Raw genomic sequence first — 272334 nt, forward strand, 5'->3', positions numbered from 1 at the left:
TGCCACTGTTACCAGTATCAAACTTACTGTGCCCTATAGTAATTTTTTAAAATTGTGTAAATAAGGGCCTACGCACACCACGTTTTTTAAACGCGCCGTCGACGTGCGTTTGTAGCGATACAGACGCGATACGCACGCAAGTCAGGACTGCTCTGCAGGATAAACGCGGATAAAGGCGACCGCGCTTTTAATAAACGTGGTGTGCATCTGCATAGGCCCTAAGAGGTTACATAATTTAAACATATTTTATAACACTGATTATATAAACGGACAATATATACGTTTTCTTAAAACAAATGTTTACTTTGAAAATTCATAGTAAACAATTCTTTTAAGAAAACTGAAATATAAGTTGTCTGTGAACTTCAGCTTAAATAGGCCTTACATTACACATATGGAGTAGATTATACTTTAAACAGTAGTGATAATCATTAAACATGATGAATAAATACAATTCACATAATATTCGTTGAATATAGAGCACAATAATTAGGAACTGCGTCCTATTAAAACACAACCTTAGCATTGCTTACACGTCATACACAAAAAGATTTAATTTTAATGGTTTTCACATTAAAATGACAACTTGAAATAAATCTTAGGGTCATGGCACATTATACCGGCAACAGCACCGCTCCACACCAGCATTTAACTTGTCATTCAATTTAGAGCATTAAATCGTGTATATTATAATATATTTCGTAATGTCAATATAAAAAAGCCAACGGCTCACAGTCAGCGCGCTTGCCGCTGCCACACAACTCGACTCGCCGCCCGCGTGCTGCAAGCGAGCGGACCTCATGCGTACAGCGCGCTTGCCGCTGCCACACAACTCGACTCGCCGCCCGCGTGCTGCAAGCGAGCGGACCTCATGCGTACAGCGCGCTTGCCGCTGCCACACAACTCGACTCGCCGCCCGCGTGCTGCAAGCGAGCGGACCTCATGCGTACAGCGCGCTTGCCGCTGCCACACAACTCGACTCGCCGCCCGCGTGCTGCAAGCGAGCGGACCTCATGCGTACAGCGCGCTTGCCGCTGCCACACAACTCGACTCGCCGCCCGCGTGCTGCAAGCGAGCGGACCTCATGCGTACAGCGCGCTTGCCGCTGCCACACAACTCGACTCGCCGCCCGCGTGCTGCAAGCGAGCGGACCTCATGCGTACAGCGCGCTTGCCGCTGCCACACAACTCGACTCGCCGCCCGCGTGCTGCAAGCGAGCGGACCTCATGCGTACAGCGCGCTTGCCGCTGCCACACAACTCGACTCGCCGCCCGCGTGCTGCAAGCGAGCGGACCTCATGCGTACAGCGCGCTTGCCGCTGCCACACAACTCGACTCGCCGCCCGCGTGCTGCAAGCGAGCGGACCTCATGCGTACAGCGCGCTTGCCGCTGCCACACAACTCGACTCGCCGCCCGCGTGCTGCAAGCGAGCGGACCTCATGCGTACAGCGCGCTTGCCGCTGCCACACAACTCGACTCGCCGCCCGCGTGCTGCAAGCGAGCGGACCTCATGCGTACAGCGCGCTTGCCGCTGCCACACAACTCGACTCGCCGCCCGCGTGCTGCAAGCGAGCGGACCTCATGCGTACAGCGCGCTTGCCGCTGCCACACAACTCGACTCGCCGCCCGCGTGCTGCAAGCGAGCGGACCTCATGCGTACAGCGCGCTTGCCGCTGCCACACAACTCGACTCGCCGCCCGCGTGCTGCAAGCGAGCGGACCTCATGCGTACAGCGCGCCGACTCCGGCAGCGAAACAACGTCATTGCGTCGTGTTCAATCATAACTGTCTTAAAACAATATTGAGTTTGCGGTGACAGCAAGCTTACACCTCGCGGCGGCGAGCGGACGGCGAGCGGACGGCGAGCGGACGGCGAGCGGACGGCGAGCGGACGGCGAGCGGACGGCGAGCGGACGGCGAGCGGACGGCGAGCGGACGGCGAGCGGACGGCGAGCGGACGGCGCGCGGACAGCGCGTGGGTGGCGCGCGGTCCGCTCGCCGTAGTCTTAATTCGAGGCGACGCCGTGCTGCAGCCGTGCTGTTGCGGTGCCGGTATACTGTGCCATAACCCTTAATGTCATTTCCTACAATATGAATAAGAAGTTACTAAGTTTATACTTATAAGTATATCTAATACTTGATAATCAGGGCCGGTTCTGAGTAAGTAGTAGTGGACGCTAAGTTCGACGAGGCGCCAGGATCAACCCAGTGAATCCAGTGAAAGCTAGAATGAACCCACGGAATCTAGCAGTCTCTAGCAGTGATATTTTTTATCCTTATTGTATTTGTATATTAGAATGACAAGAGATACTTTATATTCATTTTTTACCTGCTGACCATTTTTTCAGGGTGCCAATTTCACACTTCATACCTCCTAAGCCCGTAGTAAGATATCTTCCATTGATTACGTCATTTCACTGTGAACTAAATATTGCAGTTGACATTCTTTAACGCATGTAGAAGTCGAGCTGGATCAGTTAGGAACCACTGCCATAGTTTTCTGAGATTGTGCTTATCACCATTCTGAAAACAATAACAGGTTGTTTTTAATATATGAATTTATGTAAGTCTCATCGTGTTGGTAATTTTGAGCTTTATTATTATGTATTTCTAGTTATTCCTAATGTTTCAGTCGCTTCCTGGGGAACTTCTAACATTAATGTTCAAATCAAATTATTTTCGTGCCTGCATAAAATAAGAACTATATCACCCAGGGATATAGTTCAGCTTCCCAAAATTGAAAGACTTCAAATCGGGTTTGTGGTTTTGAGCCTTAACAAAACAAGAAACAAAAAATGGTTCCTCTTTATAATATTAGTTTAGACTGCATAGTTTACAAGACCACCATCTGAAATTACTTCACTGGTAATGTTGTCGTTCCAAACTTACTAGTAAGAAGTAGCAACCATGATTGCATTAAGAAATATTTTTATCATATTTATTCCACATACCTTAACACTAGCAAATAAACTACTAGCGTCCAGCACTCTGTTGTCAAAGATCTGCATGTGCTGCTTCAGCGTATGCGCCAGCGCCGACACCGCGCGGTCGCTGCGCCGCGGCTGCCGGGTGCAGCCGTCGTATAGGTACGTACGGAGTTGTGATGACTCTTTACTGAAAGTATAATAATACTTGTGAAAAGACATATAACTAAAAGGTCAAATAATGATGACGATGATGTCGGCTATTCTCATATAAAAAGATCAGCCAGCTGCATATTATAGTGCACGAGCATTTGCGCAGACACAGGTGCACTCCCTATTCCTTCACTCTCATAACCCAATGCAGCAATGTCATAAACAATTTAATAAACCGCATACTAGGTTGTTACAGTAGAGGTTTAATATCAATCAGCTGCCTAGCTTTCTACCAACTATGTTGGCGTCTGCTTCCAGTCTTATCGGATGCAGCTGAGTACTAGTTTACATGGAGCGACTATCTATCTGACCTCCTCAACCCAGTTACCCGGACAAACCAATATCCCTAAGTAAGACTGGTTGTCAGACTTTCTGGCTTCTGACTATCCGTAACGACTCCCGAAGATGCTCCGACCGCCGTGTACATCAATTTAACATGTTTTCCAAAATGCCAAAGTATGTAAGCATCCACGGAACGACCGTGCCAACAGGTTGTTTAACCCTAAAATCGCTAGAGGAAGAAAGGAAGAAGGAAAATTACTTACTATTTTTCAGCAAAATTCTCTCGTCTCCTACATTCATCTTCCACATTATGTTGTAACGCCTTCACTTGTTCTCGTGCCTCGTTGTATAACTTCACTATAAGACTCGGGTCTCCCGACTGAGCACCTAGTATGTGCAGTAACACTTGGACTAGCATGTCTGATGACTGGAGTTTTTCTTCGCATGTAGATTGTTCGGCGCATATCGCTTTCATTGAGTCCTGGAAACAAAGTAGGGTTTTAACTATTTTACAATAGAGGTTGAATACCTACGCATATTTCAAAATATTTTGGTAGTATAATGGTGAAAGAATTTCTATCAGACGAAAATTTTAGAATTGTTTACTTATATGCAATTTCATGAAAAATTGCACGTGTCCGCGCGTCGAATTTACTGTATCTAGAAAAACCCTTTTTTCTAGATACAGTAAACTAGGGAGTAATGTCAGAAGAATTCAGACTTCATCAGATTCTGCTAAAAGTTGCGTATAACACAGAAAATATTTATTCAGCACTTTCGGCCCATGTATAGTTTTTTTTTAATGTAAACAATTATGAACTATTATTACTATGTATTTAACTCAAACTTTGAAATTCTATCAAATTCCTAGACCTTCAAAACCCAAATTCCTAATACTACAATAAATAAAAAAATCCTCATCTACTGACAATCCTACTAAGCACAGCCCGCCCATCAGCCACAGCGTACTGCTTGATCTGGTCTGCGAGCTGCAGGAACTCCTCAACAGCCTTCAGCTCGTGACGTAATGCCGTGTATAGGACTCGGTCCAGGGAGAGAGCTCGCTGGCATGTGTCCAGTAGGTGACATAGGTCTATGTGTACTTGTCTGTAAAGTTAATATGGTGTTAGTACAGTAGATATTATGTAACTATCATCACTATATTGGAGCTAGTTTGCAATCTGGACGCAGCAGTACCATTTTCCCATGGTGCAAGCGCCTGGTGACAAACGCCTTTTGTTGGTTAATCGTCAAATGACCCGTCCCGCTGATGACGCAGCGTACTCTTACTGACTAAAATCCACCGTCTTCCTTCTGAAGCCGTTTATGTACCAATATTGAAATTAATAACCATCATCAATCTGACTAAGAACTTTAACTGGATTCATGACCATCCTTAAAAAAAAAACGATTAGGTCTTGGGAGTGGAGTCAACTGTCTCCCAACTGTTTGTTCTGCAATGCTCGAATACTCTTAACCTTTAATTGCCCAGTGCAGCTGTAATTCTGACAAGATCTCCCCACAGATTACCACCAAAACCTAAATTGTTCTGAAAATAACTCACTGTCTAACAGCTAAGGCACAGTTAGCAACAGTCTCCACAGCAAGGTTGGTGCGAGTATCAACCAGTTGTCTGGCTGCGTTGTGCACTTGTTGATACAAAATGGTTTCTTCTTGGTCCAGTATTTCCAGTTCACTTTGAGCTTCTAGTAGGCACGATCTGGAACGGATAAAAAAATACTTAATAATTAACATATGTATTTAATATTTTTCTATTTTTCTATAAAAACATTTTTTTGCACAAACACTTGCTAGCGGTAGATTCCCGTCAATCTAGTCTTTGTGCTATATATAATCTAACAATGTGCGAATTCAAAATTTTAAAATTTCAAAAGCAGATTTTCGCTGCCGCAGGCGTGCGGATATAGATAGGGCGCCGGTCTAAATAAAGCCAGTCGACCGAAAATTCTAGTTCTTTAATTATCTCCTAAATTATGAAAAAAAATGTCTAATAAAGTAGGGACCTTAGGTAAGGTGGGTGCCTTTTTTATGGGAGTTTTTATATAAAAAAAAAATAGAAACATGGTGGTGGGTTTTTGCCACAACCATGTTACTTCTTAAACCCTTTCTGTAGGCGGGCCGCGGTAACTCTTTCGGACAGTCCCGCAGCCCCAACAGTACTTGGCCCTGGTAAGCCTGGCTAGGGTTTGAAGATAAGGTACGGTAGACTGCACATCAGTGGTAACTGTCATGCACCTTAACTCAATAGTAATAAGTACGATTTTCCTATAAAACTGTTACCACTGACCTGAAGTTGGCTGTACCTGACCTTTATAGAGTTTAAATAACAAGTAAATAGTATTTTTACATACGTAATTTGACTGGGGTGTACATCTTTGTAGTTTGATAATAAAGCCAACTTCGCTTGTTCTCCTGCGAGATCCACTTTCGATTCTATGTAGGCCTCTATTGCATCAGACAACCTGGAAAAATTTAAACACTTATGTAAGATAAAGTAAATAGTAGATTTAATATTTCACACATGTGTGTGCTGTTTCACCCGTACCTGTATCCCGCATATGGATAAAAAGCCTCTATAATATAGTTTATTTATCACAGTATATGTTACTGTACAGAATCCATTAAATAGTTTTAGCGTGAAAGCATAACAAACATACATTCATACAATCTTACAACACAAAACATTTTATATTATAAATGTTGCAACGATAAATAGTAATAGAATCCTGGCTGTTATAGACAGTCAGTATTATTTTTTTAATTAATTTCCTCAAAAAACCTGTAATACTGGCTCACCACCAGAATTAAGAAAAACAAATACCTATAAGTAGGTAACAAATATAGACTCAAGAGAGTAAGTATAACTTAGACACCAATGGCTGATAAAAGGTGAAGGAAAACATGTTGAGGAAACCTGGACTATATAGTCTGAAATCACCAACCCGCATTGAGCAAGCGTGGTGATTAGCGCTTGTCTGTGTGAGAGGAGGCCTGTGCCCAGCAGTGGGACGATAAAAAGGCTGTAACAGTAAATATAGACTCACTTTTCCTCTAAGCTCGTGGCTTCCACCAGCACTGCTTTCAACTCTTCATCGGAGGAACTATCATTAATTCTTCTAGAAAACCTCTTGGATGTAAACAGCTCAAAGTGAGACCTGAATAGTGTCTGCGATTGTCTGTACATGTCAAACGGTCCAAATGTGAAGAACTTCTTTGCAATCTCCTGTAAAATATACACAGATAATGTAATTTTTCAATAAAATTTGTGATAAAATGTAGCCTTTGTTGATAAATGGGCTATCTAATAATGTTTTTTTTTTATTCAAATTGAACCAGTATTTTCTAAGATTTGCGTACATACAAACTCTTCAGCGTTATAATATTAGCTTAGCAAACTCTTCAGCGTTATAATATTAGCTTAGCATGAATGTAGGTGATAGTAAAGTATATAGCTAAATAAATATGTTTTATTTAGTCTTAAAAGCGAGTGGGTTTTATAGGTTTGCAAAAAGATTTTCTTTTAGCTGTTTTAGTTAATTAATATGCAAAACTAAGCTGAACACTGCACCAAATCTGTTCAGCCAAACCTCCACATAGAAACTACATTATACATAATATGCCTTCTTTATGATGTTGGTTAAAACACACTATACTATGTAATTAATTCATCAGTAAAAGTAAAAAAATAAATTACCTTATCACAGTGACAGTTGCTGTACATATCTAGAGTATCAGCGATCACTTCTAAAAGTCCATCGGTGATGGTTTCCACCTCCTGGGCGAGGGTCAAGCACTCTTGACCGGCCGCACTCTCGTCATCCTTCCATTGAAGGTATGATGAGTTCAGCTTGGATATCTCTAGGGATAATTCCTCTTTTGTTAGTCTGGAAATTCAAACAAGGAATACTAATAAATATTTTGAAAAGTGTGACCTGCCTAGACTTTTCTGAACTTTGTCAGAGTTCATGTTTTTAGATAGGACAACTGCCTATCTGACCTCCCTAACCCAGTCATACTAGCAACCTGAAACCCTTAGTAAGACTGGTTGTCAGACACAATAACTTGGCTTTAGTATGGATTGCAACCATAGTGGCATACTAATATTTACTATTTATATATTACACATAAGTGAAGTTTCCACTAAATTGGTTGAGCGGTTCTTCATTTATCACTTTTTTTGTAACAAAATGGTGGACTTTATATAGTGTAATAATTTGCAGGTAAGTATTACAATTTATAGTGTGGGTATTGTGTGTATCTGAAATAAAATAAAGAAAAAAACATACTTATTCCGTCTCTTCAAGTCGGCCAGCACTGTTTCCTGCTTCTTCAACATAAGCAACCTTTCTTGTAACATCTTAATGTCCAGTTGCACATCCTCTTTAGCTTCCTTATCTCCTGGTAAACAAATACCTTCATGCTGCTCCTGTAGGTGCCTGGTGGAAGCTTCCAGATCTTCTGCGGAAAGCAGCTGGTCTTTCTTTTCTAATTCTATGTAGCTAAAAATTGAGAGGGAAATATTACTCATATTGCTTTAGTAGACATGTATGTTCTACCTCTTATTGCTAGTAAAGTGTGGCTTTGTGTGAATTCATTTTTGGAAATATAAATGATACATGGTTGTGTTTACATACACCTTACGTTATGTACAACATTATCTACAACTCGAATGGTAAGATACAGTAATTTAATAACCATTACAACAAGAATGCGATCATCGCAGTTCAAAAATGGAACATAGAAAAATCTGGCGTCGTGTTTCAATAATCAATATTACAATACGAGTTTGAAACTTATTCTGGGAAAGTGTATAACTGGTATTTTACTAACCGGCATTCCTCACGGGCAGTCAAAGCATTGTTGTGATCTAAATTGCTATGAAGCCATCGTAAAACACCCGCAAAGTCGCGATCGTTCAACATCCATTCAAACGATTTTTTGTAAGTGTCCGCACCCAAACTATGCAAAAATGGCACAAATTCTTCATCATTCATGTCACTTAAAGCGTTCATTTTTGATAATATGTTTTGATTACAATGTTAAATGGATAAAACATAAACAAGCCGTTAATGATTTCGAAAAATTAAAACATTTATGTTTGACAATTCAAAGATAGGGTTGTCAGCTCTTTTCAAAAATTATTACTACATTTGATTTTACTTTTCTGATAACCCAATACTACCGGACAAAAATATTGATGGGAAACATTGTTATATCTATCTATTGGTTAACAAAAAATACTTATATTTACAAATTGACTAGATGACACCTAAGACATCGCTCGCATCCCGAGATAACTTAGTCAACACCCGGATAATAAGCAGTTTTAACATGAAACGAACAAACTTACTTCCACAACTATTGTTGTAGTAACAGCAGGTAACTGTTATTACTGTAAACAATTCTTTTAAGTTTTGATAAAAAAATACTGTAAATAATTTTGTTATGTGATATTTTATTTTACAAAAAACTACCATGCGACACTAGAAAATTAATTTGCAACCCCAAATTTTGCATTTACGAAGATAGTTTTATAGAGCAGAAGTAACATAAAGTCATTGACATATCATAAAGTATAGATTTTTCTCTCAATTATTTTTACTACAGCACTGAGCACAGACATATAATTTTTTTATACCTAATAGCCTAATAAATAAATGACTTGAATTATTTTCCAAATATGCAGTAAACCTTTTTTGGAAGATAACTTTTTGACCAACTCAAAAAAAAGGAGGAACTTCTATGTTCGACTGTTGATTTTATCTTATTTTACCAATTTCTCCGTTATTATAGCACCGATGTTTCGACTTGTTATATGCTATAAATACTTACTCAGGAAGTTATTAAATGATTAGATGCTTACTAATTTTACTAATACCTATTCTTCGTTTAGAGTGAGCTACAAACAAAAACACCTTAAACAAGCCCTAGTATCTCAGTTTCCTCAATTCTGCCTTTCGTCGAATTATACCTACGACTGCTACTGAGTACCGAACAATCCGGGGTTTTACGTGTCCTACCAGGCACGGGGCTGTAGGTATCACCACTAACTACCAGCCGAGCTGATTTGTGAAAGTTTTTAAAACTTCAAAGCTATTTTGACCCGACCCGGGAAACGAACCCTTGTGCACGGCAGTCACGCTACTAAACCAATGAGGCAGTTGACTTTTTCTAATGTTGAACCGAGTACCTAACACTAGATAGGTAGGTAATAAGAAGGTAGGTACTATTTATCACTTGTAACTAGACTCACGTTACAGAGAGGTGCATATACCTACCTACACTGCGTTAACGCAGTAGGTCCTTAGGACATATCCAAACAACTGAACTTCCTTCACCAACTATCAATTTACACATCATTATCTCAATACACGTGCTACCCAAACCCAGACACCCAGACACCCACATATAACCCCTCAATCCAGAACATACCACTCCTGCGTCCTTTACATGGAGAACAAAATAACTAGCGGAGGTGCCATAACGGAACATCGTCTAAGGTACTTAGCGCGCCAAAATGCGGGTGTGCGGGGAACGAGGACCATTTCTGTTTTCGTCCTTATACGCCTTCTTTGGACCCGACCATTTTTTTTGTGATACCTAAAATCGTTCGCAGAGGTACCTAGCTCAAAGAACCGCGAACGTTTTGGTAACTGGATTGTTTTGGCCATGCCCGCCGTGTGTATTTGACCTAAAAGAAGACGTCTGACCTACCTGCATTAAAGCATCTTCGTTCATCTTTCCTTACTCCGTGGTCTGCTCTTGACCGTGAACTTGGCTGGCGTTCAAGAGCGAGGATATGCCGAAACACGAGGGTCCTGGCTCCTGATTGGGTAACTGCGCGCCAAATTGTCACATCCTACGTTCTTTGTGTCACCATGATGAAATGATATATCGAATGACGCAGGGAATTTGTGTCTTCTTTGTTTGTTGATTGCAAAATTTGTTTATGTTAACTTCGTTGAAAATATGTTTGTCTTCAGAGTTTATTTTTATTTTCTGATTGCTGAATTAGTTTTGATCGTTTGGAAAGACACGCAAAATTTTTGATTTTCTGAGTGGGTAGCATTGGCTGTAATCAGAAAAATAGAAGAAGTAATGAAGTAAGTGTTCCTGTACTGGTAATTTGTATAAACGTATGCGACTATAGGACCGCAAATAAAAAAAAGTTTTGCTCAAAAGCGCCTTAGAATAGTTTCATAGCAAGAACTATTTTGACTGCAATTCCAACGTTGATGGCAACTACGTTTTTTAGTACCTACATAAAAACAATAAGTAGATACTTATAGTTTACTCTTTTTTACCGATTTCTTTTTCATCTATTCTATGCTGCAGTCCATCACATCACAGTTGCCATTGTCCACATAATGAGCAGTCCTCCTATTGTATAACTATGCGAGTGCTGGTCGCTGCTCGTACACTGGAGACTACTCGAGCAGACTCCTCGATGTGGCTCGCTTCCGTCACACTACACGTTCCTATGGCTTTCTTGCTTGTTTCCATTGTAGGACAGCACGAGAACAGCTGTCGGAAACTAAAGACACAGTAAATAATGTAGGGGTTAGGAATGACAGCCCTGACTTCCACGTTGATTGGTCAATATGAAGTCTCAAAGAGGATAGGGAGATAAACATGCAGGTCTTAGAAAGGCACATTGCACCAGGTTTAGGAATTTGATCACAAATCGGGGTCAGAAGAAGTAATGAAGTAAGTGTTCCTGTACTGGTAATTTGTATAATCGGGGTCAGAAGAAGTAATGAAGTAAGTGTTCCTGTACTGGTCCTGGGGTCTGAGCGAGGTACATCACTGGACTGCGCTTTGGTGATATTTCAGAAAGAGGATAACTTTTTCATTGATTCAAAGCATTAGTTTCATCAAGACAGTGTTCCTCCTATGTGCTCTATAAAAATCAAAGTCATAATAAAATCACGTAACATTGGAAACAGACATATATTGCCTACATAGGAAATAGGCGACATGAAGCACTCTCAACATCTCAGCGTTGTCCTCACAAAGAAAAACAATGCAGTCAGCTTGTTCAGGCACCCAGCCGATATTTTCAACTATCCTCATCAATATCCACCTTACCACCTACTAATAAGGTTCAAATTTAACTGGATATATATGTAGGAATCTTATTGAATGGATGTCAAAAGTCCTTATCGAAGTAAAGAGCCACTAGAGTTGTTCGTGCGTTATGAATGCCTAGTACCTACCTATTCTCTGTTTGACTTGGTTTTCGCTGCGCTTGCTGAATACAACTACCATGTCGGTGAGCTTGCTAGCCGTTAACTGCGGTATCAATTGCTGGAAGATCGAATGCAAGGAAATAAATAGCAAAGGCATTATCTACATATATTTCATTCTTCAGCATTAAAAAAATATTTTGACGAAATAACTTCATGTTTAGGTCTAAGTAAGACCAGTGCCAAAGCCTACAGGGGCTGGCGCGGGATTGTTCGAAAGAGTTACCGCTGCCCTGGTTCATAAAGGGCTTAAGAAGAAACATGGTGGAAGAAACATGGGCTTTAGTAAGATTTGTTTTAGAAATTAAGCTATGAAACACTTTACGTTTACTTTATATTTATTTTATTTATTCCTTTAATTCAGGCAACTAGGGCCCATAGAAAATACAATACACAAATAACATTAAAATAATTATAAACTAATACATACAAAAATAAAAAACAATCATCAATTCTATTTGTTTACACGAATAGGCGGTGTCGTGTTGCACTGCGTGGTGTCGCGTAGCCTCCCGCGGAATCGCCGGAAAACGACACCTTTCGGCCAAAACTGTTCCTGGAACATGTCGAGATGTTGAGTCGGCACACGTACCACAAACGACTTGAAATTAGTATTGTGTCTCGGCTCCAACTTCTCGACTCTTAAGGTCCAGTTCGTCTTGACTCGTATATACTCCACGATCTCCTCGACCTTCGTGGAGTGATGTAAACGCGAAACATACAGCTGCGTCGTCGGTATTGCGGGGCGCAGCAGCATGTTCGGACCAGTCAACGCAGTTCCGCATTGATTTCGGCTAGATGGCTTCTTCTTCCTTCTCTCCACCTTGACGAAACCATCTGCATCAGCTTTCCCTTTACATGGTACAGATTGTACCGTGCCTCGGGTTCCTTCGGGCTGATTTTGTATCGCCACAGTAGCTTTAGGTGGCCGTTGGACGGGATCTCGCTTTAAGGCATCCGAGTAAACACGTCCAAGCCTAGACGTGCTTACATTCGTCGGCGTCCCGAAGGCAGGGGACGCGGGGAGGGCGGGGCACGGTGACGCATCACTAGTAGTGGCGACGGCAGGCGACGAGTGCAATTTTGCTGACTCGGCGCGTTGCGGCGATGCGTTGACCTGTCCGTGGCGTGTGTTGTCGCTGTTGGCATGCGCGTGTGACCTACATACAGAGTTTCGCAATTCTGCTACCTCGCTACGTAGATCACCGATGGTGGATTGTGATGCCTCCAGCTTCAATTGCAGCTCGACCAGGCTGGACCTCATACTCGTGATGTCCTTTAACAGCCTGGTGACGTCGACGTGATCGAAAGTGACCGGGGGCAGCTTCCGCAAGTCCTTTGCCACAAACGTTGGCACGTCGTCCGGGTCGGTCTCCTTCAACAGCCTTATGGTGTCTTGAAGACTCCTCTCTCCCTTTTCATCTCGCCTGCGGGTCGGCATTCGGTCTGCCATTTGCAGCGACTCGTACAACAGCTTCTTTGCGCTGCGTATCTCCTCCTCGGTGAAGTTCGAGGTGCATATTTGGGTCACACTGACCTCATCCATGACGTCCAGCTGGTACTGCAGGAACGCCAGGACCTCGTTCGCCACGAGTTCTTCCGAACGCATGGTATCAAAATAAGCGGCGGCTGACGCCGCGCTCGGCACGAAATTAAAATAATTTCTGCGAACAGTGCAAACGCGTCCGATGTCAACGAATGAACGCGATACACTTTATGTAGGTAGGTACAACCTAGTCTTATATTTTTGATAACCTAGATACGTACCCACTATTTATAAGTCTAGGGCATCCTAATCAAATGCAAAAACTTTCTTCTATCATCAAACTTTCTCTAACTATTGTTTCCATAGCCGACAATCAGCTGTTTTAAGCCCACTCATTATAATTAACACGTAGGATGAATGGAAAGTTTTTACAATTCATCTTGAACCTTAGAAGTAGTTAAGTAGGAACTTACTTAGAATCCACTTAAGTAGCTAATACTTAGACAAAGATTATAAATTCAATGGTACCAATAAGTCATCTTGAATTAATGTTTCGCAAATAACACTTACTTAAGTGACTTTTAAGTGCAGCCTGCCTATAACATTTTGATAGGCACTTTGAACACAAAACTACTGTGACTTCTAGAAATGATTTATTACGTTTTGCAATTTTAACCAACATTTTTTTGCAATATTGGAAGTTAGGTAAATTTGAAAATGGTTACCTACCTAAAATTTAGTTTTTTTCTCGGGCAGGCAATATTTCCTGGCGGAGGCGAGAGAAGCCGCGAGAAAAAATCATTACTTACTTAATGCTGATTTTCTAATACCACTCAAGAAAATAACGATACCCAACCACTTACACTTTTAAGCAGCAGTAACATTAAGACCCCCTCTTTTGCACCTCTTTAAGGGGTTCTTTACAAAAGAGCACCCTATACATGTTGTTATAGCAAGGGTTGTATACAGGGCGTTTCTAATTAAGGCGGCTATAAAAAGAATCTATTTGTGTAAGTTGTCTGTGTATGTCAGTTTGTTTGTTTGTCTAGGACGCGAGCGGTCTGTTCTAATGTACCTACATAGTATGTGGAATACAGAATAGAGTGGAGTAGACTTCAGATATAAATAAGTGATAATAAATGAGTTCCTATTTGGACATACAGTCTTTTACCTGGTTGGCAAACAATTACCTAACTAGCTCCTTCGATTTTACTGAAAGCCCACGTATATTAAGATTTCAACTTTTCGCTGAAGCCTCGTATTTATTTAAACGACTCTTGAGAAACACTTTACTTTGAGCAGGTCAATAAATTAGTAGCATTAGCATGAAATCACTACAGACAGACAGAGATACCTTCGCATTTATAATATGGTTGGTTAGTAAAGATTGAAAGCAGAAAAAAATAAAACATAGCCTACAAACAATCAGATCAAAGACTACTCCATTCCCATTCTCAGACAATACAAACAAAATCCGGATCATTTCGTTGGCGCCCGTACAAAAGGACCAGCGTCGACTGCGTATAGAGAAACGTAAATAAAATGTAAATAAATAGCACGAGCTCCACTCTTGCCCGCCCCCTAGCGGCCTAGCGCAATAATAGCACTAGGTACGAAATAATTAGAAGTTGGTTTTGTAATTTTCTTAGGTCTGTTTTAGTTGTGACATTCAACATTATTTTATAAAATTAGATTTACAATATAATCTTATTTCGTAATCTAGATTTAAGTGACTGTAAATCCTAAATTTTTGGTCCATTTCTGAAATTAAAAAATAACGCCAATATCTTTACCGTTATTTTGTGGCTAGTTATTTTATTGTTTTTCTAACTCTAACTTAACGTAAGTCTGAGCCCTAGCTTGTATAAGCCACCATGACCAAATTAAATATTTAATGTATTGAAAGATAATACTAATCCTTGTCAGACTACAGCATCTGATCTACTTTGTTTAGTTACAAACTTAGCCATCAGTTGTGACCAAGTGTAATCTATGTTTAGCGCCATCTATCCGTCGACACCTCAACTAATGAAGTGTTTACAACCTGTCAACGGTGAACACGGTTGATTTGACAGGTCGAAGCTATTTTAGGATCTAAGGACCACTTTTTAAAAGTGTGAAAAAGTGGTAAGTGCTCAATACTTAGGTGCTTTAGTAGTTTTTTAGCGTTTTCTTTTAACCATCAGCTACTTCTGAGAACAATTTTTGCAGCAGTCTTGAGTGTTTATGCCATAGATATCCACTAAGAAATATATAGTACCCATACGTTTTCAATGAGATAAAAACACCCTAAGTAAGTAGATGCATAAAAACTAAGAACACCTTTTTTGAAGTCAGTTAAAAACACAATCACAAAACGAGCAAGACTTCTTGAAAAGTTCTATAAATACAAAGATTTATATATTTCTGCTATATTTAGCCCAGCAGACCAGTGCATCGGATTACAGTTAATGCATATCTGACGTGGGATTACCTTTAATTACTATCATCTAATAAAACATGGCCGTCGTCTGGATATTTGATCGGTCTTTGAGACCGACGATTGCGTTACATAGTTTTTACATACATTTTATATAGTAGGTAGTAAAGATGTCTTGGTTTGTACCTACTAATTCAGTACCTATTAATTATAAAAATTATACTCGATATTTGTGTAAACAGGTTCCACTTATACCTAAGTATAACCTAATATATGTTTATATTATAGGTATCTAAAGTCTGTTTTTGAGAGGAATCCTGCCTCTCATTGGCTTCCAGTTTTCAGTTAGGCTATGAGCAATACATATACCTAACTCCAAGGAGTTGAGAAAAGGCTGGCTAGATCATTAAAGAAGTGAGTATCGTTGTCATAGTGAAAGGTGACCGCAGCAACGGAAGTAACCGTATGCTTCTTGGGTCCATATAGTATCCGGTATCTATTATTTTACCAAGGGCATTTCTTAAAAAATAATCTCAACTCAAAGCTGTCTTATGAGCTTTCAAAACCACTATCTTTTGTACACATCAGTCGCTAATCAAACTGACAAATGCTAATTAATTTCCTCTCGTAATCAAGCTTATGCTGTTAGATATCTTTGTATTGGGAGGCGTACTGTAAGACCGATCTATAGGGTCTGATAACAAATGGACGGAAATCCTCATTATCACTTACGACAGACAGAGATTTGAATGACTTGACATCTGTTAAGGTGTTTATGATAGTAAACAAAAAGTTATTTTCTTCGAATTAAAAAAAATATTCTATCGACCTCTAAAAACATATCGTTTTCCTATAAAAGGTGTAAGTAGGTATGTCTCAAAATGGGCGACTTAGGTATCAGTAACCGTTACTGAGTTTTGTGAAATACATAAGTATTACTAAACTCTTTATTCTTCATGTCGATCTACTTATTTGCCGTAGAACCTCATTATTATCTTTAAAAAATTATGCAATCACCGTATCCTTAAAACAACCCTTCAATGCCTTAGCTAATTAATTCAAAACCTCATTAATGTACACTACACGATATACAATAACAAACAGCAATTGGACAATGGACATTATAATTTTAGAAATGATCTAAAACCGTCGAGGAATTCACTAGTAAAATGATAACGTATATTCGCGAGAAATGGCGTATAAAACAGATGTTTAGCCCAGTTCGTTGGCCCTATTATGTCGAACGAAATCCTGTTAAAATAATCAACTGTACGCTAATTATTGCAGTAATTGAGTTTGTCAGTCGTCACACTGAAATGGAATTATTAATGTGCTATGCTCATTATGTAGAAAGTTTATTGAAAGAGTTCCTGAATAAAAAACTGCTAAAGTAGTCCTGTGGTTCTTAGATTTTATAATTTCACGCAATGACCAGCTATGTAATTTATGACAAACTGCAAAAGAAAAATTTTACTGTAAAGGAAAAAACGTGAAAAGGCTACGCTATGTTAACCCGATCCACGAAAAAGATAACATGAACTTTTTACTAGACGTATAAAAACATTTAAAAAACTACACCACGACACCGCATGTTACAAGCACATAAATACTTTCAACGAAAAAACACGTAGGTACCTACCACACGAATATTTTTAAAATACAAAATAATAAAAAAAACAATTGAAAGTGCAATTTACTGTAACTCCTACCAGATTACTATCAATAAAACCGTTGGGTACAAAACACACATTGCGAAAAAATGTCTGTTAAAGTGAGGGCGTCGCGGTGAACGGGTTATGTCACGGAGAACAAAATGACTAGCGGAGGTGCCATAACGGAAAATATCCTAAGAAAGTAGCGCTCCAAAATGCGGGTGGGCGGGGGACGAGGAACGTTACTGTCTTCGCCCTTACACGCCTTCTTTGGATCCGATAATTTTTTGTAATACCAAAAATCATTGACAGTTTTCTCAAAGAATTCGAAAGCTTCGTTAGTTCACTAGTAAATTATCGTTTTGGTCATGCCCACCGTACGTCGTATTTGAGCTAGGGCACCTGATCTGCCCGTGTTGTGGCATCTCCGCTCAACTTTCCTTACTCCGTTAATTGCTTTCACCCTACCTGGTGTATGAGTCATGCTGGGCTTCCCTGCAATTAGAGCGGCTTACGGATGCTCTTTAATACTTACCTATTTGTATGTTTAATACTTACGTGGTTTATTTACAGGTGCATGTGAATGATATAGCGAAGATGAAGTGATTTTTTTTTATCAATAAGTTTTAAGGCATATATCCTAGCATCACTGAATTTAAAGCGATATAGCGATAATGCCTTATCAAAATGAATTGCTTTCGTAAGATAATGAAATGATCATCATTTTCAATATTGAACCGTTTAAAATCTTAATAAGATATGTAAAATTCCTCTCGGTCTTTCTATCACTACCTGGCAGACATTTGCATTAAAAAAAACACGACTTTACCTGTGTACTAAGTAGGTACATGGGTAAATTATTCCAGAACTTATAGATACTTAACACAATTTAGGTACAGCCTTTACAGTTTCGTAGGACAGACCATTTTGAAAGCCAGGATTTTTAAACGAAAGCTTTAAAAATTTCAATTAGTAGGTAGGTACCTACTTATGTTTACTACATAACAACAAATAAACAAACACCGACTTGCCTCATCAACCATCACAGCATTTGACGCACCAACGTTATAAATTATAATTTATGGCCATATTCCCTTCCCCTGTTGTCCAACGGAAAAATAAATTACCTACGACTATAGCTGTTTCATGGGGAATACGCGCGCAACTACTTAGGTAGTGTTCGAGGGTTTTCTGTAGAGGAAATCGATACCTATCTACTTTTTTCAAAGTTTCAGCAACGCCCTACGAAAGGACCAGGAGTTAATTTTTAGACTATTTTTAACTTTAATATAATATTATGCTTAGGGTTTTGTTGTCTGTGTTAGGTAAATAAGAAGTTGTCTAAATTTTTTTACTCGCTTTTTTCCGCGGCTTCACCCACGTTCGGATAGTATAGTTTCAAGAGTGGAACAATTGTAAACATTCTTTCCGGGATTTTCCGGACGGTTCCTCTTTACAATATTTGGCGTAGGAGAATAGGAAAACCTACATATCGATAAAGAGCAAAACTATCTAGGTATATGTATCTTGTATAATTTAGACAAAGAGCTCTTCTAATCATACATTAATTATCACCTAAGCACCATTAACCTGAATCACACTTTCAACGAAAACTAAATCTATCAATCACCACCTATCGTAGTCCAAGAGTCGACAGCCTAAACGACACATCTACTTGACAATTAATTATGAACTCCTGGTCTATATTCGAGTAACAGATAAAAGTGACAAGCGGATCAAAAGTTGCCTTTACTAGTGAACTTATGAACTGAAGACCAATTTCTTGATAGCTATTGTTGAAATATTTTGGGAACATTGAAATAGGCTCTTTGTTCGGTTCTTATTAATTCCGTGAAATTGAGCAGTGACGTAAATTCATAATTGATTTATTGATTTCGTGTTTGAAGTTTCTAAAATTAAATTACTAGTTCAAATTATAATTTCATAATTGTGCATTGATATAAATTCTTGACTGACTAATCACGAAATAAATAAATATTTTGTGGTCCAGTTTTACAGACATACCAAATTAATCCATACTAGGTATACTCAAATTATTAAAGAGGAAACAATTTCTGCATCTTAGTTTCCGAAACTACATCTTGTATTAAGGTACCTAGGTACCTACTTTTAATTTTGTAGCTAAACTTTTGTAGACCTAAATTGCTTCTGACGAAATACCAAGCTTCAAATATTTTACATGCCCACCAACAATATACAGTATAAACCCCTGTACTTTTAAAAATAATACCTCGAGTACCCAAACCATAAAACATCTTACACTACAATTTTCCACATAATGTCTCACACGGGATCGAACCCATGATAGGCAGCATCCTTATTTCGGTAATAACACATAATGGCTCTGAGCTTATGCAATGCTATCATTATGACCCCTTTGTGGTCCTATGCCCTCAGGTCCTTGGTACGAAGGGACTGGAGTGTTCCATTGCGCCTATTACCTACATAATACATTGTTCAAGGTAAAATGTTTTGAGTAATATTTATGGTTTGTAATCTTGCTGTTTGTTTTTGTTTCTGAGATTTACAGTTATGTTTGATTAAGTTTACGCAGCTACTTCTACTTCCTATCAGGCATTTAGTATGCTTATAACTTTTCTTAAACCTACCATGTTCTTTCTCGAGCCTTTTGTGTGCCTGTATTGTAACTCTTTATTATGTCTGAAAAGGTTTTCATTCTTAGTTTTATTTTTTAATTCATAATAGGTCTGCAGCCAAATCTCACTTTTATTCTCTCTTTAGGACGAAAATAATACAGTAGATATATTTCTTATTCATTTTATTTAACAAAAACTTAACAGTTTTCAGTTATTATTTAAAATAACTTATACAGTATTATTCGTTTTATAACTAAAGTAATTTTTCTACTTAACACAAATTCATCGAATTCACTGTCTTTTTTAATTTTCTACTAATACTGATATCTAACTATTTTCAAACTATAATAAATAGTACCTAGATAACATAAATAGGTACAGCTACTTAATACTAAAAAGGTATACTTAATCATATACTTAATGCATTGTCATTTAATTGTCAAACACATTAACACTATTTATCATGAAACTTGGAAATTGTAGAAAAATAAGTAAAACCAATTTTTCTATCGAGTTTTTCGAGTTCCTAGCTTAGTAGGAAAATTTTTATATGTACTTAAGATATATATCCATAGCAAAAAAAAAACTCTTATTATTTACATAATATAGAAAATACAAGTATCAATAATACATAGTAACTTAGCAATCTGAAAGTTACCTCATAGATATTTTGCGAGAAATCAGACAGCTATGTTCTGTGTACGTAAATAATTTATATTTCTTGCATTGCATACAAAATGCATTCTGACACAAAATTGTATGCCTGTCACATGGTGCTTAATAAATAACTTATTTCCACAATAGTATTTACATGATAGTTGTGGATTTGACATAAAATGCTTTAACTTAACATAAACTTAACTTTAAGTTCCCGTGACTGAACTCATGTCTAAACTATAATATGGCGGGTACTAAGTTGCATTTTGTTAACATTTTCAGTGCTTTATTTTTTCTTTTTTTAAATCTGGAATATTTTAGTCAAGTCAAATATTTTGCAATAAAATCAAGAATAACGATATTTTACGGAACTCGCAAAATTACGATATTCATGACTTTATAAGATACCACTCCAAAAAACAGAAAAAATTGTGACATCATAATTTTCTTTATAAATAATTCGAGTCCCAGAAAAAAAAATGGTTTTTTATTCGCAAACTCTTTGCAAATCCACGTCGAATTCAAATAATGACATATCTAAGGAGTTACATGGCTAAATTCTATTATTTCTGGTCTATTAGACCTACCATTCCTATAAGTACTATTTTCCTATGTTTTTTCTCCTACAATTTGTTATCGAGTCCTAAGATAATGTTCACAACACTAGGGCACTGTAACCGGTCGTTGCTCGTCGTATATTAAAGTTCTCATGGTTCTTCTGCTTTCTTCTGATTTCGCATCGCTGGCTCTTGAGTGGTAGTAAGTGAAATTTGAGCTGATGATGACCTGTGAAGAAAAATAAGATAATTAAAGTAATGTACTGGGATTCAATGTAAAGGTGCGGAAAAGTGGCTATCAGCTTTGAAGTATGTTTTGGTTGCTTTATCTATTACTAATATTTTTTTATTATTTAGCAGCACGTGAGTTTCATTCCTATCATCATACTATTTATTGTATGTAAAGTCTAATTTTTTCTTGCATGTGGTGTTAACCGGTAATTAATTGTAAATATTACTCTAGTCATTGAATCTGAAATGTACATATATGGTGTAAATAATTGCTGGTTAACCTAAATAAATAAAAAAACTTACAGCATAATAAACACTAGCAACACCGACAATGGCGCCGACCAACACATCCCACCAATGATGTCTATGGTCCGTGATCCTGGTGAGCGAGCAGACAGCAGCATAGGTGAGGCAGAGGAGTTGCAGTACAGGAACCAGGAAGATGGTGCGGTGACGCCAGTTGAAGGCTCGACGTTGGAGGTACCACTGTAAGGAGATCCGTTGTTAGAAAACGGAATAATGTTGATGTTTTTGTGTAAAATGAAGTGGTTGACGATATTATTGAAATGCTGAATTGGATATTGTTCTTAAGTGCAACTTTTTGCTTAATTGATGGAGCAAATGAGTAGGTAGGCTATGTTTACTAAATAACTATAAGTACATAAAATGGTCAAAAAAAACAAAAAGAGATAGAAATCAGGTAGAATACATAAGCATAAGGTGCTGTTGCAAACAGTGAATTTTTACATACTACTTTTTTGAATAGACTGCATTATGTAAGTAAGTACCTAGGTACCAAGAAAAGTGCTAAAGTTACGTAATTTTCATTCGGTTTAAAAACTTACCGCAATAAAGAGTCCACAGTAAACAGACATGGAAGTGTGTCCTGAAGGGAAGCTGCGGTAGGAGTCCATCTGGTACCAGCTCGAGAACCGCTGAGACGTGCACTTGAAGTCTGCCACGAACTCAGAACTGCAACAATGAACATTTGTATTTAGTAAATAAGTCACAAAAACTGATCAAGGGGTACCTACACGTTTAGGTCAGATAATTTTTCCTAAGACCAGCTTTAAAATAACTAAACTAAAACAACCGAATGGATGCCGGATGGAATGGAAACCAGGTGGATTACTGAGTCGAAATAAGTCTTATATTTTAAGACCATTTATATGCCCAGTTACTTTTGAATTGTCAACAAATGGTCAATCAAATGACAAAGCAACAGTACTTTAGTATATAACATGATTGTCACCCAACATTTTATTATCAACAGTTAAGCCCATAACTGTCTCATTTCCTTCAATTTAGGAACAATCCGATGGGACTTTACGACCAACAGTGTCAATACTCTCATGAATTTCCATCTTGATTGACAATTTGATGGGTCCACGCTAATCCTATGATTAGATAAGTAGTCTGAGACTTGGTTCAAGATCACTCAATGTCAAATGTGTTACTCCTACGAGTTGTTTGTATGTATGTATATTTATTGCTGTTTAAATGCGGATGTCGTAAAATGGACAGTCAGTGACCGGACCCTGGGACCTGACATTTCTTTTTGTTACATCAATAAAGAGATAAAAACCTGACGTAAAGTGGAAATTATTTTCTTACGGCTGTTTTGTTTCCCGTGTCGCATTCGCGGTCGTTCTGAGAGAACCAAGTAGGTACTTCAAGCCCAGCGATAAAAGTTTGCATGTACTTAGTTCCATTTATTGTCAAACATCAGCCTTTTAGAATGAAGAAAAAAATATCTTACCCTTTGCAAGTCTTGGCAGCATCAGGCTCGCATAGATCGAAGAAGGTGGGCCTAGGATTGCCAACGAGACCCTTCATGACCTCAACTACACACAAGTTGATGAGAAGACCGTAGACATAAGTTCTGTATAGATAGAACGTATTCTTGCAAGTCTGTAGTATTCTTGACTGAGAGAAATCTGCTGCTAGGAATATGTACTCCGTTATAGCAACCTGTAATGAAAAGAAAGGTTTTTTAACTTATTAATATGTCACGGCAAAAACCGTAAGCTACCTGCGTCAACTTGTGTGACAAACCTAGTGACTTAATTTATTTCGTCGCGACGACCACATCAATGAGCGAATGGGGGAATTTCGTATTGGAAATGAGTGAATTAAAAAAAAAACTGGGGCAATTCAAATGCATGAACAAGTTGACTCCAATATATTTGGGAAAAGGCGAGGCCAAAATGTTTCATGCAAAACTCAGTAGCGTGTCCAAGAGTATTTAACTATGACAAAGACAAAAAAAAACTGTACTTACAATTACTATAGGCATTATCAGCAACGTAGAAACTAGCACTTGTGAGGTGACCGTGTCTCCATTGAAGGGGAAGCTTAGCGCTGGGTCGTTGCAGTAGAAGCCAGCCTTATGGTTCGGGATTACCCCCATCTCGAATAGTCCAATCAGAGCTAGTACTGTGGAAGAAAATAACACTATTAGTTAGTATAAAAGTAGCCTTCCTCAATGAATGGGCTAACTAACAATGTTTTTTTTCGTTCGGAAACAAATACGGATAATTCACCTCCACACCCACGGAGGACAAAAGACTAGTCCACACCCAAACAATAACTACGACAGTCCAGTCACAGTCTAATTAATTTACTTAATTAATTGTAGGTAAACGATAATTATACCTATTAAAACTGCTACCTTATACGCGTATCAAAACTGAAACCTAAGTTCATTCTGTATAAGGAAAATTAAAACAAACATGCGTATGCGCCGGTTGTAGATATTTTTTGCTTTACGTCAACAAGCATTGTCATTTAAATCCTAATAAAATTGTCCTCGACGGTGTTTAAATTGTACCAACTTAATTCATTAAAATTAAATAATTATAATTTCAGGAAGTTTAGCATATTAGTTAGATATAATTTAAGAGGAAATAACGATTTACCTACGCAAATTATTTATGCTTATTTATTTAGCTTTAATTTAAACATAGCGCGTGCTATTCGCCTGAAATAAATTGATTAAATTATCAAAAGTAAGACTTTTTGGTAGGGTAAATACGCCAAATGTCGGCCTCCCCCCAAACTTCGGCCGTCTGTACATTTTCAGCTTGCATTCATTCAAAAGGTAATTAAGTGTTAGTTTTGCTCCTCGAATTGCAACCTTGGTTTATACTCTATACGTACAAATCGTTACTATCCGATTCTGTCACTTACTCTTCTCATACTGAGCGTCAGTAGCGATTGCGCCGTTGAAACATCAAATTCGCACGTAAAGTAGCTTACTCGAAGTGAATACTCACATTTTGGGGATTGATATTAGAACGATAAAACATTTATTTATTTTTGTTTTAAGCTTGATTGTCACTAATGGGTTATTTTTACTATATTTTAAGATAGTTTTTTCAGCGTTTTGCGTATATTTTTCAAGGAAAAATAGGAGGCCGCCATTAGGACAACAGTTTTGACTTAAAACCGGAGTCTCGGCCGTGGCCGACTTAAAGCAAATGCAGTCTATTTTATAAATTCCTATTGTACTAATTCCGTTGGCTTAACAAGAGAATTTGCAAAGCTTATAGGCAAATAGATCTATTTTACGTTTAATAGCCAAATAACGGCCGGGGTGATATTAGTTGAATCTCGAGAAATAAGGTACAAGAAATAGGGGCCGACATTAGAATCGTAAATAATCGTAATGTCGACCAGCCTCGAACTCAAGCGCCACTATACAGGCTGATGAAAAAATACTTTTATATTTTTTCATTTTCTCAAAATGAAATAATTTATTTATTATAATTCATTATATCGTATAGGAGTTAAGTTTAAATGTAGGAGTTGACAGTATTGTAGGCATGTTTATGGTAGCTTTATAGTTTGATACTTGCTATCTATTAAACCGTTCTTATTAGCTTAAAAAATATAAATGGTTGGTCGTGAATACGACTTTTTTTGTTTAGGGGAAACAAAAAAAATATTTTACTATAAATTAAACAAATACAATTACAAATGTATACTTAGTATTATATTATAATTCTGCTAAAATAAATCATGTTAATAATATTTGTCACTGCCTTAATTTAAAACAGCCTATACCTGGCCGACATTTGGAAAAAACGCAACCGACCTTGGGCCGTGAATGGCCGACTTTAGGGTTTTTCTGTTCTCGACGCATCTAAGCCTTATTACTTTTTTCTTTTCGTAGAAATATCAATCTTATGCCTATAAACATGACATAGATTAATCAAACTATCCAAAACCGCATCAGAAACTATCTTTCGTTGGAAACTGACGGTGCTATAGCGAACCGCAATCAGAAAATCGCTAAGGGGGCCGACATTTGGCGTATTTACCCTACACCAGCAGTTTCATTCGCGTTCCAGGATAAAAATTAGACTGCAATCTTACCTGATATCAAACTGAAAGCGGTTCAGTAGTTCCTAAGATTCTCAGATTTCTTGAGATAATGAAGAGTTTTTTTGCTTAAACATACCCTTAAACTCTTCAGTTTCATAATATTAGTATAGGCAAAGTTACTAGGTCTTTGGAAATGTTTTCAAACTTGCGACTGCTGGTCAAGGTAAGACGAACACCATATCTCCAAATTTCAAGCCGACTACGTCACTTAAACGCAGTAGGAAAACCAGGAACAAAAGAACCCGGAACGAACCTCAAATCTACTCCAGTATTACCTAACAAGCTATTATACAATTTCGCAATCGCAATGGCCGTCGCCCTCCTTCAAACCATATATTAACCAATCCCCAAAATAATGGGTTCAAAGTCAATGTCAGACTACCAGGAATAGACTACTACCAGTATATCCTGACACTTACGAAGTCGCTTCTTTTAACAGCGACTCCCAAAATTCTCTCAGTAGAAATTAGTTCTGCATTTCGCCGCGGGTCAAGCTATGCTGGTTGGTGCTGAATAGTGATTCTATTGGTGTAATGATGCAGGATTTCAAGGTGTTTAGATGAGTAGGGTTTGGGAGTTCCTGGATATTATGATGCGGAAGATTTTGTGTATAGTTATTCAATAAAATTTTGTATTAGGACACAAAAAAATTGATACGAAATGTTTTTTTTTTTTCAAATTTTGACTTTCTATACGTTTTCTTTTATTGATTAAGTTATTAAAGGAAAAGTTTTTTTGTTCTTGATAGCCAGTAATTTTACACGAGTTGCCAGTATTACATAACCCATCTTCAGGTCACGATGCACCTCGTGCAACGCACTCAAGATGCACGGGAGTCGATTACAAGGCGTGACGTAACTGCACTATTAGACCAATTGCGGTGCATCCGACACGTTGGGCCCCACGTGGGCCTGCTGCGTGGTCCAGCACGTTCTAGCCAGCCATGTGTATTAAAAGGGCGTAATTGGAAAATTGCTATCGTTGGCAATACCTACTGAGAAAAGTTATTCTAATTTTAATTGGTTAATAGCAATGTTAGTCATATTGTAAATATGTATTTAAAATACGTAGATATTATTTTAATGAGAAATTGAAGCGACACTAATTTCGGAATGTTGCTTGAGATGCAAAAGTTGCCGCTACTCGATAACAGATGGCGTTGTCGACAGAATCACGTCAGGGAGAAAAGTCGCTTAACCGCGAAGAAAATAATTAAGTACCTATGCGTAAAATTAATGAATACTAAATGAAAACTGGTTATTAAAGCTTATCTTTAATCAAATTAATTTAAATTATGGTATCGATGCGTGAGATTCACGGCGAGAGCTATAATTATCAGCACGATACCGAATATTACAACAATTAACCGAGAATCGATTACACTCGATAATGACCGTTAAATCGAGCGCCCATAAATAGGTATCGATTAAAATACCACTTGTAAGTCGAGCGAACAGCGGGCGACGCAACGGGGTGTTAACATAAAAGGGTAAAGAAGACTTTTAGCTGCTGCTTAACAATTAATTATCTTGGAGAAAATAATTAATAATAAAAACTTTGATAAAAAAATATTACCGAAATGAAAATAACTTAGCAGGTATTATCTATTTAAAAGCTATAGTGACAATAGTATTAGAACTGAAACCATTTTCAAACTGCATTATAAAATACCTATTGCCCAAAACGTGCGAAAATAAACAAAAATATTTTTAAAACTGTCAAAAAGGCGGCATGTGTTAACGTCTACAATCATAGTTTTTATAAACCATAACGTGGTTTGAATCCTGATTGGTTACATTCTGTTATCGCCAACATATCGTAAAAAGCCGCCAAATTTATTGTCGCCTTATAAAGATGAAGATGCGTTTATCCCTACAATTTTAAAACTTATTGCTTATAACTTGATTATAAATTGGCTGCTTCGTTTTTCAATTAACTTGTATCGGTAATAAACGATTAATGGTTTTGGTGAAACTTTGAAACCATATTTTAATTGATTTTTTTTTATATAACGGACAGCAACTGTGCGACTCACCTCATGAAATCACCTAAGGAGTTTTACTTACTTCATTGAACAGATTTATTAAAATAGAATGTGTAGATACTTACACGTAAATTAATTTTATATAACATATGAAATAATTTTCTTATAATATTTACGAAATATTCCTACCCATTTAATTAACTAGGTACTGATTTATTTTTAAGTGACTAAAACAGTCCGCATTTTTCAGTTGCATCTCATAATAAATATTATTGCCACATTGTCACAATGTTGCTTATAGAATATTATCGTGATGTAAAGTACATAAGATTAAAAATAACAATGTAGCTAGGAATAACTTCATTATGATGTAAAACTAGAGCAAATAATTACATAATTTTCAGTTTATTTTTAACACCATGTTCTCGGTGGCCTAATGAACGATCATTTTATGTCAAAAGGTCGTTGACACCGTTTTTTTTTTCGTATTCATAAACAGTGACTGCGATTGCGTGCATTCTGCCACATACGGCGAGTGTTGCCAGCTGCAAACTCGTACCTAATTATTATTCATTGAATGTTTTTTTAATTACTTTCTTCATTACTTTCTTGGAAGTACATACATATAGTATTGAGATTATTTTATTTTATTGTATTATATAGGTAGGTAACGGGAATCTTTGAGTACCTACCTACGTAGGTAATTCAAGTAATGTTATCAGGTATGTATTTTTACCCTAAATGACGCATTAAACACCTATAATAATTACTTATGGGAACTCGTTGTTGACCATAATGTCATAGGCGCCGTCTATCAAGTACCGCTTTAGTTTACTGCGTATTTGACGTCAATAAATGCGAATCTTTATGAACGTGTACTTAGTTTTTATTGTTATTCTAAACACGTGAGGTATTCTGCATATTAATTATTAGTTATATACGACGATAGTATAGGTCTTTGTCATATGTTATTTGTTTTTAAGCAAAAAGGAAATTATTTTTATTTTACCTAACTTCTGTGATAAATGACTTTGACTTTTATTTCGCACTATATCATAAGAACAGTATAATTTATAAGCTGTTTTAGTTCAAAATATCGTTACTCAGTATCATAATGCTTAATTTCTAAAATCTCTTCTAAATCGTGACAACCCTAAACCCGCACTGTGGGGTGAACCACGTGTGTTTCATGAAAAAAATATTTTTTACCTTTTTTTCCAGATTAGCTATTTTTATTATTATTTTGAAAAGTTTGTCATTTGTTGGTAACGGGTGACATGTTTTGAAGTTATTTTTATTTTTGTTTCCAAAAGTGGATGTTATTTTTAGTTTGTGTTCTGAAGATATGTTGTGGACTGCTCGGTTTTGTGAGTTGTTAATTAATCATTTGAAGAACACACAAAGTGTTCTTGTTTGGAAACACGTTACTGACAATTTATTATAAATCATCTGCTTAGCATTTTTCCAACTATGTTTGGGTCAGCTTCCAGTCTAACCCGATGCAGCTGTGTTTTACAAGGAGCGACTGCTTAATATCAATTTATTGTTAGTACATAGACATAATAAATAGTAGACATAAAGTTGGAGGTAGCCCTTTTTATTACTAACTTGGTTAAGTAAAATGCGCGATGATTTTACAAAAAACATATTGTTTTTCTGTGCACCAAGACGGCAAAATATTGACAATTATTGCATTAAATTTCTAATTATTATTAATTATCCTTATGACTAAGTTTCATAATAACTACCAGAAAGAAAAGAAGTGTTGTTTATTTCTCTTAAAAACAACTCATTGTTTTTTTTTATTAAATTATCAATTATGGGTAATAAGAACTTTTCTCCGTTTTCATTTACTAAATGCGTTTTCTAGTACATTATTCTTGGCATTTTTAAAACTGTAGCTATATAATGTATATAATAAAACTCAGTTCTTATACGTAATTCTTATAAGGAGTTCTTATAAAAGTTTATAGCAAATCATCCTCCGAGCCTTTTTCCCAAACTATGTTGGGGTCGGCTTCCAGTCTAACCGGATTCAGCTGAGTACCAGTGCTTTACAAGAAGCGACTGCCTATCTGACCTCCTCAACCCAGTTACCCGGGCAACCCGATACCCCTTGGTTAGACTGGTGTCAGACTTACTGGCTTCTGACTACCCGTAACGACTGCCAAGGATGTTCAATGACAGCCGGGACCTACAGTTTAACGTGCCATCCGAAACACAGTCATTGGTGTCTAAGATATACTTAGAAAGTACATACAAACTTAGAAAAGTTGCATTGGTACTTGCCTGACCTGGAATCGAACCCGCGCCCTCATACTCGAGAGGTTGGTTTTTTGCCCACTAGGCCACCACGACTTTTTTTTTTTTTTTTTTTTTTTTTTTTTTTTTTTTTTTTTTTTTTTTTTTTTATAGCAAATGAATACATATTAAAATAATTATCATCATACTAAATTCATTTTAATTAATCACTTGTTTACGATGTTGTCCTAAGTATATAGTTATTACATTTATTGAGGTTTTCCTTCAGTTTTCCTGAAGCAATTGTTTTATTGCGTTTAGGTAAATTGTTTTATTTATAATAAAGTCCCCTGCTCATTTTGTAGGTAATTTTATTTTACCCAGTCATTTTGTTTAGAAAAATTCAACTTTCCTCTCTATAACGTTAAAATTACCTACCGCATGCTGTGTTTTTTATTATTTTTGTATCGACAAATAAAACCACCAACAGTCATAAGTTATACAGAAAAATAATAATTTAATAGTATAGTATGGGTAAGAAAAATCTTATCAAAATACGCATGAATCTACATGGATTAAAATAAAAAATAAATAAAAATGCACGAGATATTTTTACTTTTAACTGACACTGTAAAATATATTTAATTCCTTAAAACATAAAGTTCAAAATCCAGCATTTACAAATTCCCATCCCAAAATAAATCAGCCCAATTTATTATTACTGGCAACATTATATCTGTCTTCGTTGCAATGAAACCACAGAGTACTTTTTATATTATGAAAAATGAAACGGCAGCCATTTTTGGTAGTCAACAGATTATGGTCATCAATATTTATTTTACTCGTGTACTTAATTATTTTCGTCCGTTATTAGTCCAATATCAATTAATCCAATAATTTATTCGATTAATTTAGGATGCATGGTTATTTTGTAGCTTCCTGCGAATACAGGTCTCCTCAAATAACTGTGATGATCTGAAGTTGGCTATTAATGATTGCGCAACTGTCAAAATGTACGATCAACATAACACTATTATGTACCTACCTAGTGGTATCCAATTTTGTGTGTACTTGACAGCTGTCAGTTTTCAAGGTAAATAAAGCTTTTTGGCACTGACTGACAGGGCTGTCAACGGCACCAGAAACGGCGAAACCGCGTTTCGGTCATTCATTTACCTATCATGAAGTCACTAGGTAATTAACTTCGGATCGAAAAAGTTCTTCGAGTATAATGTACAAGGTATAGGTACGGAAGACTGCACATCAGTGGTAGCTGTCATGCACCTTAACTCAATAGTAATAAGTACAATTTTCCCATAAAACTGTTACCACTGACCTGAAGTTGACTGTACAATTCTGATACCACACACGAAGTTAATATAAAGTAAGATAAACTGCTTGATATTCGCTTTACGACAGTAATAAGCAATGTGTAAACGTAAATAAAATAAAGATGTAACTGTTTTTACTGAAATAAACGATATGAAAGTCACATTGACCCCTATAACTAGTGGTACTTTCAATAGTAAGTATTTAGGCAATGAAGAACATAATGTAGTGTGTATATCTTGCTATAACTTTTATTAGTAGTAAGTAATTACCTACAAACGTCTCGCTCTTCAGCAGAAAATGTTTCCTACGGGTTTGTTGTAAAAATACATTAAATTTATACTCTAAACACCCGTAAACTTATATTTTTAAAGGCAATTTTCAATTGAAAGTTAGTTTCCGTTTTTACCAGTGTTTAGAGTTTTGCAGTTTAAGGTTTCTTTTATTTGCTTTCCAAGAAACATGAGGGTAGGTCTTTAGTAACCTTCTCAAGATATTCCTAAAAGTTAACATTTGCACAACGTTTTTAAAAAAGTATCTATCAATCTTGTTGACTTTATTTATTCTTTTCTCAGAATTGTATAGTCTAAACTGTAGGTACATAATACTAGTTAAATACACAAGAAAGTTGGTTACTTACATATCAGAAGGAGAGGCAAATCAATGCCCATGGTCCACCATAAGCCATGTCTGTTCCAGAAATTGGTTTTCGTAGATTGGGACTCCACATCTCTTCTCTGAAACAAAGAAATAAAAGGTTAGCATCGGAAACTAAGATAATAAAACTAGTGTAATCATCGGCAAGGATATTGAGCCCTGACCTTCACCTGCGCAGAAGTGATTTATTGCTATAAGTGTACGGTGCGCAAAGCTATCCCCACTCTTCCACCGAGAGCTCATTATCCGTGCCGATAACTATATGTGTACTAAGATGTCTTTAGGTAGGTACTCTTCACCGGGGCCTTTAGCATGATAAAATGTGAAAATCTGTCCAAAAGTTTAGTTCTATAAGCATTACGAAAATCTCTCACATTTCTAGTATTTACAAGGGATTAATGTACATTTCATCCGTCTTAAAACAACCTTTTTCAGACTTAGCTTAAAACAAAACTCGTCCAAAAAAATTCAATTCGAATAAAGCCCTAAATCTGACGGAAAATAATACTTACCTACTCTAAAAGTACTTTTGACATGAATAAACCAAGAGAACTTTTCACTAAGAACCCTCTCACACTGCAAATTTTTCGTCGGCTGATACTTTGATTGCATTCATAAATCGGGAGATGAATGATACTGCTCACATACAACGACCACGCATACATTTATTACATAAGATCCATTAAATTACACACAAAAACACATTCACAATTAAACTTAAATTATGTGAATTCAAAATAAGCCGTCAGCCGACCTTCAGGCAACTATCGGGCGACAGTTTAGTCTAAAGTCTATTGGGCCCCTTAATCCTAAGTGGAATTCTGCTAAGTCAACCGTTAAGATAGGATTACCTCAGAGCCTTTCAGAGCAAGGTCGGCGTGACCTTGGCGCTGTGACCTTGGAAGGTCGGAGGGCTGGCCTTCATTGTTACTAGGATAATGACCTCTAGCATGAAATAGATATGCAGAAGGCTAAGTTTAAAATCTGCTATGTAGAGTTAGCACGTGTAAGAGAAAATTGTAATCAAAGAGTTGTGAATTACATTAGTAAGTAACTGTAAACAGTAGTATGAAGGATAATTAACAAATACAGAGGTAAATAGGTGAAAAGGGTTATTCGTTTTCGTTCTTATTTTGGCTTGCGTGAAGTCACTAGCCGACTTTCGAGCGGCAAAGTTAAATGACGAGTTTAAGTAGATCCATTTTATCATCAGTATTTTTCGATCTTTATCATAACGCTGTGCAGCTTCGTCATAAATGTTCTGAATAGACAACTTTTTCCACTTCCTTTCTAAGTGAATTTTCTGCATCTATTTTGTGCCTTCCCTGTCCAGACGTTATGCCATTAAACGAAGGCTACCTACAAAGGCTATATGCTTTATTTAGCTAGCGTTTGCGGTTCCTCTCGACTGTTTACTTAGGCACAAAGTAAACCAAAGCTTTCACTGTATTTTGTGCATGGAGATCATAATGATGAGCGGAGATGTCATATAGCAAATATCCTGAAAAAACCCAGGTGTTTGGGGGACGAGGAATGTCACTGGCTCCGCAGTCGTAGTCCATTTTTGTAAAACCAAAAATCTTCGACAGATGTGTCTTATTACTTAGTTCAGTTAACTGAGCACTTTTGTCACCCCCAGAGTACGCATTTGACCTAACCTACATGAAGAAGGTGCCTAACCTACATGCCATCTCCGCTCATCTTTCCTTCTTTCATGATCTTCTCCTACAGTAATGTACAAATGCGGTCGTTTTGTGGTCAGCATTAAACAAGTAATTTCCAGGTTTGTTTGTTAAGGTCTGAACCTAAGTTTTCAAAGGAAATAGGGCATGTTTTGTACCAGTTTAGGGTCCCAATGTGGGCGGTTTTGAGTACTTTCCAGATGGAAGTTTAATTTAAATTTGTCGTCTTTGCGTAAGCGTAATAGGGTTTTAGGTCGCAGAGTGCTATTGAGGGAAACCTACTATCCTATTTCCTACATTTTGAATTTGAAAGAGAAATGTTGTTTAAGACACAGATTAAAGAGACGTGATCATAACTTTAGACACGTGTATCTCGAGATTTGGTCCCAATTTTGCTGTTCCCAATTAACATATTTCAGGTAAGGAAACTAGGTGGGTTACTTAACTGAGTCTTACCTAAATAGATTCTCTCTTTTAGTACGCCTCTTTCTACTACCGAATTGATTTTCGGCCTTATTGGGCAGAAAGCCTACTCATACATTTATTATCCAAATAAACTTGACCCACCGTTGTTTAAAAGTGAAACTTTTTCTCACACGTACTTAAAAACATCTCAAAAGTACTACACTATTAATCAAGTATGGTTTTCAAGAGCTCTTAAATTTGACTTAGCTTAACATCGAACCCGGGACATTACCTTACGACATCAATGTTACCCATTAGAATAATATAGGAATAAGGTTCTTACAAATGACAGAGTAACGATAGCTTATCATAAAATTTTGTAGCATTTACGCTAGCGTAAGTAATGGACACTTGGACTTTTTTGCAAATTCCTGAAGTACCTAAGCTTGTATTTTGTATACGTAGATAGAAGTCGCTGAAATTCGTCGACATTTACAAAGGGTTTATTTAACTACGATAATTTAGTCGGCGGTTGACGGTGTATTTAAAATCATCGTTATAGTTAAATGGTGCATAAATAGTTAAATAGTGGTTAAGTGGTCTCTTAGTTTAAAATAAAATAGTCGCGTTATATTACCAAAACTGGAAATTTATTGTCAACTAGCTTCTGCCAGCGACTTCGTCCGCGTTAGAGTCGAACTTCGTGCAAAGAGAGGAAGAAATAATAAACACAAGCCCTTCGAATTATCTAAATCTATGCGTACCTACTACTACTTTAAGAAATAAAATGTAAACTATTTAAATACTACCAAAATAACTAATAGGTACTAACCTATTTTATAAAATAACAACAAAAGAAAGTTAAAAATAAATTATTTAAAACCTAAAAGTCGCGCAATAAGGTTGAACACTCTGAACGTCTATTCGCATCAATCGCACCAACAGCCAAATAATGTATGAAGCTCGCGCAGACACCGCGCCGCGAGTCGCGTCGAGCGCGGCGACCGTTGCACAAAAATGATCCTTATAGCGTGATTCAGTATTCACGCGCGATGACTTATCCGTTTTTCATGTATAACTTTGGTGTTTCTTCACCGATTTATATGATTTTTTTTTAAAGGAATAGGTAATACTGTTAACTATTTTTAATTAGTGTGAGTGAGAGTGTTATAAACGTAATAGTAGACAAATATAATCAGAAAGCTCCGAACTGCTAACCTACCGAGAGTTTTACGTGTTATTGTGAGTCAACCATAAAAGATAGAAATATGCTGTGATGGGATATTTTTTACATAATTTTATGATGAACATTTCCGTCATACATGGTTTCTGCGTAGCGGTAACCATTAGGGCTGCACACGCGACGGAAGCTTAAAAAATGGAGTAACTTCTCCCGTTTTCCCAACATTTACCTTCACTGCTCTGCTCTTATTGATCGTAGCGTGATGAAAACTATCCTATAACCTGCCCAGGAGTATGAAGAATCATTGTACCAAGTTTCATTGAAATCCGTCAAGTAGTTTTTGTTTCCATAACGAACATACAGACAGACAGACAGACAGACAGACAGACAGACAGACAGACAGACAAAAATTTTTCTGATTGCATTTTTGGCATCAGTATCGATCACTAATCACCCCCTAATAGTTATTTTTGAAATATACTCAATGTACAGAATTGACCTCCCTACATATTTATTATAAGTATAATAATAATAATAAGCCCCGCAGGGCATCTGAGGCGGATGACGGGGAGTAGCGACCCCGCGGGGCTATATATCCGAGTGCTCCAGGGAGAGTATACTGTCCCCCATCTCCGGCCTGCCGGAGTGAAGCATGACGGGGGATAGGTCTCCCGCCTCTTGGCTTGCCTTCATCGGCCGGTCAGAGTGGAGTCGCTAGAGCAGGGTTAACAGCCCACTCGGAGGGTAGGTGCCTCGTGGTAAGTGGCGAGTGGGCCGGTGATGCTGGACCCACAGGGAGCGCGTGATCTGCGTTTAAAGTCCGCCGAGGTATCCTCACCCTTCAGCCGCTCATGTACCTGTTGCCCCCTTGTTGCGATTTAGCGACTGATTCCCGGGGGCCCAGTAAGTGAGTTGGCGAGTCTCCACCTGCCATTTTTACGTGTATTTACTACATTGTTATCGGCAGGTGCCATAGTTCCCGTAGTTTCCCCATTCCTAGTCCATTAGCATCCCATCACAATAGCCTAAGTAGTTTTCATCCATAGTTAGCAATAGTTTAGCACAGAACCGGGGATTGTCCTTGGGTACATTTCTATAGTGTATACAGGGATAATCGTCGGTTTTGTGTTACCATTTCATTAAAGTTGTCTCAAAAGGGCTTCAGCGTGTTGGCTTCGGCCCCACGTTCGCCTTCCAAAAATCCGGGACTCTGTAGTCCCGTGGTCGGTTAGAGACATACAAATATAATAATAATATAGATTTATGGAACTGGTTTATTAGTTATCAAATAAAATCTTAAATCCCTGCTAACCTCACTCTGTATTAATCGTCAAATTAAAGTTAGTAATTAAACTGACATATTTGACACAACCGGATAACTTGACAGTTTGACTCTTGAAAACTTGTTCACGCGTCGTTTATATTTTGACAAGGCGATTAATCGATCGATCAATTAATTGATCTCTTGTTAGTATGCATTCTTGAATGTTTAGGAACTAGTTTAAACTTGCTTTACTTCCCACAATGTTAAACGTCAATGTGTTATTTACTTACATAATAAATGATTAATTTATAGGTTTAAAAAATATTCCAAATAAGACGAAGGGTTTTGCTAATAATTTATTAGCCAAACTACATAAATGTTAAATAAGTAGGTAATTATATTTTAAGTAAGTTTGGTTATTATCGAAAATGTCTCAAAATTTTCTCTATCTGCAACATAAGATGATTCAACGTCCCAAACAATAGCCCTGTAAGCACTAAGTATATTAATCCAGCTTAAGATGTCGCTTCAAGCATTTTCACGGCGTCGTTTTTGAGAATATTTTACATGTAAAACATGCCCAAAGTATCTTGACCCCTCTTTATACACTATACTCTTTCTCCTCGAAGAAATTAGTATGACAATTGAATGAAAGGGGGTCAACTTATAATGGTCAGTCAAGCGAATCTCCTAGACTGTGTTTTGCAATTTTGAACCTTGTCTCAGAGAAATAAGGTAGCTTTTCGTTTGTTTCATTGGTGTGAGATTCAGTTTGAATTACGGCCGTTTCCTTATGACCGTGAACTCTCTGACCGGAGCGTGACATCGGAAAAAGTACAAAAAGTATGAAGATTCCTGATTAAGTATGGTTTGATGTGGTCGCTTTTGTTCGCGGAATTGTTGAGTTTATTCTTATTTATGCATCCAATAAATTAAGCCCACACATTATCTTTTCATGAAGGTGGTCTTGAAAATAAAGAAACGAAGTTGGTAACAAAATACACAAATAGGAAAAGAAATTTTCGTGCTTGTTTTGATCACGTTAAAATTTTGGCAAATTGGAGTAGCTTACAGAAAACCCCATGTCTTTCATAGCTTCTACATCATCCTCCGAGCCCTTTCCCAATCATGTTGGGGTCGGCTTCCAGTCTAACAGGATTCAGCTGAGTACCAGTGCTTTACAAGAAGCGACTGCCTATCTGACCTCCTCAACCCAGTTACCCGGGCAACCCGATAACCCTTTGGTTAGACTGGTGTCAGACTTACTGGCTTCTGACTACCTGTAACGACTGCCAAGGATGTTCAATGACAGCCGGGACCTACAGTTTAACGTGCCATCCGAAACACAGTCAATGGTGTCTAAGATATACTTAGAAAGTACATACAAACTTAGAAAAGTTGCATTGGTACTTGCCTGACCTGGGATCGAACCCGCGCCCTCTTACTTGAGAGGTTGGTCCTTTACCCACTAGGCCACCACGACTTCTTTCATAGCTTCTACCACCCCATTTTAATCCTTCTGAAATCGGTTTTCCCGCCTTTCCTAATAATAGGATATAATGACCTATTTCTAATGTTAGGAATGTTAGGATGTAAGGTCTTTAAGACATAAGAGTTGCCTGTCTCTCAGACTACACATTAAATATTGTTTTATCATAATGCCTATAATATACATTTTAATATTAACACCATCTCATTTGTTTATTGCACACTGTCTTTACAGTTTTGAGAAACATTACACAAACAGCCCATTTTACAGTAATTACAGGTAATAACATTGTTTTAGAACAATAGGTATCCTACGTGCTTATGAATATTATTTCCTAATCAATTCTTGTATTATCGGCAAAGCTTTAAATATAATGAGCTGTACATTGTCTAAAGTCTAAAGTTCGTAAAAGTGTAAGGTATTTTGAATTTCAGAAAGCATAAGTTTTGAGTGTTATTAGCAGTTCAACAATAAGTGAGGTTTTGGTTAACTTTCGGCATCTTTTGATGTTTACAAATGTAAAAAGAAAGATCGCCTAATCAAAAATGTTCATTGTGAAGTTAATAAATAGTAATATTATAAAACTGAGTTAGTTTAAAGTCGTTAATATTAGGAACTAAAGGTATGTTTTGAAAATGCCGATGGTAAATAGTCTATTTACTTAGGTAAGGTAAACCGGGTTTTCTTCAGAATGCGTTGCGTGGAAATTTTGGAAAAATAAAGAATATTTCTAAAAATCTTTTTTTTTTGGCAAAATATTTCATAATAGATGACCTATCATGACCTCGATGACGTAAAACAGGATATAGTGAGTCAATACTAAGTAAAGTATTCTTATCAAATACCTACGTACTTTTTTGTATGGATAATGTCCAGTCATAGATATTTTAGTACCAAATATACTTATGTTAAAGTTAAGTGTAACCCATTTTGTCTCATTTCCAGTTGTCAAATCGGCGGTTTTACCAAGGATAATTTGACAGCTGATTAGCATGATTCAATCCAGGCTTGCTACATTTAAGTGGTTTTTTAAATCCTTGGGGAACATAATGAGTAAAAAGCTACATTTTGATAAAATTCAGTATCCAGTAATAGTAATTTGAAGGTGTGTCATAATATGTTGTATGTCATATCGCCTAAAAATCTTTATATTTTTATCTCGTTATTTCTATTTTTTGTGATAAATAATTATGAAACAAAAACTAACAATCATTGAAATCCAATCTCCAATTTTAGCGGAAGAATTTTACTATCTATTACGCACAGCTATAAAACTTAGGCATATTATCATTGTAAAATCATCGTGAATTACAATTTAAAAGTAAGCCGACCAGATAGAGTTATTAGGATATAATATAATAGATAACAACTGATTATAATTTTAAAATCGTGTTTTGTTAACAAGAACACGTGCAAGAGATTCACACAGCATTTTATAACAGTTTACAACCGTATTGATAGATGGATTAGTTGTTTACTTCAGGAATTATCTAACGATATTCTAGTATTATATTGGGAATGACTGAAAGTTATGCAATTTGGTTTAGTGCTTGTTGAGGCGTTGAATATGTTTCTTCAATTAAAGAATTGTATTGAATTAATAAACTGTTTAATCTGCCTAAATAACAATAAAAATGTTAAATAAAAAATGAACGAAGTGGACTCGTCCGTTGTTGCCGGCGAGTAACGTGCGGGGTGGGGGTGCTCGGCGAGCCGACGCGTGACCACGGAACTCGCTACGCGATGGAGTGCGTTAACATCCTCCGGCCCCTGGAATGTCTTGGCTTCCAGCAGACATCTGTACCGGTAGCGGGCAGATTTTACTAAAGGCGCGTTGTACTTCTCCAGAGGCTGTACGGATCTTCGCTACTCGGGAGACTCCGTCTTTACCGGTATGGACTTCCACTACTCGTCCTAGACGCCACTTCAAAGGAGGCAAGTTGTCGTCCTTGATGAGAACAAGTGTGTTGTCCGTGACTTCGCTCTTGTTGGCCTTCCATTTTGTGCGCGTTTGCAATTCGCTGACAAACTCCTTTGACCATCTCCGCCAGAAGTGTTGGCGCATTTGTTCGATTCGATCAAAACGTGGCAAGCGAGTGGTGACTGCGTCAGTGATATCGTCGCATAATGGTGCGGTAAGCGGGCGCCCAATTAAGAAGTGTCCAGGCGTTAAAGCTTGCAGATCGTTGGCATCAGCTGATAGTGGAGTTAACGGACGGGAGTTAAGGACGGCCTCGACCTGCACTAACACCGTATAAAATTCCTCAAAAGTGAGGTGTGAATTGCCTAAGACGCGTCTAAGGTGATACTTGCAGGATTTCACCCCTGCCTCCCACAGGCCACCAAAATGAGGTGAGTAAGGTGGAATAAATTTAAACGAAATACCGTCCAAAGCAGCCCCTTCGATTAATGCATTTGAGTGAGTAGACAGAAATTCACCTAGCTCCTTAGCTGCGCCTACATAATTCTTCCCATTGTCCGAATATATGACAGCGGGTTTGCCTCTGCGTGATATGAATCGCTTGAGACAGAGAAGATATCCCTCAGTAGACAGAGTTGTCACCAGTTCAAAATGTAAAGCGCGAGTAGCAAAACACACAAAGATGCATACATAACATTTGATTAATCGAGAACCTCTCCCTTGGCGGTTTAAAATATATACTGGACCACAATAATCAGTACCAGTATGCATGAACGGAAAGCCCGGTACCAATCTGTTAGATGGTAAGTTACCCATTATAGGGCTCAATGTTTTTCCATTCATCCTAACGCAACGAACGCATTTGTGAATAGTTGAACGAGCTAGATTTCTGCCACCAAGTGGCCACCATTCTTCGCGAATGGTCGAGAGTAGTAGCTGTGGGCCAGCATGACATAAGTATTTATGTTTATATTCAAATAGAAGCGAAGTGAATTTGTGCTTGCTACAAAGCAATACAGGATGCTTTTTATCGTAGGTGAACTCAGTAGAATTATTCAATCTACCTCCTACCCTGATTACTAGATCTTTATCAAGAAACAAGTTAAGTCCGGACAAATTACGGGAAAATTTTGTATTGGATGATTTATTTAACAATGAATTATATTCTTGAGGAAATGAATCGTTTTGAGATAATCGCGCAAGTAAAATAGTTGATTTACGTAATTCATCAACGGTTAATGAACCCTGTTTACGTTCGTGTTTATAACGAGCGTTATGTATAAATCGCAAAATATATGCAGCCGCTCGTATCATACGAGTGAAAGATGAAAATTTTTCGAAAGGAAACACGTTACATGACGAGTATAAAACAACTACTTTATTAGGTTTAGTTTCAGGTAAATCGGTCAAAGGTATATCGGTACTAGATACATCATAATCGCCATCGAAAACGAACCCTGGACCGACCCACCACAAGTCGTTATGAATAAGTTCCGTTAGATGGATTCCACGCGTTAACAGATCAGCTGGGTTATACACGCCCTGCACGTGTGACCAAACGCAGCCGGTAGTCAAATCATTAATTTCACATACTCTGTTTTGGACAAATGTTTTCAATAAGGTAGGATGAGTCCGCAACCAACCCAAAACAATTGTCGAGTCGCTCCAAAAATATACCCTTTCAAACGTTAAATCCATAGAAGCGGCAATCTTTTTATAAAGGCGCGCACCAACTAACGCACCGCACAGTTCGAGACGTGGTACGCTAACCACCTTTAATGGTGCGACCTTACTTTTCGCGCATAACAATCTAACAACAACCTTATTCGTTTGTTCACAAGTGCTACGTATATAGGCACAAGCGCCATAAGCGTCTTGCGAAGCGTCTGTGAATATGTGTAGTTCCAATTGCTGTGCATGCTGTGTAGTTACATGTCGCGGAACGTGTATTTCTGATAAATGTTGAAGAGAAGTAATTAATTTAATAAACGAACATGCTAAATCAGAAGGTACAGGCTCATCCCAGCCGATTTTACGTAGCCACAGTTGTTGAATAAGAATTTTAGTAATAATAATATTTGGCGCTAATAACCCCAGTGGGTCATAGACCTGCGATATAATGGAAAGTACTTTACGTTTAGTAAGTTGAGTGGTATCAATGTTGATATTTAAATTAGTTTTAAAATTTAATTCATCACTGCTGTTACACCAACGTAAACCGAGTGTTTTGCATTGTGTAGTTTTATCGAGTGATAATGATTTTGTACAACTATCTGATGAACTAACGTCGAAATTAAAAGACCATTTACGTAACGGGAAGCAACCTGCCTTTAAAACTTCAGTAATATTTTTGCATAGCCTTAATAACTCTTGCTTATTATTATGCGAATAAATAAAATCGTCACAATAAAATGAATTTAAAATTTTATCTGAAACTTGTTCATCAGTACAATCGAATGCTAACTGACGTAAACATCTCATCGCTAAGTACGGCGCAGACGCGGTACCGTACGTCACGGTATTTAGTCGATATATACCTATACCGTCTTACCACAAAAACTTTTTAACGTCAGTTTAAGACTTGTCTAAAAAAATGTCAAATTATGACGTTGACATATGGTTCATTTTGGAGCCACATTTTTTTTAGACAAGTGCAAAACAGTGGTTAAAGTTTTTGTAGTAAGGCCATTAGGGTCTTGTTTATTATCCCGCCACATAATTAACTGCAGTTGACGTTGATCAGATTGTATATTCACCTGTCTAAATAATTTCTCCACATCGGCACATGCTACGTACGCGAATTGTCTAAACCGCAGAAGAATAGTCACTAAATCATTTAACAGCGGAGGGCCAATATACTGTAAATCGTTTAACGATTTGCCCGAAGTTGTTTTCGCACCGGCGTCGAACACGACGCGCAGTTTAGTAGTGGTACTTTCTCGTTGTACGCAATGGTGTGGTAAAAAATAATACGGTGATGAAAATGTATCGATGCGGGTCATGTGTCGTGTGCCCTAACGCTAAATATTCCTTAAGAAAATCGGAATACATACATTTTAATTCGGGCGAACGATCTAACCTTCGTTCTAAAGATAATAACCTATTCTTCGCTGACTCGTACGAATCGCCGAGCGCATCAGCTGATTCACGTAGCGGAATTCGAACCGCGAACCTACCGTCGGAATCGCGAGTGGTGGTGGAGGTAAAAAGTTCCTCACACGCCCTTTCGTCTTCTGTGAAAATATTATTTTTTGATTGGCCACTGTCAACCTCTTCTAATTCCCAAAAACGCTTTAATTGATGATCAATATCTAATGCTACGTTCACACGCGCGCCGCGCAGCCCGGCGGGCTGCCTGGCGGGCTGCGCGGCGTGCAGCCCGTCGCGGGCAGGCGGACATTCAAGCTGTTCACACGCGCGCCGTCGTGTCAGTCAGTGCAAGAATGGCGAGCAGCGAGGATCTCGGTGTTGTTGCTGTCATAGCCTTTGGCTTAATTTATTTTTATTGGAAAAAGAATCAAAATGATGAACGACGTTAACAATTCCGCCATGTTGTAATCTCCGATCGTAGCGACTTTCTTAGAACGTTTAATCGTCACGAAAGCGCAGGAGAGACTGACTGCCCGCGCGCGTGTAAACAGTCGCCGGGCGCCCGCACATTCATCCTTTGAACTTTGCCAAAAAACCGACACTCGCCCGGTTCGCGGCATTCACGGGCACGGGCGCGTTCACGGGCTCGAGCGTACCGTTTACACGCTTGTGAACGTGACTGTGCCCGTTGAATGTCGATTTGAACGCGCGCGTGTGAACGTACCATAACAATGAATATGAACTCGACAATGAACAACTTATCATGTTATTTGTTGTATTTTCGACATGTTTATTATTGGCTAATGCGCCCGAAATTATCCAACCCAATTGGGTGTTTTGCAAATAAGGCCCGCTAGGTAAGCGTAATAAGCCCTCCCGTAGCAAACCCCAAAACACGTCGGCTCCGATGAGAATGTCGATCTCCGAAGGTACATAGTACCTCGGATCCGCGAGTTCTATGTTTTGCGGTAATTGTAATGACGTACATTCAATGTGTGTATTTGGTAAACAATATGTAATGTTAGGTAAAACGCAGCATTTTAAACGTGTACTAAAGTTATTAATCCTTGAGCGCATGAATAGTTCACAGGACTGTTCTGATCGCTGAACACTATTACCTATACCAGTAATGTTATGAGTGGACTGTATGGTATCTAAACGTAAATGTTTGCAAAGTGAGTCTGTAATGAAACATCGTTGGCTGCCGCTATCGAGCAGGGCACGCACAACAATATATGTGTTATTGATGTCACAGACTTCAACAAGTGCGGTTGAAAGCAGAACCTGTTCTAATGTGATAGACTGCACGGTTTGCTTTGAATGATAATGGTACGTTCACACGCGCGCGTTCAAATCGACATTCAACGGGCACAGTCACGTTCACAAGCGTGTAAACGGTACGCTCGAGCCCGTGAACGCGCCCGTGCCCGTGAATGCCGCGAACCGGGCGAGTGTCGGTTTTTTGGCAAAGTTCAAAGGATGAATGTGCGGGCGCCCGGCGACTGTTTACACGCGCGCGGGCAGTCAGTCTCTCCTGCGCTTTCGTGACGATTAAACGTTCTAAGAAAGTCGCTACGATCGGAGATTACAACATGGCGGAATTGTTAACGTCGTTCATCATTTTGATTCTTTTTCCAATAAAAATAAATTAAGCCAAAGGCTATGACAGCAACAACACCGAGATCCTCGCTGCTCGCCATTCTTGCACTGACTGACACGACGGCGCGCGTGTGAACAGCTTGAATGTCCGCCTGCCCGCGACGGGCTGCACGCCGCGCAGCCCGCCAGGCAGCCCGCCGGGCTGCGCGGCGCGCGTGTGAACGTAGCATAAGAATGAGTATGTAAGGAAAGAGTATTCGCTTGTGTGTCCGCGCCGGCCGGCGTCAAGGCGTCGGCGGTCGCGTCAGTGTGCGTAACTGTAGGTATAAAACGAATTGAGTTACAACTTGAACTCGTATTATTTAAATGAATGAGACTGTTGTGTTTTTGTGAACACTGTTTACATGACCCGAACAGACATTCATCTATTGAATGTCCAGTTCGTAAGCAATTTGAGCAGATTAAGTTCTTTTTGTTTGAAACGAATGTATGCCTATCTTGTACAGATAGATTAAGAAAATCAATGCACATGTATAGTGGATGACTGCCGTCACACATAACGCACTTGATGGCGCGCAATGATTTTGCTGCAGATGTACTTGCACGCGGCGGTTGTTTACGTGAAATGAAGCTACGAATTTGTTGTGAAGATTGAGATGTACTAAGTGGCCTTTTTGACGATTCAATAGGCTGTTTGTGACCTTGAGCTTGTACCATATCTAAAACATCCGAACGGTCTTTTAAAAACTGTAATAGGTCGTCTAATGTTACTTTAGCGTCTTTGCCAAATGAACCTTTTTTGTTCTCCCACTCTTTACACGTAATAGAATCTAACTTGCTAACAACCAAATAAATAATTAGAGTGTCCCAATGTTCCGTGGGTTCACCCATAATTTTTAACGATCTGAGGTTTTTTAATACTGAATCTATTAATTTTCGTAATTGAACAGGTGATTCTTTAGTAATGGTTTGTAAAGTAAAGAGCGATTTGACGTGATTATTAATTAATAACCTATTGTTATCATACCTGTTGGTCAACAACTCCCAGGCTACCTGATAATTATCTGTACTGAATTCTAACGATTTTATGACCTGTAAGGCACTACCTTTCAATGAAGACCGTAAATAATGATATTTTTGAATCGTACTAATTTCGGTTGCGTTATGGATTAAGGAAACAAATGTGTCACGATATTCTAGCCAATTTTCAAATGAACCGTCAAAGGAAGGCAACGAAATCGTCGGTAATTTAATAGGTACATTATTATTATTCTTACAGTTTTGCGAGTTATCTGATGCAACTTCTGGTTTGTTATACATGCATTTGGCCACTGACATAATTGAATAATATTGCGATTCAATTGAATCTCTGGTCTCCAACTGAGGTGACAACTCTGCCTCGTCGGAGAGCTCCTCGATTTGGGATTGAATTTCCTGGAACTCGGCGAAGATCTGCTCTGCACTAGACACGCGTAATTGAAGCTCCACGACATGTTCATCGTTTAATGACGTTTTGTCTAGGGAATTCACATATTTGCCGAAATTAGTGATTCTGCATCGCAGACTACCTCTTTTCTTAGTGAGATCACGTAAATCCAAATCTAACCCCATTTTGACGGCCCGGCAAGACAAAGAGAGTACTTACTTACCTGCAAGTATCACCAAGAATGCACTCACGATCACTGTTAATAATATAAAACGGTGTTAATACACTTCGATACCAATCCGTAATCCGTAATCCTTTCGAGCTCCACGTGTGCCGCGCGATGTCTCGTTGTAATGCTTGATAGGTTATAATCCAATATTGCGCTGGTTATGCGGTGAAGATGGACCAATGTTGAGGCGTTGAATATGTTTCTTCAATTAAAGAATTGTATTGAATTAATAAACTGTTTAATCTGCCTAAATAACAATAAAAATGTTAAATAAAAAATGAACGAAGTGGACTCGTCCGTTGTTGCCGGCGAGTAACGTGCGGGGTGGGGGTGCTCGGCGAGCCGACGCGTGACCACGGAACTCGCTACGCGATGGAGTGCGTTAACAGTGCTCGTGATCCAAGACAAACATATCAGTGGCTCCGGAAAATAGGACCTTTTGTTTTTAAGTTATTTTTTAAACCCTGATACACATATGTATTTTTATTTTAACTTTGAAATAAATAAGAAGACATGTAAAGATACCTATGTACACTTCTGCCTAATCCTTCGAATTCATCATATTTTTCAATATTGTTGCAATTAATTGGTACTTTACCTTCAGATTTGCAACATTGCAATTGAATTTTCATAAAATTACCTGCAATTTCCAATGAATTGAATGACAAATCCTATCAAGTGTTTATTCAACAGAAGCCTTTGTTGATTTCGATAATCTTTCAAAACGTCATCACAAAGTAAACCAGTTCAATCACGATCATCTTCCGGGTATTATTTCAGCAAAACAATAAATGTACTTAAGACATTTTTAAATAAACTAAAAGTGAGATTCCATCGATGTGTTGCAGTGTGACGAATGTTTCTTCTATCTCTAGCAAAAAAATCTGAAAATTTCTAAAATATCCGCGAAATTGCAAACTTTGTATTCAACACATGCCAAAAGATAACAAAAGATGAAAATTTTTGGTTTGCATTTCCGAACGTTATGAAAAAGGAAGAAAATATGTTCTTGGTTCTTGGTTTAAGGCCCTGGTTTTACTCATGGCTACTATAATACATATTTTATATTTTTGTCAAAAATCTATGCGAGAATATCAATACCTTAAATTCATCGTTAGATACTAAAATCAGACAAAACTTTCGTTCAAACTGTAGAGACCTCATAACACATTAACATAAAACTGATAAAAAAATGAAGATCGCAATAAAATAGTAAGTATTCACAATCACTAATACCTATTGAGTTCAATGTCATCACATTTACATATTTAGTTGAAAAGGTACTCATGCGCAGACATTGAATAGACAGGTGTCTGTGTATGACACTTGTAATTGAAAAGCCCCTGCAGAAGTGACGCAAATCCAACATCGTACGAGTAGCAATTAATGTCTCGTAAAATTCTTATAAGTAACCTTAATTCTCTAATGTATGTAAATCGTGGAAGGGAAAGTCGAAGGAAAGAGGGGTCGTCCTACTACATGAAGTAAATTAAAGAGAAGGTGAATGTTGTGACGTATAAGGTAGTTCAGGAGTTGGCGCTAGATAGGCGTAAATGGAAGGAGCTGCACCGACAAGAGCTGGGCTCCTAAATTGTTGATGATGAAGTATTAAACCATTGAATAGATTACCTGCACAGATTCGTACGAACCGCGGTACTGCATAATGTTATATCAAAGTTCACTTAACACCGCACAAGTCAGTCAATTAGTTAAAAAAATAATTAAAATCCAAGGTATTATCGCGTAAGTATTTTTTTAACTAAAAAATCGATGTCACTAGCGAACTATTTAAGTACATTAACTAAATAAAACATGTTGATATATCGACATTTTATTCGCAACTGATAACGTATTTTACTCGTGACTATATAATTTAACGGCACTTACAGTACACGACACACTGAAGACTAAACAATCGGCCGACAGTTGCCTCGATCGTTAACAATTTTTTCATTGAAAAGAAAATCTTGATTCCAATCATAATTTTCAGGCAGCCTAATACCTACAGCTAAATACCTGACGCTTGTAATGTGGGTACTACCATTCATCTTCATACTGATTTTTGAGCCCAAACAAACTATCGGGCGACTAAAAGTTTGCACTCCTAGTGTTATCTCGAAAATGTGCCATTTAAAAATGAGCCAAGTTCGCACCTATCTTCTCTCTCTATGACTCATGTAACATGTAAGCACGCCCTTACGGGTGTCAGTACATAGATAACTGTATGACGTTAATCTTCGATACTTTATATTGATTGTTTTCGTCATAGGAATCCTGATAATACATGCATCATGATGACAGTCAAACTAATTCTTGAAATTATTTTTACGCATATGCCTATTGTATCAAACTGGGTGTTTTCCCTGGTTTCGCAAGTATTTAGAGGGAATTGAAGAAAAAGGCACATAAGTATCTACAGGGGCCCATCTCCCAACTTACTGAATTTCATCAAATAGTTTTTTCTATTTTATAGTGCAATCTATACAAATATAAAGAATAAATATATTTTTGTTTGAACCCTAAAGGCACCGAAACTATTGCACCGATTGAAAAAAATCTTTCACTGTTGGAAAGCTACATTCTTCCCGAGTAACATAGACCATTTTGCATGTATACCTCATGTAAGTATTTGTTTTTTTCAGTATTTGATAGTTTCCTTATAATGAACTTAAATTAAACTTAATGAAATAGCTTTAGTTCTGATCATTGTTTACTTCAGTGCAGCAGTGACGTAAATAAGCTGCGCTCAGTTGTTTTTCTTAGTACTGTTTTGTTAGGTCATAGTTTTAAGTTATCTTAGCCTGTTTTTCAAGGTGTCTGTTTATGTGTATTCATAATACAGTCTTTCAGTTTGCAGACTTTGCTTTGGTAATTTTTTTGTTGGTCGATCGACTTTTATTTGCATTTTGTCGACCTCGAAACCTAGTTACTTAATTTCTTTAAAAAAGTCGTTGCAGAGAATTTATCGTTTATAATTTTCGGTAAGGAATCTGGAAGCTGACCCCAACATGATTGGGAAAAGGCTCGGAGGATGATGAATTTTCGGTAAGGATAATAACAAATAATTACAGTAGGTCGGACTAAAGCTCGCGTTAAAATATTCAACAGTTAGTTGTTAAAATATAAAAATGGTACAAACGAACAGACTGTATAAATAATAATGTAAAGATTGCACAAATTGCCAAATTCCTATAATAACTATCTACGCTCTACTTGATAATTGATAAGATATAGGGACACACACTCCCTGCATGATAATTTTTACACACGTGTACTTGATAAAATAACCATCATAATATTTCAGTACTTATCTATTAGTTTCAGAAAGATGAGTCAATGTTTATCCGAGAAATGGATTACATTTTCAAGAACCTTGTATTGTCTATCTAATCCGATAAAGTAAGTCGAAAAGTTCAGCTGAACTCAATAAATTAGAGGACATAAATCTTATTGTTTTCCTAATATAAATTCAAATGTCGCCTTCGATTTTTCATTGTTTCCATCATCAGATTCTGATCTGACACAAAAAATAAATAAAAAATAAACAAAACATATTTCGACGAAATAAGCACCTTTTTGGGAAATCGGTTAATTTTCTAATTCGTCGTTATTTTTTTGTTTCGTCTACATATTATTTTCTAACAAAAACTGTTCTATCACTTGAAGGTAAAAGCCCTAGTATCCCCACGTCATAGAGTATGTTGATTATAATGTACTAAAGGGATTCCCATAAAATACAATAACATATAAACTTTTACAAACATACCTCTTTCCTCATATTGACTGTTATTGAAGCAATTCTCTTGATTTCTTGCACACTCGTGCGCAACGGGGACGCTGGCATTTTTACACTTTTTAGTTGTATTGAAATTGATTTTAAATTGAAGTTCAATTGTTTACACTAGTTTTTAACTGTTTACACTGATTTAATTCTCAATCAATTCAATTAAAGTCACTAATTTGATAAAATGAACACTTAATATTTGACGATGTTTTTTTTGTAAATTATAAAAATTTGTTTAAATTAAACTGTCAATGAATCCGCACTGTTAAACAGTTAATAATTAACTGAACGTTGTACGTGACAGCACTTAGTAGTTGCCACAAAAGATGAGTAAGTTTAAGGAAAACCCTGCCTGTAACACAATACGTCATAATACCCCAGTAAATGTATTAATTAATATTAAAATTACACTTTTTTATTGAGAACTTAACAGTCACTTTAGTTCCGTAAGTAAACTGACCTACATTTGAGTGCAAGTCAACTGTAAGTCGGTTGGAGCGTCATATAATGACGATTTTTGGTTAAAGGTGAGTCCCCAATACTGGCAGTCATGAGTCATTTAATGCGGTTGTTACTGAAAAATTGTGAAGATTTCAAAGTGCAAAATACAAGGCTGTTTCCATTGGCATATCCATGGACATTTAAGTATCATCATCGTTATACCGCCAATTGCCGTCCACTGCTGAACGTATGTCCTCCCGAACAAACGCCCACCATCCGGGTCTTACATATGTAGTAATGATTAGTAAAAATATACAACATGTAACTTAATTAACGCACATCCTGAAATTAGTTTATTCAGAATCGTTTACTGAATCGATTTATATCATTTTTAATATAGGTAATTTTTTATCCCAAAAATAATTAAAACTACGGAAATTATTGTCATATTAACCCTGTACAGTCAAAACAAATTCAAATAGACCGTAACTCAAAGTAATAAGACTTCGTGTATTGTCGGCTTTTTCCGTAGTTTCGTTATGTTGTGTCGAGTCGAGCGGCGCGCGGCGCGATATTTGCGTGCGTAGTAATATGACCAAAAAGTTCTTCAAGAATTGGTATAACTAATTTAGTAAATAACAATGCATATACATGTTAAATTAAAAATTCAGTGTGTGTATTATGATTATAACATAATATTCTAATTGGCGTGTTTGAGGGTGTGCGTTAATTACGTTACATGTTGTATAAATATTCATCTAAGTTAGGTTACACGAAGGCTCGAATTCTTATAGAAAGAGTGTGTTACCTAGGTACCTAAGTACATATTTGTCTCTCATCATCAGAATGAGATAAACTCCATTCGTCTATGTTTATGCACCATTTCATCTAAATCTTTAAGAAAATAAAATATAATGAAAATAATACTTGAAGAAATAACTACTTAATTGGTTAAATTAACTTTAAGTTTAACACGATGAAGTAGTTTATAGTTATCGACACGGATATTGAGCCCTGACCTTCACCTGCGCAAAAGCGATTTATTGGTTTATTGCCTTACTAGCTTTTGCCCGCGACTTCGTTCGCGTGGAATAGTAACTTCCGGCAGATTTTTGGTTTTACCCACATAGTTCCCGATCTCGCGGGATTTTTGAGAAGTTCCCGCTCCCGCAGGATTTTTGGGATAAAAACTATCCTATGTCCTTTCTCGAGTTCCAAACTATGTCTGTACCAAATTTCATCCAAATCGGTTCAGTAGTTTAGGCGTGACGGAAAGACAGATAGACAGAGTTATTATCGCATTTTTAGCATGGGTAGTTTTGCCCGCGACTTCGTCCGTAAATTTACTTTAAGCAGAAAGTTTTTAACCCACTGCAAAAAAAGGAGGAGGTTCTCAATTTGACCGTATTTTTTTATGTATATTAAGGCATATCAGTTATAGACCGATTTGAGAAATTCTTTTGTGTTTGAAAGAGTAAAGTGTCAGTGTGGTCCCATATAAATTTGATCAGTCTGAAATGTGGAAGATATCCCAGGGAACTCTTCAAAAATCAACAGAATGAGCTCTGCGTTTCAATTTAAGAGATGTATACTCACTTAGGGCATTAAAGCCGTTATTGCCGATCGAAAAAGGCGAAAATGTTATTTTTCCCTTATTTTCCCATCATTCTACTGATTTGTCATTTCAGTTCAAAAGGAAAAAAAGACTGTTTCTCCCATTGGCAAATTTTCTATTATTTTAGGCTTTACAGATTATGAATGTTTCGTGTAATGACACCATTGCGCGATTAACGCCATCTATCTACGGAGCATAGGAACAGCTCGACATTTGACCAATAGATGGCACTGTATGTCCGTAATAAATTTTATTTTTTATTTTTATTTTTTGTAATAAAAACTATCCTATGTCCTTTCTCAAGTTTCAAACTATGTCTGTACCAAATTTCACACAAATCGGTTCAGTAGTTTAGGCGTGAAATGAAGAAAAGACAGACAGACAGACAGACAGAAAGACACTTTCGCATTTATAATATTAGTTTGGATGTGTACAGTGCGCAAAGCGATCTCCACTCTTCCGCCGAGAGCCCAATATCCGTGCCGGTAACTATACCTACCTACTACCACGTACCTACACATTTTTGCCTATTACTTATTATTTAAATTGTAAATCAAATAGTCAGCCAAATTATTTTGCCTATACCTACTACAGGGTTTTACCTAGTTAGAAAAATAAAGCAATATTTTATTTGTTACATGGACATAGTCACATAGACACATAATTAAGCGCCAAATAGGTATGGACTTAAACTATTGTTTCATGACTCAATTGTAGGGGAAAAATTAATTGTAAGCAATTAATTGATGTGGTTTCATTTATCAGTACATGACACATTGATCCATCTCATTAGAAGTGTGTAGTGTAGGTACCAATGCCTATTACTAAGTTATAAATATTTACCTATATGTATGCTGTCGATGTATGTATTTATGTTTTCTTATTCTTTTTTTAACATATTTTATTATTCTCAAAATAATATTGTAAAATTTAAATTACAAGTTTACAGTAAATAAACGATAAATGGCGATAACTAACTTGAAGAACCTAATACCATAGGTACTAAGTAGGTACGAAAAAACATGTAATGTGCTGACTTAAATAATAGCATGTACTTAACACTTATTTTAAAATATCAATTAATATTCCCAAATTCTTTTATATAGCGTCAACAATTTTGTAAACATGTCTATTTGTCACCAAAACTAATTTAACAAGTTACATGTAAAACATAAAACCAAGATGGCTTACAAATACGACACGTAACTTACACCTTCATACAAAACACAACAAATTAATTAAAACATTTCACAACAGGCCCCACAGGCTTGAAAGCCGTCAAGCAACAAATAGAATATAAATAAATCACTATAGTTTATCTTAGATCATTAGTCGGAACACCTAGCCCTCGACAAATAGATTCTATATATTACTTCACCCCTTTAGGCTTTGTGCACACTGACTAAATTGTTTTGTAAGTACAAAGTAATCTGTAAAACAAAATTGTAAATTAACTAACTATAAATTAATTTTTTTAAATATACTATGATCAACTACGGAAGATGGGCATTCGGGTAACTTTGCGGTGAGTATATAATTTAAAATGTGGAAAGACTTGTTACATAAAACTAACACTGAAAACACGGCACCCGTCATAAAATATTTTGGTAGTTGGTTGTTGTAATACTAGAGCTCTGTATTTTTTCACATTTTCTTTTATTGAACCTGCCTTTAATTTTGGTAATATTTTTAAGACCTCATAAATTAATTCGCCATGGAATACAAGTTAAATTTTCCCAATTAATAAAAAACTAAATTATCAGACGTAAAATAGCACAAAAGTAATAGTAATCACCACTTCAAAACGGTGATTATTAGCCACTATGTAAACAACCTTAGCTACAATAAATAAACGGGTGGTGATAAATAAAGGCTCTCTTCGCGCACCCGGTCACAGGTCGACTGGTTATCTGTTATATCTACCAGTGAGTGTTATAATGCTAGATAGAACTAAGAAATGATTAAGAAATCGTGTCGCAAAATAGCATGTAAAATAAATAGATATCTAAGGCTGACACGTCTAAGATTATAAGTTAAACATACCTGTTTTAAATTAAATCTACTTCTGGGGCTACATGGGTAGTCTTATTTATAGACGGTCTTACCTTTGGTGTATGCAAAAACAAATTAAATATATTTATTTTCTACTACACTATTATTAAAAGGCAAAAGTTTAGTTAGCTTTTTAATAATTCTTGTTATTCCAATGTATATTATGAATACTTTCCGATAATTTTAAATATAAAACCCTATAAAGACTTTATAATTACATTTCACGACACCTAAAATATATTTAAAGTTTACAAAAAAAAAACAAATCAATTACATTGTTGGTTCCCTATCTCATAATATCGTAAGCGCCGGCGCATAACTCAAGATGCGTCGGATAATCGAAGCGCACGAGTGATAGCTTTACCGTCAGTTAACGCGATAAATAACTTTATTGTTTACGCACTATTTATAACTTCATAGTTATAAACATTTCACTTATGATTGGCGCGTTTCGTTTTGTGGAAGCTTTTAACCTTTTCCCTCTGTATCTTTATCTTCGTGTAGGGTGAAGTGACATACTTAATTATTTCCTTTCGGTTTCAATTTTTTTTTTTCAATAGCGCTGTCTAAAATTTATTTTACGATTTTGATACATACCTATTTATTTCAAAATTTTCAAACTAGTTTAGGTATTTGATGACAAACGCACTCATTATGAAAAGAGTCCTTTGCTCAACAGTGGGATGGTAAATAAGGGAAGGTACATCTATATCCCTTATCATAATGGCCGAGTATAAAAAGTCAGAAAATAAAAGAACTGTTGAAAACTTTGTTCGATGGTAACTTACATTAAAAGCGTTTCGTAGATTTGATAAGAAAACAAAACAATGGCGATTATAATGTTTTCTCCGAATTCCTTACTGTTTATTGTTTTGCTTTTTTATCAATTAACACACAAAGTAATTTTGTATAACAACAAACAATTTGAAAACAGCGCCATCTGTCGTCGAGTAGAAGAAGTAATAAAATTTATTTTTTTCTTTTCAGGAACCTGAGTTGTGAATGGTGAGGTGGGCTGTGAATAATTAACTCGCAGGTCACGCTGTCACAAGGTTGGTGTTAAAGCTTAAAGTCCTAGGTTTAATTCCCAAGTTTTAGTATTTGTTTCATAGACAAGCTCATGCACCTGATCAAGAGCAATACCCAACAATAATATAATAGTTTATTTTGATTTTGTGTCACCACTCCATCATAGTTGTCTCAAAAGGGCTTCAGCATACTGGCTTCGGTCCCACGTTCGCCTTCCAAAAATCCAGGATAAGGTAAGGAGTAGGTCTGGTAGAGACAAACAATATAATAATCGTTTTCACGATTATTTAGGAACTTCACATTTGTGATTATTATTTGCCAATAACAGTTATTTCCATTGCCTAGGTTAACATAACATACAATTAAATCAAGCGCATAGAATCTGCACCCGGATCCCACTTCTTTCAAACTATTTGTTTTAGTTAAAACATCTGGGTTTCGTTGTTCTAGCTAGACTAAAACAATGTTATTTTTTATTTAAACTTTTGCGGCTATTACGAGAAAAATACACGGATCTTGTTATTTACGTAATTATTTCTTGGATTCGATTTTTATTAAGAATATCGATGAAACAGCGTTAATCGGATACTTGTGAAGGATAATAGGTAAGTGAATGTTTGCTTATGAGTCAATAGTGGCTGAAATTGGGGGTTTTGTGGGTCTTGTGGTAAGTAACAATGAAGTACCTAACCGGAAAGATATTGAATTCATTTCCTTATAATTTTTATACTTTTTGATTCTTTTTTATATCCGGGAATCGCAGAATTTTCTATTGATTTTTATAACTGCTGCTGTTTCAGGATTTCATAATCCTCACCATAATTACTGTCTTGCATACTTGCTGCTGAACGTAGGCCTTCCCCAGAAAGCGTTAACGGTCGGTGCACTAATTTCATTGCTTAGTTTAAAATAAAAGCTTCTAAGGGGATGAAAATACTTACTAAACATATTTGTACCCATGTAAGTACATAACACTGTAAGATAAATATCGTAACGCCAGTAATACATTATCTCAGACTTATCATTTATGATTCATCTCCAATAATAAACAAACAATAAAAATATCACATGTTCACGTAACCACTTGTAAACCAGATGTCAACTTAATCCGTATCATTTTCATCTCGAAACTTAATCTATGGTATTACCATACCTAATTAGTGCTTACTTACATCAATTTAAAACTATTAATTTAATTACCTTTAAGTGATGTTCACGTGGATCTAATATAGTCTTGTGTCTAGATTATCTAGGATTCTAGGTTATACCTGCCTTGTCTTATGAACTGAGAGCTGTTAAAAACTATAAGATGACTCATCAACGAGGCATGGAATCTGCAAATTCTACTATCCACACACAAGGATAAGGGAGGAGGATGATGATCCCGAACTACCTAGCTTAAATATATTAATGTATACTTTCATCGTGTCAACAAATAATATTAATATTTTATCGTCAGAATGAACTTTAGATGAAAAAAAAAGATTCACTTTCAGGAATAATTAAACGGAATATTGATGCAGTTTCTTATAAGTCATTCTAAAGCTGCAGGAAAAGGGTAGTGTCCAAGGTCGAAATAATGAAATAATATTTAGTCCGCTTTTTAGATAATCAAAAAATATTGGATACGTATTTTTTCTTTTTTTAATTAAACATAAAATGACAAAGATAATACACTTCAAAAATTAGGAGTGGGGGCCTTTTACGTCACAGTGTCCTGAAAATTGTAGCAACTTGTGACGTCACACTCAACTTTAACACGCTATATCTTAACAAGTTCTGATCCAATTTAAAAAAGAAAAAATACGTATCGCTTAATTTTGGACAATCTACAAGACGGACTAATTATTATTTTTTAGGAAACTAGCCTAATGTAACCTACTGAAAACAGTCCACTTGGACCAGACCAGACGAACATGTAGGTAATTGTAATAAGTGAAAGTCACAGATGCCTTTACATTATACGGTTTTGAGCTCATTGCTTCCTTAACTTGTCTTTAGAAATTATTGAATAACTCCTTCAGTGAATCCATTCGATTATGCGGACAAATACTCGCCTAAACTGAAATGAATGTTTTGTCGAAAGTGCATTTCAGTACCTAGTACTAAAACATCATACATTTCCAGGTCTCAATTGTGCAAAATTAGGTTTAATTTATTTCGTCTCGTGCTAATGTGTGAATGGGTAATACGATGCTAATCTGTCATTCTGGAGCATAGAGACCAAATTGGTCACAACCAAATTATTTGGCGCTTCGGTTTATTTACATCACTTTACTTACCAGTTACCTACACACTAAAATTGGAATGAAAATGAATTTTGGTGCAGTTTAGAAACATTTGTCTTGCCCTTTATCAGGCCCGCCGTAAGCGGGCGTGCAGCGCGTGCACCGCACGCGGGCGGCACGTCCTAGGGGGCGGCAAATCGAGCGACCTATCACGTAATATTAAAAAAATACAATATCTTTTTACCAATTATTTGATTTCAATATTTCCGAACACAGCAATAGCGCTAAGAATATAACTTACACTGCCGGTATCAGTTACATCTGTTGATCATTTTCAAAATTAAAAATTATTAAAAAAGATTTAAGATCAACCATTACCGTAGCGTGGGGGGAGAGAGCAGGGGGGCAAATGCCCTGAGCGGCACTAATTAGGGGGCGGCAAAATTAACCCATACGGCACAATTAAACTATAATTACCTAATAAACATATTTTTACTAAAAATAGATGAGTAGATTAGCAATAAAATTGTAGAAAAAGTCGCCCTCGCTTTGGTCGTCCCCTATCAATTTTGACGGGTTCATCCTTTGCATCCCCAAAAAAATTCGCGCTCGCTGCGCTCGCAATCAGTATCGATTTTAGGGTAGGGCGTGGTTGGGATACGGCCCAGGGCGCCGGATATAAGGGGCGCCGCAGGCGCCCCCAACCAATCCTTGATCAGAATGTTACTCCTATTTTTGTTTTAAATTTCATCAAAGATTGCAACTTACAAGAACTGTACCCAAATGAATGGATAGCATCAGGGCCATCTTAACCTATGGTGCAGCGTGCGCGAATAACCCGGGCGCCGCGGGCTCAGGGGCGCCGAAGCGAATTTGTGTTTAATTCCGCGTTAAATTTGAGAAATTCTCGAAGAAACACTAATTTTATGTCCCAAAACTCAAAAATTTTCGCGCTCGCTTCGCTCGCGGTTTCCTTACTTAAACGCTTCAATTTTTTATCACATATAGCTACTTTTAATGTCCCAATACTCAAAAAAATTCGCGCTCCCTTCGCTTGCGGCTTCTTCACTTCACAGTCGCTTTTTATTATATATGTTTAGGACTTTTAGTGATCCAAAACTCAAACATTTTCGGGCTTCCTTCACTTTACAGTTGTTTTTATTTTTCAAGATTTTTTTAGTCTACCCTAACAAACCTAACTACCTACCTACCTACCTACCTACTTTAAGTCCCAAAATTTTAATACATAGGCGCCATCATCAACAAAGAGTTATGTACGTTTGGGCAAAATTTTAAGTAATTTTTGTTTTGAGTTCTAAAATATAACAAAAATTTCGCAATCAGAAGACATGTTCCAGTGTTTTGGCATTCATCAACCAGCAATAACTTATGTACGATTGGGCTACATTTTACGTAATTTTTGCTTCGACTTGTTAACTATAAAAAAAAATATTCGCGCTCGCTTCGCTCGCGCAATCGGTAACTACATGCGTCTCTGTTTTTCGTATGGGTTTGAATTGCGGTTGTAGGGCGCCGTAGAAATCTCGCCTAGGGCGCTGGTAGAGTAAAAACCGGCACTGATCGCAATTTATCTTTGTTTAATTGTTGAGGCATTCAATTCTGAAAAATCATTTTTCGCTCACGTCCGTTATAGCTTTTTGTTCACTTTGGCTTTTTATGATATGTTTACTTCATGAAAACTCTAAGGAAAAAATCGCGCTCGCTTCGCTCGCGGCTTCATGTACATTTGCACTTCATTTCTGTGCATATCTTACTTTTTGACTTTGCTTTGTTAATTTACAGTGGTTTTTATTTGTTTTGTGTCCTTAGACTAAAAAAAATTCGCACTCGCTTCGCTCGCGCTTCCTTACATATGAACTATGTCTCATGCGTTGACTTTTTCAACGGGAAACCCACCAAAAACCATTAATAACATATTTTACTGAAATTAAACATTGCTACAGATATTTAAGTTCGTTAGTTTAAGTTACCCATAATCTGTTCTAAGCACTTTGATATGTATATGTTACCGTAAGATTACAAACATCGTTAGATTACAATCTATCTCGAGAGATTGTAAACTGTCGAATTATTGTGAACCGTAACATCTGATTGCAATTTAACGCATTATTTTTCGCTATATTATAATCTATCGATGAGAAATTGTCAAATTGTCAACTGTCCGAAAGCTCTCTCTGATTGGTCAGTCTTTTTGTAAGATCGACCAATCACGACCAGCCGTTCTGTTCCCATGGAGTTCCCGTAGAGTTAGGAATGAAATAGAGGTGTCAGTTAAATAAAATAAATGCTCTTCAAAAATTCTTCAAGTATTAAATTTATATAAAAATAACTCTTATAAAAATACAGTTAGGTATTTTGTCTTCAAATACAAACTAATATTTAAAAATAAAATAAAAGGGGTGCTAATTAAACAGGCTTCTTTTTAATATCATTATTCGCCCCCAAAAATGTATGTTGCCTTCTAAATTACTAAGTCAGCCACAATTAATAAAGCGTCGAGCATCTAAATAATACTATCTTAGCCACGAGTTATCTTCCACTCTAAATACAACTCAGCATGATGGTTATTTTTTTGCATCTAAATTTGTAGCATGCATTCTAACAGTAAACTTCTTAAATACTATTAAATGACATCATAAAAATATTTATTTACCTTCTAATTTTTTAACTCGTACCTACTGAGTTTTTTTGTTTAAAATATAACACATCCCATATTAATTGACCCAGCATGGAAGTAAGCATGCAACATGCAGCAAGCATAACTTCTGTCACGGCTCCGGCGCTGCGGGGCTCCGGCGGTCCCATGCGAGCTTATCGTCGCAGATGGTTTTCACGCTCACCACCGCAGCTTCGGCTTGCTGGCTGGCGGAGCCGGCCAGCCTCAGCCGCGGCGGCGAGCGCTGAAACTACCTGCGCCTCAGCTCGCAGGCCGCCTCGCCCCTCCGCGCCTACGCGGTTTTGAATTGCACTCTAGGGGTAGGGCAGACAAGACTACGTGGAGTCGGTTTTGCAGCGATTCGTTTTCGTCACTAACTTCAATTTTTAATTGTGTGTAATTTGAGTCTTAAAAATTAAGTACAATTTTTGATTTTATAAAAAATTAAACCGTCACTTATTTTTGCACGTCAAAGAGCTGTGACACCGGGAGTTGCAAAGAACATTGTCTTTTTTGACGTTCTACCAATCAGCGCGCAAGATGCATTCCGTTCTACGCCAGTTGACAATTTGACCGCTCTACATCGCTCTCGATCTTACAAAAAGACTGACCAATCAGGGAGAGCTTTCGGACAGTTGGCAATTTGACAATTTCTCATCGATAGATTATAATATAGCGAAAAATAATGCGTTAAATTGCAATCAGGTGTTACGGTTTACAATAATTCGACAGTTTACAATCTCTCGAGATAGATTGTAATCTAACGATGTTTGTAATCTTACGGTGACATATACATTATGTTGGTACCTACCCATTAATCACAATCTTTCAATACATAGGGGCCACTTGGGTAATGATTGCACATATTTTTTTCTGTTGGAAAAGTAAGATGGATATGAATGGGCGGGGGGGTCCGGACCCCCTGGACCCCCCCCTTATATATTTTTTGACAAAACCCAGTATAATATGTAGTCGTAGGGCGGCGTAATCGGTTTTGCACGCGGGCGAACAAACAGCTAGCGGCGGGCCTGCCCTTTATATTTTTCTTTAGGTTAGTATTTGCCTTGATTTAATGGTTTACTTGATTTACCTCTGATCTTCGTTGCATTTGGTCAAGTCCATAAGCAATGCATACATTAAAACGCAGATTGAATGCCGTATTTCAAATTTAGATGCATAACTACTCATTTACCTAGGTTCGTTATGATGATACTGAATTAATAGTGACCTCGACTGGTACGTAGGTACTTATGGTAATACCAGCTTTATTTTTAACTTAAAAAAACCCAATTCATTTTAACCTTGATAGGTATCATTATGACCCTATATAATTATATTTTTTTATAACAAACACATTGCATGCATCACCCGCATCCAACAATTATTTGATGACGTCACAACACACGGTTTACGAACATTAGTTCCGAAGACTGAGTTCGTTAACAATACATACCTCTATAAAAAAAACAATATTTATTGAATGAAAAAGTACCTTTTGGAACAAAACGAACCTTTTGAAAAAGTACTTTCTAGGACAAAATACACATATTTTATAACTGTGATGTGAATGTGACGTCTAATGCTAAGCTAGGCTCATTTCAAAACCGAAGAGTGCCCCTAAAAAAAATTCATGAAGTCCCGGATAATATAAGTATGTATGTAGGTACTTATAATGTAGTTAAATCTAAAAGGAAAATGGGCAGGGCCAACTGAAGATTAGTCAGTCTACCTACAGGCATAATATTGTCACTTAGACAAGTAAATAATATAGTATTTCCTTCATAAATTCGGTAACATTGCTACAGAAATGACTGCGTGTGTTTGTGAGAGGAATTCTTGCAATAAATAGGCATTTAAGTATTTCGGTACAGTTTTTAATGTTATGAGGCTTCACATACACTTCATAAGTGATAGATAGCACACGTTTTCTAGCGAGATACAGTTACCGGCACGGATGTCGGGCTCTCGGCGGAAGAGTGGGGATCGCTTTGCGCACCCGTACGCATAAGGCAATAAGGCAGTAAAGCGCTTGTGCGCAGGTGAAGGTCAGGGCCCGACATCCGTGCCGGTAACTGTACGCTGCTATTATTTTGTCACGCTATTGAAGTAAAATAAAATTAAAACAGGCCATCGGTTTCTTTGAGAATTTTACAGCATTATCACTTTGATAATGTCTATAGCACTTCTTTATAAATTAAACATGATATATGTAACTATTTTTACAATTCACGTGCTACCCATCTCCTTTGTTTAACTATTACTAGGTATGTAATACCTTATATTACCTACAAGATTATCGCATTACCGAGATTGAAAAAATAACATACATTATGTGAATTACACACATTAGCATAACTGAAACTGCTCTCCCAACAATTTTGATAAGTGAAATTCCATCCTGAGATGCCATCTTGAGAAAAGTATAGTTACCTTCTCTTAATGACTAACTTAAGGATGAGGATAACTAAAAATATCTTACCTGGTATCATTAACTTTAACCTTAAGAAAATATATTTCTCCGAAGGTATGCAAGATGATGACTAATTTAACAGTTACTGTTGCCTAGTGGGCTGAATCACTTCAGTACTGGGCAGAAGATCCATTATTTAATGCCTATCAAGGTAAGAATGTAGCAAGGAAAACTATTATGAGAATAATACAAAAATAAAAGGCTGTTCTTACCTATTTACCTACTCAAGACAGGGAACAGTTTTTCACGAAATAGAATACATCTGCATTGCTTAATAAGGTACTACTCAGCTGTATCCGAATAGACTGGAAGCCGAACCTAACATAGTTGGGGAAATCTTACGAAGATAATGATCTACTGCAGGTGTAAATAGAAGGAAAACTTAGTAGGTATTACCGATAAATTACTTTCTTGCTTTCAAAAATTCCATCGATAACGCTAATCGTAAATCTCATAAAAAAAACTTCGTAATCGATTCCAAATAAATTCTTCCATCGAATGACGCGCATCACCGCATCGAACATAAACTAACAATTACCTTTTTTACTGAAACACATGAATTTTATCGACTCAACTAACTTTCCTCCCATTCCTGTCATTAATCGAATAAATTCCATAATATTAAACGGCAAATATTTACACAAAAACGTCAGAGAATTTGATTGAAATGTGAGCTCCGAGCATGGAGAACAAAATGACTAGCGGAGGTGCCATAACTGAAAATCGACGAGGAATGTTACTGTCTTCGCGCTTATTCCTACGCTTTTTTTGGACCCGATATTTTTTTGTAATATCAAAAATCGTTGACAAATATCTCAAAGAACTCGGACGCCTCGTTAGTTTCGTCGTAACTGTATCGTTTTGGTAATGCCTACCGCACGTGTTTGATCTAGCTAGAAGAAGGCGCCTGACCTTCCTGCATTATGGCACCTCATCATCTTTCCTTACTCCGTAGCTCTGAGACTGAAGCGTTAATCATACTACGGCAAATATTATCATACTTATGTATCGATATCTTACAGCATTCATCCGATACAGTTTTTTATGTTTATCGATACATTATTCAATCGATTCGCGATTACGACTTTCTTTTATTTTTTTAATCCCGACTGGAAGTGAGATTGCAATCAGTGATTAGTGCTAATTGTGGAATGTAGATTTCTTTAGTATCATATCTTCATATCCTCTCTACACAAATATTTCAAAACTGAAGGGTTTGTTTGTCTAAATGTGCTCGCTTATCTCAGGAGGTGCTGGTCTGATTTGGTAAATTCGTTCTGTGTTGTTTGATTGCATTTTTATCGAGAAAGGTCTAAGACATTACTTTTTATCCTGGTGCCAAGTTTTGGTCCCAGCTCTTCCATATCGTTCTTTGGTCATCCCCTTCACGCCCATTTTTGAAATATTCAGACAAAATATACTAAAAAACCTTCTAATTAGGCTCAAAAATTTGTTTGCAGCATTGCAGTACGGAAACAGACGTCAATCGATCATACGATATGATCAAGATTATAAGATATCATTATGCCAAAAATCCTCATTAATGAATTGTTTACTCATTGAACTGATTATGGTAATTTGTATTGGTGAATATGTAGCTTAAAATCGTATTGAACATAGCGGAGCTGACTATGAGCCACTCTAGAGGGGCCAGAGGTCTATATCAGGACAAAAACGCGTCAACTTGTGGGCGGAGGATTAATCCGAAGGACAATATTTATTAAGTCTCAAGTTTTAGAATACCTTTCAGTAAGTTACGCCACTTCTTCTCGTTGGCGTTTAGGAGGCAGTCTTTTGTTTTTGGCTCTAGAAAAGTGGTGGTTATGAGCCACAACTTATGTAGAACACAGATCTACGATAGGATTGTCCAGAGTTACGTTATCCAAAGAAATACAATAATAAATGGACTGATGATGATCATTAAGTAGTTATAGGTAGAAGTTTAGTATAGCGACTATAGTTCGGCCATTCAGAGAATGCGTTCCTGACACGTCGCGATTGAACTGACGACGTAATAACATTCATTGATTATTGATATAATAATGTTGTTTTAATGCTCCTCAATTGTTAAAACGGTAAACAACCAGCAAAAATATTTTTATCGTAACTGCAACGCCATTGCAAAGTTACGTCGTCAGTTCAATCGCGACGTGTCAGGAACGCATTCTCTGAATGGCCGAACTATAGTAGCTAATAAATGAATGGGACTGTACCAGAACGGTAGGTAATTTTGCAAATAACTATATTTACCCGATAAAGTATGACTAAAGCAATTAACTGACTACCTATTTTATTATTCATAAACCTAATTATAAAACAGGAAAATAAAATGATATATTTATGAGAAAAATTATTTTTAATAGAAAAATCTGTGTGGGAATTAATATTATCTTTTGTGACCAATGTGTGACGAATATAGGGCAGTGTTATATTGGAGCGTGCACAAAACATGTTATCAGTGGTTTTACTACTGTTGATTGCGAATTTTCGCTAATAGTTAATTTTAGAAATAACAGTTAAACGTTATATACAAGTGTTGGTATGTTATGTTGAATGATGTTCTAAGAAAAATTCTCTCTGCAAGGCATTGGATGATTGCAATAATCTTGGGCCAAGGTAAGCCTTAAAGGAAAATAATAACACTTAATAATTATGTACTGATTTGCATGTTAAGTGGACTGTAAGTTTATTTTACAGTAGTACCTATATACATTTCTTTTATAGTCACTTGCGTTAACGACTTTCATGTACCTTACAATAAATAATAAGGACAATTGTTTTCCAGAGATATTATTAACAAATGTACCTATTAAGAACTTGTCTTTTTCTCAGTCAGTTGACATGTGATCGGAATATTTTGTTTCAAGTTGCAGATTTTTTCCTTAGTTACACATACCTAGGTACAGTAGGTACTAAGTTTTCAGAATTTAAAATTGCAACCTGGAAAAGCCATATCGCAATTTTAACCGGTTCTCAAATAAAGCAGATGTCTTGATACATCTGGTATAACACCAAGGCATCGTACTCGTACATAACATAAGGGGACTCATTGTATACTCGTTAGACATAATAGTTCATACATTATCCTTGAACGATTGTACTATCCACACTCCATTCATTTTGTAGCACGTTCTTATGAAGGGTTACCTATAGAAATCCATAACATCCGTTCATGGGGTTACTAAACCAGTTTGTGGCATGATTGCATATCTTATGACGTCATGTAGGTACCAGCCAATTAAATTGCCAGCTGACTACCTGTTTCCTGAGGTATTCATTCACGTCCGGAAGGTTGTTTTTCTTGTGCCAGACAAGACATGTATGTATGTTGATCAGTGAAAAAAATTTGAACGTAGCTGTGACATTCCAGTAGGTAGGACATTTTCCGAAACTTAATTGAAAAGGTTTTCGATAGATTTTTACCCCTATAAAATACAGATTAAGATTGGTTGATGTGCTGACGTCTTTACCAGTAACTGGATCAATTCCAGAAATACCTACTTACAATTAAAAAAAAACATTCCTATTATACTTTTTACCAGCTAGTCCATCGAAACCGTTGTGTCCCAGTTTTTTTGCACTAGTATGTACTTCTGAATAATACACTTACACGTATGATTGTATACCGATAAAACAGGTTACAGTCACTGGTTTGCGATTTAAAAATTTGAAGGCCGTTGAACTCGTAATTCTCGAAACCGCACATCGATCTTTTTGAGGAAAAGAATAAGTAGGTACCTAACTCAGATTAAAATCAAATATAAAGACAAGATAGAAAGTCAACAATATTAGTGTCCTAATGAGTATAATTATAATAATGATTATGACATACAGAACTATCTTATCTAATACCCGAGTGTACCACAACAAATACCGTTCATCCTCATCCTCCGAGCCTTTTTCCCAAACTATGTTGGGGTCGGCTTCCAGTCTAACCGGATGTAGCTGAGTACTAGTGCTTTACAAGGAGCGACTGCCCTGCCTGACCTCCTCAACCCAGTTACCCGGGCAACCCAATACCCCTTGGTTAGACTGGTGTCAGACTTACTGGCTTCTGACTACCCGTAACGACTGCCAAGGATGTTCTATGACAGCCGGGACCTACAGTTTAACGTGCCATCCGAAACACAGTAATTGGTGTCTAAGATATACTTAGAAAGTACATACAAACTTAGAAAAGTTGCATTGGTACTTGCCTGACCTGGAATCGAACCCGCGCCCTCATACTCGAGAGGTTGGTTCTTTGCCCACTAGGCCACCACGACCACAACAAATACCGTTATGGAACTAAATATATTATGGCACTTATCCATAATATTATTATTAGATAATAAATGTGTATTATGTAAGTACGTCATCATAAACAAAACTAATGACAAAGTTGAGGAAGAGAATTTATAAGTACTTATTTATTACGTATTTCATATTTGCAATTCTATGTAATATGTAAACACATATGTTAGTGGCAACATATTTCAATGAGGATCTGTATTAATAGCATCACCGAAACGTGCACTTTGTCCTAAAAATCATGAATGACAATAGTGCATCAATTGCAAAGGTAAATAAGGCTGTTTAACCTCCTTTCTCTTTAACTTCAGGAACTACATTTTTCTTAACGATAAATTGGTTTACATAAACTAATTTACAATGACAAAAAGACTTTAATCAAGGATTTTTTTAAACCTACCTTTGCAAATGCTCAGTTCCTTCTACAATCAGAAATACATATTAATTTAACCTTATATCGAGATCATAATGTTCCCGCCAATTCACCACAGACAATAAACATGTATGAATCTGATAGTTTATCTTATCTATAACACTGACTAGTGACTGTGATTTAGAATTAATTATAACAATGACAAAACGACTTACCAATCGCACAGGTTCATTCAAAGTTTCGTTCGAAGCCATGTTTATAGTAAAAACCTCCGTGCTTTCAGTAGGATTCATTTTACTGGCCACCACACATTCAAACACACCCATAATTCAAATTAAGAACACTGTCACAGAAAAAAAAAACGTAAAAAATATAAAATTCGATTTATGAATTTAGTTTTTATACATGATTTTGAATTGTTTTTTTAAGAATGCTTGATTCTCAAGTGTTCGAAGTTGAGATATCGCGGCGACTGACTGTCAGCGTGTGCGCAACGGTGATCGTGCGCACAATGATATATCGCGACTGGAAGTCTTATGAGCGTAGGTGCTGTACTTAAAGGTCAATCGGTAGACTGGTCTAGAGTGAGATGGAATTTAGAGCAAGGATGGGAGTTCCCACGTGGTGGTTCAATCGTTGAAATCGAATTCTGGAATCCTTTTTTTATAGGATGATTTTTTTTATGACATTTATGATAAACTGGGCATGAAGTATGAACTATGTGTTATTGTTTGTTTCATAAATAACCTGGATACATTTCCATTGAGTGACTACGTAGCATTGAAACTTAAAAATTAAAACAAGTACAGAATCCACAACTTATATAATTTTAACCATCTCTTACTTTATATCGTTGTTTAAAAAAGTGACTAAACCTCCTATTTATAAAAAAAAAAAACAATTTATTATTGTTAATACATGTTATTGTTTATACATGTATGTTACAAACAGTTTACCATATCACATCCAGCATATAACAATCGGCAAAATAAACACAATATCTCCTATGATTCATTCACGTAAGCCGAGTGAATACTAATAAGTACAAAGAGAGACGTTATGTCAGTTTGTGGGTCACCATCGTACGTGTAAGACGTTTGTATGTGTGCTCTACAAGTTCCGGCTCTAAAAGTACACACTACAAACTTTTAGTCGGCCGATAGTCGGTTCGGGGCTGCGGGATTGTTCGAAAGAGTTACCTCGGCCCTGGTACATAAAAGGCCTACGAAGGAACATGATGGGTTTTAATCAGTAAGAGTCTGACACTCCCTCACGCTGCTAACCTACGGCGGGAGGAGTCTTTTGATGATTTCCCATAAAAAAGCCAATAGTTGGTTTGGTCTCATAAATCAGTAATCAGCATGAAGATGAATGGAAGTACACACGTAACAACGATCAGGTATTTGTTCGGTATCAGAGTGACTCAAAACTTTTATTTCACGAATCCCGATGTTCAAAAATAAAAAAAAATAAGTATCCAACCACTGGGCCAACAGTCGGCCGACTTTTTAGTCTACAGTCTGTGCGTAGTTTCAAAGTTACGCAAGAAACAAGAGAATAGGCAGAGATAGTTCTCTTATCAAACAGTCTTGAATGGAGTTTCCGTTCTTTTTCCGTATTATCTGATCTCTGACCTGTGAATTGGTACCGGTATAATTGGGTTGGGTCATGAGACAGCTGCACTGTTTAAATTGTCTATTCTTTTAAGATGACGAATTCTTGGAATTTAATGAGTACACTTTAGAAAGGTATTTGGATAATAAAATAAGCTTTCTTTTTACTCAGTTGCGCTACATAAGAATTATGTTTTTATGTAAGAAAAAATGAATAAAAATAATAATTACAACGCATCGAAAAATTCTTATAGCTGCCCACCGGTAACGTATCTACCCAAGACAGTGTTGCCACGTTGGATGGCAATGCTTAATTTTTGACCAAAATAAAAACCAGCCCTTGGGTCGAGTTTAACGTATCATCTATGGGCCATAGTTGCCTGACAACAAAGATTTAAATAAATAAATTAACTCAATAAGCATGATTGACAGAATATAAAAAAATATGAACAGATTACTAACACATGTTTCGCGCATCTCAATTCATGCGTTACGCATTCGCGCATCACGTATTCGCGTATTTGCAAGCAACGACAATGAATTCCGTGCAACGTAAACATTCTTGATGTGCGATTACGCAAGACTGTAGAATTATACAAAGTATAGACGTACATTCTTCTACTTAGATAATTTTAATGAGTATTTAGGAAGAAAATTATTTTTTTGTTCTATAGGTAGTTCAAGGAGCATCTGTACAAGCATTAGGTACCTACAAAGTTATGGTAAGCGTTGAATAAGCTATGTCTGACTCATATAGTAAGTAAATAGCTAAGCAAGATAAATGACAATTAATGTGCACAATAACAATGCTATTTAATAATGTATATTTACATACGCAGAATTTATGTAAATATTTTCAGAAATGTGAATCATTGTGATTTACGTTTCATAAGTTCAAAGTTTTGCTTGTGAATTAAGTAATGTTTAATTACATGTGACGCTCAATTAGTAAATACATACATAGGTAAAGGATGCATCTTTACCTACTTACTACAAAAGTATACTGTAATATTAGGTATAAAGCTAATGAGTCTGTTTGTTTACTTGAACACGCTAGCGTCAGGAACTGGTCCTAATTGAAAAAATACTTCAGCATTAGATAGCCCACTTGTCGACGAAGGCTATAGGCTACTTTTTGCCCAGATTCCTGGAGAAGTTCCCACAGGGCTAGGCAGTAGGTAACCGCCGGGAGAAGCTGGTACCTAGAACAATATTTGTATCTGGTAACCTTTTAAATCAGAGCTTAACAGTGATGTATCACAACACAAAGAATAAACAGACCAATCACTATGATGTGACTGAATATTACGATAAAACAGTAAGTACTATTACTCATATTTTCCATAATCTTTGAGTACTTCAGTAAGTACTCATGTAAGAGTAAATACAAGAACGTCAGATAAAAATGTCTCATAGCAGCACCGTATCTTTTAGTTGTTATGTACTTAAAAAAAAACGTGCCAAGAACGTATTTACAAAAGTACATTGTATGGTTCTGTACTAAAATCATCAACTGCATTAACCTTCCCTAACTGCGTTCGCTGGGGTCGGCTTCCAGTCTTATTGGATGCAGCTGAGTACCGGTGTGCCACATAGAGGGATTGCCTATTAGACCTCCTCAACCCAGCTACTCTGGAAAACCAATAGGTAACTTTGGTAAGAGTGGTTAATCTGTAACAACTGTCAAAGAAGTTCCAATTACAGCCAGGACCCATCATTTTAAAGCAATTTTACCTAGTTTTATATAATTATAACGATTCTGAAAAAAAACTATAAGACAGCACAACAAAGTCTTTATTCACTGCAGAATCCTAAAAAAGAGAAAATGTACTTACAAAGATATAACTATTTACATAAACACTTGTACAATCGCACCAAGTACTCAAAGGCTAACATTTGCGAATTCTGCCAGCATTCCTAAGAAGTCATTGCAGTGACTCACGCGGTATTTACTTTCGCGATGACGCATATATGTATAAAGTATATATAGGCACGTATGTATGTAGTAAAATCGGCGCCTGCGTCCGTTGAGTCACAGCAAGGCGTTCGAGGTAGAATTTAAACTCAAATGGCTTCTAGGAAACATGGTTGTAGCATCGTTGGTGTTGTAGTAACCATGAATGATGGGAATGAAGATTTAAATGTCATGAATGAGGTTGGGTAAAATGGCTTTAGACTTTCTGTGTGGCATAAATACTTTTTTGGCATAGCCTGGACACTAATGACTAAGTAAAGGTAACGGAAACCTTGTTGCCAACCATTAACCATGAAGACAAAATGCTACATTTTATCCAGGTGACCGATGTAGGTCCCAGAGGACCCGGGCGAGACCGTGATAACAAAGTAGTAAATCATACACATAAACTGTAGGTGGTAACGTCGAGGTAGCTTAATATTTTATGGTCAGGAACACGTTTGTAATCTTGCAGCCAGATAAGATAGGGGTACTTGAGAGTGAATGGTCACGTGCGATATGCCTTATTAATATCATGGTGATTTACAATGTCAGCCATCGATCAATTTTGTTCAAAATTTTGTTTTGGGACAACTGTCCTGGGCAGAGGACATCAGGTACGGTAGAACAAAGTTCTAGTGAATTAAAATAGCGGTAAAGATAAAGGGGACGGCCAGATAAACGATGGATGGATTGTTTGAATATGGCTAGCCAGAATGTTACTTGTGATGTGACGGCAGATAGAAGATTATGGAAGAATAAAACATGTAGTGGAAACCCAAATAGAATTGTAATATAAGGGTAGAAGCATGATGATGAGTTTTGACGAAATTCGAATGGAGTCACTTCGTTGCTCCTCATGTAGCAGTTGCCTTTATTGATTCAATACACGTATGTAAGAAGGTCCTACCTAAGTCTCAGAATTATTGTTGTAACGTTTACAAATGTGCCACGCCTACACGAACTGACCGGGCCGAGTGCAGCTTCACGCAAATAACCACCCAAAGCCTTGGAATCAATAACACCAAGTTATCAAGCCCTATCTAAAGAAAACAGCAAAAATACTTTCACGCCTAATTAATGACTTGCGTCAATTGCTTTAAGTTAAAAAAACAAAAAATATCAATGACTTCTAACAAAGTGATAATCACGCGACAAACTAAAGTGATATTCATTCAAATGATTATGATAACGTAGGCATGTAAATATGCACCTGCTCAGTCGATATCCTTATCAAGTCAGGTGTTTATATCAAACAGCTGTTGGGTTTTGATAATGTTTTAGTACTTGAACTAAACATTGTTGCACTGGAAGAGGCATGAAGAGTCAAGACAAGAAATACGGGTTTCCGAACTTCGTTGGCAAGAAGATGAAGATATGTGAGCACGAGTAACCCATATAATAGATAAGTAAAGCTTACAAAGAAAATTCTTTTTCGCACTCCTGGGCAAGGGCGTCCCCATCTCGTTTCAACACTTTCTGGTCCTTCAACCGAGTCCACCAGTCTCGACGATAGGCGTCTAGATCGCCACGCCCCACCACTTTCGGAGGTGTCCACTAGGTGACAATAGGGGCCCATCTTTCTGGATGCTCAGATCTATTTCTAAATAAATAATGATGATCATGGTGAACCAATAAAAACTATAGGTTAAATAAATAGGCACATCTTACTGTATTTTGTAGGAACGTGTAGTTCATACATAGTTAGTTATAGCTACTTATATTTACTAATATTTTAAATAACAGTAGATAAGTGTAGAAGTAGTAGCATTGGTGCAAATCTTATGTTTAAGGACATTAGGTATCATCAATGACAACAATATCTGGTTATCAGGTGACAACTAAAGTATTTATTTGACAGTATCACGTTTCATCACTATCTCTTCTGATGAAGAGTTAAGATGTTGATGACGATGATGACATTTCATCGATATAAGTGACCTTTTGATATTTGATGAAAGCTTTGGTGTGAGTTAAGGATTTATTTATTTCTTCTTCTTCTTCCTCCTGCCCTGTTCCCAATTTTATTTGGGGTCGGCGCAATATGTCATCCTCTTTCATTTTCCCCTGTCACTCGTCATACTGACACTCACTCCCTTCTATCTTATTCATGTCATCTATCAGGCAATCCATCCATCTTTTCAAGGATTTATTTATTTGTTTACTTACTTTATAATAAAAAAAAAACGGCCAATACCAATCATATTTGTTTTAAAATGTAGGTAAAATATAATAGAATCCACATCAGACCAATTAAAATTCGAAATATTTTCTAGACAAGACAAGAATACACACACATATTACGGTTCAGTTGAACTGAAGTCTATAAAGTGGTAATTTTCTCCTACAGGAAAACAAAAATTGAATTTATTATAAGTAGTCAACAAGTTGTTTGTTAGTTTATAGGGTTAGTCCACGGAGGAGAAAAGGTTAGTCTCTTACTCCTCATTACAAACAAATAGGAAAATCGAACTTATCTGGTAACAAAGTTTCAAAAGTTTTGTATGAAATGTTCAGAACAGTTTATATCATCCCTTCACCCATCTACAGGATCTGCAAAGTAATTTATTTCACTGCGGCACAAACTTTCATCTTTATGCTAAAGTTGGATGTTAGGAATCACAGTATAGCAATAACCCTACTAACCTTTTTTATACCCCTTTTAACTATCCTATTCCTTTTCTTCCCACTATCATAACCATTACATTCAGTTTCAAAAACAATAGCATATCGCACCGCGCACGTGACGATCCACATGTATACTTACTTATTATTACTTTCTAAGTGTAATTTGCACAAAAATCCCACAACCACGGAAACTGCCTACATTATACATAACAGGAAACTTAAGCGTGGATTGGACGTAATATAATAACGTTAATAATATTAGTTATTGACGTGTGTATGAAACTAATAGCTGCGGAAATAATCCAGAAACGGTTGACATTGTAACGTAAAACAAAGTAGGTAATGAAGCCACGTTGTGACGAGACTGATGGCAAGTCTTCGGGTTGGTTTCCTTAGAAACAGCATTTATTACAACACATGAACTATTTCCGCAAGCCGATGTTTGAAAAATCATTTCCCAACAAACAGAAACAGCGAATGAATGTTGGTAAATTCAGTTGGATTATAAGTCAAAATATTAACAATCCAGGAAGCAGTTTAACCCAGAAAAATAATTGGCAAAAATTAAACTAGCCAAGCAACGCTCCAATATTGGACAAAACCTTTTCGAAATTTCCAAATTATTTTACAAACCTTAAAAAAAGAAACAAAGAAAAACAAAAAAAAGCTGTCACAATGACGTGACGTAACCAAACCCGTTTGTCACAAACAAAAATAATTTTAACCGAAAAAGATCTGAAAGCCCCAACATGAATATTCCCGAAATAAAGTCTTATGAGGAACAGGCTATAGACACAGTTGTATCTGTGATCAACCGCGCGAAGGAGAAGTTAGGGGTCCGACAGACTTTGAAGCAGCTTGCGAGTGAGTACCACCGCGTGGTCCGGACGAGGCAGCGGTTCTTAAACAGGCGCTTACGTTGCTACCCTGATGAAAAACGTCCTACGGTATTATGTTATATCATTTATGGTCTTCTCGCACTGGGAAAGGCGTTCGATTGAGTTCCCTGTTTAGGAGTAGGCTGCAATTTAGCTTCTACACAACTTAATGTTGTTTGAAATGGGATAGTTGTAATTACTTTTCCTATTCTCTATTTTACGACTGTTTGACTTTATTATGGCATTTAATATTTTCATAGTAGAGCAATTCAGATTTGAGTTCTATGGGTCTAAGTTGTTAATCTTTTCGAGTAGGAATTCTTGAGTATTTTCCAAGTTCGATCCTCAAGTCTGGTAATTTGTTAGTTAAAAATCTCAGCGGTTTCAGGCTGGGGACGGTTGCTCCCAAACTATGGAATTCGCGTCCCCTAAGTCTTGGGATATAAAACCTTCTTTCGCAAGCTTCGGTTGTATGACAGTACCGAATAATGTGCCCACAGCCGAACCTAAAGGCATGGTACTTACGTATGTATTATTTCATCTGATATCCCGTACTGAATCAACTTACAGTTCGCAGTCTGCAAAATGTCTTATTTAATTTCAGTTACGAGTCACAATGTATACATGTTCAAATAGACTTTACTGCTGAGAAACTTTTTGCAAATTGATGGTGGTAACAGAAGCAATATTTCGGGCCCAGTAGATATTGCGCAAGCTATATCATGCAAGTAAGTTGATGTTTTCAGGGGTTTGCAGTTCTTCAAACAAAAGTCACCTGAGAGCTCAAAAGATGCAGTAGGTTTTTAGACCCAAACCGTCTTACCACAAAAACTTTTAAACGTCAGTTTAAGCCTTGTCTAAAAAAATGTCAAATTATGATGTTGACATATGGTTCATTTTGAAGCCACAATTTTTTTAGACAAGTGTAAAACAGGCGTTTAAGTTTTTGTAGTAAGGCCATAGATTTTTATTGACTTGCTTTGTGTCAAACATTAACTTTGGAAACTGCCGCATTGCAGCAAATGTTTAGATTTTCACGCTAGCGTTATCGCGTACATATATTATTCCAAAATTATCTGAATCATCGTCCGATCGAACGTCATCAGCATTAAATTGTTGAGGCTTCAGAAGAACCCTATCAGTGCGAGATAACTATTTATGATGAGCATTTGAACGTCTTTCATCAAATTACTTCTTTGACATTCTCTCTTAGTTTTTTTGCTATTGTAAATTCGAGTTCTTCATTATAATTCTTAACACATTTCCAGACAGCCGTGATTTCGCCTGCAATGTCAAGCTTTCCATGAAGCCCATTGGGCCGCCTTTCGCGATCACCAGTGAGAAGTTTATCAACTATGCGATTGAGAAGAAATGGAAGCTTGGCGAGACCTTTATGTACATCGTCAGGTATATGGGAGGGTCTAAAGATGAAGTGTCCCAGTACTATTATTTTGAGGCAAGTTTCTGAATCTGCTGTACTTCATATTAATCAATTTTAATGCATTTCGTTATGAATACCCAAAAGATGTGATGCTGTGGAGTTTGATGCGCCACTTCTTCTTCTGAGCAAAAACACACAGGAAGTAGTGAAGGGTGGGCGTTTTGGGGGCTATCTATTGTAACTTTTTGTATTTCAAAAGGGCTGTTTGAATGAATGATTTTTTATTTTTTGACGACTTACGATTTTCGATTTTGTGGTTTATTCAACAGGCAATCTTCAGCCAGCCCACGGTAGCTTACCCGATACCTCAAGCCCAAGTTTCTGTATTCTTCAGACTGGAAGATAAGCATATCGAGCCCCCAGACGAGCGAGGCGTGCCATTGGTAAGTATACCCTAAGATAAAGACGATAAGGTATCAATTAGAATTATAACCTATCAAAACTTTTAGGCAAACAATCAAAGGAAGTAATTATGATATCTCTTTTTATAAGGCCAGAAAAAATGGAACACATGATTTGATAAGAGATTGTATAAAGTTATTTTTGGTTATTTTATCTTCTTTTGTGTTATGTTTAAATTGAATATAAATCTGATATTTGTTAAACCAGAAACCCTAGCAAAATCTCATACGGTAATTTTGAAAATTATTCTGAAAAGATAACTTTAGTATAGTAAGTTCAACTCAGTCTTGCGCGCGGCCTTATGTGTGGGTAACCCTTGTACATATACAGTGACTTTGTGTGCGTGACAAGAGGTACAGTCGGGTACAAATACAGTTATTTAGGGGTTACGGCTGTTTAAAGAAAACAGTTATTACGTAATTTAATGTTTATTTATTTATAATGATTCTGAATCGCTCCTTGAAAAATCAAATGATGAATTTTGCATTTTTAGTCCACACTTTTATTTATTGTCCTCGTACCCCGAGCTAGAAAATATGTAAGAAGTATTTAATTCATCTTAGATATTTCACCTCATTTATTTCTTAGGTACTGTCAATGTCAATTTGAAAAAACGTATGAGAAAATAATGAAAAACTGTAAAATGTAATAATAAAAAGCTTTGAATGTTGTTTCATTTATTGAAACGCTACCTGACTCCTTAAACATTTTCTCCGTGAAGAACTAGACATTTTTGTAAACGACTGTACCCATAAGAAAAAGCGATAAGAACACGTCATGCTCGGACGACGTCACTGTCACACGAACGAAAGTTGTATATTTACAAGCCGACGCACACATAGGGCCGCGCGCAAATCTGAGTTGAACTATCTATACAAGTTTTAAGTCTGTAAATACCTTCATTCGCGGTCGGTATATTATGGTAACTTACTTGACCAAAGTGCATTTGGCAGTAATTACGTAACAGCTGAAAGGGTAATTTTATTTGTTTAATATTTTTGCCCTTAAATGGTACTTAAATAATTTGTAGTGAATGTAATTAATTGGTACCTATAGGTATACCACATTTTATTTAGGTACATGTGATTTATGAAGTACCTACCTATAACAATGCATAGATAGATATGTGTTATGGTTTGTATAGTCATGGCAACACCATTATTGTTTAACAAATTAGTTTTGTTTAACATTGGTAGGCAATTTTATTACTGTCACTATCACCAACTATAAGGTAGGATTCAATGAACTGACGTTGGTAATGTAAATGAAATGTAATTAAGCAATTACATACGTCATTACAAGTTTACTCTTACCTAAATGGTTGGGAAACATACATACATACCTATTATGATGTGTTGTTACAACGTCATACTGTTGCCTACCTACTGATGGGTATGCCTAAAAGCGGTAAAAGAAATAGTATCATTCTACGTGACAAGTGTCATGATAATAAGTTATGTGGTTAGTGAGGTTACCTTCTACTAAATTAATGTTTACATTTTAGGCAATACATGGCAGGCGCCGTTGGCTTGGATTCACTCACGATCAGCCGATCCCAATATTCAATTTATCTCACTAGAGATGCAATTTGATATTACCTGTATAGGGCTATAGTCAAAATTATATCTCTAGGAAGCAAATCAACGGATATTGGAAACGGCTGTTATAGGATAGAAGGAACACAATTCGGTGAAATACCAAAACTTTTTGATGAAAAGGTTTCAACCGATTTCAATGCTTACACAGAAAGGCTAGTTTTACACGATTGCGGAAAGTTCTCCAGGGAGAGCAGTGAAATAGCTAGTCTTTCACAATGTTTTGTGTAGCAAACTTGTTTTGACAATGCAATCAGGAGTTCAAGTTTCAGAGAAAGAAACTAACTCGCTAAAACATTCCCATCTGATTAAAATTATGTAGGTACCTAGGTACATATTAGCCTCTTGTAACATGGGTACATGGGTAATAGATACGCATAGAATTAGGTAAGTTGTTCCCTAATTGCTTTCCAGTTTAACGCAATTTGGAAAAGCCTACTGTATAAATCCATTCAATTAAGCAGGCAATACAACTATTTAGTCTGATAACAATGCTATTAGACATATTCGTTTTTCTTATTGGTTGTACCGTATGAGTTGACGTACCGTATTCAGACAAATTGTTCACATTAATTTGACCCTCGCGTCAACGTTGAGTTTATAGCTAGTTAGTGGCTAGATTTGGAAACATGTCTAAAACAATAAAACAAGTTTTATTTCACCTTTGTAGCCTACAGTAACCAACATTCAGGCTATACATATATGATATGTCGATCACTTTTACCTTCCCTTCACTACTAGATTATACATAATTTTTCGCGGTTCAATCTTTGCCTATACCGATGTAGTTGCATAATTGTTTTCATGGTAATCGAAACCCGTGACAACGGCACGGCACCAACAGTGACTCCAAAAGGGGAAATTAAGTATTGTGTTAAAGTAATAACATATTGCTGTAAATACTATTCAGGAGTACTGTGACATAACAATGAAACCATAAACGGTGTATTGACGTATAAAAGTGACGCATTGAATGTGTGTTCAACTTGCATTGAATGGGTAACTAGGTGCAAGTACCTAGTGGGTAGTCTGTGGTACCTACATGACTATATGGAATGACGCGTGTGTATGGCCTACTCACCTACACCCTTATTAATCCCTATATAAAGTTCTTAATGTATTTGTTTATATATTTATCTTATTAAATATATTAAATCATGTTTGAAGTGTCAGATTACCGTCCTATCGAGCTTTGAGAGTGAAGGAATAGTGAGTGCACCTGTGTCCAAGCAAATGCTTGTGCAATAAAATATGTCCTGCGCAGTTGGCTGATCTTCTTATATGAGAGCAGCCGCCTTTGACCGAAATTGACCTTGGACGCCATTATTATTATTTTACTGAAGCACTTTTTCTTCCTCCAGATGTACTTCAGGGTTGAAGGCCACTACACGGAACACGACATGCGGTACGTAGCACTCTCCGCTGACTGGATCCTGGCCATGATCAAGATGAAGATCAAACTGTTCCAAAGGATTGAAGCTATACGAATATTCTAACGGCTTTCTTAATTCTAGCGTTTTTCGCTGTAGGTTATTTCTTTTAGAGATGCTTTTGGAAAATTCTTCTTTACGTTGAAGAACTTGAATAATCGATAAAGGAACTTTAGCGTTTCCCTTTTAGTCTATTAGTCTTAACCTTTCCGAGAATGTTATCTAGAATCTAGTCATTTGCATTAATTACCTTTGGACTTAATTAATATCCAGTCTTTTTAGTCTTGTTGTGTTCCATGTAAAATTGGGTGAAGTATCAGAAATATATCAGATAGCTTTTTGAAAAATTTGTTTTAATTTCGTCTTCTGAAATATTAACAATAAATTAAATCAGATAACAATCAAAATGTTAAAACAATAAATAAAGGTTTCCCCAAAATGGATGACCACATAACGTAACCTAATATTATGCAGATGCTATCAACAAAACCAAAAGAATTTGTAGTTACCAACATCGTAAGAGAATTCCCGTTGAACCATAAACATGTATGCTTTTGAATACAGCTATATCTCTCGGATTCACCCATGTCCTGTAAGACCTACTTCTTATCAAAATCAAATTCGTATATAATGAGACGGCCTCCGAAAACGCCCTGCTCTTTACCACTTCCTATGTGTTATTACTGGGAAGAAGAAGTGGCGCAACAAGCTCCCAGCAACACCCATAATCAGTACTAGTTACCAGAAAAGCTTTGAAAAATAAACTAACTCTTCGATTTATAGCATCTTTAAAGTTAAGGATTCAAATTCGTAGGAAAACAGTTGAGTGCATGTTGACTCACTCATTGATAATGCCTGTTCTAAGAAGGTCGTATGTTAATTTTGGATCGAAGCTATTCCGCAATATATCTCTGCATGCTTGAGGAACCGGTTTCGAAGTATTGCGATCAGATACATTTCAATACGCTTCGATTTTGAAATGCTGATCTGTGGTGGTCTTGTCTCTAGCCCATTTCTCGATAAGATCAATTATTTGGAACCACACACATAGCTTCTGACCTATCATAAGGATCTGTACACTTAGTAGGTACTAGGATTTGAAATAAAACTCTCTGAGTTAACTTATAGCAATATTGGACAGATGAACATAATCGAAGTAGCCTGAGCTGCTCTTTACAGTTAGGCGGAATAAGACATTACTGTTCGTATCTCCATAAAATTAAGAATCCAGTGGGAGAGCGATGTTTCTGGAACTATATTTCTGCACCTTTAAAACTTGTATTTATTTGTTTTTTTTTTACTCGCTATCCCCTGTGGTTTTACCTGTACCCCCAGGGAACTACTTCCCGATTCCATCTTAAAAATATTCAAATCTATTGGCTTCTTAGTTTCAAGTACCTATTTGCCTGTTATAAATTGCTGTAAAAATCTTTAGCAATCATAAAACCATTGTTTGTCTTAGTCTAAGCTACCTCCATTTCTAGACACAGCTCGGCCAGTTCATTGTATTCGATGAATCATTGAGCGGTACCCGCGATCAATGTCCTTGCGCAACTACTTTCACTTGGCAACACTGAGATTAAAATGTAAATGGCAAAGTCTTGCACGCGACAGTGTTGCTTGTTAACAAAACTCGTTTTTGGTTTGGGTTCTTAAGTTACGGGTGTCGATGAAAGTATGGAGAGCGAAATGCATATGAGGTCATTTGCATTTGGTTTTGGTGCTTTATGTAATTTTTCCATGAGTATTTTTGCTACTCTTTTTAGAGAAGCCTTTTTCAAATATGGGTCCTGGATTCACGTCTCGAATCATTCCTAATCCTGGTAGATGTTTTCGATTATCATAATATTGACTTTGGGATTCCCTGAGATCATTAAGAGTTATTATTTATCTCAGCTATTGTTATTTCGATATGTTTAATTAATAGACGGACTTTTACAATTCTGCTTAAAAAGACGAATAAAAATAGATCAAGATAAGCGTTTCCACAAAATCGAGTCAATATCGGTCCATATTAGCATAATATGCGCCTGTAAATTGATATGGCTACTCCTAATAAATAATAACCTTAATTTTGAGAGAATTCGCATACCTATTAAAATAAACAGTTCCACAAAAAAATCAGGATCGTGGGAATAAAAAAAACGGGTTTACAATACCCCACGCTTCTCGAACTTCACGGTTGGGAAACAATGCAAAAAAAGGTTTTATCGCAGTCCATCAAGTTCCTGATAATAGACAAATCTACCTGGCCTTACTCACCGCCGCTGTTCGCGCCATAATGACCCAAACTGTCATTCAAACGCGCATGCGCGGACCGTTCGCACGGCCATCGTGGTTTACCGCCATATTTAATTTATTCGAAGTGTAAACACAACCGTTTTTAAATTAAAAAAGTGTTTTTAGTGTAAACAGTGATCATGGTGCGTACTTTTAAGTTAGTGGGGTGCTTCAAAGTGCCAAAACGTGGTTCTAAAGTGGTGCCAGCGTCTAGTGGCGAGGGGATTTTCACAATCGACATGTCGTCTACCTCGACTTTGGATGTTGTCGTAAGTTAATTGCAAAATAATAACCTATTAGGAGGCTTTTTTAAATTGCTGGAATTGCGAAACAAAACGTTGGATTTGTTATGACTTTTCAATAGTGTTGTGTCAACTAACAGCTGTTTTGTTCTGACGTCATTCGAATGTAAGTTCTTGATAGGTGATTTGGAGAACTCCACAGTTAAGTAATGACCTATGATTAAGCAATATGTGAGGTGCGCTTGCGCAGTTTTCTTAGTTATTTATTCGAGATTACTAACCATCTATTCAAACCTACTTAGTAAGCAGAACAAATCGATTCATTATTCTTGTTATCCACGATTGTACTGGTTGTAGCTCAGCAAGATGACTCTAAAATTCACCAAGACAAATCGGCCAATTATCACGACTCTGGCAAAAAAATCTTAAACATGCAATTATTACAACTGTCTATCTAGAAAATATCGTGCTAACTACTAATGTGTCTTATCTTGTCTTCTTAGTATGAGAAAGAATCTAGATAGCCTGATAACGCGACGGGTGGTTAATCCACCTCTGTTCCAATCAAGACCTTAGAATTGTAGACAAGATTTTCCTTAAGCAATAAGTTATTTTGCGGAAATTGCATTCGTTAAGATACCATTCATCACTGAGAAGGTAACTCATGTGACGCAATTTTTAAATGAATTTCAGTTCAGTAACGAAGTTCTAAATAAGACTTGAAGAATATTTCAACAGCTAAATGTTGATAAAATTAAATATCTAATTCATGAAAATGTAGAAACTGCAGACCAACATTTTATTCACGACGTTTGATTGTTAAGAGTAAATAATATGCGGCTTGAAAAGGCAGATAATTTAAAACACACTATTTCTCGTTTCGATCATCATAAGTTTTCTAGTACTTGGAATATAATTGAGTATTATTAGATTTCTAACTAACATTCATATTTTAATTAACTGGAAAGCAATAATTTTCATTACGGCTCCTTTTAATGTTCTTTCTGAAGTAATTATAGCTTTTGGTTATTAGGTTCTCCAGTTGAAGTCCAAAGGCATGGTTTAATACCCTATTCCAGAGGACAGACATAAAATCTTTTTTTATCTTTGCTATTAGCTTACCTACATTTCTAATTCAAGTCTTCTGATTTTATTGTTCACTTTGGTAATTTTCACCATGCTAATTAAACATGTACTGGATGTACATGTAATTGGTTGGCACCAAAATCTTACTGTATTTGTAGATTTGTATCTGCACCATTTTATTCCATTTTAATTTCAAATAAATCACTAACTACTTCTAATTTTTCATCTTTACCAAGCAATGTCTGTTTACCACTTGTTACATCAAAATCTTCATTCACAGAACGCTCGTCTCAAACAGTATTGTTTACTACAAACTAAATATAGTTCTTTATCTTTTCGAAGACGTGTCTCGCAAGTTTCGAGTTAATTTACATTAACAATACAAATCCCATTTGTGTGACAGAGTTATTGCGTGACTGATAACATGCGAACTTTGTGGAGCTAATTGATTCGGTTGGTGCAAAATATACGTGTACTGATACTTCATATTTTATGCTACTGATGCTATCGTGTACACACACATTTGCTGTTTTGCCCGGGTTTAGAATAGAAGAAGCTTTCCATTTTTTTTTTCGCACAAAATAAAAGTTGTATGTAAATAGTCAAGTATTATCAAGTAGATAATGTGTCAAGAATTATGGACACTGATATGGATCAGTAAGATGGTGAAACCAATATAGATCGTCTTTTGTTTTGTGACGGCCCGAACAGCACGCACAGTAATGCTGTCCTGATGAATCCAAAATGATGATGCCTCTTTCTAGAATAAGAGATAGTACCAGAAACGGCACAAGTGACACAGTTACTAGAAGCTGTTCCAAGTATCACCAAGAATCAATAACTTCCTCTTTCATATCGTCGTTTAGACACAAAGGCCTATCAAGACGTGCGAGATTGATTTCATAAATACACTAGATGCAGTCTATTATGTTTTTCTAGGAAACTTAAAGTTACATTCACACGAGGGTGAAAGCTGAGTTAATGTTCTTAGGAAATGAGGTGTCATTTGTAACGAGCTGTTGTGATCGATATGTGCATGTTGTGATTATTGCACACAGCTGTAGGTGTTGATAATGTTTGTAATGAAGACAGACTTGACCTTCGTTGGTTATAATGCCTGCTCTCTATTTAAGAAGTACCTATCTGTATAGGTTTTGATGGAAGGATGCATTTTATAGTCCAAGAACATTCTGGAACGAAGTGATATTCGATTTTTTTAAAGGTGTATTTGTGGGGATAACGGCGATGCTTCTGTAATGGCAATAGCCAGTGGCAATATCTCGCGTGTAGCCTGAGAATTGGTCGTTATTCTTTCATGCAATGATACATGGCTTCGAAGGAAGAGAAATAATAGTTTCTTCATACATATCACTATAGCTACTAAAGCTCATTTCAGTAAAATTTCAAATACCATAATTAAATACCCTTCGATCCTTTTTCTCACGCCACACAAGTTTTTATAAGCCCAACAGGTAGTATCTGTATAATAGATAATATTGGTGTTATAATAGTTCATCGTTCGACTGTTTGATTGTATCAAAACTATCGCTTGATCCTTCATTGTATTCGTCCTTCAATAAAACTAGTGATGTAACAAGTTAATGCATCTGCACTTTGTCTATATTTTTAAGATTTTGCTCATTGGTTTTTATCAAACATTTTTTTGTATATACAACATGTAACGTAATTAACGCACACCCTCAAACACCCTAATTAGAATATTATGTTATAATCATAATACATACACTGAATTTTTAATTTAAGATGTATATGCATTGTTATTTACTAAATTAGTTATACCAATTCTTGGAGAACTTTTTGGTCATACTACTACGCACGCAAATATTGCGCCGCGCGCCGCTCGACTCGACACAACATAACGAAACTACGGAAAAAGCCGACAATACACGAAGTCTTATTACTTTGAGTTACGGTCTATTTGAATTTGTTTTGACTGTACAGGGTTAATATGACAATAATTTCCGTAGTTTAAATTATTTTTGGGATAAAAAATTACCTATATTAAAAATGATATAAATCGATTCAGTAAACGATTCTGAACAAACTGATATCAGGATGTGCGTTAATTAAGTTACATGTTGTATATGTTATTCTAATGCTGTTGCTGTATTTTGGTTTCCTTCGCTATCCATCACTCTAAGGTTTGCTGTAAGATTACTATAAGATGTAGAATCTTGAGCTAACCGCTCAAGATTCTACATCAGTTTTCTAAAACTTGTACAAAAAAATTTATCTAAGTGCATTCAAGTGGATTTGAGTAAATGAACTTTCAGCAGTCGGAAAGAATGATTTATCTGTCTGTCTTCAGTTTTAAAAGTTTAAAAAGCAGGCATATGTCATGCTATCTAATCTTTTATGTTTGGGTTGCACTTAACAGACGCTGATGCAAGATTGGAGTAATAACCACTCTCAATTGCACTGATAACGCACTTGTTACCAGAGTTTTTTGTAAGAAAGAGATAATTAAGCAGACCTTGTAGATAATTAAAATGGCATCCATTTATCTTGTGAAATTATTTCTTAATGGCAAAAACTGACATCTAGTGAACTGAGTGGACTTAAATTAAGGAGAAGGTAACTAGAATAAGAAATAAGCTTAAAAATACGACAAAGTGGAGCTGAAAATGAGATAGAAATTGGTTATTTGACATCTCAATAACGTCAGCTTTTTTTGGCCCTATCGACCCCAAACTCATAAGCCAGAACCAAAATAATTACTCCGTATCGACAAAAAAGTAACAACACAACAAAAATAAGATAAAAAATAACATACCTACCACAAATTGCTTCAACCGTTGCATGTTTTAAAAATAAACGACCAAATCAAAAATTGCCCTTACCTCAATCCTTTTGTAATAAATACAGGACTGTTGAATTGAGTCGGTTTAAACTTACCTGGGTGTTAAATAGGCTGTTGACTGTTATTCAATTTGAAGTCTTACTGTGATGGTGTAAGGTTGATTTTGAATTGTAGGTTGATGAAAAGGTATTGTAAGAAATTCTTCGAATGGTTGGTATTGGGAATTCCTTTGTGGATGTTTCATAGTTTGAGGTATACTATGATTATGTTGTACTTAGATACTTTGCGGTAGTACAGCGGTTAAGTTAATAAGATTGTCACGTACTGCATACAATTTGTTCGATAAAGTAACTAATGGATTCGAAGAATGACGAATTTACCATCGGTAATATATTTTTATTTCCACTATAACTAGTATCATTAATTATTTATACAGGCCTGTGCTCTAATGATTGTAAGGCTGCTACTGAGCATTACATCTGAGGGTTCTATCCATAATTCAAGCTACATAAGGATTGTCTTATTAGTACCGTATAGGCAATAGATTTAATTTAAGGGCAGCTAGTCCTTGGTTCCATGCACTTTATAAAAAAAAAAGTCTGATATGCCTATGATACAAAATACATGGTGAATTTTCAATCAAAGGTTCCAATTGTAGTTGTGAGATGACGGCAGATAGAAGAGTATGGAAGGAGAAAACATGCTGCGCCGACCCCAAATAAAATTGGGATAAGGGCAGGAGGATGATGATGGTTCCAACTGTAGATAAGAATCTCTGCCAAAGCCTGATTATGGCGATGATAAAGAAGTAATTATTAGGTATTCCTATCATGTTTGTCAGTTGAAGTAAGATCCTCACTGGTCTTTCCCATTCAGTAACAGAAGCCGGTGAAAACCTACTATTTAAAACGTGAGTTATAGCCATACACGTTTTTAAGTTACCACATCACGCTTGACGGTTGGAAACATTACAATAGTCATCAAACCTACTTTATCCTACAAGGAAGTATTGTTAGAGGAAATAGGATAAAATGTCACGTGTAAATACATAATGACATTGATTTTCATTTGTCACTGTTCTTCAAAATGTAGGGCACCGAAGGCCTAGCATACCCGACCATTTAAATAAATATATAATTTAGGACGAAGAAAGAAAAAGCATGCTTCGCAGACCCAAATAAAAAATTGGCATAAGGTCAGGAGGATGATGATTATGATTTATAATTTAGAACGAAGAACACCTATTGAGGATTTTAAACTGCGATCACACTACATAACCAGGAAAACGAACCCAGGATTTCACTCTCCAGAAATTATTACAACCAGTTTGCTAGATAAAACTTATCATAGAACAGTTAAGTAAGACATCTTGCTATATAGATAACACGAACTAACATGATGTGATGAACCATCCAACCAGTTCCTTTAATACCCATGTCTAACCTGATAGTAATTAAACGTTTATTTCCACAATATTTTCCCAAGGCATTAAGGATCAGAGTCCATACTATAAATATGTTATTACTAATAGGAAACCGTTCTTACTAAGCGATGATCTAGCAATTTGCTCATACCGTGAGCAAAAAGCGGTAGTCTTAAGTGTAGGGTATTACGATGCATCTGCAGCGGCGCCGGTGGGTACCGGTGAAGGCAATCTGATGGTAGACTGGTAAGATGAGGTAAATACAGCGGTATCATGGGAAACTAGTTTCAATTCAATATCAAAGTTAAATACACGTATTAAGGCTTCTTAGAGGAGTTTTATGTGGTAGGAATTTCTCCTGAATTGTGCTTCGTGGATTCTAATTCTGGCAGTAAGTACCTGCTAGGTACGGTCGTCCAAAAAATGTTTTCACTCTTTTATCATCCAAAATCATTGAACTTTAAAAATGCAAAGACCTACAATGTTATACAAATGTTAGATATTGCCATCAGCTATTAACTGTTATTGCTAATTATGAAAGGCCCGTCACAAAATGATGTTCCAGTAATTTTATTATACCTTTTGATAAATAAAATTACTGGAAAACATAAGTATCCCCATTACTACGCATCATCCTATACATTGGTCACAGTTTAAATATATGTAGCACTAGTTCTCCTTTCTTCATAAATTGATACACAATATATCAGAAGTGCATCCAAAATGGCCTACCACAAAGGGGGTTAACACAAAATATACTTTTGTACACAAAATACACAAAAGAGTAACTCAAACAGTGGGTCATCGCTTCCTGCCATTCATTTCTCACACAAATGGGCATGACTTGTTTCAATCGGTTGTTGTTGAAGTGTTTCACTGGAATTTCAAAGGTCATTTAAATAATTATAACTGCAACTAGTTATATTCCTCTCGTTTGTTGCGTCCTGAAAAAGTCGGAATTAGAGAGGTCTAGCAACATTTCGAGCGATGTCCACAACGTGTCAATCTGATTCCACTTTGCTAGTTGCGCTTTTGGCCGTCTTTTCTAAGACATTATATATCTTTTATTTCTATAAGGGTAAAGTTACCACTTAAATGGATCCCATGCTTCAATTCTTAGCCATAGCATGATAGCATGTTCAGGATAGTGTGTGGATGGTAACAGATCTTAAGTTCATGAAATCTTAACATTGTCCTGGACAATGTCCGCGTGGGCCGTGGTATTTGGTTCCATGATCCAAATAAATTCAGTAATTTTTACTCGCCAAACTGCAAAACAAGCAACCGCGCATTTAATATATCAATTTGAACTAATGCATTATCTAGCGTGCACACTGTTTTTGCTAAATGGAACAGCGAGTGTCCGTGAGTTGAAAGTTCAAGGTTCAATGATAAGTATAGATTGGTATTCGCGAATTCGCGATCTCCAAACATGTTGTTTTGAAATAGCTTCTACTGGTATATTAAGACTTAAGGTGCTTTAGATTTTTAAACTAACTACCATAAAAGGGGACGGGAGCTGCTGATTTTACTGAAGATATGGCGTTTCCGATTGCATTATAGCAAATCGCAATTTGAGCTCTTAAAATTGATGTTATAACTCAAACGTCTCAAACTGTGTTGGCGAAAATATTGTGTCTTCATAATTCATGCTCAAATTCTGGTGTTTCGCTTGACAGAGAAATAAGATTCAAGGTTATTGACCTGTGTTTACGATTAGTTATGAAGCTTTGTGGTTAACCAATACTTCTTTTATCGATGTTTAAAACATAACCTGGTGGAAGTGTTATCTTTTACATTTGTGGTTTATTGTGTTAGATGTCCCAGAATGACTTCTGAATATCGATAAAGACCTCAGTTCGGTGTTGAAATTACTGTTATTGAATGTTTTAAGTTAGTGGACTATTTTTTTATTGTGAGTCGAATGGTGAAGTAAAGCCTGAAATGGAGAAATAAATTATGATCAATGCACGTGCCTCCACTGTTGTTAAATCTCTGTCTAGGAGTTGAATTATTATGACGATCATATTACAGACAATGTTTGTAAAATATCAACATAAAGGTCATCGCGTCACTGTCTAGACAATATATCTTATACTTCGCATAATATTATAAGTTTTGTTACTAGGTAAGTATACTATCTTCTTCGACAATTCTTGACAAACGACTTTGCCACTCCAAAAGCCATTTGCTGCCTCAGTAGTGTTCTGTTCATACATTTAGACTGTCATGAAGTTACTAACAGCCAACTTCAGACAAGCAAAGCTACTTACAAGAATATAAGGATGTGCCTAAAGAAATCGTGATCGACTTAATCCACCCATCACGACTTACCGCTTCATACGCTGGAATTAAAAGAACCGTGACCATACACTGGATATTTGACCGCAACGAATAGTAAGTAATAGTAAGCAGAAATTATACCCATTGTATTTGTACCAACTATTGTTATTAAACATACCATTGTATTTAGTAGTTAAAAGATTAAACAACGTTGAGTAGTTTTCCATTGAAGAAATTGTAATCCCTTTTGTAGTCTGATATCCTGGTACAATTCGCGCCAAACTTTTTGGTAGTATCTAACTTTCGAGCGTATACACAAGAGGACCATACCACTTAGATACGTCATCCGACCCACTGGTTTCTAGAAATGGCTTCTGCACAGTGTCAGCCAAGTAATCTCTACGTTTTTTACGAACTAAAACAGGTACACAGAGTTTCACCCCATAGGAAAATAAAATCTTCAGCATCACCAAAGTAGAAAAAATCGCGACCATTTTTATGAGCAAAACTTATAGGCGCGTACGCACGTACGAACACGAACATAGCGAACACAAACACCGGACCCGAACATTTGGTTCGTACGTATGGACGGCATATTCGAACACGAACGCAAACCTAGTTCGAGTCGAGTTCGCGAACAACAGTCGTGAACTCTATCTTAGTAGCCATGACGGCGCCGTTGGAAGTGGTCGATTGTGAAGTTATTAAAGCGCTTCGAACATCGTCCATACAGAACACACTACAAGGATCGCCGCGAACATGTTTGACGAACAGAGTGTTCGATGTTCGATAGTGGTACGCACGTGCGAACCAAGTTGTTGCATATCATGTAACGCAACAAATTTGTTCGTACGTGCGTACGCGGCTTATAGTTTTTGGTGGAATACAATTAGAAAGTGTTATTTGGAATCCGTAAATTAACTAATGCGTATGCCTGTAAGTGACTTAAACATTCTTGTAGCGTCAGCAACGAAATGACTTAAACTTGTTCACGACAGACGCCAGTTGTACCAAGTACCAAGTGTGTTTTCCGTACATTTGTGAGTGAGTCACAAATACCTGTGGTTTTGGCGGAAGTCTGGCGGTTATGTAGGTACTTAAGTGTTATCATTAAACATGGCTCCCTAGGTATTTGTTGAAATTTCATAATATTACCAAGATGACGAATCACGCAATTTTTCTTGATTCGTGTGGATGACATCTGTAATGGTTGTATGAAAACTGTTTATGAGAAAATCAGTGACACTAATACGATAATTAATTGTACAAATAAATATATTCAAGTCACACACTATTGTGAGGACAATTTTGGTAACTCATAGGTAAATAGGTAAGTACATATGCTTCAATTTTATTTTTATTTTTATAATCTATTTCTACAATGTACACACTATACATATATACAAACTTAAACTACATATCTTTATACAAAACTAAAAATAAAATACTATATACAAAATATACAAGCTGTTGATTTGCATCCGTGCCATATTCAAGGAGGTAATTATGCTAATGATTCTCGACCCAAATCAATAAAAAAAATGGTACGTAATTTTTTTTCTTTAATTTTTTTTCCGAATTCCGTAAATGTCATCTAGCCCTTATTTAAACTCGGCGCGTATGTTATTGGCGTTAAAACCGTGCTGCACCCTCACACAAACGCAAACACAAAGCATACGCAACGATCACTCATAAATTTCATTCATAAAATTGGATTACTTCGGAAATACCACGACATTACAATGACAAAAAAAGCAGTGCATATTAGTTATTTCCCATCTACTGTAATTCCAATTGATTATTTACGTATTGTATGTCCTCCTCCTGAACTATGGCACAAATGCAAATCAACACCTTGTATATAAACATAAAACATAAAATATAAAAGAGCATCGATCAGGCGTCGAAGTATTCCTCCGCATCACTGTCCTCCGGAAACGTGCCCAGAAGACTGGCTGCATTGCCACGTTGAATGGCAATGCTAATTCTTTGTCCGAAGAATAAGCCAGCCCTCTGGTCACGCGAAGCGTCGACAAGCCTTTTCGCGATGTCCTTATAAAGTAACCGCGAACTCGGGCCCCACGGTCCGAGCGTTTCGACCCCAAACGGCTCAAAAGTATAGTTCCCAATAATATGCTTATGTTGTGTGTTGCTAACCACGATGTGTGATTTGAAAGAAAATATGCAGGTTATTTTATAGAGATAAATAATATCTCTTCTAAAAAAATACAGGTTGAATGAGGTCATCGTTACTTATAAAGGACAATGCTATTCTTTGTATGGAAGTTGGGCTCAAGAGTTGCCCACAGTAACTGCATAGTGTATTATGTTCCATAGGCTTATAATTAGGTCCCAGACCAAAATATTTCGAAATCTATCCCAGGAGTCCTGAGAAAAACTGGTTTGACTCTTATTCAATATTACGAAAAATATGCTTACGAACTCTTAACTATTCCACTTTTATTGCCTTAATTGAAATGCATTATAATATTAATCGACAAATACGAGGTATTGAACGAGATTTTTTTTTACCGACTTCAAAAAATGGAGGAGTTTCTCAGTTCGTTTGTATTCTTTTTACGTAAGTACGTGCATAACACCGTCGTTTACCAACCGATTTTAACAATAATTTTATTGTTTGAAAGGATTTACTTTCCAAATGGTTCCTTTGTTATTCGGTCCAGGGTCTGGTGATAGAAACCTTAAAACAATAGGGAACTCTCGGAAATTGTAAGCACATATCGAATAAAAACTTGTCATTCGGGTATATGTCTCCGACACCACAAAACAGTGGAGGTTAAGGCCTGACCTGACGATGGAGACGACAGTGAGACGAGGGAACTCCTCAACGGTATCTATTTACTACCTCGTGTTCGAGCTTATTTTATTCGTCTTGATAAGATTTTTCCATTGCCATTACGGATATTAATTGCATGACGCTACACGAACTTAGGACTGATTGTGGTAGATAGAGACTGAAAAGCAAGAGAAACAGCAATTACCTTTAAACGTCTATTTCTGTTTTTTTATCCTGTTAACAGTGAAAGAAACCACTAACTATCTGAATGTTATTTCAAGAAAAGAGGTTGTTAGGTTTGTGGCTGCTTAAAACGGCTTGCTAACAATGGCTGGCTAACATTAGAATCGGGTTTTCTCGGGACCTCTGGGACCGATTTCAAAAATATTTGGATTCCGACTTAAGAGTGAAGTAAAGAACCTATTTTAACCATTCCCACTACTGGGCAAATTGCTTGGGCTTTATAAAGTGACTGTTCAAGTTGAACATTAGGACCGGTTTTTCTCGGGACCTCTAGGACCGATTTCCAAAATATTTGGATTTCGTATTAACAGAGAAGTAAAGAACCTATTCTAACCATTCCCACTTCTGGGCAAATGGCTTGGGCTTTATAAAGTGACTGTTCAAGTTTGACATTAGAACCAGTTTTTCTCGGGACCTCTGGCACCGATTTCAAAAATATTTGGTTTCCGTATTAACAGTGAAGTAAAGAACCTATTCTAACCATTCCCACTACTGGGCAAATGGCTTGGGCTTCATAAAGTGACTGTTCAAGTTTAACATTAGAACCGGTTTTTCTCGGGACCTCTGGCACCGATTTCCAAAATATTTGGATTTCGTGTAAACAGTGCAGTAAAGAACCTATTTCGACCACTTTCACTACTGGGCAAATGGCTCAGGCTTTGTTAAGTGACTATCTATGAAGAACATTTGAACCGGTTTTTTTCGGGACCTCTGGGACCGATTTCAAAAATATTTGGATTTCGTGTTCAGAGTGCACTATGGAACCAGCTGGAACTACTCCCACTGCTGGGCAAACTTTGAGCCCAGACCCTGGCATTGTCCTTTCAGCAAAATTAATAGCTACAGCAATATTTTCCAATGAATAACAGACAGCCATTCAGACGGAGCTACTTTCATAATTTATTGCAATATTAGCAACAATAGCTCAAAAATCGCAACTCTATTTATAAACATGTTCTTCTCTATAGACATTTTCACGAAATATCATTTCATCATACACCCAAAGACGGAAAGTTGATCTCGAACTAGGTGCTAACTGAGAGCATTTTACAACATAATTATGGTTCATTAACACTAATTGTGAGCTTACAAATTGCTTCGAGTTTCTAGATAGACAGCTCAGATGGTTTCATCCGATTAACATGTGAAGACAAGATGAATTACTGTGAAAGCATCATGTCGAACTTTCTTTCTTTTTACTGGGGATAGCTGGAGAAATTACGTAGCATTATTTTCGAGATATTATGTTAGGTTCTCGTAGCCTTTTGTTTGTTAATTAAATCTTTTAAGCAAAATTATTATTGTTTCTACTCATTTACATGGAATTTAGTAATACGTTTGAATTATGAAAAAGCTTCAACCTATTTTTGGCCAACTGACTAAGGAGCTCCATTTTTTTTCCTGTTGTGCAATTTAAGCACGCGTTGCACTACTAGTGATAGATACCATATGGTAATGGCCTGTAAGTGGTATATTTAAAACATATTATTTGTAATTTTTATATGTAATATAATACTATAAGGAACTATAAGGAAGACTTATCTGTGTAGGTACGCATAAGATGTGGCAAATGTATACCTAAAAAAGCAGTCATTTTAACGAACCTACCATTTTCCATCCATCTTTTTCTTAGCGAGTCGATGACGATCAGACTTGGCCACTGAAACAAATACTGAAATACTGGGCCACTAAAGTATTTTAGTGACCCAGTATTTCCATCCATCTACAACACGACAGATTAATATCAGATAAACAGCAAGTCAACTTGCTTTCCAATCCTTATTAGTTTGCTTGTTAAAGCAAGAACAGCATGTTTACTGACAGAACTGGTCTAAGCAACCGGTCGGCCATCGGTAACTAGTCACGTTGGGCGATCTGAGGGTTAATCGGTAATTTAGTTTTATTATCAACTTTTAATAAACACTATAAACGCGAAAGTATATGTGAATGTCTGCTTTGATGGTCGATGTTTTTTCCTAGCCATAGATTTTTTTTTATTTGTTATTTCTTCCTCCTGCCCTGTTCCCAATTTTATTTGGGGGGGGGTTTTATTTATTATTTGAGGTAAAATAAGGTAAAGCCTATAATGCCTGCTGGGAAAAGGTATCCTCATCTTGCCTCCACACATCCCAATTCTTTGATTGAGCCCATAAGTCTCATAAAGTCCCTAAGTCGTATCAGTTTATAGAGTTTCATGTATGCGAAGGTTTTTAATAATATACTAACAAAGTAACAAATAGCTAAAATATAATTTAAGACTCTAGTGAAATAAACTGAAAAAGTAAGTAAATTTAAACTAGGTACAGTTGATGCAATACAGAACAGTGTAGACAGGTGTAGACCGATGAAACGAACAACCAATTAGTTACGTTTTTAATATTCATGATGGTATTATTAGTACCACTGTGTATCGTGATACATTTGACCTTAACATTTAAAAGGTGTTGATACAAGGAGCAAAAACCTACAGTTTCAGATGATTTGAAATATGCAGATTAAAATGTTGTAGGTATGTAATAGTTCAATGAATTTATTCTTCACGCAAAATTAAGTTCTTGTCACGAAGGATCTTCCTTTTCTTTTCCGCGAATAATGAAACCACTTGGAGAGGCCTTGTCCAGCAGTGGACTGCGATAGGCTGATGATGATGAAGGATGAAACCTACTCTGAAACATATGCATTCATTATTGGTACTGTTTTGCCACCGAACAAGTTATGTAGAAAATTAAATAATAATTAAAAAAACTGTTGTATATCAACAATAAGTACGATCAAAAATTACAACTATTCGAGTCGAAATAGATAAGGTATACTTTCACCCTACCACAAATCTAGACTCCAGGCTGGTATGTGAAACCCTCAAGAATACTTAATTAAAATGCCCAGGTAATTCAGTAATAGCGCGCAATCACTAATGAGATATTTTAATGGGGTAGGTAACAATTTTAATTAAAATTATATTGGGTTCAATATCTAAGGTGAACGAAACACCAAACCGGTTTGCAATAAATAAATAAAAAGTCACCTTGAAAATATTCAAGTTGGATCTGATATATATTCATGATGTTTCGGAGAACTGATAATCAGGCAGACTGAATTATTTTATATAGATTGATATCTTTTAATTTAATTTTGAAAAGATAGTTTCCTATGATAAGTAATACGATTCTTAGTAAAAAGATGACTTGGGTGCAGGGTTGAGTAATTGTCAGCAAATTATTTGGATGCATCATACGTTGTCTGATCTAATTTGCATGTATAAAATGTAATAGGTATGTTGTTGCTTTATCCTCTCTTCAACGAGAGTGAATCGTAAAAATCTCTGACACTAACTATAGGGAAGTTCACATAGGTCATATTTATGTCGTAAAAGTCCGGTCAATCTGCCTCGAGCCAATGAGCGAGCGTAGTCGTAAATGTTCTAGCCTCCTCTGTATGACAAACTTATGACTATATAATATGTACGCCAGTCAAAGCAATCAACTTACCCAATAGAAGAAAGTCATGAAAGCCTAGTGCCCGATAACATAGCTATGCCCTAATCATAATTTGCCAAGTCTTTTCCCAACTATGGGAGTTGGCTTTCAGTTTCATCTGATGCAACTGTCTACCAGAATGTCATTAACATGGGCTTTCTATCTTTCTGGCCCCTTAAACCCAAACACCTGGACGATAAGACGACTTATCATACTTTTTGGATTTTGACAACCTGTAACGGCTCGCCTGCCAAAGATGTTCAAATTATTGCCAGGACCAAAAAAAACTTCCCTGCCCATGAGTCATTTGTGATATACACCAATTGTTTAACTATTGTGTCTGCATCATGGACAGCGAAGTGGTTACAGTTTCTTCCGAAACTTATTATGTATTTGGTACATAGATTTTTGTCCATACACGAACCGACTGTGCCAAGTGTTGCCTAACCCTATGATCGATCGTCCGTGCGGCTAATCGTTAACCCCCAATCCCCTTACTCTTAACCTGTAAATAAACACAGTTTCAGTCACGAAAACAATTAAGAATTAGGTTTAAAGCTCGTTAATGTTAACTAGCAGTTTATATTTAAACTCAGTAGTTTGTAGGCAACGTTAGTAGTAGTTTTACTATAGCGATAACCTAGTTCGTTCTGATTGCAAATGGACGTGTGTTGGGAGCTAGGAACGGAATAGTTAAAAAAACGCCTGGTGTAGATAATGAGGAAAGGAACTGAATTCCTTATTGTGTAAAACACTTATCCTAATGAGGAGGACAGTTCTAGTTTAATTTCGAATAATACCGTTATTTTTGGATTTTTGGAAGAACGTTCATGCATGACAGGAGACACGCGCCGTGCACCGATAATATGTTAGTGAGGTGTGTCATTTCAGCTTAGATTATCTATATTTAAATATTCATTTATCCATTAGATGCATACAACATTAAAAATAATTGCAGCACAATTCTACAAACACGTACAATCTAAGCAACTTAAGTTAATGACTTGAACAAATCAAGCGATGAACACACAAAGACTTCTGTTTAACTATTAAATCATCGGTTAACTATTAATAATCGTTTATTGCCTTGTAAATATCTTGGTTGTCTATAGAAGAATTTTCCTTGTCAGCCTTTTAAGGTGCATAATGTGCATTTTTATGGTCTTGCACTTGAGTAAATTATTGCCTATTCTTACGACTGCTAAGACAGTCTTAAGTTCCGGTTGTGGTATTTTTTTATCATTGATTTCTGATTGCACATTATGTTGTCATGTTTTACTCGGCGACTCTATCAGTTCTATGCATGCGTACCCAAGCTTATGGGTAAAAAGACAATCTGTAGGTACATTTTAACACACAAATAAGGCACCCGCTTATGTGATAATTTTTTTAGGTATGTAGGGCTCTATGGCAGACCATTCATATAAAATCACTGCTACCTAAGTGACTAGTTGTCTAATAGATAATTCAATGTAATGCTATTTGTGTACAACACTTTACACACTATGTTTAATAACGAAATCTTAAAGTACTATTAACGTCGTGTAAGTAGTACCTAGTACTTTAAGATTTCATAGGCAGGCCATCTGAACATACAACTCAATCCAGGAGCAGTAAGTATGCCATTATCTAACTAAACTGTTATGTGTGTGATACAGATAGGTAATCCAGGGCTGCGGGTTGTTCGAAAGAGATACCGCGGCCCTGGTACATAAAAGGCCTATGACGGAACACGACGGTTTTTAGTCAGTAAGAGTCTGACACTCCCTCACCGCTGCTAACCCACAGTGGGAGGGGTCATTTGATGATTTTTGACGTCGTTAAAAAAAAAAAAAGATAGTTAATCCAGAAGCAGTAAATAAACCATTATCTAAACATGACACATAGAGGGCCCGTGAAACCAGTTGAACATCTTTCCCGCCGCAAACCGCTCTGTGACCGCATCTATGACGTAGAGCTACCAGGCTACTACGCCATCACCTATGTAGTACAGTGACGTCATCGCAGTGGGGATTCCTGTTCAATGAGTCTGGCTATAAATTGATTTACCTAGCTCTGTATCAAAATAAACAATACGTAGCTACAGGGGATTGTAATTGCAAAATTATTTTACATTTCAAATTAAAACTTACATTGCATTCTTAGCATAAAACACAGCTTCATTAAATCATCATCTGCCTAGCCTTTTCAAAACTATGTTGAGGTCTGTTACCAGTAGGTAAAACTTTATATGGATACCTACTTACTCTATCTCTGACTAAAGAGGTAAATCTCTGGGTCTACAGATTCGATTTTGGAAATGCTTTCAACAATACAAAGCTACTTTTTTGGCTGCCTTTTTATGGATAGTAGTCACTAAGTACCCCTCGGTACGCTAATGAACCCTCGAAAAAGGACCTCGAAAGCTAGGAAGTAGGTACCTAATACTTTTCCAGTTTTAACCAGATCAAGTACCTAACTTACTAATCCTTTACTAGTTTAGCCAGATCATCAAGTCTGTCTCGACGCATTCATAATCCTAATCAAAATTCATAAGCCCACACTACAAGGTCGGAATGATCATGCCAAAAAAATGCTCTTCAATTGGAGATGGCACCAGCTAGTCTAGGCTAGTAGTGTTTTGTATGAGTTTTTAATGGGTCATTAATTAACTCATTTGTTAGATAAATGTTTGTGCTCGTAAATTACTTCGAAACATGTCGAAGAATTGTAATGGGCGATGTTAAAAGGTAGGTAGGTACCGTACCTATAGATATTTGTCTATGTTAAGAAAATGTGATTACTTGAGAGATATTAAGAGGTCAAATCTTATAAAGAATGTATCTAAAAAATTTTATAGGCAAAGTCATTTTCAGGCACAAGAATCGTAAATTAAAATAAAGGACAGCTGAAAACAACCTTTGTTTTAAGTAGGTAGGTATGTAAAACTGCATTTATATACCTAGTTATTGCAATCCTTTTCTCATATTTTAAATAAGTAAAATATCGATGAATAGTTTCCCTTCAATTCAATGTGATGATACGCGTACGCCACCTGGCGGCGAGTAGCGTAACGAAGCCTCTAGAAAAACCTGGCTGCTGTCAGTAAGGCCATCTAGTATGCAGTGGAAAAACTTATATTTATCACAAGATTTTTTTTGTATTGGCTTCTTAATAGGTCTATAATTCCAAAGGGTATTAGAAAAAAGAAAATTATTTGAGGCTAAAATAAGAAGTCATTAACGTATTTTTTTAAAGCTTTGTTGTGTAAACAAACCTCAGGAATCCCTTAACTAAACAGTAAAGTTTGTAAGTTTACATCTCACACAATTTACTTTAGCAAAGTTTTTGTCAACGTTGTAATTTCAGCAATAAACACCTACACATACATCCGCTGCGCAGTTTAGGAGTACCACGGTCCCTCCAATTTTTTAATTCCACTCCACACTTTGAACCGGGTCCGTCGAGCCAAACGCATCAGCGCGCCAGTCACCGACTGTCGAGCGCGCTTCACGAACGCGCGTCCCGCGTACTTTCAAATTTCGAACGCGATCGAACATAGACACGATAATTTTGTGTTTTTTCTCAATTCGACCTTTTTTCTGCTTGATTTATTTTTAAACGAGTCTTTTGGGACAGTGATAGTGTTTAGTGAGGTGCTTTCTTTTTTATTTTGAAATAAAATTGTTTATTTTGAAAATGTTTGCGGATTTGTTTTGCTGCGTTATCGGCTAGATAACCGGACAGAATACTTTTTTGGTAAGTTTAAATTATTTTTCTTACATGTAAAGACTTTAAAAATTTTCATTTCACTTTAAGTTACGTAAAATATTTTACTTTGTAACTTATCGCTTGAAGTTTAACGATAAAGTAAAGAGAATAGATAACGGCATTACTATTTATTGTAATAACTTCACTTGATGGTTTAATTAGGTAATGAGAATTGCATAACAGAACCTTTTACTGTAAGTTTCATTAAATAATCACCACTTATTAAATATGAGCAGGTATTAAGTCAATATAAGAAATGATCTTTTACTAATTATAGGTATGTAATTAGTTAACACAATATGCGCTAACTTAAACGTTTCTCCTCTTATGAAGAAATAACTTTAAAAAGGTTTTTTTTTGTTTTAAAGCATTTAGTTAACCATGAAATTGCTTCCAAAAAATACTAAGTAATTTAATTTAATTAACACCAATCACTGAATCTATCTTGCTCCAATAAACATTGTTTTTGTTTTTTGAAATAAGTAATCCTATTGCTTTCGACATCACTTACAAAGACACGAACTTTATTTTTTCAGTTTAAACAATTTTAACTAAAAATATATTGATAATTAAAATCTATTACACAGAGGGACTATCAACAAAAAATATTTCAAAAAGATCTTCCATTATGATATTCAAATAAGATCAACTTCAATTAAGTATTATAAACTGCACCCATTTGTGATACAATCTGACGATACAGGATATCTACACATAAAGGGTTAATAAATTCATATTTTATTGCACTACTTCCAGTAGAAATACAAATTGCATACAAATAGCGGATCAGATAAAAACCTCATTTTTACATTACAACATGCAAATATAAACTCTTTATCTTTCTCATATTTAAATAACTGGAATCATGCTTAAAACGTTGATTTCAATTTGTTTATAAATGTGAGCAAAAAATGTATTGGTATCAGTCATAAAGATAATTAAAGTACTAAAAATTATCAACTTTAAACTTGGTCAATATTTAAAACTTGCAAATCGAATTTCAACCTTTTCCTTGTCAAGTAAAATAAAACAGACACGCTCATAAAAAAGATGCAATTAAAAGTGCATCCGAACTTATCTCACAGAAAACAAAATCCAAAATTTTCCAATGTTAACAAATTATACAATACCAAAACAAACCCAGTCCTATTTATCGATAACATTCTTTAAAAAGTTAACGTTCAAAAGCATCGATAACACAATGAGCCGACATTTCTTCTGTACAGGGCAGCACTAGTTATCTCCGCCTTGACCTCTTGACTGATAAAAGAACTAACAGTTCCGTGGCACGGGGTACACGCCAAAATAACTGTTTTATATTGTTTGAAAAGGAAATAAAGGAAGAAAATATTTGACACTAGTTCTCAGCGGTTGTTTCGCCCGTGTATTAGGTATTATACTGCGAATCCAGATAAAAAGTAGCCTATAGCCTTTTTCGATAAATGCGCTTTCTAAGGCTGAAATAATTTGTAAGTCGGTGCCGTTGTTCTCGAGATTCAAGCGTTTATAAAAACGAACTGTTCAGCAGTAAAATAAGTATAGATATGGAGTGGTATATAGTGGAGCTTTCACTGCAAAAATCTGTCTTTGATCCCTTCAAAGCTAATTGTAGGAAGTATCTTAAAGTTCTAGTGTTGTTGCTGAAACAAGAACTCCACTTCTGGCGTAGTGGGATAAATGAACTAGATGCTATGCTCATACTTTTGACTGTCCATAAACTTTTAAGGAGTCATGAAAATCCTTTGAACACTGATGCATGTCAGAGCTATCCGACAAAGAATTTATTAGCTTCCCACGACTGACACCATTGGATCAATCACATATTCCACCACATAATTAGTATAAACGAGTAGGAATATAGCCTATATTTTCAAACAAATGATTTAATAAAAAAATAAAATATAAAAGAATTTAATATCAACGACCAATTTCAGAGTAATAATCGAAATACCTATGTATGAACATACAAACCCCAAAATCAGTCATTAAATGACCCGTGAACTCCAACTAAGAGTTACTTACGTAATATCGTCAAATGCACTATAAAGACATAAAACTTAATGTTTAAAAGATCGTAAAACATTATCATCATGTTCCCGAGTTGGTTGCATCATTGTAGCCGAAACTCGACTCTGAATTTGCGCAGTAATTTTTTTAGGTCTTTTTAATTAGTATTTACGTAAAGACTAATCTAATGAACAAATTAAGCAAAACAAAAATTACACTTCTCGTTTGTATTGTAGGAAATATTTTTTCCCACCCAGTTTTACATGCTTCGTCATTTATAAAATAGTTACCTCATACGTCATATTAAAATAGTTTAACATCAGACACTTCTTAAACTAAGAAAGTATAGGTTTGTTAATAAGCTTCTTCATATTATAACGCTCAGCTATAGGTACCTTTTTATTATAATTTGTTCGTATGTTTGTTTCCTTGATCGAGCCTGATCTGAGAACTACTCATCCGAATTCAAAAGTTTCTTCAGCGTGAATGCTTATTTTTCGAAAAGTAGTTCGCACGTTAATCTGGTGAATAATTTAAACGTTGCAATTGCAATTACCAGTGCAACAAAATGGCATCGCCAACACATGTCATGTGCCTTACTACAAAATAATCAGTTGCATTGACTCTCACTACTTGAGCAGATAAGTAAATATCGTCCGTCAATCCATCACGAAGGAAAATTAATTACAGTTCAAGAGCATTCATGACTTAATTATATCTATTATGTAGTTATTCGTTTTATTAATTTTGTTATCGGAACACTGTTGTGTTTCGTGCAAAAACCACTGGAGAGAATCTAGTTAAACGTCTTCGAAAGAAAGAGGAGATTGAAAATTATACTGTTATTTTTTTGGAAAACAAATATCAAGTCGTTGTAATAAGCTCCTCTTTTCGAGGCTCATTTGTTTGACACTTATTGAACTATAATATGTATATCTACTAGATTCCACCTGCGGTTTCACCCGCGTCCCGAGATAACTGCTTCACCTAGCCGGATGGTGACAAAAACTATCCTATGTGCTTCTCTCGGGTCTAGGCTACCTCCCCTTTAATTCTCAGCTTTATCGTTCCTGTCGTGCATGCGTGATGGCTTGACCAAGGGATATAGAGGTTAATTTTGAATTATTTAGACATCATTTCAGAACCTCAATAAAGTCTAGTAATCTTAAATATAAGGCCACATAGGTAGCAAAAGTTAACTCCCATACTACACTTCCCAATACAAAACAATAAAATCGCGGAAGTAGCAACAAGTTTTTATGCCTTATTGTTTTATAGAACAAATAACACGAGAACCGTGAATTCCACTTTTACTAAGGAAACGTTTTCGATTATGAAATGCTTATCGCACGTGACTTCTGAACTATTTGGTTTTTGCGGCAGTACACTTATCTACACTAAAGTAATGAAGAGGAACCAATTTTTTGTTTGTTTGCTTGTTTGTACCCTGAAGGCTCCGAAACTAATAAACCGTTTTGAAAAATTCTTTTACTGTTAGAAAGTTACACTATTCCTGAGTAAAATGGGCTATATTTTATCTCGGTACTGGCAGTAGTTTCCACGGGACGCGGGTGAAACCGCGGGAAGTCTGCTAGTTAATAATACTTTGTGTAGCCGACTCAGTTGCTTAACTAATTGTACTGATAATGGTAGGCGTTTGTTTAGATTATAAGAAGAGGACAGTTTCGAAGAAAAAGAGTTGGATATAGTTGTTATAACTTTTTTATTACAGACTAAGATTGACGAGAATGTAAACACAGGACCTAAGAATTTATTAGAAAAGAATAGCGACAGAATAAATGAAAATAAAGCTATTCCACTGGTAATTTATGAATTTAAGACATGGCAGTCATGTAAGCATGATATTGTCATCTATTTGATCATCTGAAGTAAATATACAACTTCGCCAACCAGGGCTAACAAAACAAGAAAGAAATACCAAACACGGTGATGAAAAATATTCTCTCAAAACACGCGCTCGAATAAAACACGAAGGAAATGATCACGAGGAAATCCACGCGTTATTTGTAAATTCATATCCATTGTACTGACTCTTAGTTGATACAGTTTGTAAACTATAGTAACAATAAGACAAAAAGCATTTTAAAACTATTACTTGCTAGGTAAAACTGATGAAATCTTTCAAACAAATGCAATTATAAACCGCAATTATATTAAAAACACCGCTGTATTGACCAATACGAATGTTAAGAATACACAGGCTGTAATAAGTAATAAAACAGGAGATCAAGAAGGCGCTATTAATTGCAACAATATATTTGAACAACATTTGAACAAGTACGCAATAATCTACCGACTCCTTATACCAAGTTATATAAGACTGCTTGTAATTCAACTGATCCTAACTTCTCGTATGTCATAAAGCTTGCATGTAACTCAAGCATCGACCTAATTAGTGTTAATTTCATCGTCTGAGCTGATAATGTGTCAAGTGTGATCGCAGTGGCATTTAAAGTACCAGTAACGTCAGTTGTTACATGGTAAACTGTTGGTACTTGATTAAATATTGCTGGTTTTATCGTTCTTGGTATTTAATGTTTAACGTAATCAGCTTGTATTGTACTCGTCCAGGTGTTTCTTGAGTTTGTGGGGCTTTATGCCCATAACACGTTGTTCATGTGGCTATAGACACATATTTTAAATTGAGTCCAGTATTTTCAACGTTATTGGGTAACTTCATCTTCTAATATTTAGTTTCTAAAAGACATTCTTTTTCTAAAGTAGAACAGACAGATATGTCTAGAAGATTAGCTAGTTTATTTACAGCATGCTAATCAACGGAAATAAATAGCTATTCACACACTCAAATAAACAAATAAGAAGAACAACAATGCAATGTTAATTTATTTTTACAACACAAACAAAATCGATGTATCAATTGTTGAATGAGCAAGAAACAAACACTAGACTAGACACATCAGTAAAAAATAATACTTCTATATGAATGGCGATTGGCTACGGCAAAGTTAAATGACCCAAAATACACCGTCTGGGTCAAGACCCTGTTATATTTAGAACCAAAGGCTTGTCTGATGAATCTGCATAATCCTGAGCGACTTAAACTAAACCAGTTTTACTTGATGACTACTTACAACCTAATTAACCTCTATTTGATGAAGTCGGTTATAAAATTACGTTTATAGACCATCTTTGCCCACACAACGTCTATGTTAAGCCAAGAATATTTGGATGAGATGAACCGAAGGAGGATTTATGATGACTTTTAAACAATCTCTCAAATCTTGTATTGAATGGAAGTACTAGCAATAACGTCATCTAAGTATGTATGGTTTTATATTCTTCAATAGTACAATAGAGTTACGATGCTACGCCATATTTGATTGTATAAGACGGCAGCCATTGTAAATGCCAATGCAATTCGATTCGGTTGCTATAATTACTTTTACTTTATCGGATTTTACGTTTTGTTTATTGATTTAATCGGTACTTACATGATTTTAATTGGGAATGTCATGTTATAATTCTCTATTTTAAAAACGCCGTCTTATGTATAGTATACCTTGCAATTATTCTAGTGTTCTAGTGTTTTGTACCCCAAATGTTTGTTCGTTCTCTTGTCTTGTGTGTTTCAAACATTTAATTTACTTAATTAAGACTTTAATAAAAATATCATTCTCACATTTCGCAACACATCAAGCATAAAAAAATAAAAAATAATTAACTTTCTCACAGATTTGCGGTTCTTACGAAAGAGCATTGTCTGTTTGTCTTAACACTTTAATCTCTTGAACGGCGTTTCACGGAAGCTGCGGTTTATCATGTGGAACTTTTATGGGTCGTGTTACGGTCTTCTGTTTAGCTGGTTCATTATTTGCAGTTCTAACATTATTAGTATTCTCGTTAGCATTATCATTTGTTATTGTATCATCTTCCTGTATTTATTTTTGTACGATTTCACTTCTATCAGTTGTAGCTAGCTTTCATTTTATTTTTATTTATTTATAATACTTTTTGCACAATCAGTACAATGGCGGACTTAACGCCTTAGGCGTTTTCTCCCAGTCTACCTTTGGGTGGTGGGGAAATAGCAGTGTCTACCTTTCAAACTCATAATAGAAACTTTATCATTATCTTTACTTTATTTTATTATTAGGTGAGTGCACTATGGTCTTCTTAATGCCAATTTAAGTAATTGCTTCTTCCTCTAATTTGGGCAATCACCTTCCAACCATACTTATAGTGGTCTTAACAAAAAAACAAATAGAGGCAATGACAAAGAAATTTTGGGGGAGACGTAACAATCAATTGAGTTAGGAGTATGGTACCTCCTGTCAATGGGGCGATGAACTTGACAGATGCTTCCAAAGGGGAGGTTGATGAGTTTATTTCGGAATTGATTGACACTTATACTGCTTATTGCGTTTGGAACGGTGCTTATTTATGAGGGTATAAAATATTAGGGAGTGTGTCTTTAAGGATATTTATGAAAGGATTGATCACATCGCATTTTGTGACAAGACAGATGCAAAGATATTGAAAATCCAAAATAATCAAAGTAGAATGTCAATTTCCTTGCAATTCATTAATGGATGCCGTAAATCAAATGACTGCTGAGTTCTACTGACATACATAAAGTTCATACTATTGCAAATCATTGTCATTAGTCTAACAATTATCCTGGAAAGTGATGATTATGCGGTAAAACCCGAGCTGCAGTAACTGGTTCAGCGGTTTCTGACGTTACCGCAGAAGTAATCAGAAAATATGAAATACCTAATGGAAAATGTAATGCAAATACTAAGTTTATTTCCCCAGTAGGTAACAGTAATGAAAATTGGCAGAAAGCTATAATGCACAAGATTTAAATATGGTTACTGTCGAAGAGCTAATATTGAATCAAATAGAATTTGAAATATGAATGAAAATGATGCATTTAAACGCCAAATTCCAATTTATTTTCTGGCTTACCGTTGGGTATAGAAATTCTGTTAAGACAATAGATAAGCAGGCCAGTACACTGCCAACTGAAGACTATGAGCGTTCACGGTGACATATTACCTTTTGTTTTGAAAAGTCATCAACAATCGGGTAAATGTGGAATTCCCACAATAGCTTGAAAAATGACCGTCTTTGTTTTGAGACAGTTTCCAACGTTATACAATGATTCATTGCTCAAGAGCACCTGTCTGCAAGAATTAACTTGGAAGTTATTACAGAAGACGTGCAGGAAATGTATGTGCATTAAATACGTCTTTATTATCATTGTTTTGTGTAGAAAGTTCAGGATTGTTCTATTCTTCTACGTGGCTCGTAGGCAATTTGTCGTTGTCATGGAAGCTCTTATTTATTACAAAACGGTAACCAACAGCTACTGTGTGAAATAAAACTTAAGTATAATATCGGGCTTTAACTAACTCCGTTTCATCAATGAAGCCATTTCGCTCCTCTACAACTTCGAAATCATAATAAACTCCATAGTCTTATCTTTCCTTAACTTAATTAGAATCAACTACCTCTATAACAAGTTAATCTCCAGGCAGTTTCTACTTTAATTACGTATCCTCCTATGCAAAATATTCTATACTTAATCAAGTGTCAGATCTTAGTAAATGCATCTGACCCCAGGGTGCTAAGATCCCGCTATATCTAAGACATTTCTATGCCTTAATCTGTATATACGATCATAGATTTACTTATCTACCGTCAAGATTGTTAGCCATTTGTATTCAATGATCAAATAGATAGCTTTGATTCATCTGTACGATTATAATTTAGCTTTCCTTACGATTGTAGCAATGAGTTCGTGTAATAAATAATAATGCTGTTTAACGTCCATCAGCCGCGTCTTTAATTTGGAGCTCCCTTTTGAGTGCACTTGTGTGCAGGGACGGACTTGACAGCTATTTCTTTAGAAAAGTAATTTTCTTTAAGCTTCTATTATTTTTAATGTCATAAAAGTTAATTTCGTTTCAAAACTTTTCGTTTTGTTACTTACTTTTTAGGTTCTTTTTATGAAAATAATTCTAAAAGTCACGTGTTTTATTTTGTAAGTTACAACTACTGTCTGGATTTTATAAAAAAAAACATAACTTATAATGAAGGTGTGAATATAAAACAACATTACGTCTAATTAGATAACTAATTAGCACAAAAATGTCACCATTATCCTTTGCAATGGCATTTTAACGATTGTATTTATCACAAAACTTAATGGTGACAACTTAGCATAATTGCTTCGGCATTTTGTACCTTTGACTTTCGAGCTCACACCTTTAAGCCTTGTGTTTATCTTAAGTAGTTATTTTAAACTAACTGTTGTTTTCTCACTTGTAAGTAGAACTTACAACGGTGTTATAATAATGTGAGTGTGCTAAAATTATTCTACAGAATACTGTTTACAAGTGTCTCCAAAGACTAAACCTTAAGAATATTTTTAAACCAATTTCTATTATTAAACCAGTATGTTAAAGGCAGCAAGAAATATTTTGTCTAGTGCTTATTTACCAACAATAATGAAGCAAATGAGATTATTAATCTGTTTGTTTGCGTTTCCTAATAAAAGTCATGGATGCCATGTACCTACACCTAAGCGTTATTTAAACTACCTATTTAAAAATGTTGGTACTTGTAAATATTTTGCCCTTTTACCAGAACATTATATTTCTGTATTTCTTGCAATCTTAATAGAATGTAATGTAGGAAATATTTTCATAATCATATTGTTTTAATAATACACTTGATACAGAAATGAATGATTATTTTCATATTTTAAAGGACGAGACAATCACAATAAAATATGTTTACGTCAATATTTATATCAGTTATCCTTTTCTTTGAAGAATATTATGACGTCTCTTGTTAAAGAAAGTTATCTCGAACAAGGATATGTTTTTAAAGCCACACTTAGGCCTACTTTACAACGTTGACAAAGATTGTAATCGTGGTAAATAAAGATTATGACAATGCTTTTGTGTTTGATTAAGCAAATATTCGTTGTTCTGTTTATCTTGAATAGAAGAGTTTTATTTATGTACTCGAGAATATAATTAGACTTCTTTCACCCGACTATTCTGGAAAGAACTTTAGGTTTTTAGGGACGGTTATATAGAATACAAACTTATTTAAAATGTCTCCGAAAGATTGTTTCCGAGTTTTTTGTGAAGCATCAGTTTTTTTCATCATTTTCATAAAAATATTCCTTAAATTATTTATAAAAAATACGCTGTCGATTCTCAATTTTCATATTCGGTACCTAATTAAAAGAATGCACCCACTGTCTCCCTCCTAACTCTGTCCCTGCATCACCATTTACTATATATATTTTTCATTCCAACAAGAGTTTTTTTTTTACGTAAAAGTTCCATCGCTCTGTATCACTAACTTAAAAAGTAGCCTTGCACCTTCCTCACTCCGTCCCTGCATCTTACATCTTTATACACAGTAATGGTTTGCTCAGCTGCATCACCGTCACAGACGCCATCAAATAATGGCTTTAGTTCGACTTATTGATTTATCGGCGCCATGGGAAGATCGTTTGTCTTAATGTCAGTGCAGCCTTGGGTTTGAAACAAGGATTTGAGCGGTTGATGGCATTTGAAAGGTACGTACTTGTATAGTGCAAACAAAATTGTGGGAATAATACCTTTACCTAAAGCCTTATATAAAATATAAAATATAACACAACACCGGCTGTCAAGGAGCTGTCAAGGACATCAATATATATAATAAATAAATATTAATTTGAACCGCAAAACCTAGACTTATGCCGCAAATTGCTGCAGGAAAGCTCAGCAATGAGAACACAAAAGTGAAATGTAAATAAATAAATCACCAAGAACAAGGTGATTACAAGAATAACGGCATAGTGCTCCAACCTGTCATTCCTGTCATCTGCAATTAATTTTGCATAAAAAAATTTCAATTTCATCCAGTTATTCATATTTATATCCACGGATCTCTAAAAATATTCAACAGCTGCGCCACGATGCACGGCGCAGCGCGGCGGCGCCTCCGGTGGCGTCCTGATGCGTCACCAGTGACACCAGGTGTCAAAAATGACTCTCAGTTTTTCTGTGTTTTATTAATTTATGTTTATTTCTAATTTAATAGAGTAAGTTTACTGTTTTTTTTACATGTTATGTAGTGACGCATGTAGTGATGGTGGAAGTCAGCCTGCCACATCGCTGGAAGGATCAGTGAGATGCCCCCACTGCCCACAAGCACGTTTTTTTAAAGGTGAACGGGGTTTGAAGGTGCACTGCGGCAAGGTTCATAAACCTCACGGTGTGCCTTCGGCCCCCGTATCCTTGCCTAGTACCCCATCTAATCCTGATCCCACCCCCATTTGGCAACAGCTATGTAAATTGAAAAATTCCATACCCGTTTTAAAAAGAGTTCCTCGAGGCGCGAGACCATCCGTGGCAGCGTGTTTGGCACGATGCGTCTCTCTCGTCGTCCGAGAGAACTCTGAACGTGCTTGGGAGCGGTTACTTACCTTTCCCTATAAGATACTACATGTCCAAAAAAATTTGGCCTCCAAAAAAACCCTAACAGCCCAAGTTAAAGAGAACTGTAATAGTCCTTCTACTTCGTTTGACCCAAAATTTACAGCACAGTTTTCCCACAAAGGACTCTTGCATCATGTAGAGTCAAAATTAGGGGAAGGTGACATAAGGGGTGCCGCTAGAATTCTTTTCAGTAGTGATGTGGTTGCGCCGTGCTCTCCAGAGACTGTTGCAGCTCTGGAGAGTAAACACCCGGCAGCATCGGATGACCTCTCCTTCCCCGACCCTCCTGCCCCAGAATCAGATAATCTATCAATTACAGCTAACCAATTGTGCGCTGCTGTCGGCTCCTTCCGGAGCGGCTCTGCCGGTGGCCTCGACGGCTTGACGCCGCAGCACCTTAAGGATCTGACGTGCTCAAGCGCCGGGGAAGCTGGTGAGTCGCTTTTGAAGGAGCTGACAGCCCTTATTAACCTAATGCTCTCCGGCAATGTGAACGGAGCCGTCATCGACGTTTTGTATGGTGCCAATTTATGTGCCCTGCGTAAAAAAGATGGCGGCATCCGTCCCATTGCCGTGGGATGCACATATCGCCGTATCGCAGCCAAGTTTGGCTGTGCCTACTACAAAGAAACCCTGGCCGCCAAATTTCAGCCCTTACAACTAGGTTTTGGCTCGAAAGGGGGTTGTGAGGCTGCGGTACACGCCCTTTCCACGTACGTAAATAGCGGGAAAGGCGAGGTCATCCTTAAGGTTGACATTAGGAACGCCTTTAACTCCGTAAATAGAGATACCTTGTTGACGGAAGTTAAAAATGAAATTCCAAAATTATATAAATTTCTTTGGCAGTGTTATAGACATTCAACTAAATTACTCTATAAAGACCAAGTTCTAGATTCGGCCGTCGGATGTCAACAAGGTGATCCTCTGGGGCCTGCCATTTTCAGCTTAGCTATTAACCCTATCATTCGACAGCTAAATTCTAAATTTAATGTGTGGTACCTCGATGATGGGATCCTAGGAGGCGACGCAGATACTGTAGCTGACGACTTTAGATTATTAATACAAAAATTCGACTCGATTGGCTTACAACTAAATTTATCAAAATGTGAAATCTTCATCCCTGATAACAACCAACAAGTCTTTTCGAAATTCCAATCCATAGCTCCAAATTTGACAGTACTAGAAAAAAGTTCCCTTCGCCTCCTGGGATCACCTATTCTCGATGAGTCCTTCACCAGTTATATTAACGAGAAAATTCAAAATTTTAATGATGTTTCAGAGAGATTATACAAAATCAGTATACATTCGGCCTTCACTTTGATTCGGTACTGTTGTTTTGGACCAAAATTTACTTATATTCTTCGCTCCTCACATATATGGAAGCACCCACAAGTTTTGGACAAAGTTGACCAAATTATCAGATGCACCCTCACCTCCATCCTCAATGTGGCCTTGGACGATCGAGCCTGGCAGCAAGCTGCACTCCCAATACGCATGGGAGGTCTCGGCGTCCGCAAAATTTCAAGTGTTAGTTTACCGGCATTCCTCTCCTCGGTTCACAGTACTGATACATTAACCAGAAAGATATTGTCGTCTTCTGCACTGGTTGATGTTGAAGTACCGTGTTTGACCGACGCGCTGGATGCCTGGAAAATGGCTACTCCCAATACGGATTTGCCCGGCAACCGCTGCTCTCAGAGACAATGGGACGGGCCGCTCTGTAGCACTATACGGAATAATCTATTAAATACGTGTAATAGTGCTGCTGAGCGTGCCCGTTTGTTGGCTGTGGGAGAGTGGGAGTCGGGCCTCTGGTTACAGGCGATCCCGTCATCTAGCATAGGCACTATGCTGGATGACACAACGTTCCGCATCGCTACATGCTTACGGTTAGGCGCTCCCTGTGTTGCTCCGCATCGCTGCCATTGCGGTGAAGCCGTCGACAGCTTCGGGCACCATGGTCTGTCGTGCTGCAGAAGTGCTGGTCGTATTGCACGGCATGCCAGCATTAACGACATTATCCGTCGTGCTCTTTCCACCGCCGGCGTGCCAGCCGTGTTAGAGCCTAATGGACTGGTACGTGACGATGGAAAGAGGCCAGATGGTATGACGTTGTTGCCATGGAAGTTGGGTAGGCCCTTGGTGTGGGATGCAACGTGCGTCGACACCCTGGCGCCATCGCATCTTCCCTGCACGGCAGGTCATGCTGGTGCGGCTGCTGCTTCTGCAGAGACCACCAAGCGGCGCAAGTATAGTAACCTTATTGGGAACTATACTTTTGAGCCATTTGGGGTCGAAACGCTCGGACCATGGGGCCCGAGTACGCGGTTACTTTATAAGGACATCGCGAAAAGGCTTGTCGACGCTTCGCGTGACCAGAGGGCTGGCTTATTCTTCGGACAAAGAATTAGCATTGCCATTCAACGTGGCAATGCAGCCAGTCTTCTGGGCACGTTTCCGGAGGACAGTGATGCGGAGGAATACTTCGACGCCTGATCGATGCTCTTTTTATATATTTTATGTTTATATATATTTTGTATATAGTATTTTATTTTTAGTTTTGTTTAAAAATAAGCCTTATATAATGTTTTTCGGATAACATCATGTCTATGTATGAGATGTATTTTTCATACCGAAGATGTCACCCTGATATTTACCGAAAACTTGTGAGTGTTGTGCATAGATATACTTTAGATTTGTAGGTAAGTACAGGTGTATTTTCATGATATCAATGTAATGATGACGATAATTAGTTTCAAGTACTATTTGGTTAAATATTCCTTGAGTGCAATGAGATAAACTGCAGTACCCAAGTGGCAATAAAGAGAGATTATAATATATTTATCTTTTACTTAAAGATTATGAGAAAATATGCATTCCATACCTTATATTTGCATAGCCATAACACATAATATAAAATAGCATTCTACATCATAGAAACAGCTAAAGACATGGATATATTATGTACTAGTGGGTAAAGAATTTAAATAAATACAAAACAAATATATAATAACAAACACATAATGACCAGCACAAGCTATTACATAAACAAATACACTGATCACTTGCCTAGGGCCACACTTGTTAATTGTACAAATATTTGATTGCACGGGCATCGAACTTGCTACCGAGCTCAAAGGGCGGAAGGTGAACTGGTGCCTAGTCAAATAGAAACTGGTTCAAAACTAATGTTTTTGAAATCTTACCCCTAGTGTTGTTGATTTTTGGAATGCTTTTGACAAGTGCAAGAAACATATTTTTTTAGTCTTTGACATAAAATTACCATCTAGATTCCAAAATTTAATATAATGTTAACTTATTCTAACTAATATTTACTGTACAAACTATATTTCACTAATTTCTGTACAGGCCTACCTATTCTGCAAATGTGGTGGAACCGAATTTAGTAAAAAGATGAACTAAAGCTTTATACCTACCTTTTACTTTCTTAGGAAGTTATTCGAGCAACTTCGAAAATAGTTCTATTATAAATAGCGCTATCAAAATCAAATTATAAAATCATTCACCTCTATTACATAGAATCGATTCTAAAAATAGCAAGCAATCATTGAACTTGAACTTCATCACAATATGTAATTACAAAACAAAAGGCGAGATTTATAGACTGCAACGACTTTTATACGACTGATTATAATTATTTATTGTGAACACATAATCAATTAAATAGCACGTACCACAACCACACGCATTGAGACCTTAAAAGGATAGACAGATTTTGTGATAAAACAACAAATTCACTTGTTTGTTTGTACCTTAAAGGCTCTAAAACTAGTGAAACGACTAGAAATATTCTCTCACTGTTGTTAAGCTACATTATTCCCAGATGTTATAGGTTATATTTTATCCCGGTGCGGTACCAGAAATGTATATGAGAAACCACCAAATACGAAGAGACACTTAAAAACCAAAAAGAGTTTCTCCAGTTTTTTTTTTTTTTGTTCTATGTAGGTACTGTACGTTGTTAATGCAATGACTCAAAAACATTTCTTCATAATTGCATTTGGCTTAACCATAAGAACGATTGTTAACGATATATTACCTTTTACCTATCGAATTTCTTCATTGTTTTCTTCTAAGAGTTTCAACTTTACCAGTAAATAATCAGTTCAGTTTTAATTAACAATGTCGGAATCTAGACACACGGCAGTGTGTCCGCCAAGTTCGAGCAAAAAAGGCGACACACCGGCCGTGGGTTATATTACACGAACCATTTCGGGCCAAATTCGACCCCCCTGTAACTCAAAATCTATTTTATTTACGCATATCAAATTTCTAGTATCTGTTGAGACCCCCTCACTTATCTAAAATACAAAATTTCATTAATATACCTATTGTAGGTCTTGAGATATTGACGTCAGAAAATCGCTATTTTTACTATACACTCACTGACTGACTGACTGACTGACTCACTCATCAAAAACCTAGACCACTTCCAATGGTCGTATTGACTTGAAATTTGGCATGGAGGTAGGTCTTTATGTCAAGGTAAAGGGAAAAATCTGAAAATGGCCAAGTGTGAGTCGGTTTCAAAATAATGAAGGTGTTTTATACCCGGGGTAATTTATACCCCTAAGGAACTAAAACGAACTAAATTTATCTATATTTATATAATATATCTTCGAATGGTACAAAGGTTTGTATTTAGTCAAAGTAAAGTAAAAATCTGAAAACGGCCAAGTGTGAATCACTTTCGAAAATAACGAATGTGTAACTTTGATCCACGAACATAATATATGATAACATGACATGTCAGTCAGTTGGTAAATCTAGTCATAGTTAATCTAGTTCATTTCTTTGTAAGAAACATAGTGCATATTAAAAAATCTAAAACATAGTATAAATGAGACATTTCTTTAACTAACTTCATCATAAGAAAAAAATAAAATAAACAACCTTACAAAAATAAATGAAATCCCACCCAAAACAAAAATGTGAAAGACTGCCAAGTTCGATAATATGGGAATGCTTCGCCTATAAAAGAAGTGAGATCTGAATAAGTACCAAGTTCCATACACATACCTCAGTTAAAAATAGTTACTTTTTAATGATGATTACTTGGCAAGTTTTAATAGAAAATTAAATACTTGATTCATTGCGTTTAGTAGGTTTATAACAAGGTGTATGAAAACTTGCCAAGTAACATCATTAAAAAGTAACTATTTTTAACTGAGGTATGTGTATGGAACTTGGTACTTATTCAGATCTCACTTCTTTTATAGGCGAAGCATTCCCATATTATCGAACTTGGCAGTCTTTCACATTTTTGTTTTGGGTGGGATTTGTTTTAAGAAAATCATTTGAACCTTGCCTTTCATATTTCATACTGAGGCTTACTTCCTATAAAACATTCGTACTCAGTTGCAACCTGTTAGACTGAGAACTGATCCCAACATAGTTGGGAAAAGGCTAGGCAGATAGATGATTATTGATTCATACATAGTTTGTATTCATACTTATAATCGTGTATGCATGTTTCAAGTTAAGCCTAATAAATCAGATAGAAACATGTGCAAGAAATACTTACTAGGTATTGATTGTTCATACGAGGCTATTTAAATAATTCTTTAAAACCTGTACATTTTCCCACTATTGTCTAGAAATATACTTCATAAGAGACCTACGTCATGTAGTAATTGAATTATTATAGTCGACAAAATTGTTAAAATGATGCTATTAAGTATAATCTTCACGGCTTATTGTATCTTTGACTACGTCCTTTAGAATCAAAAGAAGTAAAATGTTCTGATTTCAGTGTTGACTGAATATAAGAGTTGGCATCCAAGAACTTGAGTGGTGTGCCTATTAAAATTTGATATAGGAAGTAGTTAGAATCAGTGTGAGTTGAACTGATTCTATTACCTCTATGAACTTAAACCATCCACAGAACACGGCATGTCACTAAATATCCGACCAACACCACATTTTCGTACTTAGTAAAACCGTAAAGCAATTTCCCTAACACATCCAAGAATATAAACCGAACCATCGATTTGCTTGTCCATTTATAACTTTCACCCGCTAAAAATACATTTTCACAGATCACCACGATTTATGTAAGATAATAACTAGTTGTTATCGTTAAAAGATTTAGTTTCGATCATAACTCGTTGATTGCTTTAATAGTCTACTCAAATCTGGGCGTATAAATCAATGTAATGAACTTATGCTCTATTCATAGGCTCACACTTCTAAGCAACGCTCTTGGCGCCAAGAGAATTCCACCAACTTACTTTTATTGTCATTACCAACCTTATTTTTTAGGCCACAAGACTGAAAATCTCATTTCTGAGTTTCGATAATAACTTGCACTAGCCAATTGACTTACAATGTGCAATCTGCGTTTCTATTACACTCTATTGCATTGGTAATAAGGTCTTAATTTCTTTGCAGTTTATCTCAGTAAGTTGGTCGCGGGTTAATTGCAGTCGTAATAATGACTTTGTAATAAAGCTTGTGCATTGTTAGTGGTTGCCATGGCGACCTGATCTTTTAATTTCTAACTTTGACCCGTGAAGTTTATCGCTTCATGGTCTTCAAGTCAATGTTATCCTTATTGGGACTTTTGATGTCTGCGTAAATACGTATGCACTGTAACATGGCCCGTGTTTAGTGTGTATCTGGCTGATCTTTTAGATTTCGTACCACTAGTACTTATTACATGCTTATGATAATAAAAATTTTTGAAGTTCAAAGTACAGATGCGTGAGTCTTGTTGACACGTCATAAATTGTTTGTAAGTCTCACATTTTTTTAATTTTTTTATATTCTTTGAGCGACAATACTGACCATCAGCATCAACTAGGCTGCCACAAATATTGATTTCCGTTCTATTTTGTTTTTTTCTATTTAGGGCCAAGGGTTTCTGTACTTGAGTAAATATTTAAATGGCCTCCACTTATTTGTTTCGGATACTTCAGTCTATTGCATAAGACTGACGTGATATACCCTTGAAACCAGATTAAAAGGTGTAATGTCATATAATATGGATCTCATTAATCAATCACTTAGCTACTCTAATCGTTTACACATATATTCTCAACCCACGTTCCTAACCGACATTTATACCAAAATTTAAAACACTTTTAAAGCATAGCGTTCACAAACATTAACAACATTAACAATTAATGCATTCAAAATTAACGCATTAACAATTAACAATTAACATTAAAAACATTAACAACTTAATCACTGCACTCGCCCACCGCTCGCGACTCCAACTTTATTTGTAAAGTGACATTTACATTAAACCCTACATCTAAGCTCGTAAGAAAGTATTCAACTAACTCATTATACACATGGGTGATCTTCTAAGACCACTGTGTTAATTCTAATTGTTTTTTTTTATACAAACTCGTAGTGTGAATATAGCCTTGTTTGTAAATGTGTGAGACCACCCTTAGGGTGATTGTGTTTTGTTTCGAAGATGATTTGGCGTTTTTGTATTGTTGTATCATGGTCTTGAAATGTATAATCATGTTATGCATTTGCATTAGTATCCATTATACCTATGTACTTTTGTTTGTATACAAACATGTGTTTTTATACAAAAATAAAATATTTTGACCTATATATATCTCTGTTTGTCTGTCCAGGTTTCACGACGGAGCTAATAAACAGATTAAAATTAATTTAGGTGAACATATAATTCATATCCCGTGAAAGGACATAGGCAACTTCTTATCTGGGTGCGGGAAATAAATAGTTGTCACGGGAAGGCGTGTGGAAAGCCTCACAAATGGTTTAGTTAACCCATTCACAACACCATCTGATAAGGAGAGAAAATCATCTATCCACTATCAATAAAAAACTATATAAATCACAGAAACCTAGTTATCATTTCTAAATGGTCATAACTACATCTTTTTCTCTAGTGGTGGGTCCACACTATAGGTACAGATTTTAACTTTGTACAAATATCTTTTTGAACCTGAAGTCTGAGTAAAAATCTGTAGTCTGAGTGGAAATATGATGACAAGATGTTTATGCAGACTTTTTGTAGGTTCAGACTTCATGGTGGCTCCACACGATACAAAAGTCTGTATAAAGTCATCAAACATTTTTTCGTCATAGTATCGTGTGAGCCCATCATTATACATACTTTTGTACGCACTGAAAAACTATGAAAGTCCGCGTGAAGTTGGTATCGTGTAAACCCAGCATAAGGCGTGGTCCCATCATTTTTTCAACAAGGTAAGGAACGGGTTGATATTTTCTCACCTCATCCACTTATCATCGCCAAGTGAAAGGGTCCTTCGAAAGTTACTGGACAGCTAAAGGGCAGCCTGACAGGGCTGGCTATGTAATCAGTTGATAGATGAAGGGCTTTCCTTTTCTATGGTTTTATTGGAAAATTGTTGGGTGGAAACAATAGTAGGTTTTGAGTTCGTGAAACTGGTTGTCTTGTTATGTCGTGTGGTAAAATGTTCAAGACATCAATTATATGAATATCATTAACTTTCATAATTTCTTGTTTACTTGTATTTAGAGCTAATAAATACCTCATTCTTAATAAAAGGTCTGCTTATTTCATATCAGTTTATGATTTCAAACTGTCGTGATATTAGAGTTAAACTAAGCTAACGAGTTTGTGAATCGATTACCTAAGAACAATTATTTTGGCGTCATATCTGGGACTGAAAAGTGAAAGATGTTCATTATTAATCACATATGTTTTGCAAAAAAATCCTTGAAATACCCCAATAATATTATAAGACTTTTATGTATAAAAACTTATATGTATTACAGAACAATTTCCAGTCACGTGCGATAGAAGTCACGCGAGCTATAAATAATACATTTCGATATTATCCGGAAACAAAATACACGTTTTTATGTTGTATTGCGCTGTAAAAGCTGCGTAAGTACCGGAAAAAATATATGTATATCTATAACTTTATAGGTTACGAAAGTTTTAAGTGGAATAACTATGGCATTTCTTTCTTATCTTGAAAAAATAGAGCATTAATTTCACTGCAGATTCCACCTGCCACATAACTTGACTGCCCCGAAGTTTGCAAGCTTGGTGACTTCACATTATTCAAATTGTACGAACAAAACACTAACGCGCATGCCTGAGGCGTCAACGGGCTGATTTCAGGGACGGCAAAGTTCTATGTATAGGTAATGCAGTGGTTATCATTGTCTAAACATATTACTAAAACATACACGTCGCTTAGAAAAACAGTTCACAACAAATCACCATTTTCATAAATCAATTTCAATCAAGAAAATTAGAACGAACGTTATTTTACCAGTTAAAATATAACCTGATAATTTACAGACAGACAGATTGACTAGCTGGCCAATTTGTTACATTTGATAGACTGTGACATGCAATGTACAAGTTTTTATAGTTAAAGTACACGATTTTAATTTAAACGTAACGGTCGAGTTTGACTCCCACTGCGCGTACGCAGGTTGGTAAAAACGGCGCGTTTTGTGTAGGATGGCTTGTCTTATTTTTGTAGACTGATATCAATAGATACTTTTTGTTGGTAATGATAGATTTTATTCCTTGGTAGTTATTACTTGGTGTATAATATTTTATTTGCGAACGTAATAAAATGGAAGAGTAATAGAAGAGTTTGTCCTTACTTTGCTTCTTTCACAGAATCTGCCTGAATTGGCTACTGTATACTGACATATTTTTTGAAATCCATTAGGTTTCTATTGCAAAAACCTCTTCAATTTTACTGCCGCTGTATCATATAATTAGCAAAAAAAACTCATTATTCTTGTCCCATTGAAAAGTTTTTATTTATATTTGTGATGTCGGTGCACAATCAAGCCGGCCCCACAATGGGCAGCAACAGTTATTCATGGTTTATTCAACGCATCCAGTCAGTGAACACCCTGTGCGGAGATCAAACAGAAGGTCTAGTTCTTCATATTCGTGAAAATCTTATAGATGATTATGTAGTTTATGTAAAAAGTTAATAATTCATTTGATTGAACTTGATAAGTTGTTTTTAGTTTCTAGATTTATTCCATAGTTATTATCCCCTATTTGTATGGCAGAGCAGCATACTGAAAAATCACTCGATTTTAAGTGGTGTTCAATTTAAACATCGTTCTACCACTATATACTTGGGTAAATTCACGGTAAATAAAACCGTTACTGTCACTAGTTAATTTTCATCCTTCATAGTAAATTCCATACTTACAAACTTTAGGTCAAGTGTCAAGTATATTTACCTATTTATTCATAAACTTAACTAGGTACACAAACAAATTCCTTATTTCCCTTCAAACGTTTAATTTTCAAAACCAGTTTTAATGTAAATACTTTACAAAGTATTAACATTATGCTCTTCATGACCAATTTGTATGCACAAATGCTACCGTGCACATACTAGGTTATTACTTAACAATTAGCAATGATTAGCGTTAGGTTCGCGCTAATTTATACTACCTAATTATTGTGCCTTTGCGTACTAGTGATCATTTCGATGTTGAGAAAACAAATGAAAAACACTGCTACAAGTCACTAAAGTACGTTAGGCAGAGGAAGTATTAGTAGCATTCCTGAAAAGTCACAAATAACACTAGGTATGTTCATTTTACCACAAAAGGTTTGTGCATTTTTTTAATTTCCTCCATCCATGTATTGCCGTTGTACATAATCTTACCTAATTAAATAAATTACTTAGAAATGAAACCACTGAAATATTTATAAAATCACAAACCAGTACTTCTGCATCACCCCTGCCATACAAACCATAACCATAACACAGTATTTTCCTATACAAACAAACATTCTATCAAACAAATAATCATAACATTTGATTTGACAGCTAACAAAATACTCCTGACGTTTGTTATAAACATACAAACATTATGAGATGGTCTTCAAGACATCTCCTCTCATTAGTACTCTACTTGAACCGTGATGTTTGAATAGATTTAGGATTAATCTATACAAAACTTTGTTAAGGAGAATAATATTGATTTGAAAGTTAAGTTTAATTCTCTAACTCAAAAACGGAGTTAAAATAATACATTATTAGTTATTTTAGTGAGACTCGGACTTTACATTTTTAAATACTGCAACTTCCATTTCTTCACCGCCCATAGGTAGACTGGTAGAACATGCCTTTAAACCGTTAAGCCCGCCGTTGTACAATGTGCAAAAAGTATTTAATAAATAAATGAACCTATTCATTAAAAATTACAGTATAAGTAATTTTTAGCACAAGAACTTTCGTATGGTAACATTTGCAAACAATTTAGTGAAACGTAAATGAAGAGATCTAAGATTTATAGACAGATCCATGATAACTTTAATAGTGAAGTCGGACTTAAACCTCTTTCGATGTCAGTTTACGAAAATAAATTATTTTTGATACGTGCCAGTACGTAATCAATCTTAACCATGTAAATGTGAGCTGTTATATAATCTATGACGAATCAAACAGTATCAAATTGACTGTTGAGATGTGTGTGGGAATTTATAAAGGGTAATTGTATTGAATTGATATTTCTCTAGCACTATAGTAGATTTCTCGTAGTCGGTTACTACGTCCTATGGAAGACCAATTTGGTCCACATAAAGGTTTCCATGGTAACATGCTAAACATGTTACCGTACTGTGGGTAGCCAAAACCGATGTACCTATTCGTTTTTTTGTGATGGAAGATTGAAAAAAAAAACATAATTTATATTAAATTAAATTAAAATACAAATCATAGATCAGCTATAGAAACCCATCGTTAATCGATTCTACTGTTTTAACAAGAAACCGTGACAAATAAACTCACTCAGCATTTGACAGAAGTATTTAATTTATGTTAAACAATCATACGTAATGAAAATTCATTTTATTGCATTCACACATGTCATATACATACAGTTACAACATTAACATGTCACTAAGTAGATAAACATAATTCAGTGGAAATAAACATTTATTTTCCACGTGTACTCAAGATAATACTATTTAGTTTGGCTTTACTGGACTTATTCTTAGCTTTGTGAATAACTTAGTAGAATTATAATTGCAGTAGAGCGCCGTTTAATGAGGATTTATGGGTGAATAAAATAGTGTAAGAACTGCAATTTTAAATGAACTTTTCTTGTCCCCATTTTTAATTTAGCAATTTAAATGTCCGCTGTTCTTGAAAAAGTTGTTTAATTTGAAAATTCATAGTTAACAATTGTAACGAGAACTGACTTTTATGTTGTCGGTGTACTAAGCTTATAGGAGCAGCTAGCCTTTGATGGAAAGAATGGAATCATTTGTTGTCTTGTGGTGTCAATATTTTATAAATTTGCCCAAAAAGACTAGTTAATAATTACTAGTACTTTGATGCAAGTAGTTAAGCTTGATTGGCTTATTCCAATAATATGTATAACCTGCTCAGTAACTGTGATGTATTGTTTATTTTTTGCTTGCTTACATTTCTATTCCACTACAGCTTGTATATAAACAAAATACTCTCAATACAATATTTCCAAAAGGACCCATTGCCCTCTTTAAGCATTGTTACATAAAACTAGGTAAGCGCATGACCCGGCTATAACTTGAAATTGAACTTGCCCTGTGAACAGTCACGCTGGAGACATAAACTAGTTTAACCCAAAATCTAGGCCAATCGACTTCCTTCAATACCCGGATAACATTCTATAACCGTAATACAGATTTTTTAAGAAAAATCCTACTCAAAATAAATCCGTAAAAAAGTACATCACGTACACAGTGCTCGCAGTAGGAAGGTCCTTTGCTGATATTTGTATTTATCTTCTTTTTATTATAAACTAAATCTATATTAAACATTAAAATACAAATCACTATTTATATTTATCTTTTTATGTTTTCCCGACATACTCAAAAACCGCTATACGGATCTTCATGCGGATTTCACCAATTAATAGAATGATTCGTGAAAAGAACCAGACATTTTAATTCATATCCATGCAAAGCCAAGAAAGGAAAAGAAAGCAAATCTTACTTAATCCAATTCACTATGACTAATATACCAAGTTATTTAAGCGTTACTAAAATTAAGTAAGCATTAAGTAATGATAAGTAAGTGTAAGTTACTTCATATCCCAACGGTAAAGGATACAGTCACAGAGGAAGTTTGCGTCATGGCAGGCAGAAGCTAATTTTTATGCCAAGCGGATCCTTCCCGAGGGTTTTATGAAGAGAATTTATTCAGCTAAGTGAATAAATTATTTGTTTGTTTGAAGCTTTTGAAATAACTTGATGATGGTCTAAATTAACGCTAATAATACTCTTAGCAAGAGAAAGAGAAACAAATAAAGTATCTTGACTTAGCGCACAAGGTTGTCGCCATGTGGAATGTCGACACAGCTGTCATTGTGCCGATTGTCGTTACGGCCAATGGTCTAATAGCCAAGAGCCTCGACCAACACCTCAGGAGGCTCTCGTTAGGCGGCTGGATCAAGGGACTGATTCAGAAGGCAGTACTCCTTGATACGGCGCGTATTGTGAGGAGGTTTCTGTCTCTGGGACCCTAACCACCGGTACCTTGGACCCTGTGCCCGATATCGGTGGCAACCTATTTTTTATATTTTTAAAAGTTTTTTATTTTTATATTTAATATTTAAAAATGTAAAATATATGTTCAAAAATAAATAAATGACAAAAGCCTCTTAGCAATAAGACCGCCCATTATGTCACCTACTTTAATTAGATCTGAGACCAAAAATATAAGAATTGGAGTACCTAATCTATCTATCTAATAATGAAATTGTAATAAATAGCTGTGTTGCTGGGAAGTTAGCTCTTCATCGCTTCTTCTTTCTAGCTATAGCACTAGGAATAGTAGGAAGTGATGAAAGGGTGAATGGTTTTGGTGGCTGTCCTTTTGTATATTTGACGTGAAAAAGTGCTAAAAACCAGTTTACTTTCAATAAACGATTTTGACTTTGACTTTGAACGAAGAAAACACAAACCAGCTACGCTTACATACAAACGTTGGAACGCCTAATCCGTATAACTAGGCTAATGAGATAGATTTTCTCTTTAAACTTTACTATCGATTGCCAATTGTTTAGATGCAGGTGTTACTGTGACCACGTACGGCTACAGCTATAATATATCTGCCAAGAAGATGTTAGCCTCCTTGGCAACTTATGTACTTACTACTAAACACATTCTTGCATATTCTTTGGCAAAGAATCTAATGTATTCCATTTGTAACGTATGGCAATCAAAGATATTGCAATTCTCTCTAATATTGGACTGTCTCATACTGAAATATTTCTTCAAATCGGAATATTAGTTCTAGAGATAGTTCGTTCAACCAAGCAAACTCGCTTCATGATATGAGTATACCTATATTCTTCGTAATCAAGCATTCGTGTATTTCACTCATAAATCCTACAACTTAAAGGTCAATAACCGGCACACTTAGTTCCTTAACTACTTCATAACATTCTTGCTGAGCTTAAAATAGCATCCCTTTATAGGTCTCAGGAAATGCCAAATTAGTGGTTGTAATTTATAGCTTGATAGCCGACGCAGGCGCCTGTCGAGATACTGACTTATAGTTCGGCCATTCAGAGAATGCGTTCCTGACACGTCGCGATTGAACTGACGACGTAATAACATTCATTGATTATTGATATAATAATGTTGTTTTAATGCTCCTCAATTGTTAAAACGGTAAACAACCAGCAAAAATATTTTTATCGTAACTGCAACGCCATTGCAAAGTTACGTCGTCAGTTCAATCGCGACGTGTCAGGAACGCATTCTCTGAATGGCCGAACTATAGTTAATGATGATAGGCAGATGTCTTGTCAAGGTCGGTGCGAGGCAATTAAGAGGGGTTAGGATTACAATAGATTGGATGTATGATGGAATGTGTTTTATGGTGGTAGTGACTGGGGTTTCATCTTATTAGAGTTAAAAAGAATTTGAAAAAAATAAAACTAAAGAACGAATTGATTTTTCAGTTCACCATACAAAGGTATAGACTGCTTTTCTTCTGTGAGATACATGAATCAAAGTGATGCACACCGCAGACTAAATTATCGCCCAATGAAAAGTTGGCAGGAGCTCTTAAAGTTCATACTATACACCATCCTTTTTGAAGCACCTCGCATTTCACTCCTTTTACCTTCAAACACCGTCGCTATGTCGCTTATGTCAATAGAATCATAAACATTTAGTAATAGATGGCTTTATATCGCCCATACAAAAGTGGTTTCCACGCATTAAAACTTCAAAGTGACTCCACATCTCAGTGGCGCCTGCAACAAAATTACAAAACAAACAGTCATTGTACAGTTGATGACAGAAGTCCCAATAAAAATTAAATCTAAGGGCTTAAAGATACCTAGAAAAAAAAACACATAGGACACATATATTTCACTTGTTTCTTAATCAACAGCCAAGCAGACAAAGAACTTTTCAAATAATAATATAATTATCAACAGCTGAAATGTCTCTATCTAAAGTTGGGCAATCAAAAATCCATAATACTGTTATAATGTAGTCAGGATTTGAGGTTCTCCCGTCTAAGTTTTTTAACATTTGAAGAATGAAACACATCATTGGTCAGGTGTTCCCAAACGTAAGCCTGATTTTTTAGGTGTTGTTAAAACTAGATCTTCTGCCAATCTCATTTCCATCAACCTCACTTACTACCACTCAATGTCACAGTTTAGTAAACTACCGCAGTTGGTTATAAAACAATTTGTGTAAATAATCACGTGTGTCGCATAGCCAATGGGGTGCCCAGCCTGAATGCAAAGTGCAATAAATGAAGAATTCAGGCCGTCTCTTCAGGTACCTACTACTAATTGTGGTAACGTGAGGACGTTTAAGCAATGTTGGCACATAGAATCTCTGTTTATGGTGTTGGAGAAATGCCATAATAGTTTGGGATGGTTTGGGTGAAGTTTCGCTTTTCTAGGAATTATAGTTTGAAGGTAAGCCTTTCTAGGAAAATGTATTTTGAAGTTTTTACTGCTTGACTGCGGAACATCTGTAGTTACTACCATTGGTGCGGTTTCTTCTTCTTTAATGGTACCAAATAAACGAATAGTAGTACACAAGAATAATATGCAAAAAAAAAGAAGTCCTCCCCTGCACGTCTGTACGTTCACGATAAATACAAAAATTACTGCATGGACTCTCATTTGATTTTGAAAGTAATTGGAATTATTCAAGAGGCAGATTTAGGATATTCATACGTATATGTACGAGTACATGCCAATAGAAACTTATTACAATTGCTTGAATAACCTCAACTTTAATTTCTTATCTGTGCCAGTAGTAAGATAAAGATCTTAACTTGCAGATTCCAAACAGCTTATCACCCAATCACTAGGTATGCAACTGAACTAAAACAAGAGGTATACCATACGTTATTCAATTATGTGACAAGGAAGCCTTGCTTGTGTGAGCTCACTGAACTGCAGAGCTTAAGGGGCTTAGTGACAGTGGCTATGTTAACGTCTACTTAGCCCCCTTCGCCAATTGGAGTGACTGTGTAAGACTTCTTGAGGTGTTGTTCTGTAATTTGATATTTTTTGAGAACTTTGGGGGGTTTATGCTACTGTTCCAGTAAGGTAAATACTTTCTTCTTAACTTCCTTCTAAAACTTGTATAAAACTGCCTACTTACTGCCTACTTATTATTGCAAGGACTTTTAGATGTTTTTAAGTTCAAGTTGATTCCAGAAATGAAATAATTTTAAGAGAATATTGTGTTCAACAATTTCGTACATGGCTCCTCGAAATGAGAAATGGCTAGATGGTCAACAAACTGAAAACTTCAAGAATTCCAAATATGAAGATGCAGAAATAAATATAATAGAATATGGGAAACAAAGGCTACAATTAAATAGCAAATTCAATAAAATACCGCAAGCTTCATACATACAAACAAGCGTCCATCACAATTCAATACCCCCATCGTAAACCACGAATAAACTGCATAAAATCCAAGTACATTCGCGCACATAATTGTCCAATAACATTATAATAACGGTCATTACAACTTCAAAGTGTTTGTTATCGTTTATTCACGAGTACATAAATAACAAAGGTCGAAGGTGATTGAGACTTCGCTCCGTACTACCGCACTTGCGAGCTCAGTTTATATTCATTTCGTAAAACGTTTAGTACGCGACTGTACTTTTTTTATAGCTGTGAACGGACTTGAACTTAAGTGACGTAAGTTATGTAATTTATGTAGACCGGTTAAGTTTTCATAATTTTTTTTTATCGAAGTTTAATTGTACCGTTGCATATTATTTTTGGACAATGAGTGGGCTCCTAGAGATAAGTCAATGGTAGCCATGTAATTAACAGCTTAGACTGATTTAAATTGGTTTAGTAACATACTCAATTAGCATCATCATGTCTCTTCTCGTAGTTACATAGAAGGATTGAGTTGGTTAATCACCACGCTTGCTCTAGGCGGATTAGCTGATAAGAATTACGAGTTTAGGAGCCTCAAAAATCTGTTAAACCACAGGTTAAACTGTTAGTCTTTTGAATATTGAAGTAAGTATATAGTACTTAAATTTTATCTTTATTCACTTCTCTCCCATATGTAAATCAGTCGCCTTCCAAGGGATTTTTTCTCTCCTCCTTCTTAGTCTATCCTGACTCAACCACTCCGTATGCCACAAAATCTAGCGCAAACTCCATGGCATACCTTCATGAAACACCTACCATCACCCGTTACAATGCCATGCTTAATACATATATTATATCATGGCTATTCAAACGTCAATCTAGTATACTCTGTATTCTATTACTATGTGTAACCTAGATCGTAAGCGCCATGACACTTTGTAGGTATGTCGTTAATGCACTCGTTAGGTTGAAGACTGTTCGGCTGGTCTTACTGGTGCTGCGTTTGGTTTTCGTTTTGAAATATTTTGGATGTGCATCTAACTGGCAACTGGTGTTTAGCAATTGAAGGTTTTGGAATGCTTATAGGTACAATTGGAAGAACCCAATCTAAAATGTTGCATATATCATTGAATGGTTTCCCTCAAAACTTTAAAAAACTTCTAAATGTGCTTGGTCTAAAACATCTTCCGCTTCACTAACCCGCTGCAGATTTTAAAACACCATCATAAAAATGTAATTTTTGGTTCAGCGGTAAAACACTTATAGAGTTACACCAAGCTACACCAATTTCTAATAAATATCAGTGCTTTTATTGTGACACGATAAGAAAATGTCGCGACAACCTGACACTAGATATCTATTGAAATGTGAAAGCAAAGACATTTCTGTCTAGATTTGTCGTCTAAACTTAGCTTAACTACCAACAGACAGACAGACACTTTCGCATTTATAAATATAATAGTAGGAGTTTCCTGAAAATCGTATTTTGTCAAAGAAAATTTACGTAACATGATATTATGCGAAACTGGAGAAACTCTCTATTGTTGTGGAGAAATTGCAATAAATGTGGGCATGGTAGACAATTGTATAATCAATATTCAGAAGGCTCACTTCGAATGGGCATAGTAAATGCACCTGTGATAATAACATGACTAATGAGAAGACTACCCATCTATAGATAGTTAGGTTAAAGCTATAAGTAAGGTAGGAGATACGAAGTTCTTAGATAAGATAGCATTTGTTAAATTAGGCAAAAATAATCTACTGGTGCTAACATAATAAAGAAGAAATGGAGGGTTATAGAGGGCTTGTTTATTTTTCGCACCTTCCGTAACTACAGAATCGATTTAATAAACTATTTCACTGATGGAAAGCTACACTCTTTCAAAGTAACATAGCTATATTTTATCCCGATACGGGCAGTAGTTCCCAAGGGAAGCGGGTGAAGGAAAGAAGACACATAATAAGATTTTGCAAAAACTGTAAAGGTGTAAAACTTTTTTCTTCCTTATTCTACACCTTCAATCCTGCATTGAAACTTCTGTATAACCATGGCGTACACGGCAGCTTTCAATCGTTTTTTATGGTGTATTAGGGCATTCGGCACGTGCAAGATCATGGCTGACCATTAAAGCATGGATTTGCACTTTCCAATCATAATATCTGCTCTGTATTGAATGTACTAGCTCTGGTAGTGGGTAGTAAATTTTTATGGTATTACGCCGTGTCAGATTACTGGGTCTGGTTTGGTTTTGCTTGATCTGTTGTTATTTGAATTTGGTTTAGAAAGGATTAACGATTTTCGTTTGTATTTGCTTCGGTATTGGTTTTATATTGTCTCTAGCTACTAGTCTTACCTTGGTATATTAACTCTCTTTTATCATTAGGTATTAATAATTTTACTTAGTTATATATTTAGATAGTTTCAAATGAGTCGCTATGAAAATTTTATTCAGCACTTTTGTGAATTTCTAAAAGATGGTTTCTACAGAAAACTTCTATGTTTCTTGTAAATTTCGATCTAAAGCAAAACTGTTCCTATATCTTCAAAAATATCGTCCTCTTTCCTATAAGTTTGACTTCAATGGACGCTATAAATTCGACATGCCATAACCGTTTCCTTTTCCATAAAAAGCATGCCATTACTAACTAAATTCTTTCAAAAGACTTCGGTTTGATCTTTGATCAATACATCGGATATCATTCATGTAAACATTTGAACGAAGATCTAAGAATTCATATTTTAAACTGTAAGTTTTAGACATGTTGTGAAAAATGGTGTTTTTCATTTCGCGTAAACTATTTTCTTCGCCGTAACATTTATTTATGGTAAAAAATAGTATAAAATGAAATATTTTGCCACTTTGCATTTCCGTTTGGTGATTTTTACACCTATTTTAAATTTAAAACTGGATAAATTAAACACATAGCAGTTTAAACTGGCACATGGGTAGGCACTTCACTAACACACTACACTAGTTTTAGCCCACATTTCAAAATCTATGACTATCTGTATTATCGAATAAATAATGCTGTATAAATTAGCTTAAAATAACTATGTACCTATTAACCGTTAAACAAATCGTCACAAAAAACTGCGCAGGATTACATTTACATTGAATGGAAAGAACTTATCTCTAACGGACCATTAGAACTTATCTATTCATCATAATGCTTCTGTGTTACAATAACATTACTTAGTTATTTAACCGTATTATAATAGACTAGATGTACTCGTGGCTTTGCCTTTGTAAATACTTAATGATAGTAACCTCTGAATATTTTTAAGACGGAATTTCTTTGGCTTTTCTCCAGTTAGTTCTTGAGCGATGTTATGTCTAGGTAGCAACGAAAGGCTCTTATCATGAACTCAAAATTAAAGCGTACAGTAGTATCTTGAATAAGAGTTCATATTAGAGAGCTATTCTCAACAATTTTGTTCGTAAAAGAATCGATTGCTGTCCATTAATGAATGCAAATGCATAGCGAAATCTTAATTTGTATAAAAGTCATTATTTTCAACTAGGTAATAATCCAACTGATCTTTACAAAGCGTCGATACAAAACGAATTCTAACAAAATCTTTAATTCATGGATCCATCCAGGTCAATCAAAATATATTCACATTTCCCGCCAACATTTGCCTAGGCCCTGCAGTAATCCTTGAAAACGCGAATTAGAAATAAGTGGGTCTAAAGTTACATAGGTGCCTAACTTAGATCATATAAAGCAGGAACCGCTGTGGCCACAAATCTTTATGCGAAAGTCTGCAAAATGCAATAGTTATAAACGCATGATTCAAAGAGAGATTCAAGAGTGCTTAGTATGAATATGGATTGACGGAGAGGTAGACGTAGACCAAGGTAAAGAAGGATTGATTGCCTGAAAGAAGGGAGCGGACTTGAAGTGCGTTATTGTGGCTCCCTCAAGTAACTTGGGAACAGGGCGGGAAGAAGGAGAAGAATTAATAGTGTTTGCTCAATCATGCATTTTCGATCATGTCGTTCACGCACACTACTAAATTTACAAAAAGAAAGCATAAACTTGACAAGCACATGTATGCTCCATAAGAACTCTTATAGCGTTAATAGAGAGGAAGATATGGCAAAGGCGTTTCCAGTCGGTTCAATTATCCGCAGTGCAAAACGTCAAATGCTACATTACCATAGGAATGTAGAACCGTATGGCGCCAACATTGGATAACCCTCAGCCAATGTTTGAATACTCATGCCAGGATTTTTAGACTGAATGATTTACATAGGAAAGTATGTAAATTCGTTGCATGTCTATTGGGTTTTAAGTGGAGTTTCTGTTTTGTACTGCGGTTAGAATTATACATGATCTTTGTTTGTATTATTCTAAACGTCAGCTGTCAAAGTTAAACACTAATGATGGTTGTATGAGGTTGGAATTTCAATAGTTTTGAACGAAAGTGTTATTGTTTAAAATCAAGTTTCAATACAAAAAGTTTTACTAACTTAAATCACAATAATTGTCGTAATCAGCCTCTTTATCGTCCCACTGCTGGGCACAGGCTTCGTCTTACACAGAGAAGGATTGAGCGTTAATCACAACGCCTGCTCAATGCGAGTTGGTGATTTTTCACAGGAGAATTTATCAAATAGATTTGAATGGTTAATTTATAACAATAAATAATGTGTGTATTGACCATAAATTAATTGTTAGATATTGCTAACAGTAATTGTTACATAATGAAGTATGCAAGCAATAATTATTTCTCGAGCGATTTAATTATTTACAATTAATGTGCGTTCGTTAATGCGCAATTTGTTCCTCCAGCATACCGTGACTAAGTTATTTCTGGAAAAGAAAATATAATTCAGAATACTTTCAAAGATAAATAGCAATTACCTACCACAGTTTATTAAGTACCTAGCTCATGCAAAAAAAATCTGCACTAATCATTTATAAAAAAGTATAACAATAACAGCACTAATAGGAAATGTCAAAATTTTTAAAAACTTTTCTAAATCTAAAAACATGTCTTTGACTGATCCAAAAACATATTTTAGATATTTAACTGAAATTACTATTCCTTACCTAACTTTATGTAAAAAATACAAAATAGTAATTATTTCTACTAATATACCTACTTACAACCCTATTGTGTTGTCCCATAAGTCACTCACGCGCATTCCGATACCCATCCTATAATTACGTCGCCATCTTGGATCCAACGTCGCCCAACGTTGGCTCCAACTGACAGCTACACGAGTTACAACTAGTATTAATATTAAAGACTTGTAAGTAAACTTTGGCTCGTTATCAACGGGAAAATAGGATAAAAATTACCTTTTGAATTTTAATTTTATACGGTTTTAGTGGAATTTTGTGTTAAATCTTTATTATGTTGCACATAGAGCTAGAAACACTTGTTATTATTTTTTACGTCTGTCTACGCCAAAGGCAATTAGGTACTTATGAAAAAAAAGACTATTTCAAGAGTATAAGCATAGGTACGTATTTAAAATACAGGTTTCTTTTATCGATCATTTTTTTCCTTAAACAATAAAATAATAAACCAACAAACATAATTATGACAAGACAAAGTAATGGCAAAATAATTGCCTTTTAATTCATATTTTATGACACCAATCATTTGTACATACAAAAGATCGTAATTAAACTTAGAATTTATTCCCATCGGCAGCTTCAAAGCGAAATCAATAAACTATGAAACAAAACCAACTGGCCGTGAAGTAATTAGTTTGCACAATTCACATAAACCAGTACAAAACAGTTAGAATATTTTTATTATTCATCTAACATAATTAAGCTGCGCTCGCGCCGCTCAAAGTCAATGACAGTTTGACGGCGCGCCAAATATGGCGTGACAGCTACTGTCAGCCGATCCCGGGCATAGGGCTGTCAAAATTCGAAATAATACTTTTTTGACAGTAACAAGATGGATGACACGAAAATAAAATTCATGTTTTATTGATGGGATTTTTGTGTTACTTTTGACAAATAAACGAAGGTGAAGTTAATGTATTTTTGAGCAAAATAAAAGAACACCTAATAAAGTATTTTTTCAGTGTTTCGAAAAATTTATTAATAGTCTGACTCTTGTGATGGATATCCCTTTTATTGAAATTCTGAACATGTACAAAGTCTTTTTGAAGCATGTGAATACACCGTACATAAATGCAATTTAGGAAAAATACATCCATCTAAAGAATATAGGTACATTATCTATTCTGCATTGACTAAAACATAAGACGTTTTCAGGTTAGTCAGCCCTACCGTTAGGCCCATACCCGTCTATGAATCGCAATCTTTAGATACACCTGCCGATTGTTATTCCGCATCACCTCAACACTATGGACTTGGAATAAATATTTTTAATGGACATTATAACAATAGGCCAGTCATTAAACTAATCTTTACCTCCGTTATAATCGGTCTTGTTAACCAATGGTTAGGATTCGGAGCACGTTAACGTTTAGCCGTTAATCACGGTTTGACATATCACGGCGGCTTCCTATATGGTGTAGGTAGCTGTAGTGAGTTCATGTGGTATGTCTAATATCTATTTTCGTGCCTGTAGAAAAAAGGATAATTAATTTAAGGATCATACAGAAGGTAAATGAGACGATGACGGCAATTTTTTCTGAGACATAAACGTGTCTAGATTTTGTCATGGTTCTGTCTTATAAGTCCAAACCTAAGACATATACTTTGGACGTTGTGATGTACGCTACCTATATTTATATCCTTAGGTCCCAAGTTAGCGACCTAAGAAAAGAACTCACGCAATCATAGTGCAGTGCGTCATCATTACAAAAAAGCTATCCAATATGACAAACTTAGTACAGAAATAGATCGACAGCCATATATAAAGGCTGACTTTGCCATATTCGTTGAAACAATCACTTTAATCCGTTGATTACGATTAGCGTTGACAAGAGACAGAAATGTAAGCAGGTTTATTGACACCGGCCTAAAGGTGTGTTTTGATGGCCACCTGTTTACTGCAGCCGCCGACCGCAGTTGCAGCGACTGGAAGCACATCATCTCATTTTGCAGTGATATGAAATCGGTGGATATCTCTTTTGACGACTGCACATGCTGCTGCCTCTTCGATCCAAAACGGTCATGTAATTACATAAAAACCAGAAGTGCAACAGCGGTCGATTAAAAGCAGTCGCGGCATGTGCGGTCAGCTATTGCAGTTGGCAGCTAGCATTTAAAACGTACCTTTAGTCAGTGTTGTGATCTAACTTGATTTATTTATCTAGAAATGATTTGTGGCCTTTATTATTAACACTTACCGTTGTAAAGTAGCATTCAACTTGTAACAGATGTAGTAATAATATTTATTACTTTAAATGCAGATTATTATCTGTAGCTCTATTTCTAGAACACGCTTTTATTTAGACTAAGACATTTATAATGCAATTTAAGTTTCCTTGTTAATTTATAGTCAAGGATTGTAAATGTTGTTCGGCAGGTAAGCGTCAAAACTATAGGAATCTATTAAAATACCAAAACGGTTTTAATAGCCAATGAAAGTTTACGTTCAAAGGTAAAATTGTTGCTTAACTGCAATTTGAGAACATACCAACATATTTATTTTAAGACACGTGCGTTTAAAGTTTTGAACTGTCGCCGTAAACGTTTGAGGAGTTACCGAGTTAATCTGGGTTTACGAGAGACTGAAACGAATTCGTTCGTTATAGTACAACCTACCCATTGTTGCAAGCACTGAATATTAGTAAAAGCTACTTTTTATTTATAATTCTCTGCCTAATTTTATTTATAATTCTCTGCCTAAGGGAATGACTGACTTGCCGTACAACAAATTCTGTAGAGCCCTACGAAAGTGGCTAATTCAAGAGAGTTTTTATAGTGTTAAAGAGTTCCTCAACAAAAGTCAAAGTAAATGTCGCTTTGGTGCCCACTAAACGCCGTACTGTTCCTATTCTTCTTTTGTTATCGTAATTTAAGAATTGCTATTTTAATTTAACTTATTTTAAATATATTGTTTTAGTTTTAAATATCCTCTAGTATTAAATATTAGCTTTTGATTAGTTTTAAGTATTTGTATTTTGCATACCCTTAATAAGGGTGAAATATGTTTCAGTACGCAAACTTACACATATCAAGATCTAATGTAACACCATATTTCTCGCAAATAAAATGATTTATGATTTATGATTAGCTAAATGGTGAGAACTAACTGTGTTTTAGACGCATTCTGAGTGTTATCGTTTATTTCCTAGTAACCTGTAAAACTATTGTTGAGCTGTGTTGACTCACAGGCTCACAGGTTACACAAAGGTAAAATTACTCTTAGTTCACCCTGGACTGTCTCACTGCTGGGCTTTACATCTCATTTCTCGATGTGTTCCCGTCACTCCGGCTTACAGTCCAGGTCGTCTTGTCATTTTTCTGGAGCCTACTCCGTCTGCGGTGGCCATCATTAAACTACTTATTTAGGTTTAAAGTATGCTACTCTTATGCTGTCTCCATGTATCTTCTCGAGGTTAGGCATTTTATGCTGGATGTTTCGAAAACTATATCTAACAATGAAAACTGATAGATAGATTCAGCTATTGTTTTTACACTAACATTTTGTACTGATGATGTATTTCCATTTGTTGCAGACAGCATCGGAGCAGCGAGCGTCCGCCCCCGAGGAGATGCAGGCTCGGCACAGCATACTGTGGCACCTACTCATTGACCTGCCTATACTGTTGTTAGGTAAGTGTTAATATTGTTTACAATTAAAAATGAGCCAAACGTGTAGTTCGTGTCACGTAACTTTGCGAACCTGATGTAAGCCAAAATAGGAATAGATGCGGTTGGGGATGTTAAAGTTGGAAACTGTATTAATGCAGCTGTCAACACTCCTAAAGGTCTACTAAATACTCGAGAAGTTATATATAAAGATTTACTAAATAATCGACAAGTCATAGGACTATAGGTACCATCCAAAGTTTGCGTAAGCAGTCGTGCAGTATCTTAGTTTAATGGGATGTCTCATCACGCCATGACTGTGTCACGATCGGGTGTAATATTGGGCTTTATGATAGTTAAGAAATCTTAAATCACAGTCAGTCAAACAAAATCGTATCGCAATATGGCACTTAGGTCAAATACTGACAAGACACTCAACTTTAAGTGACAGTCAAACATGATTCTGCCACTGAAACACATCTAAATAATACTTAATCTGAAGTAAATACTTTGGAATCATTCTAAAAGATCTTATAGACGATACTTTCGAAATACTAGGCACGTAGGTATCAGTATAACTAATGAAACAGAAAATAGCCATGAACTCAACAGAATGCAGCAAGCAATAAACGTTAATCAAAATAATAATTAGAAACAAACGCTCTATTGGAAACAATTATTGCTGAGCTAAAGCGACGAGACGGCTCAATGCAGATTATAATTTGTTGTGACTATGATCGTCGTGTACACATGAACGACCTAACCAGCCTTGTCTTGGACTCACTTTATATAATCTTTCTTCAAGTTAAAAGGTCAGCTTATACTAGTTTTCATAGCTTGATGTGTAGCCGTCTGTACAATCTAGGATTCTTGGTCTTCTTTATGATATAGTACAGCAAATTCCTCAGATTTATTTTAGTTGGAATTTAGGATGCGTAGTTTATAACCGTCTGGTTTCCTGTGACCTGGAATTTGACAATTTCGTTTTGATCACTTCGAATCTTGCAATTAGGTTTAATGACAGCCGTTTACTTTTTGTTATCCATTATTTGAAGATGAGGAATATCTTTAGTAGATGTAATTTCAACACATACGCTTTTTCTAGATATAAAAGTTAAAGTTTTTCTTTTCCAATTGCTTCTACTTTGTCTACCACTTCATTGAGTTGTCTGTTATTGTATTGTCTTTTCATAACATGTTATGGGTTACAGTTTACCTAAACCTAAGCTTCTATATAATGATTTGAACCATTTCCATGGCATGGTGGTTTTATTATTTAACGACTTCATCCTGATGCGTAACGATCTCAGTCGCGTACCGTTTGACGATAGTATACTGATTGAATAGCCCGTGGTTAGGCTTAAGATCTTAGAAGATTATATATTATTGTAAGTAGCCTCAGGATATTATATCTGTCAATATTTTTGATAGATGTTAAAAAATATACTTTTATTAGTCTTTGTGAGTCTTGAATCTCTAAATCATAAATTGTGAAATTGTAATTTTGCCCAAAAAGGACGTTGAAAATTAATGAGTTGTTATTTAAACATCCGCTATTTTGCTACTATAGGTTTAAACCTTTCCTCCCGTGGTTTCACCTACTTTCCGGCTGCATATTTTTTCAATAATAGAAAGTAAGGATAATGTTGCTAATTATATAAGGATAATACCCAATTATAATGGTGTACAAAGGGATAAAAGTATTTTAATACATTTTGTAGGTTACTTGAATAAAATGATTTAAACATAGACAGAGGTAAAAATAACTTGATCTATGTCATCTAGCAACAGTGAAATTAGTCATTACGCTCTAAATCAGGACTCCGTGTCCATTAAATGGTCATTCTCAGTAATTTATGTCACACATACAACACTTAAACGACTCTTGTCTAATTATACACCTTAAAATGTTGTACATAACATTTGTAGTCTAATCTGAGGCAACGGGTGAACACATTAGGCCATCCTGATGTTTTAGTGACAAGGATTATATAGTAAATAGTTATTTTTGTTAGTGTGTCATTTGAACGGTACATCGAAAGGATAAGTGGCTGTTGTTTTTTTTTTCTAATAAATGCTTGTTATAAAAACTTTTTTTTTTTAATTTTAGGGTTTTCTTTACAAATTATTGACGTGTTAAAATAGGTCAATAATTTTACCTTTAACATTCTATTTTATTCTAATCTAGTTATGGAGGAGAAACATAAAATGATTTATTTAAATTAAAACAAGTTTGATGATCAAAAATTAATGGTTTCTTCAACACATTAGCATTACGTTGAAGATTATTTATGTAGGTATCTGTTGACGTATCACACACTTAAGCTTGAGCTTAAAAGGCGTTGAGTATCTGTATTTTATATCATCTGTGACATCACGCCATTAGTCAGATTTATAGGGGTTACCTCTGATGTGATTATTTATGGCTGTTTTGATATTTTAGACATTTAATCAACATAAACAGAGAAAGTAACGTATTTAAACAGGGTTTCAAATAAAAAGGAAATTATTTGGAAATTAGTTTGATGCAATGATTTGCAAAAAAATACACAAAACTGCGATAAACGTTCGCAAAATTAGTATCATGCTCCAAATATTTATTTAATGTGAAAATTTTGTGTTTTCCGGTCCACTTTTTCCAAATTATAGCCTGACAAACGTTATGAAACACCTAGTCCACAATAGGGGTTCCCTTTGTTGCTCCGTATTCCTGTCATTGATGCGGAGGAATACCTTGACGTCTATTTGATGTTATTTTCTAAACGTTTTTATTTTAATAGGTATATAGTATTTTAGTTAACATAGTTTATATAAAGTGTGTACATCTTTGCTAATAAATAAAAACTGCAGTCCACAATTACCTACATGCTCATTCATAATTTTCAATCTACGTCTATAAAGCCTGGTTCTCACGTGTGTATTAATCGGACTAACGGGTCAGCGAGCTGTGGGAACGAGCTTTTTATCCGACTGTCGGACCGTATGCGGCTTACAATTCGGATTATCGGACGTGGAACACCGATAATTGCCGATTAATGCGATATAAATATCCGTGTGGTGTCTAATGGTGCCATAAAAGAGTTATGGTTTACCCAAGAGTTATTGGTTTTATTTTATAACTGGTTGGAGACTGTGGTGTTAATGGTGTTAAGTTGGGTTTCATTGATAGGGATTAGTTGAACTTACATGTTGTATAATCTTCTTTATATCGTGTAGAAACAAATTCGATTCTTGCTATCTATAATTCTGATCTTCATCTAATTTATAACTATTCTATCTTTCTTTTAAAAAATATAATAGGGAAATAATCAAATGACAGCGTGGGGGGGTGTCAGACTCTTACTGACTAAAACCCACCATGTTCCTTCTTGAGCACTTTGTGTACCAGAGCTGTGGTAAGACTGGTAACTCTTTCACAAAATCCCGCAGCCCCGGCAGGCTCTGGCCCTAACTTTTCACTTATATCTTAAACAACCTTAATTGAAAAAGGATTAAAATGCAACAAATCCATAATTAAAGTTTATCTAACTAATTTATGGGCAGATGAACAACATGGGTTGACACGTGCGCAGTAAGCATAACCTTGTCATTCGATACTCAACCAAATCAATCATCGAGCTACTTGGGAGGTTTCTTACACAACTTTTTAATATGCTTACCTTTTGACAAAGTAAATGATATTTTAAACAAATTTTAGTTTGATATGACAGTTCAATATCAGGTTTCGGAAGGGAAGATGAATTGGTGGATTCTGGCTATCATTTGAACATCTTTGGCAGTCGTTTCGGGTAGACAGAAGCTAGAAAGCCTGACAACCCATCTTACTAAGAGGTTTCGGAGGATAGACAGTTGTTATAAGTTAAAAAAATTATTATCAGTTGCAACCTAATAGACTAAAAGCCGCTCAGAACATAGGAAAAGCTAGGGAGATGATTATGTATTAAATTGTATATAAGATATATTTTGTGAAAGGAATATCAAGCATCTACCTTTGGTATGCTAATGCGATAAACCGTACTAAGAATCTGCTATACCTACTGATAAAATCAAACGAGAAATACTTGGAACTTGGAAAAATACATATGAAAAAAAAAATGCACGTGACTTTAATGACGCAACTCATACGCAAGCGTATAAAATTTCACACCTTTTTATTAAAAAAAATATATAGTAAACAATAATTTTAAGCTTAGTCAGACATCGTAAGGTTAAAGAACTACGCACAATTTTGAAAAAAATACAATGAAATTTCATCATCTATACCAAATCAAATTACTCGGGTTCATCGAAGTGTTTTCGTAAACATACTCTGTGAGAACTCGGGTGCAGTCTTTGAAAGTGTTTCTCAAAGTTATGAATTATATTCAAACTATGGATTTGTTCATTTATTTTCATCGTCATAATAAGAATATTATGAAGTTGGTTTCGAATATTATGAAGTGTTTCTTTTTTATGGATTTAAAAAAAAAATCTTAGACATAGTGATATTTTAATTGGTAACTGTTCCAATGAAGCTTCTATGAAAATAATTTAACTATGTAACATAATGTGACCTACATAAAATATTTAAATAGATATGCACGTTTGACTAAGAAGAATTGGACTGAACGAATAGAAACATTACCGAGTTAAAGTTAAATAAATAATGAATTAAAAAAATTATAACAAGATATAACACTTTGACACCCACTGCCCTTAGCCTATAACGTTACAGTTTCATACGAGCGCACACAACCGCAACACATGTGTGCGTGTAATGTGAGAGCATTGTTTTTAAACCCATCACTAGAAAGAATGTCAACATCATTGTGTGTAGCCTCGTGATCAGCTCGCGTTGTGATACCCTGAGTCAGACCACCTAGGTTTTGATGTTCTAGGATGTGCAGATTATGGGACGAAGGATTGTTTCTTCGTTGAATGTATGTATGTGTGAGTTTGTTTGACGTCAAAGAAATAGGAGGCCTATTCTATTCAACAGAATTCTTCTGATACCATTGGTTGGTATCCTATTGTATGAATTTGAGGACTAGAGGACCATGGGGACAATGTAACTCAGTCCAAATTCCTGTAACATCTAAAGAGGACATGGGTCTAGGGCCTGTTATTATTTAAAAAAGCTTTTCCTAAGGTCATTCTTAGCAATGAAGTTTTTCTTTGTTGACCTCGTCGAGCATTCGGAAACTGAGTCTTTACCAGTATCGATGCCATATAATGATGATGTCTCAAAAACGAGAATGCAGTTTGTCAATTGATAAATGATGACTGTTCATCGATAGCTGTAAATGATGAGTAAATTAAAAACGTTTGCTCATCAAAGTAGGATAGCACATTCCATGATTGTTTCTCACACTACTGTTTATTCAACGTCATCCACATGTAACATCTTGTTTGTTTTACAAGTGTTCACGTTATTTTCTATGTTTCCAACGACATGGGTGGTCAGCAGTGTCATGCGATACCTGACACTGTTGACATAAGTCTGACATCGCCTTGACATGTCACGAAGTATCGTCGCCCACACAAGTGCTTTGCGGTTTTATGTAGATCAATGTAGACGTGAAATAAACTTATTATTTTTTTTTTATTTTAAGTAAAAAATATTTTTTTCGTAAGTTAGGCAATTTTAAAATCAGTTAATTATTGTGCATTTAATTGATTTTATATTACCAATTTTAAATGACCAAAGTGCGTAATAAAACAGAGTCCATTGGACGTAAATTGAGGTGTGCACAATTATTGCACAAATCTATAAATGCAGCTTTTATTAAAACGTTGGTAATTGCCTATAATCTAAAGCTACTGTATATAATTTAATTGATAAATAATTATTTTGTTTATAGACGGCATATCATTAATGCAATATCATTTAACGTAAACGAAGTAATAATCATTAAATTGTTTTTGTTTTAACTCAATATTATGACTGGCTCTTACATAAGAATTTACGTAAAACAGATAATTATGATTTTAAACATCTCCTTTTATAGCTCTGATTTGGTTTCTGGAAAGTTTTTTATATCATCAGATCATCAGAGGTTGGGTAAACATGACGATAGGATTTTTTTTGCCTGAATAATAAATAAGTTACAGTTTAAAATAACGACTGAACATATTCAAAAAATGGCGTATCTCAAGCAGCATTTTTAGGGTCAAAATAAATATTATTTAATTGGTAGTCATCACTACGGGTAAAATTTTAAATATCAGGTATTTATTTATAAAAATCAATAGACCCTGACCTACACTCATAATCTTTTGTTTCTTTGTTAAACCCTAGAACAACAAAACAATTCTCAGACTAACTATAAATTAATTAATTTAAACTCTGTTCCAATTTATGAAATTCTTCTAGATTCAACTAAAATGAACTGCGCAACCTCATTCCTGAAGTACATACCTACATAACATAAATATATCAAGTAAATTCTTTAAAACTATTAAACATTAGAACTGGCAGAACCGGTGTAAAATGACAAAATGTAGCTACTGCACTTACTAATATTGTAGACAAGTAGATAATAAAATATGCAGGTTTGTATGTGAATTAATATTTCTAAAAACGACTGCTAAACACCCAAAAAAAAAACAAAAAAAAAATGATGCATCGGTCTAGAAATCGGTGTCTAGTAGATGCAGTTATGTTTATTTCGTTTATTTAAAACAAAAAAGAATTGTTCAAATTGGTTGGTTCAATCAAAATTTAAAAAAAATACAAGCATCCCAATTGAGGATGTCCTCCTTTTTGGGAAGTCGGTTATTAACTATATTTCCCTAAAGAGAAGATTAGAGATTGCAGTCTAGGTGTTAGGTAAGGCGAGTAGTTTAATGTATAAGTAATAAGTAAAACAAGTTGAAAAGTTTGGAAAAAATGTTTGAAAATCTCAATTTTAATCAATGCGGTCAGGAAAAACCACTAGTTTATTTCAGAGTTCTCTTTGTACTTAAATGTGTTCAAAGATAATCTATAAAACGGTCCCTCTTAAAGGATTTTAGAACGTTTAAAAGTGGCTTTGTTTACCTTATAGTTATATTGACCCAGATAATGTATCACATGTGTGTTATATTCAAACGGTTTTCCGTTATAGTGTGGGTAGTCTAAATGGTGTCTATTCGTCTTAGAACTGTCCCCAAAACTGGTTATAAATTGATTTGGATAATATTTTGGCATTAATCTTTTTAATTCGTTGTTTATCCATGTAAATAATTTATTTTTGTCTTTTTACAATGCTTTATGAAATACTTGTTTACAGTTACTTGAGGTAATTAGTTTGTTTTATTTATGTTACCGCGTATTGCCCTTAAAAAACGTTTTATTTACTTTACCTACTACGCTTTTCTACTTATTAATTTACAAAAAAGAAAAACAAACGAAAGTCACCATTGTACTCGACAGTACCTCGAATAAAGCTCGATGTACATACGCGTACAATGTTATCAACCCGTTTATCAGACACGTAACATCCGATAGCCCATCTACAATGGTATCAGTATTTTTTTTTCTCTTGAACTTACAATGTCAATGCTTATCGTAGCTTGAGAAAAATATTGTGGAAGAGTAGTGACACCATTCAAGAACATTTTTTTACTCGACTACAGGAAGGTAATGGTTTTGAATGTAAGTAGTTTAATTTTCTGGCTACATGTACTACAATGAAACAGATCGCATGCTGGAAAAATGATGGTTGAGTGGAAAATCTAAGTTATGTCTCATGAAATAAAATATGGTGGCCGAAAAATTATATATATCTTTAAAGTTCTCATTGAAAAAAAATATAGAAGTAGTTGCACGTTAAACTGTAGGTCTCGGCTGTCATTGAACATCCTTGGCAGTCGTTACGGGTAGTCAGAAGCCAGTATAAGTCTGACACCAGTCTAACCAAGGGGTATCGGGTTGCCCGGGTAACTGGGTTGAGGAGGTCAGATAGGCACATGGGCGTAGCCACACTGGGGCAAGCTGGGGCACTTGCCCCACCCTGGGCCCTAGCTCTGACCTATAAGGTGTCTGATTAAACAATGTTTTTTTTTCTAACTCTAACTAACAACATCAACAATCATATGTTCTATCCGTAAGTTATTGCACAAAAAAAAATTGTCGACTTTGAAAAGAGCGCAATCAAAACAAAATGCACGTTCGAGTTTCCGAAGGTGCGCGGTGCGCGCGTCATTTGAAAGCGAGCCGCATTCCCTAAAAGAATAGGTGCTGTGTGGCGTAGCGAGCCGAGCCGTCCATCTAATCCAAAAAATAATGCATTGAAGGAAATGGAACTGGTAGATGTGATCAAAATTTCGGAAATACAGTTTTATCCTAGTGTAAAAACTGCGCTCGCTATTTTGCTTGCCCAGCCATGTACAATAGAACGATCGTTTAGCACAGTGGTTCTTAACCGGTGGTCCCTGGAGGCGTTCCAAGTGGTCCGCGAAGCTTAGCTGCGCGACGTTGCTATACGTTATCTAACTTTATTTTAATCGGCTTATCCATGCGAGCGAGGGGGTTTTCGTATGGGCGTAAATCGGGTGTTTCGTACCTAGTCTCCCCATTCATGAAAATGTATATTTGAGCGACATTTTACGTAGTTTTTGGTCTAGAGTCTTAAAAAATAATTAAAATTTCGCGCTCGCTTCGCTCGCGTATTCAGAAACTATATTGTTTTTATATTTGTCAAGAAACAAAAAGTTAAGTACGTTTGGGATAAATTTTACGTAATATTTGGTTTAAGTCCGATAAAAATTTCGCGCTCGCTTTGCTCGCGTATTCAGAAACTATATGCCCTTACTTTTGGCTTTTGTCCTGTGTGATTGTTTATTTTCTGTACCTGATAATATAAACCTCTCAAATTAAGAAATTAACAAGTTTAAGGGCTCAAGATACAAAAAATCGGAGGGCCCCCGCCCTCCCCCGGGGATAGGTTGACTGCTGCCCCACCCTGAGCCCAAAGCTGGCTACGCCCATGGATAGGCAGTCGCTTCTTGTAAAGCACTGGTACTCAGCTGAATCCGGTTAGACTGGAAGCCGACCCCAACATGATTGGGAAAAGGCTCGGAGGATGGATGGTGGCCGAAAAATTATATATCTTTAAAGTTCTCATTGAAAAAAAATATAGAAGTAGTTGCATTTTTAAGCCTATCTAAAACTATTGCTAGAATTTTTAATCAACCCAATATTGTCCATACTTTACACCCATCAAAAGGTCCCTAAATTTCATAACAATCGATTATTCCAAAATTGCTGCACACATTTCCACTGCACTGCACACATGGCACCCATTCAGTCTCACAGTAACCCATTTCACGAACCGGAGTAGTACATACATCCACGTGAGTTTACGACGAGCCCACACTTATGCGTCAGTTGCGACAGTTCACACGCTAGTGCAGTGACGGCCTAATTCACTTGGCTCTGTCGGGAGAACAAATTGGATAGAAGTTTATTTTACTTTGCTCACCCAGAAACTGAGGATGGCATGATGACAGGGTTAAGAATAGTGATTGTTAAAAGTTTTTATTTGAACAAAACTAAGTAATTATAAATAGTAGTTGCTTTTTACCATGCTATTAAATAGTATGTATGTTTCAGAAAATTGGCTATATCACCAAATAAATATTATAAAAGAAAGTCTTCCGGTGCATTTCTATGCCTTTCTGTTCGCGATAAACTCGAAATGAATTCACGGATTTTCATCAAATTTTCACTATGTAATAGCTAGTGATTCATGCGGAGGTTTTGCTATTAATTTTATTCGTTTTAACTACACCTAATACCCAAAATTAGCGCCAAACCATACTAATAATGTTATTAATAACTCAACAGTACCATAGTAACACGCCAACCAGCCTACGATGTCAAACACACATACAACACAAGAATCACAATGCTAGTTTCGCCAACTATCGAGTGACAGTCGCTAGGCGCCCGCCGGAAACCCTCCATAGCATAACGTTCGTAGCTCGTATGCGCTTGCGCCTGCTAATTGAATGCGCGCCTAAACGGTCGCCCATTGAGCAAAAGGGTTAGGTCAGTTACTCTTTTATGTGGGGAAATTAGGTACTACCTGTACTGATATGGCAGGGAAAATAAAAATGAAACGTAATCTTAATACCTTTATCTCAATTTTATGTGGTATCAGCATGCCTTCTTACTCTCAGATCTCTGTCTAATGTCATCTTATAAGTGAAAATTCTTTCTAGCCATATCGTCTTTCAAAATCATGCATCGTCATTTTCAGGCGAAAGCCTGACGACTGAAAATAGATATAGCTTCGTTAAAAAAACTCATATTATTGTCAGTCCCATAATGAAAATTAATAGAGAGAAAATTATAGAGAGTTTTTCTTTTTGAACCAAAGTTAACAATGAATGAAATAACCATCATTAGTGTCATTTGAAAATATAAATATTTTTATGAGTAGATACATAGTAAGATATTAAGGTGCAATTTTTAATCCTCACAAAACATAAGCATTGATCAGCACATTCCAGTAATTTGTTCAACACACAGCTACCATATTAATAAAGTTTAATTAAACGCCTAGTAATTTTCTATCAAAACATTAATTAATCACTTTATCACTTGGAGTCATCTAATGGCACAGTTGTCTATATAAAGGCATATAAGGTGTTTAATGTTTATATCTACCGTTGATGTCGCTGCAGCAGAACATGGCAATATGCGAGTCTCCATTTATGTGGTGTTAATTAATATTTATCTTATTAATCAAAGCTGTAGTGGCCAGATGTGTTAGCTAGTCTTAGGATCATAAAGTTTGAATATGAAAATATTGTACGTACACTAGCTTTCGCCCGCGGTTTCCCCCAATACCCGTAGTAGCTATTTTCCGCACATGATTAAAATGCAGCCATGAGTTTTTCTGGCAGACAGTTACAAGCATACAAGCCTGCATATATATCCTTACAAACTTTAGAACTTCTTTTATCAGTTAGTATGTAGAGGATGTGATGTGGATAGATAATAAAAGGCACTTCACACTCACCATTCATAAATACGAGGACTTACATCCATTTTCAGATCTAATAAATTCATTTAGTTTTTAAATCAACCACGTCACCAACACATCCAATGATATGCAACCCTAAACACTGACTATTTTTAGATATACTACGTCAGTGTGATGCACTCAGTACCTTTTGGGACTGAAATGACTCATTCTTTCTTTCATAAAGAAATTATAATTGCTATTTATAATATCCTGTATTAGAACCCAGGATATTACACTGACGACAAGCCTACAACGAGCCTTTGTGATACCTTAACTAGGTGCGATTCAATTAGAAATTACTGCCCAATAGCCAGCTTCTAGAAAGTACTAAATTATACAGCCTACTTAGAACTGGATAATTAATACAATTATTTCCATTAGTTCGCAATTCGAAGACATCTTAGAAGTATTGAATGTTAATTACAATTAAAGGCTTCCAATAATATCATGTGTTGTGTTAGTAATCGATGATCAGCCTTTCATCGTCCCACTGCTGGGCACAGGCCTCCTCTCACGCAAATAAAGAACGTTAATCACCACGCTTGCTCAAAGCGGGTTGGTGATTTCAGACTTTATAGTCCAGGTTACCTTGTTTTCTCTGTACCTTTATATCAGTCATTGGTTTCTAAGATACACTTAGAGCGGACACAAAAACTTGAAAAGTTGCATTGGTATTTGCTTGGCCCGGAATCGAATCCACAGTTTCAGACTTGAAAAGCTGATGTTTTACCACTAGGTCACCACAACTTCAATAATAGTGGCTCGTGTAATAATAGTGTCTATAAATAGAACTGCCGAACATTATAGTTAGGTGCAATAGGTCAATCGTTCAATGATCTATATTTAGACGTTTCTAATTCCAGCCTAGGTCATCAAACTTTACGCTGTATTGCACTGAAATTGTCAACAATGCGTCTAGCTTTATATAATTGCTGAAACACCCGTGTTTGGCAACATACGAATGGTTAAAACGTCACTATAATGTCCCTAAGTAAAGGTAATTCACAATACTTGCATTAAGAGTTGTAAGTAAATAGAAATATTACACTGAAAATACGGTTTTCTGGTACTCTTGTAGATTTTTTTGTCATTCAGTTATCATCATCCTTGCCCTGCCTTTATCGTATTTTTTATTAAGGATTGACGGTGACACAGCTTGTTCCTATTTTTTTTATACTTCTGTAATCTGTTTGACATCATCTCTAAGTAATAAGTTTTTCCAAACTTAGAATCTAAGTAAGATTATGTAGTACTTATGGACCGTAGAGTTCAGTGGTCAGGTACCTACTCATGTTGTTTAAGGATCCAACCAAATAAGGCAATCGATATAGGACAATGTCCAGTGTAGGAGTTTTATCCAAGTACCTTTTTAGCCTTCAGTAAAACTAGAATGCAATCGATTCGATACAAAACAAACCGATTCTGTAAATACCACATTTATGCATAAAAGGAATTTTAGAACGTAATAAATGCAAGTTTAGCGGCAATAAAATAATCGTTATATTCGTTCAGGAACTACGATCAGATTGGTGCGGTCTGTCGAAATACCTAAAGGTAGGTACAGACTAGGCGTTCCTACTACGCGTACAAAGCGAACGGTAGTTTAGAAACCTATAGTGCGCTTTTATTATTTTTCCATGAGAACCACCATAGGTATGTATTTCGAGGGATAATATGGAGAGTGACCAGTATTTCGGAGGGATTCTAAAATTTAAGCACGCGTACCGACTCCTGACTCCCGGTGCATTTAATATGTTCAGTGTACACGTACCTACATTGAACGTCTAGTCTGAACCAAGTCTTACAACAGACTAATATTGTACAAGTATTACTTAAGACGGAAATCAGACAAGAACATTAGATATCTCGTACCTGCATGTAAGATTTAGATATAAATTATGTTTGAAATTATTTATTAGAAGGACCGAGTTTATGGCTGTAGTACTTAATTTGAATTAAACGATAATTTAGTCTTTTGATTAAACTGCATCAAAATGCATGACATGAAATATTTGCATTTATATGAAGTAAATCTAATTTATGTCTTGGATTGACCAAGCAGTGTCACAATTTTCTTTAGAAGAACATAGTACCTACATGGAGTCATTGTCTGAAGACGATGTTCTCTAAGCTAATAAACTATATTTTAATGAATAGATAGAGAAGTAATGTATTATGATAATATGCCACCCACGCAGTGTAAGTACTATTACTAATGAGTTTATGAGAAACAGATGGGCTCACTTACCTACCCCTGGTTCATGACTACATATAAACAAGATACGATTAATTACATTTCTCTTAGACCTCCGTTTTGGATAAAATTGAATTAAAAATCTCTACAAACAATAATTTGCATAGTAAGTAACAATGAAAGTACACTTCTTTAATAAATTCTACTACGGGCAAGTAAAACTAAAATCGTTATACCTACTGTATTTTTTTCAAAAATCATCTAGGTACAGTAAAAGTATAATAATTAGGGATACTAGGATACCAGATTAAGATTAAAAACATTTTGTTCAAAAGTTCATTGGCCCTCGATCCTCGTTCTTACATTTATGTTACATGTTCATTAAAACATCAAAGGTTGTTGAAAGCCGTGCCCTGAAGGCGAGCAGGCATTGTCGACTTATTAGCCAACCATGTAAGTTCAGGCATAGTTTGAGGCTATGTACTAACTAGGTTCATTATTACAGACCTAATTTCAGTCGTACAAGGAGGAATAAGGATATTGTTCGTTTTCGGAGTGAAATACTAAATAAATTCAATACTTAAAGTAGTAATTCTCACGAGCCTTTTCCCAACTATGTTGGGGTCGGCTTCCAGTCTCACGGGATGCAGCTGAGTACCAGTGTTTTAAGGAGCCACTGCCTATTTGACCTCCTCAACGCAACTCAATAATGTATTAGTAATTATTATCTTTATATTCATATAGCAGCAGGATCGTTGCTCTGAAAGCTACACTGACTAATATTGTAGGTATCATAGAATTAATATATATTTTTAATTACGATATAGCTCCCACGGAAAACGAGTGAAACCTCTGGCGGAAGCTAGTGAATTTATAAGGTGACCGATTTATATCGATTTATTCTGATATTGATTGGGCGATAAAATCAACATCCTTCGGTATAATATAGGAAGCGGGAAGTGACAGTTAATGTTACCATGCTAATAAATATTATATTCAGGATGTTTATAATATTAAACTTTCAAAAATATCCGAAAACAGAAAATAGTTTGAAAATTACAAAATTGAAAGAAGCATAGATAATCTCATCATTTCTATAATTTATTGACCATTTGATTAGATCAACAAAATAATATTAGCCCATTTTTTAAACGTAGGTACGTTTACATAATTAACTGCCTAAATACATCTGATATAATTAGGTAACTAATGTTGAAACCATTTTTCATCATTGATATGAAAATTAATACTTATTTAATCTCGCCGACATTTGTAATTAACGGCTATTTAGTATGTAATTGGTCATCTGTCAGAATTAATAACTCCGCTGATATAATTTATGTAACTTTCGCAAATTAAATCATAATTATGTAAATAGGTACGTCGGTATAGATGGGCTACTCTTTTATTTTACAGGTTTTTAATTTCACAACAGTGCATTTATCGGCCCACTGCTGGGCACAGGCCTCCTCTCACACAGAGAAGGACTGAGCGTTAACTAACCCGTTGTATGTCGGGGCGCAGATATACGCGAGACACGATTGATTTTCTTTTGTTTTAATAATAGATTACAGTATTTAAATATTCTTCAATTGTCACGAAATCGTGACTATTTTAAACAACGCCAACCAATCTATCTTAAACATACCGTCCTTGAAAGGATACATAAGCTTTGAGACTTTGAATCGAATTTAATTTGTTGAATTATAGTAATTTAAAATATTCGAAATAAGTATACGACCAATTAAATTGAGGCTTGCATATCCATACCAACTTAAATAATATCAAATTCTTCAAAGTTTCAAAAAATTTAAAGAACCACAAATACAAATACTTTCCTAATTGGCTCTAATTAATTAAATACCTAAGATCCTTAAGAATACCAATTAACGAATACTCCACATGCTACACGACCGAGAACCTTCCAGAAATAATTTCAAGTACAACCAATCTAAATCCAAACGCATAGTTCTAAACCTAGCTGTCTATGTGCAATGACCCGAAGCGCTAATTACTAATACCAACTTACTTATGCCATCACATCACACACATCTTAACTCAAAGATATAAGGTTGAATTTTGCATCGTTGTGACGTATGTAAGTTGGTAGAGTAAAAAGAGGTCAGTGGATGCAGTATGTATGCTAATTTAATAAAAAGGTTGTAATACTTTGTGTATGGTCTTTGTGCAGTCAAAAAGCGCGGTCTAATAATTTTATGATGTGTTCTGCCGGTTATAAAAGCTTATGGTCTTAGTTTCGTTTTAAGGCAATTTTGATGTTAGGTAAATGTTGATAAAAATGTTGATTTTGAAATTATTTATGAAAAAATAATAGGTATTTACCTACTGAAAAACTTAAGCACGACATAGGTAATGAAGAAATATAAAACTTAGGATATATCTCTTTATTTACCTATCTTATGAAAAATGATATGATAATATAAAAACCATAAAGAAAAATATTTATGAAAATGTATCTAAAATAACTGACTTAACCCGTCTTTGTTTGTGAATTCCCTTCAACAACATGCAGAAATAACCAACAAATATAAAAGGCAATATAAAAACCCCACGAATTGACAAACGAGTAACAAAATACAATGGAAAAGGACATTAAACTGTCAATTCGCAGGAAACGACTAATGGCCGACAATTTTTCACACTAGCAACATTTATTTAACAAAACTTATTGCAGCATTACGTGGATATTTTAACATGCAACACTGGCACACGCGATCTAATCGTTATTCAAATTTAAATATAGAAAATTGGAATTTTGTAAAAAGAAAATATGTTTTATAATGTTTTTTTTTTCTAATAATTTCTGAACTAAAAAATGCTGTTCATATTCTTGCCAGCCAGGTCAAAGTTCTCATATATTTTTGCAAACTATTGCTATACACTTTTGGTCTAACATTTAATAGTTTCTATAGACGAAAGCCAACATTATATTTTTCTTTACTACTGCATATTTTGAGCAAAAGGAACAAATACATTGTTAATTCCAATTTTACAATGAAAATATCCTTTAATTTTTGCGTTAGTGCAATTAAACGTTTTCGAAATTTTCTAAGCCTAAGCTACTACTTACTTATCTCGTACAAAGTAATTAGAGCCAAGCTGTGAGAAAACCGGAAAATAGGTATGCAGAATTTTCTTCATTTATTTAATCTAAAAAATTAACCGCACCTAGATCCCAAGTACTAATAACAACATTTATCATAAACATCAGATAAATATATTTAACAGATTAAACAAATGTATTAACTCTAGTGTTGTACGTGACGTTATCGATAAAATGACTACTCGATATCGACAGTACTCCGTTTAAGTCGAATTATAGAACCATTAAGATCTGATCGTTGATACTGTCGACTATCGTGACAACTTTCACCTCTAGACTATTAATGTAAGTAAAATATTATGTTGAATATAAACTAGAGATAAAAAGTCACCGCTAATATGCTGTGAAGTCTATTAAAGGGACTTTATTACTGGGCTTTATCGGTATTTATTAGTGTCTTAATCTCGAGTATAACTTTTTTTTTTTTTTTTTCCGACGTCAAAAATCATCAAATGACCCCTCCCGCTGTGGGTTGGCAGCGGTGAGGGAATGTCAGACTCTTACTGACTAAAAACCGTCGTGTTCCGTCATAGGCCTTTTATGTATCAGGGCCGCGGTATATCTTTCGAACAACCCGCAGCCCCGGCAGGCCTTGGCCCTGCTGGGCCCCGCTGGGGTTGCTGACATCTCTTTGAGGAGCGCGTGGAACAACGCGCGCCGTCGACACGGGTCTGTCGTCTAAGTAGACAGAGGGACGATGAGCCACCCCAACTCACCGCCCACAGACCCACGCCTACGGTGGTCGTCGGGTACGGGAGTCATCTCGCGACACCCGGCGCCCATGGTGTCTACCTGGTCCAGCGCGGCGGCCGGGATGAGAGGTGCGAACTCTCTGGCGTTCCGCCTCCTCCTTCTCGAGCATGACCGGTTCGCAGAAGGAGGCGACGGCATCCCATTCCCTCTCGCCCCGGACCATGGCCTGAACCAGGGCCGGACGCCGCCGCCCAAAGCCTCGACGAGGACCCGGCGGTGCCCTTCCCATGCGGGGCACACCTGGACTGGGTGGTCCACCGTGTCCTCGGGGCTGTCCGCACAATGGTGACACCCGGGCGCCTCCTCGCGACCGATGCGGTGCAGGTACCTCCCGAAACAACCGTGTCCGGTGAGGACCTGCGTCATGCGGTACGTGAGGGCGCCGTGACTCCTCCCGAGCCACTCCTCAAAGAGGGGACTTACCGCCACCGTGGCGTGCCCTATCTCGAGTATAACTGCGTTCTGAATAGGTACATGAGATAGAGTGGATTTTTATTTGCTTTGACAATTGTTTTCTTTGATTTTTCTTTACAACATTACTGGTGTAAACTTAGAAATAATATATTTTCTTATATAATAGATTTTCTTATTTTCATAACAGTAATTTATTATGCACATTTCGATAGAACATTCCTACCGGGAAATAGGCCTCCACATTCCATTGGAACTAACCTTTATTCTGTCATTGATAGGCTATCATAGGCCCTAAGATAACCGTAGTTTAACTAGAGGTCAAAGCATTATCTACTGCACTAGATAACCATCAATTTCCTAATATACAGACATACGGGAAGAATTTACAGGCGGGAACGATGAAAAAAAACACATACATGTTACCAGAGTTATGTGCAGTTTATTTTAAACTTTAAAACTGCGCTACACAGATCGCATTTTTTATAAAAATATTTCCAATATAATATTTTTTTAACTTAAAATGCTGTCACAGAAAAAATATTTGTTAAAAAAATGTGCACTATGATCAAAATATTTTTAATTTTATTAAAGATAACGATTTCATTTACAACTGTATTAGAAAAGCAAAAAATACAATTAAATGAAAATTTCACTTACTTCTCATAAATATGTATATCTCAATAATGGTCTATATTTTCTATCATAAAACCTAACCTCAATTTAAATTGAGCCTCATATAATTATTTCTGAACTGAAATAAATTTAATTTTAATGATTTATTACACTTAGGTACAGCATAAAAACATGAGTCTGATAAACTTTCACATTAAACATCTATCACCAAAAATGTTTCTGTTTGTTTGTTTAGAAAATAAGAAGGCGTTGATCAATGACTCGATTCTTACCCAATTTATCCAAAAATACAAAAGATGACTTGTTCATTTGAGTTTATATTGTGTTAGATGTAATCGATACTGTTTATGGGCAGATACGGACATTTTGGTAATTTATAAAATATACCATTTTATAAATTGGGTACGTACTTTTTTAGGGTTCCGTGCTAAAATAGTAAATTATATCATATTTATACTTAGCTCCAGCGTTTCATAAAAAAGAATTAAGCATTGTATACTCTATTCGGAATTCAGACAGTTCTAAGAATCTTGCCATATATTTATAAATTGCCATAAAAAAAAATTACTTTATATAAAATTCTGTATAAAAATAAATTGAATGTATAAAAATCAATTGCGTTACTTTTTACACCCGCAGTACGGAACCAAAGATATGCAAGACCAAGTCCAACTCACATTAGAACGGTTTTTATTTATAAAGGTTCCGTAGCTGTGGCCCAGTTTCTTCATAATAGTTTAAATAATTCAATGCGATCGGTTGCACTATAAATATGTCTGTTTTATAGCTCAGATGTTATTGATTAAATATTAAAATTTACATTGTGCGTTGCTGTTATTGTAGAATTGATTCCCGTTAGGAATTTCGAGTATTGTGCACCTATTGGCTTAAATTATTGCTGGGCATAAAGTTTTATTTATAAAATGGCTACTGCATACTATGGTTCTACCACGGACGACGGAAAGATAGCGGAGATACCACAAGGAAGGTAGATCAGGTGCTTTCTTGTAGGTCAAGCAATGTACGACAGGCGTAATCGCAGAACTAGCGAGACTTTCGGGTTCCTTGTCAAATCGAAACCAATGTGTCGAAGATTGGTCTTGATTGATTATTCTTTAAAAAAAATAAAAGGCGGGTTCTCTTCTATTGAAGATTTTGCGTTATGGCATCTCCGCTCGTCATTTTGTTCTTCCTGAATTCTATAAATTCGTAAAATTCAAGACTGCGCTTAGACTTTTTCGTATGTTAGACTCATTTGGCCTTACTACAAAAACTTAAACGCCTGTTTTACACTTGTCTAAAAAAAATGTGGCTGCAAAATGAACCATATGTCAACGTCATTATTTGTCATTTTTTTAGACAAGGCTTAAACTGACGTTTAAAAGTTTTTGTGGTAAGACGGATTATGTTTATACGTATTTTAAATACCTTTGTACACAGTCATCAAACACATTCAATTTAGTTGAAAGCTCAAAACATGAAACTTTTCACAAATTATCCATATCTGCTAACGGAACAGCTAAAACTTACTAAACAACATCTCTACATAATCTTATCTTACACTATATCTAAGACTATAAATTAATTATTGCATTACACTAGAACCAGTGAGCATTTCTCAAATTTCCTTCGTCATAAAGTACAGTACAACGCGCCCGCGCATGTTTCGCCCCCGTATGTTTCCGTCTAACGTCAATTGGCTAGTCAAACGCAATTGCTGGTACAATTGCACTGCCCTACTTCGACTGCATTTGCATTCTGCGGGAAAATGCAGTAGTTGTTAATCAAAAATTATTATATTTGTATGTCTCTAATTATAAGTAGGTATAGTATTGTTTCCGTAAGATTAATAAATGAATATTATCATATATATTTCTTGTATGCAATTCTTTGACACAACATCCATCGTCAAATATCATGTGAAACAACAGTTTTTTTTTTTAATAAACATGTAAAGAAATAACAACTCAATTGTAATTGGACAAGTGTGGTCACCCATCCTTAGGCTGGACTTAGTAAGCTCATCATGTGATTTCTACTACTTATAAGATAAGAATGCAGCTTTAATTAACTCTACATACTTTAACAGCTGAGATGACATTTTCTTACATTACACCACATTAAAAGCGCTTACAAGATTCAAATCTTATTTAAATGACTATATTTTCTCACATACCATATAATGTACATAATAGTACTTATAATAAACAACACTTCAATGGCCTTTCCCCACATTCCAGCAAGAACCCTTGACACAAAACGACATCAACTTTAAGTTAAGATTATCCACTACTATGCAAATCCCTAGTGAAATCTCCACGTTAAATTAATATACCGATTATATCAATTAACTACAAAATTTAAATTTAACGTCTATTAACATAATTTATACGAAAATCTCTGGTTAGTATGTAAGATTACGCGCATACAACAAACTTTTAGTCGGCCGATGGTTGTGTGAAGATGAATGGCAGTACGCACATTACAAAGATCAGGTATTTAGCCGGTCTCAGACTGACTAAAAGCTTTGATAGAAATCAAACATTTTTTTTTGTTCTTGTCTTGTCATTTACCCTACTTCTTTCAAATCTCTCAATCGCTGTAAGAGAACTCAATGCTGGGTTAAGCTCGTCGTACATAAACTTTTTGTATTGATTTGTATGTTTCGTGTATTAAGTGAGCAATAGTGAATAAACATGAATTAGGCATCGTTCACACCAAACGTATTGTCCGCCGCTGACTGTGAGCGCGCGTTACGCAGTTTATTGCTTTTCCATATATATTGAAATTGTCGTTCACACCGAACCGACTATACGCTGTTACGTCGTCTGTTGTAGCTGACTCTCAGTAGCCGATTATTTTACTACGCGACTATGCACGGCGGACGCGGATTGGCTACGCGGACGCAGTTGCCGAATAGCGCCGCTCCGCCGCGTACGCACCGCCGCTCCGCCGCGTCCGCACCGCCGCGCAGTGATGCCAGATTGGGGGAATTCCCCCCAAATTTGGGGGTATTTTCTGCCCACGGGGGATTTTTTGGGGGGAACAATCCTTTGGGGGGATCAGCGGGAAACTACACAAGAAACTGTAAGAATTTTCACTGTACATGAAATATTTTTATTGAGCCTAAGTTACTATGGACGTCTGACATTGTTCTTTTCGCAATTGTTTAAACGTGATTGATTTGATTATAATAAATAAGTGTTGATTACAGTACAAGTTGTTTTCCTCTTACCTTAAAGTAATTGTCAATCTTTCTTCTGGCTGAATAGCACGTCGATAATTAGTGTCCCTTTTATATAAACTTATACGTATTAAAGATAGTAACTCATCGAATGTTTTTACTGTCATACGAAAATATTTCTTGAACTTATTTGGATAAAGTCTATATTCGAAATATAAAGTATGAAATTGACCAAGAAAACATCTCTTCAAATTTAAGGGATGTACCCACAATCTCTTCTTTTTATTATTTTCGTCTTCCTCTAGAGCTTCGCAAATGGCAACTATCTGAATGCGCATCATTTAATTGAAATATCAGTAAACGTCCGATTTTTTTTAAAAATACACTAGTTTTATCGTATGGGAACCACGAGTGATCTCAGAGATCGTTTATAAAATACTACGAGCAACTTCAAATACTGAGCTCTTTTATGTGTAGAATAGTCGGCCGCTCAGCGTACGCATCTAGTGTGAACCTACACGAGCGTATTCTTTTGTTCACACATGTAGCGCATCGTACGCTATAGCCTATTGTCGGCTTGGTGAGTACGCGTACTGCAGATTGAGTCGACGTTCACACTGAGGCCGACTGTGAGTATACTCACAGTCAGCGGCGGACAATACGTTTGGTGTGAACAATCCCTTAATGTTGGTCAACCATCGGGTCAACAGTGTCGTCCGACTGTTTAGTCTGCAGTCTGCCTACTCTAACTTATCACTGTGTAAATGAGATGGGTCTACCGTCCATATAACGCCAACTTACTTTGGTAGTTCATAATCCGGTAGTCCATTTATCGTCAAGTTTAAATAAAACACTTAACATACACAAGATTATTTTAAGTTTCCATAAAAATTATCTGATGTCAGGGTCACGAGATCTTTATGTTTTTTAAAGCTTCTATGAATGGGAATATATATGCTTCTGTTGATTCGGATGTTTCTAAGAAAATGAACAGGTTTTTTTGATGGTGTATAGATAATGATGAGGGCGTAAAACTAGTGGAGAGTGAAAAGGTCGTGGGTTTTGTTGTAAACTTTTATCAAAAACCAGTTGCATTCGACTTGCTCAAATGTAGGTAGACATGCCAGAATGTCTAATAGTAGCTAGGTTTTAAGCATGAAGGAGTAATTTTTGTCACATCGAAACTTGGTAGAAACCAAACGACGATTCTATCAACTGAACAATTTAAAATACTATGGAACTAGAACTTTTCGAATCCGGAATACACTCTAGTGAGCATTTCAAAATTAAACAAAAATCAAATATTTTCGGACGCATGAGCTCCTATCAGATAGCTCTTCAGTTCAATCCGAAAAATGGGAACGTAGGTACCTAATTATCAAATCATTACTCAATTAAAGCTACAGTAAAGCCAATAACTACAATAACGTCGGTTGCCCTAGTAATACAAGAGTAAGTACTAGATTTAAATTTAGCTATTATGTCCGCAATTACAATGATTTACGTACAAGCTGTCACTACATAGAGTGACATTCTCTTATCCGCTATCTAAGCTAACTTCGACGCTCGTGTACTATTTAGATAAATTTAGAATGTTGTAGTACTTAATAGTGTGTTATTATACCTTTTATAATATACAATTAAACAAAATGACTATTGGGTCTATTAGGATTTGGTTTAATCAGTTTTAAAGAAAGGCAAAAATCTCTTTGTCACCTGAAAAGGCCATCCTGTATTTATCTTTAGCACCCCAATATCACAGTAACACTTTTTTACCAATACCTAAGTCCTTTGTTCTCAATTCTATTTAGTAAACACCTGTTGATACATAGACCTGTTAATTATTATTTTTCATTTCCATTCCTTCGTCCAATTGGCTTTCAGCCAATATCCGTGTTTGAAAAGGACAAATCTATCAGAAACTGCATAAACATACAACTTAACGACTTATTGCCATGTTCGCTAAAAATACACAACACAACTTGCCCATATTTATGACTTAATGAACCAGAACAATTATTATTTCCTAGAACAATTGGTTCGCGCTTAAATTAACTATTGTTCACTCGAAAATATATAGTACTAAACTTTGCATTTAGAAATTAAAGTCAATACTTAATGACTGTTCCAGGACTTGACGATTAGAAGCATAACTTATTATGAGTTTTAGAAAGGGGTGATTTTAATTCAGAACGTATAGCAATGACCTATGGAGAACAAACACACTAGAACTTGCCCATTATTTTTGAAATAAAATCGCCTTAACAATCAAACTTAGTTTTCTCATCTTTGACTCGGTAAGTAACTATTATTTTCCACAATGTTTCTAAAAATATCAGCAATACAATATTACCTAAATAACCCAACAAAAGTTACATATAAGTAAATAAATCATAGAGCCTAACCACTGCATTACAAACGTTTTCTTGTACGCACTAAACAAGTTGCGGTTTCAGGCCCGGTCGATTGAAAACCGCGGTCTACCTTGAACGAGATTCTGTACACATTGTTAGATTATTTACTTAATATCCTCGCTTTCTATAAGATTTCATAAAGTTAAGACGATGGAAGAGGAATAGCTTTTTTGTAACTTACTTTATGCTTTATGGTTAGATTCTTCTTCTCTTCTTTCTCTAAGGAAAGCTAAATTCTCTCCGTGTTCTGGAAGCCCATCACTAAATTTACACTAACTAGTCTTTTGCTTTGAGTTTTTCTACTATTCAGTTAACCATAATGTAGGTATATTTATGCTACCCACACTATTTCTGTCACTCATCTCCCAAGATACACGATCATTATAATAAATGAGTGTGTAAATATGTAAAATGAAGCATCCCACATACGCCATTAAAAAACCAAACGACACATCTCCTATTTCAGTTAAACTAATTTTCTGCTTAACTGATCAAAAGATTAACACGTTATCTTTATATTTCCAAGTTAATCTCTCATCTCTGAATGAAATAAGCATCAATGCTTATCATCTTGCATAAGATGTAACTGTCATGCAGCCGGTTGGTAGCCACTAGTTGTAATTAGATTGGTCGGCATAATTATTGATATCTTAATTCCGTATTTTATTGTAGGACGGTGGTTTGATCTGGTTTGTCTAAGCCTTGAAATGGTTCTACCGGCAGCTTTGTCATACTGGATTGTAATCTTAATACGAGTTGGTAATTACTATATGTTGGTGCTGACTACTTGCAACCGACTTCTAAAAATGAGTATCTCAATTCCATAACGTGTATATTTTTTCTGAAATAAACACTTTTTATTTGCATTACTGAGGATTGCACTCTTATCAGCACCCTGTTTCAAATATTCTATCCATCTTTACATTCCCATAGGTCTAATATCAAAATTCTATCTCTAGTAGGCAAATCGCCCGATAGATAGGGTATTGGGAACGGCCTTTAAACAACACGTCAAGATTGAAATACATGTCAAAGCATTTAAATACCTATTAAATTGACCAATCCCATGCCACAGAATTCTCCACAGATGTATTGTCAATCTAAGGTCAAACAGCCAACAGTAAATGCAACATAATACTCACTGGAGTCCGCTATACCAATCATTAATGTCAGAAACATGGAAAACAAAATAACAAACGGAGGTGCCATAGCGGAAAATCACCCAAGACTGTAGCGCGCCAAAATGCTGGTGATCGGGGAACTCGGAACGTAACTGTTTTCGCCCTTCTTTGGGCCCGATTATTTTTTTGTAATACCAAAAATCATTGACTTGACAAAGATATCTCAACGAATCCGAAAGCATCATTAAGTTCACTTGTAACAGATCTTATTGGTCACGTATGAATCCCACACTATGAATTGGACTTAGAAGGCGACTGACCTACCTGCATTATGGCATCTCCGCTTATTTGTCCTCACTCCGTGTTCGAAATGCTATGCAGAGTTATAAACCTCCTACACTGGACAGCTGGCTCACGTCACCTACGCCTGCTTTCTCCACCAAATTAGTGACTGACCACTGTCTTATTAATTTCACAGTAGTCATTATGAGCCTTTGTCCACAGCTGGGATTTATTACTTGTTTATAATACACGTGTGTGGGAAACGACCTACTGTTAGTAAGATCAGTGATTCTTTATGACATAAATGTGTCGGCAGTAACCGATCTTTGGTTTACGTCACAATGGCCGCTTCATAGACTTGTATCGCGTGCATTCCACTTTTGAACTGCAATAATAACGGGTATAATTAATGGAAATAACAAGTTTTCGATATTAATTACGGAAATTGGTACTGAGAAAAATCGTGACTAGAATTTTGTAATAAGTGATTGTATGAATGAGGTTATGATGAAAACTGATAAAGACTTACCCATAATTGAAATACCTTAAGTAAGAGAAGAAGATATGACTGTTAAAAACGATGATAAAGTACTTGCAAGTAAAGAACAACAAACATAAATAATGATAGATACAAACAAGTACATTAAAAATAACGCTAAGACTACACAGTCATGTAATTGTCCCCAAAGCCTGGTTTCACTCGATACGGAAACTAAAAGTGGTACACTATGATTACTTGTACCTACCATTACGTCACCATCGATTTCTATTATATCCGAACACCTTTAATTAACGGGAACCCATTGGTCTATGGAGTCTCACGGAGTAATTGCAATGAATTTTAGGACTGTAATAAACTTTCAAAAAATAAATCGATTTTAATAATATAGGTACCTAAAACTTGCCATCCAACGTGGCAATGCTGCCAGCCTCTTGGGTACACTCCCGGTGGGCAGCGATGAGGAGGAGTTTTTTGATGCAATTTTTTAAATATTTTTATTTATAGTAAGTGTATATATTAGGTAATAAGTTAGTTGTATGTTGTATATATATTTATTTGTAAAACTGTGCATTATATTATGTGTCATAATGAATAAATATATTATTAAATAAATAAATAAATAAATAAAAAAAAAAAAACAAACAAAACCTAAAACTTCCTTCTAAGTCTGACGAATACTATGCTAAAATCCGTATAAAAATCGGTCCAGCCAAACGACAATCGCGCATAAACATACATACATGCTTGTAGATCAAACTGAAAACCCTCTTTTTCTAAAGTCGGTTAAAAAGACATCGAGTCTGCATTGTTCCTGCTGCAAGTTTGTATTGTATCATTTAGCTTTGAAATAGTGAGACCTATTTAGATAGGTACGACATTACTACTTCCTACTTTATTATTACTTAGTTATCTATTAATTGTTTTACATGTCGCTGTCGTTAAATATTCAATTGCACATAGCGAGTGTAGTAAAACAATCAAGGAGAATACAGAATAATTATACACAAAATACTACAAAGTACCAATACCAACTTCATACTTAAGCCTAAATCATCAAAAATTCAATATTGACGAAGAAATAATTCCGAAACCAAAATAGCCACTTATAATAACAGACTCGAACAAAACATCAGCGAAACTGTCTTTTGTACTTTAATAACTGGTCATTAGAAAACTTCACCTCCGCCCTTTAACCTCTGAAGGTCACTTTATGTCCGCAGTTGCCCTTGAAGGGTTTCAAGGTCTACAAAATCACGCGATAGTATCAAGGACCTTTTTCAGGGTCCCTTAGCTTTCTTCAAGGGTAATGGGAAGTAATTCGTAAGATGGGAAAGCTTTTACACGAGTTTCGTCTCAAACCATTAGGACCAGGGTCGAGATTAGGTTTCTCCTTGATTGTTAAGACAATGCTGAACAAACATTTACGTTTATTTTCTAGTAGTGTTGCTTCTCTGGGATTTATTTTATTATTTTGTGTTTTCTCATTTTTAGAGCTTCATTCTAAGTAGCAAATGTCTATGTATGTAGGTATGTACATACTTCAGCTAAATGCAATATTGCTTCAGCATCGTGAAATGATATTACTTGTAGAGAGTTTCCACACCTCTTGAAAAGTAGTGTCTATTACTGGCCTTTTATAAATCTTCACCAAAACACAAAACTGGAAATCAGAGTCAGAGTAATGAATAAAATCCGGTACTCATTTCCTAAATCCATCAAAACACAAACAGACTTTACCAATCACTGTTACATAACCAATAATGGCTTCCACTTCTTCATACACCAACACCTTCCTAAACATGATCTATAAATAAGAATCGATTACCCAATAGTTAGCCGTCATTACGTGGCTACTGTGTCTGGGTTAATTAGTATCAAGGCGCCATGACACTTTCGTTATCTGCTGTCGTTTGCCGTGTGTCAATTAGCTGGGAGATTTGAGGATTAGTGATGGGCTCGTCAGTGACATGTACTTTAAGTTCTTAATGGCCTAATTGTACAGGTAGAGCAATGGCTGTAGATTGTCGAGATATATCAGATTTATCACAAGGCATTAACCACTGTCTCTTGTCTTTGCTATACTTTCATCATCTGTCTATTGTCTTTTAATGCCGAATGTATAGGTCTACAGCTGACAGTAGTCCTACAATCTTTTACTAGGACAAAATGAGCTTTCATCAGGATGTCTTCAAGTTTAATGTTACACCTGCACAAACTCTCGGCTTGACAACATACAGCAAAAAGTTCCAAGCCACTCAAAGATTTATGTGCAAAACCTTATCCTTATAAATTGAAGCAATTACCAGCCTCTTCACATTCCGCACTAATTTGACAAAGCACTCCATTATGTTGTCCCATTCAATGGCCGTTAATTGCAGAATGATTGCTAATCTCTTTACTATTAAGAATGCATTTGCTGCATACTTATGTAGCATTTTAACTGCGATCTAATCACCAGGTGGCGCCGTTTGATTATGGTTAGTGGTCTAGCAAAAACCAACTAAATATGTTGGAATTTGAATTTGATTGAAGTATAATAAAGGTAAATAAATTGGCAAAATCTTGTACTAAGTAGATGGAAATAAATTATATTATAATTTAATCGCAATACTGTAGAAAGAAGTAAATGTCTAAGGGGGCAACCGCCTGTCGGAATGTCCGGCATCTAATCTATGCGACCCATTAAAACCTGCATTAAAATCTCCTTCACTAATAAAGTCATCTGCATAAAATCGAAATCGACTTTTCCAAACAGTTGTCAATTAATAATCGAATTATTGGTCGATTCATTAGATAAATGGCCATCTCTATTGGAGATCGAATAGGAAACCGGTCAAATGAGACTGCACAAGATTGTTCGGAGCATTGATAAGGCCCAGTTACAAACTGGTACATGGAAATGTTTATATAAGACAGTTATTTATTATTTGCATGTCTAAGCAAGGTTGTCTCGAAGGAAATGCCGCTATGCCTTATCAGTTGAAAGTTATGGTGGGACGACTGATTTGATTTCCTCAATCTTTTATACATATTTTATGGTATTTACGCCGACAGTGATAATGAAATATACTTAGCATAAAGCTCAATTTTGAGAATATAACGATTTTACTTGCTTTTAAAATGTGCCATATATGTATAACAGTAGTTTTGATTATATTTATGGATTTAAGGATTCGTATTATTTTTACACAGTTTAGGTTGAACGATCATACCATCACCCTTTAACGCCTTTTGTGAGCTTAGCCACGAATCTAGGTCTCACAAGATATCTTCAAGACTTTAAAGGTCTCAAAAAATCCAGTTCTCCTACATATTGATGACGTAGCTATAAAAGGTACAAACAACAAACCGAACGATCTATTGAGGTCACACATGACAGTGCTTGAGTTAAAATATTGCCATGATACGCGCCCGCGCATTCGACGACAGATTAATAGCTAATGTCAAAACACCTTGATGATAGGCTGTTTACTGTCAAATTATGGGGTTAAGAACACCATAGTTTTCTAAAATTAATGAGTTTTATAATAGACTGTTGAAAGGTAGTTTAGAATAATATAGTACTTACGTCGAAAGATTTAAGTATGCAGGTCAAACAGTCGTCTATATACGCAATACATAGTCAAGTCATTGATATTTAGTGCGTAATAATATATGATTCATTATTCTTCTCTCGTGTCAATATAAACTGCATGGACCTTTCTAGAGAGCGTTACGCTGTAATAGAAAGATATGCAACCCTTACTAACCATATGGCTGTCATTGATTCCCATTTGTTGAAATCTATACCGAATATCCATTACGAGAAATGCAAATAAAAATACAGTATAATGTATTTATGATTGAAATCAATAAAGTTAATAACTACTTAGTATCTTAAGTACTTGAAGATAATTAATATACAGTAATGATACATGCACCTATTGTACTAATTACAAATGTAAATTAATACAATAATTGTAATATTGAGTTGCACGTGGTTTCACACCTGTGTTTGTAATCGTAAGACCACAACTAGACCAATTGTAAGGAATATATATGTGGTATTGATTAATTGTAATCTAACTCAGTTGGCTAATTATAAGAATAAAGCTAATAACTCAGTTTTAAACTGTCCAAGTAATAATCCTTACTAATATTATAAATGCGAAAGTAACTCTGAGTCTGTCGCGCTTGCACTCCAAACCAAATGAAGCGATTAAAAATTTTATTTGGTACTGAGATAATCTAGAGCCTAACATAGGCTCCTTATTACTGGGTGTGGAAGCAGCTCTCACGGGACATGGGTGGAGCTGTGGGGAACAGCCAGTCCGCATTATTAAAACTGACACACCCAAGTTCTTGTATAATGATGATGATTTACTTAGAAGTTAAATACATATTTAAATAGAATTCCACGGAGTTCTTTTACTCTCACCTTTATCCCCATTCTTCCCAAAATACCCATCTCTTTTCACAAGTTTCACACCAAATAACTTGATGCATATCATATTCCTAAATCAGGAAGTTTCCCCAGCCTTACATTGAAAGTGACTAATGATCACTTTAATTACTCAATCACTCTAGCATGGCGGTCTACTGAACAATAAACTTACTTAGTTACTTACTTACTTAGTTGCCAGATTAGATCATTAAAATATAGACACTCAGTTTTATGGGACTTTCACGACTATGGCTCACTGGTCTAGACTAATGGGGGTAAAGAAACCATGCAGTAAACACTATAGTTTTAATGTTAGTTTATGTTTAGAAATTATTTTATAATGTCGACCATTATAACATGAACAGTTCGAACAAAATTCGAGTACTTTCTTATGCAAAGTCATATGTCTATCTATGGCTTTTCTAGTCCAAAAAGATTTCTCTTCACAACCACAATTCTCTCAAGTTAGATCATCAACTTCATATGCACAACACAAATCTTAGTCAACATTAGATTTCCCTTCACTGCCTATCCTAACTTCATCAATCGATCCATACATTTGATAAACGACTGCACGCAAAGACATGTTAGTAAGTACTTTACTACTGTTGCAAGCCTATAAAACAGATGACACTCGATCATGACTGAGTCAACCATAAACTGAGCTGTACTAGTGTTGCTACTATTTGAAAGCTTTCACCCTTAAACTATGTTATAGTCTCCACTAAACTTCCTTGGAGTCACCGAGTAGATATTATTCGGACTTATTAAAATCGCACTAATAATTAAAATAAAATATTCACCCTAAAAATAAGTATGTACAACAAAAACTTTCATCGATTTTTTTCTACCATTTAAGGAGAAAATCTTGCAGTAACACTGACTCTTGACATGTAAACCTACGAACTGAAATTGATTTCTTGTCGGCTCGTTTGTTGTATTTTATTGTCCCTTCGTTCTAGACAATATCGCCGGTTTAAGCTCTCTGCCGACCCTTTTACGGTAAATTCATGGCCATACTCACTAATATATATACATTTTATAACCTTTTAGAACTTAGTTATGCGCATGAACAACATATCTAGAACACCAGAACTATGGTAAGGGTTAGTGCACATTCTTACTGAAGTACCTACCACATACTGTGCAAAATCATTTATCATTATTATTAAAATTACAGATAGGAAATAGGTTGAGAGAGTTAAGCTTAGTTCACAAGAATGCATTCAGTAAATCTATCGTGACCTTTAGTACTATACTGACAAACATCGTCGAACCACTAACACAACAATAAATAATATTTAACAACCGCTAGCAATAAATATTTATTACAAGAAAATTGTTATTATTGTATTGTGTTTAAACATTCACAGTTTTATTGATTGCTTTAGGAAATTGTTTTATATTACATTTGCATTTGAGGGTTTCGTATGTTTGAATACCTTCCTGAAGATATAACACGTACAAATAGAAATGCGTTCTCGATTCTTTATGAAGGTATAGTCTTGTGTACTCACAAATTTTCTCACGTTAATATTTTCTGTAGTCGGTACTGTCATTTCTCTGTAATAAAATATTACCTATAACCAAAAAGATAATAAACCATTTGCAAATGCAATTGCAAAGACTAAATAAACCTCATAAATAAAGTGCTATTTTATACTTGTGTTAATGTGCTACTTAATCTTAACAGGCCTTTATTTATTAAACTTTTTATAATTATGTTGGTAAAATATATAGGTACCTACAGTTATCTTCTATCACTTACTAGGTATTTCCTTTCTTTTATTTACAATGTCTACATCTCTTTTATTTCCATTTTCCTTTCGCAGGTAAGCTGGAAGAGATTTCTTTAGAAATAACAATATTACCTCTGTATTTTTTTTATTTCCTGTTGTGTTTCTTATTATAGTAATAAATAAGCTATTACCTATATTAGTGATGATGATCAATGAGTGTTACAGGATATTAAAAATAATAATTTTCATTAATTTGACCACTACAATAGTCACGCCCTAACAGCCTGCACACAACGATACATCATTATGCTTCCAGTAGCTGTCAAATTAGTGATTTGTATCGCTCGTACTAAATAGATGATAAGTTGCCCACCTGGATGTGACTCATGACAGCCGCTGTCAAACTTGTGTGCCGTGAATACCAACCTTTATGGTAGGAAGTGCATTGTTTATGGTAAAGATAGATTGTCGTGATGACAGATTTGGGCTATGATTTGAGAATTCGTAATTGTAACGTGTCACGCATTAATTGATACCCACTACTCGAGTAACTTTGAGTTTGCTTGCATTTTGGGATAAATTGTTTGATAACTGGACGAAAACTAATCTGAAATCCCATCTTGCTTAAATGATTGATCTCTAATTGATTTTGAATAGATTACCTAATTAATTATGAAATATCTATTAAAAATCGTATTCAGATATATAAGGTGCTTTAATATTACCTGCCAGGACTTGAATGGGGGGTAGTATTGCGTTTATAGATTATAATAGTGAAGGAATTTCGTTCCCCGGAACAGTCAATTCAATTTGAGACATTAAACAAGCTAAATTAACATTGGCTCTACTCTGCATAACGTGGTTTACAAATTACGCGCGTAGTGTCGCTTCGTCAATGAAAACAACTGCTATCTCTTTCTATCTGTTCTGCAAGAGTGGCAACGCGCAACTCCACTGGATGGTTTTAAACTAATAAATTAAGTCAAAATACGTTTTTTTTTTGTATGAAAAAAAATATGACAAAATAATCAATTATTTATCTTTACTATTGTAGTCTATAAACGCAATACTACCCCCCATTCAAGTCCTGGCAGGTAATATTAAAGCACCTTATATGTGTATATTTTCATATGTGAGCATATTTTCAAGTAATTCACATAACTGAGGAGTTAGTCCGAAACAACTTCTAAGTTGCTCTATTAATCTTTCCAATGAAGATTAATATTGAAAATAATATTTCAACCGTTTAGTTAATTATGGTATAGAATAACTGTAAATTAATTTATAAAACATATAATTTATGTTCGAAAAGCAATTTATTCCGAAATAAATCACTGCGTATGCGCCGGAAATTACCAAATGCCAGAAGAAATTTAACATCCCAAATATTATATTACCAAACAAATTTATTGTTACCTTAACGAGAAAACTTAAACTTTATCACCTACAATAAAATATAATCTGAAAAATTAACGCGTTCCAATAACAGATAATATAAAAACGAGTTAAATAAAACCTTCATTGCCATTAAAAAAGTTGTAAACATAAGACGATTATCATGTCAACGGTTTTATTTGAAAAAAAAAAAAATAACGCTCTTTTATTGTTTTTAGTATGAAAAGCAGATTCGACCAATTAACGGTGACTTTTAGGGTCAATTCCCACTGAAAGAACAGCGGCCGGCAGCGGCCGTAAGAGCACGGAAAATGTAAGAGCGCGGCGCGGTGCGGCGCCGCGCGGCCCGCCGCGCTTGCGCTCAATCCCTTGCAATTACGGCCGCTGCCGGCCGCTGCCGGCCGCTGCTCTTTCAGTGGGAATTGACCCTTAAGTAGCATAAATATTGTTCCTAATTTAAAACATTTAATACCCAAACCAAACCCGATACTAAAATTAAGATTCCAATTTTGACATGAAATGCCAAAAGCTTCAACCTTTTTTTAACCGACTTCCCAAAGAGGAGGAAGTTTGCAATTCGGATATTTTGCAATGATGTACAAACAAAAATAATGATTGGAACTTATTTCACCTCAACTCTATAACTTTGAAAATAAATTAAAACTGGAAATAACTACTGTAACCCAGACACACTAGTTAATCATTTCCCATTAAATTCTCATTAGAATTCTATTAGTTTCCATAACACTTTGTTTGTTCCTCTCAAGTATTTGGGTTGATGTTTGAAAGGATTATAAACTACTTGTATTGTGTGGTTGCCATGGTTACCACAAAATTATGACGAATTGATATGTCTACTTGCAACATGGTTATTTATTACTGGGTAGATTTAGGTGCACGATCTGGTTTTAATGTTCCAGAATTTCCCAAATTAGTTTAGAATTTGTGTTTGTTAGCAATAATTTATTTTATTCCAAGCGCTTTTTAAACTTATCAAAAACATTCACAATTTTAGAATAAGCATTGCTACTTATTCCAAAATCATCAGTTGGTGTAACTCCTGATAAGTTTATATAATTATAAAACATATTCCTAAAGTAAGTTTTGTATAAAGAAATCTAGAATCTCACGAACACAAGCCATACATACTTCAACCTAAGACAAACAATGTCAGGCGTTTCCAGGAGGCAAGCCTAGTCGCGCAGACTATGTGCACCTAAATACGCACCCTGCTAGTCTGAATTCCTGATAGGCGTAACATTTGTACTATGCAGACTGCGAATGTAGGCAAGGTCTTTTAGCTGACGGCCGACTTTGGTGGTGCAAAAAAAGATTTTATTGGATTACTCAACAGTGATGTACTTACTTTATTTTTTCCATATTGAGTAGATAGATACCTACGTACCTATTCTAGGTCTCGTGAAATAACTTTGAAACTATGAAGTAGGCTGTCTGTCTGGTTAGCCACTAGTTACTGCACAACAGTCAAAATTTATGGAACGAAACACTATTGCGCATGCGTGAGGTATCAAATGGCTAACTTCAGAGCAGCAATGCTATGTGATGCGAACTTGTAAAAACGTATTGTCTATCCATATCTACGTTTATGATGCTAATTATTTTCTTTGCTATGTGTCACTTTCAGCTGTCTCAATTCTGTCTTTACCTAAGTAAACTCAAGTTAAAAAGCCAGGAACAAGTTAATTATAGCTCGGTTTATCTCGCGAACAAACGTTTTGACGGCGCGCCGGTACTCACAGATTAGATTGTAGATAATTACAGTCTGCCTACAACTCAGCCTGTCTAGAAAGTGTTAGCACTAGTGTTTGTCTGCGGCCGCGCCTGTAATGCACTGTAAAATAAGTGTATGTTTATGAAAATCTGTGAGGTTGGCTTGAGGAATGGTTAATAAGAGGTTTGAATATATGTACATATAACCGTTTGCCGCTATCCTTTTTGAAATTACTTAAAAGAAAATTGTTTGAAAAGTCATGGTTGATAAACCTAAGTGAAAGAAACAGCAAGCCATTAATGCTGTAACAATGAAATCTATTTGCATTCAGCCCTTTCTACTTTAAGTTAGAGTCGACCTCCAGACGACTCAAACATTGTGAATCAATACTGAACTTGACATTTTGCATTTGCAGAGCCTAAATCAATGGCGTCAAAACCTAAGATGATACCATACATTTTTCAAAAAAGTTAACTGCTAACCACATTAAAAATAATTTCTTCTCCTCAATAAAGCTTTTTAAGTAGGTACTTGTTCAGTATGAATTTGCGTAAATGTGTTGAAAACCTTAGATCTATAATCGCCACATCCTTCATCTCCAACAGAATGTCGGTCGTGTATTAACTGCTGCCATTCATCCGAAGGTAATGAGTTTCCGGTAAAAGCTGGCCGACCATTCAATAACTTGAACTTTGTCCCTTTTGTGCACCTACTTAGTACTTAAATATCGAAGTTTCTAGACGTCGAGTCGTCATGGACGTAGATTTCTTTTCATGGAGTGCAAAACTGAACAAACTTAGGATACAGCATTTTAACTACTTACCTAACTAAGATTTAGACAACGATAGTTTCACTAATAACTAATATAAACTAACTTGTAAAACACTAGTAAGTACTTCATCCAGTTAAATTGTAAGCCGACCCCAACATAGTTGAGAAAAGGCTGGGAATTATTGTTTACAGTTTTACTTCAGATTTGGACCTTGTGAAATCTCCTATAGGATACACAGAAATAGTACTATTTGATCATCTAACAGCACAAAATTAACAAAACTACTGTTACAGCCTTTTTATCGTCCCACTGCTGGGCACAGGCCTCCTCTCGCACGGAGAAGGATTGAGCATTAATCACCACGCTTGCTCAATGCGGGTTGGTGATTAACAAAACTACACGACGTTTAAATTCCAGTTCAATCACGATAACAAAAGAAAAACTAATTTAATAAAGGCTAACCATATTGCATGCTACCAATCCATTACCAGTAGCCCGAAGCAGCTTGAGCAAGCTGCAAGCAGGATTGTGAACTCAGACATAATTATAGGCTACTAACCTTTTAAGAAACATATTATTAATGTCCAGTACCTAGGACGATAAGAAGCGGTAAATCATTTCGAGTAGGACTATAATTTTGATGGATACCTTTGATGTTTGGTAGGTACTTAGTTGGTTTTATTACAAGCTGTGGTAATAGTGATTTCAGCATGCACTTCATCATAGTCGTTAGGTAGTGGTTTGGTAATTTCTGTCGTCATTAGGGTAATGATGATTTTATAAGTCAAAGAGGGGAGTTTTCATAATATCGTATATAGTATATAGTCAGTGAAAATCTCTTTTGTCTCATGAGTCATTATCATAGCATACAGCATTAGTATTGTTATATGTGATTTGTTCATTTGCATCATCATAGATACGCATATAACAAGCAAGAAGTAAATCATCTGATTTACTTTAAAAAAACCTATTTAGGTTTATACGAAGCCCTATTTCATACACTCTTTGACATGGATTCTAACCCAATCTCTTATCTGGCATTAGTCAAAGTGTTATACACCACCGAGTAAATGTTCCTTGTTATAGGAACATTTACTTTATAGAACACCCAGATCTAGGATTACCAAAAAAAACACTCCTTCGACTCTATGCCCTGTAGAAGTGATTTATAATATGTGTCTTATTTTCCACCTTCAATATTTGCATTTAACTAACCATGTCCTTTCTTATTCAACAGTGGCAGCAGTATGCATCCTACTAGAAGTGGGCGCGCTCCCGAGCCGGCGAGCTGGCTTCATGTGCAACGATCCAGCATTGTCGTACCCTCACACGGGAGACACCTTCTCCATATCGCTGGTGGCAGCCATCACTGTTATTGTGCCTTATTTAGTTGTGAGTATTTCCTTGTTCAATTTTCGAAACATCAAGTGCTTTTACTCAACTAGGTGTAAATATTAACATTTATTGTAAAAGTTAGCTTTAAATGGAAAAGTATCAATTTAAAACAAAGTAGCCGATGTCATGTGTTGTTGTCATATTTGTGAATTAAAACAAACATAAGTAAACCAACTTTCGAGGAAGCATAAGCAGAGGATAAACGAAAGAACAGAGCCATATGATAGGAGTTCCTTACCAAAGTTCAAGAGATATTTTACTGAAACGTAAACATTCAAAGTCAATGCTATATTAGGAAGAAATATTCAGTATTCCTATCAGTTACTCCTGAACTATTGTCGTGCAAACGCCATTGTACTACCAACACCAGCCAATGTACACAGCTGTGTACTTAACACAAGTTAAACACATCCACAACTTGATGTAAGAACGGTTTATGACAGAGCCTTTAACATCTATGCAGGTGGGCATGCAAATGAACCTTGATTTTCTAGACATTTTTAGGAAGACAATTCTTGTCAAGTTGCAACGCTTGTAGAATTCTTAACAGATTTCCTTGGGACAACTTTCTTGACGTTTTCTTTAAAAGTTATATCAACTACATAGGTTTTTCCCAACAATTCTTGGGCCAGCTTCTAGTCCAACCAATTCAAAACAGTAGGCACTACTGTTTTCCAAGGAGTGAATGCACGTCTGGCCTAGTCATCCCAGTAACCTAGTCTTAAACGTTATATTTTTTATTGATCCACGGGGATAAAACAATATACACGATTTATGAACAATCAATCTTTTAACATGAGAACATAATTTGCTTTTGTTTGCATTCATTTGTTTTCAACAATTGAAAAAGAATAAAACTGTACATGGTAGCTTTACCATTCTTAAATGAGGCAGACGGTGACGAACAAATTGTCAAGTTAAATGTCAGTAGCAAGATATTCATTCGCAGAGTTAATGTCAACAGCCTGTCCAGTGTCCATTAGAAGACAAACTGTCTATCATTTACTGTCCATTAACACAATGTAAGACTGATTTTGTTTTTATTGCTCCGATGTCATTAGAAATGATGCGTTGAATGTTGAATATTTTGATTATTATTTTTTGATTATTTTGTTGTGTGTAGCTGGTAGCTAAGTTAATAAAGTAGATGTAGTGTATAACACTATTCACTTACCTGGGAGCTTATAAATAAATGAATAAGGCTTATGAAGCTTTTAAATCAAGTGTATGGTGATATTTGAATCTGCATCATACAAATGAATGTGACTCAAAATAAAACCTCCTTTGTTTTCAATGGTGGATAATTAGATCTATATGTTAAATGCTATCATCTAAATGATAAGCGAAAAAACAGCCTTCCTTTTTGCAACTTACCCTTAATTTGCATACCATTTTCTACAGTAGTCACACTTAGTAATTTTCCATCTACATCCCCAAATTAACCACCACCTCTCTCCCCAGCTATGGGCAGTGGAAACAACTCTTCAACGCGAAGACGAATACCTGAAGAAGAGTAAACTCCTCACCAGCGCGAAGACTGCTGCCTTCATCTACAGAGACTATATCTATGGATCAGTCTTCAACCTGACCATCTTGGAGGTGGTGAAGTGCGTCGTGGGCTCTCCGAGGCCAACCTTCTTTGATTTGTGCCAGCCTGATAAAGCTAGTACTTGTAATGAGTGAGTATATTTTGTTTTTCCTTATGAGATACCCTAGATTTATATAGATACTCTACGGTGTTTTTAGGTGTTTCAGCTGTCTATTTTACTCTTCTTCTGTGGATATGACTTGTCTCTATTTTCTTGTGTCTAGTTATCTTTTTCTTTTTTCTTTTACTTGAGGATATGGCGTCTAAAGATACGTCTATTCGTTTTTAATCTTACTTGACTAAATGTCGTGATTATAACCTGCATACATCACAAGTAAATTATAGATTGGTATTTTTGCGTAATTCAAAATCATTTTCCTTCCGTTTCATAATTTCCTTCCGTGTTTCATCATCATATTACTTAGCAAGTACAACACGAGAGCCATTTCTATAAACAGCATCATTTTACATAGCAAATATTATATGAATTAGCAAGTGCTAGAAACATCTTTATTAATTTACCATATAATTACAGTTCAGAGTACGTGAGCAACTACCGTTGCACATCCACGAAGTACTCCCGGTATCTGCAGATCGACTCCAGTCGCAGCTTCCCGTCTGCGCACGCGTCGCTCTCTATCTACTGCGGATTGTTCTTGGCTGTGAGTATTTAAGACCTCAGAATATGGAGCTATTGGGTTCGATGTTCGATAATTAATTTAAATAGAATTGAATGTTTTTTTTATATGTGATATTTTTTTGGAAAAAATAGTCATAATGTCCATAAATATTATATAGGGTATTGACTGCATATACAATGTCATTGGAGTATCCTGATCTCATCTAAAACAAAATATATATTAAGATACATGCATCACAGGCATTCATTCAAAAAAGAGTTTTTGGGGAATTTCTCGCCGGTATTCTCTGTAAGAGAACCAATCCTTGGAACCTTGCAACTAGCTTGACGTTAGAAAGAGCTTTATGAGTCTATTTGAAGTTAAAAGAAAATAAAAAGTCCCTATAAAATTCTTAGTTCCTAAAGCTTATTATCAATCTGCATCTATAACAACAAACCTTCTTCCACAGTGGTACCTCCAACGCCGCGCCTTCAGCTGGCACAACCGCTCAGTACTCCTGGTACCGCTACTGCAGATCCTCTGCATAGTGTACGCCGCTGTGTGCTCGCTCAGCCGGCTCAGCGACCACCGGCATCACTGGTGGGATGTGCTGGTTGGCGGCGCTATGGGCGCGCTCAGTGTTCTGTATACGGTGAGTTGGTCATTCATTTAGCATTATGCTTATGTAGGTCCCGTCAGCTGTGAAATTACCTCTCAATAATTAAACAAAAGAATTATTACCATTTAATATGGACGAAGGTGTTAAAAGGCTTATTTATAAAAGTGTATAGTTGTGTAGGTATAGTTTCCGCCAAAAATAAATTTTCCGCTTAGGGGCCCTTATGTGGTCCATAATCCTTCCCATGCCTCTAGCCAATGCCTAAAAATGGTTCCTGCACAGCCTTTCGCACGGTTCTTCAAGGCAAAGAACCCTTGCATTGAATCTTTTAATTCTACAGGACAAAACGTGAATAGGCTCAGCAATACTCAATTATTGTTAGATTTAGGTCTTAATTTAAAATAAACTTGGGAAATGAAAATAAAACACGAAGTACCTAAATAAAAGAGAGTAGTCAGGGTAAGATTATAAACCGGTGAGATAACTCACATTATTATATTTTCTATAGGTAACTAACATTTTTTTATTATTTGATTTAATTGCATGTTATTATAATTTTTTATTTATCCTTTCCTGTAGAAGTACATGCAATTTTTCCCCTCTTAATTACACAAAAAGTTATTACCTAAAGGTTTTATATTCAGTCATTTCCCGTATTCAATCGATAAAAAGTATCTTAGCACGACTTTAACTGCAAAAAAAAGATCATCGATTCTCAAAACTCTGAGGTAAAATAAAAACAGAGCTTATTAAAATTCAATTTAAGTATTATGTTTTGGAATAACTTGTACCTTTTTGCTAAGTTTTTACGTAAGGCAAAACGTTAGGAAATAAGACTCAACATTTTTGAAAGATAAATCAGACGTCAAATTTATTATTTTATACCTACTTTGGTGCGTCAAAATCCTTTAACTCGTAAAACAAATGTAATTTGTGACTACTCTTCAACCAATCTCCTTTTACAACACTCCTAACTCATAGCCTTCCATATTTAAACAAGAATTCCCATAAAATAAATGTCAAACACATTATTCACCATAGACATAATATTAGTAAACAGGACTGCGCATATAAACCCAAAAAACGAGCCGAGTGAAACAGTTAGTACGGAGGCTGTCTGTCCCTTTCTAATAGGGTGACTATGAGATTAAGCTATGTGAGACAAATCCGAATTTGCTAAGATTATTAAACACAGATTAGTATTGAAGTTTTAACTTACGCAGTTTGTGACCTTAAGATACTAATAAAGGCTTTTAATAATTAGCGGAAATTAGCAGTATAAAAGCAGGAAGATTCGAAGTGAAGACTGTTTTTTTTGTGTTTCTACTTCATATATAGACTGCTGAGCCTTTTATGTCGCCTTTCTTCATTTTTTGGGAAGCTATAACAATAGTACAACAGTTTTAAAATCCATCACCCATATTTTGACTCGTTACAAGAATTCATGGGCACCCTAGTTGTTTGGTTTACGAAAATGTTATTTTTAGCTAACCTGTGGAACGATATATTGCAACCACCATAGGATTCACTTTTGCAAGTAGAAACGCAACACTTTTTCACCATTTTAATAGTTTAAATTGATTTAATACAAAAAAATATAAACAAAATTTTAAATGCTGATTACGCGCCAAGAATGTTCAGGGTTACCGCTAGAAAATAAAAAAAAGCAAAATAAAAATTTATGTTGTTTATGTTTTAATAATAAATACGAATAAATTAATGCGATTGCTATTAATTTGTTGACTTACAATTGTTAAAATAAGATAAAAATATAAGTGATTCAATTGTTTTTGGGAAGACAAAACTTTTGATCACGACATTTTTTTATGCTGGCAAGGTGTTAGAAAGAGACAAACAGCCTCCGTTCGAACTATCCCTCTCGGCTCGGATTTGCCTCTGTGTATTATGCAACCAATTTAGTACCTTATTGCGTTAGAATAGAGTTCATTTTCGTAAATATATATTTTGAGCGTGCGCAATCTTGTTTAGTAATATTATATCTATGTTATTCACCGACAATTAAATTCCAACAACAATTCTATTTCTTCCAACAACAACAACGTTTTGTTAGAACCATAGATTGTAATCAGGTGTTGACATCACTGGCCATATTTTATTCCGTTCTCGTTAGTTAATGGTACACAGGTAATAAACCTCATTAGTTCGTGTAAATGTTGGTGCATCGTGCAATGATAGAATCGTTTTATGGCGGGATTGCTTCAGCTGTCGTGTTTATGTATAAACACTTTATTGTGTTAATTGCACTGTTTTGATTCAAAATGGCAGCCAGTTGCCGGTTGCGTATTGTTTTAATGCAATTATACGATGTACTTACTGTCTATTAATGTCATTGAAATCGTTGAATAAATTAATGGTCATCCTATTGAGATATCAACAAAAGGCAGCCGTAAACTACATTCCTATTACCAACAAACAAGTGAAAAAGTCAAATAAAGTTCTAAACTGCAGGTTTCATGCCTTCCCAAATTGGGTTCTTCGACATACTAAACATTCCTTTCTTTTCTCAGGTCCTAGTTCTCTGCAAGAACTTCTCACAGCCAGCCGTAGTCAGCACGAGTGACATCTCCAGCAGTGACGGTAACAACCACCAGTCTGTTCGGCGGCTTCTCTCCAGCGACGCTCATGTGGTCGTGCCCTAGCCTCAAGCAGTGTAAGCGCCAAGCTTACGTACATATCTGACTTGAAGTGAGTTCTTGAGTTGAAGTGAAGTGAGTTCGTTTGAATCCGTGCTCAAAGAACCCAACGGAATTCGAATTAGGAGTTCTGAATCTCAGTTGCGTAGAGCTATTTTGTTTTAATGAGATGTAGATATTTAGAATTCTAGTTGATTTCTTGGAGATTTTTGGGAGCGTTTTTGGATTGAAATGAATTGGTTTATGTTGAGTTCGTAATGTTGAAGTCCTAATCTTAAGCAATGTAAGCCTCGAGGTTACTTGATTTGTAAGTTGGACGAATAAGAACTTTTTGGAATTGTTTAAATTTTACTTCATTGACTGGGAAAAAATTGTTGAAATGTGTCATTAATGGGTCTGTTTTAGTTTATATCGAATGAACGAAATATCTCTTTGGTTTGGAGAAGAATCAAAAATGTTTTATGTTAATAATGTGCGTAGAAAAAGAGTCTTTGAATAAAAAATAGGTATAGATTATTTTATTGAATTAGAGGTCGTAGAAGACTTGAAGAAATGTTCTGTTAGCTTAGAATGTTAGGATGAGCATTGTTCAAATATTCTAATTAGTGATACAAAATTAATTTAATTTGCGAACGGTGTTGAATTGTAAATAAAAAGTAGTTTTTAGTAACTTTATGTGCGAGTGATCTGATTGGGGAATTGTGATTAAATTCTGATATGTCATTGTAGTGATTCGATTTCATGATTTTTACTTAGGTATGCCTAGAAGACACTGCTTTGTAATTGAGTAAAAAAAGCACAAGCATAAGTTTCAAATGGTATCAAACAGATCAAAACTAATTATATTTATAAAAGTAACGTTTTAAAAATAGATGCACTAAGTGATGATATTTTCGTGACATAGAAATTCACTTAGCAACCCCATGAGACTATCCTTTTATCTTAATTCCCCTTTGAAAAGGGGATGTCCCATGTTTTCTTAGAAGCATCATAATTTTAAGGGGAACAGCCCCTGTAGGTAACTTTGTTTACAAAGACAAATTGGATCTGTCATTTGTTCTTTTTTTTAAGGAGAAATAATCGGGGTGGTAGGCCAAACTTTTTCATTTTTTTTTTTAACCGAATCTATAATGACGGTTATTGTTTTTGGAAATACAACTTTTTTCATAATTACTAAGTTTTTCAGTTTGCAAATTATCCTGACTCTCAATATCTCTTTCTAATTCAATGAGTAACGGTTTCATTAGGAGTTAATTAATTAAATGTTTCGCCTAATAATTATTAAACAAAGAGTCATTCGTAGTTGTATATTTCATTATAATTAAATATTAAGTTAATTATAAATGAGACCAGTGATATTGTAGTGCAGATTTATTATATAAATTGTGTGTATTTTTGTACAAATTAATTTTATTATTGTTAAAAATATACACAATTTATTGAAATAATAACACAGTGCAGCATTAATATTTAAAATAAAAATTCAATGTAATAGAACTGTTTCACGGCGTAACTCTACTTACTAATTTATTAATTAATTGTAATATTAAATATTATTAAAATACGTTTTTTAATAATAACAACATTTTGACAGTATTCACTGCTTAGTACCTGTCTAGTCGTAAGGTAATTAAACATTTATTTTTATTTATTGTTAACATTTTTTCATAAAACATTGTTAAATCTACCCACCTGTATTTATAATTAAAATAACAACATTAATATTGTTTTTACCGGTATTGGGTAATAAATGGAAATAAATTATTATTTCAGCAGAAAAAAATAATAATTTTCTAATTTTCTTTTTAAGAATTTGACATTCCTGTGCATTTAGTATACTAATAGTTTTAGTCTTTTCTATCTGGAATTTTGTAAATATTATTTTTAAGGTGTAGATGTGTGTCTGTGGCTGACTGATGTCTGTATGCGAAATTGTATAAAATAAAATGAATTAAACAAAAAAATATGAGTTTGTTTTCATTTTTGAAATACCAATTCTTCTTATGACACTTCCTAAGTCCTGTGGGAAATTCACACATCCAAACTACAAACCTCCTCGATCCTAAGTGAACCACCTCCCAACGAAATAATTTTCAGTCCAGTAGTTCGTGAGATAAGCAGCAAATAAACGAACAAACTCTTTGGCTGTATAATATACCATAAGTACCACAAAAGACACAGCGGGAAATAAACAATAACTGAATAAATTTATGAATTAAACAACTATTTGTTAATAACAGTCAATGCTGGGTGAAAGTAACATTTAAATAATTATTCAAATAATTGTCAATGGTAATTGGTTTATTTTACTGTAAGAGAGAAAGTTTAAACACAAGTATATCTTCAAAAACATTTAGAGATGCTACAAAATACTTGTTTTATAATAATTTTCGAACCTATTTATGACAGAATTTGATATTTTATTTCACGAAAGCTGGCGAGCCGTAGGTACTTGTGTGTGCTGTTTATCGTCGGTTCGATTCCCGCTAGAGTCAATCAAAGTGACTTCTGGGTGTTTATACATACCGTAATAAGCATATAAATGTAGGCATGAGTGTCAAACCACAATATATCTATGGAAATTTCCTGGTTTCCCTTTATACATTTACAGTAGGAACCTATTCCGAAAATTCTGTTCTACAATCCCGGAAGAATACGGGGCAACAGTAAAGTAGGGAAAACATTTTCATCACAAATACCTTGTATAACGATGACAGTCTCCTAAATTATCAATTTTATGACATAAATACGAAATGAAATAATGGTGCTAAGCCGGCTATTTTCATGACAATCATAACAAACATAACTGCATTCCTTGAAAACGGACTGAAACGTAAATATCGTATTATTGTAGAAGAAAATATGCAGCTCTATTTTTACTTCTACTACGTTAGATTAAGAAAATATCTTGAATATCATGAAATAAGTACCTATATGCGATATAATTTAAAGGCGTTATTTTTATCAAATTGTCTATTTTTAGCTTATTCCCAACTGCTAGACCAAATCTTTCCCAAAACCCCTTGGGAACAAGCCCTATTTCTTGGTTTTGCTTGTTAGTCTAGCAGCACTTTACGAGACTACAAAAAATTGTTAAATATGGTTAAATATGGTAGTTTTTCTTTTAGATATTTTTCGATGACATCTTAAAGTCTGCTTTCACTGATAGATTTTGAATCTGCTTAACCCTGGAGTAGGTAATAATATTGTCTTTATATTAGGTGATTGCTTTTCTATGTCCGTTATTTTTCTAAATACAAAACGACCCAAGCCCGCATCTTTCTTTAGATTTCAAACAGCTTTGTAATTAAATAGCCACAAGGGGTCTAACTTCAAAAAGTAATGTAAGACCCATAATTGTAATGAATGCTCCATTCAAGACTTCATTAAAAATAAAATTAATGTAAAGACTTTTGAATACTTACATTAATCATATACCTACTAGAATGGGCTTTTTCATTAACAAACTTTGAATGAACAAAAATCAGTGTTTCTTTTATAAAAGAATAATGATATTTAAATTGTGGTACATTATTACTGTATGGTAAAGTATGGAATAGTTGATTAATTAAAACTTTCTTAACTTACGTAAACGTAGATTATACTCCCTAGGATGAATCTGATCTTAAGTGCTGGATGCTAGTGATCATAAACTTGTAGAAACATAATTAGAGAGTATTCAATTACCTAGACTTACATAAGTTGGTAAGTATAATACGTTGCAAACACACATTTTTGTTTAAACATGTTATGCAGAAAAAATGCAGCTTGAACCGTGCATAACTTAGGCTTATGTCCAAAAATGCAACCAGTTGTGATAATCTTAATAACAACTTATGTATTTTTTTCCAAATCTTGTCTGATCTCTAAGTTTAGTGAATAGGTACTCGTATTTCTTTTTATTTATTTAAATAACATTTCAGTTCTTAACTTACTTCTCCGTAAACAATGGTCCCCATTTTCCCTTAAAACAATGGTAAGCTGGTAACGACTGCATAGGTCTATACCCTGGCTTCAGAAGATAAAACTTTAAGAATAATTGTGAGTAAAGCAACTGAATGTTTTGCGTGTAAAGTGCGCAGCGTCGGGGACATAAATTAGTGAAGGTTTTGAAGTGGTTAGGGCTGGTGAGTTGACAAAAATTGTTTATAGAATATCCTTAGGTAATGGTACTATGTACGGGAAAGTAATTTGGTCCCCCCAGTTATTACCTTTTCACGCTAAAACTGCTAAACCACCTAAGCTGGAATTGAAAAACGCCAGAGACTGTGCTATTTCTTATCCCGTTGCGGAAGGTGGAGTGTAGGCAAAACCCTTAGGTATATATTAAATCAATTTACTATGAGCAAAGAAATTAATCGATACAGCAATGAATGCAGGTTGCTGAAGATCGAGCAAAGTGGTGGTCCTTGGGGGAGGCCTTTGCCCAGCAATAGACGTCTTTCAACTGACAGCAGGGCACATACTTATTCAAGAAAAAAAAACAGTCAGTTAAATAAATTATCACAGGGATGACTCCGCCATCCCTGTTAGCAGCAAAAACAGGCACCTATCCCGCTCAGCGTAAAATAGTGGATAAAAAATAAACGAAGAGGCAACAATCACGAATGCTGCGGGTTATAAATTTTGTCGTGACTAAGGACGCCTACAGACGTACGATACGATGCAGGACGATGCATCCCAAACGTTATGTATGGGCGTAGGTACAAGAAGAGGATGAAGAATATTAAGTTTAAAATAAATTATTCAATAAATAATTATCAGCCCGTTTTGTAACAAACAATAGCGAGTACAATTTGTTTGTACATAAGCAAACAAAATCGCTATTTTGCCATTGTCATTGGGTATATATATGGTCTCGCATGTAGAACATGAGATGATAGATAGGAATAAAAAAAAAACAACATATTAAAATAATTACCAGTAAGATTCAATATAATGCGAACCCAAAACGACAAAATTTTTGGTATAGGTGCTATAGGTAGTTCAACTTTTGGATGCACGCACGATCAGCGAGGTAGTTCGATCGACCTAAGAAATAATATTTGTCTTGTCATCAATCTTCTCGGATTCACAGAGACTTTACAGGTTTCATTGGATGCTCTTAAATCAAGTTTATCCGTAAAACATAATAAAATATTAAAAGAAACATCTGCTAATGAGTTTCAAATTAATCTATTACAACTTTAACACCTCGACAGTATTTTACGCAACCTCAAATTAGTTGATAACGATTTTACACTAAGTTTTAATGTTTTTTTGGTCAAACAAAAATCTTAATACACAGTGTGTGATAAAAAATGTGTGATGAATTTTTATTTTAATTGTAAGAATTATTTATAGCCTTTGTCGGTGATTTATCAGTAGGTAACATAGGTTTGTACCTGTAACGATTTAACGTCAAAAACCACTGAAATGGAATAAAAAAAATAAAAAAGAAAAGAAAAGTAGTTCCCCTGAGTCGTAGACAGAACCTGTGGGAAATCACTTATAAAAGATAAGACCCTGAAAAAACATAGTCTACTTTTATCCGGCTCCGGGAAGTACCTAGTTTCTTCGGAAAGCAAAACCGCAGGAAAGAGTTAGTAGGTACCTAATGAACGCATAAGTAAAATGTTGAGATCCTCAGCCCCTTAAGATAAATACAAAGATGTATGCGTCCGATAGGTGTTAAGATAAAGATCTCCAAGTGGACGTGCACCGGTAGCGTCTTCCTTGCTGCACAACTGTTCTCTCTCCAGTACATTGTGTTGTAGAAGTAACACAAATAACTTACGACATAGTGTTATAGAAGAAATTAAAGATTTTGCGAATATAAAACCCCTTCATAAGCCGCTTATAGTAATTTCTACGGAAGCAACTTAAAAGTGCAAAATCAGGGTAAGTCTACCTTTTTTTCGGGCGCGAGCCGACGGGACACAAGACACAGCTAAAAACACATTACACTCCTAGTGCGTAGTAAAACCAAATATAGATTTATTAAATGACATCACAAGTAAAATGTTGAGATCCTCAGCCCCTTAAGATAAACACAAAGATGTATGCGTCCGATAGGTGTTACGATAAGGATCTCACTGCGACCGGTAGCGTCTTCCTTGCAGCACAACTGTACTCTCTCGAGTACATTGTGTTGTAGATGCATTTGTTTTTGTTTTCTGAGAGTTTCCTGTCACCTGTTTCGTTGTATGGTAATTTGAATATATTTTTTGAAAGGATTAATTGTATTGTTGACTTGTTTCCGCCTGTGTTTTAACTGACGTAGGATATCCTTAACACAGAAATCTCTTTAAATATGTATGCTCATGAGATTAGCTCATTCAAACCAAAGAAACCCTTCAGCTCTTTTATTAATATTTTTTTCAATCATTTTAAAAATATAACATCTGCTATAAGTAGTTGTTGGAAATTATATTAATAAATTATACTTACTTATGCACTTTGTAACTCTTCATTTTAATAGATTTAGAAAGGACACAGGTGGCATTAAATTATATAACAGCCCTTTCACACGGCAGTCCAGTTTTGCGGGACCGGCATTTTACTGTATCCTGCAAAACTGAACTACGTGTGAACACAGCGTCCGTTTTTGCAGGATTCCCGCTTTTTACTGGACGAACGATCAAGTTTCAAGTGACAAAACCGAATCGCACAAATCGACGGGAACAGCATTTTGCAGGATCCTGCATGCGGTTTGCTCATGTGAACACTAGCATATAATATCTTTTGCGATCAAACGGGATCCTGCAAAAAACGGTATCCTGCAAAAAACTGGACTGCCGTGTGAAAGAGCCGTAAAGGTACATTGTCAAAACTGGAAATTTCAAGACATTCCAGAGATGTTAAAAATATTCACGAGAACAAATATTTTGAAATGTTTATAAGTAGCCCTAGGATCGAGTCTCAAAAATATTCACCAGCTGCTTTTACTTAAGTAACTGCGCACCACTATTCATTGATCACCGTTAAAACATTACACCGAACTCTACAGTTATAACCTTCTAACCCAAATAGGAGAAAGGGCCATATTTGCTCTTTAGCAACTGATCAAATCTTCATAACCATCTTTAATTGGTATTAATTGCATTTCTCCGACTATTTTGTTTGTTTAATAGCTGTGTGTTTCGTAATTATTATTTTGATTAGCATAATTAATTAGCAGCCATTTTAAGGTTAATTTGCATACATTTAAGATAGTAGTTTCCTGCGGTTTCGTGTGAATTTTGACGGAAGTAGCTTATGCACACTGATAAAATTGGTTATCTCTATTTTTCTCTCCATTATTGACGTTTTTATTAATAGATCTACATAACTGTAATTTTGAAATTCAGATATACATAGATACTAAAACCGAAAAGAGAACCTGAGAATGAGAAATGTGTGCCAAGTTTGAACCAAAAGTCAAAAGTGTTGCCCAGTCAGTAGCTAAATTTAAAATATTGGTACTCAGCTGCAGCAGGTTAGACTGGAGCCCTACCAGTATACCATAGTCGGGAAAAGGCTAGTGAGATGATGAAGAATTATCTAATCGTACGCTACCTTTTCCCCTTTACAGGCTTACTGGTACATAGTAAGATACCGTAGTTAAGTGTTAGGAAGAGAACGTTAAATATTACATAATAATCTAAGTAAAGATAAGAAGAAGGAAGTTAATAATTACTTAACCATAACCTATACATTTAATGACTTTTCCTAGTTTTAGTAAGTGCTTAGAAAAGGCTTTTATGGGCCTTTAATAACTCCTTCCAACTTAAGGCAGTCGGAGAACCACAGAAAATTGAATGTGTTTGCCTGATCTGCGTTTTATAAACAACGGCTGAATCGAATTTGACAAAATATATTTATGAACATTTTGGAATAAGGTCACTTAGATTAGAAATCAGGCACTTTTAATCATATATAATTGATTAAATAAGTACTATATACTTATTATCTTACTATATACTTATAATACTTACTTACTTTTACTTACTAATTACTTATTAAATAAGTATTGATTAAATAAGTAAGTAATGGTGTCTGATTTCTAATCTAAGTGACCTTATTCCAAAATGTTCATAAATATATTTTGTAAGTAAGTAAGTGTCAGCAATAGATTCTGCAACTGAACTCTCACTGTAAACTTTGTTGACCCTCCAGCCCTTAGTTTAACAAAACAAGCCAATAAAATCGAATTGTGATCGATTTTATATCTCGATGCGATCGCCGATTGATATCAATTAACAACCTCGTTACCATGGCAACAATGTCTGCGAACAACAACAGAGACTATCCTTTTCATCTACACTTAACTTTCAACCTTAAAGCGTTGGAGCCAAAATTCATAATTGCTTGCATGTTGAACAATGCACGCGAGAAATATTTCACTGACATTTACATAATTTTAAATTCTATTCCAACTGCAATAAAGACTAAATTTCCTTGCTAGTCCTCGTCTAATAATAAACTTGAGGACAGTGCGTGTTTTGTAACCATGAGGATCACTTAACACTATCTGATGTTGCATTTTATAGTCCAAATAGGGCCCAATGACAACCCTACAAGCCTTTTTGAATGTAAAAAGTAAAAATTGTTTCTGGGACGCCCTCAAAAAACTATGGCGTGAGGATACCACATTGTCATAAAAAAACTGGCCAAGTGCGAGTCGGTTTCGCGCACGAAGGATTCCGTACGATTATTGAGCAAAAAAATTACATTTGTTGTATGGGAGCCCTCCAAAATATTTATTTTATTCTAGTTTTCATAGCATTTGTTGTTATAGCATAGTATTTGTTGTTATAGCGGCAACAGAAATACATCATCTGTGAAAATTTCAGCTCTCTAACTATCACGGTTCATGAGATACAGCCTGGTGACAGACGGACGGACGGACAGAGGAGCGAAAACAATAGGGTCCCGTTTTACCCTTTGGGTACGGAACCCTAAAAAAACAAGTGCATATGATTGTAATCTTGAATGTTCAATCTAATTGTATTTTGTTTGAGTGAATTTGTTTTGGGGTGGTTTGGTCAATAATAATGTAACTTTTGTTTTTTTTTTCTTATCTACTTAGAACACTAAAGTTGTTACTTTTATTGTTGAGGGTTGTTACCTATCTCATTTTTGTAAATGAAATGTTGTGTAGGTACATTCCCCGCGTATTTAGCAGCCCGAGGTTATTTAATTAGATACGCGGGATATTTTTGATGTGCAATATGGATATTTGCGCCTTAAGGCATAATATCCAAATTCCTTGCATTATCCATATCTACACACGTTCCACGTTTCATGCTCGTTATATGATAACTGCGAAGTTTCATAAAAATCCATTCAATGGTTTTTGCGTGAAAGAGGAACAAACATCAATCGATAAATAAAATCAAACTAAATTCTCGTCTATTTTCATTAATTCTTTTAACGTCTTCCATAATAGCATACCTAAGTCAAATCTCATAGCTATATACATAAATAAATAATAAATAAAAATAAAAATAATTTATTGTCTCAAATAGTTTTTTACAAATATGAATGAACCCTGAACCCCACACTAGGATTCCCTGTGTTGTGGGGTCCAGTCTCTTTCAATCCGTGACCATAAGGTGAGTGCAGTAACAAAGACAATAGTTTAGATTAAAATATGTATGTAGGTATTTAGTATCCATATACACAATAAATTCAAATTAGCACACCTGCTATTTAGCGAATCTAAAAGCAGTCCTTCCTAATGATAACTAGGTACGTATTTTATAATTAGTATACTTAGGTAATGAATCACCGTCCCATTGCAGTGATATAATATACGGTATAATGTAGGTCGGGAATGTTATTCCTATTCATTTTGTTTAGGCGTAATTAACTGTCCCTTATGACCCGTGTCCAGGTTATAAGCCACTAGCTGTTTCTCGTGGTTTCATCCGCATCTCAATGGTTAAGGAATATGACGCTTATTACCCGGACCTAGTGTAGCTTTGTGACAGGGATTTGTTTTTGAAATCGATTCAGTAGTTTCGTAGGTTTTATGGCAACAAACAAACCAACAGTTAAATGTGTAGATAAGCGGAGAGGAAGATTTTAGAGGGATCCTTTATTTTTTATTCTCATTTACTCATGTCCAGGATAGAGCGAAGTGGAAGAAGAAGATATGGAAAGCGGACCCCGTCACAAGATGGAATAATCGCTAAGAAGAAGAAGGAGACTCTGTACATGTACTTAACTTATTGTATATGCGTGGAAAATTACGATAAGTACTTAGTACACTTCTTAATGTTTTTAACTTGGACCATAGTAAAACAATAAAACGTACCAAATACTTGTAACCAACACATATTCCGTGATTTAACATCGAGTGAAAATTTTTTAAGTTAACAAAATATATACAAGATTGTGAAACATTATTATTTAAATTGATATCTGCAATATATTACAGCTATTTTAATAGAACTTTGAAATGTAATATTTTTACATTTTTATTAAACTTGATAAAGCTATGCGGCAAACTGATTTAATGTTATTACTCTATATTTACAAAAGCCCTGTTTAGCATACTACGAACGCAATTGATACATTTCCATAAATATAAATTTTATTTCTCGTATAAAATTATTTTAAATCGTGGGAACTGGCAAGAAAGGCCTCCATATCAAGAAATGAATTTATAGTAACATATTTTATCTCGTGTTTTATAAATATCTTATAAGTAATTTAAAATCCTAAGATTACCTATATTTATCTACGTGTTTCATCCAAAGATACAAAACTTTTTAAACTAAACTCACTTTAAAAATACCAATTCCTTAATTCCTCAGAACATTTTAGCCTCACAATACAGGACTTATATTTTGCACTACACCTATTACTTTTATTAAAATTAAAAAGCTAAAGCCCCTAATTACATCTCATTACCTAAATAACTTATTTCCTTCCTTTCAAACACATTTGTGTAATATTGCTCATCACTACAAGCAATTTAGGGCACATAAAGCTATTGCCTAAGCAATACTTATATCTTCGCAACACTATTATCAAGCCACTACTCTGATTACTCTGGAATGAAGATTGCAGTATTGCGTTTAACCGACTGTGCAGAGTGTGTAATGCATTTGAAATGGCCGTGCGAAAGTGTCAGTGATATTCATAATTGTTTATTAATGGTACTGGATTTATTATGGCTGAGAGTTTCTCCTCTTTTTCCTTTATGGTTTCCTGGTTTCAAAGCTTGTCAAGGTATACAAAGAAAACTGGCAAGTAGATTCTAATGGTGATTTTCCTAGTATTATGTAATGTGCAAAACTTCGTCCCACTGCAGGGCACAGGTTTCTTCTCATACAGAGAAGGCTTGAGCGTTAATTTCACCACGCCCGCTTAGCGCGGTTTGGCTATTTCAAAGTCCAAGTTTCCAATTAATCAGAAGTCGTATAAAACTAAATTAATTAAATATGACGAATTATAGTCGTGTAGAAATTACTAAGCAACTATAGAAAAAGCTTATTTCATGTTTGAAATCCCAATCACATCAACCATTTTAAGAACAGGAATTTTAAGCAAACCTCCAAAACGAGAACCTACTTTAACACCACTTTAACCGCTTTTAAAAGCAAATAAAAAAATATCAATTCCCACATTTGAATTTAGAATTCTAGTGGTAATTTTTTTGAGTGCAACACTGATCAAATTACCCAATAAATACGTTATGTTTGAACATAAAATTATCCATACTTAGTTATCTGAAGCGACTTTTGTCAGCTAAGTAAATATTCGACACTAAGATGTAGGTATGTCAATGTTTTGTCGTTGCGCAATAGTTAATAATATGCTAATAAGTTATTGGTATTGAGAAACTTGTGTGTCGTACTGGTGACGGCAAAAGTGTTAAGGGAATTGCATTTATAAAAATGGGCTCGTCCAGCTCATTTTTTACTTTGTTCGAATTGGTTATTTTTACACATTTTAGGTTTCTATAGCTATCTACTTTTCGTAATTAAATCTCCAGTGAAGTGGTAGGTACCAATTTTTTTTCAACTTATATAATTAATATTAGATCATTTACAACAAAACTTATATAAAGCTTTTAGCTGACGAGGTACCACGACTAAGTATTATGTTCTGACGATTATGCACTTTTACACTACACAAAATAAATACTTACAAGGACATTGCCTAATTATCACAAAATAGAGACATTGTTCAATTTTGTACGTAGGCACAGATCAAAAACAACAACAACTTTAAAAAAAACACTGCAAACGCATAATTCCCTTAACCTTTTCACTTTCGTTCAGAACTGTACAATCTCAATCGCTCTCGTAAATGGAGGAAGAGTTTTCATTGCAGTAACAGATACTGGCTACACCACTATTGATATAACACTCACAGATTACATGCGTTATGCCCTTTACTAGCTTTTAATACTTGTGTAGCTTTGCGAGATTCTTCTTAGCACAAGTCATTTTATTTTTCTTAGAGTACATACAGTTCTTTTTTTTATTATTTAGCTATTTTTGAATAAACTTTGAATCACCTTTCAAAGCTCTAGTATCTGACTAACCTAAAAACATAATAGGTAGCTAATCTCTTTAGATTGATTTAGGCGTTAGACGAGGGAAACCTAACAAAGATTCATTCCATTTAAAAAATATGAAATACCTATGCGTGTTTTTTTTATTAAGTATTTCTTAGTCTGCTATACGGTAGATAATATTAAACTTAAAAAATATGCATGCATGTTTTGGTATCCTTGCGCTTCGCATTCCCACATTCTTACCCAAATGTAAGCGTCGCTTTGTGTCAGTAACCGACGCACACACAGCTTTGTACGTTAACATCCATTTTCGAATATAAACAATACCATTTAATAAATATTGCACTTTACGAGGGGTCCAGAGGAATCTTGCCATATCTTAAACCGTTTTGTAACAACAATCATTGTGTTTGAAGGCTAATATTTTAAGGGGTGAATGCCCTTTCCTTAAACCTGGCTACTGTCTTTTGTTGAATAGAATCTGTGACCATAACCTGATGGGACGGCTGACACGACTGGACAGAGATCGGGCGAAAACCGACATTTACGTGCTCTCCGATAATACTATTACCAAATTCCAGGCTCCGGACTGCTTTGTGAAAGTCAGAAAGACCCGACCCGAGTATTGGATCTGATATCCCTTGCACATCAGTAGCGCTATGCGACTACTAAACGAATCAGACAATCCACATCTTCTTCTATTGCTTCCTTGCTGCCAAACAACTTGTTCCAAAGCTACTTATTACTCATTAAATAGTTAAACACCTCCCAAATACGTCAGAGCATTTAACTAACGTACTTAAACACAACAATACCGGCTAGCATAAACTACTACGGAAGACATAAAGTTCGGCGGCGCGGCGCCACGAAAGTGCGCGCTGTGTCAGTCACCGGGGCAGCTTGCAGTCCAATGGGAACTTAGATAATTTAAACGATTGGACACGCCAGCGTAACGATTTTCTCCAATCAGTAAAATTTTCCCGCTGGACATTGAACTAGGTACTTACCTATAATTTAGGTAAAGTTGAAAATCTGTGTTGAAAATCTATTAAACAAAGACAGATTGTAGTAGATTGATGTGCTGCCGTCTTCCCTTCTGTCAAAGATATGAACAAGAACGGCCGTATTAGCAAACATAACCATAAACTTATACATAGTTAACTTGAGTTCGTCAAGTTTATGCTTACTCGTATGTCTGCCAATTTTGTTGTGTGCAATTTTGTCGTGTGTCTCTATGGCAAAAATTGACGCCCAGATTTAATATATTGGGCGTTTTTTTAAAGGTGTGTTATCATGTTGTCTCCAGTTGGTTCAATACTCTAAGAGTTAGTACGTTTTGTCTGTATGTAAACAGACAGACATACGGTTTCACCGCTAACGCTAATCTACTGTGTTTGTATTGTTCCGTTTTTTTAACTCCGAGTCTCCGACGTACGCGTGTTGCGATGCATGTCAAAGATTGGTGTTTTCCTAATGTTGTTGATTGGTCAAAAATATATTTAAGAACTAGCTGTTGCCCGCAACTTCGTCTGCGTGGGCAATATAGAATAGTCAAAATACTATTTATCCCGTAGGTGCATTCTTTCACGTGACAGTATAATTAGGATTAGCACTTAGCATTCGCATAGATTCATTGATCAAGGTTGTGTTGTGGATGTGACCATTTATCTAAACAAAAGAAGTAAAGTTTGTGACGTTGTGAATATCTCTGGATCTAGTCAGCCAATTTGGAAAATTATTACGTATGGTGCGTAAGTAATTTTCACAGGAAACAGCTATAATCTATGTCTATATGCTTTGAGTCTGACAAAGCTGTCATTTGTACATTTTCTGCAGCTGCTGCGACTAATCAGAAGCCAGAAAGTCTGTCAGTCTTACCATGGATATCGTCTTGTGTAGTTGACTGGATTGAAGATAGGTAGATAGGTAGTTGCTCCAAGCAAAATATTGGTACTAAAACAGATTCGGTGACTGGAAGCCAACACCAACATAGTTGGGGAATAGCTGGATGGATGATAAAATGAGTCATCATCATCAGCAGGCGCATAGGGTAGGATAGTTTCACTACTGGGGAGAAACACTTGTATGACGGGGATTTTCTGTGCACTTACTCACTATGGTAAGGCTGACCCCACATTAGGCGTGCGTGATCCTCGGGCGTGTGAGTAGCGCGGGCGTCGCGAGCTCGCTGCGTGAACGTCGCGTTTTGCTGCCCTGCGGCATGTGTGAAGAGTGCAAGCGGCGCGCTCGCGGCGAGCACGCGGCGCGCGAGTTGCGTTCTTACCCCTTCGCCCGCTATCTCCGCCGCCCGCTAAACGCCTTAGCAGTTAAACGTCAAGGAGAGCGGCGCGTGCGCGCCGCGAGCGCGCTGCAAATGCCGCAGGGCAGCAAAACGCGACGCTCACGCAACGCGCTCGCGACGCACGCGCGGCGCCCGCGCTACTCACACGCCCGAGGATCGCGCACGCCTAATGTGGTGGCCTAAGCCGGGACTCCACCGAAATGTTTGCATTAGTTCACGAATAGGCAAAATGTACGTATCTGTGCGAGTCCACTTCATGTGTTCGTACTTGAAACCTGCACTTTTGCCAAGATTTTCAAAATGTACGCTCGCAATTTGCCATTTCTTGGTGGAGCCAGCAAATCAAAAGAAACATAAGTGTTGTATACTGTGCGTCACTACCGCACACCGGGAAAATTTCGCTCTTGCGGAGGACGTTTATATACCATATTTTGTGTCACACGTAAACAGGACGACAGTAAGTATCCACCGAAACACTTTCAAAGATCTGATGAACAAACAAATCAGACCTGACTTGGTCACCTGGGGCCAATCAGAGCTCTATGAAGCGATCATACGCTTTGGCTCCTACTGTTATTGTGGTTTCTGAAACTTTAATCACCTCATTCAACGATGAATGTAATTCTGATGGTACTATTAAGAACACTTGCTTAGCGCAGAAGCTGACGTTAGCAGGTCAAGTCTTTTGACTTCTCGAATAGGATACCATTGGTTTTTGTGCAATGCATACCTGCAATGCATTCTGGATTAGGATAGGATATAGGTGGATAGGATTTGCAACAGAGAACAATTCTGTCTTTGTGATTAAATGACATCAAACGTAGTTTTATATAAAAGGTGTTTTTTTAGACTTGGCTCGGGTCTTACTGAGACTGTTCGTAATCGTGAACAGTATATTTGCGATCAGAAGTTGAAAGTAAACATGTCTTTGGTATGCGGCGCGTAATTTGTACGTTTTCAGACGCATAAAGCATTTTACGTGTGTATGGTATTAAATCGAGAAAGCTCCCATTTCTTATCTGCACTTTGTATCTGGGCTTGTTTTTAAAGCTACAGAATCCTACATTACCTACCTCACGCTTAGCAGCGATTGCGAGAGATAGATCCTCATTTGTTCTAGGATTAAGTTTACATATTTTGCATCAGAAAAAATAATTAAGGTCTACTTAATACAACCCCAGCGGGGCCCAGCAGGGCCAAGGCCTGCCGGGGCTGCGGGTTGTTCGAAAGAGATACCGCGGCCCTGGTACACAAAAGGCCTATGACGGAACACGACGGTTTTTAGTCAGTAAGAGTCTGACACTCCCTCACCGCTGCTAACCCACAGCGGGAGGGGTCATTTGATGATTTTTGACGTCGGAAAAAAAAAGGTCTACTTAATACTACTCACTCAAAGTAATTTGTTTTAAAACCATCACATTAGTGGAAGATAAGCTAAACTATGTTTATGAAAAAATCCTGATATGAACTCCATCTGTAACTTTAAATGATAATTAATTGTTCCACTAAAGTCATCATTTTTGACATAATGTTCAAAAAATAATTTAGATGGCACCGTTTTAAATTTGGCCGAGAACTATTAATTTTCCTTTCATCAAGGTAATAATTATAGTTGGATTTTGATGTGGCACGGCAAACTGACAAACACTATTGAAATGTCTATCGAAAAATTACACTTCGTGTTAAAATATGGTGAATTACGGATCTGTTGAAATAATAATCCTCTATAAAGAATGTATGGTAATATTGTCATTTACCACCTCGCTCCTTTGACAAATTGATGGTGTATTTTATTTACCACAGATGGAGCTACTTTAATCTTGGCTAAACAAAATTTTCATTTTTTTTTTCTTCCAAAGTTACTTATAAAGGTGTGATTTTCTGTGTAAAGATTAATAATAGGCCGATCAACTAATATAAGTACAACATTCAAATGTACAGTTTTGACAAATAGATTGCGTGTCGTAATATTTTACATCTTGAATTCACAAAATTAATCATATCTTTTGATAGAGTGAATCGATTTCGATTAAACAAAAACTAAGTAATACCCCAAGTTACGTAGAGTTTTTGTATATAAGCATTGTCTGCATTTAATTCGTAGATTTTACGTGAATCGCGAACAAACAAACAGATAAACAGACAAACAGACAAACAGACAAACAGACAAAAATGACAAAAATGATGGAAATGGGTTCTGTTAGTTATCCTTTAAAATGCTGGCTATTTTTTTGTCAATTTCTTCAATGTACAAAAATTACTTTTCTACAGATTTATTATATGTATAGACGTAAGAGTATAGGTCAGAGTCACCAGTCATAACGAAGTCGGTAAAAAGTTAAACTTTTAATCATTTGCAATCACTGCTGACATTACTTCACAAGTTACCCAGAAATACTTCAAAGTTCCTTAAGTCTTACTTAAACTTAAAAGTTCATCAGTTGCTGCAATTAACGTAGAGAGTGACAGAGAAAAAATTAAGTTAACAGTCTTTAAATTGAGTGATGTTTCAGTATCCGGTTTTCAGACCAATTGTACCAGACAACAGTTGTAAGTTCAGCAGCTTAACAGGCATGCATAACGTTACATAATAATGTTACTAGTAAATAAAGCCTAAGTAGACACCCACGGTCGTCTGCGCGTGCCTTCATCTTAAAGCTCATTGAATTGCCGTTAGTTCTTACAATACAATTTAGTAGGTATTTACTAAAGGCGCCTGCGCCTTCTATTATGACCGATAATGTTTTCAAACGAGAAGTTGGCGCCTTTTTGTGTTGTTATTTATTTTCCATAAAGTTTTCTAATTTTACACCTCAGTATCTCTTTAGTAGCCTTTAGTAAAGGCAAGGTGCCGTTACAAACAACAATACTAGGTACCTAAGCAAATATATTTGTGAAACCTATTAAATAGCTGAAATAAATGATTTGTTAAATCGTGTAAGCTTATCTACTTACGTATCTGCATAAACTAAGTGTTACAAATAACTTAGCTATATATTTTAATACCTTACTGTATCAATTTTAAAAGCATCTTTTGCAAATCATAATAATTTATCAGTATCAATTTCAACAATTCTGGCGAGCAACTCTAGTCATTTGCCTAAAATTCCAACTTCATAAAACAACCGCAACATACACGCACATAATCACATGCGCAAACAAACATACGGAAGTACAAACACACTATGTTTTTAAAACATGTAGCTATGATTTTAACTGAAACCGGTTAATCTTTGTTAGGAACAATTAAACTATAAACAAACGTAAATAACTTTCGTTTCTCTAGTAATTGAATAATGTTTGTTATGTCGAAGTTCTGCGGTCAATGTTAAATGTTATAACAATAATTGGTAGATTTTACAAATTGACGTCTAAACATTGTGGTAATATCCTTGTTTGAATTCCGGTTTATATTTTAAGCGAAAGCTAGTAATGCAAATAATGCAATACTACTTGAGTAACATTACCTGCTGAAAAAAAAACTATAAGCATGTTTTTCCTAAAAAACAATAAGTACTGGAAGACTAAGAACAATAAGTTCCGAAATTCTTGGTGTACAGCTCAAATCAAATAATTTCTTTGATCTGAGGTGTATAGATTGGGAAAAAAATGACGAAAATCTTAATTTCTGAATTCCAGCCAGCCACCTGAAAAATATAGATATACTTCAGATACTTGTCTATGCTCATCGAATATTGATTTTATTTTAATAAATTGTTTATTATTTAAAATGAAAACTGTCATAAGTATATTGCCATGTATAAAAGTTAACCGAAACTAAAACTTAGTTGACAGTTTACTTGAACCACAAACAACTTAAGTGGTTAAATGGTTAAGTAGGTATTATTATGAGTTGATTGTAAGACGGCTTTTTCTCTTATCTGGCAGAAAAAACATAAACATTCCTCATCTCAATACAATTACCAGTATATTTTTATGACAGCATATTGAAATCTAATCAGAGCTTCTGTCTCTGCGAAGGCGTCAAAATGAAAACCAGTAGCATCAGGTGTCTTGCAATGATATCGTTTAGAACATGTCCGCCCACAGTCGAAGCGAATAAATTCAACACTTTACTGCACGCCACATTAATTGGCTACCACACCACTTAATTCTAAACCTTTTTTCAATAAAATGCAGCCATATTGGGCCGTTTCGATAATCGTTTTCGAAACTGGGATGAACTTAATCTCATTGCGAAAGAACTATAAAAACCTTATCATTCTGTAAACGAACCTTCATTAATACTAATCCAGAGTGGACGTATTATCTACGCTAGTTATAAATTAAGTGTATGAGGTTAGCCAACATCCCGCCTTGGACTTATAAGACTTGCCGTGGCCACACACGGTGAAGAAATAAAAAAAAAGTTTATTGACGCATCGTGTGTTGTCTATTGCCATGAGTAGTAATACTCCTTTGTCCTGGGATAAAAATTAAACTTTAATGTATTCATTTCAATCATGTTGAGGATTTTTTGTAAAGATAACTTTAAAGGCTATTAAGATAAGACGGGGACAAATTGAGGGCAATCTACATTTACATGTTTTTAGCTGAAAATAATGACGATTTGAATTTTGTGAAGGATGCAGCAGAGACAAAGCAATCTTTTTCTACAATAAAGGCTGTTTGATAATTTGAATAATTAAATATTTCGGTTTGACAGGATAAAAATAGATAATATGAAGCTTGGTTATTGCACTTACGGAACAGATTGCTTTTAGGATTTTGCAGGCGCTTTGAGTACCTACTCCCGTGCGTTCATTAGATATAAATCAGACTAGCTTGTTAGGGTCATAATTTAATTAAGTAACAAGTCGGCACCAATAAAATTTTCTAGAATGATAAAACTATCATTGGACAAAGTTAACAAAGTATGAAAAATTTGGTAACCAATGCATCAAATCAAGTCATCATGAATTCAAATCATGAAAAACATTATAGCTAAAATTATTTGATTTTCAAATTAACATAATTTCTAAATAAAGCTTAAAAACAAACAATATTATCACTGTGAAGCTCAAATTGTGATATGTGAGACAGGTAACAAGCATTCGATGCCATTTTGTAAGTCAACTCACAGTTTGATTAAACTTTATTGACAAAAAATAACGGTTACACCCATTTTCAAAGCGTTATACAATGAATAATATGACAGTCCATTCCCATAAATACTTAGATGGGTTTGGTGAAAGGTTTTTTTTTTGTTTATTTATTTAGTTAGCCTGTGTTGTACGTACCCTGCTGGGCAAAGGCCTCCCCCATACATAGCCTTCCATCTTTCCCTATGACCTATCGGTCGCCATTTGTTTCCAGTCCTTGTGGAAGTTGTCTAGGTCTTCTCTCCAGCGTTTTCTTGGTCTTCCTCTTGGTCGCCTACCATCAAAAAGTGAAAGGTATATTGTTGAATTTTCTATAAAGAAAAAAAAAGGTCATCAAATCTAAGCTAATTCTGCCTTTATTTATGTTTCTACGTGATAAGCAAAGATAGCGCAGGTATGTAGGTAGGTATGTTGGTGCCAAAATGCAATATACAAAATACTTAGTCGACAATTTGACATGAGGTGCTTACTAGTATAGGGCTGATATCGAACTTAACAAGTAATTTACTTTAAGGATAGATAGGACATTGGGAGGGAACGGCAGCCCCGGATCTAGGGGGGGGCAAGCCAGGGCCCATGCCCCGGGCGGCAAATTCAGGGGGCGGCAAAATCAGGCGGCTGCCTGATTTTAAATCGTACATCACAGATTACCATAATAGTTACCTACAGGGCCGTCTTAACCTATGGTGCAGGGTGTGCGAATAACCCGGGCGCCTCGGTCTCAGGGGGCGCCACGGGACGCCCCACCACCAGAAAATTTCGATGAAATTACACCCGTTTGATAAGGAAGTTCCATTGTATCATGATACTGATAAGCAAAGTTTCAAAAAAAGTCGCCTTCGCTATGTTTAATTGATCATTTTGATTATTTTTCATAACATCCTCCAAATAAGTGAAAAAATTCTCGCTCGCTACGCTCGCGGTTAAGTTACCGTTTCTGTACTGTTTTTCTGATGGTTTATTATTTTTACGCACCCAATCAACGAACACAAATAGCACTCGCTCTAATCACGGTTTCTTTTTATTTGTACATGATTCCCAGTTTAATTTGTGAGTCTTCAAACAAATAACTTAAAAAAGTTCGCGCTCGCTGCGCTCGCGGCTACTTGTTGCTTGACAATGTAGGTACTTTTGTGTCGTAGACTCAAAAAATTTCGCGCTCGCTTCGCTCGCGCAATGTTACACAGGCATTGCCTTATTGGCTTCATTAGTCTAATCCGCGCTATCTTACCTTTTATAAGTCAAATGTAGCAAAAAAATATATTTATGGAGTCCTCAAAAACAAAAAAGTTTGGCTTCCGACTGCTTGCTACTTTACAGCGCTTTTTACCTACTTATTAACTTTTTGTGTACATTAATCTGTCTGTCTCGACTTCATAACTTAAACCTGGCGAACAGTTTGAGCCTACAATGATTTGGACACATTTTTTAAAGTCCTTTACCTACCAAAAAAGTGACTCGTTGGTGAAAATAAACATAAGTACGTAGGTAGGCGGGGCGGCATTTTTCAGTTTTTGCCCCGCCTAAAAAAAATTGAAGATCCGGGGCTGGGGAACGGTCGTGTAGGTAGTAGTGTTTTGTAAAAGTTTTGATTCGTTTCGTCATCGTTTTGAATGCAGGTTTAGATAAAATTCTGAAAAAAAAAAAAACTCATTCAGCCTTCACAACAATACCGTTTCCTGGTTCGTAGCGTTCTTTATTAACGCTCCCTCAACATAATGGAGCATTGTCGCCGGATCGTGGGCGATGCGCCTGACATCAGATTTTCTCCGTAACCAACGCAATAATAAAGATATATCTAAACATCTTACTTTAGTTGTTCGTGGCTTGTGAAATATAAATGTCAAAGTATACTAGAGTCGTAGGCGTTGCTTGTGTTGTGAAAGACGGGTTCAGTGTTCTGGATAAACGCTAAATTAAAAATCCTCAATTCCTTTCATTAGATAATGAAATCCTGATGAAATCATAATGAAGTCCTACTTTTACTTTTATTCTCGCTTAGAGGTATTTAGGTATGTCCTAAATTTTTTTTAGGAGCAAGTTTTTGTAGCAATAAATGGCAAAAAAATAGCAAGAAGTACCGTAAGGCAACAATGTCCTAAACAGTCCAAAACTAATAGAATCATCCTACCACCAAGGAAATAAGGGCAGCGGTAGCGCTGTCGTTGTGTTGTGTTGTGTTGTGTGCCCTTTTGTAGGCTCATTAAATGGCCGGCAATATAGGCTCTAGCATCTACACTCTTTGCTTATTTTTTTTATAATAAAACGAAATTAAATTACTAGAAAAAAGTAATATTTTCTTTAGTGTTTTAATACATTCTTTAAAACGACCTTCGTAAACAAGCATAAGAAACTTAAAATATTAATGAATGAATGTTAAGAATTCCAGTTCAGCAATAATGCATGTATTTACAATTTTTTACACTAATTAAATAAAAAGTAGGATTTTAACAAAAGGCATCCAGTTAAATGAAAATTCTAAAACAACAATATAACATTTCCGAACTGTTATTATGTATGTCATTGAGGTGTCGGTGAATGTCAGATTTTTAATTTCGTTCTCTCGCGTTCGCACCGAGTGACGAATGACGATTCCCCGGACTGTTTATAATTTATTTCCTGCCGATTAACAGTAAAAAAAAAACGACATAGTACTGTCTTTATTTTATCAAAAACATCAACTTTGAGGTCACAGTCAGTAGTCAGATAAGACACACTCATTTTCCTGTGCCAAATAGGAAGAAAGTATAGTGTTTTCTAAGCGCGCTTCTAATAAAATTACGCTCAATATACTTAATCAATCAGTGAAAAATGAGAACTGATTAATGCGATTTTTCCGCACGTGAAAACAGACGTAACAAGTGGTAACAAAACTGTGTTCATATTGATTGAAGACGTGTTTTTAACTTGAAGAAAATGGATAAAATTAAGTTATTGTGGTCAAAAACCAACCGTTGGCATAGAGGTTCGTACCTTTATTTATAATTATTTACTTATTTGCAACTGTTGTAGCTGTTTTCCCGCGCTTTCACCCGCATCCCGTGGGAACTACTGCCCGTACCAGGATAAAATATAGCCTATGTCACTCAGAAATAGTGTATTTTCCAACAATGAAAGAATGTTTCAAATCGATTCAGTTGTTTTGGAGCTTTTAGGTTACAAGCAAAAACTAAATGATCTATACCAGTCTTTCCCAAAGTGGGCGATAACGCCCCCTTGTGGGCGCTGCAGGTCTCAAGGGAGGCGGTAAGAGACCCAGAAAGAAAATGGGGGCGTTGTGTAGAGGCCTGGGGGGCCTGATTTGTAATTTTATTTAGCTAGGCCTATTAGACCACGACTGCATGAGCTTTCGACTCTCAACAACAACTTGTGAATATCAACTAATATGAATTAAAAGATTGCTCAAATGCCAGAGCAAAAATGAGCAAAAAAAGTTATGTTTGTTGTATGCTAGCCACCCAAAATATTTATTTTATTCTAGTTTTCAGTATTTGTTGTTATAGCGGCAACAGAAATACATCATCCGTGAAAATTTCAACTCTCTAACTATCACGGTTCATGAGATACAGCCTGGTGACAGACGGACGGACGGACAGAGGAGGGAAAACAATAGGATCCCGTTTTACCCTTTGGGTATAGAACCATAAAAAATGGGGGCGCTTAAAAATTTTTTTATTCTCATAGTGGGCAGTAGACAAAATAAGTTTGGGAACCACTGATCTATACCTACCTATATACTTTTAATTTTCTATTCTGAGACAATAACAAGGTAGGAAAAGCCTTCTCAGAACATGTTTTTTTATGTATTTATTTCTCAGATTCTCAGTTATTTATTTTCTTATGAATAATATATCTTATCAATAGCAATATCAGTGGTCAGCTGGTTAAGCAATTTATCTTTCTTAAAACTGCCATACTTTATAATCAATCTAATAATGTTAATAACATTAGAATGTTAATCCAAAAGCCGATTAACTGGATTGCTAAATAATATATAAACAAAAATAAAATGCAACCCTTTGCTACTGCCCGGCCCCCAATTTTTGAAAATACTTTGTATTTTTGTTAAGGCATGACCTAACCAAGTCACAGATAGCAACAACCACAATCATCATGAATCAAGTTACATTTTACCACTTCATGTTTTTTATTTGTCTATGGAGAAACCAGTTACGTTCTTGAACTTTGAACACCATGTAAAATTAGCATAGACAAATCTTACAAACCTATTTAATTCTAACAAGTATATTTTATTCATAGTGTAGGTACTAATAAATATTTGTTATAATGATCAAACATTAGTCATTAAGCATTGTCATAATGCAAATAAAAATATGAGTTGTTGACTGTAGCTTCAACTGCATCCTGTATTATTGCATTCTAGTAAATTTAGTATTATTTCATGGTAACATAATTACGTAGTAAAAAATTTTTTTAAATTTTTTTACAACAGGAAAAATAGAAGTTGTGTCTCTCTTATTACCCTTCATTGCTTATAGTATCCAAATACAATTTTAAAATTCTATAAAAACTATGATTCAGTTATACTCATTTTTATGATGCAATATCCAAATACCTAATGTGAAAAAAATGATTTTTAACAGTATTATTTAAATATCTTACCTCAATAATTGCTTACTCACCATGACTATGAATGATGTCAATGTATTAAGATGAGTCACTAACACTGCAAATCATGTTCTTAATGCATGGTTTTGTTTGATAATTTTGTTTTATATTATTTTTTGAAAATTCAACGACAAGTAATTTTCACTGTAACAAAGTTTTTTGATAAATTTGCTGACATAACTATTCTGCACTAATTATTACCGTTTCCCAAGTTGTATGGCACACTTAAATGAAATACATCATATTTCAAAGTTCATTTTCTTTACTGAATTTCAAGTCTAGAAATAATAATATCAAATTAAATAATAATAATTTTATTTACTGTAAGCCCTTATTACCTTATTGTTTGAATTTATATAAGATCTAACAGACCTTATATGTTCTACATAAACACATCAGGATATGATCTACCTAGGTAGTACCTAGTGGTACCTAGGTATACATATCATCTTAATACATATTTCATAAGTTATGAACAGATGTCACAGGCCATCGCATCAGTAATACCTTTGAAATAGATGAATGACATGTGCATATCTCATATGATACATCTTGCTGTGACGTAAATCATTAGTTAATAGGTTGCAAGGACATCTAGATTACAAGCACATAATATGTATGTATAATTATGTAGGTGTTTTCAGTAAGTATAAAACATTATTTGGAGCATACAATGACAAATTACCATTTTGGCACAACATACTTACATGATAAAGAAAAACAATAAGAAAGAAATAATTTACAAAGGTAATGCTTATTTCTAAAGAAATCTCTCCCAGCGAAAAGAAATAAGAATGAGAGAGATGTAGACAGTGTATTTAATTATTAAGTAATGTTAACTTAATTGGTACTTAATTCAATACAAATAAAATTCTATGTAGATCTATTTATTGATATAGGTTAGGAAAAAAAACATAATAAAATAGGGTTTATCTAGAGGTATAGTTAACATTCAAATCACGTTGCTTATTGCTTATTTAAAATAGCATTGTCATGATACAGTCAACAGTAAGATTATTCTTCTTATCAGATGTTGTCTCAATATCACCTGTTAAAACTAGCAAACAGATAGATATTATTAACATGATAAGGAATTACATCATTCTAATGGGGCCAAAGTCCAATAGCTAATGTAATCTCAAAAAAGCTTAGTAGGTAACATAGTTTTTTTGGTTGATAAAAAAGATGAACTGATATTATTCTCGATGATAGTTTGGATGATAAAAAGAGATAAAGATAAGAAAAATGGGAAAATCAGAAGAGATCATTAAATGCTATACTTATCATTATCATTAAATATAATTCTCGAAAAGAGACTTTTCTTCTGTTACCCACATTTTGGCGGAGAGCTGATCTTCTGACCTTTCTTCTCCTCTTACTTTCTTCTCGATCCTCAACATGTACACTGCACTTTACCCAAACCTATTGTATCCACCTACCGCCATCCAAGTTACAGAAATCTTCTAGCCTAATCTAATCTTGTAACCTACAGCTTGCCGAATAATACTTAATCTCCCAAATAATAAACCCAGGTCTTTGACCTTTGATCTTGAATATGTACGATTAAAATGACGTAATACTCTTTAGTGCCATAGCAAAAATATCTAACATTCTTCACGCGTTCCGATGGAGGTTCACGAAGCGTAGCCAAGTAACAATGGTGTGCTCGTACAAATGCAATTCAGAAATGTTTGCCTATATAGTTAACTAGTTAGTTAACTAGATTGCCTGACGAAATTATGGGTCTAAAAATGGGATAGTTTAGTTTCTTAAAAATATTCTTCATGGAGTGGAAAAACTCGTTTCTCAATCCTCTTCTATGTAAAAGAAGTAATAAAAAAATTTAAGTGGAACATATTTTTCTACCACCCTTGCTAAGCATGTGTGTGGAAAAAAGAGATCGTGCTGATGCATATGGTTAGCCTTTGTGACCGTAATTCGTCAGAGAGTAAAGTATCAGGTTATTGAGCTCTCTGATACAAAAATTCACCTTCACGGCTGGCTGATGCTTACGTGCCAACACACATTTTCATTTAACCTTTTTTGTTTTTCCCCCAAAAGGCTCGTTTAGATTTGTATATTTGTTAGGAGCTAGATCGAATTAACTAGACGGGGCCGCCATGCATATTTGTGTCGCTAATTCACTTGCTTGTTATAATTTTTACTATCGTATTGAAAAGATAATAAATCGAATCCTAACTGTAATAACGAAACATTTCTTCATTTCAAATGAGTGATCGCCTGGATCGTTCATTACCTTTTGTTGTATGACGATAATATAACAACTACACATTTATGGAGCATGCTGTCACGATTTTGTACTGTTTCTAATAAATATGTTAATTAATAGGAATCGTTTTAACATGAAAACTCGATGTAACTTCATATACTTCCTATTCACACATATACGAAGGTCGATTCCGTCTATAACTGCAAAAATTGTGATAAACAAGAACGCACTCTATAGAAAGAAGGAAGGGGATAAAAAACATTATCAAAACGTTTAATTAGTAGTTGGTCACAATGTCACATACCTTATTATTTCCCAAACGGGCATGTAAAATATTCACTGTAATCTTTAAAAAACTTTTGACAGCTATCCATACTTTCTCTTTTTACGGTCTTATTTATTCTATTTATTCTTTATTGCACACTTATCATAAATATGTACTTACAAAGAATCAAGGCAGTTTATGTACAACGGCGAGCTTAACCCAGAATTGGGTTCTCTTACAGCCAATCTTAAACCCATAGAGAGATTCGGTCTTCTAGCAACAATTAAAAAACGTTCCATTCTTTCCAGGTTTGTTCATCTTCCTGCTAGTGGAGTTGCGAGTGTTCCCGGAGCGTCAGCTGGGATTCCAATGCAATGACCCCGCGTTGTCACATCCCTTCACGGGAGATACCATCAGTTGGAAGCTGTTATTGGCTACCACTGTTATACTGCCTTTAGTTGTTGTAAGTACACTTGAGATTGGCTATTAGAACAACATTGGCACTCGTTACGGATAGTCAAAAGCCAGAAAATCTGACAACCAGTCTTACCAAGGGGATTGCCTAGGAATCTGGGTTGAGGAGATTAAATTGACAGTGGCTCCATGTAAAACACTATTTCTCAGCTACATCCAGTCAGACTGGCAGCTGAACCCAACATAGTTAGGAAAATAGAACTAGACAGATCATGACTTGAGACTCCATATAATAACAGATGAGCTGCATATCCGAAACACGTTTTAAGTCCTAACTTGGTTGCCTCACTGAATTGTGAGAAGAAGTTTGCTCTCAACGTGGTTTAAAATCTAGGCAGACTTTAAGGGTGCGTCCACATCTGGCGAATGCGCCGCGAATGCGCAGCACGCGAGCCGATCGCGAGCTGTCCGCGAGCTGCGCGCGTGCAGTCACTGCAATAGTTCGGTGCGCCTCTTTAGCGCAACTCACGCAAGGCTCGTATAGAGCGCGCGAGCGGCGCGCGATCTGCGCGCAATCAGTTCTCGCCCTTACAGTTCCGTATATTGGCTCAGTACTATCGAAGATGGCAGACGTCGCGCGCCGCCTGCGCGCCGCTCGCGTGCGGCGCTTAGGTCGCGCGCGAGCTGCGCGCGGGCGGCGCAGAAGCGGCGCACGAACAAAAATGCACGCGCGCAGCTCGCGGACAGCTCGCGATCGGCTCGCGTGCTGCGCATTCGCGGCGCATTCGCCAGATGTGGACGCACCCTAAGTCACTCAGCCCGCAGAAAACGCTTGAGGTAGATAAATAAATTATAGAAAAGTACCTAACTGCTGGTTCGTGAGAGTGCCTGAACTATCGGCTACTGTACTGTTGCGGTTTGCGGTTTTGCGTACATGACAAAATCTTTTCCGGGTCTGGATATAGGTACATACGAGTATGAAAACGCACTCATCATGCAGTATTTCCAGTACAGTTTTTGCTTATTTCTTTGTATGTATTTGTATTTACAAAGAGATAAGTCAAACCGGTTTTGTGAGGCTTAGCTTTATCTCTATACCTACTTTCTTTGTTTTTAATAATAAATAAATGAGTTTGAATGCTAATCAAGATACAGTGTTGTATTGAAACAAATTGCATGATGAAATATAGTTTTTATCACATTGAGTTCTCTCAGAGCGTGATTAAGACCTTTTTGCTGTGATATAAGATAAGATTATCGCATTAGTCATATATGTATGTATAGATTAAACTGATATTGCTGTATTCTAATCTGTACTTTAGAATTATAAATAACCTACATCCTATAGTCTGTTTTTTTAATCTCGTAGACTAAATTGACACTTGCAAAAATGTCAATCTTACAAATATTGTTGCTAGCTCTTTGGTGCAGTGTTGTATCTATAATAGTCGAATTTAATAGTGATTCAAAGTTTTATATTTAAAATTCACATACGTACACACGGCTGTACGACGTGCTACAAACTGCCAGGGATATCTGACCACGCAAAGCCATGAGTAATCATCAAGAATAAGCCCATTATTTCAGGATGACTTATTGTAAAAAAACGATACTTGGTGATTAATGCTCAATCCTTCTCCGTGTGAGAGGAGGCCTGTGCCCAGCAGTGGGACGATAAAAAGGCTGTAACTGTAACTGATTTTATTAACGCTAAGTTTCAGTCGTGCCACATCACTATTTAAGAATTTGCAATAAACTGACAACACTCGTAATGTCAGTTTAGTCTACGAGATTAAAAAACAGACTATACACTAGACCTTTAATTTTTTCCAAAAATCTACTCGGAGTCGGAAAGTTGGTGATTGATACTCCCGTGCATCGGAGAACACATTAAAGCCGGTCCTGACCTGAAAAGAGAGTGCACCTGTGTCTGCGCAAATACTTGTACACTATAATATTTATGATCTCCTTAGGGAGAACAGCCACCGTAACCATCTGGAAGCCATTATTATTATTTATGATCCTTTATTTTTGCAGATGCTACTAGTAGAAAGGAAATACCACAATGACAAGTCAGGGAAGTCAAAGCAAGCTATGTACTGGTTCAAGGAGTACTTATTTGGACTACTCATCAATCTTGGGACCGTGCAGACTTTGAAACTCCTCGTAGGGTCGCCTAGACCCCACTTCTTTGATACTTGCAGCCCTAAGGAAGCTCTCACTTGTCAAGGGTGAGTTTTAAATTTTAAGGTCTGTTTTTCTGCTTCTGGGTAATTAATGTGTGTCAGTGATTTTTTTTGTCTGGATATAGGCTGGTAGCCTCAAAAAGGTTTTGACCACATCCGTCCGATATGGCTGAAAATACATGGGCTAGTAAGAGAAATTAATAGCGGGAGTACCTTAAGGAGTATATGGGGACTGGTCACAGGGGAAGTAGGTACCCAGAATGAGGACGTACCGAAGTACATAAGAGCGTACATAGAGGGATTATATAGAGAGCATATAGGAGGAGTACATAGGAAAAAGATCCAACACATGATTTATTTCATCACCAAAATCTCGAGTACTGCAGGGTAACTAAAGGCCTTTTACATTACACTTGCAGGACAGAATACGTACCAAAATACACATGTACGAAGGCGCACTGGATCAGCCAATCAGACAAGAGCTTTCCGTCCGGGCACACGTCGCTAGCCGTTCACACGGCGATATTTCTCGCTGTAAGTAATATCTAAAATTCTAAACGTATGTTATAAACAGGTTTTTTTTAAGGTTTCGTAGGTACTCAAACGTGGTGGCCTAGTGGGTAAAGAACCAACCTCTGGAGTACCTATGTGGGTGTGGGTTCGATTCCAGGTCAGGCAAGTACCAATGCAACTTTTCTAAATTTGTATGTACTTTCTAAGTATATCTTGGACACCAATGGCTGATAAGAAGGTAAAGGAAAACATCTTGAGGAAACCTGGACCCTATAGTCTGAAATCACCAACCCGCATTGAGCAAGCGTGGTGATTAATGCTCAATCCTTCTCCGTGTGAGAGGAGGCCTGTGCCCAGCAGGGGGACGATAAAAAGGCTGTAACAGGTACTCAAACGGTAAAGTGGGACTAATTAAGACATAGTTCGGCCTATACCTATGTCCCTCCGTCCGTCACTAAGCTGTATCTCTTGGACCGTGATAGTTAGGCACTTGAAATTTTCATAGATGAAGAATTTCTGATGACGCTATTACAACAACAAATACTGTGACGCAAAAATATAAATCCAGTCAAATTAAGAGAAAAAGGGATAGCTAGTCAGATGATAATGATAACGTAAGTATAAGTACAGTATTTATATTTCCTTCCAGTACTACCTGTACCGGCGAACAATAACTCGTAGCAACAAGATACTACTGCTTCAAGTGGTGCTGCTGTTATCTGCAGCTGTGTGTAGCGTGTCTCGCATGTGGGACCACAGGCATCACTGGTGGGACGTGCTCGCTGGCGCTATTATAGCCACGCCCGTGCTGCTTTACACTGTGAGTACATAAACTGTCCCATGTTCACCCTCTAGGAATCCCCCAATTTACTCCTTCTGTACTCCCAATTTACTCCTTCTATACTCCAAATCTACTACTTCTATGATGATGTCATCCTAGCCGATTTATCGGCAACGGCGTCTTTTCGCATGCAAGGAGATCAGCCAGCTGCGCAGGACATAAGATAATGCATAAGCATTTGCGCAGACACAAGTGCACTCACTATTGACTACTCACTATTGACTACTCGTTGACTTATAATTAGCAAAAACTATTATATCATGGGGGGCCTGGAGTTCTATAGTACAGGCCTTGGCTTAGTTTAGACTCCAGATCTCCCACAAATTACATAGATCTCACAACTGTCAACTTGTATATTTAACTTAAGATTGTCCTCGTGCATAATATGTAATTTGTGGAGATGAATAAAAACATTTTTATTTATTATTATTTTTTATTATTCCTTCACTCTCTGCGCCCGATGGGACGGCAATCCGACACGACCGGAGAGAGATCAGGCGCAGGACCGACATTAACGTGCTCACCGATGCACGGTTCTAGCAATCAACAACTTTTACTTTGTGAACTTGTGGGTTGGACCGCCTCTGCAAAAAAATTAGTCATGCATTTATTGTTTTGACCCTCAGTTTAGGCAAGCTCCTATTACAGTATTTGATGGTTACCCATGATGATAATATTATATCAGATGACAACGTAGTCAAACTCTTCAATAGTTTTTTTTTTTCTTTCCGTGTAATGAATCCCTAAACCTATTGTTCATCTTTTTTCTCAGATATATTCCTTGTGTGACAACTTCGAATGCAAGATGGCCGCCGCCGACTGCCCATCTAAAGAATCTGATGTTGTCGACGCGCCGCTTGTAAGCCCCAAAGAGACGTAGTCAATGAGGGTTTTTGAAATTTTTTCTGCCACCGGGTGGCGCCACGTATGCGTCTGGTCCAAACAGCTGTCAAATAGTATGGAATTGTAGGTGCCGAACTTATTGTTTATTGAAATTCTGTTATATTGGAAGTGTTATTGATTTTATTATGGACTACGGTCAGAATAAGGTTTCCGAACTAAAAATTGAGCTAAGAGAGAGGGTGCAAAAGTCACTGGTAGTTGAAAAATTTGTTAACACAATATGATTTAGTTTTTTTTATTTACTCAACCTCAATAGTAAAACAATAATGCAGTGCTTTAATTATAAAATAAAAAAACCACTAAAATCGTTCACTATTCATAGTAAAGATAAGCACTTTGACAGTTACCTGGACCTGACGACTCAGTGCGCCACCTGGTGGACGCCATTTTAGAAAACCCTCATTAGTTATTTAAACTATTTTAAGTAATAACGGTAGAAAAAAATAAGCACCCTAATTCGAAAAAGAAAATGGAATGTTGTATATTTTTTCAGAGCATTGAGTATGCATTGATGCATAAGTTTAAAAGTTTTTTATTTGATTAGGGTGCTTGATTTTTTTAACTAATAAATCTGAAATATACCAGTACATTTTTATAGGGCAAGCCGAACTTTCAGTGATCAGTGACTTAAAGGTACCGGTTTTGACAGTCAGTGTATTTTTGTGATAAAATATCATAGTTACATGAAATAGTTTTTATTTATGGGACGAAAACAAAATTAGACTATATGTCGATATGACCACGTGTCGCAAAAATATCTTTTTTTTATCATAATGGGTCTTTAAAACTTGACCAGCCAAAAAGTGGTTAGTTTTCCACTATAGACTTTCAGTTATCAAGGGAATTTGGGATATCCGTGAGACGTTTTAAACCGAATACGTTGATTTTTTTTTGCGAGTGTGCAATGCTGGTCATTGCCTTCATTAGTCCAATTTTATTTTATTTTTTAGACCAATTTATTTATTTTAATTTCTAAGCTTTAACGGTATTATTTTGTGATTTCAAAACCTGGTTTTTTAGATATTAGTGTATTAAATACATCAAATGTATGGGGACGTATATGTATAGTGAGTTTATAGAGTGCAATTTGTGTTACGCGGTTAAAGCAAGTAGTTACGAAAATGCTTCATAATGCACGTTACACATTATTATATGTATGTATCATTTCATAGTTCATTATAATGTATAAATAGAAACTTAAAATTATATGGGTTCATTACTGGATAATACTGGTATTCTGAATAATTCCAGGTTATTTCGTAAAATTCACACAGTGAAAAGTTTTAAGATAATATTTCCACGAGGCGATAGAGCATTTAACATTTACATACTTGCGAAAATTGTGATATAACAAAAACTCTTAAGATTTAACCCTTTGACTGCTAAAGATGATGAGCGTCACGATATTTTGTACCGAACAACGTCTATGGACGTCTACAAAAAAGTTAAAAAAATGACGCTTCTCCAAAAGGGTTACCTACATAATAAAAATTGACTAATATTTAATAGTGTGACATGATCATGCAAGCGCCTTTACTATATCATAAGTGAAAATGCAATAACTTGTACCAATTGTGAACTACACCAAATAGTACATTGTATTGACTAAGAGAAACTAATGTTTATTTTGTATGAGATGTATTTTTATTTATTTTTTATCATGCATGTATTAAAGGTGGTTTATTTTTCAGTCTGTTTTTTACTTTGCAATATAACCTCTAAAAACAATAAAGTTATACTTTTCATACTTACCTTGTCGTGCAATCTAAACACTATTTAAGCACTGGTTAACCGAATAATGTATTCGAAAACACAATAAATTATGCTGAACAAACACGAAATGAAAATCAGTATTTAATTACATAAACGGTAGATAATTACAGACACACAAAGCTCGGTGACTTCACAAAATATAATTATGTCACACAACTAGCAATTATGATTATTATGAACGATTTTCAACCAAAACCAAGCAAGGTTTCCATTAAAAGCTCATTTAAAATTAATGCTAAGTATGCACGGACCTTAGGAAAGCCTTTGACAGTGTTGACATCATTAATTTATCCACAAAACTGATATGACATATTTCACGGCAGTCTAGTCTCATTATTTGGCTGAAAATTGACATAAGTGGACGATGCTCAGCATGAGAATAATAATGCAGGCATTTGTTTTAGTTTTAATACTGTTTGAAAGACAGGCGTTCGCCAGGGACCATACTTTGGTCCATTTCATAAAAAGTTACGTTCAAAATGAAGAGAAACCTACTATTTTGATTATGAATAATCTTTGTTGGGAGAAAAGTGAGTAGAATTTTAACTTTCATTTTGATTTGTATACTTTCATTTTTTTGTTTTTTTTTCTATAGAGAACTATATTATGATTGTCCTTTTTCTCAGAGGTAATGGTAAGATTAGCAAATGAAATGTCTAAAATCGGAAGCAGGTCGTCCACATCAATGGGCGTAGATTCAAGATACTATTACCATGATTTTCTATACCTGCTTGATCTGGATTGTCCAGGAGCTGAAGATATTATTGCATTGGTAAATCATATCCTTACTTTGCCTTTTTAGTTGTTTGTTTTGTTATTTAAAATTTTTCTTTCCAATATAAACCTACAGTTTTAGTTTGTAAACCCTAAAGTGGCTCATTCTTGTCTGCCTGAGAGCTACAAAAGTATTGATGGAATCCCATCATTTTAACGTTAGAAGCGGACTCATTTGGAACACTTCTTTAACTTATAATAGTACTCGTTAACCTACGCTAAAACATTGTAAAGGAAACCAAACATATTTTATATGTAGATGTATGTTAATATAATGTAGATAATAGGCTGATAATTCAATAGTTCTTATTTTAAAGGCAACAGCAAGAAACCTTTTTCGTTCGCCATACCGCTGGCTGGTGATCACCGCCTGGTCTAAGAACGCTAACATTGCCGCTTTATGGAACAGTCCCGTGCTAGCAGACAGTGACTTGGTACTGGCTGCGGGGAGTGGTGGTGTTCTGAAACTGGTTGAACGTAAGTACATAATAAGTGAATAGATGTTTTATCTATCTAATAAAACCTGCTAATGTTAATCATCCTCGCGGCTATTTCTTGATAATTCAAGGTCGTGAATCCGCTGTATAATTTCCTTTCGTGGTTGTGATCCTTGGCATTCATTAAGGTTAATTTGAATAATTTAGTCATCATTTAGTTATGATAGATCTTCACGTAATTCACGCAAAAAAGAGATAAAATAATTATCGTCCAGATCAAGTTCTGGGATAGTTACCTCCTCTAGTTCACTATAGTGATTAACCTTCATCTAGACACACGGCAGTGTGTCCGCCAAGTTCGAGCAAAAAAAAGCGACACACCGGCCGTGGGTTATATTACACGAACGAAAAATAGTTACTTTTTAATGATGTTACTTGGCAAATTTTAATAGAAAATGATATACTTGATTCATTGCGTTTAGTAGGTTTATAACAAGGTGTGTGAAAGCTTGCCAAGTAACATCATTAAAAAGTAACTATTTTTAACTGAGGTATGTTTATGGAACTTGGTACTTATTCAGATCTCACTTCTTTTATAGGCGAAGCATTCCCATATTATCGAACTTGGCAGCCTTTCACATTTTTGTTTTGGGTGGGATTTCATTAACTTCAACCTTTTGAACTTTTTTTTTTATTGCAGATGTTTTATTTTATTATTACGTATTCATTTATATACAAACTTACTATTCTACTTCGAATATTATATTTACTTTTGAACCAATCTTTCGAAGTCCACAAACCGTCTCCTAACGGCACCATGATCTCAACACTACGCGGCTTCTACAACGGCAGTCTATACGACGTGAGGCCTCACCGGGAGCTGTTCCGAAGACGCCGTGACGTCATGGGCCATACCATCACCATGTCTAACGTTATTCAAGATAGTAATACCACGGTTTATCATCTGCCGAGAGAGGATGGGATGTGAGTTCAAGATTTTTAATTTGGATTTGATGAAGTTCTTCTAGCTAAATGTTTCCGTCGATCAGTGGCGGATTTATCGCAGTCGCTACACTGTTGGCATGCCGACAACCCTGATGTACTTGTGACGTTATACTTATTTATTCTTTTTAGATTTCTACTTTAATTAGTCCCGATATATAGTCTCTTTCGTTCCTGTTATAAGCTCCCTTATGAGCTTCCTTATGTACTATTCTTATACACTATCTTTAATGTACATCCTCTTATATTCACTTGTGTACATTCTTGCTTTCTATAATCTCTTTAAGTCTACTCTCTCTAAAGAAGAACCAAAAATAGTAATGTATTTGAGTAGGCACCTACATCGCATATTTTTTTCTTCTAAAAAAATGTGTCATGATAAGATTTTGGCAATAAGTCCTAGATCATTAAATGGTAATCTCCACCAGGGAGCCTCAATACGACTCGATATCAAAGATCTGCTGGATGAACGTGAAGCTAGCATTCCAAATGTTAAACGCTACTCCAGGGTACGTGTTTAGCTACCGATGGGGATACAAGGTCAACGGCAAGTGGTCTGGCATGATAGATGATATCCATTCTGGGAGAGCTGAGTTGGGTAAGCCATTTCTTAGAGCTTAGCGGACCTACCTGCTAAGGTATTATATAGGTACCATAGAAGTCTGTCAACTTCTTAAAATAGAGCTGCTTTGGTAATTACTGCTTTAACACCAGCGGAGTATGTCGTGCGTTGCTAAACGTGTATTACATTTAGCGGTCAAAAAATCTCGGTTTCAGGCGGCGTCTTTTGTACTGGAAGGTACTTAGTTGTGTAACGCCCGGACGATCTGAACGTTTTCGCACGAAATCATGATTTTTTTATTTTGCAAAACGTCTAAATTCACCAGTTTTTTAACTAAACTTGTGTAGACCCTACGCATTTTTAGAAGCTTCAGCTTCAGTGGCGGATTTACCAATAGGCCAAGTAGGCCAGTGCCTAGGGCGGCAGATTTAGAGGGGCGGCAAATTTTGCTAATTTTTTTTCAGTTTTTTTTTTAGAATTATACGAGTACACAATCCATATATAAATAAACGATTAATAAATGCACTGTAATATATGCTTAGGTTTATGTGATCATGAATTTTAAAATATTCCAATAGCGTTTCAATAAAAATAAATTGAAAGATCCGCTCGCTTCGCTCGCGGTTCCTTCATCATTTCTGGTTTATTCTGCGCTCTTTGAGTCCAATCTAACAAAAAGTTAAAGCACCGAAGTAGCAAAAACAACTGACGCTCTACGCTGACGATTTCTAAGCTGTTCAGGAGGTGGAGGACTTTTGTGTCCCAAATAATTTCGCTTTTGTGTCCCAAAACTCAAAAAATTTCGCGCTCGCTGCGCTCGCAACTTTTTCACTTTACATTGGTTTTTTTCAAACTTGTTTGAGTATTTTTGTGTTCCAAGACTCAAAAATGTTTAGATATCATTGCGTCCCAAAAATCACAAATTTCGCGCTCGCTACGCTCACGGCTTTTTTACTTGACACTGGTTTATAACTTTGCAGTGGTATGACTCCGGTTTCTTTATGTTAAACCTAGCAAAAAGCACCATGAATGATTTCTACACGGTTTTTAAGTACTTCAATTACAATTTTAGTCCGTGATTATATTGTGTCGTTTTTTTTGGGGGGTGTGCTCAATAGGTAGTCCGCCCCGGGTGCCACCCGATGCGGCGTACGCCACTGATCATAGTATCCGAACGAATGAACCGATTTCAATTTAGTTTTTTTTTTGGTATTACAGGTGTTTTACGGGCGAGTGTTCTTAGACATGTTTCCTGAAAATCAATTGAGCCGTTTAAAAGTTACAGAGGTTTTACGCTTTAAAGTCGCTGCCAGATAAACTTGTTAGGTCAACATTAAACTCTTCGTTACATAGCGGGTTGCAAAAATAATCTAGTAACTGACAGAAATGTCATCATTAAGTTCACAATCATTAGGGGCGGCAAAAATTGAATGGCCTACTAGCGGCAAATTTGTAAATCCGCCACTGTTCAGCTTCCACTAAAGAGTAACCCAACCATTTCCACTTTTAGGTACAAACTGCGTAGTATCAGACATAGAGCGTTTAGACGTGGTTGCCTACACTGACCGTCTAGCTCCCTTCAGAGTTCGCTTCGTATTCCGACAGCCGCCTCTGCCGTATGTCGCGAATATATTCTCCATGCCTTTCTCTAAGAACGTCTGGATCGCCATGTCTGTGTGCGCTGTGTTGAGTACGGTGACTGTGTATTTAGCGGCTAAATGGGAAGCTAAGGAAGGCAAGGTAAGAGATTTTGATTAAGTATATGAAGTTGTGACATTTTCAGCTACCTACTACAAAATTTAAAAGGTCGCTCACAGTGCCAGGAGACAGTGTCAGTTCGGTTTCGCAGGGGCGCTCCTGCTGGGCATTTACTACTCTTGCTGTAGGTAATATGGTTAATCCGGCACTGATGATAGACCTAGTCACTGCAATAAATAAAATAAATAACAGGCAGAGCAAATATTGTTTTTTTCCAGGGTCCGACACAATTGGACAGCATTGGTGATGCGATGCTGTTAACGTTTAGCGCAATAGGCCAGCAAGGTTGTGTCATGGAGCCCAGAAGACTATCAGGTCAGTTCTTCGGTGTCAAATTTTAAGTGGTAGAAGGTAATGTTATATTAAAGCTTTTGTTATCTTGAAATATCTATAAATACCCACCTACAAAAGATATGGCAATTTCTCTAAAGAAGTTGATGATTGTGATAAATTGGTACTACCTAGGTGTATTTCTGTGAAGTATGTGTTTATGTACGTCGTAGGTCGTATGATGGTGTTTGTGCTGTTCACGGCGCTAATGGCGCTGTACGCGGCGTACTCCGCCAACATCGTGGTGCTGCTACAGGCGCCCTCCGACTCCATCCGCAGCCTGCCGCAGCTCGCCAACGCTAAGATCACCCTCGCCGCCAACGATGTGGATTACAATCATTTTGTGTTCAAAGTAAGCAATCTCTCTATGGAATTTGGATAGGTCGGTACAGCTTGGCAAAAAAGAGTGTGGAATAAATGAGGTCAGCACTATCGCACCTGTGGCAACCCGGAGTACTACGACTCACAGATTTTGATATTTGTTATTTTTGAAGATATTCAATCCTAAGTAGGCGATGTCCCTTGGACACTTCAATGTCCAGTATTAACGATGTTAACAATTTTTATTTGATTTTGATTTTTAGTTCCAACTGTCACCGCGTCAGACTCTTTTTTGCCAAGCTGTACCTATGTTATCCAAGAAATAATTTTACCAAACACACAACGTCAAACAGTGCACACCAATGGCGAATGTGTACACAAATACCTATTCTTTGTAAATATAATTGATTTTAAGATTTTGTGAAAGGACATTGTTCAATTTTGGCCTAAGAACCGATGTGAATATAAATTATACTATAATTTTTATTTATTTTTATATTGTTTGAAACATATTTTAGTATTCCACGGACACTTCAAATAAATAAATTCCAAATAAAAAGTAGGGTCACAATTATTGATGCCTTATAAAATGTTTCCGTCAGCCAGTGCTGCCAGTTTCGGAAGTTTTCGGGATTTCGGTAAATACGGATCGAATTGAGAACCTACTTTCCAAAGTCGGTTATTAAAATTAGTTGGTAACACTTTATTCATTTAAATACCTAAACTGACTAGCTAGAAAAAAGCTAGTATTCTGTATAATGTTTTAAGATGGTTTTGAGCGAATCGCGAATTTCTAGCTTGGCATTCGAGTAGGATTATAGTTTTCGTAATTGGCAACACTGGTGTACTTCAGTCAGTTTGCTAGAAGTCAGTTTGATTGGTTTGATTGCTTTGCGACTATCGTTTCTTTTGTGATTTTCTATGCGTTTCATGGTTTTATTCTAACAACTTTGGCTTGATTACGGACTCCGATTAGATTGCGTACTTGGTAGTCTCGGCTTTGTGTAAAGAACTGGATTTTACTAGCATTTTCGGATATTGCTCTGTCTGTGATCGAATTTAGTTATATTATAATTACAACAATGGATGCAGAATATAGTATATTGTATAAATTGTGGATCTGCTGGAGGTTCTTTGGTATTAGAAAACGAAGATATACCTACTTCGTTGCATACAACAATGGACTGTTCCCCGTATGGTAAGTGGTCTACGAAAGTGTTTTTCTAATTTTGATAAGAATGTTACTACCTACTTATGTTTTCATAAGCACACAATTTCTCGGTTTTCAAATCAATTGCCACAATTGCAAGTTACTTGATATTTACTAATGATTTTTTGTATTTATTATTACAGGTTGAAGCTCATGACCTTATATGTACGACGTGTTGGTCTGAAGCAGTCGAGCATAATAAGAAGCAATGCACTGTTGGACGCAATTGTGTACTTTGTAAGAAGCTCCTACCATCAGGCATACTGTTGCAATTGTATCGTTGGGCGTAGAACAGTGGGCTGTTGTGCCCACATAATGACTATTATCTGGTATTTAAGCTGGGCGAGATACCAAAGCTCAGTTCTTAGATATATTATTGAGAAATATTGATGATTAAAAACCTTTAATTGAATATAAATATTGTTTTTATTGCACATCCTCGAAAACCTCTTTCATTGTTATTGGTAAACCTTACTTTAACTGTTATTTTGTGTGGTAATGACATTTTTAGTATGGTCTGTGCCTTCTTGGTAATAGACCGCGGGTTCGATTCCCGCCTTATGGCATGTAGATAGCTAGGTAACTGTCTAATATAAAAGTAGTAACAATCATTTAAATAAATAATTCTCCATCGTAATAATATCGATATTTTATGAATTGTGGTGAATGGAACTCTTCCATTTTGGAAACTTATGCGTTTTATCACAAATCCAAAGTGGATTCACTATATATTAAGAAACGTAACGTTGAAAGCAAAAGCGTTTAGGTAGTTGTTTTTCATAAAAATTCTAAGCATTTATGAAAACTAGTCACACGCCCCGTCTTCGCACGGTGGCAATGTAAAACCTTGGTGTAAACCTTCCTCTTGACCTACTCTATCTATTAAAAAAAATCGCACCCAAATCCATTGCGTAGTTTTAAAGATCTAAAGCATTCAAAGGGACAGACAGAAAATGCAACTTTATAAAATGATCATTGTCAAAGAATTATCTTAAACTTGACTATTTACTATCTCTTTTCCTAGTATCTAGTAGAGTAGTCTTTTCCTAGATCTAGAAGAGAACATATAGAGCTGTACATAGTATTGTTGATTTTTTGTATAGTGTAGTTTGATAATACTACTCTGATATTTCACGCAAGCTTGGTTATTTTTTATTTATAACCTCAAAATATTAACTTTTTTCGTAATTATTTTAGTTTCCTGAAGTGTCCGTTCGTGAAAACTTATTTCATAGGATTCCATATAATTTTAAGAGTTTATAGAAGTCACTTTCCATTCGAACGGTTCTTAGGCAGAACATGTATGGAGCCGGAACAATGTCCTTTATGAATATTTCAGCTCCACAAAGACCCGGTGCGTGAAATCGTTTACAAGAGAATAGACCCAGAGAAAGGAAAGAAACATTTCTACGATCTCAATGAAGGAGTCGAGAGAATTAGACAGGTAAAGTTCATGCAATTCTTCAAACTTCATTCAAATATTTATTACGATCATGAGTGATACATAGGTGTTACAAGGTACATAAAAAAACTTTTTAAATTACTGGATATCTAAAACTAGAAGAAAAAAAAAAAAAAAAAAAAAACATGTTACTGGGTATCCAAAAGAAACTTTACATTATGCTTACCTTGTCGTTTACCTATACGTATATTATTTTCTAAAAAGTTGTGTTCTAACACCATGCCTAATCTCCTCTCATCACACCAGGGTCTGTTCGCTTTCCACTCGATAGTGGAGCCGGTATACATGAGGATCGAGCAGACGTTCCTGGAGACGGAGAAGTGTGATCTCATGGAGGTGGACTTCCTCAACAGCTACGATAGCTTTGTGCCCGTGAGGAAGGAGTCGCCTTATTTAGAGCTTTTGAGGGTCGTGTGAGTGGATATTCTTGTTTTTTTTTTCCTAGCTGGTTTCTTCTCATAGCTAAGGATCAAGCCTCCTAATGGTGAAATATTTACCTGTAATTGTGATTCGGTAAATATTTGCAGAGTGCTGCAGTAACTAGGTGTTCCCAGCAATAACTTATCTCGATGTTTCTTGAAGCTGCCTTTTTGCCATGAGCAAATTTAAAATTAAATAGATAACTACTTACACAAATGACTTTATTTCTTTAGTTTTTCTGTATATAATTTACAATCATGCGAATCGATTGATTAGCACGAAAAACTGAGGATTTTACTAACCTAATTGTCTGTTGTTTTGCATGCAGGTATGAATTTGGTAAGAAAGAGGACATCCATGCCCATATTAGCACATAGTTGTGCCCTATAGCAGCCGTTCCCAAATGGGGTTCCGCGGAACCCTGAGGTTCCGTGACAGGCCCTCAGGGGTTCCGTGGAAAATTCATGATTTCCATATGGTAAATCGTTTCACTTTTGACAATATTATATTATTATTCATTTTCAATTAAATTGTTTTAAATATTGCATTCCAAAATTCCATTTTGGCACCATGTAGGTGGGTACCACTCGGGAGTGTAAGTCTCGTACTTTCGCGACAAGTGGCGGGGGAAGGCCACGGCAGCAGATAATTAAATTCCGTTTTTTAACAAATTGTAGATTAACTTAATACCTCCAGGTCTTCGGCAATCGGCAAAAGTAGGTAGCGATGCTTATTTCATCGCCAGGATTATACGTTTTCATACATTTGACAGGACGTGAAATGAAACGGCATACGAGTATTTCCAGTGGCTATTTTTACCATGAATCAAAGTGTGACATTATTTCCAATTTTTGCACCTTCGCGAATCCGAAAATTTCGCGCTCGCTTCGCTCGCGACTCCATGTTACGTGTGATGCTTTTAGGTTCGTTTCATTGCTCAAGTATCCAACACCGAAAAAATTTCGCGCTCTTGCGTCGAGTTTTCCTTTGATGTTTATTTATTATTCCTCTGGTTCAGAAAAAGCAATAGCGCTTTCTTCGCTAGCTGCTTATTCATTTGCATTTGCTTTTTTTGTGGATTGTACTTTTTGAGACCTTATTAATTTACAGTGGTTTTGTTTATTTTGTGTAGGTACTTAAACTAAAAAAAATTCGCGCTCGCTTCGCTCGCGATACCGGCTACCACTGAATGTCTTTCAATGCTAGCGGGTGCTTGGAACTTCTTCTTTTAGTTAAAAAAAATCGCGCTCGCTTGCCTCGCACCTGTACAAACCCAATCTATTTCTTTTTGCGTTTACTTTGTCAGTCTTCAAACTGAAAACTATTCACATAATACACAAAGTCAAGGGCGGCTAAATTGTTTTCTGGCCCTTGTGGCAGATAGGTAGCTATGCTACGCCTGAGTATAATGAATATGTCTCTAACCATATAACCATTTGGTGCGCTACCACACACCACGAGCCGTACCTAAGTGTATTTACGTTTTTAGTTTACTTCTTACTTAAGGTAAGGTTCCGCCGAAAAATGGTGAAACGAAAAGGGTTCCGAAGCCAAAAGAATTCGGGAACCGCTGCCCTATAGAATGTCCTAAGCCGACTGGCTTTTATATCCATTTACTAAATCCGCTATTTCCCCAGTTTCAAACAGATCCGCGAGTCCGGTATCCAGTCAGCCCTATCCAAGCGTCTCCAAGTGCCGAAGCCGCACTGCACCAGCAAGATGTCCTCGTTCAGCAGCGTGGGGCTGATGGACATGAAGCCTGTGCTCATACTCATGCTGTACGGCGTCTGTCTGTCCGTCACCATCGCTGCTGCCGAGATCCTTGTGTTTAAACTGTGAGTGTCCAAACGACTTCAAGTGCACCCCACTCCACACAAGTGCTTCAAGTGCACATTGAGTTGAATTTGGAATGACTTACTCCTTGACCTTGACTTGCAGTTGCAGTGTAGTAGATTAGAAACTTCAACTTTGAAGTAATATTTAAAAACTGTTGTTTAATCAAATACCTTTCTGGATTATATGCGTATTGTCTCTTTATATGACTTGTCTGAGTAAAAAATATTAGCGACAAAATTACTACATAGTTTTATTTTACAGGAGCGAGCATCGAAAAAAGTACAAAGTGGAGGCAACGGATGATCTACCATCACCATAAATATTATATTTCTTTTCTTTTATTCACTGTAGTGTTTAGTAGGTACATAAACAATTTTTCCCATTTTGTAGTATCTTGTATTTCAAATAAGGATGAAAAGGTAAAATGAAACAAAGACAGCCGTTAAAGGTTAATTTAATTGTACTAGCTAGGTTCAAAACATTTTAAATGCTCATTCATAAACCAAAACCGTACACAAAGCAAGTAGCACACCGAAATAGTAATAATGTTGAAAAATGCACAAAAATTAAAATATTCTTGAAAACTTGCTGATATTTTTTCCTTGACCTGTCTTAGATACACATTTAGGCCTTTTATTTTTCAAATTTAATCAAAGAGGATTCAAACATTAAGCGTAAAATATCAATATTACATTGCTCTTAATTTCGTGAAAATATTTCAGCTTGCAAAAAGCACAAATAAGTTAAAAGTTGACGTCATTTTAGTGCCTATACTTTAGTAACTAGTTTCGGCATGCCTTAACATAATTATAAACTTTAGAAGTTGACAAGCTTAAGTTTACTACTCAAAATAAATTACTACGAGAGACGGAAAGGTAAAGATTTTCTTCTCACTGGAAATACAGCAAAATTTACCATAATCGGTACTGAACCGCTTAAGAAAGCTAGAAATTAACTTCTTCAGTATTAAACCATACATTACCTAATCTAGCCCAACGCTGGGTAAAGTACTCAACACCGCTAAAATTTTAATATCAATTTTATTGCTAAAAACACAAAATCATCACTATTTTTTTTTACTAAAAAATCGAACATAACCTATTCATATAAAATGCGAGGTTCATGGAATTCTTTGCCCAGCAGTGGGTGTCAAATGCCAATAAAACTGAAATTCGGTGACTTACATACTATTTAAACTAGTTTTAACTAGATCCGTAAGTATCTAGAGTTCTAAATAAATAATTGAAAAACTTCCGACAGTTTACACAAAGTTGGAACAATACTTTTATTTCAATCTAACCCTTTTTGTTCTAAACTTAAGGTTGGTTTTTGAATCGTTCGTGATGAAATTTAAACATACTCTGATACATGAATTTCGTATTTTATTAGAATTTTTAGCAGCAGATCTTTTATAGAAACAGAATTGTTAAATAAATAAATAAATGCTTTTATATATTAATTTTTACGATATTTTTATAATTTACCTGCTAGTCTAATCTTCTCGACACACAAAAAAATACGAAATACAAAAAAATTCATAAAAATGTTTTACCCTTATTTAAACCAACAATTACCTATTTTCATTTCTTCAATCAATACAGAACTTTCACCAATAATTTTCCTTCAAAATACCCCACTTTCACGAACGATTCAAAAACTAATTTTTCCTCTACTTCATCAGTTCACTGTCTTCGGCCAAGGTCTTGTTTTTGACGAGCGAGTTGAGATGGTCTATGAGTCCCTGTATGGACATCTCGCCGTGCACTTTGTTGTCGCGGGTACGAACGTTAACCGTGCCTGAAGTCTTCTCGCGGTCGCCGACAACTGTAAAAAGGGTATTCGTTTTAGTTTTAAAAGATAAGGTTTTTGAAGAACTCGTGGCAAAGTCAAATCAAAGCAGAGGGGATCGAACTATTATATTATACATATAAGGCAAAGCTACGACTGGCGCGGTCGGGGTGACCGTCTTGTCATAACGAAGTCTACCCTGTTTTGGAAGGCACCATAATTTTTTTAAGGCAGTTTCATGAGTAAAGCTAAACCCTTGAAGCCAAAAGCCGGTATATAAAACTTATGTATGGTAGCGAAACTCAATCGATTTTACATACTTTCATCAATCTCTTTTATAAACTTTATAATAAATGTGTCAAACTAGCTAGGAAAGGGTGAAAAAGTAGGCGTTTTCGGAACTGTCCAATATAATTTGCAGTGAAAAAGAGTAATCAATTCGACTTGGCCTTACCTAAGATATAGTTGAACTGCGCGAGCTGTGCATTCCTGACTTTCTTGTTGAGCGTGTCGCCCGCGTCCGTGTCCACCTCCGACATGAAGCCTGCTGCGAACAGCTGCTGGTTCACCTGCAAGATATTGTGAACAGTAAGTAAATGTAATAATATAAAGTCGAGTCGAAAGTAGGTAAATCGGTTGAACTGATTTTGGTTAAATATAGAAGAGTTTTAGTGTATTTCTACATAAGCAAGTGAAAAGAAAGTAAAATCATTTGCTATCGCACAAGCGTAAACTCACACGAATAAAGAAGCAAAATACTTAAAACAATATAATATTTATTTTAGTAAATGTTCTGATCAAAAATACATAGGAAGTGGTAAAATACATAAGTGATGACCAGACATTATTTGGAACTCTCTTTTGTAAAATTGTCCTTCGAAAAGTACCTACTCATTTCAGCCTACTTTGAATACATTTTTACTCATTTTTATCCTCAACTATAAATAAATTTCCTTCATCAACAACACTTTTTTAGTCTTTCCAGTTATCCCACACAGACATACTTTCTAGCTAGGCTTTTATTTATTCCAACAAAAAAGTCCCATTGATACTCACATGCACAGCATAGTCATCGAACGAAGGTCCGACAGGCACGACACACACTTGCCGGGGACTGAGCCAGAAGGGCCACTTGCCCGCGTACGACTCGCTCAGTATAGCGATCATACGCTCCACTGAGCCTAGGATAGCTCGGTGAATGATTACCGGACGCTTCTTGTCGCCACTTTCACTGGAAATTAGATAGAAATGAAGGTAAAATTATCGTGTTTTTAGGGTTCCCAAAGGATAAAACAGGTTGATTATGCTAGGATTTCGCTGTCTATTTGTCTCTCACCAGTTATGTCATTTACACAGAACAGTATATAATGTAGACAATTCAGATAAGAAATACTGAAAAAACAGATAAGAAATACTGAAAACTAGAATTAACTTAAGGGGCTCTTTTGTATATCTTTTGTAGAGACTTGATTGGTGCATGTCATAAGTAAACATTTAAGGCAGTCATTATGTAAAACTCTAGTAGTCAGCTATATCCGGTAGTTTGAAGCCGATGTCAATATACTGTAGAAGCTATGTGTCAGGAGATTTGCTTATTTAGGAATGTGACATAAACTCCATGTCAAAATTCTACCTTTTTAGATTGCTTATTGAAATTTACCAATAGTTATTAATATACTAGGTATATAATTACCTAACATAAGTAAGATTGAATCTCTCCGGCAGTTGGAAGTCTAACTGTATGGTTGCACACTGATGTGATCGTCTCAAGGCGTCCTGTATGGTGATGTCTATCTTTGGACCGTAGAAGGCACCGTCGCCCGGGTTCAATTGCCAGGGTCGACCGAATTTGTTCAGTGAGTCTGCTAGAGCCTGTAAAATAAACAACGATTTAAAATTTTTCCTCAGAATTTCGCAGTATGTAAAGCTATTTAAATTTTAAAAATATGGGCAAACCTGTTTAAACTACAATTAGTAATTTAAGCTTAACAAAGTTTGATTGTAAAAACATACCATGGGATGAATAAAACTAGAATAATTTTGTCACACAAATGCAAAAAAAGCAGTGGTACATAATTTCATTTTCCCTAACAGCTATGCTATAAAGGACAATGGGCGATTCCGGTCCAAATGTCCACCACGAACGAGACCTATATGGCTAGATAGCCCGTTAAATATAGAACATTTTTTGTTATGAAAGTAAAAAAATATATAATGCCAGAAAAAAGTTATAGCAAAATCAAATAAAACATTTTATAGATTTTTTCAATTACTTTTCGTGATGTTCGATTTTTGTACTTTCTGTAACTTCTGACAAAATAGAATTGTTCATTATTAGAGAGAAGACACCACCAGCTACATCGAACTTTCTGAGATCCAGGAACCGCTGAGTATATTCAAGCACTTCTGATGCCTCAATAGGCATGATGACAAATTTTTAAATTCCTTTGTATGATGTAGGTATACGTCTATTTTATATGAAAAATTATTAATTTTAAGAAAATGCGAAGTTTTTTTATCAAATAATTGCATTTTTCTCTGTCCACTTTGAATCCGGCGCGAAAACGCTTGTCAGTGTCATGTCGTCACTTGTGACGTCACGACTGAAATTACAAGACGCAAGTAAACAACGCTCGTGCAATAATTAAGTTTTTTGTGTTATTAAATATGAATTCGAAAGGGCATAGGTGTTGTGGGGTCCCCCAGTGTAAGAACACATCCAAAACAACTCCTGATAAGTTATTTGTGTACGTTCCTCACAATAAAAAAATACGAAACAAGTGGCTTAAACTTGCAAGGCGAGATTCAAAAGCAATATTGCCCAGGGTACCTACAACTTTATTTTTGTGAAGATCACTTTGATGTAAGTTATTACATAGTTCTCTAGATTCTAGCATAGTTTATAATGTAAATAACTATTTCGAGGTTAGGTTTCATCTCTCATTGTTTTTTAATTAAACTAGTATATAAGTATACTAGTTTAATTAAAAAACATAGAAGTTTTAACATTTCTGAATTCAGCTGAACAAAAATCTTTATTTGATGCCACAAACTTTCCCAGCATTATGATATCAATTCTAGGCAAATTAGCGCTGTTTGCCTTGATAAATCCGGGCTCCATAACTCGTGTTATAAACAATTAATTAATTAAAAACAAAGATCGCAGTGGAAGTTCACAATAACGAAATGTTACATTCGCGCGAGTTGTTTTGAGAGATGACGTCACGAGCTCTGATTGGTGTTCAAGATATCATGGCGGATTGCCTTATTTCGTAATTTTATTTTATAAAAATACATATTAATCACATTATTAATAAAGAAAACAATGCGCGTTTTATATTCCAAGCTTCAAGTTTAATTTAATAAATATATTATTTTAATGATTTTTGATTACTGTCATCATGCCTATTGGTTAGTGATTCGTACATCCATCTGGCAAAAAAATATGGGCTGTTTATATGCAAATGTGTCTTACTCTTCTTAGTTTAAGATAAAGTGCGGAAATGGAAGTGGAATAAAATAAAAAATCATAATGATAACATACAAAAAAATATAACCGACTTCCCAAAACACTAAAAAGCAAAAAAAAAATTTGAGGTGCATCGGCCTAGAAGTCGGTGTCTAATGGATGTCCCACAATTAATTTTGCCGCCGACTTCTAGGCCGATGCACCTCAAATTTTTTTTTTGCTTTTTAGTGTTTTGGGAAGTCGGTTATATTTTTTTGTAAAAGTTTTTTATTTTGAGTTTTTCAGTGAAACGAATAGGTCACTATCCACATAACTGGAAAGTTCTCATTGATACGAAGAATATAAGCCCAAACACGAGGTAGTTTTCATTTTGAGTTATCGAGCTCCCTCGACCTTCTCTGGTCTCCATCATCAGGTCAGCTCCAAACCTTCACTGTTGAATAGTGCTATCAGGCATACATATGAGTGTTAAGGTTGAAGCTGTGCTTGAGCGGCACAAGCAGGAGCTGCGGGTCACGGAGATGAAAATGCTGCGCTGGATGTGTGGAGTTACGCGGAAAGACCGCGTTAGGAACTCGCGCATCCGCGGCAGCCTTCATGTCCGTGACATTGCAGACAAACTGCAAGAGTGTCGCTTACGCTGGTACGGACACGTTTTACGGAAACCGGCCACTTACGTGGGGAACAAATGTCTAGCCATGGCGCCTCCGCCCGGCCGGGGCAGACTGGGTAGACCCAGGAAATGCTGGCTTGACGTTGTAAGGGATGACATGCGTGCCAATGGACTAACCACCAGGGATGCCGAAGACCGAGCGAAGTGGAGGAGAAGAAGCAGGAAAGCGGACCCCGGGCCCGGAAGGGCAACCGGGACAACGCTAGGATGATGATGAAGGTTGAACCCTATGTATGCTTACAACTTTCGAAAGTTGCCCTCGATTACTCAGGGTTTCCATCATCAGATCCTGACCTGATGACTATGGGACCAACTGGCAGCTATTCCGCGTCGAACAAAAAAAGAATCACGTAAATCGGTCTATAAACCTCGGAGTAATCGATGTACATACATAGAAAAAAAAAAACATACCGGCCGAATTGAGAACCTCCTCCTTTTTGGGAAGTCGGTTAAAAACTACCGAAAATTAAGAATATATTTTTGGCTATAACTTTTTTTTGGCTTTCTTTTTTTTACTTTCTTAGTAAAAGTTACTCTAAATTAAGCGGACTATTTAATTATATAGGTCTCGTTCGTGGTGGACATTTGGACCAAACTTCATACATTCTTGCCCAATCTCCTTTTAAGCGCCTATTTTAGCAATGATTGTCTATCCTTCTATTTTTTAAAGGCTTAGTGAAAGTTCTCTTCAGTTTGTTTTTCAATACAATATATTAGGCAAAAAGTGCTAAATATGCATACCTTTTCAGCCTGGTCCCACGTAGCGAGGTCTCCCAGGTACTTCTCAGGCCTCGTGGACAGCTTCAGTTGGAAAGTGAAGCCGAAGGTTGTGTACACATGATCGAGGAACTCTAGGCACGCAATCTGTGGAATAAGGTTTAGTCTTGTTCATAAATAAATATAAACAATATTTAATTGCTACTAATGTATTGTCGTCATTTGAACAGTGTGGCAGTCATTATGGGTACTCAGAAACCAGACAGTCTGACAATCAATTTTTTTGGGTTGTCCGGTAACTGGGTTGAGGAACCCAGCTACATCCGGTGAGACTTGAAGCCGAACCCAACATAGTTCCGAAAAGCCTAGGTAGATAAGGGCAGGGTAATGCAGTCACAACAACATACCATCTCCTGCTCGATATGTTGCGGCGTACAGAATATATGCGCGTCGTCCTGCTGGAAGCGCCGCACTCGCGTGAGGCCGGTCAGGGCGCCGCTCAGCTCGTTGCGGTGCAGGACGCCGAAGTCTGCCAGCCGGAGTGGCAGCTCGCGCCAGGACCGGGTGCGGTTGTCGAATAGTAAGCTGAAAGAGGAAAACCAGAATAAGTCTTTATAATGTGCACATAACAAAAATGAGGGAAACATTGGAATGAAGGGAAATACTTGGGCGTTCATGATCTTTGGGCGAGTGAACAGTGCAAGCGAGATTTACCCTTGCGCCCGCTATCCCCGCCGCACGTTGTAGCTCACTTGACTTAAGAGGGTTAAACGCCAGCGCACTCGCGTCGCACACACTGCGGCCACTCGAGCTCATAAGCAAGAGCAACTTTGGTGTTACTGCCTCTTGGAAGGACCTTGGTATCCCGGTGCCCAAGTACAGATCCCTAAGAGACACCCGGGCACCCGTGTGATATTTTACGGGGACCCAATTTTACCTTCGACATCGTACTTTTGAAAACCTTTTTATTGGCAAGGTCCAAGGGCCCAAAGTTAAAACGTATTTTAACTACAAAGCTACGTAGCTCACCAATGTCCGGGACAGTTCATGGGCTTGAGCGCGAAGGTCTCCTTCTCGACGTCGAAGGAGAACATGTTCTCGGCGTAGTGCGCCCAGTGGCCTGACGTCTGCCACAGCTTCGAGTTGTACATGTTCGGCGTTACCACCTCTTGGAAGCCGCGGATTCTGGAATATATTCAAAAGTTAAAGTTGAAGAAACTCTGTATTGGAAAATTGATTACTTATTCTACCTTTTAACAGGTATCTGTGGAGATCTAAGGGGGAGGCCCATGTTCAGCAGTGGACGTCCTATGGCTGAGATGATGATGTTGATTCTACCTTTTAAAGACTGCATAATATGGACAGCTGATACATACAGGGCAAGTTTAATTCAGTTCTTGAGTTTTAGCGGAAGTGATACACAATAGCTGGTTCCAATAATGAGCAACTACAACAGAGTTTTTACTATCAAGTTTGTCAAAACTATCATCCATAAGTAAAACAAATTGTTACTTTTCTAGCCAAAATCAGGAAACTGGGGAACAGTATCATCATACTAGAGATAAAGAAAGGATATAGGCGATTTTTAACCAGGTGCGCGAAGTAATTCCTTCAGGACGCGAGTGGTTCTGTGAGGATCATCTAGTACCAACATATATAAAGAACATAAAATTATAATTAGACTTACCTGTACTGCTCTCTAATGAAGTTAACGAGAGTATTGTATATGTGTGCTCCGCGCGGCTGGAAGAAGCACGACCCGGGGGACAGCTCGTGGAAGAAGAACAGCTCTTGTTCCTAAACCACATGTAGTTAATATTAGACTTTATTATGCCCTGTTTTAAGATTCAAATTGAGTTTCTCTAATGTGGAGTTGGTTGGTGTTGTTTATGATTGATTGCAGGTAATCAAAACTTATTGTTGCAGCAAATAGAACTTACTCTTCAGAAATATGGAATGTAATAAGGTGAAAGTTACTCTATAGCTCGAAGACTTTTTTATTTATCAGTAATTGGTTAACCTCTACATAAGGCAAGTATGTGTTTTTACAGTTTGGTTTGAAAGGTTATGGATAAAAATAACTTAAAATACAATAACAAGATACGTATTTACATATTGTATTTTATGAAATATTTTGCAAAAAAAATTATACAGTATCTTTAATTCAAACACATTCATGGGCTAACTTAGTATTTGACAAATACTTTTATTTTCAAAATTCAAGCCAGAATATTTACTGTAATTCCTGCAAATAACAACTCACCCTGCCGATCTTGCGATGGTCCCTCTTGGCGGCTTCCTCCTGTATATGCTCCCATTCCTTCAGCTGTTTGGGCTCAGGGAAGGAGACGCCGTAGATACGCTGTAAGCTTTCCGCGTCGGCTTTACCTTCCCAGTACGTTGCCGAGTTCTAGAGATAAAATCATATTTTTTGAAAAATTGCTCTATACTTACAACACTTCAAACCTCACGCATACCTACTCTCTAGTGTGTTTTAACTTATGAAATCCTACTATAGTATCTACCTTAGGATAAGCAAAACTTCTCAACAAGATCTGTACAAACAAATGAGCAGAGTCAAATAGCTAACTTAAAAAAAAAAACCGTTTACACGCCGCAAACTGTATATTTTATTATTAGGTCCAGGAATTTATGATGAAAAACTATATTTTAACTATGCTAAAATGTATTACATCCAAACGAAATCAAGTCAGGTTCTATTCTAGGCAGTATCTAATTTGTGTGGGTTTTCCATGCAAAAAATATTTTTAGTCTTAAAATAGGTATGGCAAACCAATGGCTTAAACTACCTACAGTGCTCAATTTCCTACACACAAGGAAACACAACAAGGAAATATTATACCAAACTAAAATCGAACATACCTTAGTAACTTTCAAGGCCTTAACCTTCCCCGTATGCCTGACATGGGGCCCCCTACACAAATCAATGAGGGGCCCACATCTATACACCGTAGTAGTAGGGGTGTTAACTTTCTCGTTCAAAATGCGCACTTTGAAAGGGTTGTAATCAAACATTTCCAGTAACTGTTGTTTAGTCAACTCTAGACGTTCAAAAGGCTGCTTTTCTTTTGCTATTTTCTTTACGAGGCCTTCTAGAACGTGGAAATCGGTTGATGAGATCTGTGAAAAAGTCATTTTTGATTAGATTTTTCTTCTATGTTTTATTTATTTTTTGTTCTTTTATTTTTGTACCTACTGATATGACTGTGTTGTCTTTATGTTTAGAATGTTTGTATGTATGTCCTTACCCCTTTTTCTGGATAATACATGTCGTAATAGAAGCCTTCATCAATAGGAGGTCCGTAGCAGAGGCAGCCTCCGTAAACCTGTAGAAAGAAATATTGCCTTAGTCTTCAGAATCACTGATTTATTTACCTATTAAAAAATATATTACTTCATTCAATCAATCAATCTTTAATTGTAAACATATTCCTGCTAAATCCTGTAGCATGTATAAAATGAGAAAACCAATTCCCGTTATAATAAGAGCGTATAAGATGTGGCTAAGATAATAACTGCAGCGGATGGTTGTTCAATTAACTTCGCTTCATGACGCGTGCTCGAATCCGACACGAACACGAGACATGCATTCTGACGCACATACTGTGCAGTTATGCTATACGTGAAGGCATCTACAATACTATAGGAATTCTAAACAAGGTAAAAGCAGCCCAAATGAGATGAAATTAAATGCAGAGACTGTTTATCCCTAGATCTAGGGAGTTACTTATATGCTATTTTTATCCAGGTGAAAAGAGTAACTCTCCAAGATGGCCATACCTTGACAAAATAAAGTATTGAAATATGTAGTTACCCTCTCCATAGCTTCTCCCAGCATATGAGCAGAAGAGTGCCAGAACACAGCCTGAGCATCTGTATTATCCCAACGCAGCAGTTCCAGCTTGCAGTCACTCTCCAACGGCCGGTCCAGGTCCCAAAGCTCATTGTTCACCCGAGCGATGATGGTGGAGTCTGCCAGACCCTGGCTGTGAGGGAGGACAGTCATCATGAGGGCCGGAGGTGGAGAAACAGGGTGGAACTGGTTGGATTGGCTTTACTGGGAGTGTTTTGTTAGTCTGTGACTGACAGTTTAGTAAAAGACATGTTATAATGGTATTATATAACATAAGAAACCTGAATTTGAATGTTTTTGTCAGTATATGTTTCAAAAAGCAGGTAAATAAATGAAGAAGGCACAAAATCTATTCTCGGCACTGATAGTATGATTAAGCTTATGAATATTTCATATTCTAATTCATAAGGAAGTAATAGAAAAACAACATTTTTATATTTATCATAGTTCATATGTCACAAGTTACACATGCTAGAATTTGTGAATCAGATTATAGTAAAATTAAGGACATCCTGTTTTTAATAGACACCAATGACAGTAAAGCATAGATATTATTTCCATATATCAGCATGCTGCACACAGCAATTGTATATATTGGTATCAAGCATGCCTATTTAGTACATACTCTTATATAGTAATAATCTCATTATTAACAATAAATAAGAAAAATTATATGACAGGAAGCTGAGCAAATATTGTGTGAACATGTTACTCGAATATCAAACCAAATATATGGATGGTAACCATGCTAGTTTAGACATTTACCAGTGAAAGCCATCATAACAGTCCACCCTTATGTAAAGTACTTACTATTCACTCCACCACTCGCTTGTGTGCAGGTAAATAAGTAATTTATTATTATATACATGTTCTAGTAATAATTAGCTGTTATAGCTAGATTAAAAATCTTTAATTGGTGGAACTGATTAATCAATAATCTTAATTCAAGATATAAACAGTTGTACAGCACAACAAAAATTTACAAGTAGATCTATCTTCATTATTCCAATAATTGAACAAAATCATTAATTATGTCTGCAATATAAAATTAATGAACTTAATCCTATAAGAAATATGCAAAGTGTTGCAATATAAATGTTGTTCATTTAGAAAAAAGATCTAATATAGCTACCATAAGTTTTTTTGAGTGCCATAGTAATGCTATATTATTTATTTGTACATAGATAAGATTATGCTGCCATCATATTATTAACCTTTCAATCAAAATTATCATTTATACATGAAAATCTACTTTGTCACATTTTGATCAATACATATTATCATATGATGTCCTCCTAGCCGATTATCGGCTACGGCGGCTGTTCTCATGTAAGGAGATTAGCCAACTGCGCAGGACATATTATAGTGCACAAGCATTTGCGCAGACACAGGTGCACTCCCTATTCCTTCACTCTCATAGCCCGATGGGACGGGAATCCGACACGACCGGAAAGAGATCAGGCGCAGGACCGACATTTACGTGCTCTCCGATGCACGGGTGAATCAATCACCAACTTCCAGGCTTCGGGCTGCTTTGTGAAAGTCTTCTAAAACCCACAAAGCGATTTCGGCCCGACTCGGGAATCGAACCCGAGACCTCGTGCTCAGCAGCCACACTTGCGACAACTAGACCAACGAGGCAGTCAAATATTATCATATATCATTATTAATGCAATGCTAACATAATAGTTGAAGGAAATTGCATCAAGGAAATGACTCATTGCTTTGTAGCTTATCATAAGATGTTTGAATCATCACACAAATATTATAAAAGCAAGTTTTTGTGTGTAGGTTTGTTCCTTCTTCACATGTAGACTACTGGAAATATTGCTACTGTCCGCACCGGGATAAAATATAGCCTATATTACTTGCAGATAATATGGCTTTCTAATGGTGAAAGAATATTTAAAATTGGTCCAGTAGTTTTTCAGTTTATCCATTACAACCAAACAAACAAAGTTTTCCTCTTTATAATATTAGTATAGACAATTTGTGAGGTGCGGGAAGTAGTTCCCTCAGAAAGTGATAAAATAAACATTTATAGACAAGTGACAGATCACAATGTACTTGTATGAATTAGACTTTATAAATAAATCTATTACAATGTATACTTTGATAATCTCTTTCATTATTTGATTTGTTTTACTATCTATTGTCCGTTTATTGATAAAGTTTATCACAGTACTATGGAGTGCATAACATTATTTGAGTGTGTGGATATGAAAATCCATAGCAAAATGACCCAGTTTATCAGTATTACAAAACTATTTTTTTTTTCCAAAAATCTGAGAACATTTTGAGATAGTCGATTGAAATTATTGATATTAAACTGAAGAGTTTATTAGTTTATTGCTTGAATTAGCTTATCTCAATCACTACTTGAGCAACATGAAAAAATCTTCCAGATTCTTCAGAGATTCTTTGTTAGATAGCCCAAATATCAAGAGAAGCTACTTATTATTCACGTGTGGGAAGTATTTGTCTCTGGGTGTTAGTGCAACCAGTGAGAACAGCAAATACTGTTAATAATAAAAATTAACTCACCTAATTCCTTTAGCAACATCATAAGGGCTAGTTTTCCAGGCTTTAGCTTCAACAGTCTTCCCATCAGGCAAGGTCACTACTATGCTCATATCAGGCTTGCTAGCCAGCTGCTCATCATACTGAGCTTTAAACTTGTCCCACAAGGTAATACGTTTCTGAATGTATTCCGGCCAAGGGTTCAGCTCAGCGACCCCTCCGGAACCTTCTTCCGTTTTCTTCTTCTTTTCCTTCATGGCTTTAGCCTTTGACTGTTGAGAAATAGGTTTTATTGAATTATCAGCCTCCTTATTGCCTTTTGTACAAAGTTTGCCTATTTTGATGAGTCATTAACTTTTTCACTGAGAAAAAATACTTTGCTTATGCTACTGTCAGTAGAACTTTAAAATATTAGGCAATAATTAGTTTTGAGTATTAAAAGGACACCTAAATCAATATTGACTTTGGCAATTACGTGAAATCTTTTTGATTACACAGTTGTCTACGAAGCAATCGACTTAGAATACATTTAAATAACCTATTGAATACTTTTGCAGCACGAACACAAGGATTTTCTTCACAAAAACATAATTGCAATCGGCAACTTGAATTTGGAACTATCACAGCAAAAATGCCACAAAAATCAAAGACTACGATATAGAATAAGGAAATATAGGCAAAGGAAACCGCATGATATCATTCCAGCTAGTAATGCTGATGAAAGTCCTACAGACCCATGTGGCATATGCGTAGTCCTTGCAGCGGACCACACAGCCTCCACGGATGCCAATAAACTTTATCATGACTTACATAACGCACAAATATACTTTCTCAAACTAAATATAATGTTTAAAACCCTGCCTTTGAGTCAATGTTTAGTTTTTGGATATCTTCAGCAGCAGTGTCACCCATTGCGGAACGTGTCTTTCGAATTTGACAGCCGGACTAATGTTGTCAGCTGCAAAAGCGTGAAATATTTGTTATGCGCTCTGTTCTACGCAATATTGTAAGTTTTAAATAGTTTTGAAAAGTTCATGTTCACTTTTCGTTTATTTTGTACAATAAAGTACAACTTCATTAATAATGACTAGAAGCTTTTCAAAAGAATTCAAATGTTTTCAAAAATCTTGCTCAAAGTAACTTCACTAAGGAGTTGAATCCAAAAAGTTATGATAGGTAAAATCCGAGTACCTTATAAGGTGTGTCACAAAATGACAACTTTGTGTAAAACAAAATTCAAAATTACAAGGCGTAATATATTAATTTTCTAGTGTAATCCAGACTTTCTTTCGGCTATGGCTACGCAGAAAACTCGCCCTATAGATGCGTTACATCGCATCATGTCTTCATTCAAGCAGTTTGAAAAGAAGTTGGACAAATTACAAGATGATGTGAATTTTCACGGACAGACTCTAACAGACCTTAGAGCCATGGTAACAAACCTTTCAGGAGGGAATATTGCTATGACTGAAGGAAAATCCGACGACAATAGGCGTCCCTTAAAGAAAACAGCAGCTATCCAGTATGAGGAAAAAACGAACTTGGATGATCCTATTAAAACGAAACGGAGGAATGCCCTTCAGCCAATACCTACTAAACTGAAAGTGAAGAGTTTACAGTATCAGAAACCGGTTGTCGATAGTATAAATTCACCATATCAAGGCTACATGAACAAGCTTGAGGCAAATGCCAAGAGTATGGCTGCAAAGCACGCCCTCAGGCACAGGAAAGCAGAGGCCCCACGAAAAGCAAACACACTACGAAACCAAAAAAACATGGAAAAGAAACGCAATAAACTCGCAAAGTAGGGATTACACTGGAAAATTAAATATTTCATGTTTGGTAAAAATTATATGTAATTTTTGTTGCTGCTTGACAGGTGGGACTAAAAAGAAAATAAAACAAAAAAATATTCTACGTATGCTTTAGTCATTTATTCCTATGTTTACTACCCATTTACACTAATGAAACAAAGGCATCTATTGAAAATACATGGGCAAAAATATTGGCTCTATACAAAGAAAGCTTTTGTAGCATCTACTTCATAACTTTGATCAATTGAACTTTGGAACTCCTTTTGTACCGGTTCATCCTGGAAAAAAGAATTCCAAGATTTAAAACATATAAAAAGATATTGCTATGAAAATTAAGTTAGGTGCTTTGAACAATGAACACTGTTTGATATAGTGGGATCCTAAGAGCTAGCGAGCACTGGTGACTCTTGTCAGTGTCATGGATGTGCATCAAGTTGTTATATCGTAGCCCGTAGGGCACACGCGCGCATTTCCATACCTACCATAGATAAGAATTAATTATGATATAGGGTACTTTTGTAATGTCAAAATCTCTATTAAAGAGAGAAACAAGTTAGGTCAACAGGTTCTTGAAGAATACGTTAAAGAACTAACAGTTTATACACAGCGATCTCCCCAATCACGATAGTCACAGAGACCGCGACGCCATACAGCATGAGGATCAGTACTGGCCGCATATCCATCAGGCCCACGCTGCTGAACGAAGACATCTTGGTGGTGCAGTGGGGCTTGGAGACCAGGAACCGCTTGCGAATCGCTGATTGGATGCCGGACTCGCGAATTTGCTTGTGGCTGAATAAAAAAACGAAGAGCGTATCATTTTCATTTTCTGCTTCCAGTCTAATTGAGTCCAGCTGAATAGGTGGCAATGTTTTACATAAAGCGTATCTGACGATATCTTCTGCATAAAAAATAAGTCTTTAGAAAATATAAAAGGGATATTTTCGAGAGATATCCTTGCATTTATCGTGAATTTAACTTTTGCCTTGCATCGAGGAATTATTTAAAATACTTAGCATCTCATCTTTGCAGGTATTTCCTTGTAAGAGCTTAGTGCTTCAAATCTCAAAACTAACACAACTCTAATCAGCTCCAAATAAGGGGATCCTTTCCTGACAGGAGTGAAAGAATCGAAGGTCACGAGGTAGTCCACGGTAGCGATGTCACACTTCTCACTCTCCAGGAATGTGGCTTCGATCTGACGGTATACCGGCTCTGCCACTGAATGGAGAGCGAAGAGACCCTGGAAAAGAGGTCAGATGTAAGTAGGTACATGTGCCGTACTCGTAAAAATATTATGCTGGTTTTTTCTCGAAATTGTATAGAAAGTATGAAGGAAAAAATCAAAAGAACGAAGTCATCAAACCCGGTATTGGGTAAGGATTGCATTCTCATTTTATTTGTGCACGATATCTATTAAAGGGCATACCAAGGGCATTTCAATAAAAGTGCAATAGGTGCAGTGATGACACATTATGACTAGACAAATTAATACTCGTAAACAGTAAACGCCAGAACAAATAGTAACGATAACTACGAGTAAACACTATTTAATTGGTAGGTACCTTCCTGATCCTTTCAACACCATCTGCGAGACTGTAAAGTCGTGGTTTCCCATTTTCAGGAAAAACACGGTCCCTTATTGAAGTGTGGAGAGGTTCTTTGCTTTGATTCTGAAACACGATATCATTTGGTCTTCGGTACCAGTATTACCTAAGTATTGGATCAAAATTAAGTAAGTAATTAAAATCATATGCATTAAAATTAGGCTTCATACGAAAACAAAATGGTTGTAGTCCACATCGTTGGCAGCGAGGGTGATCTTAGCATTGGCGAGCTGCGGCAGGCTGCGGATGGAGTCGGAGGGCGCCTGCAGCAACACCACGATGTTGGCGGAGTACGCCGCGTACAGCGCCATCAGCGCCGTGAACAGCACGAACACCATCATACGACCTGTGCATACAGTGACGTCACAGCACACACACACACACACACACACATACACACACTAGTCACAGCGGCGTACAGCGCCATCTGCGCCGTGAACAGCACGAATACCATCATGCGACGTGTACATACAGTGACGTCACAGCACACACATACACACACTAGCCACAGCGGCGTACAGCGCCATCAGCGCCGTGAACAGCACGAACACCATCATACGACCTACGCACATGGTCGTCCGTCATACTCATATACCACTACAGGGTCGTTATAAAATCATGCTAATATTTAGGTTAGGTACCTGGTGCCCTCCTCGGTTCTATGTAACACCCTTGCTGCGTTACTGCACTCATTGTCAACAATAGAGCATCACAAATTCCACCATCCAGCTGCTGTTGTGTAGTAGCCTAAAGATTAGAAAATACCATAAAGATTCTAGCTCTCTAACTGGCATGGAGGACATCATAGTGAAATCCTTACCTTCGTTAAAACAAGTTCCACTTTACTTGCCAAGTACAAAGTAACGGTAGCTATAGCAGTACAAACGGCTATAGTGACCCAGACCCTGGTGGAAAAGGGCAGGTAGAACACGTTAGCTACGTAAGCTAAGGGTGGCTGTCTGAAGATGAACAGCATCCGCATAGGAGCCACCAGGTCTGTATAAGTCACCACGTCGAAACGATCGCGGAATATTACGCAGTTAGTTCCTGTGAAGTTAAATTATTATTTTGTTTTCAGTAGTTGACGGTTCCGAACTTCCAAAGAAAAAAGGAACGAGAAGAAAACGTCGTTTCTTTCTTTCTGAGAAAACCCTTTTTGTCAGCGACGTTAGAGACTCAACTTGAAGTTTTCTTAGTATATAGGTACTGGCCACCTGCTGGACAAAAGCCTGCCTGTTTCACCTCCACACCGCCCGATCCTTCGACAAACTAGTCTGGATAATAGGCTTTCAGGTCATAGATTTTAGTTTCGTAAATAAGAGGAAGAGCACGAACACTAAACGCAAAATTTGCAAATTGCGTATCCTATCCTTATTCATTTTTCCACTCTTCTTCTTCTTATCGAGTGAGCTGCAAGTTTACGGTATTTTTTCACTTACCAACGTCAGCTTTATTAGAATACAGATCAGCGATCATTCCGGACCACTGTCCATCCACTTTGTATCCGTATCTATAGCTGAAGATGTACTTAGCAGTCGCGTTGATCATCTCGAAGCCGATCTTAGCGGCTGACCAGCACGCTTTCGTTATTGAGTCGTATTGAAGCTCCCTGGACAAATAGGTACTTAGGTATTTCTTCTACTTTTGTTATTAACCGCCTTATTTTTTGAGTGCGTAGGGAGGAGTAACAGGACATACCAATTATTATTTTATGATTTTTAATTGCACGTTTGTCGTAAGACAGATTAAGAAGGGATACTGACTGTCTGTATTCTGAATTTATTTTTAGATATTGCTTGTGTTGTTAATCACGAAATATTTAACAGCTGGAAATAGATATTCTTTTTCCATTTTCTATTATAGTTAGAACAAAGTACATAATGCACTGTGGAGATTCTAGGTACATAGATGAAGTCATAATATCTTACAATCGATCCTCCTTAGGCAGATGCTCTCTCGTGCTATTACTGTCCTGTATCACATTGGACATGGTGATCGGATGTCCCATCATGTTGCGACGTCTTCGATACAGCTCTCGATGAGGCCTCACGTCTATGAAGCTGCCGTTGTAGAAGCCACGAGGGGTGGATATCATGGAGCCGTTTAAGCCGGGCCTGTGCACTTTGGAGTGACGTGGAAATAGATTAGGTATTAAATTACGTAGAATTACCTCTTTCTGGAGAGGATCTTTTTGCTGTGGTAATTACGTGTGCTTAAAATAGGTATTTAGTTTTTTTCTTTGTTTATTCTATTTTTCCAAGCTAATCTATACCTAGTTATGTAGTTACATTTGAATATGAGCTTTTTGTTGCGGTTTTATCCCCGTACTCTATTTATTATCAATCATAATAAATAATCATTTTTATGAAAGCCCCTTATTAAGTAAGTCTTATCCCTTATTAATAAGAGTTGTGCAAACTTTCATACTGTGATCGAGCTGCACGTTTCCTGCAAAATACTTACTCTCAACCATCTTAAAATGGTTTCCGACCCTTTCAGCGAGTACCAGGTCACTGTCAACGAGTACTGAACCATTCATCAGTAATGATATCTTCGACTGCTGCAGTTTCGGTGACGTCACCAGCACCAGCCAGCGGTATGTGAATTGGAACAGTTCCTTGGATAAAGCCTGGATAAAACGTATGAAGATTTTTATTGGCACGAGAGCGGTCCTGATCATAAATTAAAGTATTTAATTTGATAAATATTATTAATTGTAAAATTATGCATTGTTTAGGCAGCATTCTGGACAAAATGAGAATAATTTGTTCCAGCGAAACTTATGGCAAACCTGTTTTTTATATTCTTGTGTAAAATCTGGAGCTCTAAGAAGCTCTCAAATCGACAATATCGTCTTCAACAATCATGGATTAACTTTATAGCATAGGTAGTCAATCACACGCCTGAAGTGAATTCTAACTAATTATGAAATTAACATAAGGCTCACATAAGAAATAATAGCTTTAGATTGAGCGCAGTCCAGATCCGTAAGATACAGAATAGCGTGGTCTTGGTATTTGGACTTCGGCTTAAACGACGCAGACGTTCTCACTCCGATGGTCGACAGTTCGATTACTAATTTGTTGATTACATCTGCAGGAAGAAAGGATTCATATTTATAGCCTGAATTCCAGTGTTTTAGGTACATGGAGCTATCTGACCTCCTCAACCAATATCAATCAGTAAAACTAGATGTCACAACTTTCCGGCTTCTGACTTCTCATAACGACTGCGCTGAAGATGTCCGAAACGCGGAGGAACTCGTTGACTCGTTATAATGACATAGACGGACACCCATCCACGGACCGACAGCGCTTACCGTTGCTTAACTTTTATGATCAATTATTAAGCACACCGTTCAAACTAAGAAAAGTATTATAATGATAGTGGATACTTACTTTTCTTCCAGCAAAGTCCGCCATAGATCAAATGCGTAGGTTTTTGATCGTTTTGAATAAACAATTTTATAAAGTTAATAGTATTCGCATCTTTTGCGTAAACTGACTTGTGTATCAAGAGTAAAAGTATAAACGGAAATATATTCATATTGAAAGCAAAAGTTAGGGAGAGAACGCTGAAAGTGGACTGAAAGATTCGAATATTTTTTGTTGAGCGTTAGCCCTTTTCTAGGTAAAGTCAATAAGATATTGTTGAACTAATTATGAAGTCAGTAATAGAGAACTATTTGAGTGGACAGGTCTTCAAACATAAGTGAGGACAATTTACTATGACACTAATCGTGCCTGGTATACCTATGTTAGTAAAGGTTTGTTTGTCTGTCCTGAATAGCTACCACTGGAGAATCTTAATGCCCATAAAACCTAAAGTTCTAGAAGAATACCTATTACTGTTCTATTGATCTTTTGATTTCTCTATTATACATAGGTATTTTTTTATGTTGCCAAAACTAATTAGACAGTTTTCCCATAATAAGCAAAAAGTGCGTTGAAAACATTACTCGCCCAAATGGCTCATGGAAAAATTCCTAACACACCCAGGCCTATCTTCGTAAAATTCGAGCGTAGGTTTTCACTATACATAATAGAGTGTATTTACTTAACATTTACAATTGAATATTTAATGCAAAACGTTCCGTTTGACGAGCAACTAGTGACATCAAAAGAATATGGCTCATCAATATTAAGAAGTTTAAAAAGAAAAAGGTTATGAATAAAACAAGGATTGTCTTTGTCTCTTTATTGTGAACAGCTTTATGTTCCTAATTTGAATTGTGTGACATTTCATTCATTAGGTCGCATTACGTGATATGATTTTGTTTGATTTAGTTTACCAATTAGATTAAATCAATACAGCTACATTGTACAATATTATGAGGGTAAAAGTTTGTGAGTGTTTGTTACTTCTTCCCAAACAAATGGATGGCACAATCGATTTGGATGAAACTTGGCTACTTTTTATCCGTGTGTCAAGTCTCTTAGAGAGAGTCGGGTAACTTTTTCGTTGTTTATAAATAGTTGTTTATAAATTTTAGTTAATCGCATATAAACGATAATTATTACAATCCGAAGGACCGTCTGGTATATAATTGGTGAACCTAAACCCTACCTACAAACTGGTAAGGGTGTATGCAAGTCATAATGTGCGTTACTAAACATTTAATTCAAGAAATATTTCTGAAATCATCCTCGTGGTTTTGCATCACGACTTATTATTTTTATAGAAATATTAGTCAGTGTCGAAACGGGATGTGGTCGTAATCCGAGGTGCCTCTTTTCTGCTGTCTGGCCATCATTCTGTAAATAAAACCACATTATTAGCAAAAAAGGTTGAGTCTTTGTCTGTGACGAAAACTACTGACAGCAGTGCGATTGATCTCTCTCCGGTCTTCGGATTGCCATCCCATCGGATTATGAGAGTGAAGGAATAGTGAGGGCACCTGTGTCTGCACAAATGCTTGTGCACTATAATATGTCCTGGGCAGTTGGCTAATCTCCTTATATAACACTTATACTGAACACTCACAGTCGATGATACATGATCTCCATGAGCAGCACAGCTGGCGCGAGCAGCATGCCGTACAGCGTCATCAGCATCGCTGGGTACATGTCGGTGATGCCCTAGCTACTGAACGTGGCACGTGGCACAACACTTATACTGAACACTCACAGTCGATGATACATGATCTCCATGAGCAGCACAGCTGGCGCGAGCAGCATGCCGTACAGCGTCATCAGCATCGCCGGGTACATGTCAGTGATGCCGACACTGCTGAAGGTGGACACGTGGCCTGAACACCGGGGTCGCGGGACGGTGAGGCGCTGGTGGATGTTCGCTTGTACTCCGGACTCGCGGATTTTGAGGAAGCTGAAGACATGGTGAAATAAACTTTGGATTTTTTTCTGAAGTTTCATTCGAGTCCCGAAGGATCCTCTCAATTAGGTACGTAGGTACACCAGATGAATAGTAGCTTTAGATGTTCTATGTAACATGTAAGCATATAAAAGTAAGATGTATCTACGTTATTCAAAACATCTCACAGCTATAATTTGACCTAAGCGGACAAATAAAGCATTCTGATTCTGAATGTTGCAGTTTCACATAAGCGTGGCATGCAATTAAAAAGAAAACAGACACGATTCCAAGAAGTGTATCTTATGGAGAAAAACAGTCAAGAAATAATCAGTACTTAATTAAACGGTTCCGTACAAAATGGATGTAAAATATAGAGACCCCCATCATTACTTACTTAATTTTAAACAAATCCTTAAACGGCGATCGTTTCTGCCCCGGTACCCAGGGGTCTATCTCGTTAATATAGTCTATTTCCACCAGATCACACTTCTCGTCTTCCTGGTATGTCTCCTGGATTAGACGGTAGCCTGGATTCAGCTCCATGTGGAACGCGAATAGACCCTGTATTGAAAAAAAAAACTCTAAAAAAAAGAAAGATTTTCCGAAAAAACGAAATTTCAAAAACAAAAAAAGCAAGTAATCAAAAGTACAATTTCTACAAAAACCTCTTATGTATTCTAAAGTTTTAAGTTTAATTACAATTAAAATAAAATTAAATGTTTTATTTCACTTTCTAATGCGATAGATGGCGTTAGTAGTAGGATAAAAAATGTACTTGGTAAGTATTACCTACCAATTTTACCGGAAAACTGAAAACATTCGGAACAATTGTAGAAAGTCTTTGGCATTATTTCAAAAACGAAATTGAAGTATTTGTAAAGTAATATTTTGAAGGATAACTGAATTTCATACTTTTTCAGTAACTGAAAGACAAAAAGCAACCGACGAGGATGGGATTCGAACCCACGCGTGCAGAGCACATTGGATTAGCAGTCCAACGCCTTAACCTCTCGGCCACCTCGTCATGTCAGCAGGGTGCCAATTAAGGGTTCTGTATATAGGGCACCATGTTCGTTATTTTTTTTTTTATTAAATAGATGTTAAGTGTTAGTTATTATTGCTCTCCTTGTTGTAATAAGAACTGAAAAGCGACGACAAAGGCCATAAATTGAATGTAGAAAACCATTGTTTTGTAAAGAAATTGCTTTGTTAATGTGTTTGTACAATTGGATGTTCATAATACATGATTTACTTCAATACACGATGATAGAACAAATTGCATTGTTCAAGATCCACAGTAGGTAACTCAGTTTATATTCTATCTATTTTAAGTAAAATATAAATGTGGGGTAAAAAACTAATAAAAGAAATCCGGTAACGTAATTGGGGTGCAATTGTCCAAAATTCTTAATTGACTGTAATATATTTTCTTAATTTTCTTAATTGCTCACCTTTCTAATCCTCTCGACCCCTTCCTTCATAGAGTAGTAATTTGCTTTCTTGCCTTTGGGAGCTATTTTCTTCTCATAAATTGACTTCCTAATTGGATCGTTAAGTTTCTGAAAAGCATATAGGTAAACTACAATATTTATCTGAATTAACACAGCACATTTGCATACCTATCATTGAAAAGATTTAAGTAAAAATGCCACTAGCATGCAGTGCAAGGATAAAATATAGTCTATGTTACTCGGGAAAATAGTGTAGCCTTCCAACACTGAAATAATTTTCTTAACGGTTCAGTAGTTTCGGAGCGCTTAGGGTACAAAAAGAAAGCAAAAAAACATTCCTATTTGTTACTTATAGAAGTGTAGATTACTTATTATTTTTATGTACAGATTTATTTATTGTAGCTTGTACAGATTTCAGATGAGGCTACGCGCGTTTCAACAGGCGCATAAAACGTCTCATCTAGCTCAGTTCTTAGATCTTTGATACAACTATTTAATTACAAAGATTTCTAAACCTCTATTACCTTAAAGAAATACCGGTTATACTCAAAGTCACTGGCTCCCAACTTGAGCGGGGAGTTGAGGAGATCAGGCAGGCTTCTTACGGAGGAACTGGGGGCACGGAGTAGCACCACGATGTTGGCGGAGTATGCCGCGTACAGGATCGTAAGAGCCAGGAATAGGATTAGAGTTACGCAGCGACCTGGAAAAGTTAGATTCTTATTAGTAGGTATTTAGGGGAGATGAATGAAAGGATGTTTTCGTGGTTTATATAAAAAGGCGACAGATATAAGAGAACTTAACTTAGGTACCAAGGGAATTATTCGGTTATGGGAACTCAAATAAAAGTCTAAAAATAAATTCGTAAAACCTTTTGTTGTTTTAGAACTGCTTTCAATTACCTCGGGTGAAACTGTTAAGATATTTGCATAGCCCGGCCATTAACAAAATATGTATTGGCTACGATTAGGTAAAGGCTTGGGTACCTGCGGCATATCTTGGTTCCAGCGTGCACCCTTGCTGCAGAACTGCTCCAATCATCAGAATCAACACATCAGCCCATGATCCATCAAGTTGTAGTGGATGCTGAAATATGACTATCCGTGTAATTATTGTAAGGTAGTACTGTAGAAATAATAAAAATGACAAAAAATCTAAGCATAATCTATTAATCGATCTTAAGACTAAAAGAGAAGTACAAGTGAATCTATTCTTAACGTTTTGTTTGAACTTGATAATCTCAGAAATTACTGGTCCTGTTAAGAAAAAGGTGTTAAATAGCACTATCAAGAAACGCTGTATGCTTTTTATCCTGTTCGTAGAGTAGGTAGTTTTTCCAGGACGAAGCTGTGATAAGCAAAAAGCAAGTGAAAGATTCTGAACATGAAAATTGACCACTCACCATACCCATACTAGCCTCCCATTTAGAAGCAATATACAGAAATATAGAGCATCCCAGCACACAGATGAATATAGCCAGCCACACAGCCCCCGAGAAGGGTAACGTGAATATATTAGAGATGTACGAGAGAGGGGGCTCTCGGAACACGAACCGGACAGCTGTGGAGCCCACCATGGCTATGTAGTCTACTGCCATCATGCGCTCTTGAGTGAAGATTGTTAGCGTACCTGGGGATGGAATATGGTCACAACTAAGATTACAATTATAAGAGCGATGTAAAGGAAAGCAGATTTAAAAGTGAATACTTATTCACCCACAATTTTTATTAGTAAGGTAGTGGTAATATACGTGGGCCATCGCTGCAGGAATTTTCGAAAGATGAGTTCGGTCCTGGTACACAGGAGTCCATTATACAGGGTGTTTGGCGCATGGACCGACAAAAATTTTTGGGGGATTCGTGAGGCCATGTACTAGTTTTCACTCATAGACCCAATGTCCTATATGTCACTGTATTCGAGATACGATTTTTTTTTGTTTGTTTTTAAAAATTACCGGAACTATCACCTTTAAAACGCTATAACTTTTCAGTCTGTTGTCGAATTTACACCAAATCACTTTCATTGCGTTCTCTGATGTATTATTATTCCAAATAAAACATAAATTCATAGCACTAGATGGAAAAAAAATACTTGTTGAGCTTCCAAACTCTTAAAAATGAAAAAACGTATGAAAAATGTCAAATTCAAAATTAATTATAAAAAAAAGTAAAAGCTTTTATGAACTTCGTTTAATAAAAAAAAATTGCCTACTTAATACCCTTTCCAACGATATGCCACATGGGTGTGAAATCATTAATAATGTCGTCAAAATCAGAGCAGGAACGAACACGCACTCTAACGTCTCTAACAACGAACCCGTTTGATAGAACAATGGTAAGCAGGTAATTGGCAGGTAAACTGCCTGTCTCTTTCTTACGCATGAAAAATATCTCTTGTCTTTGTCTATCATTGGGTTGGAGTTTGTTATGTGATCCTTGTTTAGTCGAGATTTGACTATCTCTGCTATCGGAAGTGTCCGTGTATTTCACGTTTTCCTATTTCGTTGTTTTTTGTTAAAGTTTGTTTTTGTTAAGTTTTGTTTGTTGAACTTTTCTGTTAAACTGTTGGTGTATTCACCGTGCTTGTTACAATGCCTAACTTCAGCAACGAAGAGTATGCTGACATGTTGTTGGCATATGGCAGCGCTAATTGTAACGCTCGTGAAGCGCGTAGAATTTACCAGCAGCGTTATCCTAACCGGCGTATACCACACCACGAGACGTTTGCTACAACCTATCGACGTCTGAGGGAGACTGGAAACATAAATTTCCAAGAGCCTCGCGTTAATGTGAGGCAACATAATGTTGTAATTGATGAAAGCATTTTGCAAGCTTTTGATGAGGATCCAACGACAAGTATTCGAGTTGTAGCTGAAAGACTTCACTTGTCGGTTTGGAAAGTTTGGTCAGTTCTTCGGGAAAATGGAAAGCATGCGTATCACTACACTTCTGTTCAAGGTACGTTAAGTACTTTATTTATTTTATCAGGCGAAATCGTAAAACTAAATTTTGAACCAGTTATCTTCGACCTTATTGTGCTGAAATTTTGCACCCAAAAAACTTGTATTTTAAAATGGTTTTAACCATACACTTATTTTAAACGTTTACAAATATCCTTGTAGCTTTACTGGTTCGTTTTTCAAATAAATACCTAGTAACTTTTATTTTTTCTAATTTTATCTTTTAAATTTATGTTAGTTTTTGCCATTCAAAAAGTGAATTTTTACCAGTCTTTAATGGATTGTTCTAGGTCTCATAGATGATGATCACAGGAGACGGCTCGATTTTTGCCGATTTATGATGCATACGGACGTAGATGATACAAATTTTTTAAAAAGAATTTTGTGGACTGATGAATCCAATTTTAATCACGAGGGAATTGTGAATCTCCACAACCTTCACCATTGGGCGCAAAAAAGACAAAATCCCCGCAAGAAAAGACAAAGTTCCTTTCAAACTAAGTTTAGTGTAAACGTTTGGGCGGGGGTTATTGGAAGACACCTGATCGGTCCACATTTCTTACCAGAGCGCCTGACCGGAGAAAATTATTTGAATTTTTTACTCGAAGATTTACCTGAATTGGTATTACCAGTATTAGATGGAGAACCAATTATTTTCCAAAATGATGGCTGTCCAGCACATTACCAGCGAGACGTGCGAGAACATTTGGACAACTGTTTTCCAAATTCATGGATCGGAAGAGGCGGCCCAATTCCTTGGCCTGCACGTTCACCAGACCTGACGCCCTTGGATTTTTATGTCTGGGGCCGTGCAAAAGAAATTGTGTATGCGACTGAAGTACCCACAAGAGAAATTTTAATCGAAAGAATAAATTGCGCCTTTGAAATTATGAAAGCAGAAATGCGACTGAGGACGACGACTGTAGAAATTAGAAAAAGATGCCGTGCATGCATTCGCAACAGAGGCAGTCATTTTGAACATAATTTATAACTTAAATTTAATTAAAACATTTTAAAACATTTTTGTGTTTTCATTACCCTGGCACTGGTTAATGTGTACCTTTAGGTTTGTGACGACATTATTAATGATTTCACACCCATGTGGCATATCGTTGGAAAGGGTATTAAGTAGGCATTTTTTTTTTATTAAATGAAGTTCATAAAAGCTTTTACTTTTTTTTATAATTAATTTTGAATTTGACATTTTTCATACGTTTTTTCATTTTTAAGACTTTGGAAGCTCAACAAGTATTTTTTTTCCATCTAGTGCTATGAATTTATGTTTTATTTGGAATAATAATACATCAGAGAACGCAATGAAAGTGATTTGGTGTAAATTCGACAACAGACTGAAAAGTTATAGCGTTTTAAAGGTGATAGTTCCGGTAATTTTTAAAAACAAACAAAAAAAATCGTATCTCGAATACAGTGACATATAGGACATTGGGTCTATGAGTGAAAACTAGTACATGGCCTCACGAATCCCCCAAAAAATTGTGTCGGTCCATGCGCCAAACACCCTGTATAGGGTGCCGCCTTCAGTTACAATAAGAAGTTATTATTTATAAATTGCCTATGACTTGAAGATGAAATGCCTATTGAGAAAATAAACAGTTTATGAACTACTTATTAGCATATTAATTAACGGAGTTGCAGTAAAAAATAAATTCATAGAATATTTTTTCTAATGTGCAGCTTAACAGTACATTATACGTTCAGAAAACAAGTCCAGATTAAACTACATTCTAGGTATTACAGTTACTTTTACGAGTCAGCCTAACAAAAGTGATTGATATTTTAATTGAATTTCCTGTTAATTACGAACCTAAAAACTAGTAAAACCATGCCATTATCAGGTCAATGAACGGCGAATACTAAATAGTTGCAAACAGATTCAAATCAAATTGGCAGGCATTTTTTTGCAAATATCTAAGTATGATCATGATCATAGATCAGGAGATCTCTAACAAATGGTTACAAAATAAACTTCATAAAAAATCAGTACGTAAAATCATCAAAAATAATAGTTAATATTATTTAAGGTCCTTAAAAAATGCATTAAAGATTGGGAATAGAAGCCCTGCTTATGTATTTTGGCTATTCATTGCAATCCAATAGGTTTTTCGATTTTCACAATTGCCCTAAAGACATAAAAGAAATTGTGTAGAAAACCATTCCAGAGCGATTTAAAGGACCTTTAAGTGATTTTGACAGTAGATAAGTAAAGCCTGAAATTGGCTGTTTGGTTTGTGTAGCCGTATTTTTTTTTTTTATCTATTGTGCTCCTAATGGGCTAATTTCAGTTATTATTACCAAGATCAGCCTCCTTCTTCAGCAGCTGATCCACAATTCCCTGCCACTGTCCATTCTTGTCCTTATATCCCCACGTGTGTGTGAACATGAGTCTTTCGGTCGCGTTCAGCATTTCGAAGCAAATCTTCACCACGGCGTACGACATCTTAGTTATGGAGTCTTGGTGAAGGTTCCTGAAGAGAGATTTGGTCATTTACTGGTGTGTCTTTACTAGCTTGTTGTATGTCTTTGAGTGGAAACTTCGGAACTGTATTTTATCTCAATATTTGCGTTTCAAGGACGATAATATCGCAAAGAACATCTTCCATTTACATTCCTTCTGAAAAGTTGTCTCTTACACTAACGAGGTTTTCACTCTAAGGCGTCAAAGTGTATGCGTCGATATGAAGAAGTTTTTAATGCCACTATTATTTGGAAGAATATGAAAGAGACTTACATCAAAGAGATTTACAAAATCAGCCCCAATTTTTAGGTTTCCCTATCATCAAAGCAGATGCTATTTATTATTCATTTAGCAAAGGAAAAGTATGGTTTTTCAAACCAATATTATTGTGTTTTTATTATTTAAACTAGCGACCCGCCCCAGCTTCCCACAGGATAACACTATTTCCCTACTATTTACTGTTATGCTATTATGCATATAAACCTTCTTCTTTAATCACTCTATCTATTAAAAAAAACCGCATGAACATCGATTGCATAGTTTTGAAGAGTTAAGCGTAGAAGGGACAACGGGAAATAGGGACTGAAAAAGCGACTTTGTTTAATACTATGTAGTGATGGTGTAAGACTCCTCGATACGACTAGATCTTACGTACCTAATAAGTACATGCAGATGCAGAAAAGCATATATTGTGTAAAACGCGAATAAATTTGGATCTTGGAACCCAGTCACGTCACAACAGATGACAAAATTTGATTACTTCATAATATGGAATTCTGCATCCACACACAATAAAATAAATAAAGCTGAAGAGATGGTTCATTTGATCGAAGCGTTCTCTGGAATATTTAATTAGATACTTACAGAATTCTTAACATTTTGAATTTTCAAAGTTATTTTATTAGTTTATAAGAGAGTTCATAAGAGAAGTAGTACATAAGATGGGTACATAAGAGAAGTACATAAGAGAGTATATAAGAGAGTACATAAGAGAGTACATAAGAGAGTACATAAGAGAAGTACATAAGATGAGTACATAAGAGAGTACATAAGAGAGTACATAAGAGGAGTACATAAGAGAGTACATAAGAGGAGTACATTAAGGGAGTACATAAGAGAGTATATAAGATAGGTACATAAAAGCGTACATAAGAGAGTATATAAGGGGAGTACATAAGAAAGTAAATAAGAAAGTATATAAGGGGAGTACATAACAAAGTAAATAAGAAAGTACATAAGGGGAGTACATAAGAAAGTAAATAAGAAAGTATATAAGGGGAGTACATAAGACAGTACATAAGAGAGTATACATATAAGAGAGTACATAAAAGGAGTACATAAGAGAGTAGATAAGAGGAGTACATAAGAGAGTACATAAGAGAGTACATAAGAGAGTAGATAAGAGGAGTACATAAGGGGAGTACATAAGAGAGTACATAAGAGAGTACATAAGAGGAGTACATAAGAGAGTAGATAAGAGGAGTACATAAGAGGAGTACATAAGGGGAGTACATAAGAGAGTACATAAGAGAGTAGATAAGAGGAGTACATAAGAGAGTACATAAGATAGGTACATAAAAGCGTACATAAGAGAGTACATAAGGGGAGTACATAAGAGAGTAAATAAGATAACTACATAACAGGAGTACATAAGAGAGTACATAAGGGGAGTACATAAGAGAGTACATAAGAAAGTATGTAAGGGGAGTACATAAGAGAGTACATAAGAGAAGTACATAAGAGAGTACATAAGAAGAGTACATAAGAGAGTACATATGAAGAGTACATAATAGGAGTACATAAGAGAGTACAAAAGAGAGTACAAAAGAGAGTACATAAGAGTACATAAGAGTACAAAAGAGAGTACATAAGAGAGTACATAAGGGGAGTACATAAGAGGAGTATATAAGAGAGTACATAAGGGGGGTATATAAGGGGAGTACATAAGAGAGGACATAAGAGAGTACATAAGAGAAGTACATAAGAGAGTACATAAGAAGAGTACATAAGAGAGTACATATGAAGAGTACATAATAGGAGTAAATAAGAGAAGTACATAAGGGGAGTACATAAGGGGAGTATATAAGGGGAGTACATAAGAGAGTACATAAGGGGAGTACATAAGAGGAGTATATAAGAGAGTACATAAGGGGGGTATATAAGGGGAGTACATAAGAGAGTACATAAGGGGAGTACATAAGAAGAGTACATAATGAAGTACATAAGAGAGTACATAAGAAAGTACATATGAAGAGTACATAATAGGAGTAAATAAGAGAAGTACATAAGGGGAGTACATAAGGGGGGTATATAAGGGGAGTACATAAGAGAGTACATAAGGGGAGTACGTAAGAAGAGTACATAATGAAGTACATAAGAGAGTACATAAGAAAGTACATATGAAGAGTACATAATAGGAGTAAATAAGAGAAGTACATAAGGGGAGTACATAAGGGGAGTATATAAGGGGAGTACATACGAGAGTACATAAGAGAAGTACATAAGAGGAGTACATAAGAGAGTACATAAGGGGGGTATATAAGGGGAGTACATAAGAAGAGTACATAAGAGAGTACATAAGAGAGTACATAAGAGAGTACATATGAAGAGTACATAATAGGAGTACATAAGAGAAGTACATAAGGGGAGAACATAAGAGAGTACATAAGAAAGTATGTAAGGGGAGTACATAAGAGAGGACTTATGAGAGTACATAAGAGAAGTACATAATGAAGTACATAAGAGAGTACATAAGAGAGTACATATGAAGAGTACATAATAGGAGTACATAAGAGTGTACATCAGAGAGTACATAAGATACATAAGAGAGGACATAAGAGAGTACATAAGAGAGTACATATGAAGAGTACATAAGAGAGTACATAAGAGAAGTACATAAGAGAAGTACATAAGGGGAGTACATAAGAGAGTACATAAGATAACTACATAAAAGCGTGCGTAAGACAGTACATAAGGGGAGTATATAAGGGGAGTACATAAAAGAGTACATAAGAAAGTATGTAAGGGGAGTACATAACAGAGGACATAAGAGAGTACATAAGAGAAGTATGTAGAGTACATATGAGAGTACATAAGAGTGTACATAAGAGAAGTACATAATTAACGCACACCCTCAAACACGCCAATTAGAATATTATGTTATAATCATAATACATACACTGAATTTTTAATTTAACATGTATATGCATTGTTATTTACTAAATTAGTTATACCAATTCTTGGAGAACTTTTTGATCATACTACTACGCACGCAAATATCGCGCCGCGCGCCGCTCGACTCGACACAACATAAGGAAACTACGGAAAGCCGACAATACACGAAGTCTTATTACTTTGAGTTACGGTCTATTTGAATTTGTTTTGACTGTACAGGGTTAATATGACAATAATTTCCGTAGTTTTAATTATTTTTGGGATAAAAAATTACCTATATTAAAAATGATATAAATCGATTCAGTAAACGATTCTGAATAAACTAATTTCAGGATGTGCGTTAATTAAGTTACATGTTGTATAAGGGGAGTACATAAGAAAGTACATAAGAGAGTATATGAGAGAGTACATAAGAGGAGTACATAAGAGAATATATAAGATAAGTACATAATAGGAGTACATAAGAGTGTACATCAGAGAGTACATAAGATAGGTACATAAAAGCGTACATAAGAAAGTATATAAGGGGAGTACATAAGAAAGTATATAACGGGAGTACATAAGAAAGTACATAAGAGAGTACATAAGACAGTACATAAGGGGAGTATATAAGAGAGTACATAAGATAAGTACATAATAGGAGTACATAAGAGAGTACATAAGAGAGTACATAAGGGGAGTACATAAGAGAGTACATAAGAGAAGTACATAAGAAGAGTACATATGAGAGTACATAAGATAACTACATAAAAGCGTGCATAAGACAGTACATAAGGGGAGTATATAAGGGGAGTACATAAGAGAGTACATAAGAAAGTATGTAAGGGGAGTACATAAGAGAGTACATAAGAGAAGTACATAAGGGGAGTACATAAGAGAGTACATAAGAGAAGTACATAAGGGGAGTACATAAGAAGAGTACATAAGAGAAGTACATAAGAGAGTACATAAGAAGAGTACATATGAGAGTACATAAGAGTGTACATAAGATAAGTACATAATAGGAGTACATAAGAGAGTACATAAGGGCAGTAGATAAGAGAGTACATAAGATAACTACATAAAAACGTGCATAAGACAGTACATAAGGGGAGTATATAAGGGGAGTATATAAGGGGAGTATATAAGAGAGTACATGAGAAAGTATGTAAGGGGAGTACATAAGAGAGGACATAAGAGAGTACATAAGAGAGTACATAAGAGAGTACATAAGAGAAGTACATACGAGAGTATATAAGAGAGTACATAAGAGAAGTACATAAGAGAGTACATAAGACAGTACATAAGAAAGTATATAAGGGGAGTACATAAGAAAGTATATAAGAGGAGTACATAAGAGAGTACATAAGACAGTACATAAGGGGAGTATATAAGAGAGTACATAAGATAAGTACATAATAGGAGTACATAAGAGAGTACATAAGGGGAGTACATTAGAGAGTACATAAGATAACTACATAAAAGCGTGCATAAGACAGTACATAAGGGGAGTACATAAGAAAGTACATAAGAGAGTATATAAGAGAGTACATAAGGAGAGTACATAAGAGAGTACATAAGATAACTACATAAAAGCGTGCATAAGACAGTACATAAAGGGAGTATATAAGGGGAGTACATAAGAGAGTACATAAGAAAGTACATAAGAGAGTACATAAGAGAGTACATAAGAGAAGTACATAAGGGGAGTCCATAAGAGAGTACATAAGAGAAGTACATAAGAGAAGGACATAAGAAGAGATGTACATAAGAGGTCAGAAATGTTGCAATTGGTGTACCTTATAAAATATGTCTATCTGTATTTTTAAGGGTTAAGATCCGAGTCACACTGGAATGGCAGCGACCAGCAGCGACGCGGCGAGCAATTTCAGTGTGAAATAATTGGAAGCTTTAACTACATTCTTAATGAAAGACAACTATCGCATGAAAATCTTGAAAAGTGTGACTCAGGCCTAAATTAATCCATTTTGACATCCACCAGCTCATATCGGAATAATAAATGCGGGCGATGTGAAAAAGTTCAGATGCTTCCAGCACGTGAAGCCACAGGGCAAAACTAATTATCATTTTCATCTCAGCCATAGGACGTCCACTGCTGAACATAGGCCTCCCCCTTAGATCCCGGTGACTTTAGTTCGTCTACGGATCTCCTCATTTCGGATTCGATCACGTAGAGAAACACCGAGCATAGCCTTCTCCATTGCTCGTTGGGCAAAACTAGTATCATCCTATCAAGAAAAACTATTTCCTCATCGCTATTAATAAACCTACGTCGAAAGAATCTTAATAATTGAAGGAAAACAAGAAAAGCAAGTAATTCCAATGCAGGTGAAGGTTAGGTATAAATAATACGAATATATATAATTTTATATCTGCGTTTTAAGTAAATGTTTAGCCATTAGCATGTTTATGTGATAATGCAAGATAGTTGAGACCTGAGCATTTGCTAGGCAGAATTAATTTGAATATAACGGATGTTTTTGCGGGGTTTATAGCCCGTGGGAAAAAAATCTGCTGCAGCGATTTAAATCTGTTTTAGTCTGATTTATTTTGGACTGGCGGACGTAAAATTGGTGATAGTGTCTTAGCTTGTACATAAGAAGTAGATAATTTATATTCAAAGTATATATCTAGTCAGAAACTGTTTAGACTGTTTTTTTTGCTCTTTTACTTGCCATAAAAGTTTGGACCGTTACTCAATATTATCCTACTTATATCCTACTTCCTACTTATATCCTACTTATATTATAAATGTGAAAGTTTGTGAGAATGTATGGATGTATGTTTGTTATTCAATCACGCAAAAACGGCTGGACCGATTTGATTGAAATTTGGTATGTAGATAGGTGATACCCTGGATTAACACATAGCCTACTTTTTATCAACACACCACGCGGGCGAAGCCGCTGGCGGAAGCTAGTAATCAATAGATTGTTCTTGTTTCAGTGTATTTACACAATCTATACATTTATTTCATTAAACTAAAATCTAATCAGTATACCTATGTTTTAGAAAAGTTTCATATATCACTAGACATTATATTTTTGAGAGCAATGCGTAAATTATGTTTTCAGTTAGTACTCAGTTCAGCAGATAAAAAGACATCGCGGTGAAGTGTGCTAAAAATAAAAGACTGTCTAGTAAGAAAAAGGTATGAGCATTATTTATAGGATTATAGGTATATTAATAATGTCTACACTTGTAATGTTATTCTAATGCACCTTATCTATGCATCATAGTCGTCTTTTCAGACATGACACAATTGCATCGCATCGTGGTAGTCGTGATCATGAGCACGAATTCTCGGACAAGGGTTAAGAAATTATTTGTAAAATAACTAGTAATTAAATCTTGAAGTCAGTAATAAAGTAATTACACTGTTGTAAGTATAAACAAGATTTTCAGAGAGTAGGAACTATCCTCCATTTATTTTCTGCATATTTTGGAAGCGGAACTCATGCAAAGACCAAACAAGGGTAAAGAGAGATGTTCTATATTTTAACAGATTTCCCAAAAAGGAGGATTTTCAATTCCGATGTTTGTACCTTTTTTTAAACGATTTTTCGTATGTAAAATATATGCATTATGTTCATATATTTTTTTATTGAGTTACACGAGTAAGTAGGTACATTATTATGGCAGAGTCTCTTAAATGTCATATTGATAGTTATTTAATTTATTATTACTTTTTTGCATAATTATTAAATATAATCTTCAGCAAATAATATTTTAATGAGTATTATTTTGCCACAGACTATGCATTATGCATGAGTCGATAATTATTTATTACTTACAAGTGTTAAGACTGTGGACAATGTTTTATTTATGCAAAACAAGTGTTTTTAATTCACCAAACATAAGAATAAAACTACGTATCGTAACTTTTCATTTTCATAGCAATCAACCCAGCTTTTAAATAAAAATAGTTTTATTTAAAGGTCTAATATTCGCGCAAGTGTCAAAAATCAATAAATCAACCCAGCTGTTTCACAGTTGTTCATTTATTAACTTTTACATATGACACTTGCTTCTGACAGCAGTTTCATGCTTCCCGAAGAAACTTCTTCCCGCACACGAGTCAAATATAACCTACCTATACGTTATTTTGTTATGCACATAAACTACATTACTGCCAAGTTTCAACAAAATTAATCCTGAAGTTTTTGCGTGAAAGAGGAATAACCATCCCTGCGTACAAAAATATAATTAACTTCTTCGGCCCTACCGAACATACTTACAATCTATCATTCATATGCACCCTTGTTTCATTGCTATCAGTTATGACATTCGACATGGTTAGTATATGGCCTCTCAAATCGTGTCTTCTAGAAGAGAGGACGTTGGAACTTCTGTAGTCTGCCAGCCTCCCATATTTACTAACTGTTGCTTTCGGAACTGTAGCTGTTCCAGGGAGTTCCAGACGAGTATTCGGAACAGGGTTCCGATATACTAGACTGGAGTTTACGGAGATATTTTGCAGTTGAGTTTTGGTATTCCATTTTGATCTTAGGGTGTAGATGACTTCGGAGTTCTCTGATATTTTGTATACTGTAACAAAGTAGATCTTATTTAGTATAGTTTATAATACAGTACCTGCGTAAGTTTCACCCACGTCTGTCTCTCCGTCTGAAACTCTCCGAGTTACGTGGTCTGTTCGACAGTACAGTGGAATTTGAGGAACAAAATTGTCTACTACGCACTCGTCATTTCTCTAAACCACTTAACCACCTTATCTATAATATAAAATAGCAATCTGGCATCACTTGCATAGTCCTTATGTCGAAAACCTTTCCCTAGTAAGTTGAAGCAAGCAATAGATAGATATATATTGAATTCCACAAAGTAGCACTACTTTATAGGTTTTCCAAAATACGTAAGACGTGTCTGTACTTTGACGTACCTATCATTTTTTCTACTTAACACGTAAATACAAGTACACATAAGTAGTTATTAGATCCATTAATTTGATTCAAGAGAGACTGGAATTTGACATTCAGACAGTTCGAATGTTATTAAATATTTTTTGCTCAAGTAATTAGATCGGAATAATTAGACAAAAAATATTGAATTATATTTTATATGAGTTACCTAATTTAAGTTTTTGTGGAATTGATTCGTAAAACATGTATCTATGTAGATATTGTGTATTTAAATTACCAATATTTTGTCTTCCAGTCACATAATTTTGATCAATTGTCAATTGTTTGATCTAAAGTACCTGTTTTGTCCTTTCTGCGTCCTATGTCCTACGCAAGAATTTGAAGGTCATTTTTTACACATACCTGCTGAAAAAACGTCTTTTGTGTCTTAAAATAAAATAGTTAATTTGCACTGAATATGCAAAGCACGTGTATTTTATTGCAGTTCCTCTGTTTACAGATTACATTTGATGTTTATTCGATGCAAATAAAATATAAGTAGTAAGTAGCAAGCTCACAAAAAATAATAGGTCGTTGTTAACATGACCTTAAATTGGTAGGTGTAGGATACCTGATTGGCATTATTCAAATAATTGCGTTTTTATAATGAGAATGTAAAGTCCTTTCCAATATTATAAATGCTAAATTTAGTCTGTTTGTTAACTTTTTATCCAGGTGCATGAAGTAATTCCCATGGAACGCTGGTGTTGCCACTGGCCGAAGCTAGTAATCTACATATTTCACATATCTACATATTAGTCAATAAAACTTATAAACCATTAAAGGTTCGGCAGGCCAGGAATTGCGTGGGCCGTACCGTATGTACTACGCAAATTCCTGACGTATGTGTATCACCCATACGGAGGATATAACGATTCCATTATGGATATGACTAACTTTAAATACCCACACATACCATATTTGACAAGTAATGATCCTAAAGTCCACAGACGTGTACGCATTTCTATCATTTACAATAGTGGAAACTTTAGAAGTGATACCCATAGCTAAGCAACACTTGGCGCAGTCGTGGTCAGTGGGTCGTCTTAGGGACGGAGTCGTTCCTCTGACTCAGGTAACTCGGTAACTCACTAAAATCTTGTCATAGAGAGTTCCTTTGTACATCGAACGATATGTCAAATTTGTGGATCCAGACTGTCATTTCAACACCTTGAGCAGTTGTTACAGGTAGTCAGAAGCCAGAAATACTGACAACCAGTCTTTCAAGTCTAAGCAGTCTAATGATTATTGCTTTGATCGAACAAGGTCTCAAAGAGAATAAACTTAAACTGACCTTCAATAAACCAGTACTCTTGATCTGAAATCCTCTTGGTAACGACGACGTCACTGTCCACCAACATATCTACATCCTTCAGCACTGTTGTGTCATCGTCATGGTTCAGTAGTAGCCAACGATATGGCGCTTTGAAATAGCCTTCTTTGCTTGCCTGCAAGATAACATTATATTTAGGTCTTCTTTCACTATTATTTTTAGGACTTAATAGACTTAATAAGATTCTAGTGGTTTGAAATGTAGCCCTGGCGGGTATTCATAATGTTCACTTCACTTTTCATAATATTGACAATGCAGGAAACGTTCTCCAGAGACAATAAGTACCTAAGTACATAAGTCGGTCTCATAAAAAAATTCAAATAGTTGCAAGATTGCAGATGGTTCCAAAGAAGAATTAGCAAGAACTACTATTCTTCAAAAGACTGTGTGTAACCAAATTAATTGATGGGATAACCATCCATACATTACTTAAGCTGATATTGAAAATACTTAGGTACCTTGATCAAAAACCTATCAGTCCCAGGGCACGCCAAATCAACCATGATGAGGACATACTGCAAATGGTATTCAGTTCTGTTATATTGCAGTGATGTAGCAGTGGTTACTGCAATACTGCTCATGCTTCGAACCAAAGTGGTGAGAGCATCTGGAACATAAGGATGATGCTGAAGATTTCAGTACAGATTTTTCTACTTAAACATTAGACTGTTTCCCCTGTTTCCTTCTCGTTTCAGGGAACTGGGGCCCGATTCTCCTAATTTTACTTAAGCAACATACGATTCACGTTCGACTCGATTCGACTGAGATCCAATCCCGACTCGATTACGATTGAAGCGTATGTGGCATTCCGCTATTTTTTTCTTTGAAATAAACGTTTTTATCATTTTGTCTACAAATGATTTACGATTGCAAAATGATTGTACAGCAAACTACCGTATAGACCAAAATCACCAAAATAGCAGACCAATCGCACACCAATCAAATGTTAATCGAATACGATTGGTCTTTGCAGAATGCCCGATATGGTTAAAACTGCTATTGCGATCATATTACGATTCGATTTCTATTCGATTTTGACATTATTAACTTAGGAGAATCGGGCCCCTGCTTTTCGTGCCAGGCTAAAAATAGTATTAAAGATGATTGTTATAAATAAGCACATTTTTGATAATATTTAAGTTCAAAGTTACAGAAACTAAGTATCCGGCGGCGGCTCAATATGTTTTCAGCAAAGGCACACATTTCTAATGAATTCTATGATCCCTTAATTTGATATGACAAACAAGGAATTATCCCGTCTAACTCAACGTTAATACACTATACATTTATCAGAAATAAGATATGTAACCCTTGAGAAAATCTCTTCAGAAGATAACTTACGTTGACTCCAACACAAATGTGGAACAAGCAGAGACGTAGGTCTTTCCTCTGAAGTCACAAAAGACATGATCTCAGCGCTATTAACATTTCTATCACATTTTACCATAAAAACAAATGAAAAACCCAGTAAGTATAGAATTTTCAGGTTCATTTTTCAAGGGAATCTTGTGAAATAAAATAGTAAATGAATGGATACCGTGTATGGGAAGGTATTATATAAACATTAGCATTTAATATGCAAGTACAGGCTTCTTGTGTTTTATGGGAAGGAGGTACAGTCACGAACAACATGGTTGTAGTTTTTTTTAGATTCTTAAACAGTTTTATGTTTTATATTTTTTATGGGTAAAAAATAAAAAAACAGTATATTTATACTTTTATTCATAAAAAAAAGAAATCTCATGTATAAGGGCCTGCTTAGCCGAGATATGGATTATTTTTATGCGAATACACCAATGTTTAACAAATGGGTCTTATATTCTGAAGGAAATGTGTTTTATTCTTCCGTCTATATCCTATTGTGGCTGACTGTACGTTGGTCTGGGACCTGGGATATTAAATTACGTCGGCGGTTGGCCTAATGATACGTTATGGTCTGTGATTACCATAATATTTCATTTTGTTGTTACACATTAATACAGTTAGCTTGTAAGTACAGGATAAAGGGTAAATTGATTTCATACTTATTTATTAATGGTTGAAAAATCAAAAATCAAAATCAAAAGTCATTTATTCAAAGTAGGCTGAAAATCAGCACTTTTCGAACGTCAAATTTACAAAAGACAGCCCCCAAAACGCCCGCCCTTCACCACTTCCTATGTGTTGTGTTATTTTCTATACCTAAGATTTTCTTTCCACAAAGGCTCAACATAAGCTTAACTCGATTATTTTCTTTTTTATTCATACAAGATGTAAAAATATGGAAGCTTTTAATCCCTGAATAGTGCTTTAGATATTGAATAAGTTACTCGTATGTAGGTACATATTTCAGGCCTAAATGTTAATTAATAATGTACATAATTAGATATTAATACTCTACATATAAGTATGTCAAAATAAAAAGCGGATAAGTACTTTTTATGACATTTTACTAAGTAGAAGGTACTAGGTGTCAAATAAAAATATCACACTAAGCAAGTCCTGTTTGTCGCACCTAATTACAATAATTTTAATATTTTGCATATTATCATAGAAATATGGTTTTTTTACACAAACAAGAACTTGTTTTGTTTGAAACAAGTTTGAATAAGTAGTAATAATTATTAACATTAACAATCATCGGAAGATAAAATTGTCTGGTATGTTAAATGAAGTAGATTTATAATACGCATGATAAACTTGCTTGACAACATAGCTGGCTGTCTTTCGTCTACAGGATTAAAAATAAAAAAGCATTTTTTTTGTCTTGGTCGAAAGTCAATCGTCAATTACTTGAGTATGTTGAATTGAAATATAATTATCTACTTATGTCTTTCAATAACAATACAAAATTACTGTGTTCATCCTTCCTCATAAAATTATCATCACCTGCCTTAACCTTTTCCCGTCTATGTTTGGTTCGGCTTCCATTCTAACTGGATGCAGCTGAGTACCAGGGTTATACATGGAGTGACTGCCCTATTTGACCTCCTCAAACCAGCAGTTAGTAGTTAGTTGATAACAGGTTGATTACATCTTCAGTTACATACTCATTAAAACACAACTTCCCTACTATACATGCATAATTGCGTAGGAATGATGAGGAAAGATTATCTTGTTTCTCAAATTCATCAACTAAGTATCCGCATACTGCAGACTTGTTAGTCGGCCGATAGTTTGTTTGTTCTCGTAAACCAGTGAGAATGAATGTGAAATGAATGGTAGGTCGCACATTACAAAGATCAGGTATCGGACCGACTGAACTTTTCTTTAAAATATATTTTTTCCCAAACATTTGGCCAACTGTTTATCGACTGTTTAGGACGAGCGCCTATACAGTGTGTGGTCTAAAGGAAATCCCATAACATGCGTGAATGCTTGTAATGTGCACATTTCCGCTCCTAGTTAAGTCATTAGTAACATTCTTGGGGATTTATCTCGACGTAGTATGTAGCCTGACTACGGAGTAATGTGTACCTACAGAATAAATGGCCAATAATTGTGTAATTATACTCAATTATATGGGTTTCATTTGCCATTAAGCTCGCTCTTTAACACTTGTAAGTGCTATTTTAAGTTTCTAAAATCTAAACTATGAGTAGGTAGGTTATTTTTGTTGTCAAACTTTCCTTCAAAATGTTTCAGTAAATCCAATGGTTAACCAATATGATCTGACACGACCGGAGAGAGATCAGGCGCAGGAATGATACCTAATCAGCTAGGAGGACATCATCATCATCATCAATAATAAGCATAAACAGAATTGTAGAAACGTACCTATAACAGTTCTTTTAACAAAGTTTTTTACTCTTTCATCTCTTTGGTCCATTGAAATGTAACACTGAATTAAAAAATGAAACTACGCACTTTCCTCCCAGACTACTACGAAATCGCAAAACAAAACAGCTTCATTCACAATACTTCCACATAAATAATTAACGTGTGTAATAAATAATTATGATCAATTTTAAAGCAACTGGACCATGGTGTCCATGACCTAGTACCATTGAGGATAAACAACGAAAACTTGACGCGCCAAATATGATTCAGCCATCTTTAATTCTTCGAATTCAATGCAGTGCGTATAAATGCCGTGGTTATTATGGTGTTATAGTGTAATGTACCTTAGTCAGTCGGAAATAAGGTTCAATTTTGTGTGAAGTAAAGTTTAATGCAGCATACGTGATGATGACCAGGGTGCAGTTTCTATTTTTTATGAGTAGCTTGGAATTGGTAAATTATCTAACTTCTAAGTAACTTTTAATTGGTTAATTAAGAATTTTATACAAATTATTGCTTAGTTGTGGTTTTATAGAATTGGTATATTAGCAATTCTTGATGTGTTTTTTTTTTAATATAGATAAGTGACCTACAAGTATGTCTGCCAGGTAATTTCAAATGAGTCATTCTCTTCATGGTTTCTTGTTTAAATATTCGACACACTTCAACTTCAAGGTCTCTTTCTCAATACCATAGTTACGTCATATGTCGGACTTTCCAATAATGTGAATCACTATAAGAATACGCAGTTAATAACGATTTACAACCGATGTAAAAAAATATTATGAAGATACTTACGCAAAAAACATAACTCTTGGAAGTTGTGTAAAAAGAAGTCTGATATAGCCGATATTTTACGTTTTAAATCGCCTTACATTTTCTTATTATTAAATTAAAAATTATACAAAATTACACAGACTTATCCCATTTTCCTCATAAAAGTATAGCCACCCTAATTTCAGTTAAAACACAATAATAGGTATTCCTTGCATGCAAAAGTATGTCAAGAGCATGCATCCCGTCTCTGGCCCATAAGTCATATACTTCGTGATTAACATGCAAGGGTTTCTCAGAAAGGCTGTATGAATGACTTACTACTTATTGCCCTTAATTGTAGCTCTATGGGATATTAGCACTCACTAACGACTTGGCCATTTATTTCTTTGAGTCTATGTTTTTATTATAGCTATTTATTCTTAGTAAGGGCGTTTCCACGTTTATATGGCGCTGCCAAAGATGCTGGGTTTGTAAGGGTCCCTAAAAATTCAATGCGATTGTCACCGCTTGGATTTTCTACGTGTAGTAGACATTTGAAAACGCCTTAAAGGTTCTTAAATTACCCGGTTGTTGATTACTGAAAATATGAGTAGTAAAGCATGATAAAACTATCGATTAACGTCATTTAATCTCTTTCTTCTCTTAGGTTACAAGTAACACCTGCCGGGGCTGCGGGATTGTTCGAAAGAGTTACCGCGGCCCTGGTACATAAAAGGCCTACGACGGAACACGACGGTTTTTAGTCAGAGTCTGACACTCCCTCATCACTGCTAACCCACAACGGGAGGAGTCATTTGATGATTTTTGACGTCGTTAAAAAAGGTTACAAGCAACAAATTATTTCAAAAAAATAAATAAGGTAAAATAAAATTGTGGGGAAATACAAAGATTTATAGATATTCTAAGAAAGCATCTAGGTATCTACTTGTTCTACCTAAGGTCTTTAAATGTCGAATGCAATATTAATGTTTATTAATTAATTTTAACAAATATTTAATTAAGAAACGTGTTGATATGACAGTGCGCATATATCAAGATTATCTTCAATAACGTTTTACAAGCACTATTATTTATTTAAAATCAGTAGTATTTTAATCGTTGTTTTATGTTTTCTGTAAATTATTTAATTAAATAACTACTTTGACAAAGATTATTATCGATCTTTAGTTTACGCTTAAGTATAGGTATACCTAGTAGCCAGCAAGCAAATAATATTTTTGTCAGTATCACTTAGGCAATATCGACTGCAAGCAAGCAATACCTCCTATCTGACATTTTTGTTTCAAAAAACCAAAAAACTTGTATCTACCATAAAGTACCTTTAGATTCAAAATAAAAACAAAAAACTTTATTAATCAATACTATGCTTAGAAAAAGAAAACTTGGATTTTCAGTATCTCATTATACCTTCCTCGGAATAAGGATTTTATTAAGTTTTATTGTTCCCCTTTAAAATCCACCCGGAGTCAGATAGGAGGTATTGCTTGCTTGCAGTCGATATGGTTTTCATCCCACCATCTCGGAAAGAGTAGTTTTACCCTTTGATATCTGAGCGCAAAAGCCGTTTTTATCCTCTAGAGCGGCAAAGTGATTTGAATTTAGAACATCGTGTGTAATACTCCATTTGTGACAATCTTATTGATAAGACTTTTCAAACAAATACGTAATAAACAAATAAAATACTGTTTAAAATAATTATTCAATTAATTAAGTAATTTTTATTATTGTACGTAGATTTTTAACCTCATTTAATTTTCAAACGGAGTTTTCAAATAAACGAACTTTAATAAGTACTTTTTTTTTAATTTGATACTCATATTTGCGAGCCATTTGTTTTTTTGCATTTAGTAATTTCCTCGATGAATTGGGATGAAATTATTATTTTTTATTGTTTTAAGGTCGATTTTAAACCTCATTACATTTTTAAACTGAGTTGCATAAATAAATTTTAATAGGTACATCTTTTAATTTGCCATGTGTGACGTGCGCGCCATTTTCTTTTTTTGAGTTTAGAAATTTCCTCGATGAGGTGGGATGAAAAGTTACGTGTTGCACAGATTTTTCACCTTGTGCTCTTTTGATTCCCTCATTATTATATTGATTAATTTAAGGGCGCGGGTTCGATCCCAGGTCAGGCAAGTACCAATGCAACTTTTCTAAGTCTGTATGTACTTTCTAAGTATATCTTAGACACCATTGGCTGTGTTTCGGATGGCACGTTAAACTGTAGGTCCCGGCTGTCATTGAACATCCTTGGCAGTCGTTACGGGTAGTCAGAAGCCAGTAAGTCTGACACCAGTCTAACCAAGGGGTATCGGGTTGCCCGGGTAACTGGGTTGAGGAGGTCAGATAGGCAGTCGCTTCTTGTAAAGCACTGGTACTCAGCCGAATCCGGTTAGACTGGAAGCCGACCCCAACATGATTGGGAAAAAGGCTCGGAGGATGATGCTCTTTTGATTCCCTCGCTATCGCTCAGGATTCTAATTATTGAAACACGAGCGCAGCGAGTGTTTCAATTTAAGAATCCTTCGCTTGCTCGGTCATCAAAATTGAGCCCGCGGTTAAAAAGCAACTTTGCACTCTTGTATAACAAATAACTATTTTACACGAGGTAAATAATAGTTTTTTTTTTAATTTAAAAAAACTATTATTGAAAATATTTTTAAATTAAAAATCCTTTATATTTCTATAACGTAAACATTTTTAAATAGCACAAAATAGTATATAAACTCTACTGACCCAATCCACAGATTACTACCCACTCTTATACTTCGTGGTTTTCCACACGAATCAAAGTAGGTAAGCTACACCACTTCAATACCTATACTTAACCAAGGAAAAATCGACTTTATTGTTTGTCACTTTCAGTTTAAAATTGCATGGGTTAGGTTAACTATTGTGGTCCACGTACAAAGTAATTGTAGATTTACATGTTTTGTATATAAAGTCTGTAATCAATGGATCATTTGTCTTCGGAAGTGGTTATTAACTTAATTCAATAAACTGTAATGCTTATCTGGGCGTAATGATATTGAGTTTTACATTATTGTAGCTATATGTTTTAATTCATTGACTACCTACCTACCTACCTACTATTTTTTTTGTAAACAGCTAAAGTTAGTACTTAATTTTCAAATTCTCAAATTTTCAAACTTATATAAATTTATTAGAGCTATCTGTAATTACGGCACAGACTCCAGTTAATCTTTGGCATCTTTTTGGGACCAAAAATATACTATTGCACAAATCTCTAAAGTATCCAGAACTACATTCGTAAATAACCGTCAACTACGCAAATCACTACAAATTAATTCTGATTCACAAATTTTCCACACTAACTAAAATTCGACATTATCTGTCAAGTCAGGTACTTCACCCAAAACTCCTTGGTACAAACCTATTTGTTGACGGCATGACGAGTGACGTCATCGATCATTCTTCTGAATGAGTGATGATAGTACGCGGATCTTGCGCGTACGCATCAAATGAGTCAATGTTCATCTATTAGTAATGCGGTAACAAAGAGGTAATAAAGAAATTGGAAACATAGTCTATTACTATTGCTATTGCTATTAATATGGTGGTTATGAATCAGCTTGTTTTTATTTATGGGAGTAGGCTGTTATAGTTAATAGTGATACATTGTTGGGTAGGTTGTCTGTCGTGGTGAGCTGTAGGTACTGTAGTATGACTGTGCAGAGTACATACATCATCATCTGCTTAGTCTTTTCCCAACTACATAAATATGTTGGGATCGGCTTCAATTCTAACTGGTTGCAGCTAAGTACCAATATTTTAGCTGCAGGGTACAGACAATGAGAATATTACAAAATGTGATTTTAGATAAGTCCTTAATATCTTAAACCACAACATAACTGATACGAATTAGTTTGTGAAAAGCTGGACATATGTAAATTCACCAGTTATAGCCACTATAGTCCTTTAACTTCAGTAGAACATTAACTTTAGCAAGACCTCAACAAATCGATAGGTATCCATGTTGTTATTGACAGTGGAGCTGATGAATGTCCTAATTTGAAGACATTTATAAGAAGAGTATGGCTTAGGATACAGTACTAACTTAATCTTCACTTCTTCCCCCTAACATGGCTTGTAGATATCGTAAACGGATTATCCATGCGTAATACAATACCTAAAAGAATCTATAGTTATCGTGTACACCCATACGTAATACTGCAGTTAAGTCACAGCTTATTCACGGTCAACCAACTGATATGCATGCGGAAGAATATGATACTAACACTCCACCTAAGTCAGTGTTCTTGCCAAAGAATTATGATAAGTATATAGTACTTCATATCAGTGTAGGTACACTATCACAAGGGACTAATAGGTATCATAAACACGAAAGTTTCTCTACCACAAAAAAAAAAAAAACTTCTGAATGGAGTTTGATGAAACTTGGCAGTAATGCCTATATATTATCATAATAACAAGTAGGCTACTTTTTGTCTTGGTGTAGGAAGTTGTTCCCTCGGCGAAATTGACGAATACTAGCTTATTTTTTTATTCAAAACTTAAAGTTAATTAAGAAGTTAAACTTATCATTTTAGTAGGCAGTAACAGTTGAAAGTCATTGGGGTGAGGCCAATTAAGATTATTCAGAATCAAAAACTTTATTATCTGTTGTCTATCTCTTGACTTAATTTTTTGTTGGAATTTAAATATTTACTTATCCAGCTTTAGGATGCGTTTATACTAATATATATGATATCAAAGTAATAATGATAATTAACTTACCCGCACACTGCAATCTAAGCAGTTGGCCCGATGCATGATAGTGTTTTTTTGAGAAAATTTTGAATTTAACCGAAGTTTTTAGTTGGTCTGATACCGGCCAAATACCTTATATTTGTTACCTTAGTCGTGAGCCCAAACAAACTATCAACCGACTAAAAGTTAGTGTTAGTTAGCTATGGGTACTATAAAAAGATATTTTTGAAGTGCATAAGTAATTGCTTATAATTTCCAATGTTGTGAACACAAAGTAGAATTACATTGATAACCAGATTTCAAGTAATTTCGAATAAACCATTTCGATTATCAATTCTGAATCAATCTGATTTATTGGCACTATCGAATGAATCAGGATCGAGTTTGCCAACTCGATGGTAATGACCGAATTTACCAAAACCATCTCCGTCTGAGAAACCAGTTTACCAAATATCGTTTATTATGTCTTTAATTAACTATAAATCATTGACCTTATTGTTTTTATGTAATACAGACAGGGTTTTATATTGTAACTTAATATATGAAGCCTTATGTAAAGTAGCCTTCCTCAGTAAATGGGCTCGATAACAGGCTATCTCTTACAGAAATAATTTCAATTCGGTGCAATAGTTTCAGAAATTGCTGCGGTAAACGAACAATTAAATTCTTCAGTTTTATATTATTAGTCGCTATTAGGCTAAGTCGATAAGGGCAAATAATGGACATTGATTAAAGTCAGAAAATGATAGACAGGTATTTGTACGGAAGAAAACAAAAGTAGATCTGTAAACAGATGTTTTACCATATTTTTGTTACACTTTGATACTATCCAGATAAAACGATGGTGAGAAAATAAATAAATATAGCTTTGTATGCAAATGATTAGTTAATCTTAATACACGAACGCGTGCATCGCATCCTCAATGCATTGTCTTAAAATAGCAATGAGCATAACGGTTAGTAGAAAAAATCTATACAATACTATAAAGCTGAACAGTTTGTTTGTTTGAACGCGCTAATCTCAGGACGTACTGGTCCGATTTGAAAAATACTTTCAGTGTTAGATAGCCCATTTATCGAGTAAGGCTATAGGCCTCATTTTACCGTGCAGAGGTACCCACAGGATGCGGGTGAAACCACTGGCAGAAGCTAGTCTTATGTAATGAGCATCAGGCTGATTCTATTTCAATTTGTTTTTAACTCATTTATAAGATTGTATGATTATGCACGCACGTGCAATGTAACTTTGTAGTTTTATGGGCTGACATTACAAGTTTTGTAAAAGATTTATTTCTGGTAACCAAGGTTGCGAATTTATTTTTAACCTGCAGAAAGGGTGTAAAAATAAAGTAGAGTTTATATTGTATGTGTCTGTCTGTGGCATCATAGCTTAGGCCACTATCCCACTGAAGTTTTACAAGCGTCGGCAGCTCTCCAACTTCTGTGCAGTGCCTATGTTACTCAGGAATAGTGTAGTTTTGCAAACGTGAAAGATTTTTTCATGTCAATTCCGTAGTTTCGGAGCCTTTAGAGTACAAACAAACAACTAAAAAATGTATCTCTTTTATTATAGTATAGAGAAGTGTTAGTGCTAAAAAGTATGTATTATTAATATCTGTGGTTAACACTTTCAGAGCACACAAAAAGCTTATGAGATAAGAAATCAATTCATTTTTACGACACGTATCTGTTAAAAGATATTTCAACTGTAAACAGATTTATAGTTTTCTATTGCATTATTAATGGACGGTTTTTTCGTGGTTGCCAGTTGTTACCTACTTAAAGACTAGCTGTTCCCCGCGATCTCACCTGTGCGTCCCAAGGGAGATACTTACTACCCGCACCCACGCACGCACGAGAGGTCCAGGCCCTTTTTCCAAGAGCCTGAGTTACTTTCTTTATTTTAATTTTGATTGAGCTAGCCTTAATAACAATGATTTATCCTTCTAACTTTTGGATGATGGTGGTACGTACTCTTCGAAAAAAGCTGGACGCTTGATCTTTTTCAAAACCAAAGATCAATAGTGACATGTTTCTGTTGGAAAATGTTCCGTGGCTGAGAGTATGACCCCACAATAGTTAGAATTGATAGATGATGAGGACATAATTAGGCAGTTAGGTATAGAGGTAGATTATAACGCAAAGAAAGTCGCGAACACAACTTTGTCTCAGTATAATACTTATGTATTGGTTTCGCCTAACCACATTCGGTGTTTCCATGCAAAATGAAGGTCGAACCAAAAAGATTTTGATCCATTGCCAAAGTCTGGTCTAGATTTATGATAAAGCTGTTTTTCTCAGCTGGAGAATTTTATTTTTAAACTATCGTTTCCGGTTGATTTGGATACTTGATAATGTTGAGATTAATGTGGCTGTTGATCAAAGTCAAAGTCAAATCGAATAATAGTCTAAAAAATTAATGATGATGTCCTCCTAGCCGATTATCGGCTACGGCGGCTGTTCTCATGTAAGGAGATTAGCCAACTACGCAGGACATGTTATAGTGCACGAGCATTTGCGCAGACACAGGTGCACTCCCTATTCCTTCACTCTCATAACACGATGGGACGGCAATCCGACACGACCGGTAAGAGATCAGGCGCAGGACCGACATTTACGTGTTCTCCGATGCACGGGTGTATCAATCACCAACTTCCAGGCTCCGGGAAAGTCGGGAAAGTGCTTTGTGAAAGTCTTCTAAAACCCACAAAGCGATTTCGGCCCGACTCGGGAATCGAACCCGAGACCTCGTGCTCAGCAGCCGCACTTGCGACAGCTAGACCAACGAGGCAGTTAAAAAATTAATATAATAGTGTTCACCCCCAATCTATTATAGCTCTGATCGACTTGGTTTATGAACACCACTAGTGCACAACATTCTGCTGTGGGTGAGAGCGGTAATTTTTAATTAAGTCAAAGTGTGGGTCCACACTGCGAGCCTAGCGCGGTTGCGACGACGGGCGCGAAGTATCAAACATATGAAACTCGCCTTTGCGTCCATATTGTAGTGACTAAGGCGGAAGCCTAGTGCGATGGGACTGAGCGATTCAGCCCGCGTAAGTTTCAAACGCTTCTATCTTCGCGTTCTGGCCACACTACGGGCCTAGTTATCGAGCGA

At 35.9% G+C, this 272334-nt stretch overlaps 12 protein-coding genes, 1 long non-coding RNA gene and 1 other non-coding gene across 20 annotated transcripts; 6 read left to right on the plus strand and 8 right to left on the minus strand.

The window, feature by feature from the left end:
* Positions 1–2078: 2078 nt before the first annotated feature.
* On the minus strand, positions 2079–8526 carry LOC124638567 (augmin complex subunit dgt3). Its single transcript, XM_047175582.1, has 10 exons — positions 8270–8526; positions 7726–7938; positions 7134–7323; positions 6484–6662; positions 5791–5901; positions 4983–5138; positions 4348–4525; positions 3682–3899; positions 2951–3113; positions 2079–2522 (listed from the first exon to the last, which is right to left on the minus strand). The coding sequence occupies exons 1-10, from the start codon at positions 8449–8451 to the stop codon at positions 2424–2426; spliced, it is 1689 nt and encodes a 562-aa protein (XP_047031538.1). The 5' UTR covers positions 8452–8526; the 3' UTR covers positions 2079–2423.
* A 3613-nt stretch (positions 8527–12139) lies between these two features.
* Positions 12140–13387, minus strand: LOC124638223. Its single transcript, XM_047175122.1, has one exon. It carries the CDS (start codon positions 13292–13294, stop codon positions 12140–12142), a length of 1155 nt encoding a protein of 384 aa, XP_047031078.1. The 5' UTR covers positions 13295–13387.
* Positions 13388–20025: 6638 nt separating this feature from the next.
* LOC124638262 (phospholipid phosphatase 2-like) lies at positions 20026–67662 on the minus strand. 3 transcript variants are annotated; one of them, XM_047175190.1, is made up of 7 exons: positions 67365–67662; positions 31886–31982; positions 23587–23741; positions 23065–23276; positions 22151–22277; positions 21609–21791; positions 20026–21303 (listed from the first exon to the last, which is right to left on the minus strand). In XM_047175190.1, the coding sequence occupies exons 1-7, from the start codon at positions 67473–67475 to the stop codon at positions 21181–21183; spliced, it is 1008 nt and encodes a 335-aa protein (XP_047031146.1). In that variant the 5' UTR covers positions 67476–67662; the 3' UTR covers positions 20026–21180. The 3 variants fall into 3 exon arrangements, with proteins under 3 accessions (XP_047031146.1, XP_047031148.1, XP_047031149.1); XM_047175192.1 differs by lacking the exon at positions 67365–67662 and adding an exon at positions 49957–50040; XM_047175193.1 differs by lacking the exon at positions 67365–67662 and adding an exon at positions 47820–47995.
* LOC124638261 lies at positions 39518–43155 on the minus strand. The gene is made up of 2 exons (XM_047175189.1): positions 42538–43155; positions 39518–42388 (listed from the first exon to the last, which is right to left on the minus strand). The coding sequence occupies exons 1-2, from the start codon at positions 42846–42848 to the stop codon at positions 39679–39681; spliced, it is 3021 nt and encodes a 1006-aa protein (XP_047031145.1). The 5' UTR covers positions 42849–43155; the 3' UTR covers positions 39518–39678.
* Positions 67663–73885: 6223 nt separating the features above from the next.
* Positions 73886–79437, plus strand: LOC124638442. Its single transcript, XM_047175406.1, has 4 exons — positions 73886–74208; positions 75491–75678; positions 75933–76046; positions 79022–79437. The coding sequence occupies exons 1-4, from the start codon at positions 74094–74096 to the stop codon at positions 79154–79156; spliced, it is 552 nt and encodes a 183-aa protein (XP_047031362.1). The 5' UTR covers positions 73886–74093; the 3' UTR covers positions 79157–79437.
* Positions 79438–81401: 1964 nt separating this feature from the next.
* Positions 81402–180060, plus strand: LOC124638200 (phospholipid phosphatase 3-like). 2 transcript variants are annotated; one of them, XM_047175098.1, is made up of 7 exons: positions 81402–81639; positions 135472–135568; positions 172458–172612; positions 174077–174294; positions 174739–174865; positions 175293–175475; positions 177971–180060. In XM_047175098.1, the coding sequence occupies exons 1-7, from the start codon at positions 81511–81513 to the stop codon at positions 178100–178102; spliced, it is 1041 nt and encodes a 346-aa protein (XP_047031054.1). In that variant the 5' UTR covers positions 81402–81510; the 3' UTR covers positions 178103–180060. The 2 variants fall into 2 exon arrangements, with proteins under 2 accessions (XP_047031054.1, XP_047031055.1); XM_047175099.1 differs by lacking the exon at positions 81402–81639 and adding an exon at positions 99200–99479.
* Positions 109173–109590, plus strand: LOC124638201. The gene is made up of 2 exons (XR_006985344.1): positions 109173–109321; positions 109455–109590. It is a non-coding gene; the product is annotated as an uncharacterized LOC124638201 (long non-coding RNA).
* Positions 180061–200534: 20474 nt separating the features above from the next.
* Positions 200535–211664, plus strand: LOC124638337 (phospholipid phosphatase 3-like). The gene is made up of 7 exons (XM_047175280.1): positions 200535–200958; positions 205426–205580; positions 207569–207762; positions 208137–208251; positions 208880–209050; positions 209844–209954; positions 210376–211664. The coding sequence occupies exons 1-6, from the start codon at positions 200910–200912 to the stop codon at positions 209949–209951; spliced, it is 792 nt and encodes a 263-aa protein (XP_047031236.1). The 5' UTR covers positions 200535–200909; the 3' UTR covers positions 209952–209954; positions 210376–211664.
* Positions 211665–212120: 456 nt separating this feature from the next.
* LOC124638069 (glutamate receptor 1-like) lies at positions 212121–222443 on the plus strand. Its single transcript, XM_047174885.1, has 12 exons — positions 212121–212277; positions 212374–212519; positions 212839–212998; positions 213750–213942; positions 214389–214558; positions 216033–216262; positions 216499–216595; positions 216784–216962; positions 219481–219585; positions 219850–220016; positions 221661–221858; positions 222121–222443. The coding sequence occupies exons 1-12, from the start codon at positions 212121–212123 to the stop codon at positions 222176–222178; spliced, it is 1860 nt and encodes a 619-aa protein (XP_047030841.1). The 3' UTR covers positions 222179–222443.
* Positions 222298–235869, minus strand: LOC124638068 (threonine--tRNA ligase 1, cytoplasmic). Of its 4 annotated transcripts, none has more exons than XM_047174883.1 (15): positions 235762–235869; positions 234925–235172; positions 233191–233208; positions 232342–232513; positions 231776–231853; positions 231390–231647; positions 230770–230916; positions 230194–230303; positions 229536–229691; positions 228914–229091; positions 228531–228653; positions 225341–225519; positions 224704–224878; positions 224102–224216; positions 222298–223683 (listed from the first exon to the last, which is right to left on the minus strand). In XM_047174883.1, exons 1-15 carry the CDS (start codon positions 235810–235812, stop codon positions 223529–223531), a joined length of 2163 nt encoding a protein of 720 aa, XP_047030839.1. In that variant the 5' UTR covers positions 235813–235869; the 3' UTR covers positions 222298–223528. The 4 variants fall into 4 exon arrangements, with proteins under 4 accessions (XP_047030839.1, XP_047030840.1, XP_047030837.1 ...); XM_047174884.1 differs by having other exon boundaries at positions 235711–235839; XM_047174881.1 differs by having other exon boundaries at positions 235635–235773.
* A 266-nt stretch (positions 235870–236135) lies between these two features.
* Positions 236136–236817, plus strand: LOC124638369. The gene has a single exon (XM_047175316.1). The coding sequence runs from the start codon at positions 236196–236198 to the stop codon at positions 236706–236708; it is 513 nt and encodes a 170-aa protein (XP_047031272.1). The 5' UTR covers positions 236136–236195; the 3' UTR covers positions 236709–236817.
* Positions 236818–236887: 70 nt separating this feature from the next.
* Positions 236888–241867, minus strand: LOC124638260 (glutamate receptor-like). The gene is made up of 12 exons (XM_047175188.1): positions 241720–241867; positions 241269–241414; positions 240785–240950; positions 240250–240442; positions 239761–239930; positions 239142–239368; positions 238963–239068; positions 238492–238667; positions 238280–238387; positions 237791–237957; positions 237309–237506; positions 236888–236992 (listed from the first exon to the last, which is right to left on the minus strand). The coding sequence occupies exons 1-12, from the start codon at positions 241865–241867 to the stop codon at positions 236938–236940; spliced, it is 1860 nt and encodes a 619-aa protein (XP_047031144.1). The 3' UTR covers positions 236888–236937.
* Positions 241868–242810: 943 nt separating this feature from the next.
* Positions 242811–261438, minus strand: LOC124638274 (ionotropic receptor 75a-like). Its single transcript, XM_047175206.1, has 12 exons — positions 261288–261438; positions 260405–260553; positions 259908–260061; positions 257933–258242; positions 250358–250530; positions 246488–246714; positions 246072–246171; positions 245610–245788; positions 245086–245193; positions 244029–244195; positions 243449–243646; positions 242811–243075 (listed from the first exon to the last, which is right to left on the minus strand). Exons 1-12 carry the CDS (start codon positions 261436–261438, stop codon positions 243012–243014), a joined length of 1980 nt encoding a protein of 659 aa, XP_047031162.1. The 3' UTR covers positions 242811–243011.
* Positions 244577–244658, minus strand: Trnas-gcu. The gene has a single exon. It is a non-coding gene; the product is annotated as a tRNA-Ser (tRNA).
* Positions 261439–272334: the final 10896 nt, after the last annotated feature.

Source organism: Helicoverpa zea, chromosome 17 (assembly GCF_022581195.2).
Source record: "Helicoverpa zea isolate HzStark_Cry1AcR chromosome 17, ilHelZeax1.1, whole genome shotgun sequence".
NCBI classification, from domain to species: Eukaryota; Metazoa; Arthropoda; class Insecta; order Lepidoptera; family Noctuidae; genus Helicoverpa; species Helicoverpa zea.

Coding starts and splice junctions, on each gene's coding strand:
- LOC124638567 (XM_047175582.1), bottom strand. CDS start 8,451: ATGAACGCTTTAAGTGACATGAATGATGAAGAATTTGTGCCATTTTTG. Junction 6,663..7,133: donor GCAACTGTCACTGTGATAAG/GTAATTTATTTT, acceptor TATATTTTACAG/GAGATTGCAAAGAAGTTCTT. Junction 5,902..6,483: donor GCCACGAGCTTAGAGGAAAA/GTGAGTCTATAT, acceptor AAATTTTTCCAG/GTTGTCTGATGCAATAGAGG.
- LOC124638223 (XM_047175122.1), bottom strand. CDS start 13,294: ATGCGTTCGGAAGAACTCGTGGCGAACGAGGTCCTGGCGTTCCTGCAG.
- LOC124638261 (XM_047175189.1), bottom strand. CDS start 42,848: ATGACCCGCATCGATACATTTTCATCACCGTATTATTTTTTACCACAC. Junction 42,389..42,537: donor CGGGATAATAAACAAGACCC/TAATGGCCTTAC, acceptor GTGGTAAGACGG/TATAGGTATATATCGACTAA.
- LOC124638262 (XM_047175190.1), bottom strand. CDS start 67,475: ATGGGTGTGTTTGAATGTGTGGTGGCCAGTAAAATGAATCCTACTGAA. Junction 22,278..23,064: donor GCTGCCAAGACTTGCAAAGG/GTAAGATATTTT, acceptor TCATTGTTGCAG/TTCTGAGTTCGTGGCAGACT. Junction 21,792..22,150: donor ACTGTGGACTCTTTATTGCG/GTAAGTTTTTAA, acceptor ATCTCCTTACAG/TGGTACCTCCAACGTCGAGC.
- LOC124638442 (XM_047175406.1), top strand. CDS start 74,094: ATGAATATTCCCGAAATAAAGTCTTATGAGGAACAGGCTATAGACACA. Junction 75,679..75,932: donor CCCAGTACTATTATTTTGAG/GCAAGTTTCTGA, acceptor TTTATTCAACAG/GCAATCTTCAGCCAGCCCAC. Junction 76,047..79,021: donor ACGAGCGAGGCGTGCCATTG/GTAAGTATACCC, acceptor TTCTTCCTCCAG/ATGTACTTCAGGGTTGAAGG.
- LOC124638200 (XM_047175098.1), top strand. CDS start 81,511: ATGGTGCGTACTTTTAAGTTAGTGGGGTGCTTCAAAGTGCCAAAACGT. Junction 135,569..172,457: donor CCTGCCTATACTGTTGTTAG/GTAAGTGTTAAT, acceptor CTTATTCAACAG/TGGCAGCAGTATGCATCCTA. Junction 174,295..174,738: donor AAAGCTAGTACTTGTAATGA/GTGAGTATATTT, acceptor ATATAATTACAG/TTCAGAGTACGTGAGCAACT.
- LOC124638337 (XM_047175280.1), top strand. CDS start 200,910: ATGGATAAAATTAAGTTATTGTGGTCAAAAACCAACCGTTGGCATAGA. Junction 207,763..208,136: donor GAAGCTCTCACTTGTCAAGG/GTGAGTTTTAAA, acceptor TTACACTTGCAG/GACAGAATACGTACCAAAAT. Junction 208,252..208,879: donor ACACGGCGATATTTCTCGCT/GTAAGTAATATC, acceptor ATTTCCTTCCAG/TACTACCTGTACCGGCGAAC.
- LOC124638069 (XM_047174885.1), top strand. CDS start 212,121: ATGAGAATAATAATGCAGGCATTTGTTTTAGTTTTAATACTGTTTGAA. Junction 212,999..213,749: donor TGTTCTGAAACTGGTTGAAC/GTAAGTACATAA, acceptor AATCTTTCGAAG/TCCACAAACCGTCTCCTAAC. Junction 214,559..216,032: donor TTCTGGGAGAGCTGAGTTGG/GTAAGCCATTTC, acceptor TTCCACTTTTAG/GTACAAACTGCGTAGTATCA.
- LOC124638068 (XM_047174881.1), bottom strand. CDS start 235,703: ATGATAAAGTTTATTGGCATCCGTGGAGGCTGTGTGGTCCGCTGCAAG. Junction 230,917..231,389: donor AGGCCTTGAAAGTTACTAAG/GTATGTTCGATT, acceptor TTTTATCTCTAG/AACTCGGCAACGTACTGGGA. Junction 229,692..230,193: donor TTCATTAGAGAGCAGTACAG/GTAAGTCTAATT, acceptor AATATATTCCAG/AATCCGCGGCTTCCAAGAGG.
- LOC124638369 (XM_047175316.1), top strand. CDS start 236,196: ATGGCTACGCAGAAAACTCGCCCTATAGATGCGTTACATCGCATCATG.
- LOC124638260 (XM_047175188.1), bottom strand. CDS start 241,867: ATGAATATATTTCCGTTTATACTTTTACTCTTGATACACAAGTCAGTT. Junction 241,415..241,719: donor CGGACTTTGCTGGAAGAAAA/GTAAGTATCCAC, acceptor TTCTTCCTGCAG/ATGTAATCAACAAATTAGTA. Junction 240,951..241,268: donor CTAAAGCTATTATTTCTTAT/GTGAGCCTTATG, acceptor CGTTTTATCCAG/GCTTTATCCAAGGAACTGTT.
- LOC124638274 (XM_047175206.1), bottom strand. CDS start 261,438: ATGAACCTGAAAATTCTATACTTACTGGGTTTTTCATTTGTTTTTATG. Junction 260,554..261,287: donor ACATTTGTGTTGGAGTCAAC/GTAAGTTATCTT, acceptor CTTATGTTCCAG/ATGCTCTCACCACTTTGGTT. Junction 245,789..246,071: donor GGAACCAAGATATGCCGCAG/GTACCCAAGCCT, acceptor TAACTTTTCCAG/GTCGCTGCGTAACTCTAATC.